This window comes from Aphelocoma coerulescens (assembly GCF_041296385.1).
Source record: "Aphelocoma coerulescens isolate FSJ_1873_10779 chromosome Z unlocalized genomic scaffold, UR_Acoe_1.0 ChrZ, whole genome shotgun sequence".
NCBI classification, from domain to species: Eukaryota; Metazoa; Chordata; class Aves; order Passeriformes; family Corvidae; genus Aphelocoma; species Aphelocoma coerulescens.
The window spans coordinates 20727171-21015528 of record NW_027184085.1 but is presented as its reverse complement, the minus strand read 5'-3'; the positions used below and the strand labels follow the sequence as shown (position 1 = coordinate 21015528).

The 288358-nt window shown below is 38.0% G+C and overlaps 8 protein-coding genes across 27 annotated transcripts in view; 3 read left to right on the top strand and 5 right to left on the bottom strand.

Annotated features, from left to right (window-relative positions):
* ERBIN (erbb2 interacting protein) overlaps positions 1-76448 on the bottom strand; it is a 118332-nt gene extending 41884 nt beyond the window's left edge. For 4 of the 9 annotated variants that reach the window (XM_069002328.1, XM_069002336.1, XM_069002337.1 and 1 more), the window contains exons 1-7: positions 75687-75900; positions 55521-55632; positions 34749-34805; positions 22707-22904; positions 19689-19806; positions 5290-5368; positions 4465-4554 (exon numbers count right to left, since the gene is read on the bottom strand). In XM_069002328.1, coding sequence (XP_068858429.1) covers positions 4465-4554; positions 5290-5368; positions 19689-19806; positions 22707-22895 — 476 coding nt within the window. In that variant the 5' untranslated portion in view covers positions 22896-22904; positions 34749-34805; positions 55521-55632; positions 75687-75900. Of the gene's footprint in view, positions 1-4464; positions 4555-5289; positions 5369-19688; positions 19807-22706; positions 22905-34748; positions 34806-55520; positions 55633-58425; positions 58445-75686; positions 75901-76137 lie in introns of those variants that run through there. The other 5 variants (XM_069002335.1, XM_069002333.1, XM_069002329.1 and 2 more) reach the window with 5 other exon arrangements.
* Positions 76449-115884: 39436 nt separating this feature from the next.
* On the bottom strand, positions 115885-161486 carry NLN (neurolysin). 5 transcript variants are annotated; one of them, XM_069001038.1, is made up of 13 exons: positions 161368-161486; positions 148981-149237; positions 146543-146691; positions 143328-143435; positions 140971-141073; positions 140108-140268; positions 138745-138880; positions 136280-136646; positions 134694-134895; positions 130000-130186; positions 128728-128856; positions 128116-128252; positions 115885-117052 (listed from the first exon to the last, which is right to left on the bottom strand). In XM_069001038.1, the coding sequence occupies exons 1-13, from the start codon at positions 161397-161399 to the stop codon at positions 116918-116920; spliced, it is 2103 nt and encodes a 700-aa protein (XP_068857139.1). In that variant the 5' UTR covers positions 161400-161486; the 3' UTR covers positions 115885-116917. The 5 variants fall into 5 exon arrangements, with proteins under 5 accessions (XP_068857139.1, XP_068857142.1, XP_068857141.1 ...); XM_069001041.1 differs by lacking the exon at positions 161368-161486 and adding an exon at positions 161304-161323; XM_069001040.1 differs by lacking the exon at positions 161368-161486 and adding an exon at positions 161043-161058.
* Positions 161487-161495: 9 nt separating this feature from the next.
* SGTB (small glutamine rich tetratricopeptide repeat co-chaperone beta) lies at positions 161496-185824 on the top strand. Of its 3 annotated transcripts, none has more exons than XM_069001051.1 (11): positions 161496-161672; positions 163393-163507; positions 168562-168665; positions 169084-169153; positions 172808-172907; positions 175210-175314; positions 178302-178440; positions 178527-178589; positions 180611-180648; positions 180908-180991; positions 182433-185824. In XM_069001051.1, exons 2-11 carry the CDS (start codon positions 163408-163410, stop codon positions 182542-182544), a joined length of 915 nt encoding a protein of 304 aa, XP_068857152.1. In that variant the 5' UTR covers positions 161496-161672; positions 163393-163407; the 3' UTR covers positions 182545-185824. The 3 variants fall into 3 exon arrangements, with proteins under 3 accessions (XP_068857152.1, XP_068857150.1, XP_068857151.1); XM_069001049.1 differs by having other exon boundaries at positions 161504-161672; positions 163384-163507; XM_069001050.1 differs by lacking the exon at positions 178527-178589 and having other exon boundaries at positions 161504-161672; positions 163384-163507.
* Positions 185825-185923: 99 nt separating this feature from the next.
* TRAPPC13 (trafficking protein particle complex subunit 13) lies at positions 185924-210532 on the bottom strand. Of its 4 annotated transcripts, none has more exons than XM_069001044.1 (13): positions 210449-210532; positions 203949-204017; positions 202973-203072; positions 202324-202408; positions 200632-200759; positions 200425-200497; positions 197068-197112; positions 194877-194894; positions 192611-192744; positions 191286-191484; positions 188206-188306; positions 187395-187545; positions 185924-187299 (listed from the first exon to the last, which is right to left on the bottom strand). In XM_069001044.1, the coding sequence occupies exons 1-13, from the start codon at positions 210492-210494 to the stop codon at positions 187195-187197; spliced, it is 1254 nt and encodes a 417-aa protein (XP_068857145.1). In that variant the 5' UTR covers positions 210495-210532; the 3' UTR covers positions 185924-187194. The 4 variants fall into 4 exon arrangements, with proteins under 4 accessions (XP_068857145.1, XP_068857146.1, XP_068857147.1 ...); XM_069001045.1 differs by having other exon boundaries at positions 187395-187542; XM_069001046.1 differs by lacking the exon at positions 194877-194894.
* Positions 206889-210534, bottom strand: SHLD3 (shieldin complex subunit 3). Its single transcript, XM_069001052.1, has 2 exons — positions 210449-210534; positions 206889-208308 (listed from the first exon to the last, which is right to left on the bottom strand). The coding sequence occupies exon 2, from the start codon at positions 208175-208177 to the stop codon at positions 207428-207430; it is 750 nt and encodes a 249-aa protein (XP_068857153.1). The 5' UTR covers positions 208178-208308; positions 210449-210534; the 3' UTR covers positions 206889-207427.
* A 178-nt stretch (positions 210535-210712) lies between these two features.
* On the top strand, positions 210713-230311 carry TRIM23 (tripartite motif containing 23). 2 transcript variants are annotated; one of them, XM_069001042.1, is made up of 11 exons: positions 210713-210901; positions 211553-211715; positions 219660-219781; positions 220601-220879; positions 221494-221676; positions 222209-222424; positions 223483-223617; positions 224959-225088; positions 225206-225316; positions 226750-226874; positions 227213-230311. In XM_069001042.1, the coding sequence occupies exons 1-11, from the start codon at positions 210806-210808 to the stop codon at positions 227390-227392; spliced, it is 1740 nt and encodes a 579-aa protein (XP_068857143.1). In that variant the 5' UTR covers positions 210713-210805; the 3' UTR covers positions 227393-230311. The 2 variants fall into 2 exon arrangements, with proteins under 2 accessions (XP_068857143.1, XP_068857144.1); XM_069001043.1 differs by lacking the exon at positions 225206-225316.
* Positions 230312-233225: 2914 nt separating this feature from the next.
* On the bottom strand, positions 233226-247942 carry PPWD1 (peptidylprolyl isomerase domain and WD repeat containing 1). The gene is made up of 11 exons (XM_069001710.1): positions 247746-247942; positions 246304-246406; positions 245627-245727; positions 243013-243133; positions 240596-241043; positions 239852-240042; positions 239154-239343; positions 237979-238160; positions 235342-235423; positions 234596-234778; positions 233226-233586 (listed from the first exon to the last, which is right to left on the bottom strand). The coding sequence occupies exons 1-11, from the start codon at positions 247891-247893 to the stop codon at positions 233443-233445; spliced, it is 1893 nt and encodes a 630-aa protein (XP_068857811.1). The 5' UTR covers positions 247894-247942; the 3' UTR covers positions 233226-233442.
* CENPK (centromere protein K) lies at positions 247905-271410 on the top strand. 2 transcript variants are annotated; one of them, XM_069001713.1, is made up of 10 exons: positions 247905-247978; positions 251343-251441; positions 253490-253546; positions 256471-256543; positions 260792-260838; positions 263724-263806; positions 263920-264018; positions 264295-264436; positions 268005-268058; positions 270343-271410. In XM_069001713.1, exons 1-10 carry the CDS (start codon positions 247976-247978, stop codon positions 270499-270501), a joined length of 816 nt encoding a protein of 271 aa, XP_068857814.1. In that variant the 5' UTR covers positions 247905-247975; the 3' UTR covers positions 270502-271410. The 2 variants fall into 2 exon arrangements, with proteins under 2 accessions (XP_068857814.1, XP_068857813.1); XM_069001712.1 differs by lacking the exon at positions 247905-247978 and adding an exon at positions 250970-250993.
* The last annotated feature ends 16948 nt before the right edge of the window (positions 271411-288358 follow it).

Genomic DNA, 288358 nt, shown 5'->3' with positions numbered 1-288358 from the left:
ACCTCTCCTGGGTGGGAGATACAGGCTGTGTCTAAACATGTAATTTTCTTCTAGTAATTGATGAGAAATACTGGACTGAAGCAGTTGTCACCTCTTCCATTATGACTCGAGGAGCTAATTCAAGTTTAAAATAATGCACATCAAATACTAAGTGTAGCTGTTCTCTAAATTGCTGGTGCTAAGCATGCAACATCCATCCAAACTGAGCATCTGAACTGCCATAATGGACCTGAAGAACTGGCATTTAATTTGGAAAAGAAATAGAGAACTAATTCACCTATACTAAAGGAAAAATGGAATTCATAGTGGCAGAATATATATAATCTGCGCCATTCTGTAGCAAAGATCTGTCCTACTTGTACAGAAATATTTAATTTCTGAACTTGAAAAACCCATCACCACAGAACTATCTGCACATCACCAATGCGCAAAGTTGTAACAGGTATTATTCAACTTAAAGTACATATTCTGTAATAGCTTAAAAATTATTTTTTCAGTATTGTTCTTTAATCATAACCATCTTAGCCTGCTTTTAAAATGCAGCACAACTTTTCAATAAAACAAAGTTTCTACATGAACAATTTGCCAGGAGAAGATCAATATCCTTCCTAAATCTGATTTCTTAAACTATACCACCTGTAAAAAATGTAAAAGAAACATACAGTTGGTACACTCAGAAACTTGCTATGTGACAAGTAGCCATTCCTTGGAAATATAAAAATATTGCATTGAGAGATGTTCCTTACTTAACAACTCCTTTGCAGTTCTCCTAAAGCAGAATATTTTTATTTTGAATTGTTACTAAAATATAAGGGCAAGCGGACTAAAATGTATGCATCTCGCAGGCTGCATTTACAAAAGTTTCTGCAAAACACATGTATACACATATGTAACTAAATTTGATTATCACTGTACATTTATGCAAAAAATATCCCAAAGTAGATACTACTAAAACTATCTACTACTACAAATACTACTGGCAAGTTGTTGAGGAAGTAGATATAAAGCAAATTAATTGCAACATCACAGTCAAGAGGCTCTGGAAGCAATATCCCATTACAGACAACATTCCTAGGTTTTTAGAATTACACTGAAGATAAAATCCTTGCTTATCTTAAACACCAAGTACTAAATAATGTTTGCCTTTTAAAACTGTGTCTCAAAATGAGCAAGCAGTGAGTTTCAAGTTTAACACGTTCTACTAATATATTTAAATATTTAAATGTAAATACAAATGTAATTTAAATATTTAAATTTAAATATAAATGTGTATTTAAATGTAAATATACATTATGTATTTAAATACAACAGAAACTATTTTCTTATGTAAGCATAATAGTTCTCAGATATCTGTGCACTGGTGTGAAGGCTAATGCCATCATCTGTGCCAACAGCAACGCATTCAAATTTGAATTTGGGACTGGAGGAAGAAACCCCACTTTGTCACCTGAAAATTCCAAAGGAATGAGTACATCATATCAAAAGTCTGGTGGCTTTTAGTAAGTCTAACAGGCTGTACAAGAACAACATCATTGAAAGACAGCAAATATACAATACTCATAAAAAAAGTGGAAAAACGACTGCATAATCTTGACGTCACAATTATGGAAAGCTTTAGCACAAATTCTGAAGATGAGAATAAAGCATGGAGATAAATGCAATTAAACACTGCATGGATATACTGGAAGTGTTTTTCAGTATAAGAAATTTCTTTCCTAAGCATCAGGGTGAGCGTTACTGATAGAGGTGCTCAGAGACTCTTTTTCTAGGACTCTCCTGTTCAAATTATTTTTTAATAGCAATCTTTTAGGATCAGAAAAATGTTTAACTTGGTTTTTGTCACAGACAATACAGTGATTTAATAAGACACCGTAGGGGGAAAAAACATTGTACAATCTTAAGGACTAAAAAAATTAGAAAAAACTACAAGCCAAGTACTTAGGATTTCCTTGTAGGCATCAGCCATTTCTAACTGAACTGTCCAATACATCAATTGACTGTGTAGGAAATTACACTAGGCAGCTGCAAAAAGGATAATTGGAACACTGGAGCATAACCACAGACATTTCCAAGAGAAACAAGAAGATAATCATGACACTGTGCAAGCTATGAAGAGATCTAAATTCTAATTCTAAATATAGCTATATATGTCATCATCCTCTGTCAAAAAGAGGATGAATTAAAACTGAAACCTGTTCCAAGATATATTAATATAATCAGACACAAAGAAAAACCTGCCACGCCAGAAGGAAACAGAATTTTATTTAGTCTAATAAACTGAGGGAAATGAGAACACTACAAATTACAGCAAGTGAGAGAATGGGGGACAACACTCATGAAAAATGATAGCAATTAAGCTGTAGAAACAATGAACAGTCAACAAAAAAGATGTAGGAAACCAGGTTTCTAACCTGACACACAGAGCATAAAGACCTTGTTAGCTGTAATATGTATTGACTTCGTTTTTAGGAGACAATATTATTGACAATAGTTGCCAGTAAGAGCAGCCAACAGAACTCAGTTACTTCACGTATTCCTAAATTCCTACATAATGAAAAGTTATAGCTATAACACCATATACAGGAAAAAAAAAAAAAAAAACAAAAAAAAACCATACTGGAAGAAATTGAAGGCTTGTCCTTTATGAGAGTAAATATTTCAAAAGCTTCTACCACGGGGTTTTTTTTTTTGTTTATAAAAGAAGTACTTCCATATTCTGAAGCACAAGTTAAAAGACCTTGCACTAAGAAAGTATTTATACCTAGTTGTAAGACTGTGGGATGGCAAAGCAGTCTCATCACTTACAGAAGTATTCAATGTCAAAGGGGTCTGAACCTTACTTTAAAATGGTATTTTATGTTTCATTGTTCTCTAATTTATTTGATCTAAACATTGTCTTCCTATAGAACATTATGTATTCTACACAACACTTCTATTAGCAGGTAAACTTACATACATGAGTACCTCAAATTCATTGTCCTAGCTATATAACAGGATGTTGCAAGTCACTAGATTTTAAAAACAAAGGTAGAATTCTTCTATCAAGAGAAACACTACAATGGAGAATTGGCTTTCAAGTTGTCTTCAGTAACTGATTTATTCTTAAAATGTTAGTAATTAATGACTTCTCCATTTCACTAATGGTTAAGCATTAGAGAAGCAGACAGTGATGAAGAAAGAATTATGAGAATTTTTAATGTGTATTATGTGTAAGATTAACTACTTAAAGGATCAGCTGTGTCAACCTGAGGCCTTCAAGTTCATCCATAGTGCCTGTTTCTACTATGAAAATCTTGCCATTTGGTTAGACTATTAAAAAACAGAACAGAAAAAAGCACAGACAAGCATTAGAATTCCAAGAAGTTTATGGATATTCCAGTTTTTTCTTCTTCAACCTTAAAGAGGGCTTTTGAAATGCAAACTTTGTGCACCAGAAAAAAGCATGATAATAATGTTTTTGTATCATAAGCAGCTTTTTTGATAGCTGAATGTGCAGCAGATCTGGTGCTCTTAATCATTCATCAGGGAATGACTGGTAACAGAGAAGAACTAGTGAACAGCTCTGATCACAGATGACTAATAAACTAATGGTCACTAGTGGAGAGCCATCTTGCTTATCTTCCATTGCACATCTCCTGATCTGCCAGACTGCTGCAGCATTATCTGAGGGCTTTGCTAATCTCTTGCAAACTGTGCTGACCCAAATATAACCATACAGCCTAAGGCAATCTTTTCACTTAGCAACATGACTGGTTAACTAATAGCTGTATTTTCTGAAAGAGATGCTTGCTGGACATGGGATGGGGCAGGAAAGTGAAATCTAGGAAAAGAGAGCATAAAATAAGAATGGAGAGAGGAAAGCTGCAGAAATGGCTGAAATCTGCGTGGTAATGACAGCATGACCTATGTTCATCTAGGAGTTCTCCTTTCATTTTTGCTCCCAAGATTTAATCTATTTTACAGAGGTAGCAGTTTAGTATTTATCTTGTATTAAAACTATGACATGTAACAGTTTTGCACAGTCAGCACACCATAAATATGCCAAGTTTTTCAGAAATATTCCTGGCAATAAAGGACTTGAGTTATAGTTGTGCATGAAGTAATTTGTGTATACAGGACAGGCAGGACATGTAGAATTACAGTTGTCATTATTTGCTTCCCTCCAATAACTAAATGACAAGCAATACAAATTTCAAAAATACTGATCTTCCTTACTTACCTGACTAGTGTTAGAAAAGAAACAAGAATGTAAATGAGTTTTAGGCCTTTCATAAGCATTCTGTCTGTCCTTCAGAAGTCAAAATTAAAAGCTGCTGATACAGATTCAGGGCTTCTTTTTCCTGTAACTATTGTCAATTCGTAATGTACACTTTCTCCAGTACCCACTTTGCTTCAGAACCAGAAGAAACTGCTCTGCAGAAATTCAAAGCTACATGCAGATATTAAGTTTCATGTTCAACTTACCTGCCAAAATTGGCTGGCAAAAACTCAAGAAAAGCATCATTCAGGTACAGCTGTGTTAGGTTTAACAGTTGAGAAAATCCATCTGGCAGCCTATATGGAAGTAAAACAATGTAGTACCTTTGTTTCAATTATATTCAGGGCATTAAGTAGTATTTTCTTAAGCAACAGTATAGTACTGAAGCCTTAAATATTGATAAAATTAAGGGGGCAAACTTCTCTAAAGTCACACTAGACAGTTGTTCTCCATAAGACGACTTTCAAAATTATTTGTAAGTATTGAGAAAAATGTCTTTTGCAAGTATTAAGAAAAATGTCTACAGGCAATAAAAACTGCAAATAAATGTAGCCTTGCTATGTACTTGTGATCTCCTGACATGTAATGTGAAAAAGGCATTCATTAGAAACAACAGATAAGTTTAAAAATACAAAACACCTTTTTTCCCCAGAAGAGATATGTTGTATCTGTGGCAGTGCTACTTCTGGCAAATTAATTCTGTCACTATAGCAGGAATGCATATTAAAGCAGAATTAATTTTTGTTATTAAGGAAGGAAACTCTCTGCGTGTTTCTTACAGTCACAGGGAAGGATTTCAACAAGCTGACAAAGCTACATGGTATAATGAAGGTTAGGCCACATATCCTATTAACTTCAGCAAAGCACTTTAATGAGATAGCTATACTGGATCACAGTGCAACAAGGTTAATGAAGATACTTCTCAGGTAACTCTGCTCTCACCTCCAAGGGCTGGCACATGTCTTGGGCAAATTTGAGACTCAGTAGTATTTGCACAAAATATAAAACATCAAAAAAATTTACAAACTTACTTTGAAATTGGATTTACGCTTGCCTCAACAACTGTCAAGACTTTACAGTTTTTTATATTTTCTGGAAACTCCTGTATGCCTGCAAGATACAGAAAGAGGTAGAAAAACAGCCTTTAATTATTAGACTCACCACACGCATAAAATTATGCACATGAAACCACTAGCTGTAAAAACTTTGACTCATTTAGCAACTAGTGAACTGTGTTTCTGATGTCTCATTTTACATACAGTTTTCATTCAAGAAATACTACTGTGCAATATCATGGTTTTTTACTATACTACTCCTAAAGCTTTTCATGTTACAGGTTAGCAGGCAGCTCACCAAGCTACAAACACTAAATTCCCACTGCTTATTGCCTTAAAGTACTTGTGCTTTGGAGTGTACTTAAGATGAGAACCTCTGTCCCAGTATCATTTATTTTAAAAAAGACAACTACTTGGTAGCACAAAGTTTTCAACAGGATCTGTTTAGCAAATCCATGGCTTGTATAATATCCAGGTGAAACAGTAAGGCTTCAAATCTTAAAGTATGTTTACAGCTTCACAGTTCTGAACAGATACCCCAAAATGCAGGCATGCTTTCTGTATGCTTCATGTATGCTTGCTGTTAGCTTCCAGATCATTTGAGAGAAGGACAAAAAATACTCCAGCACACTTATGTTTGAAAATTAAAACAATAAGGAACCTCCATTTTTTCCAAGGTTATCTCTGGAAATGCCAGAGTTGAGCTGAATTCCACATATCTGCCAAATCTGTATTTGACAGAAACTGATAAAGCAGGCCTTGAATATGACATATCCACCACATCAGAAGGAAATCAGTATTGAATCATTCTACCATGCAAGACCTTTACGTCCATCTTTACTATATACAGACATCCATCTTTACTATATATATAGTGTAAAAAAAAACCCCACCCAAAAAACCACTGCTATCACAACTGCAGTTGCTTTTGCAACATGTTCTTATACCCTGGGACAGGTGGTTTTATTTTAAATATATTTGTCCTAAGTACAATAACCATTCATACTGATATCTTTCTACTTGGATTAAGAATACACTGTTGTTTGCAAGAAAAAAAACCCATATACTAATAAATAAAGTTAGTTTAAAATGAATTTTTTTTTTTTCCAGATAACAAATCTTAGTTCTTCACCTTTGAGTTAATGCATGTAATTGTGTTTCTGAATGCTTTATGTGGAAAGTGCAACTGAACCCAGGGAACAAGACCACTAAGAAGGACCTATACTCTGTGAACACTTGTTTTTAGATTATTGAGAGCATGAAATTTCATGCTGCTTGAAATGACATTAACAGTCCAGCTACAGAGAGACAAGGGCAGCATCACTTCTCATTCAGGCTGGCACGTGGAACTTGGTCATGCCTCTCCATGTATCTGTTCTGAGAACACGTGGTTAAGCAACAATTGCTAAGTAATATTTTTACTTACTTAAGAAATTGCAGACTATTTGATGTTATCTTAAAGCTTGATTCTATGTTTGTGCAGTAGCAAGACTGATCTGGTATTTCAGGACTTAAGAGATGGCAATAGACAAGAAAAGTAGTGACAAAACACATACTTTAATCAATTGGTGATAATGAGTGGCAAAGTCACTGTGCTGACTTTTTCATGAATTCAACTAAAGTACTGACACCATTTCTTTCAAACTAGACTTCTAGGTCTTTCTTGACAGGAACTTGCTTGTCATACTACCATTGAAACTATTACTTTTGACCCATAGCAGGTGTTGCACTCTATTACTGAGAGGTAAAAGGCAAGAAAAAACATTATAACATCCAGTTAATCCAGGTGCTCAAATACATATAAGTGTCATGGGCATTTTGGGGAAATAACTTGCAAAACTCAGAAGCAGAAGGGACCAGGAAGAACTGAACCATCAGTGGTAATACAGGCCAAGATTTCTGACACTTCTGCTTGACTATCATGTATGTTCATGCATATGCACACGTGTAAATAAAAATACAGCTTTTCATATATTTTTATAAATGTGTGTGGGCATACATGTTCACATGTGTGTGAGTTCAGCCATGTGAAATTTACTGGAGCTGTGAGTGGAGTCAAAGCAGAAGATGGCAACCGGATACTAATTTAATTCATTTCATTACTCAGTACAAAATCAAAACTAAAAAGGTAGTATTTATAATGTAATAAAGTTTCATTTCTGTAAAGCAGTAATTTTATTTTCAAGTCCAAGAAAGATTAGGAAACTACCAAAGACAGACTAGAACTGTACCTTATCTATTGCTGTCATATAGTCAGTACAAAGAGAAACACACTTCCAACAAACTTAAATATCCATGATCTTAATTCCAGTTGTAACAATAAAACTCTTGCAGCAAAAAGAATATCCATACATGGAAAGCATCTAATGTGACACAATACCCTGAGCCTGTAGAGATGAAGTTACAGATGATTTGTATGAAGTGACCTTCTGGTGTCTGAAAAATAAATCAAGACCTCTTTATTGTTGAGGATACAAATTTATCTTCTTAAAATAAGTATTTACATTAATTAGAATAAACCACTGCTAAGCTCTTCCTTGGAGGCAGAGCTTGGAGGCAGAGAGTCTCATACTCACTCTGTGCCCTTAGTTTCACTGTTTGAATTGGGCTGAGAGATTCTCTAAGCTTAGTTTTTCTGCAAGATGGTCACACTACTGGCCTCAGTTTGGTCCTGGGATGAAAAGATTGCTCTAGTTCAACACGTTAAACCTTATGTTTGTAATATTGATACTAGTTTCCACTTTCTGTGTCATGAACTCATGGAAGGACAGAAAGCTTAAATTTGTGGTAACTACATAACAACCAAAACACATAGCACATCTTCTAGAGGGGAGAATGTCAATGTAAGCTTACTCTCAAAAGAACAGCCAAATAAAATATTAGCTATCCAAATACAGACATGTTAAATCAGCATGCTTTTGTATATAATCAGAGGACACTACCGTAGTCTCCTGTTTGACTATGCCTTGGGCAAGAGGCAGCAACAGTTTGAACAACAAATTAGTAACAGAAATTCAACTGATATGAGAACCTAACAATGAAGGAGCCTGGGAACTTAATTTTGCTTCTTCTTCAAGCCAGAATCATTATGGTACATACCATCTTCACCAGCCTCAATCAGCACTTCACTACAGATAAACGGCCATCATTCAAAAGAGCACCATATTGAGAATGACAGCATGAAATACACCTAATATTTGGAATACACATTCAGAAGCTAGGAAAAAAAAAAATCAGGAGACTGCTACTCTCTACCACGTGATAGGAAGTTGCATTTACTAACTGGCTATATAACAATCTTCTGACCACTCCCTTTTCCAGAGCTATACTCCTGCATGCAGCTACTGCTGGATCAGTATTCTTTCATTCCTCCCACCAAGAAAACAAATTCAAAAAGCCAACTATGAAAGAAGAATAAATAAGAAGGCAGAGAGACATTGGAAAAATATATGAGGGATGGAAAACAGGGCTGTAAAGGGTGCTTTGTAAGAGGATTTGTTCCTTGTTTTTCTGCTTTTCATCTATCCTCATTGCTCTGAATCTTCTACCCCATTAAGGAAACTCAGCAAATCTCAAAGGATTCTGTGACCACGTATTTCTGCACTCATTTTTAACACTGCGCTAATTAATCCATTTGATAGCCAACTCAATCCTTCTGTGAGCCTCTCATTAAGTGAGTACTGCAAATTGAGATCCACATTCCTATAGGAAAAATCCTATTTTTCTTTGGGGTTTTTTACTGGTTTCTTGATACACTGATACTCAAGGATTATAGAAGACAGTGCAACAGATCACCTGGTCTGTTGCAGCCTTATTCCACTTCTATTGAAAAGCATTATATGGACAGGTTCTTCAACATATCATTTATTTTGTACTTTACATGGTAACAACCACTATGCCCAACACGTTTCAGTGCTCAATTGGTTTACAGATCACGCTTACTGTTTTCCAAAAAAATACAAACCATTGTGCCAGTGGACATGAACATTTGCCAAGCACAGTAGGAGAAAATACGATTTGCTGATCATCTTTAACCACCAGATCCAAACTGAATTGGGAGCAAAGTTCTTTATGTAGTGCAGTTTACCACCAAGGTTGTATTTTTGTAATAGCTTTCAGCATTTACTTGTCTATTCCTTCCTCCCTGTTTTCCCAAATTTCAAGCACTTTTAAACTCACTGGCCAGTTTCTATCAAAAACAACACCAAGCCCCTCAACAACAACAAAAAACCCCACCCCAAACAAATAAAAAACCACAACAAACAAAAACAAAACAAAGAAACCCTAGAAGAATGTTTAAGAAAATTTGTCAGTAAGGTAAGGAAAAGCAATTTAAAATTCTTGTCTGGACGAAGCCAAAAGCAAAAAGCATTCATCATTCAAAACTCTACTTGGCAAAACCTCACCATCTAACCTTGCGGTATTCAATCATTATCCAAGACCAGCTGTGGCACATGCCCAAAGGACATACCAAAAAGGTCATACAGGGATTTCGGGTCAACAGACACAAATCTGGAGGTAATCAACCTCAGCTCTTCATCACATAACGTGACTGAAATACAGAATTTCACCTGATTTATAACTCTTTGGAGAGTAATGGGGTTTTTTTGGCGTAGCCTGTTGGAGCAAGTGTGCACAAATGTCCTTCTGCCTGGATTGAGGACTGTAAGCGTATTGGGGTCCCCCTCACCATCTGGAGTTACACTCATCTCCTCCCCTACACAGCACAATCCTCTCCCTATCACTAGGGTCAGTGTAACTTGCAGACCAGGAGAAAAAACTGAGACAACTTTTTCTCTCCATCAGGTAAGATTTTTTTCACTCAAATACTGGCAATTCCACATCTATAGAAAATTGTGGAAGTCAGATCCACTGCTGGCAGAATCCTTTACTGCAATGGATCTCAGTGCTGACAGCCCTGTACACTACTGCTTCAGCCCAAATGCAGATGAGGGCTTGCTCTGCGGCTCACACTGTGGTCATATTTTAATTCAGAAACAAATGCTAAAACTTGCATGTCCCGACTTCAGTTACAGAAAGCACCACTGCTATACAGCAGTGGCAGTCCCTACCTATTTGTAGTACTATTTGTAGAGAGTTACACTTCTCACACAGAAACATTTTAAATATGCTTAAATAGGAGAAAGGAAAAAGTATTGGTTCAATCCCTAAAAAGCACAGAGCAAGAAAATCACTAACATATACGAGACCTCTAGAAGCCATATGGGTGATGCTCCCAAAGGAATCTGTAGCTAGACCTCTCAGTTTGTGGACAATGCGAGAGAAAAAAAATTCACTCCAGACAACAGGCACACTAAAAACCTCTCTTGGAGCAGAATACATGAAACTACAGCCTGCTGTGCACTTACTCCACTCTGCACCCTTACAGGTATAGAGAACACAGAGGCAGACATATAGGTTCAGTTTGTGTGAATACAAATTACCTACTTTTTTCCCTCAGCTAGTCTATTTATCCTGGGTCTAACTTCTGGGCAAGTAGCTCCACCATAAAAAGAGAGGCAAGCTGTTGTTTGTGGGTTTTCCCCTCAGGCCTCTGCTTCAACTGTCCTTCAAGCCCATATGAATCTAACACAGCAAAATATTTTTAAGAATATATGCTACAAATCTCCCAAAAAATATGAAAGATCTGTTTGCAAAAGCTGAAATTTTAAACAGAAATTTACAGTACCAGTCACAGTCTGTATTCTTACATATTTATGTCTTTTACTTTAATGTGGGATTGCTGCATACCTTCTAAACTAAAACTAGCACTTCTCATTATTCAAAGTAAGCAGTGTATTAGAACCCAAACAATTCAATGCACAGTACTGACCCACCCATCCTTACCTTTTGAACATTCATTCCTGTTCCCAAATTCTTTCCCTGCTGCAGCTGGTTTCAGACCCACCAGCATCTCAGGTTTACATGAGATGCAAAGCTCACCTGTAGGACAGCAGTAACACCTTTCCAATTACAGTTTGGGGGGTTGTGGTTTTTATTGCTTTTATACTCATGTACTAGCACAGGTAAGACAGTGCAGCAAACACATAAGAGTCTTCCAAGCATTCCTCGTCAAACCATTTCAAAGACCTTCAATTTTTAGAGTAAGGTATCTCTAGGCCTGTTCTAGCCACGTCTCTGCATAATGTAAATGAGAAAGAGTATGAGTAGCAAGACAGGTTCCTCAGTGCCTGTTCTGTGCAAAAAAAGGATAGCCAGTAATTCTGCTTCTTGAAGACATGCCTGACACACTAATTTACATAAACCTAAACGCACCAGGGCAGGGTAAAACTGCAAAATGTGGAACACTAGCGGAGTCGCGGACAACAGTTGTGTTCATAATGCTATTTTGGACAATTTCCAAGGTTATGCAGTTTTCAACTATGTCTAATTCATGGATGGAGTGATGTCAAGTACCCGGAGAAGCACAAAACACAACCACTGGAAGCTTCTTTGCTTTTCTCTGCCCTGTCCCTGTCTTGGGGTGACGTTATGATGTGTATCCCATATCGCTGCCTATGCCCAGAAATTAATTTTTGTGCCTTTCTGTGCCTCTAAACTGAGCCTGAGAGGGAGAAGAAAAAACTGAGCAAAACTTTCTCAAAGCAGTTTGCAGCTTGTTCAAGGTCACATAAAGATAGGAGGCTTTTTTTCCCCAGCTGCGGCAGGGGAGCGAGGAAGCACCCGGCTTCCTGCTTTCCAGTCAGCTTTTGGCCAGTTGTTTCAGTTTCTTGTTCTCCAGAGAGAGAGACTGAGAGTTGGACTTTGCTTTTCCTTCTCTGGAATTCCGGATTTTCTCCCTTTTCTACTGGACTGCTTTCAACCTCAGAGCACATCGGGAGGACTTTCAACTGGGCACAGAGGGCCCGGCCCTGGGCCAAGCCCCAGCTCCGAGGAGACCAAAGGGAGGACTCTAACACTTTCCCAGGTTTTTCCTCCACAGCGAAAGATTTTACCATTTCACCTCATTTTCCTTTCCCGTGTGTTTGTTAAATAAATAGTTTTATCTTCTTCACTTTCCTTCGAGGAAAATTTATTTTTTTTTCCCGAACCTGGTGGGGGAGGGGTGGTTGTGCCTTCTCTCAGAGTATATATTTCTAAATTTGGCCAAACCGGTACAGTCCCCTACTACCCTGGACTGCAAAATCAGTGCATCACTTTCAGCTGTTACATGACAACTGTCACTCAAAGCACACCCTGTTACAAAAATTAAGATACAAGTTTCTCCTTTGGTGAATTGGCGAGGTGCATAGTGATGGTGGTGACAGCACCGTTGGCTATGGTAAGTTCTGCGTGGGCTAAGCACTAGGTTTGAACTGGGCGAGGGGTTCCTGGAGTCAGGAAAAACTGAGTAACAGCTGATACACCTGTCAGGACTGCCCGGAAACAGCCAAGTCCCAGCAGTTTTTGCACACAAGGCTGCAGTGGAGAAAGGAGTAACTAGGGGCAAGCAAACATGGGAGACTTAAATGGGCACAGTGAGAAACTGGGAGTGTGAGGAACAGGACATGCAGCATCAGAAGGACGTGGCAGAGGGGTCTGCGTGGCAGTTCATGAGGAAGGACACAGAGGAGGAGCCACTCTGTCCTACTGAGTGGTCAACATGCAGCAACCTTCTTTTGGCAACAAAATTGGTGTCTACCCATTGCAACTGCTGGGCTGAGGATGAAACCCAGACAGGTCACCTCCTCAGGTAGATGCCTACACCCAAACAGTCCTCCTGAAGTCTCAGAGAGCTATCCAAACCCTCAGCTGCAGGGAACTCCAGAATCTGGGAGCCCCACTAGAACACAAAGGTAGAGTTAAGTGCCACGGTTTGCAACTGTGCCAAGACAGAGAGGCTTCACTGCATAAAGTGCTCACTAGGCAGCATACCATCTGGGAATGTGAGCCGGAGATTGATTCCAGTATTAAGCTCTCACGCAGGCAGGGTGACAACCCTGCCTTAAATCCTTGGGAGATGAAAGTAAGTTAGCATCCAACCCAAGCCAGTAGGCTCAGCTAATTCACAAGGCAAGGGAGAACATGTGGGAACCCAGAGTGCAGAGAATATTTCTCTGCCTGTTTTGAGGGGTTTCACCCCCCTGAATAACACAGCTTTTGACCTCTGTCCATGGAAAAAACTGCCTACTATTAGAAAAGAACTAGAAACTAAACAAGTGTAAATTAGGTGACAGACTACTATGTAAGATTCTCACAGGGTGAAAAATTAAGAGGTTTTGGGTTTGTTAATGTAGTCAATAGATAAAAGCAAAAAAAATCAAAATGGAGGATTGTTGTTCTCCAAACCATCTTGTTCTTCTACTACTCCATATTCTGCAGTAAAAGTAGTTTGGGATGATTGGACAAAGAATTCCGCAGTTCCTGGCTGTGTTACTAAGTAATTGGTAGAAAAGTAAAAATAATGTACGTTTTTAGTAACCATTGGTTGATTTACCTTTAAAACGGCTGTTTAATCTTGGTAATTCGGCTTTTCTCCGGTATTCTCTGCTTTGTGCTATGTCTGGATCACACCAGTGACTCTTTTTCTCTGGTAAGACTTAAACAACTATCTAGAAGCAGTGAAGACTGAGTCCCGTTTGTCTCTGGAACTCCTGGCAAGGACTTCAAAAACTCCCATCAGGAGAGATTTGATTACAGCACAATTAGTGTCAAGAACAGACTCTTGTCTCAGCTCAGAGCAGGAGAAAAAATGTTCCCTGTGCTACCAATGAGCCCCTAAAAAATAGATATGATGTTCTGGAGCTAGAAGGAGAAGAATCTCTGATAGGTAGTCAAGATCCAGAAAAAGAGAATTCTACTAAATTCATACATTCATCTTCAGGGTGACCTAATTACGGCCTTCCAGGACCTGAAGGCCCATACAAGAAAGGTGGAGAGGGACTTTTTCCAAGAGCATGTAGTGTTACAGGACATGGTGGGGATGGGACTAGGTTTAGACTTGATGCTAGGAAGAAAGTCTTTACTGTGAGGGTGGTGAAATCTTGCTGCCCAGAGAAGCTGTGGAAGTGTCCTTCCCTGGAAGTACTTAAGGCTGGGTTTGAATGGGGCTCTCAGCAACCTGTTCTAGTGAAAAATGTCCCTGCTCCTGCCAACAGAGTTGAAATTAGATGATCTTTAAAGTCCCTTCCAACATAAATCATTCTATTCTATGATCCTATTCTTTGCTGTCTTGACATGTAAATCCACATCTACCAACCCCATAATTACTTTTACAATACCTTTTCTGTGTTACAAAAATTTCTTTTGAGTCCAGGAAGACATTTTTAATAAACTTATTTCAAAATTTCAGATACATATACTCAAATTTCACATTCAAAACCTATCTGCATTGAAATTTCATTCCATTCACATCCTCTCGTACACACAGATTATTTTATTGTGAACAGACAGATTCTTTTCAGTACCTTCAGTAAGACAATGTATTTAAGAAAAAGTACAACTAACACTTGAAAAAAATCTTTAAATAGAAGGGCTGCCTACATTTAGGGTACATTTATAACCTCTATACAGGGATATGCTATCACAGAGCTACAGACTCAGAACTCTGCAGAAAATCAATTATCTTTTATTTCACTATCATGGATGATTTAAAAACCCTGCTCCTGTCTGCCCCTCTGTTAGTATAAATAGAGAAATAACAAATTTACAGCAAGTTATTTTGTATTCAGGATCTTCCTCTCTTACTTCTTCCTTCAGAAAATAAAACTTGGATCTGTCTCCCTCTATCAACTAGAAACAATTCTCAATTCCTTGGAAAAGCCATATTCCTAAATGTACCAGATGGGCAACAGAAGACTGGATAGTTTCTTGAATTCTCATTCTCCAACTCCCCAACTTCTGGCACACAGCATATTAAAGACAGTTTGCCAAATCAACAGATTATTTTAGAACACTGAAGAAAACATATTTGATCTCAATTTGTATCTGTTAACAAAATTCTTTAAAACTGCTGGAATAACTTTATAGGCAGATATGCCTGGAGGCAGGGGTTGAGGGGAGGGGAATTTTCTTAGGTTTAGTTTGTCTATTTTTCATGAAGATTCTTTGCCATACAGACTAACAAACTGACATGAGTAAATTTGCTGTACCATCACTGTGAAAGAAAACGCACCTAAATAGCTAAGAGACTATGAAGGTACTGTTATTTCCAAAGCCCCAGGTTACTTTTGGTCCTGCTAGTTATTTTCTCATCTTGCTGTTTAATGCTCTAAAGGCCTGAATAATATGGAACTTAAAAATTCAATCATTTTCTTTCACTACCTGCATGGAGGAAAAAGTAGATAATCTCACTGCTTCCCACTACAGTAACTCCACAGACACAAGCAATTTCAAGTGCATTTCCCAGGCTTGCAGAAAAGCCTGATTTTCCTGGCAGTTACCTCATCCTATGTTTCAGCCTTTCAAACCACCTGATTCTAGTAACCTGTAAAGCTAACTCTTCTGTACATTTATATATGCCATCAGACACTGTACATAAATATTCTCCTCTTCTTCGAACAAGAGGCAAAAATATTTCCTTGACATTCTTCCACATTGCCCTAGATGCACGTTAAGGCTGACATTCCAGAGCCACAAGGAAATTACTGTTCCCTAAAGTTTAACCCTGAAAGACACTGATTTAGGGGTGAAAAGTGGTGTTGCGGGGTTTTTTGGTGAGTAGGGTTTTTTCCCCTGTACAGCTGTCAATACATAAAAATATTAGCCATACAGGATTAAAAATGTTTTCATTTCCTTTAGCCTCATAAATAAAACATTAATTAAAATTAATTTTTCTATACTGGCCTCACATTCTATATGCTGCAACTTCTCTAAGATGTAACCCATGAGGTTACAGGGCTGGGAGAAAAGGCATCTCTCAATGCTTTGTATAGTGCAGGATGTAATTTCTGGTAGGTAGTGCAGGAATGCAGTTTATTTACTGAACCATTTGTTCAAGTGTCATTTCATCTTTGTGACTAGGACAGCATTAGACTTCAGCTAAAAATTTCAGAGTTGAAGTGTATCTGGAAAGAAGCAATGGAATACCTCTGATATTAAGGGTTCACAGTAGCCTTGGGAATCAGGTTAAAATGCCAGAAAAGGACAGTGGATGTCCTCACTACCAAAAAGCTACAGAATTTATTGATTACTACCAATAATAAAAGCAGAGTTAAGACTAAGTCTAGCCTATGCTTGCTGCACATATAGCAGCAATTTGGTATTTTTAGGCTATACTTGCGCCACAACTGCTTCAGCAGCCATGGATGCATTCCAGACCATGCTCTTATACAAAGACTTCTGTATACCCCACAACACACAACCATTAAAGGCTGGTACTCTAACTCAGCACATGTCTCAAAACATACATCACTTTAAACAGTAGATAAACTGACAGGGAAGTAGTCAAATGAAGATTTTTAAATAAAAAAACCACCCTGTCTGGCTCAAGGAGTCCCAATAACAGAAGGTGCTGGACTGGGAGCATTACAGGGAAATATCCATGTCTCCTGGCTTCTGGTATTTCGCTACATTTTCCCTAGGCTTCTACTTCAGTCACTGTTGGGAGACAGGCCACTAGATTAGATGAATTCTTGTTCTGATAAAATGTTATTAAATATTCTTAAGTATCAGCATTTGCACATCTGCTGTGTCTCTGTTAGAGAGTTTTATATATCATGTGTATGAAACCAAAAACATTTAAGTCAGAACTTAAAAGGGCAAGATTTTTCACATGCTATTAAAGCACCATAAAGATTGCTTTCTTGGATTAACACTTTTCATGTAACGAATCTGCTACCTTGAAAAATTCCTGCGATTTTGATCTTTCATCTAAATATCAAATATTAAGCACACACATATATATGCAGGCAATTCAACTTGGAGAACTGGATGCTCTCCCATACAACAGGTCTCACTCTGTGAGCCAGACTGCAATTCATTAGTAATTTGAAAACATTTTAAATCTGAAACTTAGTTTTTCATTTTCTTATCAACTCTTTAGAAAATTACATACTTTGGTCAATACATTTGATCATATCTATACCAGAAACAGCTCAAATATTTTACGTGAAAGTCCTATCATATTTCTTGTATACTGGTATTTGAAAACTAAAGCCTAACCAAATACAACCTTTGTATGTAAAAATACAACCTTTAAAAATAAATGCATATTTGTTCTCAAGGCATCTGCACTGCATGATTTAGCCCAATCCATCTCAGAAGAAAACACTTAATGGTATATCAATACTTCAAGAAGAATAGAGGAACTATCACCACTCACTTGCCACAACCACAGGAATCTGAGAAATGCACAGTTATTTTAGAATTCAGCATCTGTCACCATTCTGCACTTCTGGGGACTAATACTTGTATTTTTTTTATAAACTAAAGGAAAGCAATTCTTTCCACTGAAGTCCACTGCTTCCACACTCTATTCTTTTGATACATAACAGAAAAAGGAAGAATTGGAGATTTTTATACATTTTGCTACTCTTAGAAAGCTAGTAAAATACCTCCTATTTAGTTCTATTACAGACACCCATCAGAACAACGAGGAAGTGAGCAGTAAATTCTTACAAAGAGTAAAACAGACACAAGGGAGGAGAGTAGGCTTGCAGTTGTCAAGAGAAAAATTTTCCATGGTTACAACAGCAGAGGGGTAAAGAGAAAGGGAAAGGCACTTAAGCCAACAAACTAAGGTCTCAAACAATACCAAGTATATTACAGAATAAACAGCACTATTTCTTACTTCAGCCAGCAGGAACAAAGAGGAATTCTAATTTGTTTCTTTTAATTTTGCAGAGGTTTTAGAACTACTGGAAGACAGTATGGCCCCAGTAAACAAGCTTGTAACCTCAGAACTATTTTTTATGTTCAACACTAGTCAGAGAAGCTATCCAAATGGAGAGAAGCCTGAGAACAGGTACATGATAATAGTTAAATAAGCTCATACCTCCTGCCATTTCTCTGAAGGGTGTTAAAAAAAACCCCAAGCTCTAGAAACAGAGAGTCATCGTTTACTGGGATAGCATATCATATGCCTCAGAGGAACAAGGGCTCTTTCAGCAGCTCTCTGTAGGCTTAGGTCAGGGCCATGCCATTTTAGACAGACAAGTAGCTCCCTGGCTTCAGCCGCCTATTTACGTACACGAGCTATGGAATTTCCCAACAGCAGCACTCAGATCCCCTTTTGCTGCTTTTAAGTCTTCTGCACCGAGAACTCATGTTGCAAACAGTTAATACGTTCAACAGTTCAGTCCAGGACAAAAAGATGATTCTTCCTCTGTTGTGTGTTACTGTGACAGTAGTTTGAAGGCCAGTGTTTTTTAAGAAAGACTATCAATCCACTTGTACCAGGAACAGATCCATGACAACGAGGCCAATTTATCACACTAAACACTGTGTTCATTAAGCAGAAATAATAGAATAACTATTTAAGTACAGATTGGGCTACAACAACCAACCAAAGAAATACCAACACCTCAGCAACTGGAATGCTTTCTTCATAAAGCAAAACTTACTTCTCTTTGTGGGGTCCTAAGTAGCTAGCAGCCCAAATAAAACAATAAACTGAAGGACAAAATCTTTGGAATATTTGTGTAATTCTTATTTTCAAGTACTATTTCAATGAGGTGTTCTCTTACTTAACTCCGAATTAGTAAGACGAAACTATTATATTCTCCTCAATTAGCATGATTTCTTCTCTCTCAAATAAGTCAATAAGTTCAATGACAGTGTTATTTCAATTTCCTCACAGTTGCACATATCTGCCAGCTTGCCAAAGCAGCACCATGTATATAACAAAAACCCCATGTATACAACACCTGGCTGACAACATTTCCTAACTTATAAAAGTCTGACTTACACAGAATGATGGATTTTTAACAAATCAGACAAGTGAACCAAGTCATGTCTATGGACACATAAATATATCTCCCCATGCAACAGAGGTTACCCTCCCCAGAGCAGGACAGAAAAGCTAAATACTACTATACTACAATTTTCCAACAGCTTATTAAAATAAACCAAAACCAATTTTCATATGAAACAAATTATAACAATAAAATCCAGCAAAACTTAAAAGTTCTTGTGAAAACCCTCTTCAGTATAGTGACAGATGACAAAAGTTATTAAGAGTAACTAATCTTACATATTTTGAGACAACATAAAGTGCCAGACAGCATTGTCTACAAACCAGTCAATGTGAGAGATACAAGTAAATATCAGAAGCAGATCATAAAAGATCATCTTTCAGTGTAAGCAGGGATTTAGAGTAGTAACTTAAAAAGTACTAGCCGTATAGCTTATAGAAATTACAGTTTCACTAGTGTCTTTGTACAGTCAATGGTGATTCACATTTTAGTTACCTCAATATAATAAGCAAAATGACTTACCATTCTTGCTGACATCCAGTTCCCTGAGATTAATGAGATTTGCAATGGATGCTGGCAATGTGGTTAGATCATTGTCTGGCAAACTCAGCTTGTGTAGAGACTGACAGTTAAAAAGTTGCTATTGAAACAGAAAAAAAGTGAACGTGATTTTCTCTCAGTTTCCTCTATATAGCTTTTGTTTTTAATCCATTTAAACTTCTGACCTCATGGCCTGAACACCAGGTTATTTACAGTTTTCGATACAAAAAAATTTTAACCAGTTTCATTGAAAATTGACTCATATTACATGCTTAAGAAAGCAAAAAACTGCAAATGGTCACAAGGCAGCAGCTATGCTTAATACTTCCTACAAATTCCTTCCAGTATCTCAGAAATTGTGACCTGTAGTTACACACTGACCTACAAACATTGCAATATTTTCTGTCATAGACATGCTATGTGACACCCCAGAGGTAAGTAGAGTTTATTCAAGAAAGAAAAGAAAAAATTGATAGACACTTTTTTTAAAGTCAAATAGTTCTGGACCACAGGGTTTCAGTACATATTCATCGCTGATAAAAGTGTAAATTTCGTGTTATATCTTCCAATGTTTTTTCCCTTTCATGCTTCCTACCTTAAGTATACAAAAATCAAAAAAAGTTGAAAAAAAATTTGAAAACTGGTGAAAAAAATTGAACTAGTGAAAAAACTGAAACTAGTCTGAGTTAGGAGTATAGAAAAGTGTTTAAACTCTTCTTTATACATGCATTACCATCTTCATCAAATACTAGCTCAGAGCCAGATCTCTTCCTAAATGCCTAGGGTACCTAGATATTCTTCCTCAAAAAGTTTACTAATTGACAAAGTAAGGCAAATAATCTTAACGTAGTGGAAGAATAATCCTCAAATGATATGTACGAAACTTACACATAATACAAAACAATTATCTCTATGAAAGCAGTTGAAAAGATTCATCTGAACAATTTATGATGAATATTCCTTTCATGACCATTTTTGAAAAGATCATTCATAAATACCTTGACTTAGTGATCATCTCTTTTGGAATTCTGAGAAAAGATCTTAAAAAACCAGGAAGTGTTCACTGACTAAAAAAAAATTTATCCCAATCACTATCATTAGCAATGATAGGTTAGGTTGACCAAAATTTTTTGTGTCTCTCAGGCCATTATTTGAACCAGAGACAACAAGCCCCATTCCTGTAAAATTTGCATATACCACCCCAGAACAAAAGCAGACATAAATTAGCAAGATGGACAGTTAAAGGAATGAGCTTTAACTTGTCTACTGCTGTTTTCAAATCTTCAGAAATGTGTCTGTTAGAACTCATTTATCATTAAGGCTTTTAAGAGTTACCAGTCACTTAGGATACTTTGATGAGCTCAGGCGTTTTGGAGCCATTCCCTTACTTCAAGAATATATACTTCAAGCTCTTTCCCTAGAAAGCAATAATCTAGACTCTTGGAATCATTAGAAATTTCTCTGATAACTCAGGTCAAAGCACATGTAGCACAAGGAATTGCAAGATCCCTAAAGGAAAATGTAGGGGGAAGGGAGTTTTAGATCATATTGACTATGCAGTTGTTCATTTGTTGTTCTTTTTTAGTGTTGACATATTCATAACTACTAGTAGTAAATGCAGGAAGTCCTATAATTAAAGACTATTTTACTGCAGAATCTGATCTCTTCCAAACATCAGAGTGAGTGAGAAAAGTAAAACTGTTATAGTTTGAGCTTTTCAGCTCAAATGCACACTGTGGCACCTGGAGTAAACAGGGTACTTTTTCAGATGTGATTTAGCATATAAGATGGAGGAGGATGAAAGCATTTCAAATGCCCAGTCAGTTTTGAAGCTGAAACTACACACCAACATTTCATGTAAAGTCAATTCCTTCTCTATCACAACCTTGCCCTCCACCCCAGTTTGCTCATGCTCTGCCCTTGACCAGTCAGCTAAATTAAGGAGCTATACTGTAAGAACTGAGTTTTGAAATAACGGAATTCTGAAAAGATTCAGGGCAATTAAAAAAAACCAAGAGCCACACACACTGATGGGTCATTTCAGTGATCAGGTTGACAAGCAGCCCCAAACCAGTTTCGCTGTGGCATACAAAGGCCAGATCACAAAACACTACTGGGGCGAAGAGGAAAGGTGAGAGTGGGAATGTCTTAACAGGGTTTCAGAAAACTAGACAGGGCCTGATAAGTATCACAGCCTTTATATTTGAAATGGCTTAATTAAAAGTCTTTTTCAGAGTTGGAAGACTAAATAAAAGGGAAAAGGAATACACAGCTTGAAACTCTGGCTCCATATTGGCCAGGATCATTTAAAATATTACAGGCCTTCCCCTACAGTTCTTCTACGAAAGTTTAATTGCCAAAATTTGGTCAAATGAATAAAAATCACTTTGACGAGATCTTCACTACCCCTAATCTCCCTGCTTGTGTTCTTTACTGGATTTGAATTTTTATGTGGGGGCGTTCTCGCTTGAAAATTGAAAGGGTAGCAAAAAATAATGACCAAAATTACTTAAAAGCTGGAAAAAATCTTTAGCGTCTCAGAAATATGCCTTTAAGTATGACTTATCCTAATACAGAAACACATTAACTTGAAGCAAGTGTAGGCTATTACATGTCCCTGCAGTTAAGAAAAAAAACCCAAAACCTAAAAAAGAACAAAACATAAAATGTTCAAGCAATCTTTCTAACTGTGCAGATAATTAAACCATAGACTAGACCAAGGCAAGTGGTAGCCTGCCCACTTCTCAGTGCACAGAAATAGATTTATTAGTCAGTCTTTTCTGCTTTGTAACTCTCTTGGGCCAGATCTGTTGCTTGAGCAGTTTCATTCCAATTCATGCAACAAAATAGTCATGCTGGAATGCATAAACTTTCAGTCTACCAAGGCTGCTTCGTGGCTAACTATGGCCCAAAAGCTGAAGCTAGACACTAACAGCTTCTACAGAGCTGGTGAAGTAAAGTCGCAATAAGTGTATCTAAAAGGAAAACCATCCAACATACCTTTGGAAGCTCTTCAATCTGATTAGCATCTAAATACAGTTCTTCCAAGGTCTTTTCAAAAGTAAAAATCTCCTTAGGCACCTGTTCCAGGCTGCAGTGAGAATAATCGAGTGAAGTCACAGTTTCCTCCTCTCCACGCAGACAGCGGCATGGCACCAGCCGCAAAAACAAATTCCGCTTTGTTGTCATTTTCAGGCACTGTAAAACGGAAATCAGTCAATTTAAAAACCAAAACCTCAGAAATACATGTGCAGTTTCTCAAACTTACACCAGCTGCTAAATACTGAAAAGAAGTAGCATATATATGTACTTGCACATGTATTTGTATACAATGAGACACTGTGAGGAGCATGTACTTACTTTCCTTTAAATACAACAGAGCTCTGATGACATTAAATGGGGTTAACACACCTACAGATACCAGAAGACAATCTCAAAGTTTAGCATCACCAGCTAACACACCCCTACACTGCAGAGAATCAGAGAACTTTGAAACAGCATTTCTGAACTGTCAGTTGTGTCTTTACAACACAGCTTATCCCACGTTTACAAAGGTTAGTGGGATATTTTTGTTCAGCACAATAAAATCCACCCTCTACAGAGAATTAAAATGTAGCTATACAGAATCTAATCAGGTATTTTTTTGTACATGTAAATTCACATACCCTAATTCCAAATCCCTCATTTAATGTCAGAATACAACAAAGAAAAAACAACAACTGTTCTATCTGCAGTTTAAAAGGAAAGGTTTCCAAGAGCAGAGGTAACAAAGTGACCTCTTTTTGCAATTTCATTCCCTTTGGAAAACTTCAACACATCTTGCTGTGCATACTGGAACAAGGAAACTTCACCTTGCTATGGGAATGTATCTTTCTTCCTTTAAACTCATTGTTACAATAGGTCCTTCTATTCTCTATGACTTCTACAATATTCCTATTCAACCTGAGAAGGCAAACCTAAATGGTGCTGACTAGCTAATTACTGACAGCATACACTAGCCATGTTCTTGCCTCTTTTCTCCTCAGCAACAAGTTTAGGTCTCCTTCTCTAATTAGCAATGGATTTTCACAAAATCTTCAGAATTCCACCTCAGGTTTCAAGTTTGTCTGAAATTAGATGACAGACTCAATTTTTCAAGAAGGACCAACATATGCAGACCAACAACATGATCATGTCAGCTCCATTTCCTCAGGAAATTGGCCTAAAAATACATACTTCTCCAAAGCAGCAGAGTGTTTATTTTCTCAATCAAACTGCCAACACTCCAAATGAAAATATGCCTTTTTTACCTCCTTTTTTTTTAACTGCTGAAATTATATTTCAACTTCTGGACTGGTGACAGGAAACTTTCTCCTCCAAGTGCCAAAAAAATCTTTCAGACACATTTAGCAGACTGCACTTCAACTTTCAGACAGTATGTTAGTAATACAGGGAGAACATAAAATACCATTGCCCACGGCACTAAAGTCACAAGCTGCAAGACCCCTTTTCTCACTAAGACACAAAAACAAGTAATGTGCTTGGATTTTCCTCTATGTGGAGCTTAGCTTGCCAAATACTTCACAGTATGTATAATTCATGTGGCAACAGATCAAGGGACTGCTATACTTTAGTGTTTTCATTAACCAGAAGTAGAATTTATCATTCAGACCGTGAAGTCAGATTCTACATCCATCCAATAAAAAAATGGAAGATAACTCTTCCTTAGAATAGTGGCAAGTCAAAACCTCATTTTTTAACAATGCTTCCACGTTGCTAGAATTTGATTACAATGTTCATTATCAAAACACAGTATTTCCCATAAAACTCCAGCCATATTATTTAAATAAAAAGTGATCCAAAAATTAGAAAAACATTTAACTGTATTGCAATGCAAAGAGTTTGGAGACTGCAGATTTCACACTGGGGATGTCCAGAAAATGGGAAAGTCAGCAAAACAGATAGCATAACCTTCTGCTGCCTCTTCCAAAGGAACAGGCTCAAGAATGACATCCTCCAGCCACCCACAGACAGATGCCAAAGATGCTATGGAAGCTGAAGTGCTCACGGGGTCCAAGTTACCCACGCCTTCTCCAAGCTGCTGATACTGCATGTGAAAACACAAGCTGAATTCCCTGGCCAATATCTAAATCCAAAAAGCCTTTGACAAAAAAGAAATTTTGTCTCATTTCACTAGCAGTTCAGAGAATGGCAAAGCTGTGGAAAAACATGACACTTTTGAAAGAAGTGTCAACAGCAGTCTCTTTAAACAGGAGTATCAACAGAAGAACATGTGTCATGGAAACAAGCACTGGAAGCAGAGATTGTACATGTGAATTGATTACCAGAAGTCTGGCAGCGAAAGGCACGCCTATTTCCCACCAGTTGCAGCCATCAGTAAGTCCACTCTGTCCAGTCATTTCAACTTCTGAGAATTATATTTTGAAAGCAGAATATTAAAAAGCTTACTACAGCTTCATATAAATAACAGAAAAAGATACTACTTGTCATTCAAATCACTCAAAAAGCACATTCATTACATTGTTCACCCCCTCTTCTTCAGCAGCTGTTCTCTTCACATGGGTCCTACTTGTCCATGTCTCTACAGTTTCTGAAGCAACAAAATTTACAAGGCCTAACAAAGCAAAACCCACATATACCTAGTTTTCCTTTATTTTGTAAGAGAGATCTTGAGCTTTTAGAAGGTGTGGGGGAAGAAGGATCTGATAAAAGACCACATGCATCAACAGCACTGTAAACGGATTAGTAAACAGATGCCTGTACAGTATCACAGTGCTGGGTCATATCTCCTTCAGTTACCATGTCCCTTGAAGTACCTGAACTCACAGCTCCCAGTTTAAGCCAAAATAGTCAAGACTCATATTTAAGTATCAAACAAACAACCATCCCTCCAAAGCACTGGTTTGACCAACCTGGGTATATACCTAACTGTAACTCTTCAAAACCCAGAATGAACCTAAAAATCTGCATTTAAGTGAAGGCAGGAAACTGCAATGTGATTTAATTCAAAATTGTTTTATGTTTGTTCAAATTTTACTTCTACGCATACAGGAAGAACTGTTTAATGCTCATGTTCTACTACAGAGATGGCTGCCAATACTAGGAAATGGGTGCGTCAGGATAGTGGCAGGAAATATTCCCCACCACCACTCCTCTACAATATACATTTTATAAACCAACAGTCAAACGTACACACCACTTCTTATCTCTGTCTACCCATCTTGTGGTCAGTCGCCCAAGCAGAAAAATTGTAATGGATGAATCAGGAATCAGACAATCCACTGTCAGAACAATCTGAGACAGGAAAACATGATTTCACATACAACATGTGCTTTTCTTATATTGCTCCAAATAGGAACTTCTCCATGTTTAGTTTGAGTAAATACACAGAATGTAGAAAGGAACACAAAGGACAGCAATTTTTTCCTGCCCATAGAACAGGCAAGTCTAGCAGGCAGAAAAACCTTCATTTCCTAATATACCACAACATCAGACCACCTGAAGTACCAAATCCAACAACATAAAATTGCTTTGCAAACCTACAACATTGTGATGGCTTATTTTTCTCCACCACTTAACAACTCCAATTCTTTATGGGGCAGATATAATAAAGAACTCAAAGGAAAAAAAAGAAAAAACCTGAAACACAAATAAAACTCTCTTGTTCCCTAAACCATTAGAGCCTTGACACAAGTTGACCTGAGGTTCAGTGTTCACAGCCAATAGGAAAATTATGACCTTTATATAGTTCTTGAGTTGTTTTGGTTTTTTTTCACTTCTTGAAGGAATAGGAAGGGAAAAAACATCACTGTGCATGGGCTGCAGGTGGATATCTGCTCCACCTTGGACAATGGTCTGCAGGGGAATCTCTGCTCTGGTGCCTGCAGCACCTTCTTCCCCTCCTTCACTGGCCCTGGTGTCTGCAGGGTTGTCTTGCATATTCTCACTTTTCTCACCTGGCTGTTGTACAGTTGTTTTTAATGCTTCCTTGAATATGTTATCACAGAGGTGCTACCAAGATTACTGACTGACTCAGCTTTGGCCAGTAGTCAGTCCATTTTGGAAACAGCTGGAATCAGCTCCATCCAGCATGCAGGCAGCTTCAGGCAGCTTCTGCATGTGGTGAAGTCACACCTGCAGACCCCCTGCAGAATCCCAGAAGATAAGAGGCTAATGTGTTTGTCTTAAACACCAAGAACAAGGTGGCTGTGGCACCAACCAAGGACTGTAGGTAACAACAGCCAAGGACTGTTGGCAGTAACACACTGTGAGAAAGAACAAGATGTGACTGGACCAGGGGCCATAAGGAGGTAGGACAGCACTTTTCTGGGACAAATGTCCTTATTCTAGCTCTTGGAGATAAGCACAACTCAGTACAGCACAAACACAGGAATGAGGTGGAGAAGCAGGTATGGACAGCGGGGGGGCGGGAAGGAACAAGACCACCAAAGCCCTCTGACCCATTTCCACAAAGACCTAGAAGAACAGACTGTGCATGATGACTAATTTGCATAGAAAATCCAAAATTTTTCTCCAGGACAGGGAACACTTATCTGTTAAAAAGGCATCCAAAAACAAGCTCAGGTACATGAGTGCCCCCAGACCCTGGACATCCCACTGGCTGGATCAGTGCAGGAGCCAGTACTGGTAATCTCTCTTTCTCCCTTCCTCTCTCTCCACCTTTGTATCTCTCTCTGTCTCCCTTCATCCAAAACCCACTGCTGTGTACTTACGTTAGGAGGTGTAGGACTAACATACCGACTTCCGTATCATGTTTAATTAACTAACAATATTTTATAAGCTTTTGTGGACGCTCTAATTTTAGTTATTCCTTTTGAAAAGCATCTACAAATCTTGGCTTCTCCCTTCCCCTTATAGGTGGGACACCATACCCCAACTACTAAATCCTTGCCACTTACACCCAATACAAACCATGAACAGTAAAACTGAATAGCATAAAATCAGTCAAGCAGAAAAGAAAAGCATTGGTTTGAAGACCAGTGAAAGAAAACAAGATTAGCAACAAGCCTGGATTGCTAAACTCTAATCCAGAAGAGACCAGCAACGTTCAGTGAACCATCACTCTTCCCCTGAACTCTGATGATTCCCTGCTTACTCCCATCACCCAAGTATCTAGCAGTCCAACAGCATGTGTAAACCTGCCAGAACCACATAGGCCATTTTCAGTTTAACCTCAAGTAGAGCTTAGGATCACAGTAATTTTGTCCCCAGTCCACATTAATTTGCTTTGAGAGTAGTAGTTTCACTGTATCATTAGTCCCTTAGATTTCCTGTCTGATGATAACAGGATGGGATCACTCATGCTCAAGAAAGCACTGCTTCCCCCTTCCAGGCCTCTTAAAAGGATGTTACAGCAGCAGCAGTTGAAAATGAAACCAGCTATCAAATATTTATACAGAAAGGCAAGATGAACTAGGCACACAAAATACACAGTGAAATACTTTTTAGTTCACCCCACTACCTACAAACTAGTGCAGAATTATGGAGCTGAGCACATGTAAGCACAGGAAAGGGCAAGATTGTGTTGGAGAGCATGTAACCTAACATGCTGCCAGACAAATACAAAAAGGCTTAATTGGCCAACTGACAGAAGTCCCAACATACTCATGTTGAAACAAAGAATTATGAAAAAACCTGTAGGGGTTTTTCTCTCCCTAAAGCAGCAACAAGCACCACAGAAGACGCCAAAACACAGGCTTTTTGGTTTCTCGATGGGAGATGCTGTATTGTGAAAAGTAACACCACAATTTACATGAACATCTTCCAGTTAAAAACAGCACTAACCCTCATGAACTTGGGAAAACTATAAACAACATAGTACTTCTAGAAGGAACACAAAACACCCTAGTTTTTACAGTAAACGAAGTACAGAATTATTCACTCTTTAAACTCAAAGTACCTGGTATCTCTTAGTCATCAGCAAATCATGGGGGAAAAAAAAGTGTGTAGGGGGTGGCACTACGGGTTGGTACAGACTTCCCCTAAAATAAATCCAGTCCTCTTGGGCAGGAAAGGTGAACTCCTAAAATAACAAACTGCAACCACCATTTCGCAAACCCTAGCTTGAAAGTGAGCTTCTTTCCAATCTTTCTTCTTGTCATCTTTTGGAAAGGAAAAGATGGCTCAAGCCTGATGGCCACTGACAAGGACCTGGAATATGCAAAGACAGCCTGCACTGAGGAGAGACTGTCCCTTTTTAACTATCACTGACATTGTCTGGTTGAGATGGTGAAGCCTCATTTGGTCACAATGCCAACTTAATTATTTTCACTTCCTTCTTCCTTCCTTCTCATCCAAGCTATTTCTTTGTGTCTCTTCTAGAAAAAGAAAATCCCCAAACTGGACTGGTCATGTCATACATTTCACTGAATGAGACTGGCAAACATGTCAGTACAAATGAACCAAAGTACTGCACTCTGGAGAATGAACAAGTGGTTGGAAATAAAATGAACACCATTTTAATATGAAGCTATAGTCTGAGGCTCCTCAGTTCTGGCATAAAAACAATGCTAAATTGCATCCATGGCCGCATGTCCTCATGCAGGTAAGGAACGCCAAAAAACACGCTGTGCTTGCTCACAGACAGCATTCAGAGAAAAAGAAATAAAAGGCGTTAAGTCTTGAAACAACAATAGTGAATGGTAACAACAAGAGGAAGAACGTGCTAGTAAATACAGTGAATAGCCAATTGTTAAATGAAAAATATTAAGGATGTTTGCTAAAGTTTTCTGAGAAAACTAAGGGAACAGAGAGTGCAGAAATCAGGGTTTTTTTACTGATCCAGAATATCAGAATATAACCAAACCCAGCCATTTTCTACTCCTAACTTGCCAAAGTATCAAGTTCAAAGTTCCTCTTGGTTAACTACTTCGCAAGTTCTCAGTGCCTCTATATATTAAACAACCGAAAAAAACCCCCCAAACCATCCACCCATCTCCAAGACCCAAGGCAGCAAGATAATGTCAGTTAACTCCCAGAAAAGCAATGTCAGGTATGAATTCTGGAGACGTTTACTTAAATTATCTCTTTCTTGCATTCTATAAATAAATTCTAACCAGATTTCAATTTACTATTTCTATTTTGTTTTGCTTTAAAATCATCAGAAATCCTTTACACAAGTAGAATGCAAACCATATTATAAAACCTCTTGTTGCAGTTGCATTACCTGTATTAATAACATTTTCTTGGCTCAACAACAGCATTTTCCTGTTCTACTGGAACTAAAGAATCTCTAACTAGGTATGTGTTGCAAAAGATATAAACTGCAGGAGTTAATTTTGACAAGTAAAACCCACCCTAAGCAAAAGATAAATAAAAAGAACTCTCCAGAATAATTATTTCTATTTATTTTCTGCAGCAAAGCAGTCAGCAGTACTTGGCCTTATCATGGCAAAAGCTTAACAATGACAAAACCAGAATGACTTTGTCAAAACAGAACAGAAGTATTAAAAAATCTCTGGCAAATAACCTACATAATAAAATATTCTATTTCAAGTGCAGCCTTTAATTGAAATGCAGTAATACTCAATACCCTTATAAGCCTAGACTGAGACATCAGTAAGTCAGAGGTATATGGGAGTATGTATCTGTAATTCAATCACCCCAGTATTTTTTGGAGAGACAGTATGACCCAGCACACAGTCCAAGAAGTTCCTGCAGATCATTGAAGGTAACTTTTTGATGTAAGTGGTAGAAGAACTAACAAGGAAAGGTGTGTTGTTGGACCTTGTACAAACAAACTAGGAAGGACTGAGAATGCGAAGGCTGGAGGCAGCCTTGGTTGTAGCAACCAGAAGATGGTGGAACTCAAGATGATCCTGCGTAGAGGGAGCAAAGCAGCAAGCAGGACTAGAACCCTACCCTTCAAGAGAGCTAACTTTAGCCTCTTCAAAGACCTGCGTAGAGGAATCTCAAGGGTTAGGGCTCTAGAAGAGAAGGGGGTCCAAGAAATCCGGCCAATATTCAAGCATCATTTCCTCCAAGTTCAAGACCAGTGCATTCCCATGAACCAGAAAGTAAGCAAAGGGGGCAGGAAACCTTTATGGCTGAGCAGGGAGTTTCTAAAAAATCTCAATAGAAGAAAGAAATTTATGGAATGTGGAAAAAAGGGACAGGCCACATGGGAATATGACAGGAGCATTGTCACAGAATGCAGGGATGTGACAAGGAAGGCCAAGACCCACTTTAAGTTGAGTCTGTAATGGAATAGCAAGGACTACAAGCAGGGCTTCTACAAGTACATCATCAGCAAAAGGAATACTAGGGAAAATGTGGGGTCACTCATGAGTCGGATGTCCTGGTGATGGAAGACAGAAAAGGCAGAACTGCTGAATGCCTTCTCTGCTTCAGTGTTAACTGCTGAGGCCAGCCCTAAGGAATCCCAGACCTTGGGGCAAGGAGAGGAAGGCTGGAAAAAGGAAGACCCTCCCCTGATCATTGAGGGTTCAGCTACATAGGCTTAACATTCCTCATAGGTAAGCACAGGAAATGTGGTTTAGATGAATGGGCAGTGAGTCAGATCAAGGACTGGGTGAATGGCAGAGCTCAGAGGGTCAGGGCAGTAGAATCCAGTTGGAGGCCTGCAGTCAGTGTGTTCCCCAGAGATCAGTGCTGGGTCCAGTCTCACTCAATTTGTTTCTCACTGACCTGGATGAAGGGATACAAGGTTCCCTCAGCAGGTTTGCTGATGGTACAAACTGGGGGGGTTGGCTGATACACCTGAAGGCTCTGCTGCCCTCCGGCTGGACCGTGGTAGGCTGGAGAGTTGGATGGAGAGAACCCCAGTGAGGTTCAACAAGGGAAGAGCAGGGTCCTGCCCCAGGGAGGAACAACCCCAAGTACCAGCACAGGCTGGGGCTGCCCCACTAAAGAGCAGCTCTGCAGAGAAGGACCTGGGAGTCCTGGGGGATCACAAGGTGACAATGAGCCGGCAGTGTGTCCTTGTGGCCACGAGGCCCAGTGGGATCCTGGGGTGCGTCGGGAAGAGTGTGGCCAGCAGGTCAAGGGAGCTGATCCTCCCCCTCTACTGGGCCCTGGTGAGGTCACATCTGGAGTGCTGTGTCCAGTTCTGGGCTCCTCAGTACAAGAGAGAAATGGAGCTTTTGAAACGTGTCCACTGAAGGGTCATAAAGATAATGAGGGGTCTGGAGCAACTCTGTTATGGGGAGAGACTGAGAGAGCTGGGCCTGTTTAGTCTACAGAAGAGAAGACTGAGAGGGGATCTCATTAATGCATATAAATATCTCAGAGATGGGTGCCAAGAGGATGGTGCCAGACTTTTCAGTGGTGCCCAGATACGGGATGAGAAGCAATGGTCATAAACTACAACACAAGAAATTCTACCTCAAGATAAGGAAGAACTTCTTTATGTTGAGGGTGGGACAGCACCCAACACACTGCCCAAGGAGATCATGGAGTATCCCTCTCTGGAGACATTCAAAACACAGAGAGACCTGTTCCTTTGTAACCTGCTCTAGGTGACCCTGCCTTGGATAAGACAATCTCCAGTGGTCCCTTGTAACTGTAACTCTTCAGCGATTCTGTGAATTTAAGGCAAGATCTATTACAGCAGTATCCTCACGAAAAGAGAGAGAGAAAAATTACAGATTAAATTTACAGGAAAAAAAAAAAAATTTAAAATATTCAGATAAGCAAGCAAATGTACTTTTTACTCTTTTTTTTAATATTTATATTGACTTTTCATATTAACACTACATGACACTACACAGCAACACACACACTGTCATAACACAATTGCAGCCCAGGTAGTTGCAAGTATGTTCTCACACATTTTCTTTTGCTCTTTTTCTGAGACAGCCCTAGAAAATAACTTCCATCTGGACAGTAAATCGATCCAAGTGCCAGTATAACACTTCCTCTGAAGAATGGTTTCTAATTGGATACCATTAACAACGCTGCTGAGATTAGCATTAGATCTGAGCTTCATTTCTGATGTTTCACTTGATTGCATATTCTTTGGGTGTGTATTTGTCGTGTTACTAAGAAAACCTTAAGAGGGAGGAATAAATTGATTTTTAAAACTACTGTGTTTGAATCTCATCCACTTCTCTTCCTCAGATCAAAAAAAAAAAAAAAAAGGCACCATATAAATGCAGTGATTTTTAGTATGGCAAACTGAAGTCTAAAGGAAACCGCAGGAGTCCCAAAAACCTTCATGGAATACGCAAAAACCCAAGCGTTTTTAAAAGCCATTGACACTGATATTTCAGTATTTCAACACTGGTGTTTTCAGATGGCTAAAGAATTCCTTTACATTATGGAACTGACACAGTTCAGATTTAATTTTTCTTAATGCATAGCCAGGAATATGAAATACCTATCCCAAAAGGATACTGAAGTGCACTCCATCCCCCACTATCCATATCTACTTTTTTTAAAATATGCAATAGAAATAATCACAGCTACTATATACCTAGTAATCACAGCTATTTAGTACAGCTGACTGGGACCAAGCTACTTCAGAACTGCTTTGCTTTCCAAATCCACTAATTTCTGCATTAAATAACCTCATTTTCTTTCACTGCTACTGTGAAAAAGATCCACGGAAACAAATTCCTGGCTTTCTAAACAAAGAAAACAATGAAAATTAAATACACATAGCAACCAGATTAAAACATGGTAAGCTTCTGGCAGAGGTAAAAAACCATTATAAGCATAAAGCTTATGCTTCAGGTTTAGTGCTTGGATCTACATTTGGATCTACCATATGAGAAAATACAGTGTACTGCATACCATCAACATCTATTCCAGCAGAAAGGAAGAGACACTCTCTTAATTCCTCTAGTTATACCACCACAGTCAAAAGAGATGAAACAGCACAGGGGAAGTGAAGGTAAGAGGCATTACTAGTCATTTGCCCATAGGAAGCAACAAACCTTACAGTGCAGCAAGCACAGCTGAGGCAGTGCAGCAACAGCACGGATTATTAGCTCAGTGGAGAATGCCAAAGCACACAAAGCCTACAGCATTGTAGGCTATACAAAAGGTTAGAAAACACAAGCATGTGCACATGCTTCTATCTACTTAAGCATTTGCTGTTTATAGAAATGCCAGATAAAATACGCAGAAGATTTTGTATCCTTTGAACCAATATTTTATAGTCTCAAAATTACAGTCATTGAGGAGTCAATATTTATTAGCATTTCCACAATCTGAGCAGCACTATTAATAAAATCAGAGCAGATGGAAGCTGCTGTCCTATGTTGTTGGGTTTTTTTTTCTGGGGCAGGAGGGGGACTAGGCAGTAACAGTTTCTCCACAGGAATTCATATAGAACTTCTGACGACTAAATATTCTATTGGGTACTCTTTTTATTCATGAAAAATACTTGCCTTTACAAACCCTTACAATATGAGGCAAAAGCAAGTTAGTGCCATCTGCACTGGCATCACTTAATATAGAAAAAAGCTGATTCTGAACATGTGTTGCTTTTCCATTGAGCTTCGAAAGCAAATCAAACTTTGCCTTGTTAACACTTTTCACATTTTTATATATGCTCTCTAGCTAAAAAATGTTAACACACCAGTAAGAGAGAAATTGTATGATATGATGCATGTCTAGGCTTTAGAGCAGCAAACCAGAAAGGATACTAGGAGACCCAACAAAAATTTTAAGCATTTTTTCAAGTACCTTTTATCCACATTTCCAAAAAGAATATGTTTATCATTTCTAAGAACTGAAAAAAAAAAGAAATTACAAAACCCAGTATTCTAAAGTTCTCAAGACACTTAATAATGGCGACTGAGCTTCAAAACAGAACTATTTTCCTTTTCCACCTATTCCCTTTCCATATACGCAAACACATGTAAATAAATGTAATTTACTTGGGTTTTCAACAGATATGCAGAGCTAAAAAAATTGCCTTCAAAGTAACATGAGAGATGATGCAGAATAAAATTCAAGTGCTTTGGAGGCAATTATAACAAAATACAAATAAGTAAAAGGATTTCTACTTTAATCATTAGGCAATTTGTCCAGAGGAAAGACAAATAATGTACTTACCACTGCGTTACTTTTTTCTCCCTGCTGCTTCTTCCCTGAGCTTTCAAAGTCAACATTCTGTTTAGGACAAAGGGACAAATTTTAGTCAACCCTATCACTACTAGATAAGAACAAACTAATATTTCATTGTATTGGATATTTATTTGGCTTTCAGAATTTTGGTTTTGTTAAAAGAAAAGCTGTACATGTGTGTGAATAGTAGCCTGAATATTTCAGAGTACTTGAAAGACTTCCAAGACAGCAAAACTGCATATATACTTCCAAAGGAGATAATTCTTTGGTGTATGAAACACTGCTTTTTATCCTACTTTTCTTTTAAAGCACTCTGTCTACAAAGTTGTTTCATTTTTACTCCTTTTCATTTTACTCCTTTTACTCCTTTTATAGTTACATATTAAAATATTAAGTATCACACAGATATTTCTCTTGCACACAGTTCTGAAGAATTCTAAGAAAAAATACATCAAAAATTAAGCAAAGATAAAGAGAGTACATTTTTGCATTGTTAACTTTAGGAATTTTTTTTAAGTTGCAACACATTTTATAAGGCATAAGAGAACTCTGATGCTAACTTCAATGAAGTAGAAAAATTAAAAACAAATTAAAGCATCCAATGTATTTGACTGAACACACTTAAAATCAGTGGCTGGGCCAATGGGAAGGATCAGTTTTGCCTCCGACGAAGGCAGAAGTAGAACATATCTTCAGAGGGATTAAATGTCACTGTAGTCCGACAGATCGTATAACTGAGCACGAAGTTATGCAGAACAGATAAGAAGCTAAGTCAAGCAGTGTATAATCTGTCAAATTTTCAGTATCTAGAAAAGAATTTAAATTGTGGGGATCACAGGTAGCTTCTTTCAAAGGATTTGCCTATAAACGGAACTGTATTTCACTTCTTTCCAATAAAAGCAGAACCAGGCCACCATAAAACAAATAGATCCTGAAAGAGATTTAAAATCAACTTGTTCCAGGAGAAAAGCAAGTTCCTTGTTTTGGGGTAAGAAACAGGACAATGAACTCCCACTCCCAGAAGTCAGGACTGCCACAGCAGGATTGCACTATAATCAACTTTTGCATATTCCATGTCCTATTCCTCATTTGGGAGTCACTGTTAGCTTCTGCATTCGTGACAAGTGAACTCCAATGCACTACACTGCATACATCTACTGTTCATTTATTTTCAACAGAAGGACATCCAAGACATGCACATAGCAAGGGGTAAAAGTAATATTAAAGCCTCAAGCCCTTCAAGTTCCCTACTGAAAAAAAAAAAAAAATTCTCTGTTAGTTTAGCCAGCCTCAGAAATGCAGAGCAGTACCACTCAAGACAATTAAGAAGATCAAGAAAGACATCAAGGATCAAACCAGATTCTGAAACTTGGACTCTTAGAAAAGTCAGTCAAACTGCCATAGCTGCATGCTTCTTTTCTTTCCCACAGCACTTTGCTCCTACTGCAAAACTCTTTAATCTTTGTAAAAGCTATTTCAGAGGCACTGTACACAAACTCCCAAACAGAAGAAATGCAGGACTGCAATAGTTTTGCTAGGATAAGCAGAATTCATCCAGAGAACACAACAGTGCAGAGCTGGATCTGACAAAGAGACAGTCAGGTGATTGTGCCTCTGAAAGATAAAGACCTAAGGTCAAGAGTCTGCTGGCAAAGTATTCAGAGAAGAAAAATTATCGAACAAATAGCTAGCCCCATAATCATCACAAAAACAATAAACAAAAAGAGATTGCTCTTGCATCATTTCCTGACACCTGTTAGGCTGCCTCTGTTGAAATGCCTAAAAGAATAAAATCCAGTGATAGGGAGCCATTACCATTTGAACTGGTCGCAGACTTCCAACCCAAGCAGAAGGAACTCATCCAATCTCAAACATCCAGAGGCAACAATACAGCAAGTGTGTGCATGAGGGGAGGAATACACAACACTACCTGGACATTTCAGGTCATTCTGCTTTAGAGATTTAGCAGCTACACAAGTCTCCGAACAAAAGACATCAGTAACAAAATCAAACAAAAGCAATGAACTCTGTGCAACTGATGTTTCCATAATGTCACTTGAAACTGTGACATTGAGTCACACAACCTTAACCCTCTATCAAAAGATGACAGCTAAGAAAGTGCTGTAACTACAACTGCAAGCACTGATGAGTTTCCAATAGCAGGAACCTTAAAGGCTTACACATACTCCTATCAGGCAGTTTGCAGGAAAGCACAACAAACTCTCTAAGAAAATAAACCAGGGTATTTGGAAGAGCTCAAAGTAACTGTGCACCAGAACTGTAGAAGTCTAGAAGACAAAGGGCTAATGTGTTTTTCTCAAACACCAATAGCAGGGTGTCTGTGGCACCAACCAAGGACTGCAGGTAACAACAGCCAAGGACTGTTGGCAGTAACACGCTGTGAGAAAGAACAAGATGTGACTGGACCAGGGGCCATACAGAGGTAGGACAGCACTTTTCTGGGACAAAGGTCTTTTATCTACCTCTTGGAGATAAGCACAACTCAGTACAGCAAACACAGAAATGAGGTGGAGAAGCAGGCATGGCCTATATGGGGGGAATAAGACCACCAAAGATGCCCAAAGCCCTCTGACCCATTTCCAGAAAGGCCTGGAGGAATGGACTGTGAGTGGTAATTAATTTGCATAGAAAGTGTGACACTTACCTCCAGGGCAGGGAAAGCTTATCTGTTAATAGGTAACCTGATCTAAGACCAGGCAGTGGCCCCAGGACATGTCATCAGCTGGACTGGTAATCTCTTTCTTTCCTTCCTCCTTCTCTTTTTTCCCTTTTGTCTTTAATGCATATCTTTCCCTCTTCCCTTAAACCCTACCCCTTTATCCAAAATCCACTACCATGTGCTTATATAAGAGGCCAGGGTACTAACATACCAATTTCCAAGCCGAGTGTGTAATTAGTAATGAAACTTCACATGCTTTTGTGGATCATCTGACTTCTCATTCCTTTCAACCAATGAGTATCTACAAATCTTGGGTGCTCCCTTTCCCTTAAGGGTGCAACATCACAAAGACCTCAGCTAGTTCAGAATACCACTTTTCTAGCTGTTTTGCAGAAGTGGTAGCAGGTGCTTTAGATGACTAAAAGTTACCCTCAAGGTAAAAATACCTTATGAAATCTTATTTAACCATGCTCTAGTGCATGATATCAATCACATCAGACTGAGCCTCAATATGTTCCTCTAACCAAAAAGCCCTAGCACTCAGTTTTATGGGGAGAGTACTTGAGGGAATTATCGTATGTGTCCATCCTGTTCTTACCCTTTCCTAAGTATAACCCAAATGCTACTAGAAAATGGCAGATGGATTGCCAGTCTGCCCCAGAGCAGCTGTTCCAATCACTGTACTTCAGGGGTTGCCCACAACTAAGTGAGCAAGTATTTCTCATTCCACTAAAGTATTTCACTTCCAATTTACCACTGGCTTCAGCTTATGGAGGACAGATAGCCTAAGAGAAATAGAAAAAGATTGTCTGAGCAGCCAGGGATGAGGTCAGTAAAGCTAAAGCACTGGTAAAATTAAATCTGGCCAGGGGCATCAAGGGCAACAAGAAAAGTTTCTATAAGATGGCTTCTTTACCATCCAGAGGGAACTGGAAAAACTTCAGAAAAGGGTCCATAAGAACCTCAAAGTTCAACAAGGCCAAATGCAAGGTGCTGCACCCGGGTTGGGGCAATCCCAGACATGAACAGAGACTGGGAGGCGAACTCAGTGAGAGCAGCTGTGTTGAGAAGGACTTGAGGGTTCTTCTGGGTGAAAAGCTAGACAACAGTGTGCATTCACAGCCCGGAAAGCCAACTGTATCGTGGTCTACATCAAAAGAGCAGCAGAGGGAGGTGATTCTGCCCCCCTCCTCTGCCCTTGTAACACCTCACCAGGAGTACTGTGTCCAGTACAAGACATTCTTTACTATGAGGGTGATGAGGCACTGGAATACATTGCCCAGAGAAGTTGTGGATGCCCCATCCTTGGAAGTGTCCACAGAAGGAGGGTGTGAACTTGATGATCTTTAAGGTCCCTTCCAGCCCATGATTTCTATTATTTCTATAGGCACATGGGTGATAAAAGGAAGACTGAAAATGTGGGTCTCTCCAAAGGAAATGGGAGAAATGGTTACCTGGGAAGTGGAAAAGGCCAAAACTACTCAATTACTTTTTTGTCTCAGTCTTCACCAGCAAGTTCTCCAGCCACCTCACCTGAGCTGCAGAAGGTAAAGGCAGGGACCAGAAGAATGAAGAACTATCTATCTGCTGTAGGAGAAGATATGGTTTGAAACCATCTAAGTAACCTGAACGTTCACAAGTGTATGGGACCTGATGAGGTACATCTACAGATCCTGAAGGAACTGATGAAGTAAATAAGCCGCTATCTAATCATACTTGAGAAGTTGTGGGTGTCCTAATGACTGGAAAAAGGACACAAAACCACCTTTTTTAAAAAGGGAAATAAACCCCCATGGAACTTACAAGTCAGTTAGTCTCACCTCACTGCCCATAGAGACCATTGAGCAGATCCTCCTGAAACCTCTGCTAAGGCACACAGAAAATAAGGAGGTGATTTGTGACATCCAGCATGGCTTCATGGGGAAATCATGTCTGACAAATGCAGCTGCCTTCTACAATGGGGTTACAGTTCACTGCAATCCTCAGAATTCTTTCAACTGCTTTTGAAAGAATACTGATGTACCCAGAAATCTCGTAGCAAACTTTCACACAACAGATCACGATGTAGCATTATACTTCAGTACAACAAATGAGGGCCAAGCAGTTTTTACTTTCTCCAAACTGTTTAAGGAAACCAAACCAGACCAAACAAAAAGAGAGAAGGGAGAGTGGGTAAATCACAACATGCTCTTCATTTCAGGAAGGGTTGGAAATACGTATCTTAAAAATTGCTTGCTTCAGAGACATTTCAGGCAGCCTTCACCTCTTGATAACCATCCTCCATATTAAATACTGAAAACAGTAGAACCAGCAAAATACTTATTTCAATAACTCCAGGAGAGTATTACAGAATCCACATTATCTGTGCTTGTCCTTAAACATCCATTCATATTCAACAGAAAAGTACATTTAGATAAAAAGACTTTAGATTGATCAAAATTATCCATAGCAGAGACTCATATTAAGCAGAAACAGATCCCATATTGAACCACTAAAATCTGTCTTGTAAACCAAGAACAATTTTAGGGCAAGGAGATCAGTTGGCTTTTTGCCTTTTGAAATGGGGAAGATGAGGGGTTCCAAAGCAGACTGAGGAAGAGCAACTGTATGCACCATCAGTATCACTGTACTTGATCAAGAAGATTTTGCCTGCCAAAGGATCAGGGGAGTACATGCAGATGTGCATAATCATTTCATACAGAATGATAATAAATAAGTTTTACTGTCAATGGTTACTGGCAAGATTCCAATTCAATCACAACCTGCCACATTGGTGGGAAATATGTGCCTTACAGTGAGACAATTTGAACAAACAAAACAACATATGATTTTGATGGAGGAAACAAAAAGATAAACACAGCTGAGAAAATATTTATCTCTAGACAGAATACCTTTTGGAATTAAACATATTTTGCACAAAGTAGAAAGGCCTGCAGACCACAGACAGCTTAGTTCATCTCAGATTCCCATACTGGGGAATAAAGAGAGTTAAGAGAGAAGAAACAGGGAGACAAAGGATTTAGAGACCATTCTCAAAAATGAATCCATCTTGCTTTTCCTGGAAGCAGATGCTGTCCTCCTGTCTCACTGCATTTTGTTGTTTCAGTAAAGAAACAACGGACTGTCTCACTGACAAAAATCTAACAAGTTCCAGGGAGCAGAACTATCTTTCTACTGATTTTGGGTGGTCAAGTCTAAGATGTTAATAACGAAACATTACCTCAAGCAGCGTGAGACTGACCTACTTGAGGATTTGTTACCTCCTAGTACCAATGCTGTCACAGCTGCTGACAACCGGAATCCTTTAACACAGGAAGAGGACAGCTGATGGCACATTCTAAGCAAGCACACAAAGGTTCACCTTTGCTTCCAGAATGCCCCAAAATAACCTGCTGGTATACTGCAGAGGACATGCAGTTCAAAAGTGTTCTGCCAAGGGCTTTGGGTATGCTTATCAACATAGGGAATGGAACAGGCACTAAGATAGGTCCCTGGACTGGGTAACTTGTTACATGAATTATTTTAATATTAAATATTCATTGTTCTGCCAGATTATCTACAGTTCTATTAAAGGTCTTTTTAAGTATCTTAAAACTTAATGGACTGCCTAGAGTGCAACAAAGTGAAATTTTGTTCTTTACAATATCACAACAGCCCTTTTGCAGAAGAGTTAAGGAAACACTTTCATACCTGTGCACACAAAGATAAATCAGAGCTGCTGAATTTTGTGGCTGACTACTTTCCTTTGGGGAAGCTGGTCAAAAAAAGGGTTTCCAGGGCATAAATGAAGACTGCACCTGTGACCTCAATTTTTTTAAAGGCAGCATTTCCACCTCTGTGGATATAGCTACAAAAACCTTCCCTAAGTGTTCTGAGTGCAAATAGTGGTTTCGCAACAAAACAAACACACCTAGACTTAGGGAAATTGTCTGAGGTTCAAAACTCCCTTTTATAATGGTGCAGAAATGACCAGTATGTCTGCATTTGATCTCACCAGTGAAAAACTACTCTAATGCATGTGCACCAGATTGGAGAAGTTTCGGATCTCACCAAACTGCAAGGAATCATTTACAAATCGAGATGCCTGTCTCCTGAAGCATAAGCCTCAGCACATGCTCTGAAAAGTTATTCTATATATTCTAATACAAAGAACAAAATACCATGTTGTTATTAAGCATAAACAGTTAGATCTACAACACCTTCAGAAGGCATAGCTGTTGCAGGTAAGACTCACATTGTGACTTTTAATTGCCTTTAAACCCCATATTCTCCAGAGAAGCAGTAAGATATAGCACTATTTTACTTCCTTTCCCCAAGCACTGAGAACTGCAGATGGAGGTTGTTAGGCACCTCTCCAGATCATGTGGGCCAACCCACCACCAACACCACCACATCAGAGCAAACTACAACATTAGATGCTACAAAGTCAAACTTTACTTTTGAGTTAAGGTCAATGTCAGTTTGTACAAAAGGAAGCAGATCAGTTGGATTATTTGGAAACATTTCCAGGGGAGAAAGCTGAGATTTAGCGTTTTTTGTTAACCATGGAGACACATGTTTCTGTGCCTCCACTCTAGCAAAATTGTCTAGTCAATGTAATTAACGATCTTAGGTAGTTGTTTTCCAAGTCTTACTAAAGCAACTGAATAATCACATATTGATGCAATCATTCATGAATGCATAATATAAAATGCTCCCGTTCACATTAAAAAAAAGGTATCAGGCAAATCTCTTTCTAGAACGAAGATGACTTATCTATTCTGCTTTACAGGAAAGTACAGTTGGTGTTCACAGACTTACAATTTATTAAAATCTATAAACCAAGGTTGTTTTCCAGAACGGCAAATGTGAGGGTGATTAAAATGTTACTGTATGCTGTTCCTAATCATTCTGCTTAAGGCACTAGTCATGTTTACTGTTTCTGCTACTCGATGCCATCACATTAGCTCAAATAACCAGAAACCAAGACAGAAATGAAAACACAGAATAACACTGGTTTTCTACTCCGAACTTAATGCTAAAACGTAAGAATTTTACGAAGGCTTTAAAATATTAATATTCATAGCATCCTTAAACACTGTACTTATTTAATATACAGATTTTTAACAAAATAAACAAGTTTGGTGATCTCTTCTTAACAACTTGATTCTTGTCTTTGAAGCATAAAATACAGCAGTACCTGAACGTAATTAAAAAAAAGAAATAAACCATCATAACAGAAAACTATCTGAGATCATTTTGTAGATTACTTATCTTAGCCTCCCAGATCATTCTTAGGGACAAAACCAACACATTTCAGAAAAGCAACAGTGTACCCCATGCACTGTCACAACTCTTAAACAAACCTTTTGTCTCTAAGTGACAGTTGTGCTAACTCACTGAGTAAAAGTGAGCAGCTGTGCCAAGCTACACACTGAGGTATAGTTAACCCTGAGAAAGCTTTGTTGTTAGTGGGAACAGAAAGAATCCAACTTGATTCAATATAGGAATTAAAAAGGAGAAAAAAAGTTTGTTTTTTTTCAGGTTACAACAACTTTCACACAAGGTTCAGCCATTTCAAAGATTTCCACTGCTACAGCAGAACTGACATTAACTTTTGAGGGAACTGAACATACCTATGCCACATCAGGAGGCCAATTAGCACCACAAACAATGTGACATGAACACTGAGGATAACAAGAGACTGCAAATCCAAGAGAAAACTATTTAGATCTGGTGCTCTCACCCTTTGCTCCTATGTGGCCCTGTTCCTTTTCACCCTTTCCCCCATTCACTCTTTAGTTTCCCATCAGCACACAGCTCCTAGGCAGTGACCACTCCAAAGGCCAAAGCTTTTTCAGTCCTATTACCGTTAAACACAGCAAATGTGGTAAAAACTCAGCCTTCTTTCACTGCAGAACAAGAGAGACTGATGATGGGAAAGACGAGGAATGTGGAAAATTTGGAAAACAAGCAACTAAGAGAATAAGAATACGTAAGAGACAGAATATACAACTGAATCAGTAGTAATATTTATTATTGAAACCACAAAACTCAGTCATACACATACACTAAACAACACCAGAATGTACATGACTGTTTCTAGAAAACATACTTGATCTAAATTCAGTAGGTAGTTAACTTGTATTATGCTATTATCATGATCCTTATTTCTTTTTGCCTACTGCCATTCACCAGATAAACTCTTTTTCCTCCCCCACTTCATCACACCCACATCTTTTATTAGATATTGAAATACTCTAGGGAGGGACATACCTAATTTTATTTGTGCAGTACTTCAGAAATACCGCACCAAGACTTATAGAGACCATGGCCATGTATAAAATGCTGGTGGCAGCCAACACCCACACTTCCGTGTGCAAATAGCACTTGTCTAAATATTGCATTAAGTAGGTGCTGACTCACTAAGAGATAACACATTCACTACTTAGTATGAGGAAAAAATAAGTGATCTAGATACTAAAGCAAGTATGACCAAGCATGAGAGAAGGAGAAAGCACAGGGAATAAAAATCTTAATAATCAATTCTCCAATAACAACATGTGAAACTTAATCAGATAAATCCTAGGATAACTCCTAGAATGAACCCCAGATTGTCACAGACTGCACATTTCTGTCCTGAAAGAAATGATCTAAGGTTCAAGTCCTCTTGGACAACATTTAAGTACAAGTTTCCAGCACTCCAGATGAACAACCTACTATTTACACCCCAATAGTAAGACAAATAAAGATGGTATATTTCTCTCCATTTAAAACCTGGGCAGCCAGATATACTTTCGACACACCTCCCATATCAGGCTGATATCCTACCAGTTATGACACAGCTTATGCACAAAAACGAACCCTAGAGCTGTTTTAAACTATAAAAATACAGGTGGACGTGACAGAATTCAGACTACAAATTTTACCAGTTCTGTGAATGTTTGTGGCATCAAATGTTTGAATTCATCTTGTGCCTGTGGCCTTTTATCGCTACTAGCTGGTCCAGGAGATTCTACAACACAGTTTGGACTGTTAAAGAGCTGAGGCTTTACACTTGAATTTATCAAATTACGTACAAAATTCTTGGAACTAGTAAGACCTAAGTTGTCTTAATATGTTATGAAATTGATAATAGGAATTGGATGAATCTTTTACTTTTCACATCGTTTAGAAACGTAACTTTATAGCATAATGGAGATTTCAAATTTAAACTGTTTCAAAAAGAGAAGAAACTAACAGCAAACAGTTGCTATAATTGTATACTTAATTATAGATCTCACACCAGCCAAGTCATTGTTAGGGTATGTAAATTCCTGAGTTCTCTTTCCTTTCAGGGCAGAGGTGAGCAGTGCTAGTTAAGCAACACTTAAAGCTATTTTTAGATGTCATTTCCCCCCCACACACATGTGTACAGGCATAACTTTCCAATTAACAATTGCTATTATGAACCTTTTACTTCTGCATTTATTTTGTTCCTCCCTACTTTACAAAATTGAATTAGGAGAATGACTGGCCAGTTTGATTACAAATACAATTAGCAATCTGACAACATGCTTGCAAAATTGCTAAACATTCATAGCCACGAAGGAAACTAACTTCAGCTGCACTCTTAACATCCAAAGTGAAACAAAAATATTTGTGTTATTGCTTTGTCTGAGTGGGTTTAAATAAAAAAACAACCATCAGATACTTGTTATAGCTTCAACTGTCAAATATTGCACACACCAACTGGAATGTCAGTGCTGTCTGTAAACAGTAACAAAGACACCAGGAGGAATTATACACGTCTATATTGAAAACAGAAATTATATAGTCAAGCAGCAACAATGTAGAAGCAGAGATATAAATTTTTAAAAATATACTGATCTGAAGTAGAGATATACCCTGAAGGCAAATGTCCAGTATTAAAACTTTTTTTGTAAGCTCTGGACAACTGACCAGGTGTCTTCCTGGAAGCTGATGTTTCCTGTTTGAATTGATATTAAATTTTTAACTAACTACAGCAGCTACTGATTGTGACTAAACATATAAAACATCAAACCGAAAAGTATTTTTACCCTACTACACTTCACACAGGCATGCACCATCTGTCATGGAGGTATGATCTGTAACTCTGTGACATTATCACATTACTCTCGAAAAGACTAATGCTACTGCTTAATCTCATGATTTGAGCCAATTTCTAAACACTAAGCCCTGGCTTGCTGTCAGATCTCCCTACCTGCCCCTGAATCAATGATGGAGCACAACTTTCATTTTTTACCATATAACTTAAAGCTACCCAACCCCTTTGTTGCAGCAAATTTATATTCTGCAAATACTGTTAGAGGTGATTTGTTTCACCAATGAAAAGAAGCTATAGAATCCCCCTGGATTTTAGCTATGTAACAGGATAACAATCCTCCTCTAACACACAAAACAGTCCAGACCCATAAGCTACCTGAACTAAAAGGGAAACAGCTCATTAAGGTAATAAAAAATTGCTGTCATTTGAAATTGCAGAGCTGCAAGGTAATTATCCCCAACTCACAAGAAAATTTAAGGAAATTAATATGCTGAATTCAACAGATTGGAAAACAGTCCTAGTTGTTCCTGTCTAAAAAAAAAAAATCCCTCTGCTGATAGAACTTGAAGAAATGAATGCGGACATAGCTTCTCAATCTGAAAAAAACAAAACCACAATTGTTACTTAAAAATCATGTGTGGATGGCATACACTAGAAAGGAGCAGGATATGACTTTGTTATATTCCCTCCAATAATGAGATTGCAGTGAGGGTTGTTTTGCCTCAATTCTTACCCTTTTTTAATTAAATTTAATTTAAACCAACACAGCGTAACATACAGAAACAGCTGTTTGTGTGTAGTCTGGAAATCAGTAGGTTTCTCCTCATTCCCTATTTCTCATTCATTGCAGGGTTGTCTTGTAAAAATATACTGCCTGGAGGAATATGCCCTTCATCTACTGATAGGAGCCCAACCAAACTACATGCCCTAAAATGCATTTTGAAGATTATATCCATACATCTTCCAAAATCCTTTCTACTGTAGTTGCCCATTACAGTTCAAAATGCCTTTCAGTAATAACTGAATTGCAGTATTAGATCTGATAGCCAAAGAATGGAAGTTCTTAGGGGTTTCGGGTTTCTAGATACTGTTCCATTCTGACTTCTGAGTAAAGATAAAAAAAATCAGATATGAGCTTTAAAAACAACCTTACATCTGTTTAAACTAAAATTAATTTTTTTCTGGATCCTCCAGACCTTCTCCAACAAGCTAGTACAAGATTTGGGAAAATCAATTAAGTCCGTATTTAAAGCTTTCATAGCAATAAAGCAAGTCACTTGTTTATCTGCAGATTACTGGATTTCAATTTCTAGGAGAAAAACTGTGTTAGATGACACCTCTATGCAATATTCTTTCTAGTAATAAGATACAGTAACTAGAAAAGAAAATAAAATCAACCCTTTCCAACAGGTTGATTTCTAACATGTCAGTAATCTTTGTTAACAGTTGAAAAAGCACTAGAATATTTTCTAGTATGGAAAAAATCTCAGTAGTAAAGATCAGTAGTGAGATTAATGTACTCATTTCATTCCAGATACCAGCATTCATTTTAATACCATTAAGGGATTACTATTTAGACAGATTTAAAATGATTGATAAAACCATTCAATAGTTTTAATAGATGTGCTCTATGACAATGCACATAGTCCAGTCTTCCCATAAAATTATAGAAATCCAGAAAGTAATGCATGTGAAGTTAATCTTTTCTGGTGTTCACAACCATAAGAAACTGGGCTGAGAATAAACGCTAACAGTATGACACATAATAACAGAGACCAGAATGAGCATTAGCAATTAGATAGCAGTAGTAGAACCTTATTTAAAAAGAAAAATTTTCAACAGCTTTGATTAGACTGACAGGCTAGCACCTATATCAGAAATAGTAAATACTGAGAGACAGAGCTTAACACCCACTCACTAGTTTAAGACTAATGAGCCTTAAACTTAAATCTTGCTAGATGTAAAAATGCCTGGGTAATCACACCATACAGATATCAAGTCTTTATCTCCTCTGGTTACTGTTTGCTTTAAATGCATGTGAAGCAAATTACAGTTTGCACACTGGAAAATGAGGGAAACGTAAAAAGAGGAGCCTTGACCCTCAGTCAAAATTTGACTCTTTCAGAAGTATGGGAATAAAAAGGAAAATAAGGAAAAGGGCAATATCAAAATATAAAAAAGGGAAAAGAAAAGTTTGGTTGGATTGCTAACATCTCCTATCAGTCCAAGACTTCTCAGAGACCTAGTACTGCTCTACAGGTGATCCTTCCTGTGACAAAGTGAAAAAGTCCTCAATAATGGTGAGAGCCTCTAAAGAGTCACCTCTCTTGTCTCCTCATCTTTCCATTGTGATTTCTTCCGCTGTTGGTCACTCTACTCCTCTCCACTCTTCTGCTGTTTCCTCTGTTTCAACGTGTTTTTTTCATACCCCAAGTTGCTTCCCTTGCCGTTCTAATACTAGCGTCCCTGACATGCTTCCATCTCACAGGAATGTTCCAGATGACATACACATCTGGGGACTGCCTACTTAAATTCAATGCATATAAAACCAGAACACAATCTCAACCAGCAGCAACAATGTTTTTATCACATGCACTGATTACTTCTGGAAATCATTACTTTGACCCACAACTCTCCTTGCTTCTCCTTCCTTTGAATTCCTGTAGTCACATTTGTCCCCAGCCCCAAGCACCCAAAACAAAACCTTAACCCCACAAACTTGTACTTATTACAAAAATGATTTCTAGGACACTGCCTGCCTGTATTGCTGGTAAGTATTCTTAATTTGTTTCTTTTCTTTTGAAGATATAAGCAGCTTATTTTCACCTATTTTTCAAACTATTTTCTCATTCAAAATCAAAAGGGAGACTCCTCAGTCAATAAAGTCAGCTTCAATCACCATCTATCTAGCTTCATCAATTCTTCAGAGCAACTATGGACAGCATTCCCACATAGATATATAAAATTAATTCACTGTGTTATTCTTCATATTTTCCTTGTCTCTTCGCTTCACAACAATGCTTAAAAATAAAATCCTGACAGCTACCAGGCTGCTGTTGTGCAAATACTACTGCTTATCAAGCTAAACAGTGTTTACCATCACCGTCCTCCACATCATTGCTCCTCTACTGAGCTAAGTCACCCTAATCTGTTCTGAAGGACAATCAACCTGTTGTGTATCCTACACTTGTGTTAAAACATAAGAGGCAATTCCAGTTTGTTTACTGAAACTCCTTTAGGTTACACAAAGGGTAATCATAATGCTTTGGAAAATAATTGATTTTACCCGTCCTGTATGAAAATGCACTACATATGCTACACCTATACAAATACATGCATAAAAACCAAATAATGCAGTTATGTTGGTACAAACATTTAGACTTTCCAATAAGAAAATTTAAAGCAGACATATCTACCTTGTCTGTTTCTTTATTGTCCCAAATCGTAGTAAGCAAAAATACACATGAAGTTTAACAAAAACTGTAAAATCCAACAGAACAAATACTTTTGAGTCCTGATTTTTTCATTAAGGGAGAAGAATGAACCCACAATTCCACCTTGAAAAGCAGCAGTCAAACAATTTCCTTGGTATCTGAAAGAATGTGGGGTTTTTTTCCCCTTGTGCTCCAATTATCTCAGCTACAGCTATAAAAAATGACTTCGTGCTTTCATAGAATCATAGAATGGCTGGTGTTGGAAGGGACCTTAAAGATCATTAGTTCCAACCCTTTTGCCCCAGGCAGGGGCACTTTCCACTAGATCAGGTTGCTCAAAGCCTGATTTAGTCTGGGATGGTGCATTCCCAGCTCCTCTGGGCAACCTGCTCCAGTGCCTCACAGTAGAGAATTTCTTTCCAATAGCCAATTTAAACCTACTCTCTTTCAGTTTAAAGCCACTCCCCTTTGTCTTATCACTACACACTCTTGCAAAAAGTCCCTCTCCATCTTTCTTGTAGGCTCCCTACAGGTACTGAAAGGTGCTACAGGGTCTCTCTGGAGCCTTCTCTTCTCCAGCATTCTCTTCTCTCAGCCGGTCTTCATAGGGGAGGTACTTCAGCCCTACAGTCATTTTCATGGCCCTCCTAAGGACCGACTACAACAGGTCCAAACTTTCAGAAAGTTTTACCTCTTGATTAAAGGGAAGGTATTTCAGCTCCAAAATAAATTACAGCATTTGTAGCTGTGAACAGAGATTTAGAATAACTCTGGAATACTTCTTACTTGAAGTCTGAACTTTAGCACTAAAGGTAAGGAAGGACTGAAGCAGCAACCATATAAACATCTAAACTGAGCAAGAACATTCTCTTGGTTGAATTTTACATGGCTTAGTAATAGCAAAAAAGTCCAGAGAGGCTTCTCCATCTAGCCAAAAGTCAAATCAAGCAGTTTTGTATCCTCAAACAGCAGCCCTTAAATGCAAAAGATAAGCAGGACTCCTTTCTCACTTACGCAACTAGTTCAAGGGGGAGAGAAAGGGAGCACAAGAGTAAAACATCATTTTACATTATATTCTGGGGAAAATATGAATCCTCTACCTTAAAACCACATTGAACCTAATTAGTTACAGGATTACAATCAAAAAATTTTCTGACTGATCAAGAAATTTAAATGTGAACCATCTGTCTGTTGAATAAGCCTACCAACAAATGAGTTTGATCATCAAGTTCTTCTCAACTTTCTCAATTACGAAAGTCTCCTATTTTGCCAAGCAAATTAAACATATCTGTTAAATTTATAAAAAAATAAAGGGTTAGTATATTTTTCTCATTCTCACCCACTTAAGTGGTCCTAACATTAGCATCCTAGGTATCTTAGGTAAGACTCCCTTCATCCTTCACTTTCTGAAGTCATCAGCTTCTAACCCACAATTCATTGCTATAGCTTTTTTCCCCCCTTCATTTAATTAACAGATGCACACTTCTCACTACTATATTAGCTGGTTTTATATTTAATGTTTTCTAAGCATCTAGCAAAACATCCTTTAACTGATTTCCCTTTAAAACTGAGTAGAAAAGGAATTTCTATACAGATGATTTCACTGAATGGCTTCCAACTGATCTTTACAAAAAGGAACAAATAAATGCTGCTGATTAAACTTCGTATTTATTACGTACAATCAAAGTCAATTCACAGTCATTTATACTTTCTCAACAACAAGGAGGTTTTAAATACACTACTGGTTACTGGGCTCCTTTCAATAATAGGTGTGACTCCAAATCCTTCTATGACTTCTAAAAATACTGCATCCATCATCTTTTTAAATTAACATTTTAGTATTAGTAGTACAAGACCACCTGCACACAAAAATTAAGTTTCTTGTACTTAAGGAGTTAGTCATCCTGTATGGGACTGCTATTTGACAGTCCATAACAAGCTATTTCTGCTGTGGCTTACCACAGAGAAAACCAATTGATAAATGCTATTTTTTTTCAGTTCTCATCAAAATAGCATTGTCCTTTTCCTTCACTTTGCCCTTCCTAAATTGCAAGCTGCTATTTCAACCATCAAACACATCACTCCTTCTACCAAGGGTCAGCAATACTATGCAGATCAACCATAAGCTTTTTCTATTTTCCTTCAAACTGAGTACCCAACACTTTTTTCTTTATAAACATTTCTAGAATTATTCATCAGTCCTTCATAAGCAGTATTTCCAATATCTTGTATTTGTATTAGGAAAAAGTTGGGTACTTTTCCTTCTGCACATGTTTTAATAGATGTTCCATTTGCCTCTCCTCTGTCATCAATGTTTACTTCCAGTCATTTTTTTTGAGGAAAATCTGTCACCTCTTTTCACCTTAAAATCAAGCTGCTGCTTCATAACAGGAAAACCCACTCCTTCTACTCTACTTATATAGCCAGCTAACTCACTCTCATCATCACCTTTGTCCTAATTTGCTTATAAGTGGAAGTGTCTGAAGACCACTCGGACCTGCAGAAACACTATGCCATTTGTCCATTTATACAAAAAATGACGGACTGTCTGTCTTGGATGGCTAAAACTCTTCACAGATACATAATCTGCAGTATAACATCATCATGGCAATATAGCATTCCAAAACACACAGCACTTCCCCTGCTACTCTTTCCCTGTAAATCAAAATCAACTAATTCTTTTTGCTTCCTGTGTACAAGGCTTCTTTGGACTGAACTTGATGCAGACTGGCTAGCTTGAAATTTACCTGGTCTTATTTAGTGAAATCCAGTATTTCTCATCCTGATGTGGAATTCTCTAAGACATCAATCTGTACAGCTCTCCACACCGTTGTTGTATGATCCTCCAGACACAGCAATGATAGAGGAAGAAAATTACTTTATATAAGCCTGTGCAATTGAATTTGTAAACTCGTACAACTCTTCATATAAAGAAAAATATTTTGGCAGAAAACCAAACTATGGCAAGCAAATCCATTACAGCTCCCCACAGTTGCTTACTGCATCACTGAAGGTAAAGCATTCTATTAGGCATTTCTGTCTCACCATCATTTCTTCCCTTTTGTAGTATATTGCACACAATTGGATCCATAAGAAAAAAATATCCTGGGATAGGGGAGAAGCAAGAAACTAAAGGAAAGGAGGAAATTGTCAGTGAGGTCTGTGAATAACACAGAAGCAAACCTCAACTGAAGAAATAGGCACTGACATTCAAAGACAACTGTCGAAGCTTACTTGCTTACATTAGCTAGCACTTGATTCTATCTCCATGGAACAATGTAGATGGAAAAGACAAGGAGAGAGGGAAGAGGAAGCCAGAATGTGCCATGCTATTTAAATACATTAGAAGAATTCTCTGCATACTTCCTCTCTGACACCACCACATATTTATGACACTATTAAAGAAGTTTTTTATTTGTGAGTTACTAAATTGACAAATAAGATTCAGGAACTGCTTACATAATGCAAGCATGAGTTCCTCAACATCGAGTCTTTGCATAGAATTAAACAAAGTTGCCTCTATGGAGACAGGATGTTTTCCTTACAATACCCAATTCTGGCCATGTGACAGCCAGCAAGCTCATCACACAAGTCAAGCCTATGATAACCTAATCTTGCTTAAACTCTCTTAGCAGTGCACACATTTTAAGGGACAAACTAACTACCATTCCTCATGAGTCCTTAAATGAAAAAACATTCAACAAAGCAGTCTAGACTATGTTAATATTGAAGTGCCCATGGGTCTGAGAATCATTTCAGTTAATGAGACAGCTTGTCCATACCTCCCCTTCACTACAGGGGAACACCAGCTGGCAGAACGACGAGTCCCCCAAGTGCACTGCCAAGATAAAATACATCTCGTGCTGACTAGTTTAACCTTCACAGCTGAAATACCTGAGGTATGTTTGAGCAGACACTTCATGCCAGAGCTTGTCAAATATAACTAGGAAGGGGGAGATTTGGGGCAGCATTTATTCCTACAAGGAGAAATGAATCAGCAAGTCAAGGGGGCTAACTCAGAGATTAAATATGCAAACCAGAGCTTATATAAGAATCTTGGAACATGTCCAAAATAAAGAATACAAGAATGAGATACAGGGGATCCTTTTCAGTCAGTGTAGTTTTCTTTATTCAGGTGGAAGTCTTGAGAGCAAGACAATGAAATAGGAATTTTCGTAACTGTAATTACCCAGCTTCAAAACTGCATCCTTAAATAAAGCATTGTCAGAAGATGAAATATACTCCAAATACATTGCAAAAGAAGCTGCAAGACTCTATAAGAATGAAGATTTCAGACTCTTGTCAAATTTACCTATTAGGCAGTGTATGGATTACAAAAAGTTAAAAAAAACAAAGAACTCTGACAAGTTTTAGTCTCACGTTTCTGTCATGTATTTTGGCTATTCACAAGTAAAAACTCATTTATGGTCTCTGTTTCCATGTTGTTTTTCAGTACCTGTAAATACATGTTGATACATTACCTTCACATTGGACCTAAGCATTGTGCTCACTGTGAATTTAGCAGCTTAACAAATTACAGAACTTTTCCAGAAACTTATTTGTTACAGAACTTTTGAGAAGCTGGGGAACATGCACTCAATTGGCATTAAAAAGCCTCTATCCAAGATGATCACAAAACATTGGGAACACTTACTAGGCCTTTTGCAATGCCTACAGCAAATATTTCATCACAACATGCTTTACAATTCAATTATTAAAGACGTGTGCAGCCACAAGCTTATCAAAAAGCATTGGCTTCCCAATCCTGTTCTTTTTAGTGGGTAGAGATTTTCTTCCCCCAATAAAAGCTCATTAATCAAGGTTGCTAATGAATCAACAGTTAGGAGTGAAAAAGGGACTAGACTTAAGAGCAAATGACTGCAAAGCAAGAAAATACAAACTCTAGATTTAAGCATACCATTTGAATTACCCCAGTAAGACTGAAGTGTTTCCAAGTAAAAACAAGCAGATGCACAGTGAAACTATGATTATAAAACAATGTTCTAATTTAACATAAAATTATTATCAACATTCAAATTCGTGTATTTACCTATTATCTTACACACATTCAATGTTATTGAACAATATTAGTAGCATAAAAAAAGAAAGAACCTCTTCTAAATCCAAGCCATGCCTGAACTGTCCACTTTGTGGTTATCTTTGAAGTAAGTAGGACAGTAGCAGCTTATTAGAAGTCTCAGCCTATCCAAATGATAAATTTGTTTCTCTTTTGTGACAATTTTTTCCACAATATCACTCTAGTCAGAACTATGAAACAAGCCTCAAAAGTTTAACAGAGAAAAACAGCACTTTTTAAAATACTGTAAACAGGGATCTACAGAAACAATAATTGCAAAGCCCTCACACAGAATATCAAGTACTTTTAATATACATACATGTATTTAGGATCTTCCTCTCAAAAAAATAATGTGCTTCTCAAAATCTAACTTTTTTCATTAAAATCCACTCTTTCTCCATGAGCGCATTTTCAAACAAAAGTTCATAAACTTGGTACTGTCTTTTCACAATTTTTCCTAATTTAAATATCATGATGACTTTCTTTCCAAGCACATAATTTCTGCAATTATTAAGCATTTAAAACATTATTTTTGCCATTAAAATATTTTCCCTCTCAAAAGCCAAACATTTTCTGTGGCTAGTTAGACATATTTGTGGGTGCATTCTAACTACATTCTTGAATCAGAGCAAGAGATGATGAGAGCAGAATAAAAAAAATGCATTTGCTCAACAGTCCTTATTAGGACTAAGAAAGTAAATTACCTACTCCAGTATATACTGTAATCTACCAAAGACTTTCGTGGCACTTCAATTAGAGACAAAATTTTTTTTTTAAAGGCCACATCATTCTAGTTATGTTTTCTCACTATTTCCCTATGACCCCTTTCTGAGCACCTATGTGCATCTGCTATTAAATAATGGGATGAAAAATAAGTTTTAAAAAAACATCCCTTCGGTCTTACTCCACCCTAAACATACCGCTAACAATATAACAAGTATACACAACCACAACAGTAAAGGCATGCAACTGAAAAAAAAAAAAGTTGATTCCCCCAAAGCAAAAATAAAAACCAACCCAAATCACTCTAACCTTTCTCTAGATAAAATAACAGCATCTAAGTCAGCTTATCCAAGGAAGAAGTATTTGTTTGAAACTCCTTTTATTTTTTGCACAAAGCTACCTGAATACATTACCATAAAATGGGTAATTAATTCAAACAATGCAGAAAAATAGAGCAAAAGCAATGGAAGTCAGGTTGCCTCTACACAAGTGCTAACACAGAGCTGTACCAACTTTAAAATGCAAACAGACCATGCTCTGTGACTCAAGTGCACCAGACTGCCAACCCAGTGAATAATCCCAGCACCCCTTGAGGGAAAGCAACCCCAATTCATATTTATTAATCATCATCCCTACAAGCTACTGTAATACAAATTCAGCAGTTAAAAGTTTGTCATTCTTACATGTGTGGGTGAGAGAGGATGTTAATAGCACACCTAAGAGTGTAACTGAAACAAAAAGTGTGCCCAAAACATTTATTTCCCCTTATCTCCTTTAACACATTTGGACAGTCACCTACCCAAATTACTCCACCACTGATAATTTACACCATAGGAGCCTGAATCAGTTTCTCAACTGGCACCACAGATTCACCAGGACGTCGAACAGTTTATTAAACCATCCACATGGATCTGTGAAAGAGAATTAAGAAGTGTTTTCAAAATGATGGGTGTAAGCAGCCTTGCACAAAACTAAGACAGTTTCAAATCCACACATTTACTTTGTTCTACACCAGAATCAAACACAGACAATATAGAAGCAGTAATATGTAGCTTACCACAACAACCACCATTCTACCAACATGCATTTTTATTCTTTGTCAAATCTGAACGTAATGCAAACAGAAAAAGCAGTGTGTCAAAACACAGAAAAGGTAGAACTGATTATCATTTCTTCCTTCTATGGCAGCCAAAAGTGAAACACATACACTGCTAGCAAGCTAGAGTTCAGAACAGCTCCCTGTTATTTGTATGAATGGAGTCAATTATCAGATTAACAAAATGTAACCAAAACCAGCAAGAAGTTAAGTGCGGGACCTCAAATGAACAACCTCCTCTCAAAGCACTATAGTTGTGGTGAATCCCAAGCATGTTCTCTGAAAGAGAATATATAGAAAGAATCTATACCACCCACACAGACACAAATGCTCCCACAGTCCTCATGGGGAAATAAAACTCACTGCAACAGATGAGTCTTTAAAAAAAGCTTCAACTATTTCAACTAAACCTACCAGCTGCCTTCATTTAGCTTAACATGAGATTTTATTGAAAGTCTGCAGCCACAGCTATTGGCAAGAGTGGAGACACTTACAAGTAGTTGGATCTGTTTCTCAGAAGCTTACTCCGCCTGGTGAGATTTGTGAAATATTGCCATACACTCTGTATGTTGAGGATAAAAATTTTACTATGTGGTCCTGTATGCAGTAAATATATGATGCATGTGGAACACATCCATGGCCTCATCTTGGTGACATTTGCTGAAGCCAGTTCAAATAAAGTGCCAAAATACAGACGAATGGTTTCTCATCTGTTTTTAAAACAGCATATACATCCCACCAAAAAGAAAAAAAGGTCTAATAAATCTAGGTTTCTATGTTGACAAATGGAATCTTTCCTGAAATAAACTGTTCTTCAGGAGATCAGATCCTGATTAGCACTTAATATACAGTCACAAAACCGAGTTTCATGATTCCTAAAGTTTCTAAGACAAACAGCAGCAACGGAATTGTCAATAAAAGAAGTGTTTCTGCCACTGTCAAAACACCAAGATTTAACAAACCCTAAACCATCCATAGTAACACAGCTGTTTAACAGATCTTAGCTACCTTTTCCAAAACATTGGTTTTGGAAATACATGGGTATCGGCTCCCCATGGTGCCATGGCCACCTCAAACAGAAACTCTAAAGGATGCCACAGTTGATGACTGCACTGCTACTTTCCTGGCTTTCTCAGGAATAAAAAAAATTGGGTTGCTGTCCCTTAAACTGGTGGCTCTGGAACTTCCCTTCTAAAATTTTCCTACTGCTTTCCCACCTACAGCCAAAATTCTTGCATGGCTGAAAATACTATCAGAAGTATTGCATTATATCAAGTTTATATCTAGCCAGCAACTCCCTTCATACACACCCTGTTCAGGAACTGACGGTCTATGATGTAAAGCCTGGAATAGCTTTCTCAGGTCTTAACCAAGGAGAGCAGACTAACTTCCTTCCCTCGTCTTGCAAACTACCAGAGAAGATTCAGTTCAATTTGAGATGTAAGTGGCATCTTTAATAGATAAAGAATGGACTGTTGAACATGCTGTCTCTTCCAGATTACCTGTTCAAGTTTTTGACTACCTGGCATCCACAATAAAAGTGCTCAGTGGTAAACTAGACTCCAAAAGTTAAGAGTTGAAGAGGAGTAAGAAAATAAGATTTTGTACATTGTTAGAAGAAAGACTTTTGACACTTCTTCTCCCTAAGGCCAGTTTTCCCCACAACAGGGTAAGTTAGAAAGTAAGTAGAACTAAGGCTACACTCTACTTCCGGCTTTTTCATTATCAGAGACATGTAATTTTTAATTGAAACACAATACCTAATTAATACCAACAAGCCATTTCAACTGAAATGGCTGATGGGCAGGTCACTATATGAAAAACGACCCATATTACATTTGAGTTATAAACTCCTTTCACAACAGTTATTAACAACCAGGACTTTTCAGAACTAGACAGATTTGTGCTGTTGAATACCTAAAATCACCCCTTGTAGACAATATCTTGGAGCCTTTGTGGCTGCAAAGACGATTAGGAGAAGAATCAACTTGGATTTTACTCCACTACCACACTTGTGAAAGCCATGCTGTGTTTCAAAAATAAAGCGACTTAAAACACAGAACAATTTTTTTCCATTTTACTGTTTCCAGTCCCCTGTTAATGTTACTCAGTTTTTTCAATATATGACATGAACGATCAGGGTCTGCTTATATATATGAAATTTTGTTTAAGTACTTTGAAAAATTAGGCGCAGTTAGTACTTCTATCAGGCACTTAAGAGTTTGCAAGAATGTATCCTAGAGCCTACACTAAAATGACTGGTAATATTACATTATAAACCAAGGATATCTATCACTTTGGCTAAGCATACTGGAAAAAGATGCCAGATGGAACACCGCAATGGAGGCTACTTTCATTTCCACCCAGAGCCAAGAAACATCATCATACCACTATCTTAGCAAGAGCAACTACTGATAGCAGTGAGCAATTGAAAAAGATCACTTAAAGCAGCAAAACTAATTTAGAAATATTCTACTAATCAAGCTTTAATATTATAAAAAAAACTATTTGAGATATTTATTAAGTCAGTTCTATTGAATCAGTAGATCTGTGCATAAAAGCTAACATTATGCTTTCACAGTGAACAGGAAAAAAAACCATTTATTACCACAGGATTCTTCCCCTCCACTAACGCTGCCGGGGGCTTGTAACCACAAGCCCCGGGTGCCCTCGGGCAGAGGGGACGCAGCGTCGGCCTCCACAGCGGCCTCGCTGGACGGCTCAGTGGAATCGGCGTGGGATGGGTGCGGGCGCTGGCTCCTCCTCAGAGGAAACACGTCGGGCAGCCGATGATCAGGCTCGCCTTTGCCCGGAGGCAAGGAAGGCGGGAGGGGCTTCTGGTGTGAGTTCCAACAGGTTTATTGGCAGGACGGACCAGGGACCAGCAAAAGCCCCGAGGGCACGCACGCTCTCCCCTTTATGGGGGGGTGGAGCAAGGCAGGGAAAGAGAAAACAACCAACGGGGTACAAGCAGAGGGGAGGATACAATTTTTCAGAACAAATGGGGAAAACGGGTAGGCAGGAGTCATAACAGGGAACCAATTAATAACTAAAAAAGGGAGAACTTTCTGGAACAGGGGGAGGTAATTTAGGATTGGGAGCCACCCAGGGGGAGGTAACCTAGACCTCAGTGATCTCTTCTGGTGACTGACGTTTGATGGTTTCAGCCCGAGAGCACGCTGACCCACCCCAACACTCCACTTTCTTCATCTACCATGACAATCTTAAAAACGCTACTTAAATTTTTGTTAAGCATGGTTTAGCCGAATCCAAAGTCCCAAATAATAGAAAAATATGAACTCAGGAATTCATGAGCATAATTATTAGCAGTGCACGTACAAAATCAATAATTTAGCAACTACATTAATGCGGTTGGGCATGAACTGAATAAAAAGCTCTCAATTGCTTTCTGAAAGCAAACAAATACTTTGTATATTTTTTTCCATTAAGTTGGACAAACAGAGGATGCATATAATTACAGATAACATATAAAAATTAGTTAGCCTACACTGCAAGAAGTTGTTTTGATATGTATTTATTTTACTTAAAAAAAACCCCCATAATAAGTGCTTAAACACACTTGACTACTATCCTTCAAAGTGTTAAAAGATGATCTGGTTATTGGAAGCCAGGTGATTGGGAGGAGAGGGCATCAACCTGCAGATACTTTGTGAGCTTAAATACTTGATGTTGAGTAGCTGACTGATTTGTACGCAACCTTAACACTTAAATTCTCCTTGGATCCTAAATTCTTCTCTAGATCAATGACTCAAGGGGAAGGGTGGAAAAGAACCCACTCCAGCAGTACATGTTAATGTCACTAAGCTCAGCCTCACTACTGGATATTATTCCAGCATGCAAGACTCACAGTTCATATCCAAGTGTCAGGACTGATACCAGGAAATACATGATCTTAGCAGAGAGAGAACGAGTCATTTTTATGGATCTTAAAATACCCTCTCCCCCATACCCCTCCTTACTTCAAGATAGAGATATAAATACAGGCAAATACACCTAAAAAGCAGTGTTCAACTTGTATTCTAACCACACAGCAGAATAAATGTACAAATACATACAGTTATCTTTCAGAGACCTTTTCTGCTCAGCATTTTAAGACATGCCAGATGCACTGAGACTACATGCCAGTCCCTCAAAATCTGACTCTTCCCCAAAATCCCAAAACTGCAGCATCAAAAAAAACCAAAACCAAATCTTTCTGTTTTAAGTGGAAAAAATACAGGAGAAAGATAACTTTAGAAACACAAAAAATGAATGCAGTTCATAGTATTTCAGTCCCACATTCACTTAGAAGGGGAGGGATTAATGCAAACATGAAACTGTACCAAAAGGAGATACACTTGCCCTCAGGTTCAAAGTCAGTTCCAATTTACCACACTCTAGATTCTTATTACAGATAGACTCTCACAACTGAAATAACATATGAAGGAAACATGCGCAACGTTTTCCACGCTCATTTGCAAGGTCAACAGTCACATCAGTGTCTTAACAACTAACTAGACTATGCATGCATTTAAGAAAAAATCCTAGTGTATTTTCAATTTGGGGTAAGGGAAGGAAGAGAATCAACCTTTGCATCACATTTTCAAAATTCCAGTCCCAGAGAAATGAATATCATCATACTAGTTACTCTCAAGTATGCAGAAGATCATAATTTAGAAACCACCTTCAGGAAGAATTCAGTATCTCCAAATCCTGCATAGCTTAATCCTTGTACTACATAATTTGAAAGAATAAACCTAATACCTAAGTTATCTTCCCAAATACAATATTCAAGATAATTTGGGACTTAATATATTCTGAGCTTTTTTCCTATCTCTGAACCCCAGGAAAATAAATTATCTTACAGCAATCACTATTTCCCTTGAAACACTGCATCAAATACTTACCAATCAGCCAGAAGATAAACTGTTATTTTGCAGATTAAAGAGCAGGACATACAAATAGACAACTGCTGTCATGAGAAATACCTTAACTGCTTAAGGATGTATTGAGAACTATCCATTTGATGCCTTAGTAGTCCAGTAAGCAGGCAGTGTTCAGCTAAGCTCTCTCACAGATGTAATTGCTACTAACACTGGTGTGCCTGGAGAAGGAAAAGGTCCTCACAACTCACTTTAAAGGTTTGTCATGTGATGACTCTAAGAAGGGCATTGTAGGGAGCAATTTAAATTCGGATAACAAGAAATACATTTTAAATTCACTAATGCTTTAATAGATCACAGAACTCTCTCCAAAGAAGCAGGGATAAGCACAGTATCAGTCTTAAAAAGTGGGTAACAGCACAAATACCAGCTGTTTCTGTTTACCTCATGCCCATGAGTGCCACCTCCTCCCTAATATAGGGGCTTGGCCCTTCTGCATAGAGGACGGAAAGATCAGAAGTCACCTGCATTTCATGTGTACAATACAGTCAAGTGAGGCCACTATACATGGCTCCTCACTACAGCCCTACAGCACTTCCACACACAGCTGGCAACCTTCCCAGAAGATCTGAAAACGATCAAGCTAAATGTCTTCTATTCTTCCATCCTCTGCCCCCTAAATTATCTTGCACTTTTAATTCCTCCATGAATGAAGGTGATTCTACCCTGCCCACCTGAAATGAAAAAGTAAAATACTTTAAAGGCATTGCACACTGTGACAGACATTTCTGAGTCCATCATTTTGTTATAATACATAACATATGAACTTGTTTACTAATCACACCAACTGCCCATCACCTGTCAGTTCTCCAATCATACTAGCCTAGAGGTCTAATCTGAAGGCAGAGCATGCAACATTCAAATACTGTTGACCTACACATTTCAATCAAGAGATCCCTCTAGATAATGAAAAACACAAAGCCACCAGAAATCCCAATGAACTAAAGAGGCTAGATATATAAGTCTCAAAAGCAAGTGCTCTGAAACATAGCCTTCAGGAGAAAAGGACTTCATTGTTGCTTCTCCTTTTCCATAGTTAGTTATTTCACACTCCTGCAGCAATTAAAAACCATTTTACAGAGAAACATTAAATTCCCATCCTACTGTCTCAAGTCTGCAAGTCAATCTATGGCAAGAAAAAGTAGGAGAGATGGGAGGTGGTAGACTTTAAATCTGCCAAAAAAGAGATGTAACTGGGTAAGTATCCCAGTTTTTAAGTGCACTCTTGACTTTTATGTATGTATTATCAAGGATCAAATCACTGATGATGGATAGCAACATTTACATTTACTGTGGGTAAGTGGAAGACTATTCCAAACCAGCCATTGGAACTCAAAAGGCAATCTCCATTGTGCAAAATTCAAACTAGAGCCTGCTGAAGCAAGAGTAATCTCTGCTTTTCTCTCTGCCTTTTAAGCTGCCTTTAATAAAACCTGCCTTTTATTACAGCTAGGGTTTGCATAACCACACTGGAAGTCCAATCAGTAACTGATCCAAAAAGCCTAAACCTGCAAGACATCAGGGAGAATTTTTTTTTTTTTAAGATCAGTTTGCTCAACAACTCACTGACTTTCGGTACCATGTCTCCACCTTCAATACCTTGTCTTCACCTTCAGTACCTTGTCTTCTTTCTAATGCAAAGAACCACACCAGAAGCAAAGTGGATGTATGCAGAGGAGTTGCAGCACAATGTAAGACTAGACATTTAGTCACAGGCTTATAAATTAAGACTCCTTTAAAGTAAAGGTGATAACTTGATTATTACTGGTATTTTTCTTTTAGTACAAAAAACGTGTATCAAAAACCATATGCAAGCATATTTTAATGCTCACAACAGGAGAAGCTGATGGCAAAATTCATTCATCTGTGTCACATTTATAATTTAGTCTGCCTTGGATTCACAGTTTTGGTGGAGGGGGCAGGAGGGAGTAATTAAAAAAAGAAAAATTTGCCATGCTAAATATCTACAGGCAGCCAAGAAGAAACAAGGATGCTCCGTCAATCCAGTAAACAGGTTGGTCCAGACACTGACTGTATCAGCAAGCTATACTGTACAGAACTGAAAGAAATTTTCAGAGGATGTGGTCTGAACCTCAAGACACTGTTGCTCAGCATGTGCTGTGCATGTTTTTGCAACAAAAAGTCAATTACTTGCCTACAAAGCAATGCTTTCAATTTACTAAAGACTTGAGGGAATGAGAATAAAGCACACAAAAGTATATGGACCGCCATCCCCAACATGGTAAGTTCAAAATTTACATACACTTACTTTCTTTTAACCAAAGCAAAAATTCCTTTTTAAATTCCGAAGTGACCAATACAAGGAAGTGCTTTGTAAAGAGCCACTATTGACAGAAAGTCTCCGTTTTTCACTTCAGCCTAATATTAACGTTTAAAAAATTTTTTTAAACATTCAGTTAATATCAACCTGTAATTCAAACCATAAATAGATACACTGAATAGATTTACAAAAATTGATATTTATATACACAACAGTGTCACTGATCTAGACGTATCTTTCACGTCCCACTGCTCTTAAAATGTAAGTGAAGATACACAAAATGCAGTTCTTCCTAGAGCATCAGAAAGCTGCCACTTTATAATAGGTGATGCCCATGACTTAGAGCAGAATGCAACTTACTTCCAATCTTGACGGTAAAGGTGATTTGTCCTAAATCAAGCCCATAAAATAAGACATTTTCTATTAACCCTCAGATGTCTGGATATAAAGCAATGTTAGTAATTGGTATGGATGAAACCAGTCTCTACAGTGCACCCAAGTTTCTCATCTAAATTCCTCTTCTACATCCTATCCTACTAATTGATTAACTTAGAGCCACCCACACCACGCACCTCAAAAAAAGACTTAATAGTAAATATTGATAAGAAGAAATAGAAACAGGTTTTTTTCATTTAAAAAAATCCTTCAATGATGCTGTCTTCTGGTCTGCTTCCAAATCAACATTACCAAGGTCTTGGAGAGCCTAAGGAGAAGGGACATATTCAGGGAGAAACCACAAGAAAGGATGAAACAAAGCATAACAGTCAATATGCTTTTAAAAGTCAAAACAGTTATATGTCATGGTTAATTAAATCATACAGTAAAATTAAGTTACACAGTACCTTAAAAAGAAACAAAACAACCAAAGATAGAACAACACAACTGTTTAAACGGAGAGGTATAAAATAGATATTTACAACCAACAGCAGAGAAAAATCTTAGGAAAGAATTTTGGAATAAATGCCAAGGAGGCTAAAAAAACCCTGTAGAATCCCTAGCATAATTTGTCTATTAACACCAGAAATAACAAGTGCTTTGATGACAGTTTCAGTTGGTTAAAGAGTGAGAAAAGACAATATATTATATTTGTTGCAAGTACACTGCAATTTGTAACATTTACATGTTCCAAAAGGCAAACCCCAATTTTGAGTCAAGATTATGCTTTGTGGAGGACTGCATCAACACTATGATAGTAGCACATCCAACTTGAACACAGGCATGTGAACTAATTTCCAAGTCTGTTTGAAAATTAATTCCTGCTACTCACGATGACAAGGGCTAAAGTGCAAGTAAGATTTAACTTGGTATTTCACACTGAAAATATCAGCAAACCAGGCCAGACTCAACAGAATTAACAGATAGTTCTAAGGTGCAGGGAGGAGCAGGATGCCCATAGATACTTGGTTGTACACCTGAAGTACATTTCAGATACACAAAAGAACAAAAGGAAAACATAGACCTGAGGAAACATTTCTTTGTCTTAATACTTCTGGTACTTCCTACAATTCAATAGCTACAGAATCCTCCTGTAGCCACTGATAGCTGGGAGACAAGCAGAACCACTGGAATTAACTGTGCTTGAACAGGTCACACCTCCCTGTGGCTAGCAGGACCACAACTCCTTCACAAAACACAAAATTTGGTGATCAGAATGAAGATAAACATCACACTTCAAAGAACAAAGGCTGAGGAGGAGGAGGAAAGATCAGGTATACCTGAACATGTTTCTACAGATTTTCTCATAACTATCGCAAAGAAGGCTGAGACCAATCAAACTAACACACACCAGAATCAGGGAAGGCAATTGGACTGCCAGAACAAATACAAAAGCCAACAATAACCCAGCTGACTTGGTCCAAAATACAAACAGGCAACTCCAGGATTTACCTCATCTCTCAGCAGATAAGCACAACTTTAAATGGTGGTACCATTACCATGGGACAGCTGAAAATCTCAGGAAGTGGAATTTAAACCAGAAAACAAACACAGCAGCACCTCCTTTTTCAATCCAAGAGAAAGGAACATGTCAAGCTTCCAACACTGCTTCACAACTGATGTCTTACAATCCCTCCAAAAAAGCACAGAAATTATAGTAGTTATGGCCTCTGCTTCATGTGAAGCTACTTTATTACTAAATGCTTGTTTTAAATAAATCCATGCCTTCCACAGCTATGAAAGTAAAACACTTGCCCTGTCTTCTCCTTCAGGGACCTCTCATTTCTTACACAAGACTGAACAGCAATTAGGATGTTACATAAGTTAATTTACTAAAGTTAATTTTTAACTCCACTTCTAATCATAGTGATTGAACAGAAAGAACAAACGAGAAAAACATTCAGAAAGAACAAGCAAAATTTCCTTAGAAGATCTGTACTTCATTCCTCTGGCTTAAAGAGGCTTTTAAAGGCTTTTAAATTATTTCAGATAAGTAAAAATTGTGCAATATACTAGTTAGAAACTAATCATGATGAAATTACAGATTCTAGATACACATGTATTTTTCTATCTACACCTACTTTGCCAATATGGAATAATAAGCAACAAAATGCTAGGCCTTGGGCTTGTGTCTTTATAAACTCTGCAATAGTTGGAGCTATTAGTTGTAAATGTTCTTACTCCTTGTCTTGAGAACTTGTTGGAATTAGACACTGGGCAGAAGCAAAATCTTTCACTGCTTATTTCTATCAACCATGGTTTCCTACCTCTAGTATCAAGCAACTATATACTTCTCTCACAGTGCGGTAGAGAAACACATATGCTACTAGCCTTAAGAAAAAAACCCCAACCAACCAAAATAAAACCAAAACCTCCAACGAACAAAGTAAACCAAATCACCCACCAAACACCTGTATACTGTGCATAGGCCTATACATCCAAGGAGGAAAACATAATTATCTTTTTCCTATTTCTTCATCCTTATTGATCCTGGTTTCAACTTCCATCTATGGCATATATAAAACAAAGAAAAAATAGGGGATGGGGAAACAAACAGTAGTGAAAATGCTAACAGTGTAAGTCAGCAATTGGTATTTAATACCATCCTCACTACAAAAAGTCCTTTTTAAGCCCTTAACTCAGGAAATAAAATAGGTTTGAAAAACATAATTACCACATTCTATTTCACATGAATACGATATTTTTATTCGTTTGACATATGTTGCTTCCTGAATGGATTTAATGTATTTTGGCATTCCAGAACAAAACTGCTCTCAGTGTTTGGCACTTCATGTACAATGCAGCCAGGAAGCCACTCCTTAAGACTATGCAGCCATCTGCAGCAGATACCAAAGGTTTTTGACAAGCAAGCTGCACTGCTGTAAATATGCAGTATTTCACAATAAAAGTTCTCATCTGTTAATCAGACTCTGCACATAATTGGCTGCAGATAAATTCAGGTGATCTGCAACACAAAACAGGTCAGCACAGAAAACAGAAAGGGGAAAAGATAATTTAAAAAATAAACCATTTCTTATTAGAAGATTACTGGTTATTTAAATTAATTATTTTGCTTACTGAATTGTATGTCCACACATAAAACCCCAGGCCCTGATGCTCTGCCTTACATGCATGCCCCCTCAAAAATGCAATTGCCAGAATTCCTGCCTAAACCTAGGACAGATCAAACAACAGAGGTCAGAAGAACACAGCAGGCCCAGAACACCCGAGATACAAAGTAAGCAGACACTGGGTCCATGGGAGGGGAAGGAAGAACCACACTCAAAACTCTCAGCTAGTAACTGCCCAGAAAACACTGCTGCACCAAATCCAAGTTACGTAACTCAATCTGTGGTAACAGAAAGATAAATGGAGTGCAAAGGAAGTACATGTGGGTATGTATGTTCATTCCCCATTTTGAATTTGGTAGATTTCAAAAAAATATATATCCTACCAAAAACCACAAATAAATATGCATTCCAACACTTAAAAGACTATGCAGTGCCCTAATGGAAGCTACTGCTTGAAGAGAAATAGTATATAGAACTAGACTTCCATTTCACTTTATAATTCCTCCCCCTTTAAAGAACACTTCTGTCTTTGTGTTCTAAGTATTATCCACTTCAACAAGCTGGTTTGGTTTTTGTTCTTACATGTTTAGTATAAAATGCAGTACTAAAACCAGAAACTTTTATTCACAATGCAGCTTTAAAAATAGTTTTACTTTAATACAGCTTTTTCACTGCTACAATAAGGAGCAGCCACTATTTTTAAAAAAAGCAAAGGTTCAAAAAAACAAAACAAAAGGCTGTATTTTCCAGACTCTAAGTATCTTGTCCCTCTAGTTTATACAATAATTACGCCACATATTACCTCAACACTATTCTTAGCAGTTTTAAGAGTTACTGTCCTGGACATATAAAGAAACCCCTGAACCTACTTAGCTCTGTCTGTTGTTCCTCGTTACATTAATTCTACAACCGATACACAGATCCCGATACATCCCAATTAGCTGTTCATAATGGTGATGCAGAAGAATTACTCCTCTCTGCACTGGCTGTGGTTCTAACTACAATGCTCTTCAATCTTCCATGTGCATAAACACCATTATTCTTGTCCTCTATTCACTCATCTTTTCTCTCACAATGCATATTTGATTTTTGCCAATTTATAATCTCTTTTCATTCCCAACACAGTGATGAAACATTTAAGTTACTATTTTTGTACTAAATTGTATTTTCCTTTACTTAGTGTTGCATCCCTTTAAGTGAATGGATGATGATTAAAGAAAAGAGAGCTGTTACATCATTTTTATTTTAGTCTATCAGGCATTTTGCAGGTAAGATAAGCAACTGATACAAAAAAAATTAGAAGAAAGCTATTCTTGAATGGTTTCTTAAGTACTTTTGCCTCTTTAGATAGGGAAGAACAATAGTTTACTACTGGTTAGAATAAAATTTTTATGAATAACTTAGAATTTAGACAATTATATTTAAGTACACTTCCTCTTAAAAGTGTTGTTTTCAATAGAGATAATAATTCACTATTGGAAGCCAAAACCAAGTTTTTCACCTGACAGGAGATTTAAGATGAACTAAAGAGTCTTCTTTGTCACCAAAATGCTAATTACAGCCTCAAAACTGAATTCAAAGTTGATTTAATAATAACTGTAAGTGTTACTTAACTTCTAACACACTGCGTTTTCCAGCATGAGAAAAAAATAAAGGTACAATACTACTTTGACACTACTGCAGTAAAAACTGGGACAGTGCCATACAGGTTTGCTATTACTATGTCACCCTCTTTTCTCAGAATAGGAAAAACTGACTGAGGAGGACAATGTAGGAATTTCAGAGAATTTCATAGATGTGATTTCCAATAATTTGAACTGTCCAGTGCATACTTCAGACTTCTCACAGATTAAAACCAAGTTAACACAAAACTAGGGGAAATGAGTAACATTCTGATTTTGAGGGAAAGTTATTCCTCTGGAGATATTTCATAGTCTGAAGCTGAAATTGAAAATTGGTCAAGATTCAACACCAGTGGAATGACGCGTGAGCTATGGATCTAAAATGAGCAAATACATATTTAAATTCAGTGGAAATAAGCAGGGACTCACTCCACAGACGAGAGGAAGTACTGTTTTTAAAAGGTTAAGGAACAATTTGTTGGTTCTTCATTGGTTAGTTTATGTAAAGGGAGAAGCAAAGTAAGAAAGAGAGTAAGACAAAAATATTGATTAAACACATTTCTCTCCCACTCTGTAACACTTTCTTCTAACCTGCTCCATTGACAAGGCCACAATCTTTCTCTTGATGTGTCACCATTTGCTCTGCAAAACCAATTCAGTAACTGATGTCATGAAAGACTACAGTCAGGACATCTGAAATCTTGACAATACGTCTCCAACAGATCCCACAATTTCCCACAGAAAAATCCCACAGAAATGTTTGCCTGCTTTACCATCTTTTTCTAGTAAAAAAAGCATTGCAAAACCACAGAATGATTCAAGAATCCTCAGCATTTCTTCTGCTTTGTTTCAGTAAAGCAAAACAAAATAAATCCTCCCTGAAAAATTGATGAACTCACCCAGATAAATACAAATGAAAGAGTAAATTAACCTCAAGTCTTTAAAATCTATTTTAAGTATGTCTTGCTTTCCTAGTACTTGTATTACTTTCATTTTCGTTTAGTTAGGTTAAATACCTGGTACCAGACCCAAAGCCTTAACATGTAAATTAAAAATAACATACTGGAAGAACAGGATTGTCTAATAGTCACAGAAGGCCCACACCCTCACAAAACATTGTTCAGGAAAACAAAAACCTCGTAAAAAATACAAATAAGATATAGATAAACAATTTTATAGTAAAATAGTAAAGCTCTGAAGGTTTTTTCTTCTCCCATATCAATGTTTCTGATCTTATCCATCAGGATCAGAGCCAGATGGATTGACAAATTCTGAGTTCCAACTATTTTCCCTCCCTGTCACATTCTGAGAAGATGGTTTAACATGTCTATTTCCGTCCTTTTTCACTTCTTCTTACTTAGAGTCCTTAATATTTGTCATCTTGTTTTTAACAGTTTCCTGACACCCACATGCGAACCAACAACAGTGACCTGAGAAAAGTCACAAGTAAAATTGTAGGTTTGTTCCAAATACTATTTTTTAGCACTGCACACTCAATTCCCTTTGCCTGTAACTCCTCCAAGTTTAAAGAACTCATTAGTTACTTAGAATAAATCACTCTGTGTAAGTTTACTACAGCATAGCAGACATAAATGGTGTAAAAATTGAAGAGGTATGAATCAGGAAGAAGTGAACTTTTGAATTTTCTCCTCAGTGATGAATTTTACTGCCAATCCCTAAAAAATATAGAGCAGCTCAGAAATTAAATAACCGACAGAGCTCCAGGGTTAGCACCACATATGATTATGTGACCAGAAGTAACCCAAAATTAGTATGTTCTCCTAAAAGGAGCTAACTACCAACCTCACATTCCAGGCCACCACATACAAACATGCCACAGCAAGCAAACATACCAGCAGCAGGAGATCAGTGAACACTATCTGTTGTCAGCATGTTCACTGATCCTCCTTCAACTAGACCTACCTCAAAGGCCAAAGTGGAACCTAAGTAAATTAAACATCTAAATATTACACTCAGTAGCATAAGCATGGAGACTGAGCATTTGCAAAGCATTTAAGTCACTAAAGATTTAGACTGCTATGTTGACACATTTTTCGGTTTAATTTTACTGAAAATACAGGCCTCAGTCTTCTAAATACTACTGCAGCCAAGCTTTATGTTGTCATAACCACAAGCGTGCATAAGCACAGATTTTTAAGCAACATCTTTCCACAGACCAAAAAAACTCCTGTAAATCACAATAATAAATGTTCTCCAATACCCAGCCTCAAATATAAAACTCCATGTTATCTTCAGGGTTACTTGTAAGACAAAAGACCTGCAGTAACTTGCTCAAATTGCTGACAACTGGATTGCTCTTCTAAACTTATTTCTCCTCTCTGGTAGAGTAATGCCAGGCAGACAACAGTCACTTGGGGAAAAAACAGCAGCTCTCAAATCTTAGCAGTCTATGAGAAATCTTCTAGACAAGCCTGGAAACACTTTCCACCATTAAAACACTTACAATGCTATCTACAGTCATTCTGGATGACCAAACCTGTGAATGACAATCATCTGGCACCACATTTCAGATGCTTCTGTACATGCACTGATGTAGCTTAAAGCACCTATGCCCTCTCTTCTGCTTCTTAAAACTTGGAAGTTTTGAAAGATACATACTGAAAAACTCCAAGGACAAGGAGAGCAAGGAAGGCTGAAGAAATCATTTCTGCAAATATACTAATCACATACCCCACATCACGGGACAGAGGACAAAGGAAGAACATGAAATTTCTCTTCCGTAACGGTCTAGGAAGATGGAACCCCTTACGCAGCTGCTACAGGAACTTCTCATGCCAACTGGAGTTGAAAACTGGTGAGAAGACTCCAAAGGCAGCAGTAAAACTTAAAGCACTTTACTTCAAAAACCAAGACCATCCTTCTGCATCTGCTTTTAACACAATATCAGAACTTCAAATATTTTGAATTTATTTATATATTGGGATTGGAGCTTTCTCCAGCAAGGAGAATAGAGCCCTGACCACTTTGCAGGAAAAAAACACAGATTCCAAATTAAGACTTAAATTATAAGTGTTTCACTTCAAGTATTTGTAATTTTTACTAATAGTTCAAACCACCGGAGCTTCTTCCACTCCTAAGGCTGGCCTCAGACAACTGACACAAGAAGTAGCCCTTGAGCACTACAAGCTCACAGCAAGACAACTATAACCCAACCTATACAAACCATCTTATTTAAGAAGATTGAGCCTTATAAGGCTTATTTACCTTCTGACATTATTACAACTACCAGGACCTCCACAGCAGCCAAGATTGTTCAGATTGTCCTCAGAATCTGCTTAATCATCATTGTCTATTCCTACACATAGTGATCACTTAGTATCAAGTAACTACAAATTCCTTCCAAGAACAGAAAGAAACTAATCTACTTTTTAATTTAAACTTTTAAACTTTTAACTTAAACTTTTTACCCTAGGCAAGAGACTTGCAATGCTGATGTTTTCCAACATAAATACACTTCAGTTTGGTTTCCTTTAAACCAAAGGAAGAGCTTTGCTCAGTTTTACTTCTCAATTATACAAAGTCACAATATATTTTTAAAGCTGGAATTGCACCCTAGCATTGAAATATCATGCTTCTGCATCCCCTTTAGGGAAAGTACAAAGAGTAGTAATTCAAATACCTGTACTGAAACTTAAGCCTCAGAGAAACAAGTATCTTAAAAAGAACTGGTCACTAATGATGCTCCTTTGGATCCACTGAAATTCAGAAGTAGGTCCCATCTGGGTCACCAAAACTTAACAAAAATCAGTAAAAATAAAATCTCCTTACCGCCAATGTTGCATTAAGAAGCAGGCGTTCTTTATTTGGCTGGATGCACGAGAGGATAGCTCCTCCTAAATACTGTGCATGCTGAGCACAGGAAAAGCTCCTGTTTATATACTGTATTTTACATACATATTCATTGATTTTCCTGGAATAAATACACATATGATAATCATTTCCCCAAAATCATTAACATATTTTCCCTCCCCTTTACACATGCATTCTTCTGCCCTACGGGTCTCTTTGGTGGTCCCTGGTGGTCAACAACCCCAAAGTTATAGCTGACTGCTTGGGAACCGATAAAAGTTGGCATAACTGGGCTGGTTGCTTTCCAGTTCTTCTTCCTAAAGAATAAGCATTGTGCAGTTCCATAGGCCAGTGGCTTTTGAAGAATAAGCATTGTATTAGCCCACCAGGTGCAAACGATTTTTCATCGGCAACAATGAGGGCAAGGCAGCAGAAAAAGCCCAATTATCCTGAGATTACTATATAAGAAAAATACTATTGATTCCAGTATAACAATTTTTTCCATTTTAATTAGATGTGAGATACATAAATCTCTCCTAAATCCTTACTTTGAAATCGTACATTTTTAAGATTTGACTCACAATACCTGAACACCATATTCTTAGTTCAACAAGAAAGCTGTATTTCAGTGAAGTAACCTTTTTACAACAAAAAAAAATCCTTAAAAAAACTCCCATACCCTTGGTTAAATACAGGCTATTTACTACTCAACCCACCTTCAATGTTTTCATTCTGATATGAGATGTGTCCTCTGATGCATTGTTCTACTTACTCAAAAGCTGACAAGGTAAAATACCAATGTTTATAAATCTTCCTTTTCCAGATAATCTTCATTTAACTATCTATTTCAAATGTCACCATCAACATTTGCATGCTCACATAGGAATACAGTCTACTATTTTCATATCTGTATGAGTAACTCTCCATCAACTCAACCAGTAACTAATTTGGAAAAGGTTAGATTTCTAATTCCTCTATGTGGATTAAATGTCAGGCATTTCTTCAGCAGATCAGGTTATTCTACAGGGAGAATCTGCTGAAGGTATGACATATCAACTATTTGATCTCTACACAACATTTTCCCTGAAAGATTTTCCTTTTGGCTTGGGAGCAGGAAGGACAAAAACAAAACAAGAACGCAAAGCAGACAGACAGTGATTCATTACAGCCCTACAGGAAAGCCAAGCTGAGGAATTCACTCCCATCCCCTTCTATTTCTAGAATGTACTGCTAATATACAAGGTATAATGTATGTTACACATGTGCAAGCCTTTCCTTACCTTTGATCTTCCAAGCTTGGCTCTTAATGCCTTGGACTACAGACTCTCAGCAAATTCCACTGACAACAAATCATAACACTGTTTACTGAGACCATCAGCTTAATACACTAAGAAACTATCAATCATTAATATTTTCTCCACAGAGCCCTCTCACCCACTCTGTATGAACATGACATGCAAATTAATACCCTACAGAGCTTTATGTTTACACTAAGCATTATCTACTGCGCAGCTTATACATATGATAGATCTATTCATATTTTCACTAATATGATAATTATCTTCATGATAATCACGTTCCATAGTATGCCATATGCTGCAACTTCTAGCTCTTTGATTGCAAGCATACCTTCTTAAAATTAGTGATGTTTACTTGAGCTTAATTTAATTCATGAGTAAGAACCAGCCAGGTCAAAAGAACGTTTCCCCAAGCCATCAACACACAGCTATAAAAGTGCTGCTTCAAGAACATGAGCTGCCATGTGTAAGCTTAAATAATTTTGTTCATAATAAGAATATCAATGTCAGACTGATTTTTAGTTGAGATTGTAGATCTCAAGAAAGAATACATCCCTTCATAACTCCAAAACTATGTTAACGACATGAATGGCATTCGATGATATAACCATGAGCTGTAAGCAGTACTGAATTACACTTTCATCATTAAAAAGGGCCTTATCCATAGCTACCACGGTGACAAAACACTAGCGTAAAAAGTTGTGCCTCCACTACAAGGAACTATTCTTCTAGATGGCATTGAAAAATATCAAGTGCATCATGAGAAACACAAAAGGGCTGAAAAGAAACAAAATTGCCTTGATTACGAACATAGTGGTTTACAACTAAATTTGTCATGCACGGCTACAATTCCTCACCCTCCCCTCAAGAATCTCAAGTCATTATTGGGACTAAAACACTGCTCTGGAAAGGGATGGTTCTTTTTAAAAGGATTACTCTATTCAGACTTTCTGCCAAGCATCAGCCACATAAGGAAAGCAAAGTTCACTGCCATTTATTTTGTCCAGACCTTTCTGATGCCTAAGAATAACCCTTACTGCTGCCTGGAAAGGTAAGTCTAGAAATTTCAAGTCAAATCATTTGTTATCAGCCTCTGAACCCGCTTCAGTTGACATTTTTCCTTACAGTATATCAAACAGATATAGTTGGATTACTTTTTCTTACAGCACTAAATTACTCCATGTTGTTAAAGAACTACATACGTAGGAGTGTCACAAATTTTGCACAGAAATTACTTTTTGTCCAAGACTCCCAAATACCAATACATGTCAGACACTGGCAAGACTGAAGCATACACATCCTATCTGACCAACATGTTGCTTCTGAGTTTGACAAATAGGAACAAACATTCCAGAGGTATGGCTTCTACCTCATCCTGAACATTCACAACGTGAGAAATTCCTTGCCTTCACGAAAGAACTAACCTATAATTGCCTCTTTGAGGCATGTGAAATAAACATGCATCCAGTTGGCATAATAAGCACCAGAGGTACGAAACCTTACACCAAAACTTCACATTTAGTTTCCCCTTCAACAGCTCCAAAAAGGAGTTCTTTCAAAAATCAGAAAGGGGAAAGCGATCATTAAAACCAAACAAGGCTACATTAACAGCTTTGACTGCATGCACTTAGAAGTCAGACAACTAGCTATCTGCTTTGGTTTTGTTTTGTATTTTGTTTTAAATGAAGGTTCTTAAGGAACTTCACAAGGATCAAAATGCAGGACAGACCTATGCTATACAAGCTGAAAAACAAGCAGTCCAACTCATCGCTTTGAGAACAGAGAGGGCAAAGGGGAAGAAAACGGGTGACTGCAGCAGTCGAGGGTGGAAAAACTGCGACATTTACAGATGACCAGGAAGGTATTTTTTATAAAGAAACTCAACAGCAATCCTGAAGTAGTCCGGCCAGACCCTAACCGATATTCCAGAAAACAAGGCAGATATAAGAAGCACAAAGCCTCAAGATCTTTCGATCAAATAAAACATATTACGTCCTTCATGACTTTCTAATTTCCCGAGAAGTTAATTATACTCGCAGAGTTACCAAACGTTTTGGAAGGGAGGGAGCTGAAGCAGCAGTTACGCAGTCGAGCAGCTTCAGCTCAGTGCCTTCTCGGACGGAACAAAGAAACTTCTGTGTCCGATGAGATTAAAAACTTTCGGTCTCACAGATTCTTTCCTTGCCTCCATGAAACCAGCACCTCGGTTCACACGTTTAGGCGAGACGGGAGGAAACACAATGAGAGCTAAACTGTGCAGGCCAAGGCGGAAAACACAGACAAAACGTGAAGGCCAAAAACAGGATATAAAACGATGCGTGAACTCCTTGCTTGTTTTCTCCACCCCTTCCCAGAGGAAGGATTTTTCTGTTGTTTTGTTGCTGCTGATCCCAAGCCTTCCCCATTTACCTTATCTGTCGGGGCGTCTAAACCAGATCCAGCAGGCAGGAGTTTCTTCCGACCCCAAGTTAAATCCAATCGAGTTTTCTTAAGGGAGGAAGAGGGCAGAGGCCGGGGGAAGAAGAAAGAATGTTACCAGCTTTCACCGAGGACAGGGGAGCCCGTGTGCACGGGGAGAACGCAGCACAGCAGCCCGGCTCCTCCCGGCCCCCGCCGGGGTCTGCCCCGCGGGCGGCCCCGCGTCGCGCCGGCCCCGCCCGGCGGCGACACTGCAGCGCCCCCCACCACCCCACCCGGCCCGGCCCGGCCCGGCCCGGCCCTCCCGCCGCCGCCGCCCCTCGCCCGCCGGCCCGCCCGCCCCCCGGCGCGATGGGCACCGCCGCTCCCCCCCGGCTCTGCACCCGGGGTCGCGCTGCCCGAGCGCGGCCGTCACCGCCTAGGGCTGAAGCGTCTGCCTCACCTGCCCGCCGCCGCCCTCGCTCCCCGCCTCCTCTTGCACACTTCCCCCTTCTCTCGCTGCTTCAGCCTCCCGCCCCCCTCCCCGGCCTCGGCAGCGGGGGCCCGGGGAGGCGGCAGAGCTGTGGGGAGGGGGAACGAACGCCCCGGGCAGACACGCGACGGGGGAAGGGGAGGTGGCCGCGGGCGAGGCCACCGCGCCCCTGCTGCTGCCGGCGCCGCGCACCGCTGGCCAGCCCGGGGAGGCACTGCAGCGGCACGGGGGGCGGAGCGGGAGTAGGGCCGTGGCCGGGACCTGGCGGAGGCGGAGGCGAGAGCGAGCAGGCGGGAGCGGGATCAGGCGGGAGCGGAATCAGCCGGGCGCGGCGGGCGGGAGGAGGGACGGGCGGACAGCGGCGGGCGGGGGGCCGAGCAGGGGGAAGGCCGTGAGGGACGGGCGGTGCGGCCAATGGGGCCCGGCGGGGGCGGGCTGTGCAAGAACGGAGCGCGGCGGGGCGGGGGGCGCTGGCGGGGGTTGGGGCCGGCGCGGGCCCGGGAGAGGCGGGAGCGGCGCCGGGCGGGGGCTGTGTCTCGCCGCCGCGGAATGGCTGCTCCCGCCGCTGCCCCGGTTTGGGCCTGTCCTAGTTTGTCGTCTGGAGAGGAGCGTCACTCGCACAGGCAAATTCAGTCCTGAATGACAGAAGTTTCCTCGTTAGCAACTGAGCTTCCTAATTTAATGGTTGCACACCTTCTGTAGGAAGCGCTGAGGCGCCGGCTCACGCCATCAGGCGCTGGCTGTTGCGCCTTCGTGGCCATCTCATCCCTGCTTCATCGCACCTTGTGCTACCTGATTCGGAGTTACCAGGGTCTGAGGGAACGAACACACCCAAGGGAAAAACTGACAGCCTCCACCCACGCTTTGGTGTTTGGGTATGCTACATTAAACTTGGATGCAAACAACAACAATTAAAATAATGCTGCACATACTGTCACACTGTTTCACGCAAACCCTGGAACACTGCTGTACTTTCTCTTCCAACTATTTCAACACTGTCAATACAATACAATGGTACTGAAAATGTGTGTTGACTGACAGAGTCATGTACAAATACAGGTTTGAAAAGCAGGCAGTGCACAGGTCACACGGCTTTGCTATCGGTTGGGTTTGGATTGCAGAAGTACAGTTGTGATCCAAACAGAAACAGTGAGTTTCTGTTTAATTTCCTGGATTGTTTGAAATGGCTATTTGATAACCTATTGTGTATGCAATATGCCATTTTAACAGTCCTGGAACCTGGAGTTCTGCTCTGCCACAACACAGCACATGAAGCTGACAGCAGGGTGGATTTGTACACGCTGCTCACCTTATGCTCCTTAATTGTGCTCAGCAGAGACCAAATCTAAGGACAGAGGTAGTTTTGTTTTCACGGTCATTTAATCCCTGGCTACTCTACTAGGACTGCCACCAACCAAGATGGAATAGTGTTTTATTATGATAATCTGTTTACTGAGAAATTGGCAAAATGCTAAAAAATGCCATGATATTGAACAAAAAAGGAAAATGGTATGTCATGTTAGTATTGACCTGCCCCGATTTTAACATACGACTAGATGTGAAAAGTCCTTTATACCCCTACCAGTCCTTGAAAGTGACTCCAATTGATATTTCCTGTTCAGGATCATTGTTTGCTTCATCCAGTTTCTTGTAGGGCTTTGCATGAAGGGTTTAATCTTTAGCAACAAAACATACAGATGATCCCATTTTTATAAAAGTCCACTGTGTTTACCAATCCTGTTATTTATTTTAAACTTCTTGCCTGTATGTGGGAATTGTATGTTCATGTATCCAGTTTGTATCTAGGTACAGAAAATAACCATGCATTTCTACTAGGATAATAATGTTCACTTACTGTTTTCTTTACTTTTCTCCATCTTCACAGAACATACAACCCTACTTTGGGGATTGCATCTATGCCTAAATTTAAATAATCAAACTAAATAAAATGTAGTCATCAGGGTTTATAAAAAGGAGATTTAAATGTGTATATATAGGTATTTCCCAAAACATTAAATCACTTCTATTTCTTCTTCTTCAGAAAAGCGATTTTCTTTAAATGAGTCAGGTTTGGACTAAGGCCAAGCAAGAGAACTTAACCCCTGCTGACAACAGATTTAGAATTTCTCACTACAGTGCCCTACTCTGGTACCCTACACTGGTGCTATAATAAAATTACTAATTTTTTTTTGATCTCTTGCAAATGATTGATCATTCCTGTCCAAATAATGTCCTTATCATAATTAATGCGAATAGCTCTTTGTAACTGATACCCTCCATCATGAACTCTTCAGGGCACTTTTTAAAGTAAAAGATCATAACTTTTTTAATGTGAAAATATTCTTTGGAAATGTTTACAGCAAATTGCCTAATGCATTTATTAATGCAGCAGAGTAATAGATGGGTGTGAGAATTTATAGTAGCTGTTGCTCAGATGGTGAATCTCCCATAGCTGTTAATGTTAGTTGCAATGTATGATGCTGTTTCACTTACAGTTTTAGCCATCAAAAATAAAAGCGTAGCCAATGTCTGCTGAAACTACAACTAGCTGGAGCACAACTACATTTTGCACAGACAAGATACAACTATCTATACAAATTAAGAAAATAGCAGGAGTTATCCTAGGGATCTAAAAGTGCTATAAATATCAAGACAGTATTTAGATTACAGCTCCAACAGAGTCCCCACCAACATTAATTCCCAGAGTTGGTATCCCAGTTACCAGATAATTACAGATTAAGCGCACAAAGTGCAAAATACAAAGTTATATAATGAGTCTTTCTAGTGAGACTATGCATCTGATCCCACTGAACATTTAAACAAATCCTTTATACACACTTTCATGCTGGACATCAAGCCCAAACTCCTCTCATTTTAATTTCTATTTTTATATTTGAACAGGAGCACTAGTAAATACTGCAGCAACATGCAGCTAAATCAAAAGAACAATTGGTGAAACAGCCACCAGTATGTTTGTGTCTTTCCAGAGTTAAGTGGCCTGAACAATTACTACATAGTTTCTTCTGAGTAGCAGGGTTTAATAGCTCCTTTTCCCTATTCTTACTACTGTTGTTCATTACGATCGCATGTTTCCACTTTTCCAGGAAATAGATTGAAAGGCCTCTAGGGTAAGCGCTTCTGCTTATTAAATGCTCAGGTATTGACTTGAATGATAGATTTCAAATTGATTTGAAGTGGGACTTCTGGGCATGATTGCAATATAAATATTAAATAATAATTAGTGGTAGTAATGACCGCCTGAAAGACACAGAGGCAATAAGTAATCTTTTCTTTAACAAGTACCTATTGAAGTTTATTTTAAATATTCCATAATTTAAATTTGCCAAAATGTCTTACTGTAACATTTTCTGAATTTATGTGGTTCACAACTGGACGACACCACATTTATCTTGGTGAAATTAATACAAAACTGGTATAATTCAGTAGCAATTAAGTCTTAGAAGTGTGTTGCTATAACTTCTAAATGCACAATGCATATCTGCTATTTTTAAAGAGAAGCTAAATAAACAACCTCTGTTCAGTCTAACTTCAATACAATCCCAAATTTACACTGGCTAAATACACCGTACAGATAAGTTTTCTCTCTATTTGGGTGCTTTGTTTCTCAAATAGTAAAACCGAAGTGATGAATGTAAATGCATTGTGTGACTAAGTTTTGTAATATTATGCAAGTACCAATAGAAAACCTTGGTAACACCACAACCTATTTTGTATATGCTGTGTTCTAGAAATGGTTAGGAATGTTTTAGAGTTATTTTTAAACATTTTATTGTGACTTTTTGTTTGTATTTGTCTTCCTTAGTTACCATGGGAGAGCTGGTGAATTCTGAGGAACACTTGGGACATGGAGGAGCATTTCACATGGAGGAGAAAAGACAAAAAGGTGGTGTTAAGGTACTTTTACTCTTGCCTGATTTGGACTGCTGTGCTCCTGGACAGGCCCCTTAACACTGATTTTAAGCTATGCTGCAGCCTCTTAGCCTAAGGGTCTGTTTTGACAGCTGATGCCACAACATAAATCCTGTGCAAGTGAAAACAAAGAGAAAGGAATGAAAATGAAGCCATACTGTGTGAGGACACTGACATCTCTGGATCATAACCACAAATCCTTTGCTTACAAGCTTAAGACAAAGAGTTACATATGAAGTTGGCAGAAAGAGCCAACTCTAAAGTTACCTAAAATAAGCCACGTGCTCAGTATGTTGCCTATGCAATGATGGTAGTTTTGGACTGCCTTTGCTAAGTTCTTGGATCCTAGAAGGGTAAAAATTAATGCTGTTGAGGATGTTTGTGTCCAAATAGAAATCTTAAAAGAGTGCTGTACCAACTTCTAGTCAGATCTGGAATACTTTTCTACAGCAAATCAGTTATGCTAGCTCTATAGGACTCATCATCAAACAACCATTAAATAAAACCAGATTTCTCTAATTGTAGGATGAACTGCATTTATTTCACATTTTATGGCTTACCTCTATTTTGACAATTAATTTTTCTTAGAAGGTGCTAATGCTGACAATACAAATCTCTTAGTAGTCTTTAGCAGCACTGTTGCGTGTATGGACACATAAATTTTTTACCTTTCACTTGTCCTTTTCTGTGAATAATGTCAGTCATGTAAAAATAAATGCTAACAATGTGTGAATTCTTGGCTTCAGTATTGGTTCAATGATATTTCAAATTGAATTTCATATGGACTACCATGTTTGGAATCACACGGTAAATCCTTTTGAAGCAAGGAGAGGCAAACAGTCCAGTGAGATGAACAACCCTGTCTCGAGGCAGGTTAAACTCACAGATTGTACCTTAAGAAAAGAGTTTTTCATTTCTAGAAAAGCCACCATGGAACATTTTTAGGAGAGTTTAAAAAAAATCCTTTTGATTGTTCTCCATCTGCAAAATATGCTTCATGATAAAATATTATTTCATTTTGGGGAAAATAATTACTTTTTTCAGAATGTGTTTGAGCAATTGCAGATTTCTTTCATTACATCTGAAATTCAATTCTAAGTTCAATTAAAAAAGAATGATTTTGTCTTCCCCTTTTCTTTCCATTATGAAGTCTTCGGTTCTCCTTTTTTACTTTTTTTTTGCCTTTTTTCTCCCCACACAATAGATGTAAATGACATAGTTCTAAGTGCTAAAATGTTCTCCTTTTTCAAGTATTTTATCCCTTCCCCTTTGAACAAACAAAATATCAAAAATTGCACTTGTATCACTAGTATAACTGAAAACCTTATTGAAACATTATAGATATTTTTAATTTTCCTTTGACAAGAATGGTCTCAAAGTATCTTTTTAAAATCTAAAATAGGTATTTTTTCAGTTATATCTGTCCTATGCGCCAAGACATGGTGGATGCAAACAATAAAATTTTAATGTATTTTAAATTCACAAGTTTATTTACTGTTTTCCTCCATCAAAGGGTATTTTTATGCATCTTTATATGCATCTATATATTTTACAGTACTATTCTACATCAATAAGGAAATAGTGACTTTTCAGGCCACAAAAGTGAAAAAGTTGTCTATTAACTCATTTCTATTCCTGCAAACAAGCAAAAGTGCTAAACAGAGAACTTGGCTTTACCAAGTACTTTGAGAAGTGCACTTTAGAGGTGTAATTATTTCTATTTCTAGAAAAAAATATTTAAAATATTTTACTTTGTTAAACTGAGGTGAAAATTCGTAGCTTCTGATTAACCATGCCATTATCAATGTAGCAGAGGTTACATCTGAGCATCATGACAGTATCAACTCAACCAATTTCCACAAACATATTTCTAAGTGTTGTGATTTAACAGCATACATTCAGATTAAACAGACACACAGTTCAGATGACAGAGACCTTAAATGAATTTGACACTGTGGGATATAAATTAGACAAGGTCTGTAGAAGAGGTGATACCTTTAATTAGATCAACTGATAGAAATGGAGAAAACAAAGTTTTTGACTTGACTGACATCATTAATGAGAACTGAGAAGGAGGAAAACCCAAACTAAATACAAGTGGGATGTATTTGTTTCAGTATAATAAAATTATTTCAATCAGTTAAACCACTGGTGAGAAAACAGCTGCTAACATGGATGTACGGAGGATGAATCAGCAAGAAAACTGTCAGATTTAAAAATAATATTGCTACTGTCTCCATTAAGAATGTAGTTCCCAGGATTATTTTTTAAACCTGACTTGTAGGTCCCCTGTTAGCCCCTGCTCTCTGCAAGAGATGGACTATTTTTTAAATTAAATAAATACTCTCCTACCCTTTGCTGTGTTTTGTGTATGATCTGTTATCTGTGTCAGTTCATTGTAGTGAATAATGGTTAATTAGTTTCATGCATGTAATTCTCATGAGGATGTGTGATACTTAGTGTAATATATCACCATTTTAAAGAGTGTGTGAAGAAAACCCATGGAAATTAATGGTTCTTTTGGGCACTGATATCAATTATATTAAGTACGTCAGTATTGCTTGGCTGTGCCAGCAAGGTTTCATTCTTGCAAGTGTTTGTCAGTACAAGTCTGCTTTGGATTGTGAGTTTAATACTGGAACCATTGTTTAAAAAGAGATGTGGGAAAGAAGAAGTCTTCAAGGACGTGTTTTAGTAAATGCTAATTATCTAACAATTTTTTGTATATATACCAGCACTGAGTATTATGCAATAGACAGGAACATTTTATCAATGAGGGCTTCTATTTTGCATTAGATTGATAGGTGGTATTTGGGAGGTTAATTCGAATGCAAGGCCTGCTCCTTGCAAGGCAGGTCAGAGACTTTTTTCTAGTGTGCCTCTTATAGTGGCTAATTTTCTCAAGAGTTTGTTGATTTGTGGATTCCTCTACAAAGTATTTTGCATTGTCACTTTTTGCCAGCCATGTTATCTAGAAAGGTGATGTTCATCTTCTAGTTCAGGAAAGACAATAAATTCTTGATTTAGCAGTGGAAATCTGTGGAGAAGTTCAGGTGAGGTTTAGTGGCACAGTTCTTTAAAACACTTTCCCATGAGTAGTTGATGAACATGCTGCCATTACTGGTATGAAGGACACATTTTAAAATATTTTCAAGCTTTGGTTGCTCTCCCCTACTGATTTCCACAGTTCTTTATGAGTAGTAGGCACCTTCATCTGAAAACTACCAATTTAGGTGTATCGACATTATATTAAATGAGAGAAACAACTGTTTTGGTTTTAAGTTCTTTCTTTATCTTTGATAGAAACCATCTTGGATTAAGCCCCTGCACAACCAAGAGACCTTTGGGAGAGAAATCCTCTAATATGGGAATATTCATAAACTGCTTTTTAAGACACTCAAATGTAAATGGCACTGTTCTTGTCAGGCTGTTCAGCATTTTAGAACTATGCGTATATTTTCTTATGCATACTCTAAAGAAATGGGAAAATTCCAGGGTGTGGTTGTGTTCTTTTCCATCACATATCTATTTTTACTATATAAGCTATTTTGTCTGTAGTTCAGCCATGTCTTTATGTGTTAATACAATCATAAAACAAATAGAGTTCTCTGTGTGTATATATATATACACACACACATATAATTGATCCACAAAGGCCTAAATCTGAAATATTATGAGATGTATAGCTATATAAATCAATATGTGGCATTTACATATATTTATGTATGTGTGTATATATATATATATATATGTATGTATATGTATGTGCACAAATATTGAAGTGAAAGCATTCACCCTTACAGTGTAAAATTCTTATGGCATAGATTTCTCTTTCATTTTAAGACAGATAAATGTCAATAAAAATATACAGACACAAAAGTAATGTAAACCATACATATCTCTAGAAAAAGTAAGTGATGTGCCAGAAAGTCAGGTAATTTACTACTGTCACAGAGATTTAAACTATAAGGATCTGCCTTTTCAAATGCAGAGATATTTTTCCTAGGAGTAATCTTATTGCCTTCACTGATATTGCTAATTGAAATAAGATGCTACACACCTGTCTCTAGATCCATTGCCTAAGGGCTTGTTTACACTGAATCAGAAAAGTACACTAACTCTGTGTACACTGAAACACTTGAATTCCATGTGATACAGTTTTAGTATGTACTCACTGTTGAGATAAGGTAAAGCCTACATACCCATCTGAAGCTTATTATATGAGGCACACATAATGTTTTACTGAGCTACTGCCTTCCTGCCTTTCCAAAGCTGAGAATATGCTGGAATGAATAGGAAGGTAAGAAAGGCCCTACTTGCCCCTGAACTTCACTTCCTCATTACAACATTGCAGGCTCCCAACACAGCGCAGCAACTCCTTTTCACCTCCTTGTTCTGCAGAAATCAAATCCAGAGCTTCAGGGGGCACTTACAGACCCTCACAACACCCTCCTCATACAGTGGAAGGAGTTTAGATGTTGTTGAAATGAAGACCACCATCTCTGGCTGCCACAGGCAGCTCAGGGCACATGTCCTGTGCTGCTCTATTTCCATGCCAAATAAAATATCATAATCCACTTCCAGAGATCAAAAACAGATTACCAGCAATTCTCCTTTTAGCTGCTTACATTAGGAGAAGCCTGACTGGGTTTTATCAAGGAAAGACATACCGATGTCAGTTTGCTGTAGGCAGTGCTGATGCCAGGGAACATAGTGAGGACTCTGAGGCTGATACATGATGTTGTCAACAAGGCTCACATAAAAGCCAGGACCATTTTGCCTGAGTGGCTGAGTGTCTTGACTGGATACATGCAAGGGGAGCAGGACAGGTGCTCAATTTGCCCATCTTATGGACTACTTGTGCTGGCAATCCTGAGAAGGGAACATCAGCCAGTAAATCTCCTTGCTTTTCCTGGTTAATATGCCATTAATGTGAAAAGTTACGGAAGACGTAGCAGTGTTGTAGTTCTCAGGTGAGGGAGTATGACTTGCAGTGTTACTTGTAGGCATTTAAAACTCCTCTGCTGCTAATAACCAGCTGCACTCTGCAGATCTCTTCTTTCCCTAAATGCTCAGTTCAGTTGCCTTCATTTGTATGACCATGCTAGAAGTTTCAAGAGCTAGTTAAAAATAATGATGTCTTAGCAAATGCAATAGTTTAGTCACTCTCAGATGTTCAGTGGAAAACATTCCTTTCTTTCCCTTGCTCTCCTCCCCCACCATACACATCTTCTCCTTCCTCCTCTCCCTCTCAACCACTTGAGCTTAGAAGGAAAAAGTGGCAGCAAATGTGTCAAAGTTCTTTGCCATCATCCCTTACCACTAAAAGAAGAGGCATGAACCACTGTTAGCTACTGAAATTTTGAATAACCAAGCTTCACTGGAAAGAAAGCATTTCTTAGGGGAATAAAAACTGAATTTAAGATGCCAAAATTATTATTTCACAGCTGTCTTGTTCTTTATTTCAACATTGAAAGCAGTGACTATGCTTCTAGACAAGGTTAGACTGCTTCTGTGGCACTATATATAGACAATGTCCTATGAATCCTTTCTTTCTATAATGATTGCACAAAGAGGGAAATCACCCAGAGCCAGTGCTACCTTCTCTCTCCTATTTATGGGACTGCAATAAAAGGAGACTGTTTAACTGCTAAAGAATACTGAAGACCTTCCTGGCGCTGAATGAAGTAGTTCAGCTGTCATTCAGAGAATGACCAGCCTTTGACGGGTGAAAAGCAGAGTGATAAACAGAGGTATTTTGGTCTCCGGTGAAGAAGAGTGCTGCCTTGGCAATAGGTAAGTCCAGTCCCACTGCGGAGTGAGTGGAGAAGAGGCCAGTTTTACCACATCCAAATATCATGCAGATGTCCCAACAGTTGTTTTATTTTCTTGTGTGTGAAGTAGATAAAAGTCCTGGCAAATTCCAGTCATGCTACCTGTACATACAGGCTTCTGGAAATGCAAATGTTAGTTTTCTTGTAATGGAAGAATCAGCACTCTGAAAACTGTAGGAGTGATCCTTTAGGAAAGAAATATAAGCACAGATTTGACAAAGAAGGCTACAGTGTAGGGAGAAGCTGCTGACATTGAGAAACATGAGGAATAATACTTAAAAAGTAATACTTGTTGGTCACTACAGAGAAAATGGATGTGAGCAGTTATTATGTACTCTCAAGTTAATGTACAACTGTGAAGAAATGAAGGATATAAATGAAAATAAATATTATCGAATAGAACAGAAGGATATTCAGTGGTCTTAGTCTTGGGAGAACAGGGAAGCTGAAAAAAGAAATGGAAGGAGGTGAACTAATTTTCAAAATTAGTATAGTCACATAGGTCTGGGAAAACATGGGCATTCTCATTCAGTAGTATAAGCAGGGAAATGCAGTTGGGGCGAACACCATGTTAGGCATAAAGCTGCCAGGTCCATGTTTTCTTATAACGGTGCAATAGTCACACCACCCCTTCATCAACTCTTTCATCATCCATCTCTCTCTTCAGGGTAACTTGCTTTTTTCTCCTAGGACTTTACTGAAGAGTGATGAAGTCTGATGGAAAATGAGGTAAAGAAAACCAAAGGATTGGGAAAAGGAAGAAGTCATTCAGTCTGTGGTGAAGATCACTACAAAGGAGAGGGAGACTAGTAAGTGGAGGGATAGAGAGGAGGGAAGGGTAAGGAGAGGACAGAACACATAGGCAGTAAAATGCCCCATTTCGGCCCAGCATGCCATTCCAAAAAGAAAACTGCAAACCTACACAAATATCGTACTCCACTTAATGAAATCAATAAATACATAACATCAGGTCTCTGGAACTTCAGGCAAATATTTGAACGGGATTTCAGTACTTTTCTGTTTTCAGCCTTACAATGCTCTACCAGAGCCTTGTGGTTGTTTACAGCCACTTGAGGATTAAAGACTGAAATGAATTAGAGACTTTTGAATAAAAGGCTAGAACCTAGAGCCAATAAACGTATTTTGGCATTTAATTCCATTTATTTTAGGGGAAGTAAGATTCCTAAATACTTCCTCTGCCATGAGCTGGATGTGTTACTCACGGAAAGTACAGTTACAATGGAGGCCCTAGGACTCTCTTAATTGATCCCACTTGAGAATTCTCATCACAGATACAGGAAAAATCCACTGTGGCAGTATGAACAGTGAACATGACCCATCTAAATTAAGGATATTTTGCTTGTACTTAATAAGATATACTCAGATATAATATTCACCCAGTGCCCAGGTTAAAAAATTAAACTGGGATATATTTTAGTTGTTCTCTAATGCTTGAAATTAATTAGTCACGTGTGACATATGTTGAGACATCTAAATGAATCATATTGCACACAACTGGTTTTTTTATGTAACTTGCAGCCTTTTATATAACTGAAGTATTAACATTATGCCAGTATATGTACATATTTGTAATTTTGAATGTTTTGCACACTTTTTTTCAATTTTCTTTACTGAATAATAAAAAATGGAGTTTCAGGTCATGTGATCTTTGCTCTCTAGATTATATAAATTTTAAACAGATAAAGTATTATATATATAGAGTGGCATTTATTCACTAGGCGTTTTAGTGGCATTTATTCACTAGGCATTTTAAACAAAAAATACTGTGCAAATACTCTTTTTTGTTGTTGATATTTGTTTGTTTGTATTTTCTTTTGTGTTTTGTTTTTTAAGAAACATTTTCATATATATTGAAGCTGACCATTTTTAAAGAACAGTATCTTTCTGAAGAAGGCTGCTATATAGCCAACATAACTGTAAAATCCATCTTCTATGAATACTCTGATTCGACATTCACCACTACTTATTAAACTTTGCTAACAAAAATATTAAAAGAGTGGACAAGTCACACTGCTACAAAAGGATAAAGTAAACCCAGCAGTGATAAAATGAGCTTGATTTAACCACACTTAAATATAACCTGTCCCCTTTTTGTTTTCTACAATACATACCATTATTTTCCAGATGGGATGTCCCATACTAAAGAAACACAAGAGAGACCTTGTATCTATATACAGAATGAACAAAATTAGTTTGAGTACAAACACAGCATTTCTAATGACACTGTTGTGTGAGGTCAATGTTCTGTTTATCTACAGATATCTACAGATATCTACAGGCTGTCACTTAACAAAAAGAGAAAGACAGTTTTACGCATATCAAGTGATCATAGAAAATTGTTAGTGCCCTGCAGCAGTTTGACAGCACAGGGGAAGAGAGGCAAAGGCAGAAGTTTAAAAGCTACCAATTCCAGTAAATACAATAGACCAAAGATTGAAGACAGACTTTCCATGTAAGTCTACATTTTTTTCTCATAAAAATGTTCCCGAAAAAAGTTCTAAAAATGGCAGATTCATTAAGAAAGAACTAACTTGCCAATGTATATAGCTTCTTATGGGAAAAGTGATAGAGTAGCCTGCTCTCTGACCAATGTAAAATCATTAGAAGATGCTCATATTTTCCAAAATCTCAGTTAAAAATGTTTTCAGTTGCAAAATAAATGTTCTGTTATGAACATTACATTAGTCTTCAACCAGAAAACTCAAAATCAGCATGCCTTAAAGTAACATCAACTGAAGTTTTATATATGCAACATGAAATTTAAATTATTTGATCTCATATTTTCCAGCATAAAGGTTTTTTTTCAGAAACAGTATGTTGGGTTTTCTCATTTAAACTGTGCTTCTGAGAATCCTGAGACTCTGAGCAGCACCTGTTAGTGCTGGGAATTTCCTGCTGACTTAGACCTCAAACTAAATTAAGAATGACAGTAATAGGCATGTATGCAATGAAGAATAAGAATCTCTAAACTCTATTAGCAGTTGAAAAGAGGTATACTTGTTTAGATCTCTCACTGAAAATGGACATTTAGATCACAAGGCTGGAACGGAGAAGGAATGTGCTTTTTTAGTATAATAAAGCCAAGTGTAATATAGTGAAAGCATAATTACATTTGATTAGAGTTCTTTCGTGCCATGGATTTTGACGTGAAACAGGCTAATCATTCAGATGTTGGGGGTGCTAATTGATATACTAAAAGAAGTGGAGGCAATTAATTACGTAATTCCATTCAAATTGTTTTTAATTTTTTTTACCCAAGATCCAGTACTATTTTCTCCAGTAGAATATTTTTCTGGATGCACCTACCATTAAGCAATGTTTTACTTGAAGAAATGAAGAGATAATTCTTTCACATTGGCTAAAATACAGTTCTACAGCATCTATCCTAATGCAACTTAGGTAATATGTTAAGAACAGAAATTCATTTTTTGGTCAGCTGAAGAAAGCAACCAGAACAAGTAAGGGGTTTTTTTTGTTTGGTTGGGTTTTAGGGCTTTTTGTTTGGTTGGGGTTTTTTTGTAATAATAAGGAATTTGATATCTTGATTTTAAAAAATTGTTTAGGACACAGGAAAGCAGGTTTTATGATTACAATAAACAGCCCCAGTTCTGTTCCAAATCTGTGATGCCTGTGCAGTATTCATTGATGCATTGCTTTTAGAAAATGCTTTAAGAATAGCATTTTTACGCTGTGGCATTATTGCAGATTTAAAAGAGATACAATAGTCTTTTTCTTGGTCAATCAGCTTCATTAGAAAATGGAAAGCTCGCCTACAAATAAACTCAAGTATTTTTTTGCTGGAAAAATATGTATCAATGGTTTACTACTTCTGGCTTCAGTTCAGGAAGGACTGCAGCACTAAGGTAGATCACCATTACTTTTATTGCTCCTCTGTCTTTGAACACTGGTAATTGTTTTTCTTCCAAAACCATTCTTCTGCTTGATTAACTGCTAAGTGGGATTGTATTGGTTCCACCATTACCTCCAGCAATGATGCTACACTTAACCTCATAGAAAAAATTGCAGACTTTTGCAGAGGCCAAGAAATCCAGCAAAAGACAATGATGAACACTCAGGATCACTAACCCTGTTCTAACCATATTATACATGTCACTAGTGTATTTTGTTGCTTTTGAGGAGAAAAAAACCTTATGGAAATGAGCATTCAATAAGCAAACAGCAAATCAAATAAACAGAGTAGTCTAAATATTCAATTTAAATGGTCTGAACTGAAGTGGCTGTAAGATTTTGTTAAATTCACGGAACTCTTAGGCCCACTGATGTTTTATTTTTCTAAAATACTCAGGAGGATGCAAATCTTTCAAAGTTAAGCTGGTAAATACATATTTTTAGGGTTCTGCTTATTTGTAACAATCCTAGAGTATTGTTTGTTAACCACAGTTGCTAGACAATCTTTATTGGGAAAACTGATGGTATATCCATCTACTAGTATTTTCAGAAATATATATTAACTAATTTCAGTTCGATAGTTAAAAATAGTATCTTATTAAATTCCCACTGAACTTTGGTCCTGGCATATATGTTCAGCTCTAAAAATCTTCCATTTCAAACCACTTTTATCTTTCAAATAACTCAGGTGTTTCTCCCCAGTGGCATTTTCCAGGCAAAAGAATTTAACAACTGAAATGAAAGCAGAAAAAGAGTGACATTAAGGCATGTTTAGACCAAAACACAATACAAAATTGTCAGAGGAGTATGTTAGGTAATTTAAGATTCAGTGTCAACTCCATGTACAACAGTAGTTTGGAAAAGAAGGAAAGAAATTTCATGCCAACAGTTTATCCAGTCATGCAGAATCAAAGCCTCCCCCCACAAATAATTTATAATGAGGAAAAATAAGGCAAGGCTTTGAAAGTATGTATGCTATATCACAAAATTTGGCATGAAGACTTGGCTACAGTAGCAGAATCTGCATACTCTTTTCTCTGTAAATTCAGTTTTCAAAGCTAAAACACCCTGTGGGGGGAAAAAAAAGAAAGTTTTCAATTATCCAGAGCAGACACAGTTCAGATAGAGAGATAGAGAGCACTATAGTGGCAAGAGGAGCCTCTCGACCCCAGACCTGGAGGAAGACAGCTGTGGTACCCTGGGTAAGCTGTGCTCCTGTGATGGTGTGGGAGCAGGGTCCCGGCAGGATGGACCCAGCGATGCCACAGTCAGGGCCTCCAGCCTCGCAGGATAAGGAAAGCAACAGGCATATGCTGCCTGTTCCTGACCCAGGCTTGCACTTTGGCCCTGACTAAGGCGTGGGCTGCAACACAGCACACAAGTGACATTTACTCTTGTTGGCCAACAGACAGTGGCAGAGGCGTGGAACAGCCTCAGGGGAAGGCTGATGTTCCACAGCTGCTCGGCTGCAGCCAGACCATGCAATGTGTGCAGCAATGTGCTGATTTCTAAATCTGTAAAATCCCTTCCTGGAGCATGGACATTCCTAAGACAGTCTGGGTATTGCATATTTCCGATTTCAGTGGATTTCACACTAATTATAAACCTCAGGAAAAATTAATGGAATAATACAATCAAAATGTGCATTTAAACAACTAAAAATTGATTTCAGTGGGAAAGTGGAAGTTCCTTGCTTTGGGAATATGGCAACACTGGGAGTTGGCTATTTGCCATCAGTACAGCTCTGCTTTCCCTCATTATCATGGCCTGCCTGAGTTTTGCTGGAAATGCAGATCATAACAATAAACTAAATGATAAATCAATAAAATCCCATGGAATTGGGCTAAGATGTATTACTGGGTTTTTTGCTGTTGTTATTATTATTATTATTATTATTAATTTACTGGATAGCATGGATTTTCTTTCTCATTGTGACACATCCTGATGGGAGGACACAGATCCAGTTCTGGAAGCATGTTAATGGTAGTTTTTCCACTGCTCATGTTCTTAACACACAAGTTTCAAGCAAACACATCTACAATTAGGTGATCTTTTCTCCCCTCTCTCCTCGAGGCCACACTAGGCAGTCCTGGCAACTTCCGGGCACAGCCACCATTGTACTCAGAAACTGGTGTCTGGAGCTGAGATGAAGCACTCTGGCACCAGCTCAGAACAATTGAAGCCTTTTAAGGGGGACACTGAAGGGACACAGGGACAAAGCTCCTTCCATGATATGTACTGAATTTAAAGCTGACATGATGAAACCTTTCATAACTCCCACCAAATGCAGAGTGCACATCCCGTGACAGGGGACATGGCTGGACACAGCTTTTTCCTCCACAGAGGGCACGTAAGTAGCCTCTTGGTGGGTATATGAGTCCCCCCCACACACAGAAGGGTACGCTGCTGTGTGATGCTAACAGTGACCATCCACCACGTTCTGCACTGAGGAGAGGAGCAGTCTGAGTGCCCTGACACCTCTGTCATTGCACTGAAGTGCTGCCATGGTTTGGCCGAAGTGTGTGTGAAGGAGCCCAATGCAGGCCAGGCCCTATCATAGTATCAGAGAATGGCTTGGGTTGGAAGCAATCTTAAAGATTATCTAGTCTCAACTCCCCTGCTGTGGGTAGAGATACCACCCACTGGATCAGGTTGCTCAAGACCCCATCCCATCTGGCCTGTGGGCACCCCCACACCACTCACAGACATGCATAGGCTGTATCTGCTGCAATGTTGTTACACCTGCAAGAACCTGGTCACAGAGGGGCACTCTGTTTTTTCATCCTCAAAAGACCCCAGAAAACACAGAGGCTGCAGGTGGCAATATTGTAAAGAAGAAGGGAATTTGTGTGTTGAAAAAGGTGTGAAGAGGAAGGAATAGAAGAGGTCTGCCTCTGCTGCAAGAGAATCTAGGGAAAGTGTGTAGTTGAATTTTTGTAAGAGATCAGCTGAAGGCACCTTTGGATTTACAGGCTTCTGTGCCAAAGATATATTTTAAATTTAAGATTTGTCTGTGACTTTTTCTTTCCCTTAGACAACTCATCACTTTGTCTTGGCTACAGCTATATTGCTTGGGTGTAACACAATTCTTCATATAGACATATCATAAATGTCAGAAAAGGGTTTATAATACAAATGTGGAGAGAAGCCTATGTACCCGATGCAGGAAGTTGCTCTGAGGAACTGCATACACCCAGCACTTTGTACAAAACCTGGCCCATAAAAACTCTTTATGGGAGACCCACCTCCATGGCATCTAAGATATCAGCAGAGCTGTTGATCAGGACAAACTGCTGCTTCTAATGCCATTAAGCAGAAGACTAAGGCATGACAGCAGCATGTATTTAAGTACTAGGACATCTGCTCTTTCATGGAACAACTTATTTTCACTATGAAAGCATTCATAATGTCACGGGAGCTATTAAAAATAAAAGACATGTCAGCAGCATAACTTTCAAACAGCCTTGCAACTGACAAGTGCCTGTATCTGTATGATCAAGATTGCACTTTTACACTTTACCACCAGAGTTGCGGGTAGGTTGTTTTTTTTCTTAAGCATAAAATGTAAATGTATTACAGTTCCAGGAAATTTAATGTAAATAGTTTTTGGGTGTTATCAAAATCTCTCTCAATCTTGTTTTCAGAGTGAAAGGATAATCTTGTTAATTTGCTAATCTAGGATTTAGAAGCTCTGAACTCTATCCTGGTCTGCCACAGACCACGGGCAGCAGGACTGCAGCAATCTCTCCAGCTTTGGATCGTACACAACCTGGGAGAGGGAACCTCCCTTATTTAGTATTTGCCGCACTTGGTACGCCATTTTAATACAAATCATAGGTGCTGCAGTGTGGGAGGAAACTTGTCAAAGTCACTGAGCTGTTGTTCGTTGTGTGTCAATATCTGCTAAGCCGCCGCAGGAAATGTGGCTGACAAATGCAGCTGGGTCACCCAGCACAGGACTGCAGCGGTGCTCGGTCTGCGGGGCTCTCTGGTGTCAGTGACCAGTGGAGCGTGACTGGCAGCATGGGGACTAAACTGAACCTTCTCCTTCTGGGATCTGAGGAGCGAGTCCCCCACAACTGCTGGCCAGCAGCGGAGTTGCCATGCTGCTCCTCTCCTTGCTGCTGAGGGCCCCAGGCAAACCACAAACTGCTTACACCTGGCAGGGGAACAAGAGGAGATAAATCAATTTAAAAGGCAGTTCAGCTTGATAAACCGGATAAGTTTCTACTCTTGAAGGCTTGTGACATCTAAACACTATGGTAATAGCTTACCAGAAGAACAGCAAAAGTGATCATACATGTTTTCTTTAGCCATTCAAAACTCCCAGGGTTGGCACAGACCCTGTGTGGACTTTGGCATGCCACCTGCCTTACAAAAGCTTCTGATGCCGCGCTTCATTGCTCAGGGGTAGTGAAGGGCACAATATGCTTGTGTTTTGTTGTTTTCTTCCCTGTAAGTCACCCTCATGCCTATGAGAAACATTTTGCCAATTCAGCCTGCCAATAAGAACAGGTGCTTGCACAGCTTCCACTAAAAAGTGCAAAAAGCCACATAGCCAAGGACACATCAAGGGAATAAATAAAGTATATGGGGACAAACTCAAGGTCAGGAGCAGCCCAGGTGAATGGTTTTGTTGTCAGCACAGCACAGCCCAAGGCCCCGTTACTGAAGGTACGAATGAAGACAAATCCAAACATGGGAAGCACATTTCAGTGGGAAACAACAGCGTGACTAGAGCAGGATCCTCTCTCTAATAGAGAGAATTTATCATTTTGCTTCTGCAAAGTGGACTTAAACATGAGTGCCAGCATATAGAAATGGTTCTCCAAAGCACCAGTCTGAGCCATTTGCATCATGTGCAAAATGGTACAAGTTTACCTTCTCCCACCCTCTCCAGGTTTTCCTCTTCACTAAAGCACACCCATATTTGCTGTTCACACAATTCTCTTTACTCTCCCTCCTGCTTTTTCCCTTCTGTCTCCTCTAGTTCTGCTTCATAAGAGTTTTACTTTCAAATACAAATGGCACTTGGAATGAAGTAGTCAAATTATTAGATATTCTGCATGTAAATTTTAAGTGTCCAACAAACCAGATCAACCATCCTTTTCTCTGACCCAGCAGTCTGCAGGCTTGCTGTGCTAGATTCCCCATCTCCAAATGCCAGTTGTTTGCCTGCTCTGCAGAACACAATTGGAGATGAGCGGAGTATGCTATTGGATATTCAGAACAGCTTTTCGTTCAGTTTTTCAGTTTCAGATCATTGTTACTTCTGTGTAAAACAATTAGAGTAAATATCCTTAACTCTGCTATTTCATTTGTAGACATTTATGAGTATTCTATCCCTGGTTCACCTACTAAATTTCTCCATGAGGAAAATTAGTGTGATAGCCATCTCTCTGCCAGGATGCAAAACAACATCATATGCTCTCATTTAGCCTGTTTGTTTTCCAGCTGCAGAGGACTCTGAGTTTTTTGGGAGATGGGACATCAGGCTCTGTAGCTGGCTGCTCAGAGGCAGAGGAGATTATAAAGAATCAGTTTTCCCATGGTTCTCTTCCCAGTTGTCTTTAAAGCATTATGAAAGAGACAAGTGAATGAGATACCTCCTCTGCTTCATTCCCTCTCCTATGGGGTTGGAATATTTGTCCGATAGACATGTTGCACATGACAAAGTAATTTGTAGCTAATGTGCAACCACACAAAAAACACAGGAGAAACATGTTGGGCCTTTAACCCCAGGTATGAGGACATCTAAAATAATCATAAGCCAAATGAGGACAAGAAGACAGCACAAGAAGTCTCACACTGTTGCCTTTGTGTAAACACTCTATCAAACTCTGATACTCAATAACATGGTTTGTTTGTGTAAGTAAGTAAATTCAAGGAAAACACAGAATCTCTAAGGCTCATCAAGTCCAACTGTGAACCCAGCACCACCATGTTCACCGCCCCAATACAGGGACTAATTGTGGTTAGTAACTATGTCACTTGTCAGTAAAATAACAACAGCACTATATGAATGTCATTATCAACAATCCTTTTTTGTTCCCCTGCTCTCAGGTTTGCTAGCCATAAAACAACCTTTTTTCTCAAAAAAACCTTTCCTTTCCTTTTCCTTTTCCATTTCCTTTTCCTTTCCCTCTCCCTTCTTCAGGCAGACCCATCAATTGGAATTTTTTTGTTTGCTAGCACATTAAGACCCTTGCCAAGTAGAGAAAAGTATAACTTACAAGGTATCTCTTAGCAGGGAAAAGTCCTATGAACTAAAATTAGTCTCTCCTTGCTTGAAATTAGGGAAGATAAAACATGCCCAAATATTAACTCTCACTTACTTCAGGTATGTAAAATTAGAAAACTGATCCTGTGTCATCAAAGCTACACCAAGAATAAAAGGAAGTAACTAAAACAAATGCAAATATTTAACATACTATATTTGGATATAAATAAATAAAGTGCCCTGATTTTCAAAATTGATGATCATCCAGTTCCTCCTTAAATCTTAAGGCACCATATATTATTTATCTCTGATTTCCCTATTGTTCTTATTTAAGTAAGCAGGATAGGTATACTCTCACTGTAAACAGCAGATTTGCTTAGAAGTGAAATTTACTATGAAATGCAGAATAAACTTTATTTAGCCAAAAATAAAAAGAAATATATTAGCTAACAAAGAATTTTCTTTTAAAATATATCAGTGCTAATACCAGAAAAAAATATTTCTGGCTGTTAATATTTCCAAAATATTCCACAGGAAAGGAATTTATACTACAGAATCTTTATGATCCTTATTGAATTATGATGTAATTTAAAACATCCTGTGGAGGAGCCTGTCTGTAAAGCCAAACACTCTCTCTTGAAGCGACTTGTTGAAAAGCACTGTTTAAGTGCTTTTGTTGGAGCTGGTTTTGAGCTCAGAAGCTCACTGAGACAAAAAGCAGGATACCTTATGATTTTCTCTTGCTCACGACTCCACTCAGATCACTTTAGAACTTTCACTCCGGGGGACAGAAATGTCATACTTGGCTTTGCTGAGCACAGTGAATTCCCTGGAATCTCTGCTGCTTCATAAAGAAAATGTTAATAATTTGCATTTACAACATTCAGGAAAACGCCACAATTACACACTAAGAATCTCAGTATCTAGGAAGTTCCTGTAGCTGATGGCAGCCTAAACAAGTTTAATACTGACTGTTAAGTCAGTGACATAAACCATTCTAAAGGCAGTCCATTTAAAATTTCAGACACGCTCAAAGCACTGATGGGAATTTCCTTCTCAAAATTTGCCTAGTAGACTAGGCCCAAGAGTCAGGAAGTGGCAAAGCTGTTGTTCTCAGCCCAGGAGGCTGCAGGAAAAGACAGTTGCTGAGTCAGACAGAATTTCCCTTGAGGACTCTGGCTGCAGACCAGCCTCTAGAAGACCTGCCAGCTCACCTAAGGGTAAAATCAAAGCTTTAAAAAAAAGACAAAGCTCATAAAAAAAGAAACCAAATTTTGGAATAGCTTTTTTGGTATTTTAAGTTAGGTCTGTGGCAAAGAAATCTATGGAATCTTGGAAAATCTGTATGCACAATTTGTATAGTACCCTTCCAACCTTAGCCACTGCTGACATAGCCAAGAGCTCTGAGTGCTGCTTGGCTGAATGCTGCTGTACCTGCTCCTGTTACCATGGGAATGGACACTGGCAAAAGTAGAGTAAGAGCTTTAAAGTAATTACCAATATAATTAGCACTTTAACCTTTTTGGAGATTGCCTCCTCAAAAGCTACCAAATAGTGAAACCATCCAATTCAGACTCATCAATATAACAATTAGTGTCTAAAGAGGCATCAGTTAACATGATCATTGTGGGAATGACACATAAAAGGAAGGCATTGTTGGAGCCGGGAAGCAGTGGGTTCCTGTGGCCTTCTTTGCTTATTACTAATAAGGAACTCTGCTTCTTTGCTATGAGTCACTGTTCCAGTTTCATCCTTAATTAATTCAGCATCAAGAGAAAGGGCACTAACATGAAGAGAAGCTCCCAGAGATGGCTCAATGAAATTTGCAGAAGAGGGGGAGGGGAAAGAAGACATTATAGGAATAAAATTTGAGATCATAGAAAGAAAACTTATGGGGAAATCTAAGTACCACTGTCTGAATGAAATACAGACAAAGAAATGTTCGTCAGAGCAGTGCTACCCAGTCCCCATGCACGAATCTTTCATCCAGGCAGTGAGTGCATCAGTTAGTATACCGTGATCTGCACTGGTTTCTACAACATGGCAAGAGCCTTCAAAGGTCCCTCAGTTTTTCCAGCAACATTTTTAACTATGGAGGGTCAGAACGGAATTTTGGAATTTGGTACAGTTTTGTGCTTCTTCACTTCTTCCACAATAGTCTGCTTGTATTCAGGTTGAATACAGAACTCACCTTCAGTGACCAGTGAAGCGACTCCTTGCATAATAATCACTGCTTCTAACAACAGTAACAGTAACATTTGGCCTGAAAGGTTTTGGCTGCGGTTATTTAGCAGAAAAAGATGCGCTTTCAGAAGGAGCTGATGAACACCCTGAAGAAAGTTAGGGCAAGATAGTAAGTATATTTTTGTAGATTTATTGGCTTACTAGTGGATCTTGACAGTCCCTAAACACATATTTGTAATTAAAAAATATATATATACTGATTACCTCTGTTCATCCCATACTGTTCTTTCAGGCTGCCTTTAGGCAGGGCTGGGAAGCAGAGCGAAGCTCCAGGCAGAACCTGTGAAATGAAGCTGTGTCCCTGGGGATGTCTTTTGTGCAAGTCCTATTTGCTAGTGTGTTCATACACTCCAATCTCTTCCCTTTGGAGTGTCTTGTTACTTAAGTGTTATCGCACAGTCTAGTCACTGCACAGCAGAGCAAATAAAGTGTCTTTGTCCCTCCCATCCCCATCAACAGTGATGTAAGGTAGCACAGTGAACTTTCACTTTGTTAGCTAAATATAGGGGGGTACGGGGTGGAGGGGGAAGTGTGTTGCTTTAGGCTGTATGTGTTGTACAGCTATTTCTCATGCATCTGGGTTTTCAGGACCCTTTAAGACATCAAGTAATTTTCTCCTACTTATTCAGTGCAGGAGTTTTTTTAAAGACACTGAGATCCAGAGTTACTGTTATTCTTCAACAAAATACCATTGAGACAAAAGATTCTATCACCCAGATGCATTTGTCATAGTCCATCTCCCTGCCTACTGCTGTTAAAGGCTTTCGAATGAGTGTGAAGTTAGGCCAAGTTCTTCCATTAAGGGCAAAACATTGCTGTGGGTGGAGCCCTTCTCTGCTTTCCCCATGACTACATAGACCTAACTGGCTGGACAGCTTTCCTACAATAGAGCACCCTTGAGACATTTGTGCATGTGAAAGACACACATTTAATCATGGCTCATTTCAGAGAAGTTTGAGGCTTTTTCCCAGAAAGAGAGGTAGGTAGGTGCAAGAGTGGTGAAGATCACCGGTGTGGAGGGAACTGTCACTCCATGTGACTGTCAGGAGGTACTGTGGCTGCTAGGCATTGTGTTTTGCTCCAACACACAGTTTGGACAATTTCCAAAATGATGCTGTCTGTTCCAGATGCTCCAAGATGCTTCCAAGATTCCTAGGCTCCCCAGCTGCTACCAAGAGGCCTCTCAAACAGCTCTCACTCTCCCCAGAAAAATAAAGCAGCCAAAGCCCTCAGTAACAGCTTTACTTTCTTCACAGTCTACTGCCAAATTTCTTCACTAACTAGCTTAAAAAAGTTAAATAGATAGAACAAACCCACTGATGCTTGTATTAGTCAAGTGACTGTCTTTAGCTGTAAGAGGGTCACAGTTGATACAACCATAGTGTGTTTCATGGGTCAGCACAGTTACACCAGACTGAGTTTCAAGGCAAGCATGCAAAGAGTTAGGAGGTGCTATAATTAAGGTACATAAGGTTAGGAGGTGCATAATTATGTTCAACCATAATTACACCCACTGGTGACTGTGCTTTATGATATAGTCTTCAATTACATGACCACCTCCTTTCTTCTTTTCCCTATGGGATCTGCGGCTCTGTCAGGACTGACCAAATTGCCATTAAACATTCCATTTAGCTCACTGGGAAGTGCAGTAGCATTTGCATTGCATTCTGTTCAGGATGCTCTACCTTCTTTTGCAATAGAGATGTTTGAGGCATAGGAAGTCTGAGCTTACAGATTGAAATGTTCTCATGCAGATTTGAAAAAAAATCCAGATTTGCATGTCTGGCTTTCATATTATTAAAGCCTGTATTTATAAATAACTTCTGATACACAGCATCTTTATGAGCTGCTTTCTTAACTATTGGATAAGAAGCTGCTTACCAGGACTGAACTTTTTTCACACAAAAGGCCTTACCCAGCCTCAGTTTCTGTAGTAAAATTCTTACTGGCTAAAATGGGAGTGGGATCATGCCTCCGGCACCTGCCATCCTGCCTCATTCCCAAAAATGCATTGTTCAGTTCAGCCAAACCAACAGGAAAAACTGCAAGACTAATTTCTCAAGTCACAGCACAAATATATGCACGTAGTGTGACAGACTGGAAGGCTATTACTATTGTTTACACTGAAAAAATGAGCTGGCTCTTCAGATATATCTGGGAAATCTTTGTGTGTGCATGCTGAAAAGCAGAGTGGAGCACTCATCTTTTACAGGCACCCACATGTCAGCATCATGAAGAAATATACTGTGAGCAGCTAATAGCAACCTTTCATAATTGTGGCTTATTAGCATCTCCGTATTTCTGAAGCATGGTAGAATCATAGTTTCAGTGATACTTTGGGAATAACTAATGCAATGGCAATACAGACATGTAACTATTCATAATTTCAGGGTCTCTGTCTGAAATAAATAATCTATATAGCAACTATACTGGTGGTACTAAAATACAGTTGCAAATGACAGGCTAACCAAAATCTGATTTTTGAAAATATACCATTAAACTATAGATCTCCTTATAGTGTAAAACTAGACAACTAAGTCATGGAGCTTGCTCTAGAATAAAAGTGTACTTGAAAATTCATGATTACATGCACCAAGGAAAGCATACAAAGACTTTGCTTTAATTAACAGTATAACTATCTATCGTATGAAATAGGAAGAACTGCAGAAGAAATTAAAAATATGCATCTATCAGAAAAATATGTAAAGAGGTACAAACTTAGTGAGGGAATACAGAAAAAAAAAAGAAAGTATTTCACAATTAATTTATTTTTTATGTGCTGTGACCAACCTGGGAAACCATTCTATGAAACAACTCAAGTGAGGCTACTTGCTTTCCTCCAGCAGAGCACTTGGCATGGCATTCTTGGCACCACAAATTCCATCAATAAATCTCAGTAAGATTTTTGGCAGCAGGAATAGAACTATTTCTACCTTTCTTTAATCACACTGGACAACTCAGAGCTGTTACGGTTCAGTGTCCCTGGAACAACAGGAGAAGATTTTTTCATGTATTACATTACACCAAGATAAATAAGAATAAAGATCTTTTTATATATCTGGAAATAAAACAAGTGTTTCAATCAAGTTGTATTCCCTACCTCCATCGTCCCACAGCAATAACTTTTTTTAACTTCAATCTGTTAGTTACACCCTGTTTATAAACACACAGTTTTCTTACCAAAACCTCATTTACTCTAGTTCATTCTCTTGGTGATATCTTTCCATGTTCCCTCTCAAAAGTTAAAATACCAGGATATCAGATTTCATTATCAAGGAAGAATTAATGCTGAAGCTGAAGATTACAGTCACCTTCTCATTTACTCCTACAATTACTACCCACACAATCTTGCTTTTAGTTTCAACACATTTTCCAGTGAAGCACATACACGTTGTTGTCATTTGGCAAGTTACTCTCCTGCCCTTCTTAGTCTGTGACATCTACATTTGCATGTCAGCCTGACATCCCTTTTATCCACATCTCCAAGTGTTAGGCACAGAGAAGCAGCCACATGGATATCTAGCCTATTCCATTGGCATCAGCAGCCTTCTCAGTAGTTCTCACCAGAACTCACAATTCTGGCTTTGATGCCAATCTTTGAATATACCATTGTTTGAAATAACTGCCTTGCTTTTCCCTTACTTCCCACAATATGAGATTTCAGATCTAAATGAGAACACAGAGGTAGTACAACACATATTGATTAAATAATAGGATGGCAGAAATAAATTTATCCCTTACACATGGATATTTTCTCTTTTTAAAGTTATACAAAAAGTTACGATAGCAGACATTTAAATACTTGGTGAACCCCAGAGTTCACTTATTCTGTTAATGCAAGCTGACCTAGACAGCTCACTTAACAAAGCTCCACTGGCTTTTAGTAGACCTGTATCGGTGAATCCCTGCTGAAGATTCATTTCCGTTCCAAAAGCCATCTGAAAACATATCTTATGCATGTTAGAGTAAAACTGAACTCTAAATCTGACCATTCTATAAGAAAATAGGTTATTTTTATGGAAAGGAATATGTCTGTAAGAATCTCAATGAAGAAAAAAATAATTTTCTCCATTAATATTTCAGTCAAGTCTTAAGGACAGCCCATGATCTAAATTACACAAAGACATCTGATGAAATAAATGTTGAAGAAAAAAAAAATCATGCTGTTGAAGTCCAAAACTCTAATTAAAAATACTAAAACATTTTAACCAGTACCAAGTTTGATAAACCATTCCAAGAAACTCTCACCTACTTTAATGAACTCTCATCTTATACTTAGAGGTTACTTTCTACATGTGGTAAACTGTAGTTTGGGCTTGTAGACCTGTCTGCAATTTAGTTGCCCCAAAATTCCTATTATAATAACCTGTTGCAATTTCTTTTAAATTTGCCAATTTGCCAGCAGTTTGAGCTGAAGCTCTCCATGCTGAATATATTCCCCAGGCTGATTCTGGTGAGGAAAATTTCAGCTGAATTATTTTGGCTGGCTCTGAAAACAAAGCTAAGTATTATACATATTATATCAATAATTAAAAACCTCTGATAGCCATGCTTTAGAGTAAGATTGAAACATGGCAGAGAAACATTTTGTTCTGAAATATCCTTTCAGCTGTTCTCATGAAGATACACTTACATTTACCCTGATTACATACCTCTAAGAACATGCAGTTTGGTAAAAACTTGCTGCAGCTATACAGCTGAAAATCTCTGAAATCCCCCTGAAATGCTTGAACCTGCCACGGCTTAGGGTAGGCTCAACTGCAAACAAGCCATTTTATCCCAAGCAATAGTTCTCTTCTGGCCACAAACACAGAAGTGAAGTTGGGCAGACTATAATAACAGCAGCTAACCCGCTCAGGCTACAGCAAGATAAACCAGAACGGTGGAAGTGCAGCTCATCCCTCTTGTGCCCTCAGTGGTGAATTTCCTGTAAGCAAATAAGGAAGTTGGAGGGAGCTCTCTGTTATTAATTAAGAAGGAACAATCTGCAATGGAACTGACTGAACAATTTTTCTAGATCTTAAACCTAAGACACAAACTGTAGATTGTGAGTTACAGTAAGTTGTGGCACGTAAATCTGTGCTGGAGAAAAGAATATGTAGATAGTATCCCATTACTTCCTTTAGTGGAAATAAAGTCTCAGTGGACTGTGAATGTATAATTAAAACCAAGATGTACTTTGTGCCCTTTGTTTCCTAGTGTAGGTTACTAATTCTGTCCTTGTGAAATATATTTAAAACAGATAATATTTCTCTCCTTGTCAGGGACTTTTTTCTTTTTCCCCCAAGACTGACAATATAGTCCCTCACTGGCAACCACAACAGCACCAGCACCTAAGATCAGTCAAACTAATGGCATTACTGACTGAAATGCTCAGCATAGAGGGCCACAGCTGTCTTCACCCAAGCTCATCACCTTCCATGTTATAAGAAAATTCAGTGCCAAAAGTAATGAATTCCAAGAGTTAGAATTTATTTACATTTAATCTTTAATCATCAGAGCATTTGCTCGAGTACGGATTGACGGTTGGTATATGTGTTGAGAGAGCATGCAAAATAAATAATTATTTTCATAGTAATTCCTTTTGTGCATTTTGGTCACTTAAATTGCACAGGTCAGCAAAAAAACCCCTTGAATATCATTGCTTTTGGCAATGAAAATTGCTCTAGTACTTTATATGCCTCTTTGTATGATAGTTTTGATATACTAACTTTAATTTTATATTTTTGTGCATATAATAAACAATGTATTCAAATTTGTGTTTTCTGGCGAAAAGTTATAGCTATAAAGTTCTTCCATTGAAGGGAAATTTTATCATACTTTACTGATCTCTCCCTGTTCATATTCAAATATCCTGTAATCATTCCAAAGATCTTCTACTTTTCTGGCTGAATATTATTCCCTCCCTCCCTCCCTCCCTCCTTCCCTCCCTCCCTCCCTACCCCCCCCAATTAAACTATTTACCACACTTGAATATTGGTTCTCTAAACAAAAGAGAGATAATATAATCGACAATAACTGCAGCATAAGGAATCCATGCTTACTTTTTCAAACCTCTAAGACTGTTTAGTAGTTGCCAAAATACTCACCTTCTCTAGATCTCACTTTTTTATATGTAGAGAGAGATATTCTTATCCTTGTTATCCTGTAAATCTGTATCTGTTATTCTGTAAAATGCTTTATACAAAAAATGGTCAGTAAGAGGAGGACAAAAATTTTTAGCTGTTAGGCAGGTTACCATAGTACCATAGATTTTTCAGCTCCTTCAACAATGGCTCTCATTGAGCTCAATAGTTCCTCAGTCTGAAAAATCAACTTAAATAACTAAATAATTTAAAATAACTAACCCTGGACTCTGTATTTTAACATGTAAAATTATAGCTATAAAATGCTGTTAATAAACAGATTATACATATAGGACTTATACTTTGTGCTTGGGGAAAAATCAAGTAGTTATTTAGATTCACTCCTTCCTTTTCTGTCAGCAGAATAAAAGAAGCACTTACAAACACAGAACATTTCAAGGTGAAAGTGGCCACAACACAGGTACAGAGGGCTTACGGAGGTGAAACTGCTACCAGACCACAAGGCATAACCAGGACATAGGAAAAGAGGGGAGGGGACTTGTAACCTTCACGCTCAACCTGTATTTGCAATGTGGGATTGGTTAAGGTTCTCTCAGGACAATCTGATTAAAAGTGAGCAAGAAATGTTATTATGCGCTAAAGATATATCAAAAAATCATGCACTGTTCCAAGGGGTGCTGTTGCTTACACTGAGGTATCAATTTTCAAGTCATGTACAGAACGTTTTCAAACACTTTCAGATCTGTTTCAGAAATCACTAGCCTGAACTCATGGTACTATCCAATTATTGATAAAACTGTGCAACAGCCAAATCTAATTAAATATCAAGAAGAAAATTATATTCTCTTGTCCTTCCTTTAAACCTAAGGTAGTTCTTCTTCGTTAAGTCTATGAAAGAAAATTAAGTATCTTATTGTCTTAGATACATTGTTGATTTTTAATTCTATGACATACAGCAATATTTCATAAATAAAGTAATATCTTGTTTTATTAAAAAAATGGAAGAACCTTCCTTAGCTATAATTTCTCCTCTGAGGATATCTAGCACACATCAGAAAACAAAAAGCCAATATAAAATATGTAATGCCTCAAAATTAGGTAACATCATACAAGTTAGCTGCTAAGCTCTGAGATAAAATCCTTAGTGAGACATTCAGCAGTGAAAATGATTGAGAGATTTATTCTCTTGCATCTAAAATTTTGCTTCTGAAATTTCCAATTCTGCTGACACCTAAATTTATCTTTTATTTTTATGTTAAATTCTATCTTCCTAACATAGCACTTCTGCACAAACTGAAAGTTCCTTCTTTTTATTGAAGTCAGCAGTATTTTTATACTTTTGATGCCACTTTCTATTTTAAGTAATGTTGCACAGAAAAATTGTATCAGCAACATAAACATCTTCATTATCATAAGCAAATAATCTAGAGAAGCACCATTTTTGCTACAGGTGTGGGCGAGCAACACTAATGAAAATGTTTCAATAATAATTTTTAGTATTTCAGGAACTTTGTTGATAACTAAACAAATGCTACTCTAACATACGTATTAGGGTTTTATTTGGAAAAGCATTCTATAGTGGCCTAAGGAATCACATCTGTGCAGCTTGCCAATGTGCTGAATTAGAGAACTGAGCCCAAATTAATCAAATACATGTATCAGGCAAGCAGAATTTCTACTCTCTGAGGTTTCTCCAGCCCAGAAAGCACACAAAGCAGCTTGAACTGTCTCTTTTTCTCTTTTTGTTTTGAGACAGTTAGTAGTAGTCTCCGCTTTTGGGTGTGGAATGTCAAAAGCAAAAAAAAATCAAAACCACAAAGCTACCCTGTCACCTACTCCAAACCAAGAAGAAAGGGCACCCCTTCTACTGCAGAAACAATCTGTGATTTGGAGCTTGTCAGTTATCTTCTAATCTCAATATACTTAAGAAACATAGAATACCAGAAGGGGATATCAAGGATCATCTGGTCCAACATTTCTTTGCAAAAGCATGATCTAGACAAGACGACCCAGCACCGTGTCCAGCTGGATCTTAAAAATGGCCGAATTTGCAGAATCCACACTTCCCTGAGGAAATAATCCAACTGCAGTTGTTATCATTGAGAAAAATTTTCCTGTTGTGTCCAATTGGAATGCCTCCAGCAATAACTTGTACACATTATCCCTCCTCTTCCCCATGTGATTCCTCATAAATCTCCATCTTCTCTGTAGCCACCCTTTACTGGATCATGGGGATAAGGTCTCCCCTAAACCTTCAAGGCCCTCAAGGCTGAACAAACCCCGTTCCCTCAGCCATTCCTCACATGCCAGACTTCCCAGCCCTGTGATTTTCTTTGTGGCTCTTCTCTGGATCCTCTCCAGCCTGTCCACACCTGTTTTGTACACCAGGGGCCAAAACTGAACCCACTATTCCAGGTGTGGCCTGACATGCGGTGTGTGTGGTGGGATAAGGAATTCATCTCTGCTGGTGAAGCCCTTGTTAGAGCCACCAGGATCCTGTTCCCTTTCTGTGCTGCAGGAGCACACTGGTCCCTCAGATGGAGCTGAGTCCAGCAGGTGCCCCAGACCCTTTCCAAAAGAGCTGCTCCCAAGCTGGCTAGATCCCAGCCTGTGCTGTGCTGCTGGATTATTCTTTCCTGGGTGCAAAACCTTACTCTTTTCCTGCTGAACTTCACAATGTTCTCATTAGCCCACTATTCCAGCTTATCCAGGTCTTTCTGCAGGGTGGCTCTCCATTCCCAAGTATCCACTTCCTCAGACAGTTTGTTACTACTGCAAAATTTCACCTGGATACACTTGATCCCATCTTCTAGATCATTTTGGAAAATAATCAGTGGTGGGCCCAGTATCAATCCCTGGGGACCCCACTTGTGACAGGTTTGAAGAGGAGTGATTGACCACTCCCCTGGGTGCTGTGGGTCAGCCAGGTCCCCACCCACCATACAGACCCCTTTTCTAGGCCATAACACAGCAGCTTCTCCAGGAGGAGGCTGTGGGAAGCAAGACTGAGAGCCTTGGAGAAACCCAGGCAAGCAATATCCACCACTCACCCAACATCAACTGAGCAGGTTACTGTATCGTAGAAGGCAACCAGGTCTGTCAAGCACAATTTGCCCTGGGTGAATCTATGGTGGCTTTTCCCAGTCATGTGCTTCATCTAACACATGATAAGCCCCCAGGAGGATTCATTCCTTAACTTTCCCAGGGGCTGAAGTAAAATGGATGGGTCCATATCTTCCTGGATCCTCCTTTAAGCCGTTCTTGTAGATGGGGGGTGACATGAGCCTTCTTCCAGTCTTCTGGGACATTCCTTGATGTCCACAACTTCTCAAAGATTATGGAGAGTGACATGATCCAGCTCTCTTGACCCCTCGGGGGGTATCTTCCCATTGAGTCATAGGGGTCAAGCTCCAGTAACAGCTCATACATCAACTCTGCCTTCACTGACAGCAGGCCTGTGTTTGCATCAGCCTGGAATTTTGTTCCTGACACCTGGAGCCCAGCAGTGCTGGTGAAGAAACTGTTGAGAACCTCTACCTTTTCAGACCTGTTGGTGAGTGATTCATCTCTCTTGTTTAATAGCAGGCCAGTATCTTCCTTCTGTTTCTGCTTGCTGTTTATGTACCTGAAGAAGGCTTACTTGTGGTTTTTAATATCTCTGGCCAATTTCAATTAAAGCTGAGCTTTTGCTATTCAAACCAAACCCTCTGCACATCCCGACAATGCCCTTGTAGTTCTCAGTGGGTATTCACCCATTAAGAAGATAATATATGATTAGCAAATGCAATTCCTGCCATTCCAACCTGGGAAATTACTAGAATTTGAGAATTTATAATGCTCAGGCTTTAGACATGCTTTTGAAGAACCTAGGTAGGATCTTCCACTTGAGACTGACTTTTCTGCCTTGAAATCTATGAATGGTTTCATAGTATATCTCCTTCTGTCCAGGAGAAGGACCATGAGACACAGTTACATGACTGAACTAACTACATTTTTCTCTGATATGCAGATAAACTTTTCCCTGTAGTGAAAACCTCTTTTCCTGTGATCCTAGATAAGTCTTGGAATTCATTAGACAGTTCTCTGTGTTGTCTCAGTGATGACTACTAGTCTTCTGTAAAGGCTGAAGGTGGGGTTTTATTGTCTGTTTCTTTGTTTCTTTCTTCTTTACAGATCATACCTCTCATAAGGGGTCCTGAATTTCATTTTCATATATATTTGGGGGAACAACCACTTTTCTAACATATCATTTCTTAACCACATTAAATTTACTCTTGTACACTAAATTTATGTGTTACCATGTGAGTATCACACCCCTCCCCTTAAGTTTTCTCCTTTTAGTCTGAATAGAAAGATAGCATGTTTTTTTTCTATTCAGAGTAAACAGAATCTATTTCTATCTTACTTCTCTTGTCTTCAAGGCATGCAGGTTTCTAGGTACAGCTCTACTGAGAATTGATCACACTGGACACCTGATGGCATGAGAGAAGGGCTAAAATGAAACTAATTTGTGATTTAATCAATTTCTGTAAGAAGTCAAGCAAACTCAATGTTATTCCTAAGGAATGAGAGAGAAAAGAAAGCCAGCCACATCAGACTTAAGCCACACTTTTACCAAGGACTAATGTGGTTAAGTTCTAAAAAGCCATCCTAGACCAGAAGTTCCTTCTTCAGGTTAAGGGGTATTGCTGCATGTCTCCAGCAGAACAAAGTGCATAGAGAAAACAAAATGAAGGAAAAAAGAAGCTGATTTGCCAGTAAGTCAGATATCTTCAGGTTTTTGTCTTTATGCAGATCCACGCTCAATCTTTCCCTTGTGCACTAAGTTCCATTAGAAATGCTGAAGGAGCCTATGGCTGGGCTTATCCAGGGTTTACCATGTTTGACAGGAAAGAGAATTACTCTGCTCCTGTAGAAATAGATAAGGCATAAACACACTTGGGCAAAAACATATTCATAATGTGAATATGTATACAGCTTACCTATAACACCTCTCAACTTCTGACGATTTTTCTTATCATCTCTACGATACATCTTACCATAGAGAATGTGCGTTTTTTGTATAAAAATTAAACTTCAACATAAGAGGCTATTAATTGCACTATATTAACTAATATTTAAGCCCTGTCATCTTTATGGGTCTTAATTCTGAATTTTCAATAGGATTAAAGTCTTACTTCTTGACTAAGCTTAAAATACAAACCCACACTTTTAAAAATTTACCAAGGTGAATAAAATGTTATTCCTCTTGATGTAACCTCTCAAAACACAACGTGTGCTTTGAGACATTTCTCATTAATGCTTTAGGCCAAAACTTTCTCATGTTTATAGAATCAGTAAGTCCTTATAAAAGCTTTCCGTGACTAACAATATTTGTAACATGCTATACATTACATTGCAGTAAAACTCTGACTAGATTCCTGATCTTTTACCAGATTTTGGTAGTAACTTGTCTTGGATGCTGAACCATGACTAGTTCTTATCAAATAAAGAATTTAATAAAAGGAGAAATACAAATTGCTCAGTTCTTTGCTAAGTGCTACTCCCAAGTTTAGGCTATACATCTCAGCTAATGTGTTGATTAAATTCCTGAAGACAGCAACACTTCAGTGGAGAGGAAAGGGAGAGGGGGAGGATAAGTTTTGGGCCTGACAGTGAGACCAATCAGAAGATACCAGCTCTGTAAAAAAGAAGTCATTTTAAGAAGTCAACCTAACTGAAGTGTGGACATTCAAAGGGGATAACACAATGAAGAAAAACTAACTTTGGCTACTCAAAAATCCTATTTGTAACAATAACTTTGGAGTAATACTCAGTTTCTACACAGAAAAACACTGCCTTCTTCAACAAGAAATCAAAGGATGAGTTTATCTTCTATCATGTAGAAAATCATCTGTCTGCTCATTTTTCTTGTAAAAGTTTGTATATCCTACAATTATGCAGTTAAAGAAAATTATTTCAGGTAAAAATGTTTGCTTAACTTTCAATTAGTGGTTTAGAAGGCAAGAAGTTTTTGGCATTGAATTACATTTGGTAGTTTTACACCTCCTCCCTGCATCAACATGCAACAAATGTTTTTGCTAAGATATGGTTTATGGAATTGTAGAGTTTTAAGAGGAAAAATTAAATCAATCTGATTTGTATATTACCAGCCATTTTGTTTCATCCAGTCACTGTGAATGAAATCTAAAACATGTTTGGTGAACATGTACATCCTAGAAGAGGTTTCATTTGTCTTGCTTTGAAGACATTAAGAACGGACTAACTATTGGGATAAACTGCTCACAAAGTTGGATTTGTCTTCAGTGTTAAAAACATGATTATTTTCTCTTTGAAATGATTGGCCTCAGCTTCTGGCTGACATTTTCCTACTGAAGAGTGTTTAGTATCTGACAGCAATACCTAGAGTGTAAGTCATCTTCTGCTCTTTCTCCAGTTTCTATACTAGATAAAGCAGCACACTGATTTGGTACAGTAGCCTATCTCTAGCAGTGGCTAAAAGCAGATGCCTAAAAGAAATGTTAATAGGGCTGCAACACATGTTAATATCTTGGATACTGTTCTTATTAGGAAAGACCCCCTACTTTGCAGGGTCTTTCCTAAGGATGAAAAGGGTTTAATGTTTTTAAATACCCTCCACTGGCTTCTCTTCTAAGACTGAATTGTGTTGTTTTATTTTTAACTCACACAGAACTATCACCTCTACAATATCCTTGGTAAGGAGTTCCACAGCTTAACTTTACTCTAGATATAGAACCACCTGTGTTTATTTGGAATAACAGTCCCTACTAGCCCCAGTTAAAAATCAGGACACCAAAATTCTGTGCAATTGCTGTGCCCATTTGACTCCTATGGTATACAGAACTAGCATTAGTAACTTGCTCTTATACTTTTGAGCTCATCCATCATGAGACTGCCTAACCATTTCTTGCTACAGTCTCCAAACAATTCTGATTGAACTGGCTACTGTAACTAGCCTCTAGATACTTCCAGAAGTCAGGAATTTACAGAATACAGTCCTCCAAGCTTTAGTTTTAACCTACATTTTAGTTGCTACAGGCATGTTCCTTTGCCCATGGTACATCTGAATTTCAATCTAAAGAATTCATTGTGATTGCTGTTTTTTGTCAGTTCCTTACAAATTCTATCACCACTGATTTTATATTATTATTTTACATTTTTATAGTCCTGTGTGATGCCTGAAGCACTTAGATCACTGTATCCTATTCAGTGGTAATTCTACGCCAACAAATACTCTCAACAGTTAGCTGTTCTTAATCCATCTTATATATCCTCTATTGATATCATAAAGTGTTATTTTAAATGAAAATATGCAGCTAAACCAAATACTCCTTACATAAATCTCTCTGCAACCACCCTCAACAGGCTTGTAATGGCTGTAAATGATTACATCAGGCTTGTCTGAAAAAACTTGTTTTTCATAAAATCATCTGCACTCTATAAATTATATTCACTGTTAATTCTTCAGCAACAAAACCATATTTATGCCTTCGTGTTGTTTTGCTGAAGCTGGATTTCAAGCTATGTTATCAATAGTCACCTATTTGGTTTTTGAAGACTAAAACTCATTAGCAGTGTTCTGGTACAATGGCACATACCCAGTTATCCCAAAATTAACAGCACTGGGAAAAACCCCCTCACCACTAAGTGTTGTTTGTTTGTAGGGTACAAGTTATCCAACCCTACTCATGCCACAATGACTATTGCTTAATAGTATTGCTTAATATGCTCCTCAATAGACTGGAAAGTACCCCATTGTTCTCACATGACATGCTTACCTCACATTGCTTCTTTGTAAATGCAGAAGAGAAACTGAATTAAAAATTGTCTTGGTTATCATCTGCCATATGAGCATTTCCATCCACTGAAGGGTCTGTAACACAAGTGTTATTTATTTGTTCTTAACATATTAAGTAAGTTACACAAATTATTTGCTGTAATACTTTCATCCCTTTTTCTTTGCCTTGACAGTCTTAACTTTCTTTATAGTTTTTAACACTTTACAATTCCTCATTTTATAACTATTTCCTACTTCTGACCACGCACTTTGGTTTTGTTTATTTTTAATTGCTGTTTTTACTGGTGAGCAGAGAGGTTCTTAGTCAGAATTTTTCACAAAGATTTTTAAGTTGTGAAATTGTGGGATTTTGGCCAATTGAATCTCAAAGACATACAACTTTTCAATCACAATTAAATTTTTTTTTTCCAATAATTTTACTTCATGATTCTCTTAACACTGATATTTTTAACCTTTTTAATTCATCAGGAGTATAGAGCAAGCAAGTATTGGTTGAGTTTATTCTCTGTTAATCAATACTGAATAAAATTAGGTCACGATTCTTGGTTTCTAGGCAACCACTTACTTCCAGTTAATTTACTTAATTTGTCTTTATCTATCCTAATGAGGTCTAAAATAGATTGACTGCTGGTTGGGACCACATCTTTAATATCATCTACACTTTTTACACAGGCCAATGATGATTCGGTATATAGGATTTCCAGCATACGCCCCACAAACTGAACTTCCCCAAAAACTTCTTTCCTTCCACTATGAGAATCTATTATTTAAAATATATTAATGAAGAAAATAGTGGTGAAACAAAAAATTAATGTCCAGATGTCAGGAAGAAGTCAAGTTATCAAGTAACAAGCCAGTGCGTAGTCTCACGTTCTCTGGCCTGCAAGAATAGAAATTTATTCATAGAAAAGCATGTCTCATTTCTAATTCATAAAATGACGAGAAGCATTTAAATAGCCTTTCACAAATCACTATACATCAAGTTAGTCTTTTCCTGCTATCTGCCTCTGACATCCACTTCAACCCTTCTACAACTATTGTCAAAATACCCTTCTCCAACTTCATCCTTCTACCTAGCTGCTTTCCTTCCTTCTCCTCTAACCACCTGATATTTAGCCTCTCTAATCCCTATGAGTAATCGCTTATCATGCAAACAGCTCCGGAAAACCCCTCCAGGAATCTCCATTTAACTCAACTATCTTGCATGACCTCCAAAGGTATTTGGATTTAATTTCATTTTTTGAGAGAGAAGAGTAACAACCAACAGCCACCACATCTCACAGAGCAAAGTTTAAACATCTTATTCAGACAGTTTTTACCACTCAGGTTTAACCATATGACTTGCAGACAATCCAGAAAGAGCCTACATGTTGGACCTATGTCAGACAACTAGGCAGCAGGGGCTGCTAAGGCCAGCACCTAGCCATCTCATGACCCAGCCACATGCTCAAACCATTCTACCCTTTACAGTGAAGCAACAGAAAGAGAAAGCCATTGCTTGTCATCCACTTGCTCAGTGGATAATAGGCACTCTCTCCTGAGTCTCTGATTTTACCCTTTCCCTTTCCTTTGAAGCTTTTGTTGTGAAGCCAAAGTCCAATCTGAATTTCTAATACAAGAAAATAATAACCCTAAACACAGTGAAATTCTAAGAAGATACAATATTAACTTTAAAAGGCAGCTGGTTGTTACAGACAAAAACTACAAATTACTTTCTTGTTTATTACAGTGAGTACTTAAAGTTGGATTGGAATAAACTCAGGCTTTCATAGTTTTGAAATTTTCAGTGGAAGCCTGGGTCTAGCAACTCTAGAATAGGCTGGGCTTGTCAGATACCTATGTTTTGCCATAGTTTCATATACATGAAGGTTTCTGGTGGTGTCAAGGTTATCAACTCATGTTTCCAAAGCAGAAGAAGTATTCATTGTTTTATTGGGGGACCCCATGTCACAGCCTTAGAACAGTGTCAGAAAAAGTTTAGTGTATAGTGTCCTATATGAAATTTCATGCCTATTATAGACAGGTGCAGAAACAGAAAAAATGTCTTTCCCCAGGTTACTTTTCCATTCCAAGATCAGGTATTTACAATAGAAAATGTGAACATCAATTTCATAGAATCATAGAACAATTTTTAGTTGGAAGAAAAAAAGTCATTTAATCCAATCCTGATTTAATTCAGAAGGCTCCAAGAAGCCAATATAAAACTTAGCAGATAAGTTTGATATGTTACCACATTAAGATTTTCATAAGCACTTCAGAACATACCCATTAGTCTTCTGCGTTGAGTGTAGTTTTAGCCATAGGCTGATCTGACTTAATTATTGCCTGATGAAGGAACAGTAAATCCTATTCTTTGGGAACAGATATAGAACATAACACTTTCATTTGTGGTTACAATATGGTTTAGTTTTTTTCTCCCTACACACATGGATATCCATTTGCTGCTAACATAACTGTACAATCACGCAGGCATTTTCACACACACGTAACAGCAGACATTCTCCTGCACTTCAGTATCTTGCCTACTCTACATTGTACAACACACAAGCACACACACTAAAGAGTAAGAAAATTAAAAATTCAATTTAATTGTCATACCATCAGTACTGTCCTAAGTCTAACTTTTAAATCACCACGAGTTTTTATCATCACATATTTTTTGTCTATAATTACTGTACTTACAATTATCTACCTTGATCCAAGACTGCTGATTTATGCAGAGAAAGGTCTCCCTCATGTGGAAATCTGCCTACCAACTGTAAAATAAAAACTGCATTTTGCTTCTTAATGAAGATTCCATTGCTTAGATTTGCAGATTCATTTGGGGAAAGTATCACTTAGTATATTTTTTACAGTGTTTTCATTCTTAGGAGCTATCATTACAGTGTGAAAGAAAAAAACATGTTGCTAAGACAGAATCACAAGAATTTTAAACATATAAAAAGACGGTGAAATACTGTAAGCAAAAGAATGTGAGGGAAATCAATCTAGGCAAAATTCATAGGTTTTGGGATAATCTTGTCTGGCCATGCTGAATACTGTTCAAGATGTTTGCATATATGTGATTTCCATCTATTGTATCCTATTGCCTTTTCATGATGCAGCAGAACTGTGGCCTAAAATTGTGACTGACTGTAAGAGTTAGATTTGACTTAATTGTGTGGTCTGGGCAGACTGCAGAGTTTATCTGTTTTGGCTACAAATACTTATGATTCCTCACATCTAACTGGTGCAGTTCAAAGATAAGTCCGTTCAAATTTTCCATTACAGAAACTAATTAAGCTCATTTTTAACTCCCCAGTTTCAATGCTCTACAAGAAAATAAAAGGAAAAAAATACAATTTCTCACTTTGAGAAATACTCACAAATTGTGAGAATACTCCCAATTGTCAGATTTCTTCCCCTAAAACAAATTGACAGATTTGACCCAAAGCGAATGATATCAGTTCTCTTTCGCTGAAAAAAGTCTTTTGAGTTGACCAGGCACATTTTCTTATCTCACTGTTGTACAAAAAAACATAAACCCCTACCACGTTTACAACTGTGGTTCAAATGTCTAAAATGTATTGGCTAGTAAAAAAAATTAAAAAGTTGTTCATATACATGCTGTAATAGTAAAACCACAGTAAGATATGATATCTAAGACAAGAAAAGTGCACTTGGATTAGCAGCTTTATTTAGATGGTGTAGAGTTGGCTTGTAGGACTAATTTTTCCTCATCTTGCAGAAAAACTGCAGAATAATTCCTCGATTACTTTCACACTCCCACAGCTGAAATCATTAAGTCTATTGCACTTATTTGTACCATCTCTCCATGCCACACTGGAAAGGAACAGGAAAACTTTTAATTGACTTTTATCATTCCCACCAGGGGTATCTTATTTCCTTCCTTCCTTATTTGTACCTCAAAATACTTAACAAACCAACTGAAGCCACTATTACTGCTCAAGTACAGTATTTCAATGCCAGTGTAGATATAATTGGAAAACAAAGAACTGATTTGTGATCATCAACAGAAAGAGTGGTGGAATAACTGAAAAAGTCATAGGTTTTGGCTGATTTTTAGTTATACTTTAAAAGTATATAAATAGTACAAAAATTTAACATGCATCAGAATTAAGTTTAAAAGTATCACACAAACAACTCTGCTGTAAAGGTATCTGGGGCAGGTTCTCAGTCTTGAAATTTGTCAGGTAGTGGACTGAACTCAGACAATGACATAATCGAACACACTTCCTGTCCATCAGAGACCCTGGTGAGCCATCAATACAATAGAGAATAGAGAATAAGAATTAATCGGTTTCCTTTATTGCTGGCAGTGTTCTTTTTATCCCCTTCAGTTTTAAAATTCATTCACAAGACATAATTCAAGTGCATCTCTTAAAAGAGAAACATGGCATTAACTCCTCATACTGATTAGTATTAATTAGTATTATTTCATAACAATTAAAAAAAATTACCATCCAAATTCCTCAGCTTCTGCACATCTCAGAATTATTTCCCTGATATGTTGAATTTTGTAGTTCTACGAAATCTTTTTGTAAAAGTCACATTTTTATTTATACAATTTAAAAAATCATCAAAAAATGACCCAGTTTCCCTAGAGTGATACATAGTTAAAATGTGAAATACACTGACATTTCCAGCTCGTTCCATGCTTATATGCCATTGCAAAGGAATCATAACTTTACGGAACACGTAATCCCTTACTCAACAGGAAAGCTTTTTGGCTTGGTTTACGCTCCAAGAAATTTTGTAGCATATCCATTCCATCCAAAGATCCTCCAGGTTTCAAAATGAGGTTTCTGTATTTCATCCCAGCCTGATAGAAGGTAAAGCAGAATGTTAGTACTACTTATCTTTCCAACTGCCTCTTTTTCTGTATTTTTTGCATATTGAAAAATATACTCATGATAAAACAACGTTTCTCCTTCCAGATTTTCCTAATACCAAATTAGGATATACCAGGATATATCACAAGTATAATTTAGATCTGCTGGAAGAACTCAGAAGAGCAGAAATTTGACCAATTGTAAAGAAATTATTTTTCTTGTGGTTTTACACTGGTTTTCAAGGTACAATCACAACTTGTCTGAAGACATTGTATTAAGTATAACAAGCACACAACCTCCTCAAAATCCTCAGTGAAGGACTGCCCTTGTGACTGACAGGCAGGAAGAGGGAACCCAACATCCTTTCTCTAACTGATGATTTCTCTTTCTTTAATCCCTGTTTGGATAACAGACATGATACTTCAGAGATAAGACAGATACAGCATTGTGGAATGGCATGGCACATACCCCATATAATATACATAGTTGTATATATCATACATACAAACACATCTAACTCACCTATTAAAGTATCTTAAAGAAGATGAGACTTAACTCAGGTTTTAATTTCAGGCAGAAAAATTATTGCTCCAGAAAGAATGGATTTCTTTTAAAAAATGAATGAAGTTTCTGAGAAAACAAGTAATGAGGAGTTTCTTAAAAAGAAGTTGTATTTTATGGAACGTATATATATGAAAAACTCCGGGATTCTGAGACATGACTACAAATGAGAAAATGTTATTTTGCATGCAAATGTCCCAAATGCTTCTGATACTGAAGATAATGTTCTTCCTTTTAGTCAGTGTATATACACATAGACACTTCCCTCACAACCCAACAGGATCACATTGCTTCCTCATGACTGTACTGTAAAAACAAGCAAAGGTGTTTTTAAGTGATGGACTTCCATGACCTAATTTAACTACCATTTCCATTGTCTGAATTACAGCTGCAAAAATCTAAAATAAATAAAAAAAAAATAATAATTTTTTAAAAATCACTGAAGCACTGATCACACTTCACTATTTTTGTTAGTTTCCTGAGCATCAGCAGCAAATTAATATATTGTTCCTTGTAGCTTAAAAGTATTATTTGAGTAGATTCGAGTCTTTGCTGATGTCCTTTCAGAGTCAGAATACTGCTCAGTTCTAGGGAGACCTGATCTTATTTCAGATAAAGTGCAAGAATTGAGGAGTGTCTGTCTACCAATTAAGTTAGAGTAATTATTTGTTGAAGAATTTTATAGATTCAGTCTCTGAAATTAGGCTGTATAATAGTTGCTCAAAACAGAAGGAGAGCTTTTATTCAAACAGGAAAAAGTAAGCCAAATTTCTATAAGCCCTAGTCATAATACCTTAACCATTTTCCTTTTCTGCTGTTCTGAAGACTAGTCTAAGTCTACATATAATGAAGTACGAGTAACTACAAAAAACATGCTGCTATCTAGTATTTATTTATAAAAAATGGTTTGTCCCATCCTGTGGGATGCTATCACAATTATTTGGGTTAAAAGAGAACTAATTTGAAAAGATAGCATTGAAGAGGGAGGGAAAAAAATCTCCACAACTACCCCTGAAGTTATATCAGCATTCACACAAAGTGCTTGTGTGCACATATGCCAGAGAGTGAGTGACACACAGAAATAATCACTTTTCTTCTTCATTTCTTAGCCTGGATAATAGGCCTCACAATAAAAGAGGCATTAGTTGTCTTCCAGCTATTCCACAAAAATATTCACTTTTAGCATAATTAATTTCTTCTCAAAGCCTCCCATACACAGGCAAAGAAAACAAAAATTCTCACAAAAAATTAGAATACAAGGCATCCCTCAGGAGAAGTAAAGGTAACAGACCAATTCTGCCAAACTATAGCTTAGGGTTTTGCCCATACAGTTACTCAAAATAGAGTTTTGAGAAAAAAGAGTAAAACTGACAGAACAAAAGTGTGATGGCACTGGAGGGATGTGGGCATGTCAGAACAAAAACCTGACACAAAGTTCCCCAGCATCATTAAACATCTTCCCCAAAGTTATAAAAGACAGCATGTCTCACCCCTCCTGAAATACCATTTTTAAGACCCATGAACAACATTTCATTAAAAGTTATTTTATATACTCATTTAACTTGACACTTCTTCTCTACTGCTCTTATTTATGAGTGATGAGATTCCAAATGAAAAAGCAGGTATGCTTATTCTCATATGTACCTGTAATGAATCCCTATCCCTTCACAATTAATCTTAACCTCCAAACCCTATGTCACTTCTTCTCTCAAACTGTGAAGTTGGCTGCTTTCTCCATAAAACCCCTTTTGGGTTTTGTTGGCCTAACCACTGCCTTAGTTTCACAGTCCTACCACGTGTATTCTTTGGACTCCTCTCTTTGCCCAGAGAGGAGTTTACTATCTCCATCCTCTAGAGGGATGGACAGTTCTAGAAGTTCTGGTTGCTGTAGTAAGTACAAGGAGGAAAGAAGGCAAATTCCAGGTGAGGAAAAGGACAGTCATGCATTTTCTACTCTCTCCTTTATTTCTCTCTTATACTTCTATCAAAAGGTAGAACTACTGCTGGCAGCTGAATCAAGACCAGAGTTAAGAGGATCAGGAAAACCAAAAGGTCTTTCCTATGATAGAACTCATCTATCTCATCTGTAGCACCTCAACTAATACTATAATCCTATAATCTGTGAAAAACGTTGCCAGAATTGGCAGAACCACTAACCACATTATTATTTAGCCGTTTTTTCTGCTGGAGGCAGAAGAGGCTGGAGAATTACTCTAGGGAAAAAAGACCCAGTAAATCTAGAACCTCTTAATGATTTGGACTTCAAAAGGGACTTGGGATTTAAACTGAAGATGAAACAATTTTCATATTATGCTATGCTGTGACAGAAAGCTCAAAATAAATTCAGTTTTCTAAACAGTAACTACATAAAAGGACCACACAGTTGACATACCTAAAATGTAATGGAAATGTAAAAGAAACAGATCACTACTATCATACAGGTTTCACAGCATAATGAATATACATCTGCTTTTGCAACGGAGGAATGTTTTGTCAGTCTAAAATTACAGCAGAAGGCATTAGACAAGGCAACACAATATCTTAAAAGTACTACAGTATTAAATATATGATGATTTAATAACTGTATGTTGGGGCTTTAGTTATCCTCCTGCTTTCTTTTTCTCTTAAAGGAATTTCCCCCATACATGTTGCCAGGAGGACAAATTACTGGGTGCTTAGGAAAAACAAAAGACCTGGCCACAGCGGTGGGGTGCATCTGACTACTCTTTTTCACTTGGGTTTGTGGGCAGTCAGTTCCCAGCATTTGGACGGAGAGAGAGGCTGCTTCTTCAGCTGCCTTCCTTCTACCGGAGAGACCCTGGAATTCCCAAGTCCATTTTTCCCTGCCCTGCTGGGAGCAGGGCTGTGGCCGCCCTGCCCCCGCCGTTGCTTTGAGCCTTCGCTACTCTGTAGCCCTGCTCACCCTGCCTGCTGAGACCTCCGGGGTTCCCACCGCAGCTCCTGAGTTTGGATACATCTTGTCTGCCACCCAGGATTTGTGCTCGTCCCTGCTGTTCCAGCCTTCTGTTCCTGAGGGTCCGGCCGGACACCAGGATCAGCTGCCCAGGGGGTTTGTGAAGCCTTTGTCCCATCCCTCCCGGGGATCCCAGGGCACCAGAGCAGCCGTGTGCTCCCCGAGCTCGCTCCGGAGCGCCCCCTGCAGCCGCGGGGGAACCATCGCACCTGCCCTGCTCACCGGGAGCCGCCAGCGCCCCTGCCGGCTGCGAGCGGAACTGCACCCGAGGGGAAAGGGCCCGACAGCCGAGAAGGCTGGGACTGGGTTTGGGATTGTTTGCTGTTACTGCCAGAGTTATTGTTGTTTGTTTGACTGGTTATACACATATAGATATATAATAGTAAAGAACTGTTATTCCTGTTCCTCATATCTTTGCCTGAAAGCCCCTTAATTTCAAAATTATAATAATTCAGAGGGAAGGGGGTTGCAATTTTTTTCTTCCATTCCAAGGGAGGCTCCTGCCTTCCTTAGCAGACACCTGTCTTTCAAACCAAGACAGATCTTGGTGCCCAATGTGGGGCCTGAGGGCATTAAGAGAAAGGGGTGAAAAAGGAATAACAGTTCCTGGGTAACTTAATTTTGTGTGCTGGATATAGGAACCTTGTTAGGCAGCACTATGTAGTCTAGTTTACCCTGGCTCAGGTGGCAGGTGGCTGTGGCTATATTCTTCCCCTTTGCAGCTCCTTACCTAAACATGGGTCCTCTGACTAAAGCTACCATTGCTGCTATCCAATTTGCACTATGGGTCAAGAAGGTGAGGAATTCATGGGCTTTTAACTTCCTCTGGAATGTGGGCACGTGGATAAAGGGCTATCACACACTAAGTGCATGTTTTTGGGGTTATGTTAACAATGGTACCTTCTGTAAGGAAATGACACCAGGGGAAGTTTTCTCCCAACCCCTCAACCAGTTCTTTGGGCCCACCCCACCCATTTTTGAAGGGTTTAGATTTCCTCTGAGTACTAACCAATTGGTGCTGATAGGCCTACTCTATTTAGCATCCAGGGATAAGTTGAGATTGATTTGGATAACTACCCAGACACTGGCCCCAGAAACTAGAGATCCTACCCCAGAGCCTGATCCTGCCCCAGAGCCTGACACGGCCCCGGACACTAGAGATCCTGCACCACAGCCTGACCCTGCCCCACAGCCTGATACTGCCCAACAGCCCACCCCAGAAATGAACCACCCAGATTTAGTGAGGGCACTGGTGAAGGAGATGCGCGAGATGTGCCAGGTGCTGCTGAGGGATTACACCTCCCCAGCTAGTGGGAAACCTTCTCCCTGCCCCAAAGGGGGACAGTCTGATGGTGCAGCAGCAGAACCCACGGATGTTACAACCATTCAGGTTCCAGCGGAACCACAAGGGCAATCACAGCCAGCAGCAGTACCCCGGTGCAAAGGAGGAAGTATAAAACCAAATCAGTACGACCAGCTAATAATGATGATGGGGAACCAGGGCCCTCACAACCAGCAGGGCCCTCACAACCAGCAGGAGAGTCAGAGCCAGAAATCATCACTGAGTCCCTGTCGTACGACAGTCTCCATAACATGCAAAAAGACATTGTGCGGCGGGGGCGTGAGCCTCATACAACCTGGCTGCTTCGGGTTTGGGACCTTATGGGTACAGGCGTGCAACTGGATAGTGGCGAGGCAAGGTATCTGGGATCATTGACCCAGGACCCAGGTGTGGACCAGATATTTGTGAGGGAGCCAGGGCCTGTCATAGGTTAGCAAGCTAAGTCTTGGAAGTGATGTTCTTTTTACAGCTTCCTCTATGACCTGACAGAACCTATCAGCTGGCCAGTTTGAACACGGACAATTCTTTAAGCCACTTAAAGTTGTGACCGCCTCTGTGATCCACACTTAAGAACAGGAAACCCTGAGGCGGAGGCTCTCTCTTGTTTCCGGCACTGGGCCAGGTGGCTGCGAGCCTTGTGTGGGGCCAGTGGGCCCAGCCCAGGCCCTGCTCGGGCCAGGCCGGGCTGGGCCACAGCCATCCTGGAGCCGATGGACCTGTTCCACCCGTGGAACTCCCCCACAGCCCTGCTGTGGGCAGCCGGAGCAGCTCGGCTTCCCTCCCTCTCCACTGCAATAAGCCACATTCCAGCTGCAAGGCCTGGGTGAGATTAAACCTTTTAGTGCTGTGAAGAGCTGAAAACCTGAGGGAAGAGAAAGAGGAGATGCTTAAAGCTGAAATTCTGTTGTGAAGCTATGATATATCAGAGTATCCCGTTGTAATTTCATGAAGATATGGGGGGTGGAGTGTTCAGTTCAACTTGTAAGCAAAAGCACCTGCGCTGAGATAGGCAGATGCTGACGCAGCTGTAATTTCATGAGAAGCTTGGACAGGGAGAGATGGAAGCGATGAGGACTTTTGCTCCAAATGGGAAAGGAGAAGACCTCAGTTCCTAGAGATGCTCCCAGAGATAGTCCTAAAAATGAAGATGAGGAAGACCCTTTGCTCCCAGGGAAGGAGAAGGGCCTCTGTTCTTAGAGATGAAATGCTCCCAGAGATGGGTGAAGAGAACTTTTGTTTCTGAACGGCTCAACCTTAAAATTGTACCCCAAAAAACTTCAAGAGTGGACCCTTGAAAGCAGTTGTGGGAAAAGCTGCAAGTTGGGGGAAGGGACTCGCATGCGAGCAGAGAACCAACCCGGGCGGCTGTCTCTTGATAATGTGTTTATAGCATGAGCAAGAGAGACTCCTCTTCCTAAATGGACTGAACAAGGTTATTATGGAAGTGGTAAACAGACTGAACATCTTAAGGGTTGTCTTTTTACATTGTCACTGGGAGAAGGGAGGAAGGTGGGGGGAGGAGAAGAGTTCTGAAGGTGTGGTATGATTTTTTTTTCTTTCTTCTTTTAGGTCTGTTAATAAACTTCTTTATATTCTTTCAAGTTTGATGCCTGCTTTGCATTTCTCCTAATTCTTATCTCACAGAAGATAAACAGTAATGAGTATCTTGGACCAAACCACTACACTAAATTGGTGTTTCCACCCAGTTACAAACTCAACCCACTACAGGCCCCTTTCTCTCTGGGAGCGGCTTTTAATGGGTGTGAGACAAAAGTTCATTCACAAAGACAAGACTGCAGGAGTACCATCATAGAATGCAATGGAAGACACTTGAGGAAAGGATCCAGCAGCTAAGAGAGGTGGCAGTATTACAGGCACTCTTTGGGAGGGATGGACAGCATGATAATGACCCCAATAGGGTCAGGTGCACAGGACAGATGTTGTGGAATCTGGCAAAGCTAGGGCCACTGCAATACAGCTCCTTCATTGCAATGACTGATGCTGAGAATAACTGAGAAACAGTGGGCTCTGTTGTGAACAGGCTCAGAAATTATGAGAGTACAGTCAATGGTCTGCTGAAAGCTCATGTCTCTGCTGTGGTTAAGGACCTCAAAGAGGAGATGAAAGAGATGAGGGAGGAGATGAGGAAGATTAGTGTGGCACCAGTGCGAGTCACAGGCCCCCAAGTCAGAGCCCATCATCCCCTGGCTAGAGAGAGAGAGGGTACACCCCACAAGCTGAGCTGTGTTTTTTTTCTGTGCGAGCATGGGGAAGACATGAGAAGGTGGGATGGGAAACCCACTTCTGTCCTGGCAGTGTGGGTGTGTGAACGCAAGGAGGGAGGCACTAACCGAGGGGGTTCCGCTAAGGTGAAAGTAGCCTCAGCCTCCCGTGACCGAGCTGCCAGGTATTACAGAAGGGAGGATGATATGTCGGATCCCCTTGAAGGGACCTCTAGAATGTATGCCCAGGGAAAGAATGATAACCAGGGCTAGAGAGGCCCTGACTCTAGCCAGGAAGAGGCACGGGAGAACCGGGTTTTCTGGACGGTGTGGATTCGATGGCCTGGCACATCAGAGCCACAGAAATATGATGTGTTGGTTGATACTGGGGCGCAGTGTACTTTAATGCCATTGGGACATGTGGGGGCAGAACCTGTATCCATCGCTGGGGTGACTGGGGGATCACAGCAGCTGACCCTTTTGGAAGCTGAAGTGAGCCTGACTGGGAAGGAGTGGCAAAAGCATCCGATTGTGACTGGCCCAGAGGCCCCGTGTATTCTGGGCATAGACTTCCTCTGGAACGGCTATTACAAAGACCCGAAAGGACTCAGGTGGGCATTTGGGATTGCTGCTGTGGAGGCAGAGGGCATTAGGCAATTGAACACCCTGCCTGGACTATCAGAGAATTGTTCTGCAGTTGGGCTCCTGAAAATGGAAGAGCAACAAGTGCCAATTGCCACCTCGACAGTGCACCGCCGGCAGTATCGGACGAATCGAGATGCTGTGATCCCCATCCACAAGATGATCCGCGAGCTGGAGAGCCAAGGGGTGGTCAGCAAGACCCACTCACCCTTCAACAGCCCCATCTGGCCTGTGTGCAAGTCTGACGGGGAATGGAAACTGACTGTGGACTATCGTGCCTTGAATGAAGTGACTCCACCACTGAGCACTGCTGTGCCAGACACGTTGGAGCTCCAGTACGAGCTGGAGTCCAAAGTAGCGGAGTGGTACGCCACTATTGACATTGCCAATGCATTTTTCTCCTATTCCCCTGGCAGCAGAGTGCAGGCCTCAGTTTGCCTTCACCTGGAGGGGTGTGCAGTACACCTGGAACCAACTGCCCCAGGGGTGGAAGCACAGTCCCACCATCTGCCATGGACTGATCCAGGCTGCACTGGAAAAAGGTGAGGCTCCAGAACATCTGCAGTACATTGATGACATTACTGTGTGGGGGAACACGGCATCGGAGGTATTTGAGACAGGAGAGAGAATCATCCAGATTCTCCTAGAAGCCGGCTTTGCCAGCAAGAAGAGCAAAGTCAAGGGACCTGCTCAAGAGATCCAGTTCCTGGGAGTAAAGTGGCAAGATGGACGACGTCAGATTCCCACTGAGGTCATCAATAAGATCACTGCAATGTCTCCACCAACCAACAAGAAGGAAATGCAAACCTTCCTAGGTGCCATAGGTTTTTGGAGAATGCACATTCCTGAGTACAGCCAGATTGTGAGCCCTCTCTACCTGGTTACCCGCAAGAAGAACGATTTCCACTGGGGCCCAGAACAACAGCAAGCCTTTGCCCTGATCAAGCAGGAAATCGCTCATGCTGTAGCCCTTGGCCCAGTCAGGACAGGACCAGAGGTGAAGAACGTGCTTTACTCTGCAGCTGGGAACAATGGTCTGTCCTGGAGCCTCTGGCAGAAGGTGCCTGGTGAGTCTCGGGGCCGACCACTGGGATTCTGGAGCCAAAGCTATAGAGGGTCCAAAGCCAACTACACTCCAACAGAGAAGGAAATCTTGGCAGCTTATGAAGGAGTCCAAGCTGCCTCAGAAGTTATCAGCACAGAGGCACAACTCCTCCTCCCACCCCAACTACCAGTGCTGGGGTGGATATTCAAAGGAAAGGTTCCTTCCACGCATCACGCCACTGACGCTACTTGGAGCAAATGGATTGCCCTCATCATACAGTGCGCCCGAATTGGAAACCCAAGTCGCCCTGGGATCTTGGAAATAACTACACACTGGCCGGAAGGTGAGACTTTTGGGTTATCTTCTGAAGAAGAGGAGCAGGTGACACGTGCTGAAGAAGCCCCACCATATAACGAGCTACCGGAAAGTGAAAGACAACATGCCCTCTTCACTGATGGTTCCTGCTGAATTTTAGGCGCTAGCCGGAAATGGAAAGCCACTGTATGGAGCCCCACACAACAAGTTGCACAGGCTGCTGAAGGAGAAGGTGGATTGAGCCAATTTGCTGAACTCAAAGCCGTCCAATTAGCTCTAGACATAGCTGAAAGAGAGAAGTGGCCAAAACTCTACCTCTACACTGATTCATGGATGGTAGCCAATGCTCTATGGGGTTGGCTGGAAAGGTGGAAGAAGGCCAACTGGCAGGATAGAAGAAAACCAATCTGGACTGCTGATGAATGGAAAGGCATTGCCACTCGGGTAGAGAAGCTACCCATGAAAGTCTGTCATGTAAATGCTCACATCCCCAAGAGCTGGGCTAATGAAGAACATTGTAACGACAAACAGGTAGATCAGGCTGCAAAAATAGAAGTGTCCCAGATAGACTTGGATTAGCAACATATAGGAGAGTTGTTCTTAGCTCAATGGGCCCATGATGCCTCAGGCCAACAGGGTAGAGATGCCACCTATAGGTGGGCACGGGATTGAGGGGTGGATCTAACCATGGACAGTATCTCCCAGGTGATCCATGATTGTGAGACATGCACTGTGATCAAGCAGGCCAAGCGGGTGAAGCCCCTGTGGTATGGTGGGCGATGGTCCAAATACAAGTATGGGGAGGCCTGGCAGACTGATTACATCACACTGCCTCAAACCCGCCAAGGCAAGTGCTATGTGCTCACAATGGTAGAAGCCACCACTGGATGGCTGGAGACCTACCCTGTGCCTCATGCTACAGCCCGGAACACCATCCTGGGCCTTGAAAAGCAAGTCCTTTGGAGGCACGGTACCCCCGAGAGAATCGAGTCTGACAATGGGACTCATTTCAAGAACAGCCTTATAAACACCTGGGCTAGAGAACATGGCACTGAGTGGGTGTACCACATCCCTTACCATGCACCAGCAGCTGGGAAGCTTGAGCGGTGTAATGGACTGCTTAAAACCACCTTGAAGGCACTGGGAGGCACTTAAAAAAACTGGGAGGTGCATTTAGCAAAAGCCACCTGGTTAGTTAACACCCGAGGCTCCACCAGCCAAGCAGGCCCTGCCCAGTCTGAACCCCTACAAACAACAGACGGGGATAAGGTTCCTGTGGTGCACATGAGAGGTATGCTTGGAAAAACTGTCTGGGTTAATTCTGCCTTGAGCAAAGACAAACCCATCCGTGGGGTTGTCTTCGTACAGGGACCAGGTTGTACCTGGTGGGTGATGCAAAAGGATGGAGAGACCTGATGCATACCTCAAGGGGACCTTGTTTTAGGGTGAACTGCCCATGGCTCTGTGCTTGTATCAGTATCTGCATGTATATATGTATATAATTCGGGTGATGCATGGATGTATATAGTTAAAAGGGTTAAGTTTCATGTAACATGTTAGTATGGGAAAAATTTGTGGTGGATAATGTTGTGGTTTTAGTTATCCTCCTGCTTTCTTTTTCTCTTAAAGGAATTTCCCCCATACATGTTGCCAGGAGGACAAATTACTGGGTGCTTAGGAAAAACAAAAGACCTGGCCACAGCGGTGGGGTGCATCTGACTACTCTTTTTCACTTGGGTTTGTGGGCAGTCAGTTCCCAGCATTTGGACGGAGAGAGAGGCTGCTTCTTCAGCTGCCTTCCTTCTACCGGAGAGACCCTGGAATTCCCAAGTCCATTCTTCCATCCCCTGCTGGGAGCAGGGCTGTGGCCGCCCTCCTCCGCCATTGTAGTAAATGTAGTTTCAGAGACAAAGTGCAACAGAAGTGTTTATCAAAAAGTATTCATCACCTACCTTTGGATTCATTATTCCTTCATGCTTAAAGCAGCTATAAAAGATATCCATGGAAAACACTTCACTCCACAGGTATCCGTAATATTGACCATCATAACCACCTGCCAAATGTCCAAAAGTAGCTGGCATGTTTGTTCCTTGAAAAGTAGATTAACATCAAGTTACTGAAATCAGTTATTTCGTTGATGCATACAGCAGTTCAACAATAAATAAATAAGGAATTTATATCAACTACTTTGAAACTTTTAACATAAAGGGTCTGAGTATGTCTCAAAGTATTGAACATACTCTGTTGAAAACAAAGGAAATTCAATTTGCCATTTTAGGCTACTTGTACATCCAACACAGATGTGACAGAATATCTAAAGCGGAATTCATGTCATATCACTCTAAAATATATCCTGCAAAAGACTAGGTTTTATACTTACCTTAATCTTCCTTCAGAAGAGATCATTAAGATCATCCTAAGTTTCAAAATAGTTATTTCAGCTTCATAAAGTAGATTATTCCATAAACAACTCAGATTTTTGTATGCCAAGCATTACTGAGAAAGAAAAGCATGTTAAATCGAACCATCTGGACATGGTGTACAAAAGCTTTATACTGACATACCTGGGGTGGCAGGAATTCCTAGAATCTCCATACAGTATTTTGCATATTCATCTGCTGGGTCAACAGACAGCTTTGTATGCAGTGCCTGGTCAACTTTGCTCAAAACAATCTGACGGAGGGTTAGAAGGCCTAATTGGGTAAAAACATTTAATTAACCAGCATCAAAATAGCTGGAGTTTTATTTGCATCTTTCCTTCAAAGATCTCAACATGCATACTAAATTATTAGAATTCTGGAGTTACATCATTTCCATCTGATTTACTCCACCTACAAAGAGTTGAGAGGCATAGTTTTAATAAAGGAATTATCATGCTAAGCTCCATCTTTTTGAATATTACTTTCCTCATAGATCAAAACTGAAATAAAGCAGGTATTTTAAAAGCAAATTTTAGTATTTAAAATGTTTTCAGTTTTCGTCATTTACCATATACCATTTTATTCAGGGCCTACTCAGTTATCTACCCTAAGACACTTCAAAGGACACCAAGAACTGCTGCTGCAGCTGCTGTAAGCTTTTTTTAAGGAGCTACAAGATATGAACCTTTACTCAGACAAAATTCTTATGCAGCTAGAGTCTGTGCAAACCACAAGCACAAAGACTTCTTGTTCAGGATAGGAAAGCAGTATGAAACAAGCAGGAGTAGCTTAATGATGAATTTGTACCATAAATGGGAAGCTCTGATTATAATAATAAAGAGGTGGGAGTGATAGAATAACAATGACATGATAGGTAATGACGTGAGATTACAATGTTAATGGAGATATGTAGAAGGTCTACAGCAGTCCTGTCTGGGATATGTTACGTCTGTTCAGTAAATTTGCAAATAACTTTCATATCTGTCAAGTGTCGCATGCAAATCAAATGTAGACGATACATATAGATACACTGTATTCAAGCAGACTGCCTGTTCTGGAGTATAAATAAGATAAAGAACCTCACATAAACCACACCAGACCACAACAGACTACCCTCCTCCACCCCCCAGCAACACCACCAATTTTAAACGAGCAAAGCTGGTAGGCAAAAAAATTTACAGGGAGAGGAAAGGTATTTTAGTCATGTAGGTGGCCTGGAAAATCAGAGCTGCTACTGTTTCTGCAAAGAGTTCTGTCATCATAGCCTGTATTAGTGGGGGTACCCATGCAAATAAACCCAGAAAGACAGTGGTAAGTGTACACACAGAAGAAATTTAATAGGCTTGTTACGTTTGTCAGTTTTTAAAACTATATACTTTCATACATATACTGTGGGGAAAAAAGGCAGAGAGATACCTGTGTTAGCAAGTCTAGAGACAGCAAGTTTCTCAAGGAGTATGTCTCCAATATGGGTTGCATCTTTATAATGTCTTGACATTTGTTGTAGTGGCTCTTTTTCCCACACCCAGTTCTCAAACATTTGTGAAGGTACCTCTACAAAGTCTGTTTCCACATTAGTTCCACTAAACCTCGCAAAATCAGTCTAGAAAAAAAAAAAAAGCCATTGAATAAAGCTAAAATAAAAGCCAAGATTTTTAGCAGAATATAACACTTCCGATTTCAACATTTCAGTTTAAATCACAGCAAAAGGAATAATTTGAACAGACCAATAATAATAATAGCAACAATTTAAAATTGAAATTTAAAGAAAGGAGGAAAAAAATCAGACATAACACTATTATAAAGGAATAAAGTAGACTACTCAGTAGTTAAATACTACATTATCTACTGGTGTAGAACAGTACTTCCATTTTTTTAGTATTACTGATTTTTACTTTTTAGGTTATGACAGTAATACAAATGTTTTTATGCTGTCTTGTGACAATGATATAATTTGGAAGTTATTATAGATTTTTGTTGTGTTACACCAAAGTAAAATAATAAACTCTAACTACGCACTTAAGAAGTTTATTGTATTGCAGTCTACCACACCTGATACATAGACTTTACTTAATGAACTTATTCTATTAAGCTTTGCCCTATTTGTCATCATTTGTAATATATGTGGTTAACATATAGCACAATTTTTTCAGCCAGTAATAGATGGACTTAAATAAATAAATCCTAGCAACCTTATTCATTAAAAGTTTCAAATCTGACACTTTGATAAAATAATCTTTTTTCTGAAAGCCAAGCACATTAGAACTTTTTTTTTATTTTAGTATTGGCAATAACTTCATGCTTTAACTTCATGTTCCGCTAATATTAATTTTGAAGAAAAGTTTGTACAGTTAAGAATCCTCATTAAAATATACTCCAAATCCAAATATTTCTAAGAAGTCACCTCTGAAATTGTTCAAATGTTGTTCAAATACACAGAAATTATTTGGTCTCATAGAATCATAGCATCATAAAGGTCAGAAAATACTTTTAAGATTTCCAAGTACAACTACCAACCCAGCATCACCGCCACATTCACCATTAAGTCACTGAACCGTGCCATAAATCAAATCCCTCGTGATGGGAGAGAATTTTCTAAAAGTCCTTGCAAGGAGTTTCAAAGATAAACAGAGACTTTTCCTGGAGTTTCAATGCTGCCAGATAGTTGTTTATTAAGTCTTATCAGAGGAACAGAGCCACTAGCGTGACCCAGGTACAGCATAGAGCACAGAAAGCAGGAGAGAAGTCAAATTATCAAGATTTACGTGGCCTTTTAAAGATAATTTAACCAATGGTTACTAAAAACGTACATTGTTTTCACTTTCCTACCAATTATTCAGTAACATGGGCAGGAACTGCGGAATTTTCTATCCAATCATTCCAAACTACTTTTACTGCAGAATATGGAGTAGTAGAAGAAGGAGAAGAAGGTTTAGAGAACAACAACAATCCTCCATTTTGATATTTTTTACTCTTATCTATTTACTACAAACAGAAGCCCAAAACCTCTAAAATTTCTTACCCTGTGACAATCTTACATAGTAGTCTATCACCTGATTCACACCGCTGTATTTTCTAGTTCTTGTCTGATCGTTGGTAATTTTTTCCAAGGTTGGAGGTTAAAACAATGTTGTTCAGGGGAGTAAGAACCCTTAAAAACAGGCAGAGGAATATTCTCAGCACTCTGGGTTCCTACAATTAAGCTGTTAACCTATGTCCTCAAGTACCATATCCACACAGTTTTTGAATGCTCCCAGGGCTGCTGACTCCACCATTTCCCTGGGTAAACGATTTCAAAGCTTTACAACTCTTTTAGTGAAAAAAATTTTGACTAATATCCAAACTAAACCTCCCCAGGTGCAACTTAGACCATTTCCTCTTTTCCTGTCATTGATTTCCTGGGAGAAGAAGCTGGCCCCCTTCTGGCTACAGCTTCCTTTCAGGCAGTTGTAAAGAGCAATAAAGTTACCCCTGAGTCTCCTTTTCTCCAGGATAAACACCCCCAGCTCCCTCAGCTGCTCCTCACAGGACTTGTCCTCCAGATCCCTCCCCACCTCTGTACCCATTCTCTGGACTCGCTCCAGCACCTCAGTTTCCTTCCTGAACTGAGGGCCCAGAACTGAACACAGCACTCGAGGTGTGGCCTCACCAGTGCCCAGTACAGGAACACAATCTCTGCCCTGGTCCTGCTGGCCACACCACTGCTGATCCAGGCCAGGATGCCATTTGCCCTCTTGGCCACCTGGGCACACCCTGGCTCATGTTCAGCTGCTGCTGACCAGCACTCCCAGGTCCTTTTCCTCTGGGCCCTTTCCAGCCACTCTGCCCCAGCCTGTGGAGCTGCCTGGGGTTGTTGTGACCCAAGGGCAGGAGCCAGCACTGGGCCTTGTTGAACCTTATTCAACTGGTCTGCTCAGATCCCTCTGTAGAGCTTTCCTATCATCACTCCACCCTTGTCATGTAGTAAGTCCTCCTCCTCTTGCCAGCTCAATTTTATTTTCTTTTCCTTCTCATCAACATACTAACAAAATATTTATGTGCTAAAAGAAAAAGAACTCTCTTTTGAGAAATTGAGAGAGAATTGTCTCTCTAAGATTCTTAGAGAGACAATTCTTAGAGAATTGTCCTCTCTAAGAGATGTTGATATTCGTACAGTCCACCCTCCAGTGGAAAATAGATGCTCACAGGATTACACACTTTCGAACTTACTTTCTTGCAGGGTTACCAAAAAAAGCACGTATAATACAGGACATAACCTTGAACTGACATCTGTGTCACATGCATGTGTCTTCCTCTCATGTCTTCAGAAGAACAACACAAAAGGAGTAAAGCTTTGGCTTTTGTTTACTCTTGCAGGGTGCCCAAATCCACTGTTGTAACAGGCTGGCCCTTCTTATTGTCCTTGCTGAATAGCAGCTCTGAAGAACAGCTAGGAAGCATCAGCTTCAGGGAAGAAATGGTGATAGAAGTGGCTAGAGCAAAAAGCAAGTGACCTTCAGATACCTTCATTTACCCATATCCAAGCACACCACACTAACAAAACACATCAAGACAATTTGGTTTGAAGTTACTTCAAGAGCTCTCCTTCCTGAAAAACAAATTCCCTCCCTGCCCTGATCTCACTCTCCAACAGTATATCTCACTTTTCCAGTATATTACTTAATCAGACCTTTACCAGCAGCTCACAAATTCCCTCCCAGTCTTATCCTTGCATAGCATTTAATTGTCAAGTCTTAATATGCTTAAACAAATCATCATATGAAACAAGACAGTGCTTTGTACACACAAATTCCAGAGGACAGGATGTTCTTATGTGGGACTAGTGAGTTTGCACACATGCAAATAACTATTTACATACAATACAGAAGAAGTCAGCATGGCAGCTGGGCACACAGAAAACACCAGAGCAGTGCAAGAAACAACTGGAAAGCAGGCCTCTCTGATCTGTGTGCAATTCCATAGCAACTGAAGTACATATGCATTGGAATTGCTGGCTCCAGAAGGGACTCCGAAACACCCAGGCACATCCTCACTGGTTGTCCAAATGTTGGTACCATTTTATAACAATGCCATATATGCTTCATTTATATACAGCTTCTATATTGTCTAGGTTTTATTCTTCAATTTCTGATATCAAAAACACCTATCACAGGGTGAAGATGATAAATAATAATTATATTTTTACCTTTAAGATGATTAAAAAATATCTAGGCAAGTCTACCTACTTATTAACTCTGTATTTAATATATGGAGTTCTGTGATTATGTTGTTTCTTTATTCTGCAGTCCCAGTCCCTAGGATCATGGTCAAAAAATCTAACGTGGGTCATTTTTCCTTGATTTTATTATTTTGTATTTGCTTATGCAGAAGATAAAGGAAGTGCTACACAAAATCTGAATTTGTAGATAACTATGTGAATTTTTTGGTGTGTGAATACTGACACTCATGTCTTTCTGAACTATAAAATTTTCATTAGGCTAATAATAAATTTATCATTTGGCAGTATCAATTTTACATGTAAGTAAAAATGAAAACAGCAATTTTACAACTTTATTAGTATCCTGATGGAAAATCTGAAACTACCTTCAATTCTTTCTGGTCACTGCAATAAACCTAACCTGTCAGATAGGAGAAAATAAAATAGCTCAGGCAAGACCTGTTTTATGCTTGTGGTGTCAAGACTGATAGGTCTCAACAGTACTAAATGCCAAAATGCTGGAGGTCATCTAGCTTCAGAAATTATTTTCATTCCTAGGCACAACAATTTTGTTTCTAATACCTAGTATGAAACAAGAAGTAATAAAAAGCCCTCTGAACAAAGCCATGACTGAGCATCTTCTTCACCTTACCTGTGATGAGTGAATAGACTCCTGCATGATGCAAATGCAAAAGTACATGTTCCTACAAAATGTTTTTTCATAAGAAGATGTATTTATTGTTTCGGTTTTAAATCAATATTAAAACAAAAAACAACCTGACGCTTTAAAAAATAACCAGAACTCTGCATATGTGCTTTACTAAAATTAGAAACCACCAAAACAGACCTATACCTTGCTTTGAGACAGTGGAGAAAGAAATAAGTCTTACACTGGAATAGAAACATCACTAACCTGTGCACATATCTGATGCATTACGTGACCAAATTCATGGAAGTAAGTCTTTACTTCATCATGCCGCAGCAGTGATGGCCGATCAGATGCTGGCTTTGTGAAGTTGGTTACCAGAGCAGCTACAGACATCAATCTGCTGCCATCGGAGAGAAGACAGCCAGGTTGCAGACCAAAGCAGGCTGCATGCCCATACTTTCCCTCTCTGTATAAGAAAATACATCAGACACTATCTTCAAACCACAGCCCTGCTCACCAGAATGGCAAAGCCTATTCAAGAACAGGGACAGTCAGTCAGTGTCTCTACACAAAAAATGTACATCTTTTCATGACTTCTAAGACTCTATAAGTTAAGAGCACAAGGGGAAAAAAAGGCCCTTCTACTCTCATACTGAAATCACAAGTTCAAGATTCCCAGCAGCATTTACAAGAATCTGTTTTTTACTGAAATGCTGAAAATATGTGTATTTCAATGTCAACTGTTTTAAACTGCTACTGCAACAGGAAGGACTAGGTTCTGTTCTCTGTCACAATTTTTTTTTTACTACAGGAGACAAAAGAATACAGTACACTGCATTTTCACTGTGATACAAGAGTTTAAAGAGAAATTATTTTGACATTTTTGCCCTAAACTATTCAGTTAACTACTCAGATTAAGTCAGAGAAGTCTTACTAACACATACCTTCAGCAATTCAACTGATACATATAAAGGTGGAAGCAGGTGAACAGATGAAGGAGATAGTTATGTTAGATATTGTATGGATAGATACAGTAAAAAGAACAATTTCTGTACTACTACATATATTGAGTAACCTAATTTTCTTAGGCCAGAAAACCTTAAATCAACTTATATTAAAAAAGAATATCAGCAAATTTATTAAATGCTAAATACTAACGTAAAAAACCCTACACCGAAGGAAACAAAAAGCCAGCGACAAATAGCCAAAAAGGACTAGCTTAGAATAAATCCTGTGAAACCAGTCCAGTCTCCTAATCTTTGACAAAACACAGATGATGCTGTAGCTGTAAACAGCTACAAAGAGAGATGGAGAGCTACAAAGATCAATAAGGAAGTAAATCTGAATATGTGCTCAACAGGAATCAATTTTTCATATTGATCTATTTGATTTAGCAGTCTGGGCAACAGGGTAGAAAATACACATCAAGAGTAAAGAGGAACTGGGAGAAACTAGGAACTCTTGGCAGACAGAAATAGAATTGATCTGAGCAAGCTGGAGTAACAGTTCAGCAGAAATGAAACTTAAAACGCAGTAGTAGTTTAGGAAGAAAAACACGTAGATGCAAAATATTATAGACAATTAACTAGAGAGCAGTACTACCAAAAATATGAGTGAAGTAGCAATGCTTCATAAAATGAATATAAGCAAGAAATATGGAAGTACTTAAAAAAAAAAGGCAGAAAAATATCTGAACACAGTCCAGAGAACAACTTAATGAACACACTAATAATCTTGTCAGTGGAACAAATATTTACTTCCAAATGCATTTAATTTTAACCAAACACGCAGCAACCTATTAAGACAACTTCCATTTTAAACATGTAAGCAAAACACTAAGTCATAGTTACCTGGGGTAAAGATCCAAATAGAACTGCCCTAGCATTTCTCCTGTTGATTTATCCTTTACTGTATAAAGAGTAACACTATCGTGCCAGACATGAGCATCTTCTATTTGCTCAAATTCAAGCCCCAGCAGCTTCTGGTAAATATTCAGTAAGCCTTCTGTAACAGCCTCAATTGGGAAGTATTCCTTCAGTTTTTCTTGATCTATGGAGTACTTCAGCTCTTCAGTTTTGTTCATATAATAATGAAGATCCCATGCATTGATTCTTCCATCATAATCAAAGTTTCTTTCTTTACATTCCTTTTTCTTCAGATCTAGAATGAATCGTCTTTCTTCCTCAACCAATGGCTTTAGCTTTTTACTCAAATCATCTGAAAGAAAGATTGCCTTGGAGTCAACTTTCATGTTCCTTACTATAATGTGTATTCCTATGAAATACACTCAACACTTCAAGCACATACTCCAGAATTGGATGTTTTCCATTCATTGACCAACAGCAAGCAACATCTGTTTTCTTGTCCTAAGTCTATAGCAGGCATGCTATAAATGATACAGTATTCCATGTAGGTCTAGGAGTGGTGTGAAGGGTTTTGGTAAATTTAGACTTTTTCCAAGACATCATAAATAAAAAGTAACACTAGACACTTACGTTTGAATCCTTTGATTTTACCTCATGTAATCTCAGTATTCCTCATACATTTCTTCAGCAACAGCCAGACTACAACTACTATTAGTGGAAGGAAGTACAACACAGAATTCAATACTTCTAGCTAAAGTCCTCCAAAAAAACCAAGAGACTCAAGAATTCTAGCCTGTAGGATGGCTGGCTTCCAGACTAGCCCTTGGATATTAATGTCTATGATTCAAAATTTTTCCAATATACTTTTCTTGGACAAGAAGGCATCATAGCCTTCATGAAGCAGACATATTGAAATAAAATATTTAGGCTTACTGAAACATACTTTACTTTTTCTCTTGTAACTATTTCTGGTTTATCAGAAACTTTTTTCTTCATTAAGAATTCACATTAATGTTCATTGTTGATACCTAGAGTGTAAAATTTAGGAATTGCCACTCCTGTTTCTAGGAAGGCTGTAAGGCATTAAATGCATTTACATGATTTAAATACTGTTTGCAGCTTGTACTGTGTTAAATTCAGAATATATCACAGGAGAGAATGCTCTTCTTCCTAGATGTAAGATCACCTTATGCACATTTGATTTAAAACATTAATAGATAGGAACAAAGTAGAGCAAAATATACTGTCATGCTTGTAGCTGAGGATATATCAAAAGAACTAAATTAAAAGTGACAATTAATCTAAAGTATATTCTCCCTCTGTGAGAATTACCATGAAGCATGATATTTATGAAAAGTATCTGATCTCAAGCTGTAAAAGCAGATGCTAAATTATGCGTGTCAGCTTCAAAATAAATGAAAAAACACAGTATTACAAAAATATAATGGATAAAGAAAGTCTAAAATACTTCAAGTACGCTTAAAATATCTAACATTTAATAATAAATCAAAAGTATTAGGTAATTTTCAAGTATACCGATAATTAATATTGCCAAATATGGATCTGATCTCATGAAGGAGCATTCCAAGAGAAATGCAACAGAATTATAGGTTCAGAAAGAGGGCCATTTGAACTTTTTACTGAAGCATAAACACAAAAATCCACTACCAATAAACATAACTTATTTTTGCATTAATTTATTTAGGTGGGTTATTTGTATGACACATCATACATGTCCTGAGTGGTTTTAGGACACAGTAATAAAGGAACACATTCTGTGGAGCTACATAAATTCAGAAAGTAGAGGTTAACTCCGTGTCCAAGAGCCCACTGACAAGAACAAGACCACTCAAAATTAATTCATAAACTACTATGTTTAAAATTTTCAAGATACCTCTGTTTTCAGATCAAATTCCATTTCAGGGATTTTGAATTCCAGATTTAATCCATCACTCCAGAAATAATTTTTTTATTCAGCTCATGGAAATTGCATCATCACATACAGTAATCTTTCATTAAACTTAATGCATTTCATTATACTGTATCAGAAGAAGACACCAAGGCTACAGATGCACAAGAAATTGGGAATGAAAAGCTGCAATTCTGATGCAGCCTCTTGAACTGATAAAATTGCTTAAGCTGCATATGTTATTCTGGTTTTAAATTAGGGTAACTGCATTTGGGGCAGAGAAAGACTTAACCATTTGCTTATACTGGCTTTCACAAAGCAGTTTTTCTCAGAATTTACCTTGTGCTTCCTGGTTTGGAACAACTGCATTTGTATAGCTTTGCTCTAAAAGATATATATATGCAGAACAGAGACATAAGAATTCCTTTTCCAGCTAAACCTCATGGACACCATGACCTAGTTATGTATTTAAATTCATCTTGGCTGAAGAGACATGTTACTACATTAAATATACAAGTATTACTTTTAAATATGAACAAACCTAAGAAGGTTGTTACGTTATCTGTGCTCTTCGCAGTGTTTACTTCCAGGACAAAGTTGGCATGTGTATTATAACCAAGAAGCTCTGCTACTTTTGCCCTTAGCGGGAGCAATTGCTGCAGAATTTTTGTGTTCTCCTAAAAAAGAAAGCAGGCAAATTTGTAAAATGAAACCAGAAAACACATTTTGTCAAAACAATTATCTCAGTAATATCTGTAATCCTATGAAACAGAAAACATTTCAAATTAAACACTTAAAGGTTAAAATATAAAATAAGCTAAGTTTAGCTAGATTCTAACAGTTTTTCTCAGCATTTGACTGCAGGTAGCTCCTTATTATAACTTACCTTTTTAAATTAATCAAAATATACAGCATTTTCTTTTAGGTTGTGAAGAGTTTATTTCCTTTATCAATCACTTACATGTGAAAGATAATAAGGAAATTGCTGAGAGCAGGCTTAATTGCTTGTAAGTGGTGAAGACAGGTTGCTAATCTATTGCGCCAAAGTTTGTTTGCAGATTTCCCTCTTTTGCCACTGACAACAGCAGTCAGAGAAAGATCTGAAACAGATCCTCAAACCTTGACCTAAATGTGTTTAAGAATCCTTGAGAAGCTGAAAATGTAACTGTGTAAATCTCTAGTTCTGGAAAAGTGAGATTTGTCAGGGGAAAAAAAAATCAAACACTAGATTTGAAGATTGTCACACAGTTTTATCATTAAATCTCTTTATGTGTGTTGACTTGCAAAGTGTTCAGTACGTGGTGCCATTTTATCTCACCTTGTACTCATCACATTTCCAAGCATTTCAAGCACAAAAGCTCAGCTCTACTATTGCTCTCTAATGCATGGCTGGTACAACTGTCTCAATGACATATCCTCTATCCTTTCAACACATTTTTTATTTTGTACCTGTCTAGTTGTGCATATATACAATCTCTACATTTCTTAGTTAATCACCTGTATTTGTAATTAAAACCTGTGCTTAAATAACTCCTCTCTATTCTGAAGAATCCCAAAGGACTACAGAAGCCACAATCAGACATCATTTTCTGTGAGGAAAGTGTCAGTAAGCATCTGCAGAACACTGTAGGGAAACTTCACAAAAGATTGAAATCCCACTTTTATTAACAGAACTCCTTGAATATTAAGATACATACAATTCGACATATACAGAGGCAGATCATCAATTTCTAAGGTCTCAGGACATCATAATAAATTGGAGCAAGGCACTGTTAAAGATCACGCTGATAAATTTTGATTCCAAAATACTCTACAACATGCAAAACTCAAATATAACATTTGAATGTCTACCTCCATTTTTCAGCTCTGTCACAGCACTGTAGAACAGTCAATACACAACATACCTCTTTGCATCTCGAGTTAAAGGCAGATTCCATTTTTCTCCTGGTTTCTGAAATGCAGCACTTCTTCATAATAGGAAAATAGTGGGGATATTTTAAAGTAACTTTATATTTGTCTTTCTCAGTCTTCTCTAAACTGTTAATAAAGTCATCAGGAAGGCCATCTATAGAATACAATTTAATAAACAATGTTTACCAAAATTATCTACTCCCCCCTGTTTTTGTGAGACTGCTGCATTTGTTTTGCTGCAGTCCACTTTGACATCAGAAATCTCCACAGAAATACACCTCCCTCTTTACAACAATTTGCTAAAACTTTTACAAATTCCACCAAGCAAAACAAAATTTGGAAACACCTGAGAGCAAAAGAGAAATAGGTGTATGACTACCAGATAAAAACTAAATTACATTTAAAAATCTCTGTTATTATAGCACATTTTATGTGATGCCCTTCAGATAATGAATCCCCAAATTATCTGTCACATGATTTCCCTAGCTTGGTTTAAATTACTGAATTAGTTAAACTTTACTGCAGGACTAAAAAAGCTTTTCCAGTAATTACACAGGGGATTGCTTGATAATAACTGAGAAAAGGTACAGAATAAAGTTATGCTAAAGAAAGTAGGACCAACATGCTAACTTGATGCAAGGCAAACAGCTCAGGAAGCACAAATATATGAAGACATCATGAACACCTGCAAAAGATAACCCTAAATTGGTTCTGGAGAAGGACTAAAAAGGAAACAGAAAAGACTGGGAAACAGTCAGAATTTCACTTGATCTAACCATCACTCATGGGGCAAAAGCCAGTTACTCCAATAAAACTGGAAGGTTGAAAAAAGAGAAACAGAAAGCATCCTACTCACCAAGTTCTTCCTTAGAAAATACAAGAAATGTGTTTTCCTCATTCAAGTTTTTGTTAAAGTCTATACACAGCTCATTCAATTTTTTCTTCATTGTCTTTATTTCCTGTATCAGGTATAAACTGAACTTAGTGGAAAAACAAACATCAAAGTTGGCAATTTTTATCCTCCAAATGAATAACATTTCATTTTTTTCAGATAGGCTGTCTACTAACCAACAGTAAATACCAGGACTGAGCAAATAACACACTGCAGGTAGCATCATACTTCACAGCCTGCCAGTCTTCCTTTTATGTTTCTTTTGGTCCTGAGCAATATTGTTGCCAAGGGCTGTCACTCCAACATTTTAAACTCAGATTAGAGGGGACTGAACAGGTTGAACACATTCACTAAACAGTTTCATGTGTTAACATTCAATTATTTTCTTTTATTTGAAAAGCTAAATTACAATTTTAAGTGTAAAAATATCCACTAAAATCAATGAGAATGAAGGGAGTAAAAAAACATGCAACCTACTTAAAAACACCACTTTGGAATTGTACAGAAAGAAGAGGCTGCTCTCACAACACAAGGCCATTCCAAAACCTTTTTTAAAACCCTGATATTCACATTTCTGAAACATTTTCTAATATGTCTCATGGCAAGTTTCTATTTGAATTTTACAGTAACACGTAAACATAGTAGTTCTCAGTAACAGAATGCACACCAAATATAAAACTTGGCAAAGACTACCATTAGCCAATTTTTAACCTAAATATAATTCAACTATTGTCTCCCAAGGAATTTCAAAATGCCTTTAGAGGCATCAGTAACTCCTAAGCTATGAAAATGCATGCCAAACTGTTCTCACTAGCTGAAGGATATGGATGAAGAATGATTGTTTTCTCCAAAGGATTAAGTCTATTCAACAGTCAGAAACAAAGGTCACAATAAAGTCAGAAATACCACTCCGAATTTGAGGATAACTATGTTGGCATCTGCAGAATCCCAGAAGATAAGAGGCTAATGTGTTTGTCTCAAACACCAACACCAGGATAGCTATGGCACCAACCAAGGACTGTAGGTAACAACAGCCAAGGACTGTTGGCAGTAACACGCTGTGAGAAAGAACAAGATGTGACTGGACCAGGGGCCATAAGGAGGTAGGACAGCACTTTTCTGGGACAAATGTCCTTGATCTACCTCCTGGAGATAAGCACAATTCAGTACAGCACAAAAACAGGAATGAGGTGGAGCAACAGGCCTGGAATGTAGAGAGGGGGAATAAGACCACCAAAGGCCCCCAAAGCCGTCTGACCCATTTCTAGAAGAGTCTAAACAACAGACTGTGCATGATGACTAATTTACGCAGAATGTGCAAAACTTTTCTCCAGGGCAAGGAAAGCTTGTCTATAAAACAGTATCTGCACCCAAGCCCAGGCAGCACCTCCAGGACTCTGGACACCTAGGCAGCTGGATTGATGCCGGAAGCATGAATGCTGATCTCTCTTTCTCTCGTCTTCTTTCTCTTCTCCCCTCTTTAATTCATTTATATGTCTTTTCCCTTTCACTCTTTTTATCCAAAAAGATTCACACCCTTTTATCCAAAACCCACTCCCATGTGTTTATACTAGGTCTGGGACTAATGTACCAATTTCCACACCAAGTACATAATTTACTAATAAAAGTTTTTTGCAGACCCTCTGATTTTGTTGCTCCTTTCAACCATAAGCATCTATATGAATCTTGGCTGCTCCCTTCCCCTTAAGGGTGGGATGCCACACCATCTCAGATGCTGACAATTTTACTTCCTGTTTTTCTGAAGTGACAATTGCTTTCTAAGTCAGTTCTCCCTTAACGAAGAAAAATTCTCAGAGCAGCTTGTTTTCTCCTTTAACCTACTGTGATTTTTTTTTTCAGGCTAAAGGCTAAAATCTTGGGTAGATTTTACAGCATCAGTTAACTGAAACTAGCTGTGTTTTGCAACAGTTATACATACTTTTGAATAAAAGTGCAGGCTCACTAGTAACATTTTTTGAGAGGTCTCTTCCCCAAAAATCTAATTTAGGCATTCTCTATAATCATAATATATAACAAAACCTTTTCAGCTAGGCTTCTTTTACTCTCAAGGTTATGAGGTGATGCATACCACCTCTATCCACTGTGTACCATAGGTGTCTTATTAGATTAGTTTAAAAACCTTCAAATTGAAGGTTTTTAAAGGATGGATCTGGAAGTAAGAACAGTTAAGATGAGAGCAGTAATTCAGCAGGTCGAAAAGCATGAAGTTCAAATATATGCTTAGTACAGCTAACCAACCATAAATTTATCCCTTCAACAGTTTGTAACCTTTGCTTTATAAACAAATAGTCCATATTTACTTTCTGCACTTCTTTAGGAAGATGGAGTCCATTTCTTCTCCCCACTTGAACAGATTTCTCTAGATATCGCTTTGTTTCAGGCTTTACATTTTCAAGATCACAGGTTTGCTGAAATGACAGTATAGAATAATTGAATTTATAACACATTGTAAGAAACATTGTAAGAAACAGCATTAAAAGGGTTTGAACAGATTTGTTCTTTAGAACATTGTCATATTAAAAAAGGGAACATTCTGGATTTTAATGTGAAGAACTTCCCAAAAACACTGTGTTACCTTACACAATAGTATTCTTACATTCATGTAGAATGTTTTTAAAATAATTTTCTTTTACCAAGTGTCTCAGCACATTTACATGCTGTCATAATGGCAAGCCCTTTCAGTTTACAGTACAGTGCACTTAAGCTTCTTCTGTACAGATAGCTTTCTTTTACATAGTTGAAGAAAATCAGTGCTATAAGGTAACACTATACCGTAAATCAGAGGAACTGAAAAAACACCCCAAAAGATTAGAAGTGTCACTTAAGATTATCAGATGGCATGAAATTTGGGCATATATGTCTTCTTCAGAACCAAGCTACCAGTGACAATAAATAAAACAGGATCACAGAGTATTTTGAGTTGGAAGGTACCCACAGGGACCATCATCTTGAACATACTACACACATGAAGCTTTGAAACTTTCCAGAACTTTCAGAATCATCATAGTTGATGATTTTATATACCATTTCATACTTTTTTTGGAAGACAGAGTAAGAAATAAAACCTAGTTAGAATTCCATGAACAAAACCTGCAGCAGCTGTTTACATCAGGCTGTTTCCTGAGGGCCCGTGGGTGGAGAAGACTGGCAACATTCTTAAGCATGTCTCTACTAGTCAGCATGTGCAGATGTTAAGAGTAACAAAATTTAAAATGACAGTTTCACTACAAAATTCACCTTTATTCCAAGTTTCAGACCTCAAAATACAAGTTTTTCAAAGAATAAGATCTGGAGCATATTCAACAACCTAATTTTATGCAGATTTTTTTTCCCCCTAATGGGGAAAAGTAAGTGACTCCATTATTCTAATATTTTCTTAAATTAAATATAAAACCTCAATTATTTTCCTTCATCAGCAGCTCTTAAATTAAGCATAATTTAGAAAGAGTACTATTGTTAACTTATAAAAGTTCAAGAGCTAAAGCATTCAGCATGTCACTGAGGTCAAGCAAATTTGCTCATCTCTTAGCGGACTGTGTTATAAATAACATGGAGTGTGAGGGATCTCATTCTCCTCACTCCATTTTAATCTGGCCCCATGGAGGATCATGAAACTGAATTCATCTACTTGAATTATTAAATCCCCAGTGAAGCCATGAAAAACCTGATTTAATCCAACTGTTTACCACTTCATTTGAACTGACGAAATAATTTCAGCAGAAATCTGAATTCTGTTTGTGAGAAGTTCTTTCTTCATGTGTTCCTGAAGCCCAGCTTTTTAACTGAGGGTTTCTAAGAGGAGAAGGTGTTAGAAATTTAGCAAAAATTAATAAGAACTTAATGATTTGGAAATAGCAATATTTGACCAGTCTGGGACTACTGGAAATTTCACATTTGTTCTAGAGCAGAACTCTTACTACTTTACAGTTATTATGAAGTTGATATATGCTCAGAGGTTGCATCTCTGCCAAACTAACACTAAAATATGCTTGCATGCTGCAGTTAAGAAAAATCTCTAAAAAAATTAAATGGAGACTTAAGCAAAAATTCTGTTACAAAGGTCAAAGATTGCTGCAAGGGAAAATGAAGTAGGAAAACAGTGAAGGAAAAAATAAAACATTTTAAAGAAATAATAGTAGTGAATAACAGCAATCAATTTTCACTACCTACTGTCAGATATTCCTGTAAATTAAAAATAGATACAGAGATATGTTAGATTAGTCCTCAGTGTATCTGTGTATTCTATAGTGGAAGGTGGGGAAAATCACAGTAGGTAACATATACAAATCAAGCCATTTAATTTCTAGCAATAGAGCAGGGGCAAAAGAAAAAAGTCAACATAAAGTACATGGGGGAAAATACCAACACAAGGCAGTATCTGCCAACACACAACACAATATACTCAAAATGGGGCTATTACATACTTCCACAAACATGTAACAAGAATACCCAGCTACAGGAGAACACTTGAAAATTTCCCTGGAAAACACAGTAAAAGAAGACAATGGTAATGGAAGGCACTTTAGTAAGGTTCTGCAAGCATCATTTTAATTCCCAGTCAAGCCTGCAAAAAACACAAATGATGACTCCAGGAAACAGGGCTCAAATACCTTACGAGCATTACAAGAAGATTAAAAATCAGTGGGGTTGAGAGGAAAAATTCACAGCTAAAGCACAGAAAAATATATATTTTTTGGTTATCACATTAGATAGCTTCCTTGCATTACCCTTATATTGCACTTTTTAGAAAATTATTACTAAATGTCATTAGACATATTTGAACAAAACCAAATATTCTTTCTATTTCTGCTACAAAATATACAGTACAAATGAAGACTAGGAGATACATATAGGTGCTCAATTAAAAGAGAAGCTAAACAGGAACACAAAAGGGATAAAAACTAGTTCAACAGTAAATGCATCTTTTAACTTAGTTTTATTTTGAGGCTGAAGAAGAGGATACACTGTAGCTGTCTATAACTAGCAGGTCAAAAGCGGTAATTTCGGAGGTCAAACCCATTCATATGTTCTCATTAACCTTCATAGCTTGAAACAACTTTTAAATTTAAAATTCTCAACTTTTTCAATAAAGGGTAATTTTGGACACAAATTCAAAAGCAGTATAAGCCAAAATAAGTAGAGTGCTATATTGCCTCTTTTCTTCCTTCCCTCTTGGAACAAAGTCAGCTCAGCCAGTAGAAACCAAAAAACTCTTTTCCTAATAGCTTTCCTTCTGTTAGTTTAGCTTCCCTGTACCAGTTCATTGGAAGACTAGACAAAAGTCAAAGCTATTGCAATGGAGAGAGAAGGATACAGAGGTCTAGATATGAGAGGCAAAGAGTATGAACAGCATGACACACTGTTTTCTGTTGTATAGCCGTGTCCCACTGGAAAGATTTGAGTGGCACAGACATAGAAGAAACACAAAGTCATCTTGAAAAGCATTGTGTATACCAATTAATTTTAGATACATGTAGATGCATTTCACAAGTTATGCTGACATAATGTTATTTACCTGCAAATAAACAATCTTCTGAAAAACATCTTCTCTCATGCTCATCTCCACATCAAAATTTGACAGTTTTTTGTCAGCTTCTGTACTTGCTAAGCGTATCTCTTTGTCAGGGGAGACATGCTGGGGAAAATCCAACATGCTTCTTTCCACTGTTTACGTAAGAGGCAATGAATACAGAAGGATAGACATGCTTTAAGGATAAAGAACTTCCCTCTTCTGACATTTATAAAACACATAAGAAAAAAGTATTCAAAGCAACCTGACACATACAGCAAATGAAGCGATTACAGGTAATGTAAAACTGGATAGGTGAAAGGACAAAACCACATACCATTGTAACAAACATTTTACAGAAGATTTCTAAACCCCAAGCCTAATTATCTCATCATCTTCTACAAAATCAGCTGATAGGTATATAAATACATTAGAAATGGTTCATCTTCCAAAAGCCATGTAAGTGAAGACTGACATTTTGTAGCTGGCACAGATGCTTCCATGTTAGCATTTAAAGTCAGAAGCTCTGAATCTTTCAAACATGCCCATCTGTCCTGAAGTTATTTTTACATTGTTATGAGCACAGTGTCAAATCCCCATGTACTGTACTCTTCTGTATTTAAGGAGAAACAACATGGCAAAGAGAGAAGCTGCTGTCCATGAGTTCTGAACTTCTAAGAGATTGGAAGCTGAGTAATATTCATTGTTTAGAATATACTTTTGAGATTAAGTAAATCCTTGCCTATTAAAGGAATATTACATTTTACGACGACATTTTATAGAAATCCTAAAATAGAAATGAATTTGCTTAATTAAAAATCAAATTATAATGTCTCTACCATCCACCTTTCCAAAAGCAGATCTTAGAGTAACAACATATTAGCCTGATTTAAAGCTTTGTAATTTTAAGTGATGTGCAGTCATTTTATCAAGCTCTGAGACAGTTTCAGAAATGCAAACATGGGCATGTGGTTCTTCTTTAAGCCCATAGGAAACTTTTCCCTTCACCTCCTGACCTTATGCCAAGATGTTTCAAAATGATAAAGTGAGTTTTGGCAGCTTCCAACTGAAATTTAAGGTCTGTTGTCATCTCTGTCTTTTTGGATAATAAGTTCCAGTTACCGGGGTAGGTCTTTTATGTGAAAAGGATACACAGGCCTTAAATTCCAAGGTCCTAATGGAAGTCTTGCTGTGGTAATGCATCCCTGTGCCATGGGCTGTTTCACAGCAGGTCATGATAATTTCACATACAGCTTTGAAGATCAGTGTTAAAAGCTTAAATGTGACCCACTACTGCATAGGATGTAGCGAAAAAAGTACAACTTTCATGAAGTCTTTGTGGCTATGCTGAGAAGCTGATGGCCACTATTTTCTGAGTCAAACATAGATTTTCATTCTAGTTTAATTTAAGGAAGAGAGTTCTGTGCCTTGGTGAAAATATGGTATATTGGTACATCAGTAGAATTAAAACTGAATCTGGCAGCAAGCTTTTTGAATGAAGATTACTGTCTTTCTGAGTATGGAAGCATAAATTCCAGCCAATTCACTGGATGTGCCTAAACTGCAATTTCAAGTAATGTGAAATCCACACTAATATTACAGTACAATCATTTGAGCTGCAGGCTGCTCTTTTCTGCTAGGCAAAGATTTTGCTCCAAGCCAAGGTGGCTGTTTCTAGCACATCTGTGGCTACAGTAGATTTTTTTAAAGTATGTAAAAGAACTTGACATCTGTTACACTCACTGTTTTATAAGTAATGCAGCCACCATCTGAAAGGTTTTTCTAAACAAAGATGCCCAATATGCAGTTTGTATTTTACCCATCTCCTCTGACAATTATTAACAAATTAACTGAATTACCTGTGTTTGACCATTAAACCCCACTCACATATTGGTATGGCATGATAATTCATTCAGAACAGTCTCAGTGTGACTGCATGACCAACCTCTCCCTGGATTCTTCAAGGCCTCGTAGGCCACAATTTAAAAGTGAGCAAGTAAAAAAGTCTTCTTTCAATAACATATACAAAAATTCCTCATTCTCAACCATCACATTTTCTCCACTACCAGTTTATCAACCTTTCCATTACTCCATTCAACTTTCTTGTGTCAGATTCCGCAGTGTCTGAAAAAAACACTGCTTACCACATTTAATGCTCTACACATACCACAGACGCTGCAGTCTACACTGCTGCAGTGTCCCCTGGCAGCTGCACACAGTTGGAAATGTACCTGGGTGAAGGATCACATGCAAAACTGAAACAGGTGACTAATGCAGTTCTCTGAGAGGACCTGAAAGATTATTAGAACTCTTGAGAGGCCTCTACACATTCTACACCTGAACAGCAGGGATCAAAACTGTAAGCAACTACTACCTTTTCTCAGTGTTTCCTTACATGCAAATGGAATGGTTTATGCAAAGAATTACAGAGAACACACACTAACCTGCGTATTCCACTTCTATATCTGCCAAAGGCCGTACGGTATTTTCATGTGTTACTTCTTCAGTTTCAAGCATCCCAACACTGTCATATACATGCTTTGTTTTCCTGATTAGTTCTTCTGTTCTTGTTCTAATTTCCTCTGGTGACAGGTCCCATCTCAGAAGGTTTCGTCCTGATGCTATGCATGAAGAAGCCTTGAGCTGGCTCGTAATTTCGGCTCCTAATGTCATTCTCAACACAAGCCGTGGCCCAATGGACCTGAAAGTATAAAAATGATCTCTGCATAACAAGATTCCAGCTCAAGAGACAGTTTATAGTAAACATCAAAAATCCAGCATCAGAAATATTTTTAGAAGGAAGAACAAAGTTCTTTTTAGAGCTGTTATCTTTATCAATTAAGTCTAATTTAAAAAAAAATCTGCCCTCTACCTTTTCCGTTTAGAGTATGAATAAGATCAAACAGGGCCAGAAACTTTTGTATTGACAAAACCATGCAGATTAAATTACGACTCAACCCTCTAAGGAAAACAGTATTGCACTTACTGCAACTCTACAGAAATAGACAGTATTAACATTTTTGAAGTGAGGAATAAAACCCACATCATGATTTGTAGATGACAAAGAAAAGAACTGCAAACTTGCACAAAATAAGACATATAAAAAATATCACTTGATCATATTCATTATAGCAAATAAGTTTATATTTCTACAGGATGTCTGCCAGATAATCAGCATGGGAGGAAACCTTCTACTTGTTACTCATTTGCAAATTTATTCCTTTAATTGTTGTGGATTTTAAATAGATAGTTTCACTCTTTTACCAGAAGAGGTACATTCCTTTACTATGATTTATGTATTAATAATCTATCAACTGTAGTTCTAACCAACTGTATTTCAGCTTCTTTCAGCTAGCAAAAAAGCTTACATTCACACAGTAGCGTGCTGAGCAATCAGTGGTTGCCTTTTCCTAATCTTTTCGGCAGCATTCAGAAAAAAAGCAGCTTGGAGAAATGAGTACAAATATATTAAGACTGAAACTGGCTTCAGAAATACAGGCTTCTACCTTTCCCCCCTGACAAATCAACATTCAGCTTGATTGTATGAAGGAGAAGAATACAGAATCAGGCAACTGATTGAAGTGGGACTAATAGAAACCTGCACAGCCAACAAGATGTCCACCCAGTGACTACATTAATAGCTCAGTTACATATGAAGTCCTTGCTTGAGGAAAATAGTAACCTGATGGTAATTAAAAGACAGCTTGCATTTAAGTAGTAAAACTTGCTGCAGGGTTTACTACCATAGGAGGAACCCTGGCTGCCAGGGACTTCCTACCTGTCTTCCTATTTCAGCCACATAATTAAAAAAAAAAAAAATATAAAAAAGCACATGTTGTTATGGTAATAATGACAACTTAAAATTTTCAACCATAACTAAAAAAAATACATAGAGATCTTGCTAATAAAGGATGTTTACTTAACACTATTTTACATTAAGTAACGTTTTCCCTTAACACTAGACACTGTACCTGTATTGATTTTATTGTAAAACCTGTCTGGTATGTGTAAGTGCACAGAGAGGTTTTGGCATGCAGTGCAGGGCAGGGAGCATGCATAAAAGACAGGCAGTTTTAGCCTGAAGGAATAACAAAGCAGAAGAGTGAAATGCCAACAAACTGAGAAGGGCTGCATGCATGGCTTCTGTTTCAAGGAAGGCAAGACTTTTTGTCAAAAGTCTTCCAATTCTATAATATGATTTCTCCAGAAATAGCCTAACCAAAACTACTTGATGCAAGACAAAACCAAAAGACAACATTTCTATCTACGCTTTATGTTGAAACTTTATTTTCCTTGTTACCACGGATTCATCAAATCTTCCCATTCCAGTGCAGGCAAGTTGTTTACTTTTCTCTTTAGTAGCATACAGACACATCAATCTCCAGAATATCAATAATTTCACTTTGAAAAGGAAGTGTGAATAGAAAACATTTGTTCCACCTCTGGTCTCTTTCTCTGATACCAACTGGCACCAATGTTTAGTTCTGGCACCAATGCTTTAGTAACTTCTCCACTGGACTACTAAAACTTTGAATTCCAAATAGAAGTTTAGGATAAATGAAGCTGCTCTGATGACAGCAAAAGCTTAAATATTAACATTCTCAGAATGCATCAGTTTCCCATCCCCAAAATCTACTGAACTCCACCCTGAATCTACAAATCCATTAAAGAACAGTACTTCAGTAAGTCATTAACAGATTCTCAGTGGACTGCCCTGTGTCTAGTTTTTCACACACTGCTAGTACAGGTCTGATACAACCTCTTGGGAGCTAAAGGGGAAGCTCTCCAGAAATTTGTTCAAGGTTCTGAACTCTATCCCACACCACCCACACCCCAGAACATCAGAAAGACTACACAACGTTTCAAATTAAAGTCAAAATAAAAGTAAAGGGGAGTCAAAAGAAAACAACAGCCTGAACAACATAAAAGTATGCTAAAGTGAAGGATACAAAGCAGCTACTCTTTTTTAAAGGGAACCTATAGCTTTTGGTCATTCAGTATCTTCACCTAGAAATGTAGACACTACAGCCCTACCACCGACCAATTATATATCATCCAAAACAAACACTGAAACAGTCACAGCACCAACATATTACATCAATTTCAGCCCGTCCAACAAGATCTATTAATAATTAAAGTTGGACTGAGTTCATGAATTGGGATGTAGGGTCTCAGATTACTGCAGAACACTACTTTTAAATACTAAAAAAAGATGCCACCTGATTTTCTTAGTATATTAGCTAGTTTAATTAAGATATATACCTATGAATTTGAGAGCTGCATAAATTATTGCCATAAATGCCAACAAGTTGTTGTCTACCTGTTAGAAACAGGAAAACAGAACTCATCAGTTTTGAAATGCTGATACCTTGTTTGTTTCTGCTGATAGGAAGATGCAGTCATTTATGTAGATTAAAAAAAGCAGTACATATCAGAAAGTTTTTCTAACTGACCCAATGAGATGGTGGGCCTTCAAAAACTGTAACATAACATTTAATGTAAAATCAGCTGTTACACATAATTCTTCATATAATCATTTACAGACATGTATTGCTACCTTCCTACCAGTCACTCAGACTGTACTAAGAACCAAATTAACTGACATCAACTTAATAAAAAACTGTGCAAGCAAATATATTTGCACAGGTGAAATCCTGGCCATTTCTTTCATGGCCTAGTGTTTTGAATTATTTATCTACATAAAACTATAAATAAATATATTCCCGAAACTCCATGTATCAGACTGCAATAAAAATGGTAATTTAGTAACTTTATTCAAAAAGAAAACAAAGAAACAAAGCCAAGGTCAAATATTATAAATAGACCACAAAGAAACAAGAAAGAAGCATGTAGCTAAAACAGCATTAAGTTCAAAAATACTCTGCAGTTACACTTGTCATGCTATTAGAGAGAAAATATTAAATTGTGTCACTGAGGGAACCTTTAACTTCCCAGATATATAACTGGAATATAAGTTCTATTAACAATGCTAGGAACCAAAAGAATAGCAAAGAGTTTTCTTCAAACACAGAACTAAGCAGGCACAATTATATTTTAGGCTTGCTTTTGGTAAACAGCAGCAACATTACAGAACAGCCAACTACTGCTTGGATTGAGCAATCAGAATTTGATTCAGTTTGAATTACATGGCAGGATGTTGCCAATGCCTAAACTGTCTGGTTCAAACTGTTTCAGCTATCACACTCAGTTTTCTCTGGTGCAGTATAGAACACTGGAGGGATCTAAACAAGCCTGGGTTAAGTATAAGGTTCGTCCAGAAACAGTACTGCCTTAAGACACTTCTGTCAGTGATCCTCCATCAGTTGCTCCTTTCTGCCCTGTACCCCACTCCATCAATGGCATCAGCACAACTGTTGCTAGGGTCATACTTAGAAAAGATTCAGGACAGCATACAGGTGAAAAATAAAGTGGACCAAAAACATCCAGGGGGGACAGCTTTTTACCAACTAACCAGTTCCATCACCCATCTGATAAGTGACTTCAAAACAGCTGTGTTGGCCTAAACAAAGGATAAAGAGGGTCAATAGCAACCTAAACTTGCACTACTGCTAGAAACACATATGAAATGCATGAATTTAGTCTAGCAAAAAGAGTCTCAAGATGATTTCTGTCATTAAGCATATCATTTAAATGCCCTAAAGTAAAAAGAGCTATTGATGCTAAGAGGCAATACAGGCCTAAGAACAAATCAGAATAAATTGGTCAGGAACACATGGAAGCTAGAATTTCAACAGACATTTGCAAGCATCAGGGCAGTGAGATTCTGAAAGAGAAGCCCAGTTAAGTCCCAGCAAGTGAAAACACCCTATTTATAACATGGTGCTTGACCAGCTTATAAAAGGTATTAAGTTACTTGGTTACCTAAGGTAGCATGGGACTAGATTTGATCACCCCAAATGCCCTTCCAGTCCCTGTGTTTCTGTGAGATCTTTCAAAATTAACATACCTTTATTTATATTGCATTTTTACAAAAATATCTAGCTGGTCTCTGTTGGCAACTTGCACTGGCCTTTTTCTGGGGTGAGTCCTATGGCACCTAATAATGTCAGTGGAATGACATACAGGGCAGACTGAAATATTTTACGCATTTGTGCAGTGCTTGGTCCATTTAGGAGAACATCAGGAGGAAAGGCACACAAGGTTTCATTTGGACTTTCAGCTATAACAGAGATTATTAGAGAAGCTGTTTTCACAAACTATGGTATTAATCTGCCATTCCCAAAAGCAGTAAGAATGGTCTTTTCTACCAAAGCAGTGTAAGTTAATAACACTTCAAAGCTTAGTAGCTACTTCTAAAAGAGGATTTTAAAGAATAAAGCAAAGCTTCTAAGTTGCAGACTGCAATAATTGCAGAATGCCAAGTAATTTCTTTTACCAACAAATCTATAATTTGATTACTTGCTGCTCCTGGAAAATATAAATTTGATTCTATTTTAGAAGAGGGAAGAACCTTTATAATACTCTATTACACCAATAGAGTGGCCAACGTAACTGCTGCAAAGACAAACAGTGCAACTGAATTTACAGACTTGATTTCTAACTTGTGCAGTATCTTAAACATATTAAACATTTGTGTACATCTGGTTTTGCTTAGAAACATTTTCTGTGACTGAAATATGTGCCAAGCAGTCTTTTGTTGGCATGTTCCATTAACACTATTAAAATAAAACAAGAAAGCCACAATCTGTGAAGAAGCAGCAGGGAGGCATAGCACCAGCTTTAGAAAATACAGACAAAAACCTGCAAGCTTGTCCACAACACATTCCTACTACAGACAAGCACTATATATTACAGTCAAGATTTAAGCCTGCTGTCTCATTTAAGTCTGATTACAACCTGATAGTTATAATTCCACCCAAACCTCTTTAATGGCACTTTCAGTTTTCAAATTAAACTTCACCTAAACAGTGAAGTCACAACAACAAGTACAATTTTACAGAGTAAAGTAAATGAACTAATATATTTCTGGGAAAAATATATACAGACCAATTTATTGTACTTGCAAACAGATTCAACAGTTGTAGCCACACAAAAATCAGGGTATATTGGACTCATGCAGGATGGAAAACTATATTCTCTCCTGACAAAAGACCTGAGATAACAGCTTCAGAAATGAAGTGAGAGCCAAGATTTTAAAAAGAAAGACAGAGAGGTCTGTGTGTGGGGCTGTGTGTTTGCAGATTCAGATAATTTAGTTATTGAGTTTTTAAACACTCTCATTCAAATAAACACAATTAAGTTTTTCTTGCTGGGCTTTATGTATAACTTCAGAGAACATTCTTATGGATAAAAGTAAGAGCAGATTTGCAAATCACACTAATGCCATCAACAACTCTTTCAATCAGTAACATACAGTATTAAAAATGCTGGAGTTTAAATTCAAGAGCAACATTTTGGTCTATTTTTTGAAACAGCATATCTTACCTAAACAACACTTCCTGGCCTTCCAGGATGCAGGAGAAGCAGTGCTGCATGCTGGAAAGCAGCACTGCGTATGTGAAGACCATACCCACCGGTTACCTGCAATCAATATCTACAGGGGCTCAATGTTTTGACTCCACCTAGCGGCCTCACCGAAATGAAAAACAAAACAAGAAACTAGACACACCCTATTAAGGCAATATAAAAACGGACAGCATTAAAATGATATGTTTAATGACAAAACTGATAGGACAAGCTATTTGGTACCCGAGTAATATGCTGTACATAAGCAGTTCCCAGGAAGTCAGACTCAAGTGCTACCAAACGTACAAATGACAGCAGACAGGCATTGTTTAAGCAAAGTTTTTAACAGTCTAGCCTCACATGAAATTGAGTTTTTTAAAACATTAAAGCAAATATAAAAAGGATTTCAAAACCAAATCACAATGAGTATTCAGCACCATCTAATTAAACGTACATTACAGTTGGTCTGTTTCACAGGATAGGCTTTAAGAAGAATTTAACGGGCTAAAATATTTGTATTATTTAGAAATCCTTAGTTTTTGCTTGAATTTTAAATATACTTTCATACTGCTTTCAGTTTTGACTCACAACTTCAGACAAGAAGTAACTGTGTATCTTATAGTAAAGCAAGGACAATATCAACCAAAATAAGAGAACTGAGTAGCATAAGATAAAAGCAAGAATGGAAAAAAATCCCAAGACAGAACCACCAGAGTTAAATGGATCAAAGATAATCACAGGGCAATATTATTTCAGCTGAGCCAAAGGAATGAAACTATAATCCTTCAATACAAATCATCACTTTTTCCTGCCAGACAAACACATCTGAAGTCCTTTTTCCATTTCACTTCTCAGACCTCTCATCTGTTTGGCTCTTAACAGTATATGGAACATGCCTTGAATTCCTGGGCCATTTTCCTTGGAAAAGTATTTGGCTCTGTGCCATAACTGTTTGGCACAGGCATATCTTACTGTAGCAAAAGGATAGCATATTTAGTACTTCCCATTTTAAAGCTCCATAACTGCCATTAGAAACTGATTTTTTAAGCTGCATTTGAAGAAATAGAAAATCCAGATTTTGACACTAAACCTTAATTTTGTCACTACACCTTTCAGAAAAGAAAATTTATTGCAACTTAGTTTACTGTACTGTCCACATTAACGATACTTTTAGCTCTTCCAATTTAAATGAGCAAGTCAAAAAAAACCTACAAGTCATGCAAACATTTAAAAATATTTACTGATACATTCATTACCCTCAGTGCTCATGACCTTACTATCTGACAACAAATGTTTAATGGTTTTCCAACAGAATTAACATCAGAAAACTAACTGAAAAGGTGCTCCATGGCAGCTAACAAAAAGCCCAGACCTTAAGTAGGAACCCAAACCAGTGTGCTCAGACATGATACAACTTATCTATTTCTTCTCCCCTTCCCCCCAGTTCCCTCCAACAGTCTTTAAACAAAAGGAATTCGGAAACTGGTCTGATTAACTTTCATATAAGGAGGTGATTTTCACACAGTAGTCTGCAATGGAACACACAGAAATGCTAGGGTATGGCTTCTGTGGAGTGACTGATCTCTAAAATTACGGTATCCACAGTTCTAGGGGAAAAAACCAGCACAAAACCAACCAACCAACCAACCAAAAACACAACATACCCAAAAAACCCAAATCACAAATTACTAGTACTACTAATTTAGGTTTCACAGCATTCTGTGAACTGTATCCATTGTGTGTCACAGCAAAGCTCCATCACAGTAACTTGCTTGCAGGATCTTAGGATATGCTTATCAACACTTGCATGCAGATGGTAATTGTACTATACAGAGTCAGAGGCACAAGGCATTCATTGAGGTTGTCTTATTGTTTTGTTCTACTGTCAAGTGAACTCTGGAAACACAGTGGGGAAAAAAATTGCTTTTAAGGTCCTACAGCTCTCTCAGGTGCTGCTGCATAAGCATATATCATATTTCCATCATGCCAGCAATAAACACCAGGTGAGGCGCAGGCTGTTTAAGTGCAAACAACACACTCCCAGGATAGCTCAGTACTTGAATGCAATCAGCCAATGCATGAGAAACAACTTGTTGACTCTATCTGAAAAAGAACTGGTACTGCAGGACAAAGGAAAATACTGGGAGTTTGCAAACTTTCTCTGATTTACACCCAGTGCTAATCAGTTCAGCCTCTTCCATAGACATATGCTTTGATTTCTTGCTAATCTTGTCTCATACAGTCAAAGCAATGAGAAATGTTGTCTTGCCATCACTAGTTAATTGCAAAACTCTGTGTTTTCATAGCAGATGATGACCTATTCTACCTTACTCACTTGCTTACCATTTTAAATCAGTGTTCTTCTTGGGAAAACAGTGCATTATGAACATAACCATGTTCATTTCAGTGCTTGCAAAATCTCAAACAGCCTGCTCAACACCACAGATAAGTGGTTTCTTCTCTGGCTTTTGAGTGAAAAGTGATTTAGTCACACTGTGCTTCGCACGTGGTTACAGGTTATGTGAAATACTGTTCCACTACAATTAACACAGCAAAGAACTTTGCTTATTTAACATTCCACTGTAGAAATAAAAAGTGTATGTTAAAGATAGAACTTCTCTTAGAGATGGTATGAAAAACACACGTGCCTAGCAATACTTTGCCCAGAAATAAGTGTAATTACCACCACCCTCCCCTAACCTTCCCTAATCTAAACACAGATTAACATTTACTGAAAAAGTGTCCTCTACAGACAAAAATTCAGACTCATGATCAGTTAATATTTTATTTCCACAGACTATTGACCAAAAGATCCTAAAGAAACCATGCCTATGAGATGAGAAGGTAGATCCTCTTGCAGGTAAATGGTTTTTAAAACTAGGCTGTTAAAAATGGCTGCTTATTTTTCTGAATGAAGTTATGAGACTTGTGGAATCCTGCAGGGTTCCATATTCTTTCATGTCTTTATACATCATCTACAAAAAGCTGGGATTAATGAAGTGACAAAATTTACTTATGATTATTTACTCATGATAATGCAGCGTACTAAAGGCAGCCACAAAAAGATGAAAAAGAATGTCACAACACAGAAAAGTTTAAAACCACTAACAAAGTGAATTTCAGTCTTAAATGACACACACTTCTGATTTTACATACAGAGGACAAGCTGTGAGACATTTAATCCTTCTGGAGACAAAACAGTTCAACAGAAACATCAACAAAGAAGCAACTGCAAAGAAGGAAATAACAGGATTTAGTAGAGTTGGAATAGAACAAAACACAGAGATTCATAATCCCGCATGAATGAAGCACATGCATGCTACATGGATTTCTGATCTCCCAACAGTTGAACTCTGTCGTCTTCTCCCACTTGCCAAAACCTTTTTCTGTTCTACCAAGTCATGATGACTTAGAAATAATGATGACTTAGAAACAGTCAGCTGCATTGAGCAATGGACTCCATTCAAAGTACAAATACCAACTAGTCTGGGATTGTTTGGAGTGGACAAAAAAAAAAAAGCCCAGAAAAAAGCACAAGCAAGGAAGTACTTCAGAGATCTGAATGATCACGAAGAGGATGGAGAGAACGAACAAGGATCAATTTTTAACCTGTAACTTTCAAGATAAAAAGCAAGAGAGTTTTAGGAGACAGTTTCAATATAAAAAGGTATCACTGGGCAGATTTTTATACAAGATGATATGAAAAAAATGGTTTTGTGTTAGTAAGTCCTAATTCCTAGACTGTTCTGAAAAGATAGTACTGAATGTACATATTATCTTACATGCCTTCTGAGGTACCTCATCCCGACTCCTGCTGAACAAAGGTTAGACTTTTGAACTAACCCAAACTATTTTAAAAAAATCTTTCCAAGCCAAGCATTTCCTGCTTTATAGCGAGAATGACAGAACACGTATGTCCTCAAAATACATTAACAGCACTGCTTAGCGTGGTCTAACTAGTGCTCCATGGGTAAAATAAAGTCCACAAAATGCTTCCCAGTTCAACAGCTTTGTCTCACTCAGCCCAGGAAATAATTTTGTTCTGCAAATTCTGTCTAATAGATAAACTGCTCTTCAGGACCCTGCTGTGGTTAGAAAGGTGGTAGCTGTTGCTTTTGACCACAGGAAACTGCAATACACAGAAGGAATACAGAGAATATGCAGTCTACAGATCATAGGAAAAGGCAAAAGTGTCCCAAATGTCTTGTCTGGCCTTTGCCATTTCTGAGGTGTTGGACCTGACCTGATACTTCAATGAAAGCAAACATACACACTACTGTTATAAGTATGAAATAAGAAAATTACTATAAAAGTTCTTCCCATTTCTTTGCCCCGCAGTGTCATTCCTTCTGCCTCTTCCCAACCTCAGTTTCTTGCTGGTTTTCTTCCTCAGCAAGAGAAATGCCAGTGTTCAGAGTTTCTTCCCACTTTCTTTCATTATATTGATACTTGTATACAGTATGTTGGTACCTGTCTCACTCATGTACATGGATTTTCATATTCAAAACCTAATTTTGAAGATTTTCAAAGAAACACCCCAGAATTCATGAATCCAAGAAAATTATTTTAGGACACTGAAATTATTTAAATCAGTGTGTCTTCTTTTATTTTTTTTCATATAAAAGAATATCCTCATAAGTAAACAGACTTCTGTGCTTACTGAATTAATCTAGCTGGCTTATTTTCCATGTATTTTATTGAATTAAATCTAAATATCTTAATCTTTTGAAACTGAATGGGGGAAAAAAAATTAATTGGAAAAAGCCTCCTTCTGCAAAGCTGCCTATTTTAACCAAAAGAATCAAACCTTAACATCATTTTATTTAATGTAAGGTGTAATACTTGACACTTGCTAAGAGCAGTCATTTTTATCTCATGTTAAGATGCCCTCAGGAAAAATAGAAGCTGGGACAGAACCTATTCAAGATTTCTGTGACCAACTCATTAACTTTTGAAAGTTAAGAGGTCACTATGACATGTTCAAGAATACTCTCTTTTATGAAACAGTTATTTGGGCACACTGAAATGATGACTTGGAAAAAAAAAAATCACAGTTAATGAAGTGCAGTGACCATTCCCCATTCTACTAATTTTTACTTAAGAAGGAGGTATCTTCATTGTCCAAATGCAAACTGCAATCAAAGATAAACCTTTCATCTAAAGAAAAACCAAAAAATCCCTTCCATCCTTTCCTTCTTTTTAATGGAAAAATTTGTAAGACAAAGACAGTCAACCAAAAAAAAAAGGAGAACAGTGAAAAAGACTATACAAAAAAAGGAATGCAACTGTAAATTAGGAAAAGAAAATAGATGTGCACTTTATTTAGCACCAGAAAATAAATTACTTAATTTTCAACAGCAGCATGAGCCTTATGAAAAAAAATTCTGATTCTTATTTTTTATATGCTAATTCCCCTCAATCCTAATTTGACATGAACAAAGGCTGTGAAATAGGACAAAAACTGTACACTTTGTGCACCAAGCACACGACTATCATTTCTCAAAAGACCATGTGAGGCAACCATCTTTTTCATTTCGTGCTGCAATTCAGCTCCATTCTCTTTACCACAACGCGACCCTCCTACTACTTCAGTGCTTCCTATCAAATGTAGCCCTTCAGAAAAATTGAGGCCAAAATAAAAGCATTTATGCTCATTTGTCTAGTCTACCTAGAATTGACTACAAGCTACCTCTTACACCGGTTTTCTGGGGTCCATTTACAGTTAGTGTTCATTACGGAGAAAAGAAGTAATCCCCTATTTTAAAACCTTTCGACAGTATACGGGTACCTGTCTCACCTGTCCTACAACGTGTAGTAGTGACACACCTTTTTATAAAGGTGCTATAAGCACGCTGCCGGTCTCGCTTCACATACCCCCTGCTGCAGAGCCCCGCTGCTACAGCCGTATCCCTCAATCCATTGTGTTCCTGCCCATTTCTCCTGTAGTGGGTCTGACACCCAGTGTAAAGAGTACCAAGAGGAGACCTCGCCTCGCCTCGCCCACCCTGCCCACCTGGAAGCCGTACATAACGGAGCTTACGGCAGGGAGGGCAGGCTGCGGGAAACGCGCCAGGAACTGAGGCAATAAACCCCACAGGCAGTCAGATTTCCTGCCCCACTGTCTGCCTGGCCCCTCGGAGCGCGCCCCGTACCCCTGCGGCAGCTCCCCCTCGGCCAGGGGGCCAGGCCCGGCTCCTCGAGCGAGGGACGAAAACCTCCCGTCAGCCGCGGGCGGCTCCGGGCTCCCACGGCTTCCCGTCCGGACGGGCGGCCCCCGCCCTCGCCCTCAGCCCTCACCCACCCCCACAGCGGAGACCGCCCCCGTCCCGGGCCCTGCTGCGCCACCACCTGCCCTGCGCGCCTACCTGCGAACCGCGCCCGCGCACAGCGACAGCATAGGGGCGGCACGGGGGGCGGTGGCGGAGGAGGGGGAGGAGGAGGAGGAGGAGGAGAAAAGGAGGAGAAAAGACCGGAGGAGGAAGGACAGGCGGCAGAGAAGAGGAGGAGGCAGGAGAGGAGGGAGAACTGGCTTTGCTCCCGCGTCGCTCTCTCGCCGCCCGCGGGCGCAGCGCTCAAGCTCCGCTCCGCCGCGGTCCTGCGCATCCGCTTCCGCCGCCTCCTCACGCCCCCGCGCCGCTGGTGGCAGCGCGGACTCGCCGCATCTCGCACGGTAAGGGCGATGCCCCCTCCCCGGGCGAGCGCAGCTCCGCGGGGATGATGGGGAGGCTGCGCGCTGCCTCCCCGCAGTCCCCGGTCCGCGGAGCTCGGGGGCGGTGGGGCGGATCGGGCCCCGGGCGGTGTGGCCGCGGTCCGTGCGGGGTCGGGAGGGGCCCGCGCCGCGGGTGGTGCAGAGTTGTCCTTGGGGACCGAGCGAGTGGACCCGGGCCTGGGAGGGACCGGCAGGTGGGCGTGGGGAGGGAGGGCGGCCCGGCCGGTGGGTCCCATGCTGTCCCTCATGAGAGGCGGATGGGGGACCCCAGTGCTCGCGTCTGTGCATCCCCCGCCAGTGGGACCCGCTCTGTCCCTCGTGGGGGGCGGATAGAGGACCCCAGTGTCCCCGGCTGTGCATCCCCGGCCGGTGGCCTTCCCGGCTTTCCCCGTCTCCGCGATTGGATTTGCCTGGTGTGGGTTTGGCCGCACACCGGTTTGCTCGAGGGTTGTGGAGAGAAAATAACGTAGCGAGAGCTGGTCCTGATCTTGCCATTCATGCTATATTTTAAACCTGCTTTGCTTGGAGAACTTGATAAGGTTGTGCCCTTTTAAATCAAAATGGTTTAACGAAAAATAACTTAGAAAGTTGTAACTAAAATTGTCCTCCAAGTTATGTAACTTCCAGTTGATGCTGAATGGAAATCAGACTGAGCCAGTAGTGTCACTAATCACAAGTATGCACTGAGGTCACAGTGTTCCATTTCTTTGTCCAAAGTGACAATAAACTGCTCAGAGCAGCCTGTCACACCATAGAACACCTTTTATGAAAGGATAACAGTGTGTCACACCATAGAACACCTTTTATGAAACAGTAACACCGTGTCACACCATAGAACATCTTTTATGAAAGGATAACACCATGTGTGTCACACCACAGAACATCTTTTATCAAAGGATAACACTGTGTGTGTCACACCATAGAACATCTATTGAAGGATAACACCACAGACCATCTTTTATTGATGGATAACACCATGTGTGTCACACTGTAGAACATCTTTTATCAAAGGATAACACTGTGTGTGTCACACCATAGAACATCTATTGAAGGATAACACCACAGACCATCTTTTATTGATGGATAACACCATGTGTGTCACACTGTAGAACATCTTTTATCAAAGGATAACACTGTGTGTGTCACACCATAGAACAACCTATTGAAGGATAACGCCACAGAACATCTTTTATCAAAGGATAACACCATATCAGACCATAGAACATCTTCTATCAAAGGATAACACCATGTCATATCATAAAACAACTTGTACTGAAGTGTTTCTTTATGTCATTACAGTTATACAGTAGCTTTTTAATTGATTTTGACTTCAGCATGTGCTCCTTGCAATATGTCTTAGAAATAAAGTGCAAACCATTAAAAAAGCCCTATAAATGACAAATAAGTTGCTAATTATTTCAGCCTTGGTGAACTTTCCTCCAGGAATGAATTGGAGCAAATATGTGGGTTTTTCGATAGTTAGAAGAGATGATTGTAGCAGTTTCCCCTAATCCATGCAATTTCACTACTTTTTTCAAGGTATCGTGCTACTGGGCTTTCTGGTGAATGATAAGGTTTTATGTATTATGTATACTTCTTACTGAGGTTACTAGGAGGTTGCAATACTGTAGGAATTAATTTTTCTGAAGTAAGAGATTCTGTTGTTTTTAAGACATAACAGAAAATCAATTTCAACATGTCATCAGTCAAGCGCTTGGTTTATGCAGTCATCCATTTCTTGAGAGAGCAGAGTCAGATGGATACTTTCACTCCAGATGAACAAGAAAGCCTGGAAGGTAAGCAACAAAGGTGCTTTCATATATATTTATTTATATATATATACACATATATATGTGTGTTTGTATGTGTCTATGTATATAATACCTACACAGGTGTTAAATTCTTTATGTATAATATGACAGAAGGTAACTGGAGTGATGTAAATGAAACTGCCACCAAATATTATCTGCAAATAAGATCATGATCTTAATGTTTTTGAGATTATTAATTTAAAGACGTCTGTCATTTAAAAAGTATTATAAAGCTACAAATGTGTAGTGCCTTAATTTGAGCAACAGGTACTTTAAATCACATCAGTGGCAGGGTTCTTCCCCAGCCTGAACCTATGATTCTAAGTTAAGCAGTGCTATAATGCAGACACTGGTAATGACTTGCGTATGTGTCCCACAAATTTCTGCTGCTTCTTTCTCTCTTTTATGTTTGGTTTCTTTCTACATTTCATATCTGTTACTAGCTCTGCTGCTTACAGAGGAAGCAAAACAGTTACTATATTGGTTTCGGTTTATGAGAAGAACTGTTTCCTACTTGCAAGGATACTATGTTACTCGTGAGGGAAAAGACATCTTAAGAATATGGAAAATAAGATAAATGCTTTGCATTTCTTTTTTACTTCAGTACTGCCTCCAAAGAGTATGTGGTAGTGAATATTTTCAGTATGGTATAGCTTCTATTATACATCCAAGTTCATCTGTCTGTAGACATAGCTACAGACAGATAAATAGATTGTCTTTGTAACCTTGTAGTATTTGATGTTTTCCTTTATACTGCTCTTATTCCTTTTCCCTAATTCCTGGAGACTTCATGCCAGGTGGTATCAGAATGTGGAATTGAGAGAAGAATAAAGTCTTAATACTGCAGTAAGTTTTTCATAGCATCTTTTAAAAAGATCTTTCTACTGTTTCAAGCAGTCTTTGATTCTGTCCATCTGCCAGAGGAGGAATTTGGAGGGAGAAGTCTAGGACCAGCAGTGCAGTTATCACTGAGTTCTGTGAAATCTTAAGCATGGAGAGATGCTTGCTGAGATGCAAAGCAAGTCCTGTTTCTCAGAGGCATAAATTAAAAGATAAATTTGGAGTGTGCTTCCTTCTATTATCTGTTGGTTATCCAGTGCAGTTGTTCACCAAAGTAAACAAGAAAGAAAGCTTTGTGTCATTATATTCAAAGGATAGTCCCAAAGGAATTAAAGCCAAAAGATTTGGTTTTACGTCAGAATCTGGAGCATTTTGTACATTTGAAAAGCGGCAGCCATCAACAAATTTAACCCGTGTCAGATTATGATGATGTTCATCTGATGAAAGAAAACAATGCTTTTGGAAATCATATATAATGAGAGATGAAGAGATTTACTTTTGGTTTTGTAATGGAACTGGTAAACATTGGGTAATGGTTGAAAATTTACCTGGTAACATGTCTTAGAGCAGCCTTAGCCAATGTGTAAAGGAAAGAATGAATTTTAAGGTTCAGTTTTCTAAATAAAAAATATTACAAAACCTCAGTTGTGCTTAAATGCTAATGCAAAATTTACCATTTTAATACAGATCTGAAATCCTAATTTTAGATCTCTGCTCTGCCACAAGCATGGGACCATATGCTATGTGTTAGAGGATAAGAGGCGGGCATTCTGAAAAATAGCCTCATTTTAGTTGTGCAAAGTATCTTTAGTGCATGTAGAGTAGCAATAGCCCAAGTCTTACTCACTGAAGTGTTTAATGTTAGGTGGAGACATAAAGGATGAAAAGAATTGACTGGTAGTTTTTGTTGGTACCTTATGTACCTATTTGGTATCTGTGAAAAGATAAAACACTGTATGATTAATTGACTGTGCCAAGAAGTAATTAAAACAGTTCCCTTTTCCCATAAAACAACAAAAGACATAGAACATTAGAAAAAAATTGAGCCTTTATAAAATACAAGTCTAGGATGTATTCATACTTGATGATAACATGCATTCTGCATGTTTGAATTTTATAGTAATGTCAATGAGAGCGTAAATTTCCTTTAGGAATTTTGTACTTGCTTGATGAATAAAAATGCCTTATTTTGAGAAAGAAGAGTAATTGGAAGGTATACCAGAGAAATATATTCCCTTAGCATCCAGAGCAGTGTTACAGGTCCCCAGTGGTTAGCGCTCAACTCTTTTGTATGAACTACATACAAAAGAGAAGATCCCTTCTTCCAAGTTGTGTTTTAGACTGTGTTTAAATTGCAGTTATTTCTCTTTCCTGTTTACAGGGTGGGTTTTTTTTTTCTCTCTGTTGCTCTCTCTTTCTTTCTTCTTTTCTCTAGCACCTATTTCTGTGGGATTAAAGGAAAAACTCTCTACAACATGCACAAGGCTGTGATTTTCTTCTTACTTCTATGATTGATGTACCACAACTAATTTCTCTAAGGCAGTGTTTCCAAAACAGGAAGGCAGTGGATGCATGTAATACTTGACATGGGTAAGGTTATGTGTAACATGAAGCAAGATGATAGCAAGTACTAAGGAGGCCTCAGCAGCCCAATTAATGCTCATTATTCAGTGATCAATAGTCTGCATGTTGGCTGTGATGCTTTTGTGTTGCTTGGTGATGCAAACTTGTGTTTGGAGAGCAAAAAATCACGGAGCTATGTGGCACTGGGGATACAGAGCTGTGCTCCAGCACAGCCCAGGTGCCGGTATTGTCAGATAGTGGGTGTTTGTGTGAGCCCCAGCTGCTCCAACAGGGAGGTGGGCATCTGTACTGGTTTGCAAGGTGGTCACTTGAAGCTTCAGCCACCACCTATGTGGATCATGGTAGAGCTAATTGGGAGAAGAGATAACTTTGGCCTTTGAAATCAGACATAGGAAAAATCTTGGGTAATAGCTGACATGGTGCATCAAGTCTCTCCCCAATAATACTGAGCTTGCAGCATTTGACAGTGCCTCACTTTGATAAATGGGATAGCAAGGTGCTGGCAGTCTGGCCTTCTGCAAAACTTTTCAGGCAAAAAACAAGTTTCCACTCCTTTGAGTCTACTGGAGTCAGGTTTTCATGTAGCATTAAAACAGGGTAGTTGCTGATCTTGTCACAACTTACTACATCTTCTGATTTGAAAATATTTCTGTTTTGTCAGTGTTTATTTCTATGTGGGTTTCTATTGTTGGCTTGCATTTAGCCAGTGGTTATTCTAACCTATTGATTCATCCTATAAGAGGTCCTAATTTTATCTGTGATAGATAGAAGGATTATAAATTCCATTTTCCATTTAAAGGAGAAATATGGGAATTCACCGCACCAACTAATTATTTGATGGAAATGCTGAGTAGTAACAATGTTATAGTCAGAATTACTTTGTGTACACATAATGCGCACTGCTGCATTTTGCAAAACTCTTCTATATCATTGGTGTCATAGATTTGATGCCTTGAGAAAGATAAGGGATGGGGCTGTATTTTAAATTTATGCAAAACTACAGATGAGGTGAGGCATTCAGAAAAGGGAGTGTCTTTAGTTAAAAATAAACTGGCAGGGAACATTAGTATGTAAACTATTGCAAGTGGCTTAAGTCATATAAGGAAAGTCATATAAGGAAAAAAGATGTGTAATTCCACTGATTTTATAATCAGCTTGGTAATAAGTACTATTAATATATATAATTCAAAATTCAGTGTAATCTGTGTTTACAAGAATTAAGTTTTTCACATAGCAGGAGACAAAAGGGTTTAACCCAAATCCCTCAGTGCTCTTACTGGGTGATTTAGAACCTGGTAAATTGATTTATAGATTATAGGAACAACTTGTCTGCACATTTAGCAGTGTATTCAATTGTTACATGTTATCAACTTTTACTTTGGGTCATGCTATACTGTTTGTAAGAAATTTCTATTGTATGTTATAAATTTTTTTTAAATTACATCTTCTAGGTTTTACTATTTTACAAATCTATTTCCCCCCCTTTCCTGCCTGCTGTGACATAGAAGATAAAAACTGGCCTTACTGTTGCTAACCTTCAGTAATTTTATTTTTCTAATTTTGGATCAGTGTTCAGTGTCATTGCAATGCAAATAATTCAAATTATATCTATTAGGTAACATTGGATTGAAGGTAAGTTTAAATACTAAGAATCTGCTTTTACTGATACTTAATTTGAATTCAGATACTGCTGGTTGTCTATAGTTTGAGTTAAAACAGCCATTTTTCTGTTCAAACTAGGGTTTACAAAGATCCTTCTTTGTTCCTCCTCAGTTTTCAGTCTAAAATATTTAGATGATACATGTTAATATAAACATTGTACTACGTTCTTAAGATTATAAGGAAAATAATTATATCATTTGCAGTAGTGTAACTGTGTGTATGTATAGGTATGTATATATACAGAATTGTATATAGTAATTGCCACTGATCTTCTTTTGTCTAAAAATATGAGCATATTTAAAACTTCAGCTAGGGATATGGCTCTACGTTTTTAGGCTTACTGTGAGTGTATTTGCATTATTTCAGGTTTTGGAGGGCCATTTAATCCTTACGCACAGAACATGTGAAGGGATACTGCAGATATATTTTTTATAGGATAAACTTTTGTGATTAATGCAGGATTTTGTTAATAAAGTATCTTCAAATAAATATATTTGGTTCCAAAGAAAAGATAAGTGTAATAAGTATCTTGTCTTTATTCTGTACAGTAAAGATGAGCCCTTTTCTTCCAGCTGTTATGGCACACAAATATATGCCAGTTGTGTGCTTTGAGGTGGGGTATGTGACACATGGACGTGCATAGTTGTACTATGAGGTGTGGTGCTTTTGTTAAATCACTATAGTTTTATATTAAGAATAAAAGACTGAAAGAATTGAAATTAAGTTTTAAATATAATGGCCAAACTATATGTGGATTGTGTATATCTTATATCTTCTTCAGCAAGCTAATTCTGTGGGGATCAGGTAGCCTCTCTTTATTTTTTGATATGTTCCAAAGAGCTGCTTTTACTAGCTGAATAAGGAAGTGAGTCACAGCTTTATAAATAAATCAGTGAAGTTATGCTTCTATTGAGAAACTGGTGACTTATATTGTTAATTTTTTTTCCTGTAAGTTGCAATTCAGTGTCTGGAGACTGTGTTTAAGATTACCCTGGAAGATACTCATCTTGCATCCTCACAGCATTTGATAGAAATGTTCACTAATTCTATTCAAAAGGTAAGAATTTAATTTAGATTCTAGAGTTACTCTGCCAATATGTGCTAAGGTTTCATATTGTATACACAATATTAAAGAGCTGTGTAGGTCAAAATGATGTGAAAACTTAAGGAAAATATGAAAAAAGCTAAATTTCCATGAAAGCTAGCATAATGAGAATCTTTGGGGGCAGTGGGAGGAATTCATTTCAGCTAGACAAGGAAAATTCTATATAGAAAATTACTGAAGAGTGGATGCCTCATTCTCACTTGAAGTATTTTATTCTTCATTTAAGCATTTTGCAATTCCCAGAGTTAAATGTCTGATGTGCCTGAGGTCATTCATAGTTTGCTGATGCTTCTCAGCTCTTTCTGAAAGTTTTTGATAAAATCAGGGCTTATATATTAAAGGAAAAAATCTTGGTTTTTTTTTCATACAGAATGACATGCTGCCTCTCTCACGTTCTTTACCAGAGGGCGTTGTAAAGGCTGACCAACTGAAGGATGAAGGTTTGTAATAAAAGTAAAAATAATTTGTCTTATGCTCTTATTACATTTCTGCATTATTGTGGGTAGTGATAGTATAGCAGCTGGGTACCAAGCACCCCACAAAAAACTTCAGTTTATACATTCTCTGGTGACTGCTATGTCATAAGAGGGCTAGGTGATTTTTCCATCCAGGAGGAAAAAAATAAATTGTTTATTCTCTTCCTATCTCTAGAGGTTGCTTGAAATCTAAGGGATAACATGTAAAGGTGGAAACATTCCTAAGTAGCAGAAGCTTTAAAGAACAAACAGCTGTTGTTTGGCTGTTTGTACATGGAATTGTTATACAAGTTTCTACTTTTATTGAAATAGTTATATGATGTCAAACATTTGTAAAAAACTGACCCAGCAGAAGCCAATGGAAAAATTCTTGTGAACTTACTGGGGTTAATATTTCACATATGTGAAATTATTTGTGTGCTTTATAAAAATTGCAGACAAGCCAGTTGTTTATTTTCCCTTTGGCAGCTGTTACTGCTGTTCTGTAAGGAAAAGCAGCTGTACCATAGAAGTCACTAATGCTGCCTAACAAGCAATCCACGTTATTTCCCCTCAAAAAGAAGGGGAGGGGAATGGAAAAAAAGCATGTAGCACTGATGACTGTTACGAATTGTTATGGATTGATGCCTTATGAATTACATTGTTTATGACCTGTTAGATTTTCAGATAGTTGAGTTTTATAGGAAAAATAAGTAAACTTCTACTTGCAAGGCAAATGTAATCCTCTCAAAATTTCCATAATAATGTGGAAAAAGTCCTACTGTTTTTCAAAATGAGTTCCATGTCTCGCTTGTCTTAAAATTGATCATCTGTAATCATAAATGCAGTCCACTACTGGCTCTGAAAGTAAGCTTTCCTAATTGCTGGAGTTGCTCATTAGCTCTTTAATTCTGAGGATGAGAGCTCAAACATGGTTAGGTCACAGGTGAAAATTTGTTAGTCAGTTGTAACCTACCTGCTGTGCATGCTGGCTTTTCATTTTGCTGTTACTGCCAACTCATGGAAAGTGAAGAATACCTCTAGGTCTCAGTATGGTTATTGAACTGTAGGAATAGTCAGCACTTTGCAGGTGTGGGTGTTACAGCTGTTTTAAATCTGTAACTTCAGTCTTGCTATCTTTTATCCCACAAGGGTTTGTGAAATAGACTGAGAAAATGAAATTAGTGTGTGCTATGTGTTAGTCTTCATGTGGTTTTACCAAAGTAATTCCACAGCTCTACTGAAAAAAATTGAACTTTAACAAAGGACCATTTCAAATGTCAGCTGTCAGGGGCATTAGTAAGCAGTTTTGAACTGCTTGAGATGCCTCTGGTAATTTCCTATAATAAAATTAAAACCTAGTGTCCTGCTTTCTCTGTTGTTTTGATCCTTCACATATTCACACACATATAATCCATCACCACTATCATGCTTTTCAGTTATGAGTATTTACTAGCCCAAGTTAGAAAATAAATTGGGTAACTTGGGGAAGTCTACTTGACTTGTATCTTCTTTAAGATCTATTCTATAAATTCTGTAACTGTGATTTCCTCATTTCTATCTGTATGTCCTTACCAATGGAATAACTTCCGTCACCTTTGGGGCCACCAGCCTGCTCCTCCTATGGTCTCAAACCAGCTCTAATATTTGTAGAAATTGGCTAATGAATAGAAAAACAAAATCAGGGAGCTGAATTTTATTTCTTGGTCCTTATAGAACCAGGAAGTAATATACCCTTCAGACTACTAAATACTTGAATTTACTTGCCTAACCTTGTATATCACTTGACACTTTGGCTTAGTATAAGAGCACAGATTATGTGCAGGTTTCAATAGTGTAATGGTGGCCTGATCATAAAAAGATCTGTTTTTTATTACCACAGTATAATTATAACAATAGGTAGTATTCTCAGTATAGAGGACACACATACAAAAGTATAACAATTCGTGTAACTTTTTGTCTTAAGGATTTTTTATGATACTAAAACAGAATAGTTGCTTTTCCATATCTCAGCAAAATTAGTAGATCTAGCTATTTTTCTGTTTTCCTTTAGCAAGGTTGCAGCTGGAGAGAGAGATAACAAGAAGGGTATGCACTGATACTATCTCCAACTTAACCTTGCACCCTGGATCATCTTCAGACCAGTATCAGAAATTCTAACATTGACAGTCATTGATGGAATTTTTGTTTTAAAGGAACACTGACTGCTGGAATCTTGCTGAGTGCAGCTAACTTTCAAGGCTATTTTGTCTGACAACATAATTCAGTGTACAGATCTTTACCTTAGAACAAAGGAAAGCTGCATAGACAGTGGGCCTCTAGAAACAAGAAAGATATTGTTACGTTCTCTGTGTATTTTGAAGGTATACATGCAAGTACAGTTTGTTTGACTTCTCACTGGAAAGGATTGCTGACTATAATTGCAGTCTAGTATAGCACTGTTAAGACGATGTGATTTTGTACTACTTTGATGATATTTTGTTACTTTTGTTACTTAAATCTGGTTTTGTTCTCCGTGTTCACAAATAAATGCAAGTACAGTTGTTTCATTTAGTGTAAGCACAGAGGACTTGCTTCACAGTCTTGCTTTCTGTCAAACTGTTGTGCTGACTGAACTTTTCTCGCCTTTGCTTACGCAGTTACCTACCTCAGTAATAACTTATTGACCTATCCCTTGACTTGTTTATTTTAGGAGAAGGTTAAAATATTTGGCCAAAGTACAAGAAGTCAGTGGAAGTCTATAATTTTCCTGACAATTTCTTAGTGTTTCTAGGAAGTCAAGGCTTCTGTAGGATCTAGCTGGCCAAAAACTGATAGTATCAGGGCCACAGACAAGTCTGGGCACTCTGAACTAGGGTTTTTTACTACTGCGTCATCAGAACTACCAGGATTGCCTTGTGTTGGGGACAAAAGAATGTGTAAGGTGTCTTTTGCTTTGAAAGATCTTAGTCCAGAATTTTCTGTCCATAGAGAAGTTACATAAATGTTTCTGGGGTTTTTTTCACTGGACGTAAAACATATGAAATGTGAAAATTTGTTACAGAATAGAAGTTCTAAGCTTCCTTGGTGAGAAATTTTACCTCTGAATCCTTTTAGATTGCTTATGCTATACATTTCATTATCTTAATCAATTAATTATGTAGTATCACAAAAACGCAGCTTATGTACTTAGTTTTACTTTTGTTTGATTTTTTTGTTATGTAGATAGTTACAAGGAAGTTGTTGGGACATATAAGAAAATGAGATTTAAAAAATTAACATACTGGGCTTGCAAAGATAGTTAAGACTGATGAATCTATAGTAGAGTGGAACTGCACTTACAATGACACTTCTCAGTGAAGTGATCTTTGCTTAACAGCAGAAACTAGCTGGAAAGTCTGAAATACCAAGATGAGAAGAGGAAGGTTTCTATGATGTACTGCAATGTACATAATAAACTTCACAGACATAGTAGATATTTTTATTTGCATTATTCCATGACATTTCTGTTTAAAAGAATGTATCTCAAAAAAGTGCAGTCATAACTCACTTATATAGATGCTATAAGGTAGCTGCTCTATTTCTTTCATAGAGATCTGTCTCATCTAACTACATACTGTGTCATCTAACTACTTAAGAGCTTTTTATTATTTATTTCAGGTAATAATCATATGAAGGAAGAAAATTATGGTGCTGCAGTGGATTGTTACACTAAGGCTATAGAACTGGATCCAAACAATGCAGTCTATTACTGCAACAGGTAAAACCAAAATGATACACACCTTTCATTCCTTAACTTTAACAGTATTTTAAAGATAAATTGTGTTGCAGGTCGAAGTAACACAAGGCTAGAAACCCCTAAACTATTCAGAAATCTATTGTTAGATTTGTAAAATTTGAGTGAAAGTGAGCTCATTCAGCATATCTGTATGAGTTAAAGATGTGACATGGGCTTTAAAATTACTTACAACTCTTCAGACCAGGTATTGTGTGTCAGGTTGTCTATATGAAATCATAACATAGGCTGTGATTTCCAGCCTGCTGAGAGTAGTAAAAGCCTTTTTCTCTGGTGCTCTAGTGACTCAGCTGCTCCCTCTATCTCCCGTAGTACTAGCTATCTCTGGCAAAAAAAAAATCATCAATGTGGGAATACCATTTTGGAGATTTCAAGCGTTTTGTAAATACTCAGTATTTTTATGTGAGACCTGTTGTAAAATAACAGTGCTGCTGTTACAATTTTGTTATCTAATCTGTTCTTTACCATCATGAAGACATAGCGATTTGGCATCAGATAAGCTTGGAAGGGCATGTTAACCTAGTCACAGTTGTCCGCTCTTGTGGAACACTGCCTGGATGACCAGCCCAAGAGCAAAGGCAGTCTTGACTGTGGGCCCTACTGCCTCTAGAGTGCCTCCATTATTAATTTAAGGATATAGGATATATTAACTGCTGTCAATCTGGCCTTGTGGCACTGTACCCACTGGATTATGCTATTTTTGGAGCTCTGCGTCCATTGCTTTAGAGTCTAGTTTGTGATAAATACAAATGAAAGATTCAGTGTTTAAAGGCAAGTATAAAGAGAAAGGAAATACACACTTTGCTAACATTTTACATATTTAAGATGGTAGTTCAAAGTGTAAATCATCTATATTCCTTGTGAAAACTGATCACATGAGTAACTTTAGGTATAAAGTGGAAATATCAGACCAGATTCAAAAGCTTCCCAAAATCACTGGAAGTTTCCTCAGTAGAAGGGGCTTAAATGTCAAAGCTGCAATTAGCAAGAGCAGAAATACTTTTTGTGTTGCATCATCACATACCACATTTGTGAGAACCAAACGTCTTGATGTCAGTCAGTACAGTATTGTATGTAATTATTTAAAAGAAAACAGGAGTTGTTTGGAGTTTTGTGGATGATAGGGTGTTTGAATAAATATACCTTATTCTTATCTGAAGCTTGTTTAGGAGCCACGGGGACATACTGCATTCAGTTGGATTGTTTTGTATTCACAGCAGTGCAAAAAAGAGAGGGCTGACATGCTCTCAGAATTTTAACTGGTCATATAAATCTTCTTGTGAACATGGAAAAACATTTTCTGTTCAAATACATGCGAGAACAAGCATTGCCCCCAGCTTTTATTTATAAATCTTCACTGGCATCTGTGGAGTTGGACAACTGTTAAACAGCCTAAAATACATAAGTAGTCCAATTCAGAAGACATTTTAATCAAAGTCAGAAAAACCCATGCAATTTGGAGGTAATCACAGGAGAAAGGATTCTTAATAAAAAAGAGAAATGCTTTATGCAATGAAAACATTGTAATGTCTACTATTTCTTTTAACCAAGGAAGAATAAGTTAGAGTGGTTTGAGACCTTTCAAACTGGTGAAGTTTTGATTTAGTGTGTTTCAATGTCCTTTTTAATTTGGCTAAGTCTTTACTCTTATTGTATTAATATCTGCAACATTTAATATTTCTCCAATATAGAGATGCAATTGTAATTTAATAATTCAGAGGTTATTGAGAAATGTTCTCATGCTTTACCTACAGGAATGAGTTGACTTTTAAAAAACTGAGCAGGGAGAATCACAGCATTCCTCTGAATGGCTGTAAAAACGATACTTCTTGCTGGGAAACACCAATTGTATAAAATATTTCCCCATTAACAATGATTTTATATAAACTACTACTTGACAGTTTCACTTTTTGTAATAGGTTTTATGATTTATTTTGTGCACAGTCATATGCTAGATCTTAGACAGTTCCTTAGAATTATTTGTCCTTTGTGTCCTCAGAGATGTGCGTGTTCTCCAAAACCGAAGCCCAGCAATGCACCTATGCACATATTTAACCCATAACATTTGCTTGTCCTACTCCATTAAAGCAAGTTAAGCATTGCCTAAAAAGCGAATGAAAAGTCACTAAGATTAAATAAGTCACAAATGTAAATATCTAAGCTTGGGGTTTGGTTGGCTTTTTTGGTTTTGTTTTGGGGTTTGGTTTGGTTTGGTTGGTTGGGTTTTTTTGACAAAGCTCTCATTTCCTTACCGTCTTTCTCTTAGGGCTGCTGCTCAAAGTAAGCTCAACAACTTCAGGGAAGCAATAAAGGACTGTGAGAGTGCCATAGCAATAGATCCAAAGTACAGCAAAGCATATGGAAGAATGGGGTAAGCTAACAGAAATCTGAGTAAACACTGAAGACCCATGTGTACATCACCATAGATTTTCTGAAATATGTGGAGCCAGCTTGTTTTATTCAGCTGATATTCTTGTTCTGAAAGTGTAGGAATTTTCTGAAGATGACCCTGTCAGACTGTCAGCTCTTTTTATACGTGATTAATACCAGCATTTTCATCTTATTTCATCAGTTTGCAGTTTTTGTCTTTCAATTTATCAACTTGCTGGATTTAGTTGAGCAAATAATGATGGTTGTTTCTTACCTCCTAAGTAGTTACAAGTAATCAAAATTCTCTTGTTGGAACACTGAAACTGTTAATGATGCTGTTAGAGAACAGCACTGGGGCTTCACACTAGCAGGAATAAAGCCTTAATTTTTCTGTTCAATAATAGCTCTTTGGAAGCAGATATTTTAGCAAGAATAAGCTATGTCTCTTTGGCAGGTTTTCTCAGTAATGTCTGAGAGATTACCTGTATAGCCTCTTAAGGGTGGATTTAAGTGTTACCTGAAAACAATGTCAGGAATGCTCTAACAGGCTGTTGGTTGGAGTGAAGGGCTGTCCTTCCAGGATGTCTAGCTTTGCATTTTCAATAATCAAGCACATTTTGGTAGTGGACTTAATGCTGCATATGTCTTTTGAGGTTATATTTATACCAGTAAATTAAAAAATGCTTGGATTGTTTGTTGCATCAGGTGGCACAAAATGGCTCATGTCCATGCTATTAAAATTTAGTTTGCAGTATGGAGTGGCCACATCCAAACAACCTATTTCTAAACTGCATTGTCTGTCTGAAATTCTGAACCATGTGCTGAAACTGTGTCCGTGATAATTCTTGTTGGCCTGGCCTGGGACAAAACCATGCAGGGGACATTTATTTTAAGATAAAATGTGGTGAAATTCTATCACTTAAAAACTTTCCACAATACAGTTCATTTAACTAATACCAACTTCAACTAAGTAGCTTTTGAAATTATTAAATAATTTTGAAATTTTAGGAATTGACTGTTGAATTGGTTTTGTTTCATTTAATTATCCTTAGATTGTTTCTTTGTATAGCACAATCCAAGCTCCCTCAATTTCACTGACATGGATGGATGCTACAGGCTCATTTAATTGGAGATTGGAGATTATTTTAGAGTTTTGGTTGTAAGACCAATATTTCTTTGATACACACTGAAAGTGGGACCATTCTCAGGGAATCAAGCTTCTCTTTGTGATCATCTGCTTGTTTTAATAGAGGACATATCTTGAGCTACAAGTCACTGCTTAACTCAGCAGATGAGTAAACATTTGGCATAGGCTGAATGAGGAAACCATGCTTGTTTAGTAGTAAGTGAAAATCTGACCCCCTCCCCCAGTGTAGGAACCACCTTCTCAACAAGAAGTCCTTACAAAAAAGATGTGTTCTCTGACTGCATTATGGAGACATATCAGTTTTTCTCAGAATTTGACAGAAATTCTTTATATGTCACAAAAAGATGCAGAAATGGCAAAAAAAAGTGGGAATGTCAGTTAAAGGTGGTATTTCCAGCATGACCCTGAAAGACCACTTGTCTGGGTAGGAATTGTGAGGAAAGAAATTGTTGTCTGCTCTTCTGACTTGTACTGTGCTCCAAGAAACCTTCTCTGTATTAAATACTTTTTCTGTAGAAAGCACTATTGCATCACAGAAATAATGGACTGCATTTCTTGTCTGGTCAGAAACTACTCTGGCAAGTTAATGGGCCATAAGGGAGACTGTTTTTTATGGGGGTAATTGAGTTACGGGAGAAAACACTAATATTGTGTGGGTGCTTCTAGGAGCAATATTGGAAACTCCTGGAGTTTCGTAGAGCAATGACTATCACAGATGTATCTAAAACACTGAACTTGTTTCCATCAGACGAAAGACCGAGGTCTCTTAGTGGGCACAAGCTTATCAATCCAGTCTGTGTAGCTCACCACACACAGATGGTGAACTAAAGTACTAAATAGCTGAATGTGGGTTACACAAAACTTTGACAAAATGTGGAATAGATCAGTTTAGCTTTTTGGTCAGTATAAATTGAAAATACAGTAGAAGATAGAACTGAAACTGCAACCAGATGGACTTCTGGAATAGTTCAAAGAAAGATGATGTTTTAAATATAGTAGCTAATTGAATTTGAAAACAAACACTGCTTAAAAGTAGTAGGTCTGTCCTGTGCTCTCATGAGCTGCTGGAGCACAGTCTTTTCAAAACATTAAGTAGGCTTCCCTGATACAAGGATTTCTTACAGCATTTTAGAGATATTACTGCTATGCTGTATAACCCATTTGTCAAAAGCTTTAAGTACAAGATCCGAAAGGAGAACCTTTGCATTGATCCTGAGATAAAAATCCATTATGCTGAAACTTGTACATCCAGTATCTTAAAATTATTAGTAATATTTTATATAAAAATGTGTAAAGACAACAATATAATTACCAAAGATCTTCTATGTTCAAATTTTAATACAATAATTATTATATATAAAAGTACATGGTTTTTAATATATAAAAATAAATAATGTATTTGTAGGTCCAATTTCTTAACATTGCATTACTCGTATTAAGAGTACCTTTGCCCTACTTAGCCATTTAAGTTTCTAAATAATGTCTTGGGTCAAAAGAACTGGAAAAAAACACTTAGAGCGTATGCAAAATGTCACACATGCTAGATCCAGCTCGTGCTCTTAAAATACAGACTAAGTCTCACTTAATGATACCAAGGAGTTTTTAATTAAACTTGCATATATGTGAGACAGACAATGCACGATGTGTTCTTGAGGCATCCCCTTTTCTGCAAAAACAAGTGCTTACACTAAGCAGTAGTACCACAATAGCAAAACCTGTTTTAATTAAGTGGTCAAGCTAAAAATCAGTTGTGAGATACTGTTTTACTTAGAACAGAAGATGTATCATTAGCTTTTGATAATCATTTATGTTCTAACCAGGACTTCTTTATTTCACATTAGGTTGGCTCTGACCTCAGTGAATAAATACGAAGAAGCAGTTACCAGTTATCAAAAAGCACTGGATCTTGATCCAGAGAATGACTCTTACAAGTCAAATTTGAAAATAGCAGAACAGAAACTAAGAGATGTGTCCAGTCCTGTAAGTTTGCTTTGTATCTATTTCTTTACAATAGTTTTAACTGGGATTTTGTAGGAAACTTAGCTTCAATTGCAATTTGTTTGTAGACTGGAACTGGACTGAGTTTTGACATGGCAAGCTTGATAAACAATCCTGCCTTCATTAGTATGGTGAGTATATCTCAAGGTTTTAAAAACTGAACTTTTAAGAACAACTGTTGCTCAATAACACAAGTAATTTTAATTATTATTGTTATTATTATAGCAATGGTTTTATTACAATGAATTTCAACTTTCCTACATCATTTTACACTCAAAACAAGAAGTGAAGCATGTGTCTCCAATAATGCCTGTCTTATTTCCAGTTGATTCTCTGTTACTTACAGAAAACAACACACACAGATTAGCTATGCTATTTTTATGTATGGTATGACAGTAAAGCTCTTGTCAACAGCATGATGAAAATTTCTTCAATTCTCCACAGAGCAGTTAACAATGATACAAGGACTAAAGTAACTCTCCTTTGGGAGAACTACCCAAGAGACTCTTCTGTTCTTACTCTTTCAAATTATCCCCAATAACCTTAAGAGTTCAAAAATTAATATAAATAGTGCATTATTATAGTGCATTCTTTTATGTTCAATACAATCACAAATTGTGTATTTCTCCCTCAGTATTCTTTTTTTTCCTGCATGGCTTTCTTAGCTAAATGGAATTAATTAACTTTGTAGAATGGAATTTGGAGAAAAAAAAAAAACAAAAAAACGTAAAAACAAACCCCAAACTTATTTCCTTTAAGAAAGCAGTTAAAACTGTACATGCCTTTTGGTACTGCAATAGCACATTTCAGCCAGTGATTTTGTGTGGAAGTGTGCTGCAGTCAAAAGAGATCCATACATACATCTGGTTTGATAACATGGTCCAAATAATAGAGACAGTAGGCTAGGAAAGAGGGAGCAAGTTCTCTGATGGCACTCATGATTAAATAGCACTGGAACTCTGTGTACCACTTCACTGGCCACATGACGTACTCAAGACAACCTGTGTCTGTTCAGAATCAATGATGTATGGACCTGCCTTTTGGGAAAGATCGTTTTGCATTGTTTCCAGAAGATGCCTGCTCAAGTAGATAGAACACAGGGCATTTATCCAGGAATAAATGAGTTATTTTCCCAAGGTGTAGTTACTTGTTTTGTTGTTAAAGTGAAAAAATTGCTTCACTGGCTGACCTTGAGAAAATTGCTTGTAGCCTCCATTTTGGGCCCCTAAATAAAATAAGGCTTATTACTGATGGAAGAAACTTAACTCTGTATTAAAGACAGAACTGATGTCCATGTGATATTTTATAACTAACTATTAACTAGAGAAAAAAGTTCATTTACCTTTGAGTTATCTATATATGGTGGTATATTGATCAATAGAATGAATATTGGATATATCTCATTTTTGTAGTACCTTTAATAAGAGAGTTAAGAACCACATACTGTGTTTTGTCTACTGGTGGTGTATTCATACAGACACTTGATTTCTGTAGGAATTACATTACTAATGTTGAAAAATCACATGGTTTTTTCTATAGTATCAGTCCACAGACACCCTCACACTATGGTAAATTCAATGTAATTTTAGAGGTATCTTAATGAATGAGAAATTTAAATAGCCTAATGCTTACTACAAAATAAGAAGATATGCAGTTACCAGAGAAGATATGCGTTACCACAAAACCATGCTACAAAGTAAGTCCACATTCCGGTTTACTCCGAAATATTTTGTGGCCATAATCTTAACTGTTAATGCCTGGTACTAATAACAGTTGCAAAACTAATTTATCCAGGCTGAGAAGCAACAAAATACAGATTTTTGTCCAAAAAGTCCAGTAGGAAACATTTGTCCTTGCAATTCTTCAATGTTTTGTTTGTTTGTTTTGTTTTCTGGTACTGGGTTTTTTGTGTTCAATGGCTTGTCATATTTTTCATGTCTGAATCTGTAACCATTATTTTTTCTTTAACACATAATAAACTTTATCAGCTTCATTTCCATTAAATACATTGCTGTATTCTTTTTGCTGTGCATGTAAACTTAATTTTGTAATAAAACAGAATACAGCATGTGGGGTTTTTCTCCCTAGTTTTTCTCAGTGATACCCAAGTAGTAAATGTTTTATAACTTCAGCTGTATGTTGTTTATTCTAGGCAGCAAGCTTAATGCAAAATCCTCAAATTCAACAACTGTAAGTATTAAAATGGGGTACCATTAAAAAAAGTATCTTTAGAAGTTTGAGTTAATAAAAGATATATAGTACTTACACCTATATTTTTGAAATGTAGATATATTACTGAAAATGTAATTTTAGTTTTGCTTACTGTAAAAGTGTAGTTTCTTCTCCTTGCAACTTAGTTCCTCTCAGCAATTCAAAAAAGAACTGGGGTTTATTGCTTACAGTAAAGGTCCCTAGACACCCAATACCAACACTGTGCTAACTGTTCCAGGATGTCAGGGATGATGTCAAATGCCATTGGTGGCCCTGCTGCTGGGGTTGGTGGCCTATCAGATTTGTCCAGTCTGATTCATGCGTAAGTAATAGTTATAACTGTCACATTTGTAGTAGGATAACCGTGCAATATCTATTTAAAAGGGTACAGTGTCAAGTGAATTATACTGTGGCCTATTCCCACTGTTTGTTACTAAAACCGAGAACTCGAAGACTTATTTTCCAGGACCTTGTTTGTTTGCTCCATACATTTCCATCAATTGGATTGATTGAACTACCGTGTGCTCAGCTTCACTTCCTGGTTCTCATATGTTATTTTCTAATGCCACTTACTAAACACATTCCTTTAAATCTTTAAGTACTCCTACATGTGTTTTCAAATTGTGTGGATAAATTTACTACCAGATATTTCAGATACTAGTTAGGAAAGCTACAGATTTACTTAGCACAGGTCAAACCAATTTCTGCTCTGGCATCCCTCCATTTAGATGAGGAATGTTTCAGGGAACTCAGTATAATGAAGAATACCTTTACAAAAACCAGGATGCAAGGCTTTTATTGTATAATGATGATACCCATCTGGAAGGGTCTGCACAAAAACATGCCATTTGCTTATATGCCAAGATCTCTTAAAGGGCATACAATTTTACTTTATTTCAGCATTCTAGCAAATTTCAAACTATTTTTTAAGTTTCACCTCTTCAGGGCAAAAGTAATTTATAATTTACATAACAGACAGAAATGTATCACTGCAAAAATCTAGGGCTGTTTTCACAAAGAAAGTTTACTACACAGTCAATGTGGCTTTCTTTCAGTCTGCACTGTGGATTGAAGGAGTCTTGATAGTTTGCTATTTGCACAAGATGTAGAAGTAACAGAGAGGACAAGCTAGGCATTTTGTGAAGTCATATTTTTTACTTACTTGTTTTTTATTAGTAAACAAGTGTTACGCTTATCTTTTACATGGAATTAGTCTCACCTATTAATTTAACTCTTAAGCTACAACTGTTACAGAGATGGATGTTATTACTTCAATCACGCAAGATCTAAAAATTTGATAGTATGCTTGCTTTCTACTGATGACATCTTGTTCACAAGTACAAGTTGGCAGCTGCACACTGTATTTCTGGAGCCATTAACATAAGGTTGCACATCAACTCTTAAGAGTAGTTACTTTAAACAGTTAGAGTGGATCCTCTCAAAAAGAAGGGAATAAATCACTGGAGCAGATGTGTTATTTTACCATAAAAGGTAACATATTTTGTAAGGTGATACTTTTCTCCTCCATGTTACCAAGTAGAAGTAATTGTACTAAAGAATGAAAATAAATTTATGATGATGATCCTGTTCGGAGACACCTTAACCAGATGAAGTCATAATACTGCAAATACCTTAAAATGGTAAATCAAGATATCTTTAATCTCAATTTTAATGTAATGCACCTTTCAGCTGTGTTGGCATATCCTGTTTTCTTACAAATGCTACTTTCATTTGCTGATTTCACTTAAAACTGTTCAACACAGGGGGCAGCAGTTTGCACAGCAGATACAGCAGCAGAATCCTGAGCTTATAGAGCAACTGAGAAATCATATCCGGAGCAGATATTTGAGTGGCAGCACTGAAGAACATTCCTGACTTCACGGAGTCATATGAATTGGAATGATATATAACCCCAAAATGCATACCATAGTTAGTAGCAAAAGCACCATTGTAACTCTTCTGCTTGAATAGAAGACAAGACAATTCTTTGTGTGTGTTTGCAAACAAGAATAAATCTGGTAAACAGATCTCTTGCACATAACTTGGAACATAGCGTTTATGTATAGTTACTCCTCTGAAAATTAATATACTGAATAGGTGGTTTATTAAAATCCCCACGTCCAAGTCATTTCAGTATGTGCATTAGATTGACCTCTGGGGCTACTGGGTGGGGAGTGTGCTGATCTTGCCTAACAGCTACTTCTAAATGCAAGTGCAAAAGACATGTTACTCATATGGTGACAGTCATGATGGCTGTACTCCCTTAAACAGTATTGAAATACTGAAATATTGAAACAATAAGCCCATCTGATGTGCCCTTTTATAATGAGCATTAAGTAGTGTTGGAGTATAGTGTACTAAAAACTCATGCTTGAGAAGTCTGTTTCTTTAAGCCTGGGGAGGGGCCTTCATGAGTAACGGGAAATATTTTTCAACTTCATTGGCCAGGAGAGAGGGAAATGATTGCATATGAAGGAGTACCACAGATTGTAGAGAAAAAGAAGACAATAAGCCTGTGTAGGATAATGCAAAGAAATCAAAATGGAACTTGGCTTGGGAAAGGAAAGAAGTTCTAGGCTTTTCTACTGCCATGTATACCCTCACATCATGATGGTAGCCCTGGAGGTCAGAATTATGGCACTATGTTCCTAGGCATGGCAAGCTGTATTACATTCCGTATGTATGCAGTATTTAATATAAACTTAAAATTCTTAACTGTAATAAGCTAAAACTGAGCCTGTGACTGTACAAATAACTAGTACTGAAAATTTTAAAGAAGAACTGCCTTAGAAGGATTCTTTTTCTATTCTTGTGTGATAAATCACTGGCTTAAACAATCGGGGATTTTTTTTAAAGTTTAATTACACATATCTATCTAATATGATGGTTATATAGTCAAGTTAAAGATTTTTCCACTCTATAGTATTTGTTTCTTGCTCAGTTAATATTACTCTTTCAAGACTGCTGCTCTTCTCTATGTCTAGTACGTTAACTTTTTTTACTCTGCTTACTGTTGCACACTGCTTTCTGATACAAAGTACACTTGTTCTTAGCCCAGGGAGCTTCACAACACACTTTCCTCTTGGTATATCTAAACTAATTTGAGGAGCTGGCTTTCGTTTCTTAGACAATGGCCAGTTGGTCTGGAGGAGGTATGTGGAGCAGTAATAATAGTTTCCCAAATGGAGAAATACACAGGAGCTCCTGAAGCTCAGACTTTATATTCAACAGAGGTTGTGCTCATAAAAGAGCTTCTCCAGCAAATGCAAAATTTGGGGTTAAATAATGACAATAATAAATTATAGTTGTGCATCTATGGTATGAACCTTACCCTACTAAACCAGTGAGAAAAACGCAGTTGGATCCAACAAGAAATGAAAGGAATTGAAGAATACACAAATCTAGGAAATCCATATTACCATCTATTGAATAAAGAGGTAAAGCTTAAAATTGTTTATCTATTAAGACATTTCATACTTTATTGAATAGCTTGCCTTCGTACAGCGTTAAAATGCTTTTTAAAACTCTCTCTTTAAGTTGGTGTAGCTGCTTTCTTGAGGCTGTAGAGATACTTAAGCTTGACATCAAATATATTTTGAAGTAACAGCTTCTGACTCAACATCTGATGCCAAGAAAGAGAATCCCTAAAGGGATCCTTTTACAGAGGTAGCTCAGATCCTGAATCTAATCCATTCAAGAAAACTGTTACTTAAGTTTAATTACATTGAGTAGGACAGGAATACCGTTTAGAAGAAAGATTTATGGAGGCTGTGGGTGGGCTACCAAAAGTGTATAGGTATTACTTGGAATAGTGTATTGTGTCGGGAGAGAAGCATTGCACCTAGTATGTATCCTGTTAAACTTCACAGTTCCTTTTAATTCTCTCTTTCGTATCTTTAACTGCTCAAAGTGTTTTTCACTAACTTTTATAGGGGGAACTAAAAAATCCATGGTGGACTGGACAGCTCTGCCAATATCTCTCTACAAACTCAAATTATTCTCACTTTGCAACAGCAATCCTCATGCAGTTACTTTTCTTGTGTAAGACAGAGTTATCAAGAATTTCATGAGAGTTCCTTAAGAACTACAAAATATATTAATATCCAAAGAGGGCAGAAGAAGTTGTATTGTCAAGTACAAGCTCCATAGCTTACTGGATTTATGGGAGGACAATCTCCAAGGTTAAATGAAACAAAGCATCAGTTAGTTATCTGAAAACTACTCTTGAAATCATCTTCGTAGAGTTCTAACTTTCATTTCACATGCTACAATATTGTTGTGTTTAGGTTTTACTTCAGATAATACAGAGTATATATTAAAACATTAACAGCATTAGCTAAGCCTTCAGGAATGTCCTACAACTGACTGGCACAATACTTTACTAGTAAACATTCTCTGTTTCTTGTGTATTAACAGAAAGGGCTTTATAGCCTAAACAAAAAACAGTGAAACCAGTAACAGGAGCTGTCATTACATGCTTTTCCACTGAAACCAGGAACAGAGAGATCATTTATGCTGAATTCTGTTTTTCCTTGAATTGCCTAGATTGTTTCAGTCATGCAATATGTCTTAATCACAGGGTGTGGAAGGAATCTTTCCCTGCATAGTAACTGCACTGTATCTTGCGCTAAAGTTTTGCATTCTGCTAGATAAAGTGGTAAACCACAATCCCTGTAAATATTGCTTTAATTTAAGATCAATTGCAGTTTATTGTTCAACTGAGCAAATCCACATTTACACCTAATTGGTTTTGTATCATTACTGTTCCATCAGTGTATAAGTATGATAATTTGTTAGATAAGAAAATATTTTGCAATCAACTGTAAACTCCTGTAACCTGCTTGCATGGGAGTATATTCTTCTATGATCATAAAGACACCTAATGAATTATTCAGCTTAGAAACTGCTTCAGTTGCACTCTTGGTTTTGTAACAAGTGCAAAGTAAAATCACTCATGCATACTGAGATAGAACTAGCTCTGTAACTTTGAGTAGACTGTTTCATGGCTAGAGCAAGTTATACTGGTATAATGCAACCTGTCTACTATTTCTGTATTTCTCCTACCTCTTATTGCCATGTGGTTACATCTCCTTCAACTTGTGTAGTTTAACTTGAAGATATATTATAAATAAAGTTACATACTTTTTTGTCTGTATAGTTGTGGTTTTCTGGTTTAATTTTTTAATGTATCTCAGGAAACAGGTAAACTGCATTCTTTAAATTACCTGTTCATGTTGAATTTTATCACTTAGGCAGGATACATTTCCAATTTATTGTTTCCTGTATGGACTTAGTCCCTCAATATACAAAGCTGGTCCTAAATTTATCCAGTATTTTAATGTTGAATTCTACACTTTAAGATGGGAATTCTACACTTTTATACATGGGAAAGCCTTAAGTAAAATATTGTCAAAACTAACTGAAGTTGCTAAGTGCCAACATGGTAGCTGAGAAATACAAGCTGCTGATTAGAGTCTTTAACACTAGTTTACCTAGTGTTAAACTTGGAAAGACAGACACCATTTTATTTATTAAATGGCTGCCTCTGGGTGATCACAGATATTTCAGCCAAAAATGTTTCCAGTTTTTGTCAAAACAAAGCTAGGGAAAAGCACATTGTAGTGCTTGAGCAGATCTAAACTTCTTTCTGTATATGCTTTAGAGAACTTGATCTAAGGCAGCAATGCAGGGGGGTTTTTTCCATCTTTTTCTTAAACATCTATTTAAATGCCTATGGGATGGAAAGAATAATTTGAAAGAATAATTTTATTTTAACAATAAAAAACTACCTGAGTTCTGCTGTTTTAGTTTTCAATTTCCTACTAACTGGAAAAGAACATGCCTGCTAACAGCATGCCGTGTAGTGCAGTGATGCACAACGCTTGACTACAGATAATTGGGACACATTTGCTATATTGCTTCCTCTTCAAAGAGTGAGCCACAACCAACAGTCTTCGGCTTACACTGCACTTCCTAGCTCCTCATGCCTCAACAGTGCCAGCACTCTTTCATCTCATGCCTTTGGCAGGTTTTATTTCCTATGGCTATACATGTACCATGCAAATACACTGCCATGGCAGGTATCCCACATTATTTCTTTTAGGGATTTCAGTTCCAGGAACTTGTCTGTAAAAGGTCAGTTCCTTTGAACTGAAGCAGTTTTGTCAGAACCATGATTTTAAAAGGGTTTAAATACTTTAAAAAAATTAAGAAAAATATGTACAAAATGCTACTATTTCTTATCAATCTCATTCCCCTGTCCTGAGTTGATGTAAATGCAATATAATTTGCTAGAACTACACTTTTTTCAAAGGTTTTATTTTTAGTAGATAAAATGCATATGCATCTTTTAAAAGATTTTAAAACATTCAAGAAATGCTCAGAGAAATTAAATAATCATTATTACATTTACAGCTATATAGGGATTTGGTTTTGTTTGTACTCAATACAATTGGACGGCAAAATCATCAAGAAGTTGGTCAAAAAAAAAAAAACAAGCCCAGCAGAACTACAGAATTTTTTTCTTCAGCTTTGCTTGACTTCTGAAGAAACTACACAGACTTGTGCAATATCATCATACTCGTATGTTCTCTTCAAAAATGTGTCTGTAAGTCTTAGGCCAGAGACACTCTAGAAGGGGAAAATATTTATAAAAGTTGTTATTAGAAAGAACAGTTAATATTATCAAACAGCTACATAACAACAAAACTGTGCTAATAACTTACCTGCAATCCCTGCACTGATGACAACAATGTAAGTGCAAGATGGAGGGATGAGCTTGGGTGCAGCTTCCCAAGTTGCCTTCCTGAAACTCCACACCAGTGGATGGAATTAGTATTGCACATTTCTAAAACCAGATCCATAGTCCTTTCACTGCTAGAGGAAATCAAAAACCAAGAATAAATCTGTGGGCTTTTTTAAGCATTCAAAATTGCAGACATTAAAAGCTTGATTATTATTCACGTTACTATTAATCAAGACTCATAAATAATTATAAGGCGGCAAGCAGTATTTATTGTGATGCACAGGAATTCAGCTGCAGAGAGCTGTTTGACCCAAGCATCCTGTCATGGGTTTAGCAACACTGGATAACATAATAGTACTTACAGTTTGGGTGGACTATAAGCTTTTCATGAGAAGTATCTGCAGGCCAGATACATGCTTTAGTCCCTGGCCTCAACTTCTATTTAGAATTACTTCATTTAATGAAGTCACTCTTGCAACCCTAAGATGAGTTGTGATATGAGGTGCAATCTTAAATAATACTGCAGACAGATCCATGGAATTCCTCTACAGATTTATGGGTATTGCCTAGTTCAGACAGTATTAACAGATCATGATAGAAGTTTTTAAGTCATAGTTGTTTCTTCATGTTTTTTTTTTTTAATCTTGGCATTTCAAGTAGTTTTATGTTGCTACAAATCATAGTAAAGACCAAGTTTAAGTAGTTTCAGGAGGAAGTACTGAAACATGAAACAAAACCAGCCACAACTCACCCACTCAGGAAAAAGTACAAGAATCACATGACATTGTTACCTGCAATTTGTTATTTTACATGTAATGTCAAAAGGTTCTTCCAAATTTACAGTATCTGGTATTGTCTCCAGTGAAAGCCTTACATCGCCATAACCAGGAGCCTGGAAAGGAGCAAGAATGTATATTCTTAGATGTTGGATAAGGAAGTTGAAGTTTTTGCTAAAGTTTTAATTTCCTGGAAGAAGCTTGGAATAAGAGAAATCTGAAGAAAGAAGACTGACTGTGCTTTTGATTAGTATGGAAATCACAGCAGTTCTCCATCTTCAGCTGATGACCACCTTCTTTATAGGTTTAACAGTTCATCAGATAAGGATGATCTTTATTATTACATTTTTTCAAGATAGTTTACACCCTTAAGGTTTGAATAGCCATATACAGTTCCTGAGAAGATCAGCTTTAATCTAAGACCTCTGTTAGACAGATAACAGATCTGTGTGGACAACATCAGTAAAACTTCCCTGATAAACCCACCACTATTCCACATCCTAAGGAACAAGAGAAACTGCCATTTCAGTCCTCTATGCCTCTGGCAAAATAATTAATTGTAATCAGTTATAAAGTCACATGATAGGAATACTTGTCAATTATCCATGAGCCAGATACATTTCATATGCTCTAGTAATAAACTTATAATAAATATCTTAGTTACTACCAAGCAGGGTGGTAAAATAGTAACTTGCAGATGAAAAAGCATGTTTAGATTTGCAATCCCCACAAGTGATAGATCATGAGGGAAAAATAGGGGAAAAATTTGTCCTGCCTGCCAAGGCTCAGTTATTGCACATGTTCCAATTCTGCTGATGAAAGGATGATGTATTGAAAGTTGTATTTACAGCACGACTGAAAGATTCCCCGAAGAGGTCCAGAAAAGTCAATGACTGAGAGGCTGAGAACAGGTTTTAGTCACACAGAATTTTTGCTATAGACTAATGACAGATGACATTTTAGAAAGCATATTAAATTGAACATTAAGAGTAAGCAAAGGGATGTCAAACCAATGCAGACTTAGATTAGTCAAACAACATATATTTAGAACCTTGCAAGAAAGAGAATTAACTATTCAGCACTGGAAAAATGCAAATATATTCAGCTGTATTTGGTGACAAGGAGGAATTTACTGTAAAAATTGCACTCACATCCCTAAAGAACAGGGTTAATTAACATTAGGCTCTTCTTTTACCAGAGATATATTAAGAAAAAAAAAACAACAAACACAAACCCACAATAAAACCAGTATTTTAGAAAATAAACTTAGCATCAACTGGCCAAATCAAAACAGGATCAGAGCAGATGAGGCCTATACTGCACCATACCTGTTGAACTCAAAAATGAGATACCTCCAAGAACTAATGGTTAGAGGCAAAGGCGTTGAAGTAACACCCAGAGGAGTAACATAGGTTTTATCCACAACTGAGGTAATTGCTCAGATTATGGAATCAACTAGACAATTTCCCACCTGTGCTGCTCAAGAATAATGTTCTTTAACTTCGGACTGGTTCTATTCTGGTCCTGTACTGAATGCCTATGAGCAGGTGGAGGACCCTTGGCATACTGTAGACATGCACCTGCCTGGTTTATTGCCTCCCTGTAGACTGTAAAGACTGTAGTTGTGAATCCCAAGACCAAGCCACATTAAAAAAGAAAACCCCAAAAACCCAAACCAAACAAAAAATCCAACCAAAAAACCAACTAAAACCACAAATTATGCTATGTGGGTACTCATTTCAAAGGTGCATTTCTGATCTAAACTGAAACAATGACTGAGGGACTCAGTACAGGTAAAATTCTGGACCTGGGTGGGAAACAATGGTTATGATCAACAACATCAGTGATGGCGAATGGATTAGGAGGAAAATGATTAAGGGTGACATCTAGAAACTAAATAATCTGACAGTACTTAAAAAATAAGGAGAAGAAAAGAGGGAGTTGCCCTGCAACGCAGAGGGGAAAAAACCCCAACTGCTTTTCTAAGGACAGATGTTGCTCAAACTGCACAAAATAGTTAATGTTTTTCTGTTAATCACAAGGCACAAAATGATGCATGACCAAAACTGTCTTGGAGTGTTGAAGTGTGTGCTTCACATGCAATTCTCAGAGGTTCAACAAGGGATGCAGAGTGAGACAATATTGATTCAGGGAAGGAAAAGAAATGTCTCTGAAGAGAAATTATAGGAAAGGCCAGTTGAAAATGAAATAGTTTATTGTTAAAAATAAGCAACAGGTTTCAAAATAACAGGAGTAACTAAGTTTAGAAAAGGGCAGTTTCTAATTTGATGGGGTTATGCACATTCTCAACACCTCAATTAAAAATCAAGAGATATTTCAGTGACTTGGTGACTTTTTAGTGACTTTCCTGTGAACTTCCAGGATCTAAGTTTGCTTGCCATAGTTCCAAGCCAATGTGATTTCCCTACAGAACTGCTCAATGTTCTAGAAGACGGGACTGGGGGAAAGACAGAGGCAGAGACCCAATCATAAGCTCTGTAAACTCAGATTGAGATTCAATTGTCAAAGTTTTTTTTTTAACTACTCTTCCATATCTCTCTCACCATCCTCAAGTGAGAAGATGCAAGTCAGGTTTAGGCATTAGTATAGATGGCTGTGGAGCTGACTTAAGCATGACAGTAATTACAACTTAAAATTCAAGAACAATTTATGAATCAACCAGAATAGACAGACTTAATCAAAAGTGTGGACATGAAAGATAAATAATATTATGCATAAAAAATTTTACTCCAAGCTAAAATGTTTGTATGAACTTGGGAGCAATTTCCATGTCAAGAGTTGGCATATTTAAAGAGGCTCTTTTGTCAGTTTGTTGCCAAATGGTATTCAAGCAGTTAATGTGTTTTGCAACACTGGTTACTGGATACTGACAATTAAAGTGCTCACTCCATTAACTTATTCACATTTTACTGAAGAAATATAGGAAATAACTCTCTAATACATACAGAAAGGTGTGAATAAAAAATGAGGCTCAAAAGTAAGCAGCTCACACTTTTCCACGTCATTATGAAATTGTTCATTGAGTTTCCTTAAAAATGAATGCCAAGTTAAGTTAACACTCAAGTTAAACTTACCATTCTTTGGAGCTGGCTAGTTTGCAACCTTCCTCGTTCACCCAGATTAGTTTTCCATACAATGTCTAGTTTACCAATCACTGTTACACCTTTTATTACTCCAGCTTTCTCTGCAAATTCTTGCTTTGGTTTCAGACAGTATAAGTATTGACGTGTATCCATAGGTTGTAAATAAGTCCTTGCGCCAAAAGTAGACTCACTGAAAGGAAAAAACACTGGGTCTTAATTTAAACAGTCATTCTGAAGAAGACTTAAGAACCTAACCTTTTTTCCCCATCCCCCACCACTCTCACTGTATGTGTACACATAGTTAATGGTAAAACACGGAATATTTTTCTGTTTTCACAACAGGAAACAACTCTAGAATTTATGTAGCACCATGGAGACCATGGAGAAATAAAAAAAACCTGTTCTTCTCAGCCAGACAGAAATAAGATAGAAGTCCACTCTCCTACATTATAAATTATTATCTGGCATCTTATTATTTAAACAAAAATGCTGGTAATTTTTCTTCTGCTATTGTTCTTCCCTCAGAGTAAATCTCAGTGTCGTGAAACTAAGATTCCTGTTCAGCAGAAAAACTATTACAGTGGATGCAAACACTTGGTAAGAACAAGGCTTCATTATGCTGCAGGTGAATCCTTCAACAGGCAAGGAGAAGACAGAATTTTCACTTCAGCCCTTACTGCTGAAGCACTCAAACGTCACCTCCAAAAACCCAAGCAACTGCATAGCACAAACAACCAAACTTGACTTCACAAGCTCTTGTATCAACAGGCGTCAATTATTCTGGTATTAGCTGTTTAACTAAATGAAATTTCATTTATTTCAGCATGATAAATTTTTATATTCTAAGACCCCATAAGGGTGTACCAGTGATTCACCTTGACTGGTGCCTTGCTAGATCATTATTAGAACAACTGAAAACAGTTAAATTTACTGATAGGAAGCAAGGATTAGTCAGATGGGTTCTGTAAGGCTGAGTATGTACAGAGAGATCAGGCCAAAACCAGATCTGGTTTAAATTTTATATAGGAGATACTGAAAAAATAGTATGCTTTCATGTTACCATGTCCTCATTGTTACAAATTATTTGAGGATTAAGTTGGATATTTGTTTATTAGGTAGAATTATAGATTTTTAAGAATAGTTTCTATGAAAAGAAAACAAACAAATTTTCCAGTTGAATACGTAATAGGAATTTGATATTTTTACTCAAGAGAAGACATACAATCCTCCCATTACAGACAGCTGACTAATACTTGTATCTCATGAAATATTAATACAAAGAGTTTCAAAGTCAAATGTCCTGAATCTGAACATACCTTTCCCCTGCTGTGTCAACTGTGTTCAGTTCTGCAACATTGTACATCATAGATGGTTCTAATGAAACCTTCTCCATAAACATTGGAGAGGTAGTGATATTCTGAATTTGAGCTTCCAGAAACACTTCATCTGTCTGAAAAAAATGAAAAGTGCAAGTTCATGAAAATATGATTAGTGTTATTAAAAAGAGTAGGCAGTCCTATTGTTAAAAAAAAAGTCACACATGTTTAGTTCATGCCTGCAAATCAAATTAATTAATGCAAGAAAAAACCTTAATCCCAGTAACAATAGGAGCAAAAGTGTTAGTCAACAGTTATCTTGCCAAACAATGGATGTGGGATAATTTTGCTATGTTCTAGCTACTGTTTATTTGTAATGCATCAAATCACCACTTCCCAAGAGTTTAATCAACTTAATAGCATCGATCTTTTATCCAAATTATTTAAAAAATGGAATAAATGGTAAGGAATTGCAGTGCACAACAACATGCCATGCCAGATTACTAGCGCATCAAGCTGTATAAAAAAATTAAATGTGCGTGTTTTTCTTTAACTGAAGTAAAAGAGTTCGGGTACATGCTCTGAGATTTTATTATTAAATACCAGCATTCTAGTTAAAATGCAAAATCCAGCCCCTTCTCTCACTCAGCTGCACCATGCCAAAGGTTACTAATACTCTATGTGTCCAACAATTTAACTGTGCTCTACCTTCAGAACATCTCAAGCTAATGCCTCAAGATGGTATTGAAGGACCAATTCTAGTACAGAAATGAAAACTATAGACTGTTAAACTTCAGAAGATGTAAAACAATGGAACTAGAGATGTTTTTGACTCACTTCTTTTGTGGAATTGCAGACCAGTGAAGTCACTTTGCCTCTCTAGAAATCTCAGGATAGAATAATTATGGAAGACTCAGTCTATTAGAGATATGAGCTCCCAGAAAAGTGAAAACTACAATTAAAACAGTGCCAATTAAAAGAAGGGGGATACCAAATTTGCATTTACAAAAGAGTTACTGATTCAGACCATTGGTCTAAATGATTCTTGTAGGTCCCTTCCAACTGAAATAGTCTATTCTACAGATTCAGATTGGAGCAGTTTGAGTATCTTGATATGATAAATTTTAAGAAAGTACTTTTGTGAGGAAGGTGGAACAAAACTTACAGCTTCTTTTTGATCAGTGTAAATAAATGATTCTTTATACAAATGAAGTCCTGCTTGTAAATTACAAAATTAAAGTGGGACAAAATAGCCAAAACATGTTTAGTCTCAAAAAATTGTTAGAAGGAGAAATAAAGAATGGTTGTGTAACTTTTTGTATTGTCTTATAAACACATGAAATACAAAGCACCATATATATAGTAATGAAAACTGTGCAACCTCAATGGGTTACAGAGACACCTCAGGCTTGCAGGAACTGGAAATAACCCCAACAAAAACATGGTTCTCAGTAATCATTACTACTACCTAACTGTCACTTAATTTGATACCATTTATATCCCATAAATCCATTGCTCAAAGTGTCCATTTACCCAAATATTAGTAGTTTTCAAAGCAGCAACCATAGGCAGAAGTTTTAAAATGCTAATTTGAAAGGAAAAAGTAAAAACAAGCAGCATAATGAAAAAGCAAGTTAGTTTTGTGTTATTTCTAATTTGGTTTAATATTACATGGTTTCAAAAAAAAACCTTTTCAAAATATGCAGTTTATTGTAATACAAGGCACGCCTTAAAGTGAAATCAGACTGCAGAAGTAACATAGTAACTCAATCAACCGTTACATGCAGTTAAAATTGTGAAGTGCAGTTCCAGCTAGCCAAAGGAAGGAAGAACATCCAACTGCTGCTCTCTCCTCAAACCCACTGTCTCCACCAACCAGATGTGAAAAGTTCTGTCACAGCTTACACAAACAGTGCTGTAGTGAAACCTACATTTCCAGGGTCAGAAGCAGAAAAATTTTAGAAAGAAGTTAACTTCTCTTTTCAAATAATAGGTCTAATAAAATTTTGGTGAGGTATTTTATAGGAGTACCCCCACAAGCAAGAATCTGTAACTATCAAGTTCTAGTTTCAACAATGGGTATTAAAGAAAGAGCTAACCATTTAATGATTAGCTGCACATATAGAGATGAGAAAACATCAGTTTATGATATGCGGAACAAACATTGCTTTTCCATTATGTTTGTAAAGAATGTCAATAATAAGCACAGAGACAGTTAAGCAATTAAAAAAGCATACATATTTATAAAAAAATAAATAAAAATTACCACAGAACTGAGGTCACTCTAATGGGAAAATAAAAAAAAGAACACATTAGAGAAATTAGGGTTAAATGTTAAAGAAAAAGGAGGCTAACTTCCAAACAAAATGCATTTCTGCATTTTTTTGCACCATTTAAACAAGATAGCATTAGTAAGACAGAAACATAAATAAAAAATGGATGCAAACAAAGATGACAACTACATTTCTAATAACTTATAGCTAGTATGGTTACATGGTTTACTAGCTTTGCTTCAGAACCAATCCAAAGTAGAGCTTAAGGCACACAAGTCACAGACAAGATATGGTAGAATAAACCGACTCAAAAAAAAAAAAAAAAAGATAATTAGTTTTTGAGCAAGTTTAAAGTTTGTCCTGAATTTAAATCCATGCAATGGGATGTATATGAAATGGAAAAACAGTCCTTGTCACCTTACAGATAATTTGAGGTCTCTGCATATATAATGTCTCAAAAATAATGTGGTAATGTGTTCTAGCAAAGCTACCATGTTGCAAGGTGTAAGAAAATTTGGCATAATATCATCAAGAAAAACTCTTTTTTCAATATCCATCAATCCAAAGACCCAACTTTAATTGCAAACTTTGTTGTCTGCCTCCCTGTGCATGCGTGCAGGAACAGAACCTTTTACAGAGCCTTTTTCAAGGCACATTAAAGTCAGTGAGAGAGTAATTCAATCCCAGGATTGCAGCAGGCTAGGACAACAGGGCATGTGTTCTATGCATAAATTTCAGAGATCAACTCCATCAACTCCATACTGCAATATAAGCAATAAGCAAGAAAATAAAGATTCAGCATCATTCCTTGTCTTAGAAGAAATTATTGATTATCATTAGAATATTAATAGAAAATAATTTTAGTAACAGGCATTATGAATAGACAACACATCCGTAATATTAATGGTAACAGTTTAACTGGTTAGTCAACCTTTAGAGATCTTTAGTTAACTAATAACTGACACATACCATTCTTTTCTCCCCTGCTCTCAAGGATAATAGTCAGGATTAATTTCTTGGTGCTTTCACAGCAATGTAGTATCACACACAACATCTAACCAAAGACTCGTTTCTAGGTTTTTAAAAGTTACTTGAATTCTATGGTCACAAGACATAGTAACACTCATATACTTTCAGAAATCAGATAGGAGTGCTACAATATCAGTTTGGTGGCTAATTGAGTTAATTAAGACCCGTATCAAGACTCGTGAGTACAACAATTTTGGAAAAAAAAGGGTATATTTTTATCCATGTAAAAAGTTTGCCCAGAATTACCTTAAAGAGGTTTTAATTTCCATTAATTATCAAGTGTTTGATAATTAATCACAAAATTTACACATGAAGTATAAAGAGACCGCAACATTTAAGATATCTGTGCCTCCTTTCCCTATCCCATACTTTATATCTGAAACAATAATATAATCCACATGCTAAATAAGATATTTATTTTGCTTCCAGAGAAATTACCTCATTTGTTAGAGTTATTTTTATTTTTAAATTACAGCAGCAGACATTTCCAGACATTCCCACTTACAGATAAGAGCAGTTCTATAAAGGACTCAACCAGTGCTATGTGTTTATGCTCCAATTCTGCTCAGGTATCTCACATCTGGTCAATGTATGGTTTGAAGCCTGTGGCCTACAGATATGTACCAAATTCTTCCCATAAATAGCCGAAGGCTGACATGTAATTTTGTCCAAATAAATATGCAAGGCATTTATAAGGTCATTAAGTTTAGAAGCACTGTGTATGACTGTCACAAATGTAAAACTTAAATTACTGAACTGAAGGGTCATAGTTAAATAAGGGAAATTTAAATTTAAGCAATTTAAATTTTCCCCACTCTGATAAATTGTCATCTCCTTTATGAACAATTAATCTCCTTTACAGTAAGTACTCCATCAGCCTAAAAATATGAGCAATAACTTAAAAGTATTTGAGTTAATGAGAAACTGGAATATATGCAAAATTGTTAGTCAATTACATTAAGGTCCTGACATCTCTTTTGCCCTTTCATCAAAATTGCCTATCTATTTTTAAACTAAACAATATATATCTACTACCATTTTCCCCTTTAGAACAGACCACCTTTCTCAGAAAGGTGCACTTACAAAGCACTTTGAATTCAATCTAAGTAACAAACCCAGCACACCAAAACAAACCTGAATACACACAGTTCTCACCTCCGCATTGTAGAATTTGGTTTTCACATCTAGTGGTTTAAGAACCTGAATGAAATGGGAAAAAAGACAGATTGACAACTGGTTTTCCAGACAACTTCAGGAAAGACTGCTAGGGTCTTTTACTAAAAAGTGTTGCTTTTCTTTTTGATTTTAGACATAGTAGGTGCATGACAGAATATATGACAGAATCAACTCAAGAACATATCCGTGCTGCTTCTTACTTGCGCACACTTGAATGCTTCCCTACTAAGCAGTTTCCTCATATTGAAAACAAGTAGTTCTCCACCTAAGCAGCAGTCTCTTAAGAAACTGCCCAAATCCAGTGCTCTAAGTAGATCTGTGTCTTTAAATAAATAATATATCCATACTGGGTCCTGCAGTGGTCTGCATTTGCTTTCAACTGTGAGCAAGATCTAACATTTCTAACATTTACAAGTCCTTCAGAGCTCTGCAGCAAAAATTACTGAGGGCTTCTCTAAACATAAATGAAACAGAGAACTGTCCATGTGTTTAGCTTTATTAGCCTTCACTTCCTTCTTGAAAATGAAGCTGTTTCAAGAAATTAAGAAAAATCATAATACATAAAATGAATAAATAAATAAATAAATCACATTAATCTTGAGATTAAATCGGCAAAAAAAACCAACTCGATGTTATAAAATATGAAGTGTTATATGATAAACTACAAAGTGTTGGTTCGTAAGTGCTTGAATTTTGTGCATAAAGCCACTGCAGTTAACATATTCAAATATGAAATGTATATAAAGTAATGTAACTGAATGAAATATTTTATCATACTTGTAGGGAAACAAATTTAAATTCTGTTTCTGAAGACATGTTTCCAATTACACAGGGAAACTTTTTTTGATTGCTTGTAAGTACACTGCATCCTGAGAGATCACTAATGTTCCAAGTTGTCAACAAATTTTTTAGCACTGAAGACTTCAACATCAAAAAGTTGTCCTCACAGAGATTTCTGCATTTTAACAGACATAAAGTTCAATTCTTTCAAGTATTCATAACTATCTCTCTCTCTCTAGTCAAAAAAAAAGAATTAAAAATTTTGATTTAAGTCTTTGTTGGTTGAGAGAGGATTTTTTCTGTCAAATATTTTTCTTCAGTGAGCTTCTTATAAATTTTCCTACATGCTGAATTTTTTTCTCTCTCTTCTGATAAACAAAGTCTTTCCATTCATTGCACTAAACCTCAACTGGTATTCCAGTAAAATACAAAAAATTATTGTGATATTCACAAACCACCCCTCAAAACCAAACAACCACCAAACCCTAGGAAAAATCATTCCTTCTCCATTTCAACATAATGCTATTAATTACTTAGAGAAAGTTTTGGAACCGAAACACACTATCAATCAGTATAAAACTACATATAATGGTTTAAAAAAAGAAGCTGATTAAAACCTACTGACACCAGTTCAACTTAAAAGATTCTAGAAAATGTAACTGAAAAATCTGAGAATCTGCAAAAGAGTAGGTTTTTTTTGTTATAAAATAGCTGGTGACATCTCAATCACTAGGAGCCATCAATTCTCACTGTAACATAGTTCAGTTTTCTGTAACGCTTCTTTTTGTTTGTTCTCAGATTTTCTACTGGTGTCTCCACATCAAATTTAAAAATTAACAGCCAAAATTCTCAGTGCAGTTCTTTTCTCATAATGAATCAGAGAGTATTTATAGAAGGTGGGGAAGTATATAGATGCTTTCTGAGAAGCTCTTATGCTTCCTTCTTTGAATGAAGGGCTTCACATTTCAGAGACAGCTGGCTTCTGGCAACTATTTTCACAATTCAGTTGCTTGTGCTGGGTTCAGTTAAAAAGCATGGCAATTACGCCATGCATGCAGAGCCCTGAAAAAAGTGCACAGATAAGTTTGCACACAAAATCTAAAGAAGACAAATCAGCGTTTTGTACAAAGCTCTGACAAGAACAACATTAGGGAACAGAGAGAAGATGAGATCTGAAGCTTGCACATGCATGTGTAAGCAATCAGAGAAAGCCTAGAGGGGACAGAGAAACAGAACACTGAAAAGAGGAAAACAATGGAGAAATGGAAAGGGAAGCAGTTTCACAAGGAGCGCAAGTCAAAACACACAAAGATAAAAATTAGCTTCACTAAAGAAGAAACTCTACAGAGATGCTAGTTTCAGAGAGAGGGTAACACAAAAACTTATATGGAACCATTTTCCCCAGGATTGTCAGTAAACACCTTTGACTAATCAATATCTGGTGTTTCAAGGCCCGAAGTACTAACAGCACTCAAGTGTTCTTTGTAATGCATGGCAATTTAACCTTCTAAAGACTGAAATTCTTTTTTCTGAAGTATCTAGACAGAGTACTAGAAAACAGCAAAATGCAATCACCCCATAGTATTACAGAATATCCTGAGTAGGAAGATGACCACAAGGACCATCAAGTCCAACCCCCAGGAGTATGTGCCTGAGAGCATTATCCAAATGCTTCACGAACTCTGTCAGGCTTGGTGCTGTGACCACTTCCCTGGGGAGCCTGTTCCGGTGCCCAACCACCCTCTGGGTGAAGAATCTTTTCCTGATATCCAACCTAAACCTCCCTGACACAGCTTTAGGACGAAACTACATAATGCTCCTGGTATTACCAGACACTCTGTGAGAGTATCTAAAAATGTATTCAGTAAAGAATGTCATGTAATCCTCCATTCCACGAGGATTAGTCCACCAATATCCAAGTCCCAATATATTTCTCTAAAAAATTAAACATCCATGAAATACAGAGTAAACAGACTCATTCTTGCCAGAACCAGTCCACAGATTAGAGCCCTTTCCTGCTTTCCTCAGTCACTCTTATTGCAAGTCTTGAATTGTGCAATGGAACAAAAGGTTTAAATTCTGTCAATTACTTCTGTGGGTATTACACACAATACATTAGACTTCTTTACTTAAATTCCTTAAAAACCAAACTACTTAATTCCAGTTTAATAAGGTTACACTCACTAAAAGAAAAATTAGATTTTTACAATATAATGGTTAGATATATCAAAGCCAGAATGACCAACACTTGCTGTGTTTAAAAATAGTCATAGAGCTGTCTGCTATAAAAAGGGACTTTAAGAGTAGATTTATTTTCTCAATAAATTAATAGAAATTATAAGATGCAATATTTATTAGTTCTGAGATGTTTAACTGTGTGGTTATTAGAAACCACCAGTTTGTGTGAAGTTTGAAGCAGGGGCTTTTAATGGTTCACTTTTAAAAATGAACAGATTTTTGGTATGTAAAAATGCTTTTGAAGTATCAAATGTTTTAAAATGGCTTTTCCAGACTCACACACTTACTAAAAGCAGAGTAAAATACTTCATGAAATACCTGAAATTTGAAGAACTTTCTGAAGTACATCTTCTCTCCAGTCTGCGTAGTATAACTTACTGCACAAACTAAGCTGAAAAAGAAACAATTGGGGGAAAAAAAAAGTTGTGTTACTTTAAATCTCATACTGTATCAAAAGCAGAATAGTATGCATGTACTGCAGTTTCATTTAAGCTCATTTAATAGTAGAAAAATTTAAAATTTTACATGTGCGTTCCTATCTCCTTTACTTCATGATGGATCACATCATCAATGCAACAGTCAGGTTTAAGCTCTGCCACTGCAGCACTAGAAGCTGAAAGGTTCAAACGCTGAGAACTTGTCTGAAGATCAGCCTGGACACAGAAAAACAAAGCATTGGTTAGAACTACAGCTGTTCAACACAATCTAAGGAAAAGTAACTTATGCTATAAAGTTCTAGGTTTCACTGAGCATTTTGTACTCTACATGCTTTCATACATATTGTAAGAGCTCAGCTGGTCAGAACATGGGGCTCACAACACCAAGGCCACGGGTTTGATCCCCACATGAGCTACTGACTTAAGAGTTAGACTCACTGATCCTTGTGGGTCCCTTCCAATTCAGAATATTCTGTGATATTCTTGACTCAGACACCTTCTGTGACATATATTGAGATGACTTACAAATCTAAAGACAAGTTCTAAAACATATAAATAGTCCAGTCCTTCACCATGCAGCTTACAAAATCTCTATTTACTTTTCACATTGAGTTCCACAACGACTTCTGAAATTTCTACGCTCAGTGTTTTCTTTGTTCAGCAGTAAACACAAAAAGCCAATTCACTAGAAAATAACTCATACAATATACAGATCAGTGTACACTTTACAGGAAACTGCTTTGAAGACCTCATTGAAAGTGAAGGTAAGTCAATATAACTCCATTTTTTTAGCTGTGGAAGTTTTGCTACACCAATTCTTCAGAGAAACTTTAAATACAAGGGTGCATGTCCAGAGAAGGTCAATGGAGATGGGGGTGTTTAGCCAGGAAAAAAAGGCTCAGAAGAGGTGTTGGGGTCCTTTTCCCCCTGCCACGTGGCCCTGGGAAAGAGGCCCTGGGGGGAGACACAGGGTTTCCCTGGCCCCTGGTCAGCCTCGTTCCCCATTGGTTGTTTTGTGTTCCCCTGCGTGGGCAAGGACCCTCGGGTCCCGTGATTGCTTCAGTTCCTTGGCAGAGCCCTGCAATGCAGCTGGGGAAATAAACATCTCTGAAACATCTATAAAGAATCAGTCCATACATATTTCTTTCCACGGGACTTGTTGATTGATACATCGTGTTGCAGTTTCCCCTTTGCAACAAAGAGGGACTTCATTGCTTTCTGCAATTACCTGAAAGGAGGCTGTAGCCAGGTGTGAGTCAGTCTCTTCTCACAAGTAACAACACGAACAAGAGGAAATGGCCTAAAGTTGTACCAGGGGAGGTTTTGATTGGATAGCAGGAACAATTTCTTCACCAAAAGGGCTGTCAAGCATTGAACAGGCTGCCTAGGGAAGTGGTTGAGCCACCATCCCTGCAGGGGACTGTGTAGATGTGGAACTTAGGGACACAGTTTAGCAGTGGACTTCGCAGTGTTGGGTTAATAATTGCACCTGTTGATCTTAGAGGTCTTTTCCAACATAAACTCCATTATTCTGTAATTAAGTCCATTTTTTGATACAATCCTAGTTTTTCATTTTAATCTTTGAAGATTTCTATAATCATTTCTATTTTTATGTCTTACTCTTTCCAATTTCCAGGTATATTTTCTGGATTGGAAAAAATGACATGTATTTCCTGAAGTCTATGTATTAGCATCAAACATACAGTATATTGTCAGAAAATAGAATCATCATATTGTATTTTTTTATAAATCTTTTGTAAGTGGATTTCTACTCACATACCTTCACCAGTATGTCCTTGACAACTTGATTGCTATCATTGTGCACACTAATATAACTGGAAAATGTCTCTCCCAGAAATATATTTCTGTATTTCAGAAAAAAAAAAAGAAAACAAAATAGTTTTAGTAACAGTTATTAAAAAACCAGAACATTTCACTGAAACACTTCTAAGTTCACACACACACAGAGTTGCCAGATCAAATCCTAGAAGAAGACTCGAATCTGCTCACCCATACTTCTGAAGTCATCCTTCTAAGACAAATAGCTTTAAAAGAAAATAAAAAAATCAGAATTTCTTCTAGGTAAAAATCTGAGAGGAGTAAGAAGATGGCTTTCAGTACCCACAAAAATCACAGTAGTAAACTCTACTAATATAAGATGTGGTTTATAGTAGTGCATTACCTTAGAAATTCACCCACAGCTGCAAATCTCTTTCAACTTTCAATCCTTACTAGGTTCAATCAGGCTACAGACAAGAAACATCAGGAAGCATACATATATGTATTTCTAAATCAAGCCAGATATTATTTTTAAAATGACTGAACATCTCATTGCAGAACAACGGTATTCAAATAGAAAGAGAAGTATGAATCCTAAACCAAATGAATCCTAAACCTCGCATATTACAGTTACAATCATTCATTCTTACCCAAAATTTTGAGGCAAAGTCAGCATTTCTCCTAACATCAAAGTTTCGGCACCTTTTACAGTAGAAGGATCATCTTTCATGAGCTGGTTAAATAGATTACCTGTAAAAATATCAAGGTGCTATTAATTAAATATTTGCTAGGTCTAAAGGTTTGTCTACATTTAAGTTAGACATTTAATCACTGACTCAGATGTATTTTATTTTAGATATATTTCTTTTACAATAAACTTGTTTAGGGATGAAATACACATCCATAGGCCTGCTTATAAGATATAACTTAACTTCAAGGCACTTGTGTCCAATAATTTATTCAGTATATACATACTGAAGGGCACAATCCCAAAGGCATTTCCCAAATGAACACTGAATTTTAAGAGAAATTCTATCCATCTAAACCACATTACATAACAGAACTAATCAACCTCACTTACTTTTTTCCCCTGCTTGCTTTGTATTTCCATACAACCCTTCTTGAATCTTTCCTTTGACTCTTATATTTGACTTCTAGACTTCAACTATTTCTGGGAGACGACCCAGGGATTTTCAATTTATGATGGCATACCAAGCATAACACAACTCAAAACCAGTGATTCTTGTAATATTGTTTTTCTACAGAACATTCATGTCCTGGTTCTAATTACCAGGGCCATTTCTCCAGATAAAAAAACACAGTAATGCCAATCTTTCTCCACTTACACATTTCTCTCATAGAACTGCCTCTCACTGTGTATGTCAATGGCTCAGACTTTGAGGTCACGTGCTTGAGTATTATCACCAATCTTTCAAAGACATAGGTCAAGAGCTATAGAGTGAACCTTGCTACTTTCTTTCAGTTATTGCCAAATCTAAAATACACTGCTCTTTCAGATTAGAGTCTATGGGAGGTCATGACTCCTCTAACACCTAAGTGTTAGATGACCACAATGCTTAAACGTGGTAATGCATACATAATAATCAGTCAGTAGAAAAGACTTACCTGGCAAATCTCTTTCTTCACAAGTCACCGGAATATTAGTGAATAAGGTAGGTTTGGTTAGCCTCATCACTGCAAAAATCAAAAAACAAACTATAGGTCAATCAAACAAGCATTTAAAATTTTTTTTTCCAAGTATAATTTTGCCTTGCTCTTCTTCCACAAAAAAAAAAAAGCCCCAACAAACCACAACCACCAATTAAACCTTAGCCTGAAAAAGGATCACATGGCCTTTTACAATATAAGAAAAACTCCCTGCTATTCTGAGATCCAAGAACACTGGTAATGCCATTGCTCCCTCTTACTTTCTACCTCTGGTGAACTAACCTACTAATAATCTACTGCTTTCAACTTGATGTGCTAAAGGTCTTACACCTGCTACAGTGTTAAGTGCTTTGTGATCTCCAGGAGTGTACCAGTTCCATCTATTTGTGGACTTTTCCAGGTTAAGTGCCTGTCCTGTGATCCTTTTTGATCTAGAATGGGACATGATGACTCACAAAGACCCTTTCAGTCAAACACCAGCCTAAAAGAAATTGCATTAACACCTTAACCTATAACACATACACAAGGTAGAGTTACAAGACTAAAAGCCTACATTATTTATACCACTGCTTTTTCTGTAAGTCACAAACTTTAAACTCAAGCCAGCAAAACCATCACAAAAACCTCACGAATATACTTACAACGGAACTATATTACTCATACTGACAAAATCAAAATCATTGATATTTTGCTATTAAAAAATCTCTACTTCAAGTAAGTAATATTTTCAAAGGCTATTTTAACTCACACACAAAATTACATTATTTTTACTTATATGACAGATTTAAATGCTACTTCTTCAAAGAATTTCTCCATCTTCAAAATAACCAAAGGCCCTAAACTTGTATATAGCTTATCATGAAGGATTCATATGAAACAAAATTGAGCATTTGTAATCTTAGGTGCTAATATGAATATGTAAAAACCATTTTTTTTCTTTGAAACTTAACAAACATAAAACCAACTAAAACTAAAAAATAAACCGAAAGGATTTCTCTTGATTGCAACAAGTTAACCAACACCCTTGCACTGACACATGTATGGTGGGTTTATCTTTATTGTACTTTTGTACAGCTAATGTGTCCAGACAACACTCACTGTTTCTACTGGTGTAAAGTATTCAATTACTTTAATATACATTTGGGTACAGTGGGCTGTATTGGTTCACAAGAACTTACACTACTATCCAGCAGACCTATGCAAATAAGCATTGACACAAACAATTCTCACTTTTCACAAGAAAAAAAGATAATATATTCCCTTTATTACAGTGAAAAGTTGAAAAACCAGGACCTTTGAAGACTTAGAACCATGAGGTATATTACACAAAACCCAAGATATCAAAATAGAGTGAATAGTGAACCACATTCAACATTGAAAATGAAAAAACAATATATACTGAATTATACGCACTTATGGATTAAGCATTCCTCAAACAGAACAAAATGAAAGCCTGGATTTCAGCTTCTACACTGGTGCTAACCAAGACTGCAGTAATCCTGTAGAGCAACCAAAAATGGTGCTCACTCTTTATTACAAGACAGTTACCAGCTGAGGTGCCCACAGCTAGCAGTGCACCTACCATTATTCACGTATAAGCCAACCCAAAGCAGCAGAAAGCTGGCAGCTACAGAGACAATAACTGCTCTTTTTAGTAAAATATTTGTTTAGCTCTTTTGTCAGTATATCAAATTAATACAGTGTATTATTGGCATTACCTAATTTTATCTAAATTTACATTAAGCCTGTATAAACTAGTATTTGCTGACTGTTTCTAAAGAAAGAGTTACACCACGTCTCAGAAAATAAATAAATACATCACAGAACGAAGTCAAAAGAAATGATGTTAGCTATGTTATCATATTCATTACGACTACTAACACGTTAGAAAATAAATCACCTCTTCTAAGATCCTAGACAAAAAATACATTAAATAGAATTCAAATCACACTGCATTTTACTTTATCTTATCTTCCAAAATGCTGATGCACAAAGAAATTTTGTTAATGTTAAGCTCAGAAAGATCATGTCAGTGAAAAGTTGGCTATATAAGCTTTAAAACTAATAACAACCCTCAGTTGCTCTAGAAAGCATTTTGCATCAGTTTTGCTAAGTGGTGACATTAAATGTCACATACACCCCAAACATCAATATAAGACATTTACAAATGTCTCAAAATTCAGTCAAAGCTTAAAAATACATGTCAATGACTCAAATGGAGCAATTTTAATCTAAAAAAAAAAGAAAATGTAATGCCTATAATAAAATATAATTATTCAACACAAGGATGTCACGAAAACATAAGTCTAATGGGCATTTACTTTGTTTTTACACTGAGGGATCTCTGTTATACTTATGTGCACTTTGTTAGATTGTCATTAATGCCAGTCACATCAATCTACAAATATAAAACACTTGTTTTCCCCTTTTTCCAGATGCTACAGACCTTGACCTCCAGCTACAGCAGAACTATCTAGAATTAGTAGGAGTGCAAATGCATACCCTTGCAATCATATTGATCCCAGTTTAACTTCTCTACTGACCCTCCAAACACTCAATTGAGCAGGGACAGCATGACCTTGGAACACTTCATTCTTTCAGGAGACAAAAAGTCATGCTGAACTCAGCCTTTTATGACCATAAAAGGCATTCAAATTCTCAAAGACAACAATCTCAAAGACAACAAACAAGAGGTTTCAGACACAAGTCTCACTTCTTATTTTCCTCACTTTTAGCTGGAAGCTAGTGTTTTCTTGTTCTTAAATATAGAGACAAAAGAACAGAAACATCAGGAAAAAAAAAATCTTATTATCAAAGGTGTAAACCAGCAATTATTAAGTTGTTTATTATTTTTCACCCCACAGCTTCCACTGAAGCTATCATTAATATTTCTGTGAAAATATAGGTAACATTGCTAAGACAGTGGATATATGCCACATAAAGTAAGTTTGTATTTCATGGGAGGGATATGCCTTCACTAAAAAAATTCACACACTACTTTCAGAAAATAATCAGATCTTGAAAGTCTTAATGTCAATTACAACTATTATAGCAATTATTACAACACACTTAAAAACATTTTTCCTTCTCCTAATTCCAAAGAAGCAGAGAGGACATACTTTGCTTAATTGAAAGCATAAATTTTATTATCTTGAATAGTCTGGAATTTTCACTTAAATATTTTCCTTTAGACCAGCAAGGTAGAGAAAAGCTATAAAATGCAGTACTAAGCCAAACAGAAACTTACTAATATTAACAGAACTATAAGTATTGAGACAAAACAAAATTAAAATATATCATTATGGTTAGAAGACTGTAGCAAAGTAATACAAATTGTTTTCTTACCGCTAATTTATCAGCTGAAGTCTATATACACTTAACTGCTTAAAAACTCTAGTATTTCAGACAGTAGTTTTATTATTAAACTACATCTTAAGTTATAAACTAAATATAATTCCATATTTATGTACAAGCAAATTCATTTTATCTGTAAGGCTTAGCTTTTCCCTAAGAATATTTCTAACATATTCACAGTATAATATATCACAGAAAATCCATATCTGTCCCACAGATCTTTGGATAGTAGCATTGCAAGATGGCAATTCATTCTGTTTAATGAGTCTATTCAATTTTATCCATATGTCCTCCAAATTCTGGTTTTTACAAATAGACTGTTCAATTGTCCATTTTGCTCTACAAAATGCATGCAGCTTTAGTCTTTCCAAATTATTTTGCAGTTCTTGAGATAAAGGATGAATCTTTTCTTTGAGTTTAACACTAGGGAGAGAGACACTCCAAGACCTTTTCAATTTTTGTTTTCCATTAGGTGGTGGTTCTCCTTGATAGTCCAAGTTAATTGCTCTGTGAACAGCCTGCACGTGGATTAAAGTTGGACCATGTTTCATGCTAGAGTGAAACTCAAGGAGATTTTTTGTGCAGTCATAATCAGGAGATCCTGTAACATATTCTGAAGATGTAGAAAGTTGTTTCAATTCTTCCACTTCCTCACAAGAAATAACAGGTGCTTGCTTTTTTGGTTTGAGGGGAAGTCTGTGTAAATCACTTGGAAACCAGGGTGCAAATCTTGGTAATTGGCGAATGGGAAACTCCTTCACTGCTGCTTCTGCAAATTTCTGCAGTTTTATTAGATCCCTCTGATGTGGTCGATAGTGCAAGACCACTTCCATGCTTCAACAGTAGGAATCCAGTGATTCTTAGGAAAACAGTCTCTTGATTAGGATTCTCATATCTAGACTGAAACATCTTTTTTACAAGAATTTCCTTGCCCCATGACGCAAAGATCAGTGGAAAACAGGACCTAAAGCAGAAGTATTATAAAATGATAAGATACTACCATATTAAGACAAACATTGCTAGGATATTTTTCAAGAAAGAAACAGGGAGTAAAAATACGTGAGATATATATCAGAACATTCTATTTTATCTAGGCTGAACATTAGTGGCTGTATTCCATCATTACCAGTGTAACTTCACTACAATGAACATTATCCACATGCACACTGTTTACTCAAAACAGTCCCTTTCCAAGACAATGCTTTTACTGTCACCATCTCATATCTGCCATCCATCACTATTCTTGTTACACTGTTGTGATGCATATTTAAAGGCCCACAACTACTACTGCCTATTTTCTCAAATTTAGCAGACAATTTTTTTTAAAGTTTTCCTCCTATGTATCAGCATTTTAAGCCAGGGCATATAAAGCAACTAGAAAACACATGTGTTACAGAAACCCTTCCTGAAACAGTACTGACTGATATAGTAGTTTTTAAAGTAAAAAGTTAAAAGGGAAGTGCTCTAGGCAAATTAAAGCTGCCTGTTTCCATTTTGTATCAGAACTACACATCCAGTTTTAGCCGCAAAGCTTCCAAGCACAACATGCAACTATGCTTTAATCCTTAAGGAACTGATAACTTCTTAATTGATTAGACTTTTGGAATAACTAAACAACTTATTAAGTCCTCAAAGGCTTTATACTTTCATACAAAAATTATATTAAATACATGGGCATGGTGAAGGGAGAACTACAAACACTGTTATGAAACATAAGTAAAATATGCACAGTATTGCTCTCCTATTTCCTACCCTTCTCCCCCCTTCCCTTGCTCCTGCAAGAAATTTGCAATCATTTAAGGTTCCCTGATGGAGAGCAGTAACATACAATGATATTAATATAGTAAAATCTAGAATTGCCACTGTCAAGATTTTGTTTAATACAGTCACAATGCAAACAAATCCTCACACCTTCCCCACTTCGGCAAAATCTATGGCCTGGACACTGCATCAAATTCAAAACAAACCCAAGGATTGCACCGGTTTCTTATAAAAGCAAAATGATCCACCATAAAGCTTTTTGCTTTGAATTAATTACTATCAAAATGCACTTGTCAGCTGACGATGTTTCATGCTCTCAGGTTTTTGACTTTATTGTGTATATGTATTTGAAAAGAGCTTGTTGAGCTTTGAGTTATGGTTAACAGATTTTACTATCACATGCAGACACCATTAAAAACTTTGTCCAGGAGAGTTTCAAAATGAGAAGATGGTCTCTGAAATTACTCATACCTGTACAATTTTATCCATCTGGGCAGCCTCACTGATCTAGAATGCTTGCAGAGCTGAGATTCTAACCAGCTCCTTATTACATAAACATAACTAGCAGCACTTATGATTCAGAAATGATCAAATTTCTTCACAGGGCTCTCTTGATTTCTACATTAATTTTGGAGGCATGCAATTGTATGCACAATTGTATTTTCACTATTTGTGATCCCTGAATCAAGGAGGTAAGCCTCGTAGTTGCACATTTAGCATGAGGTGAAAAGGGCAAAAACCATCCAAAAGGAAATCACGGAATGAATTTGGTTGGGAAAGACGTCCAAGATCATGGAAGCCAACGTAAGACCGAACACCACCTTGTCAAATAGACTATGGCATCAAGTGCCACGTCCAGTCTTTCCTCAAACACTTTCCAGGACGCTGACTCCACCACCTCCCTGGGCAGCCCACGCCAATGTCTAATCACCCTTCCTGTGAAGGAATCCCTCCTAGCGCACAACCTAAACCTCCCCTGACGCAGTTTAAGACTGTGTCCTCTCGTCCTGAAAAACAAACAAACAAAAGAGGCAGCAAAGGAATTTTAGCTAAACATCTTCTTGTAACTGAAGCCTTGTGCAAAGCACCCACACAGCCGGGCAGCCGGGCTGAGCCCCTCACACCAGGTGCACATCCTGTGGTGTGCAGGGCATGGTAGAAAAGCCCCCACCGCTCCCTTAGCCCTCCGGCACCTCCCGCCACGGGCCCCGAGTACTGGGCCGCTCCCTGCTCCACGTCCTAAACCGGGGGAAGAAACACCCTCGGCTGCCGATCAGACACGCTGTATCCCCACCGGATCAGGGCCGGGCGGGCGGGAACCGGCGGGGCCGCGCTGTCGGTACCTTTCAGAGCCAGCAAATGCTCCTGCTTGGGCTGGTTGACATCCATGGCCGTTTCCCCGCGGGATGGCCGGCGCAGCGGGAGGAGCCGCGCAGACTGCGGCGGCAACGGGCACGGCCGTCCCAGACTGCAACGCGGCGGGCGGGACTACAGCCCCCAGGGCGCCGCGGGCGGCTCGGGCGCAGCACCGCCTCCTCCGCCTGCCGGGGCCGCGGCGGAGCACGATGGGAGTCGTAGTTCTACGGTTCTGTAGTTTTGCAGTCCTGCGGAGCGGCGCCTGCACCCGCCGGGGTGGTGCCTGAGGCGGCGGCGGTTCCCTTCTCCTTCCTGCGGAGCCACGCTGCTCCGCCCTCCCCGAGATGGCGGCCCTGGCTGTAAACAAGGCCGGGGCCGGGCCGGAGGGTGGCCGCGGGCCTGGGGCTGGCGGTCGCGGCCCGGCAGGCGCTACGGTGAAGGTGAGGTAGTGGCTCGGCCCAGCCTGTGGCGGGGCGGGTGGTGCCGACCGAGGACGGGGCGCGGGAGGCCTGTGGTACAGGAGGTATCCCCTAGGGTCCCGGCTTATGGATTGGTTTGGGGATTTTTTCTTTCTGAATGACCATCAGTTTTGCTTTTCAGTAGTAGCTTGAGATGTTCCGGCCCTCAGCTGTTTGCTCCCACTAGCTTGGTGCTGCGTTTGTAGCTTGCTAAGTGGCTCACTTAGTATGACTGACCTGTTTATGAGCATCAGCTGCTAGGGGAAACTGCACGAGCCAACACTCTGCTCTGGCAGGGTCTTGCTCGCCTCTTTTCCTGCGAGGATGTTTCTCCTGGTTGTGCCTCTTGACCAGTAGGCTTGTCTTGTGGCAGTGTATTAAATGAAGTGGGCAGGAACTAGTGGTGATCAGGCACGATATTGAGGAATTAAAATATTCTGTTTGTGTCTAATTATTTATTTCCTTTTAAAAAAATCCATAGCATGATCGTTAGTTGTGTGCATAAAGCAGAATTACTGACTCAGCTTATGTGCTGTGATTGAATTTCTGTAAAATAAACTGTCATATGGCTTACTGCATGAAGTCTGCTTTTTATTTAGCTCAAAACCAAATATGGTCTTTTTTGACTTACAGGTCCTTGAGTGTGGAGTGTGTGAAGATGTATTTTCTTTGCAAGGGGACAAAGTTCCCCGGCTGCTTTTGTGTGGCCATACTGTCTGCCATGACTGTCTTACCCGGCTTCCCCTTCACGGCAGAGCAGTTCGTTGTCCTTTTGATCGACAAGTTACTGAACTAGGTAAGAAAATACAAGTTTGACATTCTTAAAACCTCTCAGTCAAGGATATCTAGAAGATAATGCTAGACATAGATTTTTAGTGTTGCACTTAGTGGTAGTATTTCCAAGTAATGAATGTGCAGTGTTCCTTTTCATTTATAGAAGTTCGTACCAGTGTTAAACACTAGTAAAGTAGTTATCTTAGGAAAAGAAAGGAAATATTTTGCCTCTATGTTCTTGAGTCTTGGCTCGTGCGCTTTATACCTTGAAGTCTTTTTGTACACCTATATTTACAAAGGGACTACTCTAATGTTTCTAAGGGCTCCTGAATGAGTATTAGTTTCCTATTGTCCTAAACAATAAACCCATGCAATTAAATAGCTTTTTTGACAAACATATTTGTCTGAATTCATGATGAAGTGACCTAGGGGGAAGGATCAGTGATAGCAAAACTGGTTTTTACTATGTTAGTTACTTCTATACATGCAATAATTGATAGCAGCAGGCTATTAACAGGAATTCCCCTACTCTAAGAGTGTCTGCACATGCTATTTGAAAGAATAAGATGCGGCTTTTGTCTTGCAGTGGAAGATTTTTTTTAGGCAAAAGATGGCACGTGCACATAATTTCTTCAGAATAAGAATTATCTAATCAACATGGGGATACAGAGAAGACAAGTTATCAGAGGAACCTGTAACAAAAAGAACTTGTTAATAGAACTGGCTCCAGCAGCTTTGAATAGCACTGGAGGAAAAAAAGAAAAACTGTTGAAAGGAGAATCTTTAGAAAAGGAAATCTCTAATCTGGTAAACCATGAAAAAAAAGTTTGAGTATCAAATTCACTTGATTTTGCAGTACAAGAATCTCCTAAATTGTAGACCAAACTGCAAGGAATATTAAGGCACTCTGCAGGATGTTTTTGTGGAGACAGGAATCAGGAAAAGAAATATCAATCTCATTTGAAAGGGGGGCTTGTTTTCTGGGTAGAGGGAGGTGGTAAAGTATGAGCATCATGAATGATTGCCAATCTAGGAGAGCGGTTAAAAGAGTAATGGTTTTTTTGACTTCTTACCTGTTACTGCACAGCTGCACAAGATTTCTTAAACTATGCTTTTGGAGAGAGAATGTTAGAGCACAACGCTCAGTCCTGTTGTTACGAAACATTTTTGTCTAAGTCCACTGCTTTTTTTTTATTGTGATGGGATACTTGTTGCTGCTTAGTTTTTATTGTGCAATTTTTCCCAGGCATCTGAAAGCATCCTATCATATTTTTTGGTGTGTTTCCTGTTTGGTGAAAATGAAGCTTTACAAAAACATGTACAGATTTTTTTTTTTCCATCTTTCTGAGGAGCTTTCTGAATGCAGTGAAATGTTATTAAACCTCCAAGTCTCCTGCAGTTAGGAAGAGGGATAAAAAGCTTCAGGTTCTTTTTATATTGAGGATAATAGACTTGCATCCTGCTGGCTAACACAAGAAAGAGGAATACACTGTGATCAACAGTTGCTCACAAAAGTAATAGGTAGAAAATCTCAGCAAAACAGCTTGAAAGTGAAAGTACTTCTGTGAATAAAAATGTTCTCCCTGGTGATCTGAGGCAGGGGGAGGTCACAGCTACTTTTAATCTCTCCATATCCAACAGCCTTGAGAAATAATATTGCTTCTAGGATATAAACCCAGGATGTTTTGTGGAGCGAAGCTCGTCATGGCTCCTCTTTGAGACATCTGTACCTTTGTGACCTTGCTCTAATCACCTAGTAGTTGCTGCTGTTGGTTAAATTTGCTGCACTTGTAGTTCTGTTTTGTTCTAGAGCTTAGGAGCTGGGAGGGACAACATGGGGCCCAGGGGAACTTTTCATACTTCCCTCCCCTCCTTTTGAAGATATGAGAAAGCAAGCTCCATGTTCACCCTACTTCCATTCTACCTTATAATTAATTTAATGAAATAATGCTCTCTAGTATCAGAGAGCTGTTTAGTATCTAAATTTTGATTATAGGACCACTGCCAAGAGAAAATTCAATTGAAAGAAAAGCTGTAAAATTAGGACATAAAGCTACCTGTGCTGAACACAGTTTCTTAGTCAGTAACTATGGATTTTATGGAGACTTTTAGTTGGTTATTTAACCTATGGTTACTTTTTTTCCTTTGCCCTTATTAGTAAAGCACTTAATATTATATTCTTCCAAGTTTCCTAAGTAATCTTGGGAACTTTTTGAAATAAATACTTTGGGATCTGTATATGGATAGATGTAGCTGTATTTTTTGGAACTGAATTCTTGGTTTAAATTTACAAGGCTGTCTCTTCTTTCTGTATGTAACTGTATGTGAGGGCTGGGTTAGAAGTACTTTGTGAATCAGCATTTTTGGAAATACGTGTTCTACAACTGAAAATTGAAATGTTGTTTACGTGCTTAGCAAAATTTTCTAATAGTTCATAAAATCTTATTACAAGAGAAAACATTTTGTAGTGAACAGATAGGACTAAAGCCTGCCCAAATCATTCTGCATTGCAGAATAGACAAAACATTGATTTTTTGTTGGGTATTTAAGAATTCTTTGATGAATTTGCCTGTGATTAATCTTCTAATGGAGAATTTTAAATGTACATGTTGAAGGTATGTGAAGTGTTGTCTTCAACTGGATTAACGTTTTTTAACCAAAAAGGTGCAATGGAAAAGTTCATTTGATTTTCAAAATTTTTAAATCGTAGGTTCTGGAGATTGTTGATTCAGACAGTTTATATGGGGAAAAATCCAATCAATGGTGTCTGTAGAAAAAGAGGCTGCTCTTAAAGCTTTTCCTTAGAGTATATTTGGTTTGGAAGAAAAGACAAATAATTTCTTGCAAACTGCTTTCTCTTTTCCTATGTTGGATTACTAGGGGTTTTTTTGGGGTTTTTTGTTTGTTTTTGTTTGGGGTTTTTTGTTTGTTTGTTTGGTTTTGGTTTGTTTGGTTTTGTTTGGTTGGTTTTGGGGTTGGTGTGTCTGTTTCTGTTGGGTTCTGGGTTTTTTTTTTAAATAAATATGTGGGCCCGGGAATTTTTAGGAAAAATGTGCTTATGTTGCAGCTTTGGAGTTTCTCTCTTACTACAGAGCTGAAATTATTTGCTATGATTAAAACTTGTTCACATAGATTTGCAGGTGATAGCATTCTTCATGGAATCCATCTGATTGGTGTTGCTTACATTTACACATGCCTTTGCTAGTGTCTGAGTGCCAAGATGAAACTTAAAAATACTGTGCAAGAAAAACCATTCTTTCAAATCTGTTTATACATTTAGACAAAAGTTGTTCCTTTATTCCTTTCATTATTTGTAATACTTCTGCAGTCAAGATTCATGCTTTGAAGTTGATACTTGTATCGTTTGCTGGAGTCAGTCTTAATATCTTCACTCTGTCACTATCTTGCTCCTGGCTGACACGTTTCCTGCTATTCATGTCTTACTCTTCTTTTGAGATGACAATCATAATGTGTAATGATTTTTGTAATTGACACAAACATGCTTTGTAGGCACAAGGATGAGATCACTAGACTCTTACATTTGTGATTGAAGCAGAATTTGAGGTAAAGTCCAAATGATGAAATGAATGTATTTATACAACTCATCTTTTAGTGATTTTAAATATAAAATAAACACTTGGTCAGATGTGTTGAAAATGTGTAGGTCAAGTACATAAAAATTTTATAGGTAAATTTGGAGTAAAAAGGAGCAAAGTCCCCTTTTTGCAAATATGTAAACTTCATGATAGATACCAGTGAAATGAGACATGACTTTTTTATGAGAATGCGTGCTTACGACAAGGTAGCCCACCTAGCTGATCAAGGGAAGCTAGTTGATGTGATCTTTTAGGATTTCAGTAAAACTTTCAATACTGTCTTTCACAGTGTCCTGCTGAACAAAATATCCAGCTCACAGCTGGATAAACACATCATATGTTGGGTGAGCAACTGGCTCATGGGTCAGGCACAAAGGGTTACAGTGAATGGGGTGACATCAGACTGGGGACCTGTCACTGGAGGGGTTCCCCAGGGCTCCATCCTTGGCCCTGTGCTCTTCAACATCTTCGTTGGTGACTGGGTGCCTGACTGGGAGCTATATGAAGTTCCCAGATGATGCCAAACTGGGAGGAGCTGTTGACTCCCTCGAGGGCAGAGGAGTCCTGCAGAGAGACCTTGACAAATTAGAGGACTGGGCAATCACCAACCATGTGACATTCCACAGGGCAAAGTGCCAGATTCTGCACCTGGGATGGAGCAACCCTGGATGTACAGACAGACCGGGGAATGAGAGGCTGGAGAGCAGTGCCATGGAAAGGGAGCTGGGGGTCCTGGTGGATGGCAAGTTGAATGCAAGTCAGCCGTGCCCCAGCAGCCAGGAGGGCCAAGTGTGTCCTGGGGGGCATCAGGCACAGCATGGCCAGCCGGGCAAGGGAGGGGATTGTCCTGCCCTGCTCTGCACTGGGGCAGCCTCACCTCGAGTGCTGGGGCAGCTTTGGGTGCCACAGGATAAGAAGGACAGTACTAGAGAGTGTCCAGTGGGGGGGCATGAAGATGGTGAAGGGCCTTGAGGGGAAGCCTTATGAGGAGCAGCTGAGGTCACTTGGTCTGTTCAGCCTGGAGGAGACTGAGGGGAGACCTCACTGCAGTTACAGCTTCTTTGTGAGGGGAAGAGGAGGGACAAACACTGATCTCTGCTCTGTGGTGAGCAGTGACAGGACTGGGGGAATGGCCTGAACTTGTGTCGGGGAGGTTTAGGTTGGATATCAGGAAAAGTTTCTTCACCCAGTGTTGGGCCCTTGAAGAGCTCCCCAGGGAAGTGGTCACAGCACCAAATCTGCCAGGGTTCAAGAAGTATTTGGAGTGTGCTGTGGGACATACAATGTGGTTATTGGGAATGGCTTGTGAAGGGCTAGGAGTTGGATTCAGTGATCCTTGTGGGTCCCTTCCAGCTCAGGATTATGACGTGATTCTATGTTTTATAGGATGCTTGCTGGTTATAAATTCTGTTTTACTAGATTAAAATTAGCATGTAAGCTTTGCTTGTTTTTTATCTGTGACCAAGATGGGCATGTTGTACAATTGCTAGTGCTTGTATGAGCAAGTGTCATGATACATAATAGAAAGAATGTAGAAGCGTAAATTTGTTTCTCATGACAGCGTAGAGTTATGAACCAGAAAATAAATTCAGAATAGCTACAGACTTATCTTTTCTGATCTTGTTGCTTACAATTCAGTAAATTAGCTCTGTTTTGACTTTCCCTTCACTGCTAGACATGGAACAGAGCTAATGTGATTAAAATCAGATACAAGGTTGTAAACTGAGAAGAGTACTTCTTGGTGTCCAGGGCTTTTTTAATAAATACTAAAACGTGACAGAAAAGACTTCTATAAGAAACTCTGTAGTGATTGAGTAGCTTCTTTCTCTCCCAGCCTTACCTAGTGTTTGCCTTAAAGGCTTGGACAATGTTTGCTTAAAGACTAGGAGCTATAATCTGTTCCTTAAGTAGGTTTACCCTTTTGGTGCGTGTGCCTCCATTTATACTGGGCTATTAATGGCTATCTGGATTAGTGCATAATCTGAAAATAGGAGGTCCGTGTTAGTATCAGCAGTCATTACATTGGTGTGTTGTTAATGTGAGTATTTTGTATGCTGTAGAACCTGAAGGTTGTGCACAGTCAGATTGTTGTGGGAAAGTGCTAAACACTGTAGAAGGGAACCACATAGCCACTTTTCAGTGCTTTGTTTTCTGAGGGTCTGTCTAGATACATATTGAGCAAATCCAGACTCTGTTTACCAACTGTTTTGATGTAAATTATATTCTAGATGTGGATATAGTGCTCTGTATTTCTTCAGCTTGTAATAAGAGGTGACTCTTCTTTGCTCTGTGTTAAAGAAACAGTGATCTTGCTAGGGGTGCTCAAGCAAAAAATTAGTAAGCTCTGAAGTTAAAATATATCAAGGCAGATGACTTTGCTGGTGCTTAGTGTAATTGTGGAGGGACAAAACATACCTTCTGTAAACTCCTTCAAGATCTGTGGTAAATAGAAGTTAAAATATTTTGTTAGTTTGTTTTCAACTTATTTTGTGAAGTGCACTGATCTTAGATTGGGTGTTGGCAATGTAATGCTTCTCTGTAGCAGAGAAGGCTTCCACCATGGAACTGATAACTGCAGAGGTCACTGACTTTAAAAGTGCTGACTCCTTGCTTTATACCTAACTTCAGAGTTACTAATCAGTGCTTTCATAGGCCCATTTCTGGAAGCAGCAAATGCATGGTCTTTACTGGTAAGCACATTTTTTTAAACAGGTTATCAGTGTTGTTTTTTACCTGTTGAGGATGTTGGAAGTTAGGTTAAAAATGCTCCCATTTATAGCTAGAAGAAAACAGTAGCATCCATTTTATTGCCTGTAATCTTTCAGGCACATAACTTCTCAGTGGCCAAATTCAAAATAGAGTATTATGGGCTATAATTTAAACTGTGAGGAAGATGGACTATGGAGGAAAGTTTAATGAAGTTAAACTGGAAGCTGCATAAAGCAGTGAGGTATCCAGTGTGGTTACTAACTGGATATTTCCCATAACTACGTAGATGTTGTCTGTCTGGTCATTTAGAACCGCACTTTCACTCTAAACGATAAATCAAAATCTATGGAGTGTTTGATAAATCTCCATATTGAAGACAGAAGACTTACTGTCTGTAAAGGATCAGCAAGATGACACTGAATTCCAGAAGGATGAAGGGTACATACTCCTACCAGACTGCCACAGGGCAGCATAATTTAGGAAAAAAACATGGGACAACTCTACAAGTAGTCTGGGCTCTCTGGGAAAACATGTGGGAATACTGTTTTCATTCGTTCATATAGATAGCTGGTGTGTAGTGTGCACAAACTGAAACACAGAAGTTTTGTCTGCATATAAGGAAACAATTTTGACTGTAAGAGTAAGAAAGCTATGCCACAGGTTGCCCAGAGAGGTGATAGCACCTCCGTCCTTAGAGATCTTCAAAAGATGCCTGGGAGTGGTCCTGGGCAACCAGCTCTAGGTGACTTTGGCAAAGTGATGTCAAGAGGACCCTCCCAACCACAACAATTTTGTGATTTTGCTATGGCTAAAAAGTAATGATTCAGTGCTCAGAGATGATGCTTGATCTCTTGAGCCACCTTTTCCTTGCAAGAGAGAAAATGTCATTAAATTTATGACAATTATGCTGAAAAAAGTCAAGGGATGATAATTCCTTGAAGAAGCAGCCACTAAGATTCTCTCATATGCCATGTGGCCTATATAGATACCTTTAGCAGCAGTTATTGGGATGCAGTTCTGATTTTGGTTCTCATGTCATTGGTTCATGTTAACTTCTTCAAAATCAGGATCATAGAGGAGTAGACATGGATTTCTGCTTTGCTCTATGGATTATGAGTGATCTTCCTTTTTATCAAATAGCGTAGTACCTTGGGTTTTCTTTATGAATATTGTTTTAACTCTTACTTAGGTTTTGCTGGAATGCTGCAATAGGTGTTGCATCTTGTGATTCAGGGAATAAGGTTTGTCAGTAGGGAATTCTTCATGGCTTCCATTAGTACAGTAGAACTGTTCACTGTACCTCTGAAAATAATAATTATGGTACACAGTGTTTGTGTGTTCCTTATATTCTTTAGTTGTTAGCTATTGCAAATTATTTTATAACTATTTTTACTGAGTTTCTCTAAATTTTTAATAATCTTGGCATCTTTTAAGTAGGGAAAATGTGCATAAGTATTAAATAGCTCAGTGATCAAAGGAAGGAAGAGGATGGAGTGAGCTTGCAGAAAAAATGTTAGTTGTATCTCACTTTGTTAATATTAATGTAGTTGATGTGGTCTTAATGTTTGTCAGAATCTCAGTAGTTTGTGTAATTTCTCAAAATTATATGTTGAGATTTGTGTTCCTCTCCTCCCCTTTGTTTAATTCTTTGTCAAAAATAGGAGATTCTGGTGTCTGGGGATTGAAAAAGAACTTTGCTTTGTTGGAACTCTTGGAACGGTTGCAGAATGGACCTGCTGGGCAGTATGGGACAGCTGAAGAAGGCATTGGTCTCTCTGGAGAGGTACTGAGTTTTAAACAAAAGGCAAAAAAAATTTGTTATGTTTGCTAGAAGGTATCTCTAAAAAGGAAAAAAAAATGAAAATCAGTTCTTTGCCAAATGTAATTTCACCAATAATACTATTAATTTCTTCTAGTATCTAGTACTAAGGCTTCAGTTAATTGCTTCATAATTAAATGCTAATTTAAGCAGAAAATAAACAGGTATTAGTAAGTATGCATACTATTTCCCCCTTTTTTTAATGCCTTTAGGATTTTTAGAAAAGGTTACTCATTTTGATATTTTAGTTACAGTGGTATAAGCACAGTTTTCTAAAACTCTTTAGGAATTCATCCTAAAGACTTCAGCTCTTCTGGTCAGTAGTTGCCTTTTAGTCATTTTATTACATCATGTAGTACTTCATTACCAAAACTAGCTGCTTTTATCATCTCAGTATTAACAGCTGGTGTGCAGAATATCTTGCAGTACCATTCTAGATGTAGATAACTTTCCTAAGTGTTTATTTGACCATTGGTATTCTGTTTTTCTGTAACCACTTCTCTGTTCTGTAATGACTGCTTTGGAGGAAATTCCTGGAGCCAGATTTATTTTCTCCTCCAAAACTTTACAACTTGCACTGAAGCTTGGATTTATAAAATCGCTGAATGCTATAACCTTTTGTTTTTTGTAAGTTTATTGAAAACTTAAAATGAAGTTTCAGAGTAGTCCAAATATTTATTTACTTTTAAAGAAATCTTACATTGTTGACAGGTCTTCTGATTTTTCCTCCGTTATTTGGATTATGTGTTAACTACTTCAGTTTTGCCTGTTTTTTGTTGTTAGAGTATCATTCGTTGCGATGAAGATGAAGCCCATGTTGCATCTGTGTATTGCACTGTTTGTGCCACTCACCTGTGTGCAGACTGTTCCCAGCTTACTCATTCTACTAAGACTCTAGCGAAGCACAGGCGTGTACCTCTTGCTGATAAGCCTCATGAGAAGACGATGTGCTCCCAGCACCAAGTGCATGCCATTGAGTTTGTTTGTTTAGAAGAGGGCTGTCAGGCGAGTCCTCTCATGTGTTGTGTCTGCAAAGAGTATGGGAAGCATCAAGGTCATAAGGTACTGCTAGTAATTAATTTCTGGTTATGCCGTGGGGTGGCTTGCATAATTATTTATCCAATTAAAGTACAAAAGGTTGTCAAGAAAGGAGGGTAGACTCTTGATGTGTCTTCATCCCATTCTTTCATTTTCCCTTCATGTCAGATAGTTGCCATGGTAAGATGAAGAAAAAAACTTAGAACTCAGTGAGTTACTAATGTGTGTATATATATGAAGGACAGTCCCTTTATCTGCTGGTTTTCTGAACTTCTCATAATATTGAGCCATCAGTTTTAAAAGCTGTTTTCATAATGCAGACACTATGTACACATCGCATCACTGGTGCAATCTTACCATCCTTCTTTTTTTAAAATAAATTATGATAAACAGGCAAGTTTTTGTTTACTTGTGTAATTGCTAGATATCTGAGTTAGTTTCAGCATAATTTCTAAGTCCTGATTGTATATTTAAATTGCAAGACGGTTTTAAGTTCTTATTTGGCTTTCCTGTATATATATATATGTGAATATATGCCCATATACTTGCACATGTATATTAAATATGTAGTAAAATAGAAAAGATTATTAAGGAAGATAGTTATGATTTATATTTAATATGTTGCTTTTAATTAATAGCACTCCATCTTAGAACCAGAAGCAAACCAGATTCGTGCATCCATTTTAGACATGGCTCACTGTATAAGAACTTTCACAGAAGAAATCTCAGATTATTCCAGAAAACTAGTCGGAATTGTTCAGCATATAGAAGGAGGAGAACAAATAGTTGAAGATGGAGTTGGAATGGCCCATACTGAACATGTATGCTTTTTAAAAATTTTTATTTCCCTTGCATAGATTATTTGCTTTTTGGTAATAACTAGGATAAGGAATTTCTTTGAAAATTATCCACAGGTTTTCTAGAACAAGACTTAAAAGTTCTTTTATTTAGCAAGTCAGTATTGAGGCTTAGGTCAGCAGATAGGTGGGAACTTGTGTGTTACAATGTTTTTAGGCTACATGAAAATATGGAGGCAGTGGGAAAAGTTGTATAACTGCTAGTGTACAGATTGTGTATGCTCTCAGGTGGTATGGGACTACTGAGGCTGTTTTCCTTGGTCTTTTTTAGTAAAGTGTCTATACATGCAAACAAGCTACTTGATTATAGGAGGAGTAACTTCTTGAATGGTCTTGGTATGGTACAGAAAGTCTTACCAGCCCTAGCTGGGACTTGAACTATGATGTAGCCAAGCAGATGCAAAAATAAGTGTGAATCTGGAATAAAATTTAAGATGTGATTCTGGAGTCAACTGGTGTCCTTAATCTCTTGGAACTTCTTGCTTCAACACTCTAGGTACCAGGAACTGCAGAGAATGCTCGCTCGTGTGTCCGAGCCTATTTTTCTGATCTTCATGAAACCCTTTGTCGTCAGGAGGAAATGGCTCTAAGTGTTGTTGATGCTCACGTGAGAGAGAAGTTGATTTGGCTAAGGCAACAGCAAGAAGACATGACCATTCTCCTGTCACAGGTTTCAACGGCTTGCCTTCACTGTGAAAAGACTTTACAACAGGTAGGCTGGCAAGTGAGCTGCAGCATATGGCAATATACATGGAACTACAAATTAAGTTTAGACTACAGAAAACCAGGTTAGATGGTACTCTGCATTATTTTCTTAAAAGATTAAAACAATCATGATATAACATGAGATTTAAGTATTCATTGCAAGGGAGTGTTAGACAAAGATAATTAGTACAAAAGTGTGGACTCCTCCAGTTGCTGGAAACCCTGTGGCATGACTTTTCTGGAGTAAGTTCTGGTATTTGTGAGTTTAGTGGGAGGACAAGACAAGACTGAAGCAAAAAAAAACCCTACAGGATTTATCTGAAGGATTTTGCAGTTGCAATTACAAGTATAGATGTTTGAAGCTGGTAGTCATACATGGCTGGTAGGAGAAAATGTTTTGGGATTAAATCTCTTCCAGTAGCACTTGTAACACGGGTAATTCAACATCTTAAATGTATGAAGTGGCTGTGTGAGAGTATCTGACTGATCCCTTATTCATTCAGTTTAATTATAGGAAAAAGTAAATAGTATTTGTAGCAAATAGTAAACCAAGTGTGAGAAGCTACTTCATGAATGTGTTATTTGTACTTCTTTCCAGATTTGTTTAGAGCTTGTGTTTTGTTGCCTAGTCAGATTTAGCTATACAAATGTTCTGATCATGAATGGGTGGATACTAATATTTTCCTCTTAAGTGTGTTGCTGTATACTGCAAAGTACTTGCTCTATTCCATCTGTTGGAATGATATAGGAGAAAGATAAATATTCTTTATGTGTTACATTGTTATTGTTTCTCATAATTTATATGGCTTGTAAAGAAAGTTTGTTGGTTTTTATCTTTAACCTGCAGAACTGTTTAGTTTCTATTAGTGTTAAGGAAAAATGTTAAGATACTCATATTTGTATTGCAATTTTAAATAAATCTATTTTGTAAACGTTAGTTTATTGAAGTAGAGTATTTCTGTTTAAAATATCTTCTTTCTAGCAATCATATCTATATTTTATTTGGGGTTTTTTAAAGTAAATTGCTAAAGGAAAGGCATACTTCTGGTTTTTTTGTCTGTTTAGGATGACTGCAGAGTAGTGTTGGCCAAACAGGAAATTACAAGATTGCTAGAGACATTACAGAAACAGCAGCAACAGTTTACAGAACTTGCAGATCATGTACAGCTGGATGCTAGCATACCTGTCACTTTTACAAAGGTATTCTTAATCTCATGGAAGTACAGCTATCGACTTTGTGATGTCCCAAATCTAGTTTAAAATAAAGCAGGAATAATGTATGTACATTATGATGCTGTATTTGTTGCAACAAGTTGAAGCACTTCAGTATCACTTAGAGCCACAGTGTCTTATCACAGCATGAGTGCAATGTGGTATTAGAGCAACAAACCACTGTGCTGTTATAATTAGGGTGAGAAATGTTCATTCGACATTGACCACATCAGTAACTTTTTGCTTTTTAATATGTTGGATAGCATTTGTGAGTTCTAGAAACACCTTTCTTTGGAAACATACCTGATTATTTCCTGACAATTCCTCACTTATTTTAAATGTAATACTACTATTATAACTTTCAGTTTATAATGTTAAATATTTCTTTCAGTTCATTAAACGGTCAGTTGTTTTGCAGTTGCTTCGTATTCACTGAGAGCTTAGCTTAGACGTGGTTCATCTTCTAAGTAGGTTTGGGTTTTATTGCTTCAATATAATTTCAGTACCACTTTCTTTGAAAGGAATTAAATTATTCAAAGTTTGATAACGGTACTTCTATTTGTTGTGTATATATATGGTATTTATTATTGAAGATAGTTCCTCATAGGCAAGTAAATAAGTTTGAAACTCAAGGAACAAGAAATACTTTGATATATGGCTTTTTGTGCTTCTGAATGGGTGAAAGAGGAAGAGGATCTATTGCTGCTGAGACAAAAATGAGGATTTAACTGTAGCTGTTGAAGCATTTACTGTAAGGAAATGAATGCTTCCATGGGGATTCTATGTCAGTTCTTGTTGACTTAAGAAATTAAATCTTCAAAATAATTTATTTTGTAACTTCAGTATAGTTGCATTAACATGGAAATAAAAAATTTTCACTTCTGCCTGTCTCTTTCCCATTCAGCAGAGACCAGAGTTGGTAGGGCCAGGGAAACCTCTTTTGCAAACCCTCATTATTCCATGAATGAAGCAGTAATTACAGAGAATTCTAATTAATTGCCACAAACAATTCCTCACATGGTTTCAGCCAAGAATGATGAAAGAATTGAAATTTTATCAAATATAGACATAGTATAATGAAACTGGCTGACTTTCTAAAAGACAGCCTGAGAAGACTCAGGTAGAAGTTACAGGTTCATGAACTACAGAGTATTGGATATTTTTGTTTCTTTTATTGCTGGAAGGGATTGATGATTGTGCCTTGTACTTTTGGATATCGTCCATTTAATAATTTTAGAAATGGTGATAAAATATGTGTTTTAAACATAAGGGTTTTCTAGATTGAATTTCCTAGATTTGCTGTTGTTTTATGTATACTGTTTCTTCCAGGACAACAGGGTACATATTGGACCAAAAATGGAAATTCGGGTTGTTACTTTAGGATTAGATGGAGCTGGCAAAACAACTATTTTGTTTAAGTTAAAGCAAGATGAATTCATGCAGCCAATTCCAACAATAGGTTAGTACCTACAATTTAAATGTAATGACTTTCCCGAATGTATGATTTATCTACTGATTTTGATTATTTTATGTTCATACAGAGTAGGACTGTAAAACTTAAATATTTTTATTCCAGGTTTTAACGTTGAAACAGTAGAATACAAGAATTTAAAGTTTACTATTTGGGATGTAGGAGGAAAACACAAATTGAGGCCTTTGTGGAAACATTATTATCTCAATACGCAAGGTAATACTGATACAACTCTTCAACTGCATTTTGTCTTCTAGCTTGTGTTTCAGAGCCAGAAAGATTATTAATAGAAATAACTTATGACAGTAGAAAGTTGTTCAGTTAATGCAAAGTACAGCTGTTAGGTTCATGAGCTAATAAATTTTAATCCAGTTGGTCATAGTGTCTACTGCATGATAAAGATGCATTCTCCATAAATCCATCAGACAGTTCATGGAGCCAAACAAAATTAGAACCTCTGTTAAATTGGTTCTAGCTGACAACAGACAAGGTACAGCGTTCCAAAGTCTGCATAGTGAGAAGCGGTACTTGCCAGGTATGAAATATAAATAGCACTTGAAAATACTCAGCTTTTAGGAGCCTTTAGGTAGCAACATAAAAAAATCTACAAAGTTCTGTAACTTTTGACTTGGTATTGCAGTGTAGTATCTGATTATAGACTAGATTACTGATTCTGAAAACACTGATACATATAGTGCCAACTTAAAAATTCATGTTGTCCTTTTTTAAATCCTCCATAGGTTTTTCTCCAGTTCAGAAAGAAGTTCCTCTTGATTAATTAATTCACAATTACCTGAAATACTTAGGAATTACAAACACCAGCTCATGTGCTCTTTCTGCATTATTTCAGCCTTAAATGCAAACTTTAACATTTTAAATTATTCATCTTTTCAAACTCCTAAAAATTGTATTTTGGGATTTCTGTTATCCTCTTAAAACATACTGTGTAAAGTAGTGTGGAATCATGCCTGCCTTGAGGGATTTTATGTTGGACAGAAAGCTAAGCAGTTACCCTGGTACATAACTGTAGTAGGTTTTATTTAGTTTTGGTGTTGGGGTTTTTTCATTGCAAAACCCTTTATTTTAAATTCTGTCCTCTGGCTCTGCCCCCTTGACTTTCCAGTCTTTCTGGCATCTTAGTTACTCTCTCTAGTGGATAGTAAAATCTAATGCTGCTGTGTTGGGTCCATGGCCATCTTCTTTGGATTGTGTAGTCTGTAGTTGAAGCAAGCTATGCTGATTTGGCTGAACCTGTGAGTATTACAGCCCATTAAGGGGAACTGAAACAGTCATATGGGAGTTAATGGAGTATAAATGGATCGAGAAATGGTTTAAACTGAGATACTTAATCCACACATAGTAAATCTGGTTTTAGACCTAAGTAGTTAAAATATCATGGTCTTTATATTAGACTAGGAAAAAAAATCAGATATTTTTTCCCTATTTTAGGATGAATTCTAGATTTCTATTTAAAATACGAAAGTATGTAAGGAATTTCTCAGCCATCCTGGATTTAAAATTGAAGTTGCATACTGCTGAGAAACTTCACTTAAGAAGCTTCTAGAAAAAAGGAATTGTGTAAGTTGAAAGCTAATTTTTCAGAGTTTGTATTTGAATGTGGATAAAACATTTCTCTTCTTCTTTCATAGCGGTGGTGTTTGTTGTTGATAGCAGTCACAGAGACAGGGTCAGTGAAGCATACAGTGAACTTGCAAAATTGTTAACAGAGAAGGAATTGCGGGATGCCTTGCTCTTGATCTTTGCTAATAAACAGGTACTTGTGATTTGGTTTTATTCTTTTCCTCAGCTTGTCTATCAAATTCCAACCTTCTGAACCCACTGTTGTTGGTAGGGAGTGCTAATGTGGAAAGCATGAAATGTAGATGTTTTCCTTATGTGTAATGCTGGTCAAATAAATGTTGGTGCTAAGAGTGCTTAGTAGACTGAACAAACAGGGGTTTTTTATGGTAACAAGTAGTAAATGCTTAGCTGTTTGATTTGTCTTTTGTGTTTGAAGAGCCTTTATGTGATCTGTAGCTTCAGTCTAAGCCAATAAAATGGCTTCAAACATACAGAAGAATAATTGAGTCTTTGTATTTGATTCTGTTGCAGGATGTAGCAGGTGCTCTCTCAGTGGAAGAAATCACAGAGCTGTTGAGTCTCCACAAACTCTGCTGTGGCCGTAGCTGGTATATTCAAGGTTGTGATGCCCGAAGTGGTACAGGACTTTATGATGGATTGGACTGGCTTTCAAGGCAGCTAGTGGCTGCTGGTGTCCTGGATGTGGCTTAACTTTGCGTCAGCTGGAATTTAATGTTGTAGTTCATGGTTTTGTTTGCACGATTTAGCGTGTTGTCACCAGGTCTTCCCTCTGAGAAGGGGACTTAAATATTAAGTTGGTGGTTACAGAAAAATACAAACCTTTGTCCTAGATAGTATAATTGGTTCACTATACTTGTGTCATTATAGTGTTTTTGAAACTTGATACATTTACCTGTAGTGGGAATGGAAGAGTGTTACAAGGATGCCTTGAAATTCCTTTTGGTGATATTGTTACAATTTAAAATTTTTCCCTGATAAAATATGCATTGGATTTCATATAATAATTATAATGAGGTTACAGTAGTTAATTGGTGTTACAAAAATTCTGAGTGGTTTAGAAATACTTTCCCATTAAGCTATTTCAAAATCCATCTCAAGTTTATTAGTAATAGTCAGCTCTATTAGAAATAAATGGTGCTACTCTTCAATATCTAAAGAATCCATAGATCTAAAGGTGGCATTGAAACTTAAATGCAGCTACACCATGTAAAGAAAATGCTTCCCTTATTATTTATTACTCTCCTTGTTCGTTACAGGAACACAGCATAACTGCACAAAGAAAACTCAGAATGGAGAAAAGTGTTGCAGAGTGAAGGGGCTGTGTCATTGTTTAGCAACTTGTGTTATGTTTTGGGGGCAGGGGTTAGTTGGGTTTTTCATGCTGAATTATTTATGGACATACTACAGTGATACTGAGGTGAAAGTGTTTTGTGCATACTTGGGGACAAAATCTGCCTGTAGAGATTAAGTTTACTCCTCAAGAAGTCAAATTAAATTAAAAAAAAAACTTCTTAAAGAAGTAGTGTGGTATAATGTCCAGCTATGTGCTTTTATGTAGAAGTCCTGCTTCCAGATTAAGGTACTGGCCTTAAAGTATTCAATAACGCAATGTAAAACCAGAGTACACTAATTATAGGTCTTACTTTAGAAGGGTAGATGGTAAAACGTGATATAAACCTTCCATAATTAGATTTTCAATTTTTACTTTATCTTCTACATGAAACTGTCAACAATGCCTCTATTTTTGAAGATTACTCGTTCACAAACCCATGAAATACGGGTGTAGTGCTGTTTAAATTTAGAGAAGGTTGCAATGACTTAGTGATCTCTTTTTCTACTGGACATGCAACTCTGCAAACAATTTTATGTGTCTGGTATGCACACCAGAATCTTCTGCCCTTCTCTTTAAGTCCATGGCCACTGCCAATTGAAGAAGCTGTGCCATGGATCCTCTTCGTGTTGGTAGAGGACCTACAACGAGTGTGAGCAGTAGATCAGAACTCTGTATCATCACTTTTATCATTAGAGTAGAGGTGAATCAGAAGAACTAGGTAGTGCAAGTGAACAGTGTTGTTTGACAGATGTGGAGATGTTTTTGCCACACTGAAAAGTGTTTACCTGTGAGAGCTCTGAACCTCACCTAGCAAAGAAAGTGTATCCCTTTATCTGTGGCTTTGCTTTCATTGTATTATTAGGAATTTTATGCTGTTTTCCTACTACATACCTTAGGTAAAGCCAAGAATGTATAAACAAATAATTTAGTACATTTGCACTTTTCTTCTAGAGGAAGCAGTTAATGTAACTACTTCCTCATAATGACATTTGTAGTATTCTTGTAACCTAAATTTCATTTATGTTAAATGCAGCTTCAGATTCAGCAAGTCTGAAAACTTGAATAATACCTGAAGGAACACTAAGCTTTAAATCGTTCAGTGTTTGTGAAGTCTTTAATGTGACGTCTTTAATGCCTACACATGTATATAGGTACTGAGACACAGGGTATTTACTCTTACTTTAGATAACCTGATAAATTTGGAAATTGCTTATAACAGAGCGAAAGGTGGGGTTTTTGCATGTACCAAACTTAAAATTGTTCATCCTTCCCAGCCTGTAACTTCTTGCACAATACACTGTTGGTGGCTGTGACTTGAGCATCTGCTTAGCCTGTTCTGCAGAGCAACCCCTGACCTAGTTAGGGCTGACTGTCCCTTCACAGCTCTTTTTGAAAAATGAACAAGTTCTGCTAAGTATGGTAGATACCTTTTCCTGTAATATTTTTAACAGACGACATGCATTCTTTAGAAAAATCCCGATTTAGTTTTATTTTAGCTGGCTTAGGCTTCAGTTACATATGCTGCTCAGTATGGTTCTACTTCAAAATGTTCAAGGTGACTAGTTTGTATTTTATGTAACATTAAATTTGAGGGCAGAGGAACAATTCTCACTTATGCATACTTTTGAGTACAAGTGATTGCTTGTGACACATGGAATGCTACCATGAAAGTGTTTTGAAATTGAATTTATTTAAGATGACTTGAAGTAAATGTGAAAGTGTTGCATTCATCTGTGAACTTTCCAGTGTAAAGAGTACACTAAGAGGTTTATTCATATTATACATTAATACAACATATGAACTGCTTCAATTATAAATTTGAGCTTGTTTCATTGGTTTTACTGAACTTTAGTTTTTAGTGTACTGACTTAATGCAATATGTAATTGGAATATTTCCTCAACTAGAACTCACTAAAGCATTGCTAACCGTTTGGAAAGACTGAATAACTTTTCAAAGGATTTTGACATAATTTTGAAATTGAGTAAATGCAACAGCCGGTGACTGTGTTGTGGCTTTCTTTATAGAACTTCATCTCAAAAATAGTATGTCTAGGCTAACTGAAAAGTCATGTTTCATCACTGATTCTGTATTCTACCTTCAAAATTGTGGACCATGAGGGTCTAATTCCAAGAGTGTTGAGTAGATGTGGATGTTACATAAAGATTCCTTTAAAGAAAGGGCTCTTTTAGTTGAAACAATTTGTGAGCTGCTGCAATTTGCATTACCCAGAAAATAATTTCTTTTCAATAAAAGTATGTAAAACCTTGAAAACTAATTTTAATTATCTTGTCTTTTGTTTTCATTTTTTTTAAGGTCATCTCAGAATAGAGGTGTGCTACATTTAACGTCCTATAGAAATTTTCTAACTGATCCTTTATCTCACTAAGGATAAACTTCCTTGTGGTAGCAGCAACTTCAGAGGGAATGAATTTGATTATCAGGCATCATATTTCAATTCATAAAGGAAGTTACCAGAATTGTAAACTCCCAAGTCTTCTATGAGTGCAGTGGTGTTATGTGAACATAAAGCAGCCATGGTCAGTGTTACTGTTTGTAGAGTAAACATAGTTTAGCATAGTAACAGGACCCTTTCAAGCCAGATTCACAACAGCTGCAGGAGTTGTTGGAGCTTTCAGTGAGAACCTGCTGTTTGTAAACAGAGAAGGATGGGTGAGTGATGTGATGTGATGTTTGGAGGCTGTCTTGGGCAAAGTGATCACAAAAGGAGATTTTGCTTCTTGGAGAAGTAAGGACAGGGATCAGCAGCTCTGCCACCTTGGACTTTCAGAGGGCAGACTAGGGCCTGTTTAGGAAACTAGTTGAGAGAGTCCTTTAGGAGGTAGTCCTTAAGGGCAATGGAGTCCAGGAAGGCAGAAGGAAATCCCAGAGGTGCAGGAGCAGTGTCTCCCCAGGTGTTGAAAAATGAGGGCAAGGAGGTCAGCCTGGCTCAAGAGAGCTTTTGTTGGAACATGTGGAGAGAGATTTTATAACCTCTGGAAGAAGGGGCAGGCAAAACTCAGCAGGACTACAAGGATGCTGTGAGGTTATGCCGGAAGAAAATCAGAAAGGGCAAAGCCCAGCTAGAACTTGGTCTGACTACTGGTGAAAAAGACAATAAAAAATGTTTTTGCAAATACATCAGGAACAAACTGAAGGCCAGTGGGAATCTCCATCCTTTATTGCATGCAGGGGGAAACAGTGACAAAGGTTTAAAAAAAGGCTGAGTACTGAATGCCTTAATTTTAAGACACCAAGACACTACTAAATCATTTACCAACAATCCTGGCTGACTGGGGAGGTGACTACAAGTTGGCAACTGTAACACCTATCTACAAGATGGGTCAGAAGATGGATCTAGGAAACTACAGGTCAGCCTAACCTTGGTGCCAGGCAAGGTCATGGAGCAGTTCATCCTGAATGCCATCATGTGCAAAATAATCAGGGTTTGGGGCCTAAGCCAGCATGGTTTTGTGAAATGCAGGTCCTCCTTGACCTTGATGGACCTAAAGCATGACACCAACCTGATCTCTATGGCAGTGTGCCACACTTAGTGGATGAGAAAAGCCTGTGGATGTTGTCTGCTTGGACTTTACTAAAGCCTTTGACACTCTCCCACAGAATTCACGCAGAGAAACTGGCCACTCATGGCTTGGCTGGGTGCACAGTTCATGGCTTAAAAACTCTGAATGGCTGGGCCCTGAGAGTGGTGGTGAATGGAGTTACATCCAGCTGGTGGCTGCTCACAGGAGGTGTTTTGCAGGGCTCAGTATTGGAACCAGCACTGTTTAATACCTTCATTGATGATCAGGTGCACCCTCAGTTAAGTTCGTGCACAACACCAAGCTGGGTGGGAGTGCTGCTCTGCTGGAGGGCAGGAAGCCTCTGCAGAGGGATCTGGACAGGCCTGAGGCTGATGGTGTGAGGTTCAACAAGGCCCAGTGCCAGGTCCTGCCCTTGGGTCACAACAGCCACAGGCAGTGCCACAGGCTGGGGGAGAGTGGCTGGACATTTCCCAGGGGAAAGGGGCCTGGAGGTGCTGGTGACAGCAACTGAACGTGAGCCAGGGTGTGCCCAGGTGGCCAAGGCCAGTGGCATCCTGGCCTCGATCAGCAGTGGTGTGGCCAGCAGGACCAGGGCAGGGACTGTGCCCCTGTACTGGGCACTGGTGACGCCACACCTTGAGTGCTGTGTCCAGTTCTGGGTCTCTCAATTCAAGAAGGACATTGAGGTGCTCCGGCACGTTCAGAGAAGGGCACTAGGGAAGGGTCTGGAACACAAGGCCTGAGAGGAGCAGCTGAGGAGAAAAGGGGGCTCAGGGGAGACCTTACCACTCTCTACAACTGCCTGAAAGGAGGCTGTAGCCATGTGGGGGTTGGTCTCTTCTCCCAGCTAAGGACAGGACAAGAGGAAATGGCCTCAGATTACCACTGGACATTAGGAAAACCTTCTTCACTGAAATGGGGTCAGGTATTGGAATAGAGTGCCCAGAGAAGTGGTGGAGTCACCATCACTGGAAGTGTTCAAAAAACATATGGATACGTGGAGACATGGTTTAATGGTCAAGATGGTGGTGGTGCTGGGTCAATGCCTGGACTTACCGACCTTATCAGGTTTTTTCACCCTTAATGATGCTGTGATTCTGTTCTGTAACTCTGTCAGGAACAGCTGATACAAAGCTTAGCTCAGATGATTATCACAGTTTAAAATAAATTAAGTATTTCAGTAGAAGCAGTAATGTTTGTAGGACTTTGGCTAAAAAATTAAGCCAGCAAAAAAGACTCACTAGGCTAAAATAAAGCAAACACTGACAGAAAGAAATCACTGGAAATACCAAACAAATTGCAGAGGACTTTATACACTGGCATTTTAAGAGCTGATCATTGCTCTTGGACATAGAAAACATCTACACAACAACTTTTAAAGAACAGAGGTAGATTACACTGTTTGCTTTTCATAGCAAACAGTATCAAAACTTAATCTAATTTTTGATATATGTACAAAGGATTGAGAAGTTTACTCAACTTAGTATTTCTGACCTTTTCCTTTGTCAAAGATTTCAGTACTGTGAAATATTAATCAAATATGAAAGATGCAAGTAAATGTGAAAACGTTACAAACACTATCATGGGACATGGTGGGGGTTTTTATCTTTAATTTTGCAAAGAAGAGATGCAAGAAAGACAGTACACTTTCTAAGAAACATGCAGATGTTTTTACTTTAAAATACAAAGTTACCAGAAATACAGAATTAGGGCACTTTAGGTACAATAAAAATAGTAGAACTGGTGATCGCTCTGTCCTGGTACTTACTGTATCTAGGAACTATCAAAAATGTTTCCTAGGTCCATTTCTGGGTCCAACATGCTCAGTTTTTTTCTGCTTAAGCTGGAACCTTCAATGCCTGCCTTACTTCACTGTTATATTAATGATGCTGATATCCTCATAGGGTTTGTCGGTCTTGGGATTGACTTTGACATTTGAGATTCTCTGAACAACTTCCATTCCTTTAGTCACCCGTCCAAACACACTGTGCTTGTTGTCGAGCCATGGCTGTTTGAGAGCATAGAAGGAGAAAAAAACATATTAAAATAGAAAGCAGCATGTAGATTAGGTACTCTCTTTTTGTTTTGGTAAGTGTAGATGGATATATTTCACGTGTCCAGACTATGGAAGGTAACACCGTGTAAATATTAGCATGCAAGTAAATACTAGAATGCAGCTAACACATACTCATTTGCATTTGAACTTACCTTTTCAACTGCTTTCTTAAAGTACTACAGAGGTCACATTCTACCAGTGCAGTTGCATGGTATAGTTTATTTTAAAGTGTATTCTCAGTTCACAGAAATGTTATTTTCAGTCTTATTTCATGGTATTTTCACAGAGCAATTTTAAGCACCAGTACAGAATAATACCTAATTCAATATTCATACAGTATGCCCAATTTGAATACAGGCCCTGATACAACTTAATAAACCTCAGAACTATGGTAGATAGGTGTTTTTTCAGAAAAAGGACACATGGCTTTGAAGTGCTAGAAGAATTCAGTTTTTTTGAGTGTTACCTTTAAGGATTTGGTTTTTATCTCTTAGATTCACATACCAAAATTTCCATTGTTGGTTCTGAACTTACACAGATCAAATGAAATTTTCAAATCTGAACACTGGCTTTGTATAGCTACAATTAGGCAATACTAGGGAGACATGCTGGCACCATATCCAAACCCCAATTAATCTAAGCAATACCTAGGTTTCCATCAAGTTTAAACCACTACTATTAATATAAGATACTCTAGTAATACATAACTGCAAACATGCCTAGGAATTTTATACGACCCTCACTCCATTTAAAGGCAAAAGGCCTCTTGATCACAAGTGATAAAGAAGTATTTCTGTCTCTTAAGAGACAGGTTCAGTGAAGCCTACACAGTACACATTTTGTGCATCATTTATTTGCAAAATAAGTACTAATGTGTTCCTTTTTCCATGAGAAAAAAACTTGATTTTTTAATATCTAGGTAGCCTCTCAGGCCTTAAATTGAGCTTTTAGTATTACTTACGGTTGGCACTACTGTTATAAAAAATTGGGATCCATTGGTATTTGGCCCTGCATTAGCCATGCTGAGTGTGTATGGTCTGTCATGTCGTAAAGTTGAATGAAACTCATCTTCGAATTCTCCTCCCCAAATACTTTCACCTCCCATTCCTGTACCAGTTGGGTCACCAGTCTGAATCATGAAACCCTGCACAGAAATGATACATTATCACATTATTGCACAGAATAAATAACCAGAAGTATTATATGCCATTTTTTCAAACTTACTGCAAACCTTACAACAAAATGTGTTAAAATGTTGTGTGTAAGAAAGAAAACATTTAAGGCTTTTTTAAGTGTCTATCAAGTACTTGTGAAAAATCAAGTTTACTCACTACTCCTGCAAGTGAAGGACAGAAACCTGACTAACTCTACCTTTTGCAAATTCTTAGGCTCTATCACTTGATTCTGGTGCAACAGAAATAAGAAGCCTTTAAAGAAAGGCCTTCTGACATGAAGCAAAGTTTTAATTCAAGCAGAATAGCTGAACTGATCTTTCAATTTTCAGTTTTCTGCCACCTTATCAACTGCAGAACAACTACTACCACTTCAGTAAGTACTAAAGCTGCTTAGAGTTGTTCAGACGTTACAGGGAACTCTAAAGCCACTCCAACAATCCTGTGTGCAAAAGGGAAATGGAAGTGTTAACAGAGGACTGACCATCAGAGAACATTACCTAAATTAACACGAAATTAACATGTTGGAAGTTACCTTGATGATACGGTGAATTATGTGTCCATTGTAGTAACCATTCCTGCTGTGCACACAGAAGTTTTCCACTGTTTTGGGGCACCTAAAATCATGTAACAGAAAACACAGGCTATGATATTTGTCTGGTGAAAAGGCCATAAGGATTTCAGCTGGGACTTAGACCCTGTTGTGCTGTGCAGTGTTTCAGCACTGTAGGAAGGGATTTCACCAAATAAGGTAAAAACAAATCTCCACGTCCTTAAACCCAGAGCTGAAAGGAAAAAGCTTGAGCAGTACAAAGCTGTGTGATTAAACACAGAGGCAGCAGCAGTGTTGATTATACAGGGATGTTTTAGCTGTTGCTGAGCAGGGCTTACACACTTGTTGAGGCCTTTTCTGTACTTCATCCCACCCCAGCAGTGAGAAGGCTGGGGCTGTAGAAGGGCTTGAGAGGGGACCTGGCTGAGACAGCTGAACCCAGCTTACCACAGGGATGCTCCATTCCACATATGGCATCCTGTTCAGCACATAAAAGCTGAGGGAAAAAGCAGGGGACATGCACAGTAATGCTGATTTGCCTTCCCAAGTACCCACTACACGTGATAGAGCCCCATTTTCTTGGAGATAGTAGAACATCTGCCTGTCCGTGTTCCTTGTTTTGCTTTGTTTGGGTGCATGGCTTTTGCTTTCCCTCTTAAACTTTCTGAACCTCAACTCACAAATATTCTAACTCTTACTCTTCCAGTGCTCTCCCATTCCACCAAGGAGGATGTGAGTGAGTGGTTCTGGGGGGCTTAGTTGCTGGCTAGGGATAAACCATGGGAACCAGAAACCAAATCTGTCTCCCCAAGGCCTGGTTCAAGGCACGACTGACCCCAGCTTTCTCCCTGCATTACTTATTTTGTAGGTAAACTATATTTGCTCCATAAGCAGAAAGTTGTTCATTCTTCTGCCTCTACACTTCTTTTAGGATATACATGCAAAGGTATCAAGTGTTGCATGCAAGAAGTAAAAATGTAAAAATAAAATGTTTTATTACAATAGAACTTGCAGTCAGTAGGATCAGTTATCCTTGTCTGAAACTACTCATCAGCATTGTTTGGTGAAGAGATGGAATCTTATTGTTGATGAACAAAAAGGGCCAATCACCTTTGTGATTTGATTTTTTACTTCTGATAGTTATTACCAAAGTGAAATTTTTTTACAATGGCTCTTCTGCTATTATAAAAACAATTAGTAGCCAGAGAAGATCTACACTGACAGGTTCACACACACATTTCCCCAGTAAGGAGAAAATGGGCTAATTGAGTCCACAGCTCTTGAGTTACTCTACTCTAACTGTGAAAAGGAACATTAGCTTGGGTTTTAGTAACACTCTAAGCTACCTTGTGAAAAAGAGCACCAGTGGCATAACTAATGGAATAAACAAGATTATAGTCCCAGTTCTTGCTGAGCAGTACATAGTCATTCACAACCTTATTTCACAATAAAATGACCAAAGAATTCAAGGGCATACAGAGCCATATCCTACATGCTCTTCTTTAAAGTTTCAATCACATTAAAGAGATTTTAAGTTAAAGCCCAGCTGGGAGAAAAATACTACAACAAGAAAGGACAAACCTAACAATAACCAACCCTGGTAATACTGTATTTAATTTAAAATTGCATACAAAACATTGCAGTGAAGCACCTTGCAATACTGTGCGTGCAGATATGACACACTAGCATGACAATTAAAAAAAAAAGAAAAGAAATAATGTAGCTTGGCCTGTCACTCGCTGGCAAGAGCTGTACCATTACTGCAACTTGTACGTTATAATTATGAATTCCAGAAACTAGAGCCTGATGCCAGGAGACACTGGTGAAGACTGCAGTAAAAGTCTGGTAGCTCTACAGCGTAGAATTGAGGTTGCCTTACCTGTGCTTAGGACCAAACATGAATTTGTTTTTGGAGAAGCATGGAGTACATCTGCATGACTTAGGTTTCTATGTATAGCAATATATTATATATATATCTGGTGTTAAATGACAGAATATTTGCAATTTTTGCATCACAAAGAGATAATGACACACTGATTTCAGCAATTGTCATGCATAAAATTTTTCAAGTCTATGACTGGTTTTGGACATACACAACACTAGTATTATATGCTGGTATAGATGCTTTTAAAGGAGCTGCAATAACAAAGTGTAGTACACTGGCCACGTTTGGAAGTTGCAACTACTATTCTTCTGGCTTGCACAGATCTGCTGCCAAATCTACTGGAGCTGCCAACATTATCATTCTTTTTCAAGATTGATGCAAACAGCATTGCCTTAAAATACAGAGCTCATACAGAAGATTATCGTGACCTGTACAAGAACTAAAGTTAAGAAAGGAATAGCCTCCCTGAACCAATAACTAAATAAACCCAAATACAATTTCAAAAACTCCTGTACCCCAGACTGTTACTTAGTCCTATTTTTACCCTACTTTATTTGTGTTTGTCAAGAGTCACATTCCTACCTTGGTGTATTAAGAAACTGTCAGGAAATAAAGACAGTAGAAAAAGGGGAAGAAAATAATTATTTCTAGCATAAGGTAAGTCTTGGATACTGCAACCACAAGGGACAGAAGAAAGCAACACTGAAACAACAGAAAAAATAGCAAATACATACTCAACAGGAAAAAGCTTGATATGAATATCTCCCATGCTTGTGTGGATGATGGCACTGTCTGACACTCTTTTGGGACCTTCTGCCTGAGTGGCTGCCATGACCTCTTCTTTAGAAGGTTTCTCATTAAATACATCTCTGTCAGAATCTGCACTCTTCGTGTCTTCTGGTTCACGTTTAGTAAACTGAAGCACAAAAGAACAGAAGGTTAACTGCTTTTTTCTTTTTTCCTCTTAAAATATACACCTGACACATCAATGTCATTATTCAACCTGCTGAACACACAATTCAATTTGAAATGTACAAGGACAATTCATAGACAGTCTATCCTTGCATTTCCATGTTGTATTAACAGCATTTCCACAGTCACAAATTCCAGTAAAACTACACGCAAATCCAAGTAATTTTTTATTATCTGTTATCTTTAAATTCTCCCCTGTACAACAGGAGTTCGCACTCATTCAGCATCTTTTCTTTAAAAAGAGGAGGAGTATACCAGGTTATTCTGCTATACTCAGACAAAATTGGCAGGTTTTATGCCAAAAGACTTACTTGTACTACATAGTTAAAATAAATCCTCCTATTCCAATACTGCATTAATATAAAACTACAGAAACCCAGCAAATTTAAGGCATAACAGACAAGCCAATTTCTAACCTCTATGGCTATGACTTCTCAAATCAGTTACTAACCACTCTGATATGGCTTGTCTGTTTGGTTCCATCACACCTAAAAACCAAACTGTGAACAGGAAGATGACTCCTGTCGTTTTTTGTTGCCTATAATGTCCTTAGGGTTTTCAAGTCCTGATGCTGGTCTGAAATTTTTTTCTATTATATTTTTTATGCATACAGTTAATTATTGTTTCTTTATAAGATCTGGTTAGTTTTTTAAATGTTGTTACTTAATTTTTTTTTCAACTAGTACAAAAGGATATAATCTTCTTAGGGGAATAAAAATTTATGAAAAAATTACAACTGTTTCTTGGTAATGTATAGATAGTTCAAGATAAAAATTCTAGAATATACTTGCAATATAAAGGAACTCCTTTACATAAGCTGCATTTGCAACCGCTCAAGACAAAAAGTACTAGAAAGGCGCAAGGAGAGAAAGAAAAAAATGATGTAGAGAAAACATCAATACAAGAATGGAGCTATTTAAATAGAAATGGCACACACCATGTAAAACCTATTTTTTTTAAAAGCTGTGCAGATTACTGTTGGATCTGCCTGAACATTCTGGAGAACAGGATTTTCAGATGCCTTCATCTCTATAGTGATCGCAGCACGATGTTTCTTTGCTACTCCTTGGAACAAAGCCAGTTGCATCATTCTGATGTTCTCTTGTTTTCCCAAGATACGAATACACCTGAAGTACAAGATGTAAAGAGGTGTAACTGTGAGCTGCTCACAGAGAATGTCTCATTTCTGACTGTTAGACTTGGAGCAAAATTCCAAAATCCTCTCAAAATCATTACTTCAAATTACTTAGAATCATTATTTATGATGTTTCTCTATTCAAAATTGTTACCTTAATATACCAGTCAGCCTCTTTACATAATAAAACCCCAACTAAATGATCCACTTTTACTTAATGTTATCTCATCCAGTTAGCCAGAGGCTAATTAATTAATTACACATTTTTAATACATACATGCTTGCCATGTTTTCTCCTCATCTGACTAAGCTTTAATCTGCAATGACTCTTTACAAAGAATGGGAGTACCTTCTCTACAGTCTAATGTAAGGCTCTCAAATAACAACACAAAACGATTAGACACCTCCACAGGCATATCAAGCTTTAAATACGCTATAAATTTGACTGAATAAAGACTTTAAAACAGAAACTTATCTCAGTATGTGTCACTGGAACTTACCTGTTAGTTTCTACATTTATGACCTTAATGCCCAACATTGTTCCATAGAGAACGAAGTGTCCAGTTTCATCAAAAATTATATTAATTAGTCTTACTGCATCCACTTTCTCCAGCTCACGCTCAACTGCCATACGTCGGCCAAACTCCATATCAGGCAGTTGTTGTCTCATCTGTTGAAGTTCAGTAAACATCTAAAAAAAAAAAACCCCAGCCCTATTAACATATTTTAAACTTTTTATCCTGTAAAACACTGATTCACATGATTAGAAAATACCCAGTTCAAGTGAGATTACTCCACTCAACTGAAGGATTTAAATAAATACATGTAATACTCTCTTTATTTTAATGACACAATAGGCATGTTGTAAGACTATGCTTAGGCATATGAAAGTGGGTAGTTGTCCAACAAATTCCTTAAAAGATGACAGATTTAATTCATTAGTATTATGTTACTTGAAATGGGCATTTTTCATAATTGCTTTCAGGTAATCTAGCAGCATGAAAATACAGATGAAAATCAACAACTGTTTCACTATGCAGGTAACAAAGATCAGTAAGTAGTCATTTTGGGGCAAAGCAATCTAAGAGACAAGCAAGAGCACACAGAAGACCTTTTTTGCAAGAAAAATATAAGAAGGAAGCTTGCCTTTAGAAATAAATGATATCTTAGGTGAATGTGCTGGCAAACAAATTCAAGTAAGTAGAGAAAACATTTCAAAGGAAGACAAACAAGACAAAACTCACACTCAGAGATTCATCAAAGACTCTCATGAGCTTTCCTGTCAGAAAACGAAAAATTCTAACTTTTCTGTCAGACCCAAGAGTGGCCATTTTCTTGCCATCAGGCGAAAAACTTATACTGGATGGGTAAGCCTTGCATTTAGCAAATTCATATAGATCAGTATCTGTTTTGTACTCCCAGTTCACATTCTTGGGAAATTTATATTCATGAGGAGTACCAGTCCAGTACTCAATCATTCCAGACTTGTCAGAAGACACAACGACTTTGTAGACAGGGTTCAAGCGTATCTGAGTAAGCGGGGACATATGGAGTTTATCAAAAACATGAAGTGGCTGGTTATTTCCTCGTCCATCATATATGAATATTTTTCCTGTGCTTTTCTCAGATGTTGCAACAGAAGATATGGCATCTCCAGGGCAATATACCCATTCACATTGGCCAGGGTGGTAGCTGCAACAAAGAGTATAAAGAAAAAAAGAATTTAAAATAAGGAATGATTTTAATTAGGCAAGAGTCAAGTTATGCGGTAAACTTGAAATCAAACATCAGAAGTAAATTTTAAACTTTATTTACTAGTTTTGCTAATACATATCTTGCTAATATTCAGCATATTATAGACAAGCTTCTTTACCAAGCATTACCACTTAGTGGATAACTACCAATTTCTGTTGCTTCCATATTGTTTTATAAAGAGGCTGTGACAGTCAAAGTAGGAAGCAGGTAAAGAGGAGGAATAAGGCTGGAAATCCAGACAAAAAGCCCAAGTGGCATTAATAGTACTCAACTTATATGAGTCAATGCCACTTCTCTTCCATCTGTTAATTGAGTAATGACTCAGTAGAAATGAAGACAACTGCACCTCTGCCATACACTTATGGGAAAGTTCAACTAGATCTTGTCAGAAAAAAACCCACAAAACAACAAAAACCCCAAGAAGTGATATAAAGAAAATTAAGACAATCCCCCTATACTCAATAAGGGTTGTGAATGCATTTAATAAAGAACTAATTTGCTACTTGCAAAAGTGTACTCTACAAACAAAACAAGCCAGAGATACAGTCAATAATGTAAGTTATGTCTGTTTTAAAGTCTGTAAGCAAAGATTCTGAAAAACAGAACTCAAATGAAACAGGAAACATCAAGAAAATTATACAGTCTCCATAGGAAACTCAGGTTTAGTTCCTTTCACAAATCAAACTAACAGATGCTGAAGGACTGATGATATTCTGACATTATGACAGACACTAATAATTTGGATTTTCAGTGTCTGTCAGTAAAGAGAAACAAACACTTAGCCTCTGGTTCATTAGAAAGAACACGATCAAATAAATAAATATGAAATCTCTGCAGGAATAGCCAAACTTCTCCAGATCACTGGTGGAACCATAAAGCATGGGGATTTGAAAAGAGACACACTGTACAGATTAGTTAGAACTGGAAAGCTCTGCAGATCAGGGCTGGTTTTTTGAGTATTATTTTATTTTTTCTATGATTTTACCAATTACGTAGTAACAGTACAGGGCTGCTAAGTCAAAAATAACAGCAAAACCGAAAGATTAAGCCTAAATGGAATTTTTCCAGAACAGACAGCCAAGAGGGAAAAAATTCCTATAGGTGAAGTACATTATCTGGAGGATGATACTAAAACTACAACTAGCAAAGCAGATGGCATAAGCTTTTATTAGATGTTCCTATGTAATAGCTATTTTCCCTAACTTTATACTTCTATTCAGCTTCAAAATTAACCAGTACACAGTAGGCTATGAAGAAGATGTTTTCCAATTCTAAAAGGCTTATGGAGAAATCAGTATTTCCACTGTTCATGATGCAGCATTCATTGATCCTCCAGCCTTTCAAATCCACTCTTTTAACAGTGTGGGGATTGTTCTTCCCTGGAATTGTTACAATTCCAGTAACATCCATTCCTATTTCTCCCAGATCCTTTAGCTACATACTGAGTAAGGACCGAAATGCTACAAGATGGAAGAAAACAACAACATTGCTTCTAGCAGAAGGAAATTGTGTTCCTATGAAAACAAGTAAGACAATACAACAGGCCAAATCCCTTCTCTAATGGAACTATGAGTGGACTGTAATTTTTAAATTCAGTACCAAACAACAGAAAGAAATTATGCCTAAATATTTGAAGAAACACCACATCTTTCTGCATAATATTTAACAGCAGGGAAGCGCCTTTCCTACTCATCTCTTCTACTGCTGCAGTCGTAATTTTTCCTATAAGTCAGGTGGTCTCTAGCCATTGAAATAATTTCAGACATTGCAATTTACTCAGCTTCATCTGACTGGGGCATGGGGGAAGGGGAATAACTCAAGAACCTCATGTTATTGACTTACCTCTTAGCAAAACAACCCCCACTTAAAATCTCAAACGAACACTTCCAAGAAGCAAGTAACTTACCCAAGTTTCAGCATGTTGATCATGTCAAAGTTGACTACATCAAATACCTTCATTGCTTTGTCATCTCCAACTGAACAGAATAATGCCCCCTCTGAACTAACAGCAATACTCTCAATAACACCTGTGAATTAAGTTGAGATACTATTAAGAAATGGGAAAGGACATCCTTAATTTCAGTATTACACAGGGAAAACCTACAGAGGTTTAAACCTGTTTCCCAACTGTTTTGTCACCTTTTTCAGTTAAAACTCTACCTGACTTCAATAAAAAATTATTTAAAAAAAAAAAAGTTCACAAAACAATACTTTATACCCTATCAGTATTTAGACTCAGGTATGTGATAATGAACAATTTAACATAAACATAAGTAAAAGATTACAGTGGCAATTAGTTCCGTTTAAAATGTTGATTTTAGAAAACTGAGAACACTATGATGGGGTAAACACCATGTGCTCCTCAGCTTGCATCTCTCAACAGGGTAAAAGCAGCAGAACTCTGTAGACTATTATACCCATGATACTCAAAATTACTCTGCAATTGAGCCTTCCATAAATTTCTCACAATGCTGATTTTCACATGGTAGATTTTGTTCTCACATTTTGCTTCTGTATATAATAAGAACCTGATAGCTAAGATCAACAACTTACTTTAGTATGTCTTGTAACTCTAAAAGAAATATACTTTTCCTACCTATTATTAAATATTTTCCTTACTGTAACATTGTGGCATATCAAACTGGACTTTTTTCCTTCAGGCATATCATAATATCTAATACCATTGAGAACCTCATTTTCTGTCCAGCCTATTTAATCCTTAGTAGTGTTGAAGAGCTTTGTGTACTTATTAGTTCAGAAAATTGGGTTAAAAAAAAAGTTTTTCCTAATTGCAATTCAGCTGATAATTACAACAATAATGCAGAATTTACTCTACAGTTACAATAACTCTAGATAAAAATAATCACTTTTTTTCCATACTGCCAGGGGGAAAAAAAAAAGTAAGGCATTGAGGTACCCTTATTTAAAGCAACATATTTTTAAACTTCTCCAGATTTTATGAACCATGTTATGCACTTTGTTCACTTATGTCCCAGATATTCTCCCCACAGGCAGGGCATAAGAGTGTAGTGGATCCACGCAAGCAGAGTCCCACACGCTTCATTCTCATCCTATCCCTGCTGGAGCTTAGGTGCAAAATACAACAGGACAGACGAATAAATGTGTCATAGGTTAGCAAGCATAGTCCCGGAAGGGATGTCCTTGCTAAGGGGTGCTTACAGTTTCCTCTGGGACCTGACAGAACCTATCAGCTGGCCAGTTTGAATATGGACAATTCTTTAAGCCACTTAAAGTTGTGACCGCCTCTGTGATACACACTTAAGAATAGACAAACTCCCCCCCCAAGCTCTCTCTCGTTTCTGGTGCTGGGACAGCTGGCTACGGGCATGGCCAGGCCCTGCTTGGGACACACCGGGCCGGGCCACGGCCATCCTGGAGTCGATGGACCTGTTCCACCCGTGGAACTCCCCCCCCCCACAGCCTTGCCGTGGGCAGCTGGAGCGGCTTGGCTCCCCCCCCTCTCCACTGCAATAAGAAAAATTCCACATTCCAGCTGCAAAGCTGCAAGGCCGAGGTGAAATTAACCCTTTTATTGCTGTGAAGAGCTGAAAACCTGAGGGAAGAGAGAGAGGAGATGCTTAAAGCTGAAAGCCTGTTGTGAAGCTATGATATATCAGAGTATCCCGTTGTAATTTCATGAAGATATGGGGGGTGCAGTGTTTGTGAGCAAAAGCACCTGCGCTGAGATAGGCAGATGCTGATGCAGCTGGAATTTCATGAGAAGCTTGGACAGGGAGAGATGAACCAGATGAGGACTTTTGCTCCAAATGGGAAAGGAGAAGACCTCAGTTCCTAGAGATGCTCCCAGAGATAGGCCTAACAATGAAGATGAGGAAGACCCTTTGCTCCCAGGGAAGGAGAAGGGCCTCTGTTTTTTGTTTCTGAACGGCTCAACCTTAAAATGGTACCCCAAAAAACTTCAAGAGTGGACCCTTGAAAGCAGTTGTGGGAAAAGCTGCAAGTTGTGGGATGGGACTCACATGTGAGCACAGAGACCTCTTCCTAAATGGACTGAACAATATTTGGAAGTGGGTGGCTGTCTCGGTGTGATACTGTTTTCATAGCATGAGCAAGAAGAGACTTCTCTTTCTAAATGGACTGAACAAGGTTATTATGGAAGTGGTAAACAGACTGAACATCTTAAGGGTTGTCTTTACATTGTCACTGGGAGAAGGGAGGAAGGTGGGGGGAGGAGGAGAGTTCTGAAGGTGGTATAATTTTTTTTTTTCCCCTCTTTTAGGTCTGTTAATAAACTCCTTTATATTCTTTCAAGTTTGGCGCCTGCTTTGCATTTCTCCTAATTCTTATCTCACAGAAGGTAGACAGTAATGAGTATTTTAGACCAAACCACTACAAAATGGAAGATAGGTAAACATCATTTAATCTTTGACTGCACTAAAGGAATCCCAAAATCTCTCTATTTGCACTCTCTTCAAACAACAAAGAGCAAGGGGGAGGAAAAAGGGAGGTCTTTTAGAGAAGAAAGAGCAACTTCTCACCCAGGTGACTTCGGAAGTGTTTAACAAACTCAATCCCTTCTTCTATTTTCTTCCAGAATTTTACATGTCCATCGTGACTGGCTGTTATGATAAAATCTGTCCTAAAATTATAACAGAAAAATAAAAACAAGTAAACAGATACATACATTATGCGCTTTCCCACTGGGCAGTAATTTGCACTATGATTAAGACTGTGCAGAAAATGAAATCTCAAGAAATTACTGTCACAGTTTGTCTGAATAGGTACTATAACTCCTGGAAAAAAACAGGTATTTTAGTGCATTTGGATTAATTTATGAAAAATCACCACCTAAACTGAAGAAACATATAACACTATCCTTTTTGAATATGCATATATAACTCCTATTTTAATTGTGTGTGTGTGTGATCTCAGCAGTTCTGGTGAATGGTACTTTTTCAGAGGCAATCAGTCAATCTTATTCTTAAAATGCACATTTTAACAAGGATTTTAAGACCCTCCTTTAGTCTATACAAACAATTTTTATCTTGCTTCTAGGTAAGCCACATAGCTTTTAAAAAAAAAAACCCACCACCCTTACAATACCACCTCAGGACATTGTAACTTTCCATTATAAAATATCTACAATGAAAACTTTTTAGCATATACAAAAATACATCCCTGACGAAGAAATACAATGGAAAACAAAAATACTTACTTAGTACATGCTACGTGTGTAATAACATCTCTGTGCATGTAACTGCGTTCATACATGGAAGCTGATGGTAGATTTTCAAGATAAACGTGTTCAAATTCAAGAACTATACAGAATAAAAAGAAAAATCTGATTTTTTTTCCACAAAGTTACATCTAGTTTCTGTTCTCTTTTACTTATCCTTGTATTTCTTACTCATATTTTAGTCAAAAATATGCAGGATTTTGTGCAAACGTAATTAAAGGGCTTTTAACTCTAGCTTTGCACTGAGACTTACACATTTTCCGTGGACTAAAGCCACTCAAATGCTGCTTTAACTCATATAGTTCTCTCCTTTTAAAGCAACTGTCACCTTAATTGTCTTAATGGTAAAAAATACAAAAACCAAAGTCAACAGTTTTTAAGTTACTGCCAGAAAACAGAAGACCACCTGAACCTGATTTCATTCTAAATGCAAAGGTTAGAAGTTTTTACAAGATTTGTGGTCCCACACAAGTCTTGTAGTCTAAATTCTTACTGCTGGTACCCACCTACTTAATTGTTTAACTGGCTGACCTAAAATAATCTGATTTCGAGCTTTGTGTCTCATTTTTAGATCCTACTCATTAACAGCTGTGCAATGGCATTTTTTACTGAACCTGCAGGTTTACATCTACTGAACGTTGTCAAAGTCATATTTACTTTACAGTGATACCCAGACAGCTGGGAGTTGCTGCACACAGCAATACCACATGCCAAAATACAGCCTAGAGGCTTCTACTGCTCGTCCAGCTTAGGGCAGTGATCTGAAAGATGGATTAATTCCACAGCCGTAAACAGCACAGTTTCAGCCTGCACAGCAGGGCTCTTAGCCTGAAAGTGTCCTCCAGAGGAAGCAAAAGCCTCAGAATCATAGAATGTTAAGGGGCTAGAATAAGCCTTAAATACCATCTAGTCCCAAGCCGCCTCCTACTAGATCAAGTTGCTCAAAGCCTTATTCGACGTGGCTTTGAACACTGCCAGGCTTGGGGCACCCAAAATATCGCTGGGCAACCCGCACCAGTACCTCACCACTCTACCAGTAAAGTATTTTTTCCCTATAGCTAACGTCAATTTCCCCTCTCTGTCAGCACCCATTACTCCTTGTGCTGTCACTACAGTGCCTGCCGAAGAGTCCCTCTCTGGCTTCCTTGTAAGCTCCTATAGACACTGGAAGGTTGCTATGAGGTCTCCGTGTAACCTTCTCTTCTCCAGGCTGAACTGCCACAACTTTCTCAGCACTTGAGACCCTCGCCCTGTAATTCCACACCCGAGGGGATCCCCCACAGCGCGGTCATTTTACATGCGAAACACCGATTCAGGATACGGTCTGCTCTCACCCCGTGGCCGCTCCCGCCCGGCGGGGCCTGGAGGCGATCTCACCGCCCCAGACCCCATTCGGGGCAGCGCTCCGCTCCTCCCCTTACCTCTCCTCTTCTTCGCCTGCGCGGCCTCCCCCGGGAGCGGCCCAACCCAGCGCTCCTCCTCATCCTCCTCGTCCGCTGCCGCCGGGTCCCCACCGCCCGCCACCACCTCCTGCTGCTTTCGCTTGCGCTCGGGCTCGGTGGACGCCATGATGCCTACGTCACAGCCCCGCGCCCCGCCGGGCGCTCTGCGAGTGACGTAGGCGCCGCGGAGCAGACGGCGGGAAACGGCCATGGTAGTAACGGGCGGGAATGGGTGGCGGGAGAACCCTGGGTGGATCCCGGCGCTCGGGGGGATCCTGGCGTTTCGGTACCCCGGGGCTGGGGGAGGCTCTCGGCCGCTGGGGCCGCGGAGCTCCTTTGTAGGGAGGGCTCTGGCTTCTCGGCTGGGAAGGGGCGATGTTCATCCCTCGCCTGTGAGCGGGGTTTCCCGCCTCACGTCCTCCCGCCGCTGTTGTGTTGCAGGGGTTCGTGTCGGGGGCGCGGGAGCTCTCTGTCTCACCGCTTTCGCGATGTTATTTGTACCCTATGTTTGGCTTCCCACGGTGCCTTCGTGTCTCTTTCACAGACCCACTGTCACTCTCCTCTCCCCTCCCGTCTCGTCTTCCCGCAATTGGTCGTTTTATGCTTGGTCGCATGACGCGTTTCGGTTTCTTAATGTTTAAAAGTATATGAGGGGACCGTGCCAAGAGAATGGATTCAGGCTCTTTTCGGTGTTTCTGAGCAATAGGACGAGAAGCAATGGGTAGAAACTGATGCACAAGAAGTTCCACCTGAACCTGAGGAAGAACTTCTTTAATGTGTGACTGAGCACTGGAACAGGTTGACCAAAGAAGGTGTGGAGTCTCCCTCACTGGAGATACTCAAGCACCATCTGTACGCAATCCTGTGCCCTGTCCTGTGGGATGACCTTGCTTGAGCAGGGAGGTTGGACAAAATGACCCTCTGTGGTCCCTTCCAACCTGACTGATTCTGTGATTTTTTCATAAAGCCTTGGCTAGTGTAGAGCCTGCACTTGGGACTGCGTGTATTTTTTACCTAATTATGTAGTCCTAAAATAAGGTAAAAAGGAATAACATGCTGAAACTGGAAGATATTAGTATTAATGCTAAGACAGCCTTCAGTTTTCATGTATGGCATGAAAATAGAGATGTAGTTTAACCATACTGAAATAGGGAAAACTGCAAGCTACAAGAAAATAACATCTGAAAGTGACACTTGAGTGTGTATACTCTGTAAGGTAGTTAAGAGCACAGCATTAAGGACTACAAACTGTTAGTTTGGCTTGTGAGAGCCCTGCCATGTCTCACAATATGTACATTTCAAAATGTGTGAAATCCATCTGGAAATTTAAAGTCAGCAACAATAGTTGTTGTAATCAGTTTTGTGTTATGGCATTTTTTCTGGCTTTCTCTTCAGAGTTTTATTTCATATAATGCTTTCATGGTGGTGAACTGTATTATTGCAGGGGACACAGGGGGAATAGTTTTTTATCCCACTCCAAGACCCCTTTCAGATTTCCATAGCCTGGGGTTCTTTTTCTCCCCCTCCTTTTTTTCTTCTGCCTCCCCACTATCCCCCCAGTCCCTCTTTGTTTGCCTCCTTTTAACAGTTTTTTGTCTGAGGAAAAACTAAGAATGCTTGGTTTCTTTCTTAGTTTCTTCTGGGCAGTGTTTGCTGGAGGCATTTCAGAAGTCTTAATAAATTATGTGAGCTGTTTCTGTTTTATATTATGGAGACATTCCAAGACTCTTTAGAAGATAATGATTTTCCTTTGCAAAAACTATGCTCATTAATTCTTAAAAGATTATGGTAACCTACATTTTGTAGTGTTCCGTTTTTAATTATGGATGCAACTAATTTTCCAGGAAGACTTAGCAGAAGTATTGGCTACCTCTGAGTTCTCTTGTGTAATTCCAGCATTCATTGAGATATTCTGATTTTCTTTCCTCATCCACTTTACTATGAGGTCCTTGAACTTTGGAAGTACTAGTTGAATATTTTACTTCTTTTAAATTGGGTTTTTGACATAATTTTCTCTGATGCTGTGTTTTTGTTCTGAAAAAGAACAAAAGATTGAGTTAGTAATTTGTGCATCATTAAGAAGGTGGAGAGATGTAATTCTTCTTTAGATCTTTATCTATTTTTAATGTTTCAATTTAATCTCAATCTGTTTGGTGGGCTTAGTGATCCACTAAGGTACTTTTAAAGGCTTCCTGCATCTGGTACATCTAGCCTGTTTGTTGTTGTCCCTTGAAAAAAAAATTTTGGCCCTTCTTATTTTTCCCCTGTTAATTGCTGATGTCATTCAGGCATGACACTTTATCATGCCATAAATCAAGTCTCTCCTGATGGGGGAGAATTTGCTGAAAGTCCTTGCAAGGAGTTTAAAAGATAAAGCAAGATGTCTTCTATAGTTTCAGTGCTTCTAGATAGTTGTTTATTAAGTCTTATCAGAGGAACAGAGCCACTAGCGTGACCCAGGTACAGCACAGAAGAAGGAAAAGTAGGAGTGAGAGCGAGAGAGAGCAATTATCAAGATTTACACAGCCTTTTAAAGATATTTTAACCAATAGTTACTAAAAACGTACATTATTTTCACTTTCTTACCAATTATTCAGTAACATGGGCAGGAACTGCGGAATTTTCTATCCAATCAATCCAAACTACTTTTACTGCAGAATATGGAGTAGTAGAAGAAGGAGAAGAAGGTTTAGAGAACAACAACAATCCTCCATTTTGATATTTTTTACTCTTATCTATTTACTATAAAGAGAAGCCTAAAACCTCTAAATTTTTCACCCAGTGACAATCCTACATAGTAGTCTATCACCTAATTCACACCACTGTATTTTCTAGTTCTTGTCTGACTGTTGGTAATTTTTTCCAAGGTTTAAAGCTATATCAGTGGTGTCCAGGGGGGTAAGAACCCTTAAAAACAGACAGAGAAATATTCTTGGCACTCTGGGTTCCTACAAGGTATCTCTTAATTGAGATAACTAGGATTAAATTTCTGAATTTGTATGTGTTTGTTTCTGACCCAACAGTTTCTCAAAGTTTTTAATTTAACTTGGGTTGATTTTTCTTTTGGCTGTCCAGATGCCCTATCTTTCAGGTTCTTTTGTTTGTTTTTCTAGTAACTTTGAGGATGCTTAATATAAATATTCTGAATTCAAATGAAGGAGAAGTAGATTAGTACATTTACTGACAGAGCAGAAGCAACTGCTTAAAAAGTTTGCAGATATATGGAGGTAAAGTGTGTCTTTGTAGATGTGAGAATCTCTTACTGTTTCTATATTAAAGTTCTTGAAAAATAAAGAAAGCCATTGCAGATAATCAAAGTGGTTATGAAAATTTAGCACTTGTCATTCAGTTTTAAAAGTAAATTATTAGTGTCTTCTAATTTTACTTAGTTATATAGTTAGCTGATTTTGCTTAATGACTGGGTGCTTTCTAGAACTTCAGGGGAGTTAGCTAAAAGCTTTGGATTAATGGAGTTTATTCTGTTACATAGTTGATCTGAAGTGGCAGATACGATTTGGTAACTGATATCAGTTATTGTAGATCTACATGGTAACTGTTCGATTTGCTTGTTAATAGGCTGAATGCTTATCAGAAATCGCTGACGCAGGTGGTCCTGTAGATGCCAAGGAAGAACTCCTGGAGGAATGTGAGAGTATTTGGAAGCAGATGGAAGAGGTATGTAAATATAATTGATAGACCAGATTTATTATAAACCTTTTTCAGAATTATTTTATTCACCAGATGCTTGCCCCAATCCCTCCAAAGAAACCATTTCAATAAAACCAAACCAACAAACAAACCCCCCACCAATAAAAAACAAACCAACCAAAAAAAACCCCAAACAAACAAAAGAAAAACAACAAAAAAAAAAGAAAAAAGATCTTCAGAAAGGTCAAAGGTAGAAGTGCTGGCAGGGGTGAAGAATGCCTTGTAATGTCAATGTGCTGATGTTATGAGTTACTTAGCATTGGAGCATATGTTAAAATTTTGGAAAATTAATCAATTTACTTCTGTTGTGGTAGTACCAGCATGCTGAGACCCTTCTGTCTTTAGTCTCACAAAAGATGGGATTCCAGTTCACATGTACTTTGGCTCTTAAAAGAGAGAGAGAATAGGGAAGAGAGAGAGGCAGGGGAAGACAATGATGTTTGCGTAGGCTTATGTAAACTGACAGTTACCTTGTCACGGTTAATATTTCTCTCTTGATACATGGTGCAGTATGCTAACAATAACACTTTAGGGCTGGTTATTTTTATTTACAGGATTCCCAGAAAAAATGAACTTCTATCAGTTCTGTGGGAATACTGTTATTCCTTTAAGATTCTGCTGAGTTTGATGAAAAGTCATGTTCTAAATTATAATTTCAGGGTCTTAATCACTTCACTCAATTTTGTATGGTACTTGCATGCTATTTGCTTGAGTTCTGAGTTGTAGGTATTAAGTATTAAAAAGTATTAAAGTATTAAAATATCAGAAACTGAAGTAAAAGTACTTCCAAATTTAGAGTAGAACAAAGTACAGACAACTCACAGTGCAGTAATTTTACAGAATTTGATTCAAAAAGACTAACATGACTTTTTTTCTTGTTGAGTATTCGGGTAAGTTTGCATGTAACAAGTGGTGGGCAAGTCTGTGTCTAAGTTTCTGAACTTTTGTTTGGCACTGCTTCAGAGGACCTGAACTTTCTTTCAAATTTTCAAATTAGAAGGTAAATTTGAATGTTTACTATTTTGAATTTAATTGAAAATATTTGATATCTTGTATCTCATTCCCACCATGCCCAAAATAATACAGGAAGTGATGTGTTAGTTTTGTAAGTTGATAAAAACAGTAGGATTTTTATTACTTTGATTTTCCATTCTGGATGCATTGATGTTTCAGCAAAAGGTTTAAACTAATAGTCTTTTAATTAGCTCTTAGGTTATGTGGTTACATGTAATGTTCCAATGATTGTATGTCATCATGAGCAGTTTTTGTGGGAGAAATCCTGTATAGTGTTCTGGTATCCAAACGTTAACAGCAAGGTTTCCAAAGTACTGCTTAGTAGTTCTGCTGTTTAGTAGAATACATCCTACCTTGTCATGGGGCAGGTTAAATTGGTGACGGGAAAAAACGAGAGTTTAGCAAGTGTCTCCTGTTTATGCTTTGGATATTTGTGGTGGCCTGAAGTTCAGACTGTATATATAGCCCATTGCAGTCATGGGAGCTGATGTAGTGTACTCCCAAAAATAAGACTGCTTCTGAATTGTACAGTATACTGCCCTAAATTACTTAAAACTAAAAATGTGTACTATAATGTGATTGCTCTCCTTGGAGATCCAGAAGAGTAGCAGAGAGTGTGTTAACTTCTCAGTAGCTTCCCTGTTCAGCCTTGTCCATGACTCTTCCCAGTTTCTCATGTTCTTTCTTCATCTGTTCTGTGCCTTTCCCCATATGAACTTCTCCCTCATAACTTGCTTTTTTACTCAAATGATGCATTTTTCTTTAGCTGCTGCTTTTCTACTTCTTGGTTAATTAAGTTCTACTTTACTGTGCTGTGATTTCAAAATATTTCTTAATTTGCTCTTCTGGGTTAGGGTATAAGGGATGTGGTAGGATCTAAGTTAAAATTCTTTTATTCCTATATTTAAAAAGTTATGTTGAAATTTCTAAGACTTGTGCTTTTTCTTACAAAAGGGAAGAGTAAACAAACTTTTTTTGTGTTTTATTTGTTTTCTACAAAGTGTCAGAGCAAGCTAATGCTTCTAGGAACAGACACACCGCTACAATCAGATGCCAAGGTAAGACAGTGGGGTTTTTTTAAATACTTAATTTTCTGTTAAGACCATAGAATCACAGAATGGCATGAGTTAGAAAGGACCTTAAACATCAGCTAGTTTTAACCCTTCTGGCATAGGCAGGGACACCTTCCACTAGATCAGGTTGCTCAAAGCCCCATCCAACCTGGCTTTGAACCCTTCTAGGGGTGGGGCATCTGCAGCTTCTCTGGGCAATCTGTTCCAGTGTTTCTGTGCTTATACAATAAAGAGTTTCTTCCTAATATCTAAACCTGCCCTCTGTCAGTTTAAGGCCATTTTCCCTTGTCCTATCACTACATGTGCTTGTAAACAGTCCCTCTCCTTTCTTTTAGGCCCCATTCAGGTACTGGAAGGTGCTATAAGGTCTCCCTGGAGCCTTCTCCAAGCTGAACAACCTCAATTTTCCTCACCTGTCTTTATAGGAGAGGTGTTCCAGCCCTGCAGTCATTTTTGTGGTTCTCCTTCAGACTTATTTGAGGAAGTTCACATCCTTCTTATGTTGGGGACCCCAGAACTGGATGCAGCACTCCAGGTGGGGTCTTACTAGAGTAGAGGGGCAGAATCCCCTCCCTTGACCTGCTGGCCATGCTGCTTTTGATACAGAGATTATGATTGGCTTTCTGGGCTGCAAGTGCACGTGTCCAACTTCTCATCCACCAGGATCCTGAAGTCTTTCTTGTCAGGGCTGCTCTCAGCCTGTAATGATGCTAGGGATTGCCCTGACCAAGGTACAGAACCTTGTGCTTGGTCTTGTTGAACTTCATGAGTTTCATACTAGCCCAGCTCTCAAGCCTGTCCAGGTCCCTCTGGATGCCATCCCTTGCCTGCAGTGTGTCACTGCCCCACTCAGCCTGGTGCTGTCAGTGAACTTGCTGAGGGTGCCCTTGATCCCTCTGTCCATGTCCCTGACAAAGACGTTACACAGTGCCTGTCTCAGAAACAAGGCCTAAGGAACGGCAGCTCATCACTGATCTCCACCTGGATGCTGAACTGTTGACTGTACCTCTGAGTGTGACCATCCAGCCAATTCCTTACCCACTGAGTGGTCTGTCCATGAAATTTATGTCTCTCCAGTTTAGTGACAAGGATGTTCCAGACAGTGTCAAATGCTTTGCACAACTCCCAAATAGATGACATCAGTAGCTCTTCCCTTATCCACCAATGCTGTAATCCTGTTAGAGGAGGCCACCAAATTTGTCAGGCATGATTTGCCCTTCAAGTCCTGTTGCTTAACACCAATTGCCTCTTAATTTTCCATCTGCCTTAGTGTAATTTGAGGAGGATCTGCTCCGTGGTCTTGCTGGGCAGAGATGTGAGAATGACCACTCTGTAGTTCCTGTATCTTTCTTTATCTCTTTTTAATAATATGGTTGTATGTCTCCTTTTCCAGTCAGTGGGATCTTCACCAGACTGCCATGACTTTTCAAATATGATGGATAGTGGCTTTGCCACTTCACCTGCCAGTTCCCGCAGGTGCATCTGTGGTAGGTTTGATCCTATCTGCCCACCAGGTGCCCACCTTAGCTGTTCACCACTTCCTTCCTCATCTGGACAGGGGAGAGGAAATATAACTGAAGCCACATGGATCGAGATAAGGACAGATTTTCTCTTAGTAACTTTGAAAAATGCGACTAATAAATGACTAACATAGGCAGCAAAATGGGAGGGGAGGGAGTGTAACTTCAATACCTATTTGGACTATTTCCTAATCAGTGCATATATAATTTCTTCTTGTTAAATGTCATTGTTACGCTGCCTGTCACAGCATTCTTCTGGACATCTGCCCAGCTGTGGGGTGAGCAGGTTCACGGTGTGCTGGGTGAAGACCTGGCTGAAGGGCAGAGCTCAGAGGGTGCAGTGACTGGGGCTGCATCTGGCTGGTGACCAGCCACCAGCAGTGTTCCTCAGGGTGCAGTTCTAGGGCCAGTTCTGTTCCATGTGTTTATCAGTGATCTGGATGAAGGACTGGAATCCACCATGGGCAGGCTGGGTGATGCCTCCAAACTGGACCGGTGCTGTTGACGCTCTTGAGGGACAAGAAGCCTTGCAGAGGGATCTAGCTGGCTTAGAACATTGGGCAGTCATCAATGGCATGACATTTAATAACAATGAATGATGGATTCTGCATCTAGGACTTGAGAGCGATGCTGGGCACAAGGATAAAGCAGGAAAGGAGTGGCTGTTGGGCAGCCCTGCAGGAAGGGATCTGAGGGTGCTGGTTGGCAGCAGCTCACTGTGAGCCCTCAGTGTGCCCTGGCAGCTCCGAGGGCAAACAGCATCCCGGGAGCTTGAGCACAGCACTGCCAGTGACAAGAGAGGGATTATCCCACTGTATTCAGTGCTGTGCAGCCTCACCTGGAGTGTTCAGGGCAGCTCTGCACCCCACAATTTTAGAAGGTTGTGAAGGTCCTTGAGTGCATCCAGAGGAGGGCAGCAAAGCTGTTGAGAGGGCTGGGAGGCCATGTCCTGTGAGGAACTGCTGAGGACTTTGGGCATCTCTACTTTGTAGAGAAGGAGCTGAGGGGTGACCTACTTCCTCAGGGATATCTTATCTCTGATACCCAGTGATATTATGTGCGGGAATGGTTCAAAAATACGCAAGGGGAGGTTCAGAGATGACATTAGAAAGCATTTCTTTACTTACATGAACCTTCCTCTGACGGACCTTCACAACTCTCCCAACTCTGACTCCTTCTCATTTTCCCCTTTGAAAGAATAATAGAAACATTTCTTGATCCCTGCGAATGACTGTAAAATATTTTAAGGAATTAGTGTTCTGTTGTAATAGATGCTCTTTTGCTTTCTACTATATCAACTTAATAACTCAATTTCTGTCCCGTTCTACCTCATTTTACGCCAGTGCAACTCAACACGCTTCAAGAGATGTTTCTTTTCTTGTTACACAGCTTTCCTTGTTAATGCTGCGATGGAAAACTTTAACAGTAGATTATCGTTGGTGGCAAGCAAGAAATCCTGAAAGTAAGTAACTGTTTCCCTGTAAAGAGTGCTTATATAAACTTCTGCAGAGTTTCTTTTCATCTAGGCCATGGTTATACTGAATGTCTGCTGATTGTACGTTCATTTTATAACTACTTAAAAATTGAAATAAATTTAATGCTACTAAAAAAAGCAGCATGTATGGTTCATTTCTTCATTATTTTTGCACTTCATTTCTAAGTCAACTTGAAATTAAAAGTGAATTCCACTGTAACTTAATCGTATGATTCTGCGCAAATAAATGCATGATTAATACCAGCATTCATCAGTCAGCTGAATGGAAAAACAACTATTAGCAGATCTCCTAACCAAATAAGAAGAGTTCATTGTATTGTTACCTACCTTCATATTCTTTTCTGTGTGATTGTTTTTTCTCCATCTTTCATTTGTATTTCCTTTTTAGAACAGAACTACTTTGGCAAATAATATTGTCTTCATTTTATCTTTTAAGAAACTGATACATTTTTCATCTTTGCAAGTATTGCTAATAAGCTAACAATAATTGGCCTAGATTTATTTTTAACCATACATCCTCTGATTTTTTTAATTAATATTTTACAAAGGTATGTTGTTTTATGATGTGCTAGTTGAAACCTAGACTTTTAGTGCTAAGCCCATTATACTGTAGAAAAATACGTATTTTGAATTAACAGGGATTGGAGATTTCAGGTCACGATAAAGTGGTAAGAGACACTAGAATTTTTAAACAACAGGAGTCCAGAATGCTTACTGATCCTGAGAAGCACAAACCACTGAGACTAGTGGTAGTTCTTACATTTGTTAGGCATTACCAGTCAAAAGGTATGAATTCCTCAGTTCTTCAAAATTCTCTTTGTACATAAGCATCAGTGCTGTCTGATTTCACTCTCTTGCAAGGCTGATGTGGCCAGACACTGGAAATAAAAATATTCAGGATCTAAGTGTGAGTAAAGTAATCTTTGTTTTCAGATGTCCCATATGGTGATTCCTAAAACAGTTCACACTACACTATCATTAATATTCTGGTAGTACTCCTGGTTATGTCTCCTGTCAAGGACCTGTTAGCACCTGTCAATCCAATAAAACTTCTAGTTAATCTTTAAATTAATATATCGACTCATTTTTATGCCAGTAGAGGCTTGGTTTTATAGTATTTGCAAAATTAGAGGAATGTGTTTTAGACAGCACATGGTGATTTCCAATGTTTTGTCATTTAGCCAAATGGAAATACCTTTTCAGATCAACATTAGAGGCAGTTCTCCAAATTCTTTCAAAGTCTACATACTTGCTGCATATCACCATCGAATAAGAGACGCTGGGAAAAAAATACTTTTCTTTCTTATAAATAGATATTTTTGCTCTGTTAGAATAAATTCATAGTTCAGTGTTGTAAGCCTCAGTCCAAGAACTGTCAACCTCCAATGCTGCTGAGGTATGTAGACCAAAGGCATGTCATTGAATGAATTTGGGACATACTGGTTCCTGGCTGCTGTTCATGAATAAGCTGCTGGTTTAAAGCAAATTAATTGAAAGCACCTAGTTTTTATCTGGGTAAAATACCTGGCCATTAGATTTCCTTAGTAAAATATGTATATTTAACTTCAAGCTATTGGCTTAAAAATATCCTTGGCCTATTTTTTTGGCTTGATGACTTGCTTTGTTCAACCATTTTTACTTATTCCCAGATGATAATATTTCTTATTAGAATCTTAATTTTGTAATAGAGAAAATATCTATTTATAATTAATACGTTGCAGCCAAATTTTCGCCTTTTTTGGCTCCCTTTCCAGTGGAAGAAAAAAAAGTTGCTGCTAAGAATTAGAATATAGTTATGGTGCTTGTATGAAAAGAAGGAGTCCACTTCGCTTATTTCTCTGTCTTGGCTTCTTTCTACCTACTATTTGTTTTGAAGGAGGAATTACTTAATTGAAAACATTGTCTGATTTTATCTAACTAGAAATAGCAGAAATACTGATTTAATACAATTTACTAATGGAGCATGAATGTCAGGCTGTCTTGTTACTTTGGTTTCTGCTTTTAGTAGTGGCCAGTTCATTTCCTGTAAATGAGGGCCTGTCAGCATTTCAATCTTAAACCTTATTTTCGGAGGTTATAACTTGGTAGTTCTACATTTTTTTGAGCACAATATTAGCAAACAGACTTGAATTCACGATGCAAATTTTATTTTTGTGAAGCTTTTACTTTAGTCTCTTTTTCATTCCTACTTTCTGGTATTATTTAAGTAGCTCTAGGTCTGCTAAATCAGCTGAATTAAAACTTTTTAAAAGGCATTTGGCTTATAAAAATAGAATTTAACTTTTACCTTTGCAAAATAAGGAAGTGAAAGCAACCATATTTTAAACCATTTAAAGCAATTGTGGTCTTTGCACAATTTCTGTTTTTCTTTGCAAAATAGCAGTATTCTGCCAAATACCTTTTTTTATTTTAGTATGAGTTTCTGTATAAACACGTGCATGCTAGTTTGCTTTTACATTCCTAGCATCTGGTAGTATTTTGCTTAGTAATTGTACTGTGTATCACTAGGCAATTCTGTTTCTGATGTTTGACTTTTGAGAGTGTAGTGATTGTGAAAACAACTGAAAAAGATTTAACTGATAGTGGATTGAGCAACCCATGAGCAACCCATGAATTTACAGCAGCAGCTGGCATAAGTGTGTTGTCCCAAGGTTTTAGATCTGCTTTGTTCCTTCACTAAATTATGGTGAGTGATATCTTTTCCAGGAAGACAGGGCCTTCTATTCTGATACTCACGCAATGTGAACATTGAATGGGAAGTGTGAGCTCAGGATTAGGTATCCAGAAATAAAGAAGTATTTATTATAAGGCAATTGTAGAAATTGATAATAATTGGTAAGGGAGGGCGTATAAAGATCATGTCAGCAGGAAGGGGCAGGGGGAAGAATTGTATGGGTTTTTTCAGATATGCCAATGAATGTGAATAAAAGTGCACTAATGAATTTTATCACATGTAGATAGGATATTCATGTAAATAAACAAATCTTACTCTAATAAAGCACAGACCACTATCTCCCACAGCTCTTAAGCTTAATTTGGGAGCACAGTACTCAAGTTTTGTGTCAAGAGGTAGAAACAGTAATTCTCTAAGTAAAAGGAATTTTATTGAAGCATTTAATATGGTGCATTTTTAAGTCAGTAGTTTTTCTGATTTTCATCTGAGAACAAACAGTGCTTTTAAAACTACTAATCTAAAGCTTCTTAAAATTTGTTGAGGTAAGTAATATAACATTACCAAAGAAAGTACTTTTCTGAATTTATTAAATCAACTGCATGTATTTAGGAGATGTTTAATGCTGTCATGAGAGGGTTAAGGGTTTTCTTTTTGTTAAAGGCATTCTTTTATTTAAATAATTATTTGTAAGATTAGCAATTTCAAGCCCAAACTTGCACAAAAAAATCTGTCTTATAAAGATTTAAATCTGTTAGAATAGCTTTCATATAGCTCCTGTAAGTGTATTGAAATAATTTAAAGAAGTCATGTTTATGCAGAAGCTGCAAGTTGACATGGATCTGAGAATTGACTGGAGTCTGTTGAATGCTGTAAAATACAAGAATTCAATTTTTATTCTGAAAATACATGAGTCATAAATCACTGCATTTTGTAGAAGCACTCTGGGGAAACATTTCTATGTTCTTGAATTGTGCTTTGCTTTCCCTTAGATATTGCTGTTGCTCAGGGTTGGAGTTAGGGTATTGGCCTTGCTGGACCTTTCATCTCCCTATATATAGCTGTTCTTGTGAACTGTAAGAATGGTGACATGCTTCTGAAGTTATTAAAACTAGGTTCTGTAGTCCTGATGAAGCATTTGGGAGGCTGTTTAACAAGGAATTGGAAGACTGGAATAATTTGATTGCCCACATTGGTAATGTTGTTTGAATGCCTTCTGCTGAAAAGTCAGGCTCAGTTGTCTTGAAGTATATGGAAATGTGGTGTTCATTCATTATGTACCTACACCAATGTACTTGGAGCTATTTCAGTATAAAAAATGACACACAAGCATTAACACTGCACTTTTTTCAGTCTAATTTAACTTGCTGAATAGTGTTAGTAGGTTAGCCCAGCAGGATACCACAGCATGTGGTTAAACTGCTGCTGACAGCCAAAATGTTTTTTAGAAGGTACACATATTTCTCTCTAGCCAGGCTGCTTTTCAGTATCAATAAACCTTTATCATCCAGTGCAAAAAATAACCTATTCATTTTATTTTTCAGTAATTTCTACCAATCCAGATGTACTGTTAGAATTAGGAAAAGAAGAGGTAAGTATTTTTGTTTGTAAGAGATAATAAAATTTTTTTGGGGAAAAAGGAAAATCAGTATATACAATTACTGCATTTTCCTAGGACTGTTCCTTGGGTGGACTACTGCTAAAATACTGTGTATTTTCCTTCAGCCATTTTTGTTGTTCTAATGCTTTTTTTTCCCTGTAGTATAACTAGTAAAATTTCCTAGTTGTGATGAATGAGGTTTAAATTGACTTACTGCACAAGTCAGTGGGTAATGCATAATAAACAGTATTTTGCCTCTGGATACGCCATCTAATCACAGTAGCTCAACAAACTCATTTGCATGCAACGAAAATGGTGTGATAATCAACATCCCTGCTACATTAATGCTCCAAGGACTCACTCAGGATTGGAGTCCCATTGTGCTGGGTGCCACCAGGAGACAGAAGTCTCATGCCAAGGAGGGTGATGACCATGCCTTGCAAAGATTTAGCCGTCATCTTTAACATCATGCAACAGGGCCCATTTGCAGGGCTGAAGCCTACACACTACTTTTCAAGATTACCTTCATTTAACATTGCACAAGGGCTTGGGCAAGAAGATCCACTCAGAATTGAGCGTTTCAAGATGATCCATGGCTGAATTTTAATTGCTAAGTGGACTCTGTCACAGAATGTCTGGAGTTAGAACGGACCTCTGGAGACAAAATCATAGAATAGTTTAGGTTGGAAAAGACCTCTATGATCCTCAAGTCCAACCATCCAAATCCACCACTAAACCCGGTCCCTGAGTGCCTCACAGGATTGTGTTGAGGTGGCTTTTGAATATCTTCAAAGAAGGAGACTCCACAGCCTCTCTGGGCAGCTTGTTACAGTGCTCAGTCACCCTCCAGTAAAACAGTTTTTCCTAATTTTCAGATGGAACTTCTGTATTTTAGTTGGTGCCTGTTGCCCTTTGTCCTATCACTTGGCACCACTGAAAAGAGCCTGACCCTATCCTCTGACACCTGCCTTTAAGATACTCGTGTGTATTTTTTTTAACAAGAAGTTATAATATATTGCATTTCATACTTAATAAAAAATTATGTAATATTATGTGTTACAGGGAAAAGTCAGTTATCTTAGACATTGAGACCTGTGGCAATAACTTGCAAGTAGTTTGTTGAATTCCTCCATTGGAAGAAAGAGCAAATCAAGAATGTCTTGTAGGTAACATTACACTATATTGATGGGACACAGGAATGCTATGTGACTTGAGAATATTCCTATGTCTAATGCTTTCTAATATCACTCACAACAGCAAACTCAACTGCTGTTAAGAGTCACTATCAAAAAGTTGTTAGATTACACACTTTGATTTGCCTGTATAGATATGGCATGTTGGTCTGATGTTTGAGGATTCCATTTTTTTTCAGATGTTGTATATATGGAGCATATTTGCTTCTGTAGCATATTTTCAGAATTTTTATTTCTTTGAGCTAAATTCTCAAGTGCTCCTATTTTGTATGGAAGCAGAAAAAATACATCCAAGTCATAGGCTTATAATAGAAAAAGCGGAAACTGTTAGAAACTTTATTATGTAGAAGAACATAGTGCTCTAACAGGGGCCTCATCAACTGAAACAAGTATCTGAAGAGGATGGAGCCAAGCTCTTCTTGGTGATGCCAAGCAATAGGACAAGAGGCAATGGGATGCACAAGAACATCAGGAAGAGCTTCTTCACTCTGCACTGGAACAGGTTGCCCAGAGAGGTTGTGGAGTCTCCCTCACTGGAGTTTCTCAAGAGCTGTCTGGATGCAACCTGTGCCCTGTGCTCTTGGATGACCCTGCTTGAGTAGGGAGGTTGGACCAGATGACCCACTGTGGTCCCACACAATAGTTAAGGAAACTTCCCAGTCCAACAATCCAGGAGCCACTGTGTCAGTCACTAAGTCCATTTGCAGATACACACCCGACACACAGTCGGATCAGGTTTCCTTACCAGCTCAACTCCAGGTCTCCGTCTTCCCTTAGGCTCACACATCCTGATCCTTAAAATAATTTAATTGTGGCATAATAACAAAATAACAGCTTAAGCTGGATGCCTCTGAGGAGGGACCCAGAACAAAGGAATTTTATACCCTCAAAGCCAAAAGGCTTTTATACCCTCACACTGTAAACATGGAAAAGTCCAGGTGTCATCAACCATGTCTCAATGTCCCCTCACCTGGCAGGGCCGCAGGTCCCCAGGCCCCTTGTTCTGCAAAGAGTTGGCAGTTCATGGCCTCTTTCCAGGGGCTCTTGCCAGAGCTCAACCCAGAGCTCAACCTGCAGCTCCCACTGCAGCTGCACCCTGAGCTACCTGCTCTGAATGTGTTCCTCAACACAGCCTTACCCATTCTGTGATTCTGTAATGAAAGACCCAGCCCACTGAGAGTCCACTGTTCCCTAGATTCAGGAATGCCTATAGCTTATGACTACAGTAGTTTTATTTGTACGTATTTCCTGTCCCAGATATGTCCTTAGCACTGAGGATCATTTAATTCATGGATGCAGTTAGTCTTCCTTTGCAGCATCTTCATTTTCTACACATTTTATGTTGGTACAGTTAGTAAGGATTCCTTCTTGCCAGCAGCTGCAGTAATTTAGACAATAGAGCCCTGGTGCTGTAGACGTTTTCTCATCAGTTGTTCATCAGCTGAGCAGTTCATGTGTGTGCTCCACAATCTGCTTCAAGCTCTGTAAGCTTCAAGAAGACACTAATGAGCAACTGGTTACAGTGACATTTTGAATAGCTCCTGCATTTTAAACTGGATTTTAATGTTTACTAAGGAATTGCAGATTATTTTGTCCCTCTTTATCAGATTTACAAATGTAGCCTTACATAGAGCAAATACTGGGCTACCTGCAAAAAGTAGTTTAATTTCTATTTTTTTATAGTTGCAGAAAGTAAAAAGTGATCTCGACACGGTGCTGTTAGCAGTTCAGTTAAAGAATAAAAAGCTGGAAGCAGATCTGGAAAGGTAATACAATAACTTGGATTTAGGAATGCTGTATGCTTTTTTTTAATTTTTTTTTGACTGCCCAGGGAAACTATTTATCTTTTGTGCCATTTCCTACTTTTCATGTTTCAAAGAGAACAGCAGTGGTGTGAGGAACAGGAACAGATGCTAGATACTCTTAATAAAGCTGAAGAAGAGACAAAAACCCAAGTTGAACAACCTTCCACAGAAAGGTATTTCTACATTTTTGAGTTATAAATTGAAGAATTTAAATATTGAGAAGAGCAAATGAGCAACAAAACTCTTAAAATGTATTCCTTGTTTTGTTTAATAGATCAAATAATTGCTCATAATCTATATTTGAAACATGGAAGTAATGCTGCTATATCCTGTGATTAAAAATGTTGAATTCATAATAATAGATAATAAGTGGGGGTTGTTTTACTTATAAAGGACTTTTTAATTACTTCATTTGATCCCATGTTCTATTGCTATGTTTTTACTATTAGTTTGAAAATCAGAGGATTTGATGAACTGAAAAATAAAATAATGACATTAAAGACCTATAGGAAAGAACTTTTGAGTGCTTTGGGTGAATTCCTGGATGAACATTTTCCCCTTCCAGAGATAGGTGAAAATACTAAAAACAAGGTAAGGCTTTTCTTTACCTATTAAATTTGAAATGTTCAATTTATGTTTAATTAGATGCAGTATCTGTTTAAAGTCACTACCATTGAATCTGCAGTTATATTTTGAAATAAGCATAGTTCTTACAGTTGATCCTCTAGGTTTCATTTCTATTTTTTAGGTTGTTTTATATTATTTAAGACTGTTTCCAGCTGGATATTTTCTTTTCTTAATGCATATATCCTTTACCCAATGAGATGCATAGCAATGTATTGTATTTCTTACTGAACTGCAAGCTATGCCAAATTTGGAAATGGTGTGGGGCTCAGTCCAAATTGACTAATTTTCTTTTTTACTTGACTGGGCAAGTAGATTCCTATTTTCCTTGGCAAAGCAAATTTTAATTGTCTAAAAATGTTTTTGGAACAATAAGGAAAAGTGTTTATAATTATAGCGTAGTTTGGAATGTTAACCATCAGATTTTGTTCAGGAAAACTGGGTCAAAAATTATCTTAAAACTTCAGGGAAAATAGGCAGCCAGGGAGTATTTTGCATAATAAATTCAAAGTGTGCAGTAAAAATAAAACTATTACCATTACTATTTGATAGATACAAAAAAGCTATGAAAAAAGGCAGAGCTTGATTTTGATTTCAGGCACACTTAACATTACAGAACTAGAAACGATTTCTTTAATCCAGTTTCCTGTTATTTCAGATAACTACATAATATAATTTCTTCAATATTATGGTTGAGCTCCATTTTAGAACAAATAATTTTTTCTACTACTGTTTCTACTGTGTTTTTTCTTCTAGTACTTCAGTACTCTGGTTAGAAACTGTCTCATAGCTTCCAGTCTAAATTTATCCATTTCTAACACAGATCCACGCGTATTCTTACACCAGAATTTTCCTTAGAATAGCTCTGTTTCTTTCTTGTGTTTATTGCCCCTGCTGTATTTATAGGCAGGAATCTCATACCTTCTCTTTCTTTGTTTTGCTAATTGAACTAGCAATGCCTTTATGTTCTCCTGTAAGATAGTATTTTTCAATTCCCTAGCGTATCATAGTAATACCCATTTTCTGTTTGTTTTCACTTGGATTCATCTTTTTTGCAACCTGCTAAGAAACAATATTATAAATAAAACTACTAGCTCATACCCATCACCAAAGCAACTAATTACACTCTTGTCTTTTTCCGTCTGTAATTTGCAGCTAATGAATCCTGAGCTTTTAATTAAAAAAAAAAAATCTGGGTTTTGCACATAAAAATATCAAATGGAGATGTCAAGACATGATGTCCATTTTCAAAGCATTTAAACATCTTATTTTGTTGAATCTTAGTTTTTTCTGCATACCCATGCATTTGTTTCCTGCTGTTAGTAAATATGACATTTTGCTCTCAGTCTCTCCAGTTTAGAAACAAGGATCTTGTGTGAGACAGTAGGTAGACGATAGTAGTCCAGGTAGACGATACCAGTTTCCCTTTTCCACAAACACTGTAACTCTGTTGAAGAAGGCCACTAAATTTGTTGGGTGCAGTTGGTCTTTAATGAAGCCATGTTGGCTGTCACCAATCACTTAAACAAAAAAACGACTGATTAATTTCAACACAAGATTTTATCTTCCCTTAGCCTAAATTTTATTTATGCATTTCCTGAACTCTTAAACAGTTTGTTTTCTGACCAGTTCTTTTCTTTCTTTTCATGCTTTGTGAATTCATAGCTTTTCTGTATCATTTGACTCACTTGGATCACTTGGCTTAACTACAGATCCCTCCCTAATCTGCATCTAAGTGAAAAATTGAGAAGGCAGGACAGCCAGCCATTTTTGTCTATGTTGTTTTACTGAGTGTCAGAAATGCACAGTGTAATCACTGGCAATTAAATTTGCTGCTATGTTGATTCAGGAGAACCCCTTATTCACTTCTATTATCAGCAGTGAGACTGGTTCAACAGTCTGGCAGCACCAAACTCTTAACTCTGCACATCAGTAATTTTGCTTCACTTTGTGGAGGCATCTTGTGTTCACAGTGGTTCTGTGTGAGGGCAAATATACAGGGTTGATGTCTGTAGGACATGGCTGCAGCATAGTCTGAACTGCTCCAAGCCTCACTGGTGTGGTTCCGCCCTCCTTTCACCTGGCACATGCATGTCAGATTGGGAGTGGGAGTGAAGACTGGGTCACAGCAGCTGAGGTTGGCTTCCATTGCCATGGCCTAACACCTTTAGTATAGGTAGTGACTGTAGTGACAATTATCTTGCATTTTAAATCTAGGATTAAAAAATACTATTTTTTTCAAGATAATAATATGAAGAGTCAGAGGTTGAGGAATATTGTTCATGCAAATTGTCTGATTGGAAGGGTGAAGAAGATGCCTTTCAGGCTAAATAATGAAATGCTGAACATCCTGCTTAAAGTGACTTAATAAGCATTAATTGATTAGAGGTACTTATTGTAGTAGTAGTAGTTTTGACCAGGGAAACACATCAGTAGAGGCTGTGAAGTACCTTCATGTTTGCTCTAAGGAGCTTTTTGCAGATAGTGTAGATTCTATTTCCTCAGCCGAGTATGAAGATAAAGGCACATAGATAGATGTTATTGGGCCGTAGCTCCAGGATTTGCAGAGCTTCCGTGGGGCAGGCTCTCCATGGAAGCTGAAACTTCTGACTCTCTGCAGGTGAGAATATTACAAACTGTGATTGGAAAAAAGGATTCAGGACTTTCCTTTTACATATTCTTTTTTGCTTGTATTCTTCTTCTGTTCCAGAAGTGGAGCTTGTATAAGGTGCTGCACACCTGTTAATATCTTAGAACCTAAATTGACATATCCAACAGCAATGCTGAGAAAGCCAGTGGTATATTATCTCGTTTATTTTGTTGAAATTGAAGTGCATGGGAAAAAAGAATAAAACCAAAAAATTAAAGAATCAGGTTTACCGTGCAACAGTACAAGCAGATCCAGATTGCTGCCAAAGGAATCTCTATCACTTTATAGACAAATGGCTTGATTTGCTTGCTACAAAGGAAAACAAACAATTTTCTAGTGATATTTTGTCATTGCCTCTTTTTTCCACCCAAAGTCTTTAACTGTTCTATTTCTTAACCTTGATAAGATAAATTTTTTAGTTGAATGGAAAACAAATAAGTATTCATTGTCAAGTCATGAAAAAATACTAAAGCACTATGAAATGAAGTCTTGAGTTGTATCAAATTTGTATTCTAAACATTTATTTAAAGCTCATGTAAAATATTTTTCCCCAACAAATCTTGTTCACAGAACCTTCTGTACTACATTATAAATGTGATCGACTTGGTTTTATTTAAATTAAAACAGATAGAAACATTATGATCACTTTAGATTAATCTCACTTAATAATTCAAAAAATTTTACATTTGAAGCATAGGATTTTGAACTCGTAGATTTAAGTGCTACCTTGTATTTCTGTCAGGACTAAATCTAAGTAAAAGTTTTCATCTATTGAGTACTATGCAATCAAATAATTGTGTGGTTATTTTACTTCATCAATTAACATTTTTCCTGACTGGTTTGGGGCTTTGTTAATTTGGCTGGGGGGGGTGGTTATCTTTCCAGAACTCTTCTGCAGAGCCAGCTGTGGAACTGATAACAATACAAGAAATTTTAGAGGTAAGATGTTTTTACTATGTAGAGATCTGAGGAATTTTTAAATACTCAGATGTAACAATGATGATGATGATAGTAATAATAATAAAGTGTTTATTTTAAAGATAAATAGCAGTATAGGGCATTAATGTAGTTAATCTAGGATGATTATGAATGTTGTGTCTTCAAGAAGACTGCAGGGAGACAGACACCTCATTGCAGCCTTCTAGTACTGAAAGGGGGCCTATAAAAAGAGCAACTTTTTACATGGGGGAATAGTTTTAAATTAAGAGAGATTTAGATAAGCTGTTGAGAAGAAATTCTTTACTGCGAGGGTGCTGAGGCACAGAAACAGGTTGCCCAGAGAAGCTGTGGATGCCCCATCCCTGGCAGTGTTCAAAGCCAGGTTGGATGGGGCTTTGAGCAACCTGATCTAGTGGAAGGTGTCCCTGCACATGGCAGGGGGTTGGAACCAGATGACCTTTAAGGTACATTCCAACCCAAACCATTCTATGCATCTAAATCAGTTTCCTATTTTAATTCCTATCAAATTAAACCCCCAATTTTTACAAGAGCTGTAGCAGTAATGTTCAGTTTAGGCTGGAGAATGGTTGTCTCTTATTTCTTGATTTTATAATGTTTAGTTCAAAGAAGTTTTATGTGCCTTAGTGGCACATAAAACGTTAGGAGAGACAAATACTATGTTTAACAAAAAGATTGGCCCATTTCATGCTCTATTTTGTACTGTTTCAAGAAAAATATTTCTGAAATATACATTAACAGTTACAGAAGGACCAATTAATGTGTAGCCTCAGAAGGACCAATAGTCTTGTGTATTTACTGGATTTTTAACTCATATGAAGAAATCAATTAATCCAATTCATGCATTCCTAATTGATTTTATAAGTACGCATGCATTGCTTAGTATGAATTTTTACTTACAGTTAATTTATAAATTTGAATTGCAAAGCATAATTTTCCTTCTTGTCTTAAATGTAGCATTTGAAGTGAATTCTCCTGTTCCTCCTCCTTAGACAGTTCTAAACATCTATATGTAAGATGGCCCTGGGGAAAAAATTCTTTTCTTGAGGCAAAACTTGACGGATAAAAACTATCTGGTACTAAGATGCTATTATCTGATCACTATGATATTGTTGTACTTTAACTTAAAGCCCAGGCTTTGAGTTTACATTATCAAAATCATTTTACATGCTTCACATATCTCAGCATACCCGTTAATGCCAAATCAGGCAGAGCTTGAAAATAGATCAGAATTTAGAATGGCCACAGCCCTAACTGAACAAGAATTTTGAAGTTCTTCTAATGCTTTAAAATTGCCCTTCATATTTTTCTGATACTGTTAATCTCCTGAAAATGTGAACATATTCAAGTAATGTCTGACTTCCATTTGGAAGAGCACACTATTTGAAAAATTCAGACTAATTTTGAATTTTAACTGTCCTCACCTAGAGTGTCAATGTCCCTTGCCCTTGTAATCTGGAAGGTTTTTCTTTTTGAGTAGTGTGCTTCTCGCTTCAAGTCCCTGTTAAATTTGAAAATGTTTTCTTAGATACACATAAGAGTTGCAGCCATAAGGCCTATTTTGGAATATCAGGTGTCAGAAAAGACAAGTAAAAATTTGTCTAAAATAATGCATTTGGAGTAAATTCTCATAATTGGAAGTACAAAAGATATTAACTAGAACAATTCTTCAGAATTTTCTGAAAAAGAAGAGCAGTTGTTTATCTGGGTCTTTTTTTTAGTAGCAGTGAGTTAAAAAAAGAAAAATCTGGTAGTAAAAGGATTTTGAGTTTGTCTTTAGCAGACAATATTTTGTACTTACTGAAATTGGGAAAGTATAACATTTAAAAGCTCTGAGTAGAAAGATGAAACATCTAGGATGAATAGAAAGAACACCATGGAATGGGTAAGATTATTTAATCTGTAATGTGTGCAGTATTCCCCATGAGCAATATGATGAGGCCATGAAACACGGTCTCCATGAACTGAAAAAGAATTACAAAATTGATTTTGTTTTTAACTCCATTAACTAATTCTGTATTGAGATAAGGAATTTGATCTATATTTATTCTGGATAAAAGGAGGATTCTGGTTCTAATTTTTTACATCAAAAAAGATATTATGAAGTTAGTTAGTTACTTCTACTTTGAACAGCTCTTATATTTCTTCTGTAGGCCTTTATTTCTTATATTGCCTACATTACAATAATTTGTATAAATTTGGTTAAAGGAGATAAAAATCTAGCTGTTTTGTTAATTTCCTAAATCTTACCCTTTTGGTCTTCCAGATTCTGATAAACAAATTAATGACCACACCACATGACCCTTATGTAACAATCGATGAGTCATTTTGGCCACCTTATATTGAGCTGCTGCTGCGATATGGAATGGTCCTGAGGCACCCAGAAGATCCAAAGAGATTGCGCCTTGAAGCTTTTCACAAGTAGTGTGACGTACACGTGCACTTGTACACAAAACACCACCAGTACTCTTACTTCGGGGCTGGGACATACTTAGGTTTCATAATAAGCTTTCTTAGTATCAGCCATCGTTTCTTGTGCTTCAGTTTTATATCAAGATTTGCATTGTGGAAGATTTTTTAAAGATGCTTAAAGATCTTAAAGATGCTTTTCTAAGATGCCAATTCATGTAATAGATAAAGATGTTTAACAGTCCTTTTTAAAAATCATACTTTCTGCATTGCTTTTATGGTTTAGATTTTTTAGATTGCTTGAAGTCTTCTCAATTTCCTTTAGTATTTTCTTGTATTCTGTAGAGGCAAAATTCAGAATAACACCACTCCTCCTGTACATGGTCTTGCAAACATTTGGAACTAACAGAGAGGTATCCTCTCACGAATGTGTTATGCCTTGTTTCTTGGAGCCTTTGCAAACAAATTTATTGGCTTCAAGATAAACACTTAGGAAAGCTGACACATCTTTCTGTGCAAAGTGCAGCAGATGGTAAGTCTGCACCTTTCACTGCATGCTTCCAAAATTGCCCATACTGTGTTATGCTATATTGCCTTACAGTATCTGTCTTCACTTTTTCAGACCTTCTTTATCAAGTCTTTAATGGGTCTCTGTTCTGTTGCTCTCTACAGCTTCTAAATTATGTCAGTTGAGAGTTACCTTCTGACTCAATGCTGGCATTTTTTGTAATCTTAGTCTTTTCTGTAGCCATTGTTATTGTATTGTATTGTATTGAGTACAAAAATTCTACTCTTGCATATCTGTAGTGACTAAAACTTTGGAAAATAAACTTTGTCTGTTATTAATTAGATTGCAGTTTTTTATCGAGGTAGGAACTTTAGTGATTTTTCAGTTGATGGAAAAATAAAGTGTTGTATACAATCATTGAATGTTTTCATGTGATGGTTTTTAGAATGGTGTTTATGTGATTTGATGTGATGACTTGTAAAGATGATGTAAGGACACATGGGAAAGGAAAGGGCAACCAATCTAAGTTCCAATATAATTGCCCTTTTTAGACTAATGAAATAGCAAAAAAATCGTTCATCTTGTCTAGTTTTGAGTGATTAGGCATGGGTATAGACTGCAGTGTGTGTTGTTGTACATGAACATTGACTTCTTTTTGCTTCATACTACTTGTATAACTGCCCTCCTGTTGTGGTTTAACCTCTCTTATTCACCTATGAGCTCTAGAGTCTGACTAATCTATACATTTATCTTACAGTGTTTTTAATTAAAAATTCAAATAGCTACATTTTTTGGCTTTGATCTATAGCGTTGTCTCTTTAGGGTTTTTTCTTCATTTGTGTTTAAATGCTTTGTATTCTGCTATCCTTTCACGTTATTAATACTGCTCAGATACTTCATTGACCTTGGATGACTGCTTCTGTCCTGACATTGATAAGAAGAAGAAAAAATGTTAAACACTCAGTAGCCTCTTGTGTTTATAAAAAAGAAAAATACCAACACATATCACCCACCTCCCAAAACCAAACCCAAACCAAAACACTGAGAAAGAGTAGGATAGTCTATAAACAAGTGCTCTAAAGAAGATGCAATATTAATTATTTTTCATACCAAAATCAAATCTCATCCAAGTAAAATACGAGAATAGATTTAAATGAAACGACCTCACATAAAGCTTTACATTAAATTATGAAACTCACTGCTATAAAATACATTGTAAGATTACATAAAAGCTTTCAAAAAAAGCTTGTTGAGTTCAGATTTGTGAGTGATTATTAAAGAAAATTGGCTTATCTCCATCCTACTAATTGTTGGACTTTGAGGAGATACACATAGATATTCCCTGAGATTTTCCTGCAGCTCCACAGTATCTTCCTGAGTTCTCTGAAGCCTTTCTGCATAGGCCCTGGATATGCTCAGAACCCAAAAGTTCAATGCAGTGCTTTTTCCTTAGGGTTGATTGAATCACTACAGCAGAAGAAAAGCTGTAGAAAGAGATAATCCATTTTCTCTCATGGCCTAAAATGCATTGCCAGTTTTTTTAAAGAGAAGCTGGTTCAGACTGAAACAGAGCTAGCTGAAAGCTGTAGCTGCTAAAAAAATCCCAACAAGTAAATTGAAGCAAATCAAGGCAGTGATGAAGAACAGATCTTTCTTATGAAAAAAAGCTGGGAGTAAGATCTTTCATCAGTACTTTCAACAACCAGGAAGGTTGGGAAGTACATTGAAAGAGTAATTTCTCAAGTTTTTCTCTCTGTGTATGTCTAAGTAACAGTTGTTGGTTTGGAATTAACACCTCTGTTAAATGCTAATATTGGGGCTCTATGTGCATTCTGTGAAATTAGGATTTGTTTAGTTTAGCTGTCAATTTTTAACTCTACAAAGCTTATATCAAAAAAAGCCAGGATGTTAAATGAGCATTGAGAGCTACCAAGTGTGAGTAAGATGACAAACTGATCTATGAGCTGGCAGTGCGTCCTTGTGGCCAAGAAGGCCAATGGTATCCCATTGGGGGCCATAGGAAGAGCAGTGCCAGCAGGTTGAAGAAGGTCATCCTGCCACTCTGCCTCTGCCTTTGCTTCTTTTCTTTTAGTTTACCAGCAGTTCCCTACTCAGCCATACCTGTCTAGAGACAATCAGGCTTCTTGGTAAACCTAAATCTTCGTGTTATAACCCATGCGGATCAAGACAGATGTCAGGATAACAAACTGCAAAAAGACAGATTTCTTTGATTTCAGTCATTACTTAGTAAGGAAGTTTTGTACTTGGCTGGACCTATTTGATTAGACCTGTATCCCTGGAATATTGGCACTGCTTAAAACCTTTCACAGCTCTGCCTCTGCACCAAATAAGCAGGCAGCTTCTCCATCTAACACATATCATATTCTCCCAGTATGGAGCTGGTGGTTTTTATATGGTTAAGAGTAAGATGTTAGTCACAACTGTGTCACCATCCAGGGCATAATTCATGGATGAGCAGTCACCTGCTGAATCAGAGGCCACAGGGGAAAGTCACTGGTGCTTTCCCCTGTGACTCAGTAGAAAATCTCACCCCAAGGGAGCGTTACTTTCCATTCTGATTTGGTGTGATCTAGACATCAGACTGGCATTTACATGAAGAGGAAAAAAATTACTCATTAAACAGTAGTGATTCTTCTGGAATGTGCATATTGTGCAGAGCCCCCAACTCTTCTTGCTTTTTGTAATACATCAGCATAGCAAACTTCATATTGAGTGGAAATTTATCTAGCAACATGAACACCTTCTTGCATGCAGTATTACAAGGTTACAAGGAAGAGCAGACCATGCCTGCCTTCACAAACTCAACTCTGCAAATGACTGTGTTGGGACAAACTTACTGATGTGATTTCCTAGAGAAATAACTAAATTATTCTGCAGATTTTCACCTTTTGATAGTGGCATTAAATGCAACTGCTATATTTATCTGGATTTTGCTACATTTAAAAAAAAGTGATTTTGAGAGTTTGGCATAAAAGTTTCTGGATGTAAAGTTTTGGCAGAAATACACATGAGATTTGTTTCTGGTTTTGAGAGAGTGGAGGTGGTGCTAATGAAGAGTGCTGTAGGTAGTTACAGGCATAAAATATAACCTTGGAAAAATAAGCCTATCTTGAATCCTTGAATGTTTGTTAGTATTTTGGTAAAATAATGCTATATTTTCTGTGTCTTACATTGTATTTGAAGTTTTTTTAAAAAAGGGAAGCATGTGATAAATGCAGGAAAAGCATGTGATAGCAGTCTTGTACCTGTTTAAATCTTTAAGTCATCTTTCACAGTTATGTATTCACAAAAGATAGCAAGTCCATGTATTTTCTGAAAGGGTTTTTTTTTTTCAGTGTTTTAGTTTCGTTTACTGGATTTGGTCTGGGGTGGTTTTTTGTGTTGGTTTTTGTTGTTTTTGTTGTTTGGGGGATTTTTTGGTTGATGTTGTTTTGTTTTATTCTGGTGTGGGAGTTTTTTTGTTTGGTTGGTTTTTTGTGGGCTTTCTTTTGTTTGTGTTTGTTTTGTTCTGTTTTGGTTTTGTTTCTTTGTTTGCCATTTTGGGGTGGTTGGGTTTTTGTTTGGGGGGTTTTTGGTTTGTTTTGTTCTCATTGCATTTGTACTTTATTTGCTTATTTATTTTGCTTCAAACTGTTTTAGCACAAAAAGGTTTGATCACAATACTCCTACTTATTTCCAAGCATGACATTCTAGTGATTAAGGCAATGAGACTCTATTTTGTGCATATTCTCAGGTAATACACTATGTTTTAGTAGATTATTTCCAGGTTAAACAATGAGCATTCCAAGGTACCTCAGCAGTGCCGAACTACTCGTAATTATAATCAGTCGTGGTTACAAGAAGTTCTTTGTTCTGCAAACGTTTTAAATTCTGTACTTTAGAAAATTTATTGTGTCAAATGAAACATAATCTTGCCTTCTCTATTTGGCAACAGATGCTGCTTGCAGGTGCTTGCAAATGAGCTTTTGATTATAGCTAGCCAAGACAAATGTAATTTTGGTGGTATTCCTGTTCTAGTTTTAATTTAGGTTGCATTAAATGAGTTGCTGGAGATAGTTTCAGGCAGAAAAACTTAAAATAAAAACTAAACTAGATTAGTGTTGCAGTTTAGTTGATAAATAACTAGTCCATTCATTTCCTTAAAAATTGTTTGCTCAAGTTTCCTTAAGATTATAAAGTGGTTGTGGTTTATTTCCTTTAAAAGAACACTAGGCAATTTTGATTGGGGATGAGGCAATCAATTATTCTTGGTGACATGATGTAGACACATCTTTACTAGAACACTAACTTATCCACAGAAACAAATTACAGTGCTTGAAGTTGGTATCTGTTATAAAAGTTCTTCTTTGCTAGTTCTATTGTTTTTATTTAACAGACATTTTAATTTTATGACTGTTTGCACTGACTGTAAAACTCTTATGGTTATTAATTTATATTAAATGTTGCCAAAGAACAAGCTTGCAATGCTACTCTGTATGCATAACCTATTGCAGTTGCATCTAAGTTTTTTTTTTTAATGGGCAGCGTGCTTTTATTTCAGTATAATTTCTTTCTGTATTTGTGTCTATTTCACTCTTAAAAGGTTTTGTTTTGTCAAACTCATTGCATTGAAAGTTGTATTTTTATTAGATTCAGCAACATATTTATAGTCCTACAAAAATGAACTGCAACACTAAAAACAAGGTAATTAATTTGTTGTATGTAAAGAAAGAATCCAAAGACTGAGGTTAATATGAATGAAGTTGCTTAATAGAAAGGGAACAGTGTGTGTTTCATAATGGAAGGTGAAACTGTTCAGCCTAGCTGAATTTAAAGTTAGTCTGTTCAGAATAGTTCTCCTACCTGTTTTGGAAATTAAAAATTCATCTAGACTTTATTGGGTAGTTGCCAGATGGCTCTAACTGCAGGACAAGCCCTGATTGCAAACAGGAGCTTAATTTTAATGCTCTTTGCTTATGAAGGCTAAGGCTGCGCAGTCAAGACATTCTTTTACTGAGTGCAAGCTTGACAAAAATTCTGTAACTGGAACAAAGTTCCTTGTATATGACTGGATTCTGGCAACATGCATGTAATCTATTATTTGGGAAGACAAAATATTGAAGAACTGACGAAGGTATAAAAATAATAACATAATTGCATATGTGAGGGTCCCAGCAGAATTCTTCTAAGAACAACACAAATTTGAATGTAAATTTCCCTTTACGGCTAGAACTGATGTGGGCAGTAACAACAAAGCTGAATTTAAAAAACATTTGCAAGTCTCTGGACTGCTAATTTAAGGGATTGTTAACTCAGAAAGAAAGCTCTCATGTATGGGTTACAGTTTAAGAACACTGAAGCTGAGAATAACAACTGTGTCTTGACTGTTAGTCAAACAGTGTCTGCTCTTCATCAAGAAGCAGCATTCAAATTTTATAATGTAACAGAGATATTCATTTTATGAAATATTACATCACTACATCAACTGTGAGTTAACTGCAAGAGAAGCAGCACTTCTCAGAAAGCCAAGTCACACAAACCAAAGTAAATCGGGGGAGGGCAGAGAGAGTCCCAGAATGATGTACAATAGCAAGAGTGCTTACAAGAAGTCACCTATACTGTGCCAGGAACATCCTAAACCAAATCAGTTAACTCCATGTAGAACTACCAGGAGTTAGATGTAAGCCTTCACCTTAAATCAAGAGAGAGTTATTTTAGTCAGACAAATTAATTTCTGCTGTAGTTCTTTTCCACTGGAGATAAGACTGACTGTGGGGCTGTACCAGGGATGAAACCATGCCACTGGAGTACTGCAGCATCAAAAAAGCATTATCATACCTGCTGAACAAAGTTATCTTTGCAACATTTTAGCAAGGTTGTTTTCAAGCTGCTTTTGTTAAAAAATACAATCTGGATGGTAGTCACCATGCACATAATTCCTTGAGGGGACACAAACCCAGTGCCAATTCTAAAAAGCAAGAGTGCCTAGAAAAAAAAAGATACTGAAATAATTGAACTCAAGCTGATGTGTTACCCTTTCAAACAACTGACTTGTTGCAGTTCAGAACTCAAGTTAAGAAGCAAAATGAATATTAATGTAAGCTTTCCAGTGGACATGCATGTATACAGCAGGGATCAGGCTTATATGAAAAAATATTTTCAGATATGGGTGTTTGACAAATTATTAGCAAACTACACAGTTGTCTGTAAGACAAAACTCAGCTTAGTCAGACCAAAGAGAATATTTTTAATATATTAATTAGTGTTATATTTTCCCACAAAAATGTTTTGTTTGAAAGATCTATGCCTGCTTTTTGCGTAGCTAAGGAAATCCTGTGATTTCCTGACAATAGTAAAAGAGTTCAAAATTACTTTTTTTATTGACAGGTTGTTTTCAACTAAACTTAAGCAGTAAGTAATCATTGCAATGCTCTATTAATATTCCATATGACAGCTAGATATCAAAGTAGATTATTTTTGTTTATAATCACTATTCCTTTAATAAAAATTGATAATTAAAGGATAAGACAGGATGTAATCATTTTTAGAAAGTTGTTTTCTCCTTTTGGCATGGTGATATATAATGAAGTACAAATAGCATGCTACTGTTTTTATATACTACTCAATACATAGAAGCACTGCCATAACTTTTAGTAGACTAAAAAATACTTTTAAAAAATTATGTTAAAATCTCAGTCCATGTATTGCACATACAGTAATTTTAGAGTAAGAATTCACTGTTCACAATATCAGAGAATTATACTTCTGCTTCTGTAACAGTTGCATTTTAGTATTGATTTCTTAAGCCAAAGTTGTTGATACTTATTCACCTGCTATCCAGTTTCCATCAGGCTTGCAATACACATGGCTAGTTTATAATCTAAGATAAAGATACTAATCTGGCAACTAAATTTTCTCTAGAGGATGGATAGCAGAGAACTCTTAAATATGTAGATTAAATAAATGTCTGCTGAATTACACCGATAATGTTTCTTCATTTTAGTGGCACTTTAAAGAATCACAAGAGAAGGGTACAATGATCTTCCATAAGATGTTTGATGGATCTTATGTAGTTCCAGAAATATCTGAGAACCCTAAATAAAATAGTTCCATTTCATAAAAGTGACTATTCAGACTACTTTCCTCTTCCAAGCCTTTCTAGAAAATTTGCATTCAGTTCAGATTTGCTGGTTAAATACACACATTGCTACAGACACCTGTAATTCATAAGCAGTTCAGGAGTGGTGCAGGTAATAGCCAAAATTTTTGTTGATGGCATGTTAGGTTGGCTGCATCTGCCACTTTTTCTATTTCACTGAAACTTCCTTTTAGTACTATGAAGGAAAGAAAAGCAAAGAATAATTTTCAGTAAATTTATTGATGGCTAAGATCCCTTTCTGAATAGAAGCTGGCCAAATCATAGAAGTTTAGTGTTGAATCAAATAGAAAGCTTAGTATATAGGAGCAGGAGGAATTTAAATTTAGCAGTTGCTCTGTGCCAAGTATATAGTCATTTTTCTTCAGGGAATTGGTTGAGTCCAGAAGCATTGGCAATGGGTAAGGGGAAACCTATTTTGCTTCCAGCTGGCCAGTCTATGACTTTATAGCTCAGAGGTTTAAAGTATTATGCTGCCTGATGTGGGATGATTGCCTGATGACCAAGTGTGAAGTTGGGAAATAAAAATTACCTATTCTGACAAAGTTGTAATATTTGTACAGAGATTCTGATCTTACTACCAGTATTGTGAAGAAAAATCAGGTATGTTTAATTTAGTAAAATAACAGGAATAAAGATGGATAAGAAGAATATCAGACACACCCCTCCTGAATTTTAAAATTCCTTTTAATTAAAAGTTCCTTTTAATTACTTTTATCTTTCCTCAAAGGGGTAAAAAGCAGTGTTCATCATTCATGCAAATTACTTTCCAACTATACAGTTAATTAGTCCAAGTTAAATTTGACTGTGTTTAAAAAAATAATTTGGGTAATCTAGATCTTGAAGGCCTGTGCACCTATCAGAAAAGCTGAATCTTAATGCATAATCAGCAAAAGGAGAGCCCCTTCCCCATTCTCAGCTATAAGGACTTCTCAATTGCAAATATGTGCTGCTTGTAAGTTCACTACTATCAAACCATCTGAATGTTTCAGAAAAAGCCTGTCCAAAAACAAAGATGAGAAAAGCTAGGAATCTGAGTTGAAAGACAGTACTTTAGCCATAAGACAGGATCAGATTTAGTGTTGTTTTTTTTTTTAATACAGCAAAGCATTATTTTATAGAAAATAAAGTAATTAATTTAAGGAGTAGCTCTGCCTATGTGTCTAATACCAGCATATGTACAGTTTACATTTTTACTTATATACATTTCATGAAACAAATCTATATTTAAATCTATGTAAGTAGATCTGATTAAAATACTCTAATTCTTTTAATATGAATTTATATTGAGGTCAATAAGCCCATGAGACCTTGCCAGCTCATCTACAGCAAGCTGTTTCTTATATGTGCAAAGTTCTTTAATAAGCTAAGAGGTAATAACCACTGGATTGAATACACACACCACTAATAATGCACATATTTACCATTAATATTCTTAATGTGTCTCAGAGGTCTCAGGGGAAGAATTCACTTTCTCCTCGACCAGGATCAGAGAGGGAGACAGAATTAGAATAGCCATGATATTTTGTCAATCCCACTGCAGATGGCAGTTTATTGTCAGTATTGCTGATCAGTGTCACTGGCTCACCTGAAAATACTGTAAGATTTAATAAGTGTAATATTAAATACTTTATAGCCAAGAAAACACAAGCAATGGTATCCTTTTCTACAGCTTTTTCATTCTGTCACACAAGATTAATTCCTGTGTTTCATGTAAATACATAGACAAAAAAAACCTGGAGGAACTTCTGAGAGGCTTAGAAGCCTAAATTAGCAAGGGGCATTGCTACTTTGGTAGCAATGCATCCATCCAGGCACATTTACTTGGACATATGTCATGTTTATTGCACAATCATAATGAGGATTTTTTTGAGAAAAACATTCATAGTATCTAATCATACTTAATAGAGAATGTGTGCATTTTGTTGTTGCATTTGACTCCTGTTCTCAAGATAAAAATAAATATCCTTTTCTGCACATCATAGTTCAGTAAATTCCCCAAATTCTTAAATTAAAAAAGAAAAAAAATTTACAAACACCTGGTCCTGTCCTTCTTAGAGAGCAGAGATCAAAGAAACAGAAAACTTTTAATCTTCAAAGCTACAGTTGTACTTCAGAAGAATTACACCAATGCATTTTACATCCCATCTTTGGTAAGGAACCATGTAGCTAGTAAGTAATTTTTGTGTGTAAGTGATTTTTGTGATTTACTGTAGAGTACAGCATGATAAAGGCTGGGCTGCCCTGCTTGTTCTGAAAGTTTTGCACTGGGCATTTCAAGCTGCTGGATTTCTTTTTTTCATGGAGTCTCAGAGAAAACCTTTGCAGAGACAGTGCACAAAGTGAAATCCCTGGTATTCTTTCGCAGTTAATTTGTTTCATCCCCCAGAAGAAAGACCCCAATAGAAAAGTATTCATTCATGTGCAAAGCCGAGATTCTGGGGCTGAGCAAGAGCAAAGGTTACCCCTGTACCCTCCCCCAAGCCTATTCAGAGAGAATCCCAGTTCTCACCTCTGAAAGTCAGATAGACTATCCAGGGACAGAGAAAGAGAATGGCCCAGGGACAGCTTTTGGAAGATGAGGAATAGAAATGCCCTGTGTCTAGACTTTAAATAGAAAGGACAGGCTATACCCACAGGTGATGCTTAAAAATAATACTTCAGAAGTATGAGCCAAGGCTGGGGGAATAAGCAGCCTTGCAGAGGAGGAAGTAGCTGTAAAATACATTTTTACAAAATATACTATATTTTTGTACATTTATCAAAAGATACTTTGGCCTTAAAATTTGTACCAGCTGTAGTGAAGGTGGGATCTTGCATTAATTTAAACTCAGTTATGCAGATCCTTGAAGTATGAAAAAAATAATGCTTAATTATACCTCCCTTGGAGTCTCATTTGATCTGCTGGGAAACACCAATAATATCTGGTAAAGCACAAAACTAAACTTTCACTTCTGCACTACTCAGGATGAGCAGTAGCTGGCATGGGAAACAGGCAAACTTTTAAGACCTTCTTTTAAAGACAGCAGAAAAAAAGTCATAGATACACAGTTGCAGGTGGGATATCTCCGTGTTTGTGCTCTTTATGTGTTACACTGATTGTCCTCGTAAATACAATGTTAAGTTGGCTATTAGCCAAACTTTATACAGAATATCAGTATGGGAAGAGTTAGGTGTATAATTAAATCTATGAAGAAAACTGCTTGTGCAATAACTTATACAGAAGTTTACTCTATTTATTGCCAGATTACCTTATCTGTGAGTGAAATTGTGTAGATGCAGCTGTGGATGAAATGAGCTAAAAATAAATGTCCAGAATTTTCTCCAAGCTTGTCGATTTCTTTAGCTGTTACTCCATTTGCTTTAAGTACTTTTATTTTGGCTGACAAATCTCCTGATGTACTATTAATTAAAAAGTTTACAAAAATAATACACCGAAGTTATTACCATCAATTGAGTTTCAGGCATGGAGAGAATAGAGGGGGGAGGGGGTGGTGGATTTTGTTCGTTGGTTTGTTTGTTTTGTTTTGTTTTGTATAAAAGAAAAACTGAAGTCAGGAGAAGTTACCTTCCAAGAACGCAGAAGGTTGATGCAAGAATCAGTGTGAATCCATATCAGAGTTTGCAGTGATGACCACATAGAAGATGAGGCTTCTTTTGTTCTGGGGTGATCATTTAAGTATGTGTATGTACAAACATAGGCTCAAGTTGCTCTTTCTTTGTCCTCAAGCATCTGTGAACAGTCCCACACCATCATCTTCATATCTCTGGATGGTTTTATGGTTATTTCATGTTAGAATGCAAAAGTGATAGCATAGACTGTACAAGTCTCTTTAATCATATTAGGCATCTTGAAAGTTTTTGAGAAAAATTGAATCTTATCCTTTTGCAGTATAACTTGCATATTGATGTTACTAATCCCCTAATGGCTACAGCAGGAACAGAAGTATGCCAAACCCAGTTCATATTTCAATAGATTGTGCCCAGAGTACAGAGGCCCATAGCTAAGAAAGGTACTCTTTTCACTCCTTAGAAACAAAATTTTGTTTGTAATTTTAATGCACAGCTGAGTTTTCAGTAGATGTGAAAAAGATACTTTTGATGTTGGAAAACTTACATTGGGACCTTTGATCTTTTATTTCAAGTCCTTTACTTTAGTTTTGTCTTTAGACTGTAGCTGAATCCTTCTACCAAATAGCAAACAGAAATATGTTCAAGACTGAGTGTATTTCAAGAATATTTAGAAGAATAACAGAAGATTCATAGCACTAATTACTATGAAGGTGTTATATAAATCTCAAGCATCATGGTATTTGCTCTTTCTCCCAAGCTGTGTATAAATGTGAGAGGGCCTTGAGAGGTTCATTTGACAAACAGCTGTGGTTGTTGCTAGAGGACCAGTAACTGTTCTTTTCTAGGACTTCTTTTTGTAACTGTTCTCTCATGGGAGATCACTGGTCTCACAGCAGAGCAGCTAAATACAATATACGTATGTTCCTGAGCTGCCCCAGTGTGAAAGTCAGCAGTGCAGTGGATTCTTTTGGATGTGTGTGAATGGCAGTGGATTGCAGTGGGAACTAGTGGGAATAGCAGGTGGTTTTAAGGTATTCCTCCTACATTTGTATTGAAAGAGTTGAGGATTGCTTTTAACATAAAACCAACTGCTGGGTCATACCAAAAGATTCATCTGGCCCTGGATTTTGACTTCAAGAGCACCTACAAGGAGATAACTGGGCAAAGAATGGGACAAGCATATATGGCAGTTCTCCTTTCTACTCTCCAATCTGCAGTGTGTAATCACTTTCAGGTTAGACATATAGAAGAGGGTCAAAGCACTCAGTGCTGCACAGACCAGCTTCATGCAAAACCAACCAATCCTAAATAAGTTGGAAAAGGGAAATGCTGGACTTTTTGAAGAGGCTTTAATAAACTCCTTCAAAGCAGAACACTGTTTTCCATAAACACAAGATGTTAATACTGTGATAATCCTGTAAAAAAAAAAAAAACCAAAAAAAAAAAACCAAAAAAAAAAAACAAACCAAAAAAAGAACAATGAAGTTACAAGGGGAGAGGTGAGTACTGAAGCTTTTTTCAATTCTTCCTCAAACCATTGTCTTAACAGCGTGTATGAAAGTTATTTCCATTTATAAACTATTGCAAGACAGTGTGGTAGAAAGAATGCCAGAAACTCACCTAAATTGGACAAAGTTGTAAGTATGCACAGTATGCTCCAGAATCTTTAATAAATCTTTTCCACCTATACAGTCCAGGAATATGGAAAGTCCAATTTTTTCCATTCAAAACAAATCTGTGCTCATTTCATGATCCAATTTTACAATCTCTGACATTGGTGTTTGTGTCTACATTTTTATACAAAGCATTATCAAGAAAAGGGGAATCACTGCATGGTTCAGAAGATACTAAATGAGAAGTCTGTGATGCTCATCACTACTCTCCTTCAATTCAGAAACTAAACAAGTCACTCAGGCACCTGAGACCAAGATGCCTAATTCTGCACTAGGAGTGTCATTCCTGGAGCTGAGTGCCAGACTGCAAAATGCTGCAGTGTTCTGCATGGTAATAGCCAGGTCTTCCTGTGAGTTAATTCCAGATTTTTCATTCTAAAACCAAAATAACTGAATTCTTATGTATTTGCTAAGATTTCCTGCACAGCTTTTATATATTTCTGTGTACGCTAATCTTTGAGGAATACCATTTGCCAAATTTTTTCATAGAGATTTTCCACATACACATTTTCCACATATCATATAATTTGTCTCAGCTTTGTTCTCTCTAAGTTTTACAGATTGTTCAGATCTTACAAACAACTTTCTCTGGAAATAGGAAAATAATAAGATGAGAATACACAGAAAAACTATAATACATATAGCTGGAAGTGCTCCCTTTAAACATGCCTACTGACCTAATCTTTCTGGTATCTCTCTCTTGACTTGGAAAGCTGGAAATAGACAAAGCACGAAAAACTCTAAAATAAAACAACTCCCTCATCTGATTTATCTAACTTCTTTTCTGTTTACTATTGTTCCTCTTCTCATGTGGAACTTTATTGAATTTTTTTTCTTTACTTTCTACTTCAGTCTTAATGAGGATAGGATCAGTTTCATCTTATTTGCCTGCAAAATTTGAGGCAAACATCCATTCTGCTATAGGATTTCCCTAATCAGTTTGATGAGTCTAAGACTCCTCATCTCAGGTTTAACAGATACCTAATTTTACCCTTCTCGCTGTCCAACCCTCCCATGTTTTGAGCAAGATTTAAATGTTACTCTCGTTGCATTCATATTCTCTGATCTCTCTGCCCTGTCTCATTTATGTTCACCGGGGAGGAAACTGGCCTGGACATTATGGAGGATGCCAAGCTTACAAGTTTTCCAGTTTTATTTCTAAATCTAGAACTAAAATAATCGGGTAGTCAGGGTTCACCGGGTCTTGCAGACACAAGGGGGCTTGGGTGAGGATACGCCCCCCATCAGCATAACACACAGAGATGCTTGTGGGGGTCCTGGAAAAGGCAGACCTACCATCCTGCCTTTGGCAAAGCTCTTCTTATTTAAATGAAGACATTCTTGGCGATACTGCATCGCTGGGCAGAAGTAGCCTCAAAGCCATACTTGAAGCAAATGCATCACCGTGAATTTTGTTTTAGACGGCCATCAAGAACAGCTCAACTCAAAAGGCATGCATTTTCCAACTGAAAGTACACTTTGATATGCATTCTCCCTCTGAAATGCAATGTAGCAGGCACAATTGAACATACATAGCCCGGGGCCATTTCTAGAGATGCTGTAAGATCTCCTCCTGCAAGGGATGGTGAGATTTGTAAGCAGTCTGAATTTAGATCATTTACAAGGAAAAGTCAGTGAAAGATACTGGATTTCAATAGCAACATTACCTTTAAGTACCCCTAAAAACTATTATTTCAGGGGATTAAAAATAAACCCTTATGCACATCAAAAACTTTTCCCCTTACAAGCACAGAAAGTATAGCACATATAAATGCAAGTTTATCATTACTACTTTTTCAACTCCATGGTCAATCGAAGTGTTTTAATTATTTACTGTATTTAAATTTTACAGTATTTAAGTAATTTATAACATCAGTTTATATCTAATTCCTAAAAAGGGTTATTCTCCCCATGAACACTGCTGGGATATTTCTAAATAAAATAGGTTTCAGTCTTCAAGTCTTCACTAACCAGGCTAAACTACTACCTGGGAAAAAAAACCTAAACCAAAACAAACATACTTTCAAGCATGTACATCCAAATGTACAGGTAACAAGAACACATTTATAGAAACACTCTTGCTTTCTCTTCTATATTTATTTCAGTAAAAAGTAAGATTTCTGGAATTAACCCCCAATACCTCCAAATATATGTAACAATTCTAAATTGAAGTTCAATATTAATATTTATTTAAACAAAAGAGTGTGCTTCCCAATCTTAAAAGCTGTTGAATAACATACTAAAGGATTCAAAGGCCTGAAGTCAAGACTGTTTTAGCTACTTACTTCCATGGTGAGCAAACACTAAGAAACTGGTTAAGACATGAGAGTAATGTGCTCTGTGCTCAATAAGTTTGTAATCCTGCCCAGAGCTTCTGAGACACGGTTGCCCAAATGGTTTATACCTAGTACTAGAATTCTGAGTAAAATTACTATCCCTCCTAGAAAGACTTCTAACTGCAGCAAAGAAACATTTATACTAAGAATCTGTGTATGACTTCCTGTGCAAGTTTTTCTCTAAAAAGTTGCAGTTCATAAATATGTATATAGATAATTTTTGGGCTGAGGAAATGAAAATAAAAGTCACCAAATGAGCTCACTATTTTTATCTGAATGAGGTTCACTCTCAAATATAGTTTTATACAATAAAGCAAAACAGGTAAGTCAAACTGTAATGGGAATTCTGTCAGAAATTCTAATTACAGACAGTCCGGAATTTCTAAAGATGAGCCAAAGATTTTCCTGGTAGTAGATCAGTTTTGACTAGTACATACACACCAGTAGGCTTAGGCAATAAACTGTAGTTGTCTGAAACAGGGAATAAATAATTTGTTGGTCTGAGCAAGCAGCTGGTCTTTGCAAAGTCCATATATCTTTGCTTTGCTTTGCTGGATTTAGAGCAAGGAGTTGAATCCATGTGAGGGCCCTAACCAGACAGTGATAAGCTGTCTTTCTTTTTAGCTTGATGAGTATTTATTCAGCTATACACAGTGGAGCAGGTCCAAGGAGGAGAGTCCAGTCCTTAACACCAGAATAGTCCTCATCTCAGCCATCAGACAGCAAGGTGAACATTCCTGAGTCTGATTCAGGCAGGGTCTGATTTGAAGGCAGGTCTCCCAAATCCCCCGAGGATACCATAGCCATGAGGCAATTGGCTGTGATGTGTGTGTCTGTCTATTCAAAAGGTTATTTGGTTCTGATGCAGAATGTGTAAAAAAAAAAAGTCTCTTCACAGTCTGTCCTTTCAATAGGATAGACTGTCCCAGCTCTCTGTAGGTACCACTGACTTTGCAGAAAAGGTTGAGCAGAACCTGTCACAGTGCCTGTCCATGGACGTAGGCGATGTGACTCAGGTACACCTGGCTGCATCTGAGCAGATCGTGCTTGGTGGCTTATCCATGCGAACATCGCATATAACGATTTGCTGCAGGAGCAGGAACTACAGAATATTAACAAAAAATGCTCTTCTCAGTCTTAGAAATAGCTGTTTTAATAAAGTAGACGTGCCCACCAAAGCGGCAACTGTTCACGCACGTACAGGATGAAGAGGAAGAAGGGCGAAATGTCTCCCCGGGCGTCCCGGGGCAGCCAGCATCCCTGCACTCCGCAGGCGCTCCCCCCGCTCGCCGACGCAGGATGGCGCCCTCGGTATGAGCAATTATCCCGGGGGGAGCAGGTTGGAGATCCATTTCCAGAATAAAGCGCTTCTCTCTGAATGCCCCTATTCCCAAGGAGCATCGATTTTATAGCTCCGGTTTTCAATGCAGTAATGCATTCTGCTACTCCCCTAACCATTGTTACATTACTTTGCCCGGCGACGGTAAAAGGATCTCTCAACTAAGTGTTCACTGTGCTGTTTCAGAATGAATGGTGACAAAGGTGACTAGCTATTTAGGACGTTGTCCTTGTTTTGTTAGAACTGCAGTTAAAAGAAATTTCACATACTTCTATGTAGAATGTAATTTAACTACAGCAGTGCTTCATTTTCAAAGGTAATTGTGTAGCGTTTATTTGAAACGAAGAGTAACAGCCACAGCTCTGATTTCTCCATCTCACAGGGCACAAAGCCAGCCCTTGCTGACCATCAGAGTCCTGCTGGCTGTTTGACTTTGCAGGCGGATCCTGCTCTTTCGACGCTCGGAGAGGTCCCGGAGTAGCTGAGCTCTTGGACCCTTCTCTCCAATCACTTCACAGTCCAGCCAGATATTATAGATTCACCAGAAGGTGCAATTACACCTACTACCTCCGGCTGGGGAGGAAAACCCGCACCCGCACCATTTGGGAAATATAGTTAGCAGAAGCTTGAAACCTTAGAACCTAGGTTCAGGAAGGATTTGTTTTCCCTCTTTTTTCGGCAATCGGAAACTGACTTGGTGGTTAAGAGGGCAAGTGGGAGTTCCAACCCACTCCGTCCGTGTGCCCCTCTCCCCGGCACCGCTGGCTTCCCGGAGCAGGGGCGCTCCGCAGGCCGCCAGCTGCCCGCTCCCGTGCGCACCTTCCAGCCCTGCCAGACGGGGACACGGTGCCGCGGCCCCCGCCCTGCTCCCCACCGCAAATGAAACTGAAAGCGCTGTGCGGGCAGGGCCGGGACCCTGGCGCGGTGCCGGCCCGGCTGCCGCTGGCCGCGCGGGCTTCAGACACCGCCTCCCATCCACTGGAAACGGTGTTGAAGAGGTTTCCTTTTATTAATGCCCGTAACGGGGCGCGGGACGGGCAGGGCGATGGCAGCGGGGCGACGGCAGCAGGGGGCGGCCCCAGCTCGCCGCCCACCGGCAGCGCCCGTACCCGGCGCCCGCCGCCGGCGCCCCGCGGCCGGGCCGCGGCTCCCCGGGCGGGCCGGCCCGCGCTGCCCTCAGGCGGCTCAGCGAGGGTCCCGCTGCCCCCCCCGCGCCGGACGCCGCTCCCCCGGCTGCGCCCCTGCCCCCCCCCCCGCCGCCACGTGACGGGCGCGCATGCGCGGCGGC

Bases quoted from the DNA above. Each gene is read 5' to 3' on its own strand.
- SGTB (XM_069001051.1), top strand. From the start codon at position 163,408: ATGTCATCAGTCAAGCGCTTGGTTTATGCAGTCATCCATTTCTTGAGA. The intron at 178,441-178,526 runs GTAAGTTTGCTT...ATTTGTTTGTAG, and splicing joins TAAGAGATGTGTCCAGTCCT to ACTGGAACTGGACTGAGTTT. The intron at 178,590-180,610 runs GTGAGTATATCT...TGTTTATTCTAG, and splicing joins ATCCTGCCTTCATTAGTATG to GCAGCAAGCTTAATGCAAAA.
- PPWD1 (XM_069001710.1), bottom strand. From the start codon at position 247,893: ATGGCGTCCACCGAGCCCGAGCGCAAGCGAAAGCAGCAGGAGGTGGTG. The intron at 241,044-243,012 runs GTAAGTTACTTG...TCTTTGTTGCAG, and splicing joins ATCAACATGCTGAAACTTGG to CTACCACCCTGGCCAATGTG. The intron at 235,424-237,978 runs GTATGTATTTGC...ACATGATTTTAG, and splicing joins ATCAAGCTTTTTCCTGTTGA to GTGCCCCAAAACAGTGGAAA.
- CENPK (XM_069001712.1), top strand. The intron at 260,839-263,723 runs GTAAGTATTTTT...ATTTTTTTATAG, and splicing joins TAGAATTAGGAAAAGAAGAG to TTGCAGAAAGTAAAAAGTGA. The intron at 263,807-263,919 runs GTAATACAATAA...CATGTTTCAAAG, and splicing joins CTGGAAGCAGATCTGGAAAG to AGAACAGCAGTGGTGTGAGG.
- SHLD3 (XM_069001052.1), bottom strand. From the start codon at position 208,177: ATGGAAGTGGTCTTGCACTATCGACCACATCAGAGGGATCTAATAAAA.
- NLN (XM_069001037.1), bottom strand. From the start codon at position 155,031: ATGCAGCACTGCTTCTCCTGCATCCTGGAAGGCCAGGAAGTGTTGTTT. The intron at 138,881-140,107 runs GTATGTTGTGTA...TTTCTTTTTTAG, and splicing joins TTAACTCGAGATGCAAAGAG to GAGAACACAAAAATTCTGCA. The intron at 128,253-128,727 runs GTATGTCAGTAT...CTACTTTTCAAG, and splicing joins AGGAATTCCTGCCACCCCAG to GAACAAACATGCCAGCTACT.
- TRAPPC13 (XM_069001044.1), bottom strand. From the start codon at position 210,494: ATGGATGTCAACCAGCCCAAGCAGGAGCATTTGCTGGCTCTGAAAG. The intron at 202,409-202,972 runs GTAAGAATGAAT...TCTGAAATACAG, and splicing joins ACTTTGCCTCAAAATTTTGG to AAATATATTTCTGGGAGAGA. The intron at 191,485-192,610 runs GTATGTTCAGAT...TTTTCCTTTCAG, and splicing joins GTTGACACAGCAGGGGAAAG to TGAGTCTACTTTTGGCGCAA.
- TRIM23 (XM_069001042.1), top strand. From the start codon at position 210,806: ATGGCGGCCCTGGCTGTAAACAAGGCCGGGGCCGGGCCGGAGGGTGGC. The intron at 211,716-219,659 runs GTAAGAAAATAC...TGTCAAAAATAG, and splicing joins TCGACAAGTTACTGAACTAG to GAGATTCTGGTGTCTGGGGA. The intron at 225,089-225,205 runs GTTAGTACCTAC...TTTTTATTCCAG, and splicing joins GCAGCCAATTCCAACAATAG to GTTTTAACGTTGAAACAGTA.